General features: G+C 47.3%; 1 protein-coding gene and 1 pseudogene across 2 annotated transcripts; both read left to right on the top strand.

Annotated features, from left to right (window-relative positions):
• Window positions 1-72,141: 72,141 nt before the first annotated feature.
• On the top strand, window positions 72,142-281,167 carry LOC147662735 (uncharacterized; annotated as a pseudogene). Its single transcript, XR_015305503.1, has 6 exons — window positions 72,142-72,283; window positions 262,498-264,367; window positions 279,269-279,572; window positions 280,201-280,267; window positions 280,446-280,671; window positions 280,838-281,167. The product of XR_015305503.1 is annotated as an uncharacterized LOC147662735 (transcript).
• On the top strand, window positions 112,238-114,694 carry LOC147662736 (uncharacterized). Its single transcript, XM_086950949.1, has one exon. The coding sequence runs from the start codon at window positions 113,078-113,080 to the stop codon at window positions 114,341-114,343; it is 1,266 nt and encodes a 421-aa protein (XP_086807075.1). The 5' UTR covers window positions 112,238-113,077; the 3' UTR covers window positions 114,344-114,694.
• Window positions 281,168-288,358: the final 7,191 nt, after the last annotated feature.

Genomic DNA, 288,358 nt, shown 5'->3' with positions numbered 1-288,358 from the left:
GTATATTGTTCCCACGTTGTCTCAGTCTGATCGACAATTGGGGACTCGATCTCCCTCTTATGTCTTACATGCACAAGATGGGAATCTCGATGATAATTAGATGGGGCTAGAAAAACAGGTGGTAATAGGAACGCGATATAACACGTTCCATCCCAATCCAGGGGCAGATGTACATAAGCTGCCTGACCACAAATAAAATAGGAATGGCGAGAAGCTTTGAAAGTAGACTTTCCTTTATCGCTGAATTCGACCACAGTATTACAATCACTGTGTCCTAGATGTACTGAACCATTCTTTCTAACACACAATTCGCCTTTCACTGGTAAAACGGTTATAAACGGCAAGTCCGAATTAGTCTCGGACTGAACGTTCAGAATCATGAGGTTAAGGGAAAAGGGAAAACAGGTGGTAATAGGAACGCGATATAACACGTTCCATCCCAATCCAGGGGCAGATGTACATAAGCTGTCTGACCACAAATAAAATAGGAATGGCGAGAAGCTTTGAAAGTAGACTTTCCTTTATCGCTGAATTCGACCACAGTATTACAATCACTGTGTCCTAGATATACTGAACCATTCTTTCTAACGCACAATTCGCCTTTCACTGGTAAAACGGTTATAAACGGCAAGTCCGAATTGGTCTCGGACTGAACGTTCAGAATCATGAGGTTGAGGGAAAAATTGCCTAATTCATACACTTCATTCTCTAGATCGGCCCCTTTCCTTTGGGGTAGACTGTCTGCATCTGGTAAACATGCTTTATTCATAACTGTATTCAGGTTCCCCCATATCCAATTGCCCTGGGAAACTTTGGACTTACTATCTAATGAGGACATTAAAGCAAACCATGCTCCGCACGAACCATTATGTGTAAACGGGTAGGGAAAGAGGGACAGAGCTCCCTTGTATTTCTGATAAGGTGGGAGTCGGCCGCATACCCAGCAATTTGTGGCATTGCTGGTCTGGTGAGTATGGTGTAACATACGAATGAAAGTGTTGTTGTGCATTGCTAATCGATAGGATAGTTCGTGAGGGGGCAGGTCACTGAAAGTGTGCTCTACGGTGTCATTAAAGGAAGAATGTACATGGGAACCAAGAGGAGGAAAGAAAACATGTAGCATCAAGCTTTTACATATAATCGATATACTCAGAACAAACATGATAATCAAAGTGATGATGCATCTACTGTGCAGGTTTTTACGATATTTTTCTCTCTTTTCGATTCGCCTATCTCTCTGACTATTTGGGTCTATCTTATACATGTCAGGAACCTGTCTAAACGCTTCACCCGAGAGGGACTTAAACAATTAAACGCTGCCTGACTTACTAGACCGTAATTTGCTTCTATACTCCTGTTGCAGAGTTTTTTCTAACAAGGGGAGCTTAGTGTCAGTATCAGAATCAGGGCAGTCCTTGGGAAATGTCTCTGGACACAGTCCATGGAATCTTTTTATGTGGCTGGAATGAAGCCAGCCTTTCTTTCCCTCGACTTTCACAGCGGTCCTCGTGGTCATCAACACCAGCTTCGGCTCCCGCCACCTGGGCTCCAGAGGGCTTGAGCGGTTGAAGTTCCTTATACAAACAAAATCACCCGGAACGATTTCATGCGGTTTCATTTGGGTGTTGTCCGGGAAAGCAGCCGCGACCTGTGAACGACAAGAGAGTAGTGCAGACATCAAGGAAGCCAGGTAATCTGTCAGCATATTACTATCAACATCGGTGATCTTGCGCGGCATAGGCGTACCCCACATATTTGGCGGCCTGCCGAAGACTACCTCATAAGGAGATAGTCCGGTTCTGGAATGAGCTACCATACGCATGTAAAAGAGGGCAACTGGCAGGGCTACCATCCAATCTACACCTTTTTCTGCACAGACCTTCGCTAACCGTGTTTTCAGAGTCTGATTATGTCTCTCAACGAGACCAGCGGCTTCGGGGTGTCGTACGCAGTGAAATTTCCACTGGTACCCTAACAGGAGTGATACCTGTTTCATCAGTTCGGACGAGAATGGCTGTCCATTATCTGAGTACACGACACGGGGCAAGCCGTATCGCGGGAAAAATTCACGGACCAACTGTTTGGCAGTGGTCACGGCAGTGTAATCTGGGACTGGGTACGCTTCTGTTCATCTGGAAAGGGCACATACAACTACGAGGACATACTTGAATCCTCGACATCGGTCCATCTGGATATAATCCATCTGGAGAACTTCGGAAGGGTGGTCAGGAGGATGAAATCCACCGTGTTCCACGGGAATGCCTTTGCCTGGATTGAACTGACAACAGATCATGCAGGTACGCACTTTCTGTTTTGCTGATGCACGTAAATGCTTGTTGGACCAAATACTCTGTATGCTGTCTAACATGGCTTTTTCTCCTAAGTGTGCTGGACTATGTGCTGTATTTATGATAACCTGAACCATAGAGTCGGGGAGAAACCATGTGGCCTTTCCCTTCGTCATCCATCCCTGATCTGTCTGGACCCCTCCTTGTTCTGTCCATTTCTTGATTTCGTCTGGAGTGGCATGTGTCTGTATGTCGAGTACATCTTGTGTGGGATCCTTAACTGTCATACAATGTGTCTGTGATGATACTTCAGTCTTTGTCGGGTCAGTCGGTATGTCTGTTTGAGTCTGAGCTGTGAGTTTAGCTGTTCTATCTGCCAGGTCGTTACCCTGGGAAATGGTGTCAGTAACTTTCGTATGTGCTTTGCACTTCATGATGGCAATGGCTGTAGGTAAGTGTATGGCATCTAACAGTGCTTGAATGAGGGGACCATGTTGTATCTTGGCTCCATGAGAAGTCAAAAAACCTCTTTCTTGCCAGAGAATACCGAAGTCGTGAACGACTCCGAATGCGTACTGTGAATCTGTGTATATGTTTACTTTCAGGTTCTTGGCTCGTATGCAGGCTTGGGTCAGAGCGATGAGCTCTGCTGCTTGGGCAGACAATGTGTCAATACGATGTGTTTCTATGATTTCAGTTTCAGTGGTCACTGCATATGCGGCCACTAACTCTCCTGTGTTTGTTCTCATACATGAACCATCCACATAAAGTGTCAGGTCTGGGTCGGGCAATGCAATATCTGTCAAGTCTTGTCTTGGTTTTGTTACAGTATTAATGACTTCCACACACTCATTTGGTGTAGGGTCAGTTGTGCTCGAGGGTAACAATGTGGCAGGGTTTAAAATGTTGCAACGTCTGATCTCTATGTGTGGCTGGAACAGTGTCAATTCATATCCTGTCAATCTTGCTATGGTCAGGTGTTGTGTCTGGGTTCGGTTTAAGAGAACTTCCACGGAGTGTGGAACCTGTACTGTCAGGGGATGTCCTAACACTATTGAGTCGCTTTGTCTGATTGCTAAAGCTGTTGCTGCAACTGATTTTAGGCACGCAGGCAGAGCCTGGGCTACTGGATCCAATGTACTAGAAAAATAAGCACAAGGCTTGTGTTGTCCTGCTTGATCTTGTGTAAGAACAGATAATGCTGTGCCATCGCGTTCAGTGACAAAAAGTGTAAAAGGCTTGCTGTAACATGGTGTCGCTAAAACAGGTGCTTGACATAAAGCTTTCTTCAATTCGTCAAAAGCTTGTGTATGTTCCTGAATCCAAGGGAGGACAGTTGAAGTCGCTGCCTCCTGTGTTGTCAACTGTATGAGTGGTTTAGCTAGATATGCATACTGAGGAATCCATTGTCTGCAGTAAGAAGTGAGGCCAATGAAGGCCCGTACTTCCTTTTGTGTCTTGGGCTGTGGAAGATGTGCAATTAACTGGATACGGTCTGGTGTCAACTGTCTACCCCTCTTGGACAGCAAGTGTCCAAGGTAAACCACTTGCTGGGCACAGAATTGCAGCTTCGAAGGGGACACTTTATGCCCCTTCTCGGCCAGGAAGTACAAGACTGTCAGTGATGCACGTTCGCAGTCACGTTCGGTCCGTGCTGTAATCAATAGATCGTCAACACACTGGAGTAGGGCAGTGTCAGTAGGCATGTGAATACTGTCTAGTTGTCGTTTCAGAGCTTGACTATAAATACTAGGACTTTCCGTGAACCCTTGAGGAGCACGTGCAAATTTGAAGCTTCGGCCATTTAAACAGAATCCGAAAAGATACTGGCTTTCCGGATGAATGGGGACACTAAAGAAGGCATTCTTGAGATCGATTACAGTGAAGAACGCAGCTTCGGAATCAATGGCAGTCAATAAGGAAGAAATGTCTGGGACCACTGGGTACTGGGGTATTATGCATTTGTTTAATTCTCGAAGGTCGATCACCAATCTGTAGACCGGTGGTGCATTTGGGTCAGTTCGTTTAAGAATCGGAATGATTGGAGAATTACATACATTGGAGTCGGTTTCTACAACCACTCTTTGTGCAATGAGCTCGTCAATAATTTTCAGTAAGGCTGCTACAGCCTCAGGTGGTAACTTGTATTGTCGGATTCGGGGCAGTACAACTCCTTGTTTGAGAGTAACACGATATGGTGTAATGTGCATACAACCTACATCAGTCGGACCTTGTGCCCATAAATGCTGTGGTACATTCTGCAATCTTGGATCAAAATCTCTCAACACATAATGTCCTTTAAAATCACGTAAAAACAATCTCACTCCTTCCGGAGAACAACATATCACTGCTCCTCGTGCTTTCAACGTTTTTATACCAAGCAGATTTTCAGGACATGATTTTGTAAGCAACAAATCTGTAGTACGGGACAATGGACCAACTTCTAGGGAAACTGGTTTTGACACTTCGTTAACAATAGGCTTTCCTGAAAAACCCAGGGAAACATTCTGTGAGCCTGAGAGGGGTGCCCCTGGAACCTCGTCATGACTGATGGTAGTTCTGCTCGCCCCTGTGTCAATCAAAAATTTCCTGTGTTTCCCTAATACCTGACTATGTACATAGGGACCCTCTTGATCTACAGGAACCTCGATAAGGGGCAAGCCAACCCCCCTCTCTAGGCTGTTTCATGAGTACTGCTGATAGTCGGGGTAGTCTGACTGTGCATACTGGTACATTTGTTGCGTGACATGTTGTGTGGCAGCAATGGGTTGGGGTTGGGGTACAGCTACTGTCTGTTGTGCATTCTGTGGAGGTTGCGTGTTCTGCTGGATATTTTGTGGAACATGTTCTTGTCTAGGAGGACGCGGTCTTTCTTTCGTCTTGCCTGTAGCGATATTGTGTCTCAGAACGGCACATTCGTTTATATAGTGACCTGGCTGTTTACAGTAATTGCAGTTCCCTTTAACAGGAGCTGCAGAATGACCGGGCGGTGCCGTACCCCTCTTCTGACCATCAGCTGGGACAGACTGAGCAACTAGTACTTTCATTTTCGTGTCCTTTACACGTCTCTGTTCGTGTTCGTGTTCCTCTCTAATTCGGTTCTGGTGGTACTGTAACATTTGTAACATTTGGGAAGGGCTATTTGCTTGCCATGTACTCTCAACTTTCAGTACTCTGTTTTTAACTTGTGGTAAGGAATTCTCTACTAATTTGGTAACAAAAAGATGTGGGTATGATTCACTGCTGGTTTTCAGGCCGCTATTAATAATGAAACATTTCTCGAATCTGGAATAAAAATCACTAGTGTCTTCGTCTTGTTTCTGTTTGCAGGCTGAGATTGCATCCCAGTCTTCCTTTTTAGTGGCTAGTAATCTTGGCAAAACTTGTATTAACAACTCGGGCAATGCTCTGGCTTTTTCCCCAAGACCAGTACCAGGGACTCGTGTATTATCTTCGTTTTCTAATTCTGCCCAGTCAATCTTTTTCTCTCCCACCTCCCACTCTTTTTCTTTAAGTTTTTTGTAAATGCCCGCTGGCAACAGTACCTTTAACATTTTAATAATATCGGGATACGTATACTCCCCCATGCGGAGCATATCTTTTAATTCATGGTGGAACCCTGCTGGATCTTTATCGTGACAGGGCACTAATTATTTCATTTCCAATAATTCTATTTTCGTTAAGGGGGTGTAAACAAATACTCGTTCAAGCTCACCACCTGTTGTCCGAACGGGATGAACTTCTTATAAGGGATTCAGTTTGTCCATGAAAAAAATCTTTCGATTTCGAGTAGGGGCAGGAACGAAGTGGGGAGTTAGGAAAGTCCTATATCTATGTCGTTGTTCCAAAATTTTATGAATTAGTTCGGTACCCAAACCTCTCTATCTAGCTAGCAATAAGTCTTCCAATAAGTTATATAGGGGGCCTGGGTCAGAATGCTGACTCTCATATAGTGTAATGAGATGCTGGATCATGTACATACCAGCTAATCGTTGTTCGTCTGGGGAAAGATTCAGACGAACAACCGTCATCTTTATATATGGTAGAATTGCTAGCCCATTGAACTGCTGACCGGGCTAGTTCCTGTTCGTGCAATGTACTAAGCTCACTACTCCCTATTCGTTTTTTCAATTCTTGGTCAGTGGCTTGGAATATGCGTTCAAGGGAATAGTGTTCTGGTATGGGAGAGAGGGAACATGTCTTGTATTCTAGACGTATCGGCCTATCAAAAGGCCTTGCTCTACCTACGTAACTTATTTTACTTATGTTCACTGGAGTCACATCTTCGTCCTCTGAAACTTTGTCGTCCTCTTTCTCAGTTTCGTTCTCGTCGGCCTGTGCCAAGGCCCGTTCTTTCTCACGTATGTCAATAATTTCCTTACAGATTTTCCTGTACATTGACTCTACACAACTTTGTTTATCATGCTTTCCGACCGCTATGTTGTCACTCCAATTTAACATACGTTTAGTTACTTCTCTGTGTGGTTGATCTTGTTCCCTGATCAAACAATTTATCAAGAACTGTAAAACCATGCGTTGGGTTTCCACCTTTTGGTGTGCCATGGCCTCTTGTATACTTCCTGGTCCCTCCCCCGTTCTAATGAAGTTATATATCTTGTCTAATTTCTCTCTCATGCCTGGTAAAGTGATCAAATAATCTGCAACGCGCCTTAATCGTAGTGAGTGTAAGACCAATGAATCCTCACCCGGTACTGGATCATATATACAATCAGTAAGGTTCTTTCTAAGGGTTGCGTATGTTGCCTTTGGCGTTTGTTCCAGTACTAAGTCTCGTAACGATATTCGTTTTGCTTGAGGAGGGGTGGAGAAACCTCCTGCCGCGGCTCCTAGATGTGAGCCGCCGGGGCTTGCAGGCTGCGCTGGCACTGGTAATATTGGTGCTGGTAAAGTAGGTGTAGGTATTGTAGATTGGTCCTGAGTTACAGGTGTTGTGTGAAAAGGATTGGGAGGGGGATTGGTAACAGGATGAACAGTGGGGGGAATCGTGTTAGCAGGGTGCTGAGGAGGATTATCAGTAGGTGGTACACGTGCATTGGCATACTCCGGAGCAACGTCATCTAAATAGGAAGAAAGGAAAATGTCCGCTGCGGTCTGTTTATGACGGAGTTTAGTCGGGACCAATGGTGTCGGCAAGTTACGGGGTACTTCCGGGGTCACTTTGGGTAGGCCCTCGGTAAGAACAGGATACATGCCCGTAATAAGGGCATTTCTTTGTCTGTCTAATTGTTCTGCTTTAACTCGTTCACCTTCTTCTAGTAGTTCTCTTTCTTTAGCTTTTTCAGATTCTTCTCTACTTCTCTCTGCTTTCTTTATTTCTTTCTCTGTTCTTCTCTGGGCTTCTTTACGCCATAATTCTATGGCATCTTTCTGAGATTGTCTGGCTTTCTTTTTCCAAAGTGCTTCTTCTACTCTCATGATGCATTCAGCATCCCATGTCCCTGAGACAGGCCATCTATACTTCTCTTCCAGATCCTTGGTATAGTCAACCCATAAGTCTAAGTACAGTATGGCATCTAAGCCATGTTTATGGTACATAAAATGTCCGGGAGTATCCCTAGGCGGGACGGGAACTGCCTCTTCGAGTATCCCTTTCCTGGTTCCTATCTGACGTAATTTCGAAAACAGCGGCATATTTGAACTGACTTGAACGTGAACACAATAAACACAGTAATGAATTGCAAACAATCATTCATACCACGACATTAAACACATTAAAACATTTCGAACAGATACTACCTAGCACATAGAAAAACACAATTCGAAAATCTCGAGATACAATACTAGAATACTGAATTACTGGATGCACTGCTAGAACAGTACAGACATACTGGTCCCATAAAGAGACACGTCATACCGTATCCACCTAAGTGAACACGTCTGGACCGGGTCTGTGTACCCAGACCCGTCTTGACCGGGCACAAATTAATGAACCCGTCTAGATACGTTCCCAACAACGGTACTCACTGGGAAGCAAAACTGAAGACCTCGGAAACTCGATACTGGACTGGACTGGACTGCTACGGCGTCTGGCTGCTACGCATGCGCTTCGGAACAGGTGGGCCTCCGGATACCTCGGACCTTGCTCTCTCGGCTTCGGCTCTGGTCGGGACTCTCCGCATTCCTCACCGCCTCGTCTGGATGCCGGGTCGCAGTCTCCGTCTCCTCCGTGGGCCTGAGGGAGTTAGTAGGAAAACCCGCAGGTGTGCACAGGAGTCCGTCACGGCTGTAGAAGGGGTCAGGGGCCTGCGTTACATCGCCGGCGCGTGGGGAAGGGGAGGGGTCCCTATTCGGGCGCCAGATTATGTGGTAAATAAAATTACCGGGACTATGTTTCTATACATTAAATGACAATAAGGATAGCCCAATAAAATGAGAGGCAGAGTCTGTGGTATCTGAGTCATACGGGCTTTAATCAAGTGGCTCGAGACACTGGACATCGGGTTCCATCACCACTAAGGTTCAGGAAGGGATATTCAACGTTTTATTAACATCACACATTATATATAGTAAAACTGTACAATTGAAATGAATACAGTAGGCGTAACAAGTGAAAAGAGAGAGATAAGAACACATGGGCGTAAAAGAAGGCGTGTAAGGAGGCGTACACGTAGGCGTGCACTTGATGAGTCAGAGAAGTGTCATAAGTGGGTGGGTGCAAGGAGAAAGTTTGCAGGGTCAGCAGAAACCTTTACCACATATGCACGCGCAACTGAGCATGACGTGGTATAGACGTGTAACTGGGGAGAGCTGGGGGCTTGACTTTAGCACTAGTAGAGGAGACTGGTGTCTGGGATGTCAGAACGACCTGCACCTATAGCATATCTGGTATCTTGTGTTTAGAGGATGTATTATCTGAAGTAAAAGGTCTCTCGGGCAGAGGCCGTTCAACACTGAATGCTAGTGCATACATATGGTTCTGTATGCAATGTACGGGGCTATGGGCCTACCATGGCAACGGGTGCAGTAAATTACTTGCAAGGAGACAGGAAGGCAGGACCCTTTGCTCTGCAGCCGGGAATATGTTTACCTATTTCACTAGACTGGAATGTGTTTTTGCGGAGGCTGAGCAGATAACTGTAGGCAAAATACCGTCTTGGCAGGCAGGCCAGGCCGAGCCGGGCACCGCTCGCCTGGGCAGGAAGTAAGGTAGAGGTCAGGGATGCATACCTAAACTGCAGCTTTCTGAGACAGAAGAGACTTGGAGCCTCAATTAAGGGCCTGGCTCGACTGAGCCAGAAAAACGTGGAGAACGTGTGCTTTGCGATATTTAAAAGTACACCATGTAAATGCATTGGAAACGTAGGCCTTAATGCGGAATCAGTACTTTATACATGGAGGGTTCACTAACTGACATGCTAACATTGGACGGAAATGCAGAGGCATTATCATAGCAGGTACGGGAAGGGAATTACAGGACATACATGTGGCACGGGTGCATGGATAGGGTGCAAGTGGGGGTCACATTGACTACCTAAAAATTTCTATTTCCTCAGAACCTTGACCTGCTTAACTAGGTGCGAACCCAAGCCAACGGTCCAAACCCTGCCACCCCCCACCCTATACTTCGAGAACAGAAGCATCTGTCGTCCTATAACTGTAGAAGAAACAGGCTAAACTATAATGTTTAGTTTCAGGGTAGCTTGGAGGACGCCCCTCATTACAGTATAAGATCGTATTCAGCAGATTTATCTGATTGGCGTGGTGTGTTGTGTTGTGTCCATGTATAAAGAGGTTGCTCTGGCCTGGAGGGCAACGATCATGGTTCCTCACGGGACATGTCAATCGAGAAATGCCGGGCTCCAGGAGATGTCTGAGTCTGTGGATTCGGCGCCCAAAGTCTTAGGAGAGTTGTCTCTCACGGGTGAGTGATCTCGAGAGCCAGTCTGCGGTGGAGGGCAGGCTCCGGTGGACAGCTCCCAGCATTTGGGGTCCGGGGCCTCAGTTGCCGGCGAGCCCGATCTGGCTCTGCTTGTTCTTCGACCATTGCAGGAATGCGTACGCCTCCCTCTTGGAGTAGGGGTGGTAGTGGAGGTGGGTCGACATTTGAGGGCACGGTCAGGGCTCTGAGTCTGAGAGGGCATTCTTCGGTCAGCCAGGTCCAAGCCGAATCCAGGGTGTCAAAAAAATATGTTTTATCCTGAAAGACAATGCGTAGCTGAGCCGGGATGAGCAGTCTATATTGTAGATTAAGAGTGCACAACTTTTGCTTGACTTCCATGTACAAACATCTTTGGGTCTGGACCTCACTTGTGTAGTCTGGGAATATCATAATAGTATGGTTTTGGTAGGATAGGGTTTGCCTGTCATAAGATCGAGTCTCTGTCTCTGAAATTGAGGATCCTGGCAATGATGGGCGGTGCGGGGCACCCGGGGGGGAGGGGTTTGGTGTGAGGGAGCAGATGCGAAACTAAGATGATATTGCATCTTGTGCATCCATAAGGTGATTCATTGCTCAACAAAGGACTCCACCGGGCCTTGTTCTTAGCCTTTTGGATATCCTACCAGGCGCAGATTGTTGCATCTAGATCTGTTCTCAGCCCGTTTATGTAGCTCATTGGCTTGGGTTTGTAATTGGGTCATCTGTTCTTTCAGTCTCTGGGCGTCGTCTTCAACCCAGGAGATGCTGCATTCAGTTTCAGTAATGCGGACCATCGCATTGCTGTGTTCCTGTCGGAGAAGGGCCATAACCACCCGGACCTCGCGGATCTTATTGCCAATCGAGACCTGGGAGGTGCTAATGGCTTGCGGGATCATATTAAGGTCGCATCCTGCCGGAGCAGGCCTCTCAGCGGTCCTGGACAGGGGCCCAGCATCAATGCCAATGTATGAGTCGATTTTGGACTGCGTTGCAGGAGTTTTCGGACCGCGTTCCTTCCCCATGGTTGGCGGAAAAGAAAAGCAGGCAATGGATATTGTTTGGGCTACTTAGAGTTGGGCGTTCTTTACCGTGATTCCCGTGGTTGGTTTTGTCAAGGCGTCTTGTGGGTTCATGTGAGTGCTTGCTGGTCTTTCGGGCGGTGGGGGAGGGTATCCCGGTATCGCCCAGGTCGGGCCGCGTGGCGGTGCTGAGGTAGGTCCCGACGTCCGGCAGAGCGAGGCCCCACCGTCGATGCCTCAGAGCCACAAAAAGGAAGGGGGTAGGCTAGTCCTTGGGATACGGCCACTTCAGCCCGAAGTTTCACTAGATTCTACGATACGTGAAGTGCAGGGCTGATTGGGTGGCAGGGAAAAGACAAGGTCCTGGAAGAGCTCGTGCCAGGGGTTGCCGCCGTTGTTGTTGTGTGTGTGTGTTTCTCTTCAGGGCTGAGCCTCCAGTGGCCGGGCCTGATGGGCGGTGGGGGGAGGGGGATTTTGGGCCAATTCCACTCAACGTCCGGCCTTCCCCACTCGGCACCCCATGCCTCCCCCCCCCCCCCTGCCAGCAGTCAGGGCGGTCCAGATCAGTCTGGTGACAGCAGCGCACCCGGCTTGGGATGCTGTTGCTGGAAACCAGGTGCTTCCAGGGCCAAGTCAGGGGTTCGCCCCCCAGTCTGCTCTGTTTGGTGACTGCTGCCTATAGTATGCAGGTGTAAGGGTTAAGGTCTACAGCTTGTAGGGCACAGAATGGATGTACTAGGTTCACCTCAGGCATCCATAGTTGGGTTGGAGTTTTCCGGTTGGATAAATGGAGGGAAAAGTGAGCGTTAGCCAGGTGAGGACGCCAGAATGCGGAATCTCTGGGTGGTGGGGGGGCTCCGGCCCTGTTGCCGCCGCGGGCTCGATGGGGAAGGGAGGGGGACAGAGGTCCACCGCTGCGTGAGCTCACAGCCGAAGCCCTTACCTGGAGGCAGTCAGGTGTCATCCCGTGTCGCTGCACAGTAGGATGACAAAGCACTGGCTCTCAGGCCCAGGGCGAGCGCCACACGCCGGAGGCACCCCAGTCAAGGGAGAGGGACTCCCATCCTGCTCGGGAGTCCCAAGGAGACTCGACAGTCAGGAGAGGAGGGGGGTGTCTTCACCCGAGGCCCCACTGCACGACCATCGCAGCCGATCCTTGGCCTTCAATAGGTGCGGGTGGCAAATGGTTGGATCATCAGACTCCCGTCTCTTCTGGGTTTAACCTTATGTATCAGTCGGAGGGTGGAGATATGGCAATGTAAACCACCATAACATTGTTTTACTTGCCTTTTATCGTCTGTTATTACACTGCTGAAGGTGCTATGCTGTTTATGTTTATGTTCTTTTATGGTCTTTTTGCAAAATCAATAAAATTGATTATAAAAAAATGTACATTTTCTCTGTATAGTTAAAAGAGCCTCCATGAACACCTCTGTGAGCTCTTTGGTCTTAGGGAGTTTCTTGAGAGGAACGAAATGGGCCATTTTGGACAACATATCTACTACGACCAGTATAGCAGTAAACCCTCAAATAGCTGGTAGGTCTGTGATGAATCCATGCTGATGGAAGACCGATACCTATCAGGGACGGGCAAAGGCTGTAAAAGGTCTGCTGGTGCACAGTACATGGGTTTCTGTCGGGCACATGTAGGACAGGCTTTGACAAAATTGAAGATATCCTGAATCATGCCTTTCCACCAGAACCATATCTGGCATGTTTGCAAGGTCATTTCTTCCCCCGGGTGTGCTGCCATGGGCAGAGTGTGGCGCCGCGTCATATTCAGGTTTCGTGTTTCTTCTGAGGGGAGAAATAGGCGTTTTTTGTGATAAAACAAGCCTTTCACTATTTTGTTCTGAGGATTTGCCAACCACTCCACACGATTAGTTGAAAGACAGCTCTTCTACAGCATCAAATAACACACTGAGAGAGGCCTTCCCACTGGGCCAAGTGTAAGAAGAGCTTTACTCTGAAGGCCTCTCTACTGCATCACCAAAGATTACACACAGGAAAGAAGCATCATTAGTGCACTGGGTGTGGGAAGAGCTTTACTCGAAAGGCACATCTTCAACTGCACCAAATAATACCCACTAAAGTGAAACCTATCACTGCACAGTTTATGCCAGGAACCTTCACTCAAAACGAACGTTTCTGCAACACCAATTAATGCAAACAAGATAGATCCATTTTCACTGTAACAATCTTATGTCCTGCTTACCCCAAAGTATGTTTTACTGGAATGTTGTAACTTAGCGAGGGCTTATAGTCAAAAATGCCCAATGACCAGTGTTCCCTGTAGGGTACGTGCATATAGTGTAATAACCACAAGTGCGCAAACTTCGTTGCGAAGCGCATACACTTCACACATCACTGAGGCACCATTTACAGCTATTGCTTTTAAAAAGCGAGCAGCGTGGAAAAAAAGATCTCTTTCGTGAAGGAGCACAGAGAGCAGATCTTGGGCCGAGCAACATACCACGGTGGAAGAGGGGAGAACGTTGCAGCGTGCCTCTTAAATGGCAGCCGGAGTACCACAGGGCTCCTCTTTGAGCCCAACGTTATTTAATCTTTATATGACTCCACTGCTTATTTTGATTGACTCCCCACGACCCAGCTTAACAAACTCCTGCTCTAGTTGTTAAAAAAAAGAGTCAGAATCGACAACGTGACGTTCACCAAGGACTATGATCTTGTTCTCTGGTATGATGGGTACAGGGGTCTCTGCTATATACTTATGGTCTCTTCCCAAACGTGATAGAGCATCTGCTTTCCCTTGTTTCGTTCCGGGACGAAAGGTAATAACGAAGTCATATTCGCAAAAAAAGGAGACCAATCTCACCTGTCTGGGAATAAGGGCTCTAGCTGACCGAAAGAATTGGAGATTCCGATGGTCGGAATAGATAGTTATGGTATGAGGAGATCCCAATAAATAATGGCGCCATTCCTGGAATGCCATCTTTATGGCCAGAAGTTCCCGTTTGCCAATAGTGTAATTTTGTTCAGCTTGCAACAGGGTTTTAGAAAAGTAGGCTACTGGATGGAGGGTACCTGTCTTTACATCCCGTTGAGATAATACCGCCCCCCCCCCCCCCCCCACTGCATACTGTGAGGCATCTGCCTCAACAAAATAAGGCTGAGTCTCATCTGCATGTCTTATAATGGGAGCAGAGGTAAAGCTGTTCTTTAGGGCTCTGAAGGCCATCTCTGCTGCCTTGTACCATTCAAACTCTACCCATTTTTTTAGTAACATTGTCATTGGAACAACTATTTCAGAGAAGTGATAGATAAATCTTCTGTAGAAATTTGTGAATCCTAAAGAGGATTGCACTTCTCTCACTGTCTTAGGGCTAGCCCAGTTGGTTATAGCAGACACTTTGGCAGGGTCCATATGAATTCCATCAGGGGAGATAACAAAACCCAGGAAGTCCACTTTCTGAGAGTGAAAGAGACACTTGTCCAGTTTAGCGAACAGATGATTGTCCTGCAGTCATTGCAGGATCAGTTGTACATGCTCCACGTGTTCTTGTTCAGTCTGGGAATAGATTAGAATGTTGTCTATATAGACGATGACAAATATGTCTAGATACTTCCTAAATATCTCATTCATGAAGAACTGAAAAGCCGCAGGGGCATTGCATAGCTGAACGGCATTACGCACTATTCATATAATCCGAATTTAGGGGCTTATTAGGATAGCGGATTTTCCGCATCCTCTGGGCCGGCGGAAGCCACCGCCAGCCTGGAGGATGCAGAAAATCTGCTGCGGACCCACCAAAGACCCACCGCCACATTAGGATGGCTGGTGGGTCCTGGTTTCAGTCCGCTGCTTTTCCGCCGCGGTTGGCTTACAACCGCGGCGGAAAAGCTCTAATATGGTGGCGGTGTCTCTCAGACACCGCCAGCCATATTAGGATGGGTTTCAAAACATGCTTTTCCGCGGCGGGTTTTCCGCCGTGGAAAAGCATGTGGAACTTCACTGCAGGGGCCCGTTGCGGGGCTCCTGGGTGAAGGGGGGAGGGGTGGGGGGTGCACATGGGGGGGTACCTATGCTACCCCCCTGCATTTGTATGCAGTAATCGGCAGGCACTGCACGGTACCTGCCGCTTTCTGCATACAAATGCAATGTATGCATTTTTAACATTGCGGCGGGTGCAGCTTGAAGCCGCACCCGCCGCAATGTTAAAAATAGAGGATGTGACCGTCATGGTGGCGGTCACATCCTAATTGCACAGGAGGGCCTCCGCAGGCCATGCGGAGGTTCCCTCCTACTCTGAGGTTGCAGACGGACGCAAGTCCGTCCGCGATCGTAATGGGCCCCTAAGTGCGAAAGGCCGTCTTCCACTCATCTCCTTCTCTGACTCGAATCAAATGATATGCCCCTCATAGATCAAGTTTAGTAAAGATCTTAGCCTTGCACACCTGGTCCAAGAGATAAGAGATGAGTGGAAGCGGGTATTTGTTTTTTACCGTCACTTTGTTCAAGGCACGATAGTCCAGGCAGGCTCACAATCCTCCTTCCCTCTTGGGAATGAAGAAAATAGGAGAGGATACAGGAGAGGTTGAATGACGAATAAAGCCTTTTTTTAACATATCCTGAAGGTACTCATAGAGATACTTGGTCTCTGGTTCCGTTAACGCAAATACCCTGCTGACAGGCAGATCAGCACCAGGAATCAAATTGATCCTACAGTCGTAGGCTCGATGTGGGGTAAGCGCTACTGCCTTCACCTCATGAAAGACTCCTGCAAACTCGAGACATTCAGAAGGCAAAACTAAGGAATCAGTATTAGAAACAGCGCAACACAATGGGGCTTAACACTTTACTCTGCCCAGAGGCCTGACCTCTCACTATCAGAGCAGACCACCCTAGAAAACCTCCACCTTCCTAGGCTTAGTGCAGTCGAGTCAGCTGGAATGGATTACCCATCACACACAAGGAAATACAAGATGTCCGCTCACATGTCACAGCCGGAAAACACCAGGCCCTGACGGCTACCCACAGGAGTATTACTCTGCCTACCGAGACATACTGGTCCCACACCTTGCTGCCCTATATACAGAGGCCGTAGAAACAGACACCTTCCCTCTGGAGACAGATGCGGTCACAATAGTCATCATTCCCAAAACCCAACCACCCTCATCAGCCCGCACTGACTACCGCCCCATATCCTTAATTAATACAGAGGTGAAAATTGATGTCACCTTCCTGGTTCAACGTCTCAGACCATACCTCAATAAACTGGTCCACCCCTACCAGTGCGGCTTCATGCCGGTACAGAGTACCAGAGACTGTCTTAGGTGCCTCCATCTGGCCTTGGCCCACCGACAGTCGCTAACCCCTTATCTGGCTCTTCTCCTAGTTGACTTCGAGAAAGCTTTTGACTCAGTCAACTCGCAATATCTGGACGATGTCCTGGCCGCTATGGGCATGGGCCTGGACTTCCGCCGTTTGACTCAGGTCCTGTACTTCAAACCGACCGCAAGAGTGCTTGTTAATGGAGCACTCTCTGACGCAGTCCCAATCAGGAGGGGGACGAGCCAGGGATGTCCACTCTCACCCCTCCTATTTGCCCTGGCGATGGAGCCTCAGGCCAGGCTTATTCATGCTGATGACCGGGTCCAGGGCTGGTGGATCTCATGAGGACAAAATCGCTTTATACACAGTCAACGTCCTACTCTTCCTCGCAGAGCCGGCCCAATCTGGCCCCAGATGCCTGCAGATAATCCGTATCTTTGAAAGAATCTCTGGCTTACGCTTGAACTCCGCCAAATCAACCCTGGTGCACCTACAGCTATCTAGAGAATGCTTTGATTGACAGTCTACCATCCCCATCAAACTGCAATTGTTGAAATACTTAAGAATCTGGGTCGCTCTGCTCTCTGAACTGGCTTGGACACTTAGTGGCAAACCGTATCGCTTACCCCACTAGGCAGGGTGGCACTTTTTAAAATGATGATTCTTCCCTGATTCCTCTACATCATTCAAAACACCCCATTCCATATTCCCCGGACCTGGTTCAGGGGTTTAGACAGATTGACCGCGAGGTTCTTCTGGAATGGTTCTCGTCCACGTGTGGCCCTCTTTCTCTTCCAAATTCCACTCTTCGATGGAGGCATGGGTAAACTTGTACCTATATTACCTAGCTACCCTCCTCCTAATATTGCACGACTGGTTTAATGGTGGCTGGTCCGACCCTGCCTACAGGACCGAGTTAAAAGACCTGGGACTCTCTCTAATCCAGACTATGATGTACGGGGGACCCATTCCCAGGACCTTACCCACAGTATCCCGTGCAGGTCTGCTGGCCTGGCGTGACTCCCTACACCATATCAGCTGGGGAAATAGGCTGACCCAGCAAACACCCCTCTGGCAAGGCACATGGCTTCGAGAAGTGGGGAACCCAGAGGGTTTCCGAGGCTGGGATCTTATTGGTATTTCGCAACTCAGCGCCATTTGTGTCGGTGACCATATACGTTCCTTCAAGTCAGACACTCACTCCACCCGTCACAGTTTTATAGGTACTTACAACTCCACCACACCCTCAGCGTGCACATAGTAACAGGCACGTCGCTTCCAGAACACAGCCCCTTAGAACCCCAAATCACAATGGGGGCCTTAGGGGGGTTATCATGCATTTATCGTTCCTTAACTAACAACAGCCCCCCCTCCCTCGACCCGCTGAGTACTAGTTGGCTAGAGACCCCTTGATGGCTCCTAAAACCATCACCGTCTCAGCCAGACTCCGCTTGGTCCAAATGCTGGAGGATCTCCTGTTTAGGGAAAGCTGTCCATATAATACCCCCAGACACTTTATTCTTGAGTGCTGTCGGCTATCTTTAAAAGAGAACTTTTTTGAGTATAACGGTGATTTGTTTTTACAATGCCATGGTACTTCCATGGGCAGTGCTTTTGCCCCTTCGGTAGCTGGACTATATGTGAGTCAATTTGAGAGCCATTTTGTACTAAATGTAACTAATCCATTCGTTTCCAGTATTTTATACTGGAAACGTTATATTGATGACATTTTATTGATTTGGCAGGTAGACAAAGACCTAACCCAATTCATTGAGTGGCTGAATGGCCGGGACCGTTGGCTAAAATTTACTTTCACTGCTGACAACCAGAAAATAGATTTTTTAGATCTAACTATCTTCAGTGAAAATGGCACCCTGGAGACAAAAACATACACAAAACCTACTGCAAAAAACAGTCTTTTTTCTTATAGGAGTTTTCATCCTAAACCTTTACGGGATTATCTCCCTTACAGTCAATTTCTTAGACTGAAACGTAATTGCAGTAAGAACAGCGATTACGTAATACAATCACAAGAACTGAGCCAGAAATTGAGAGCTAGAGACTTTACAGCCTCCACCATCTCCAAATGCCGGAAGCGAGCAAAACACCAACCTAAAGAGTGCCTCCTACAAACTGTACAGAAAGAACCAATTAAAGATCTAGTTACATGTGTCACAACCTATTGTCCAGCAACCTATGAAGTACAAAAGTTGGTCAGAAAGAACTGGCGAATTATTACATCTGGAGAACATAACTGGCCAAAACCCAGGTTCGCAAACAAACGTACAAAGAACCTCAAAGATTTGTTGGTTCACACACACCCAAAGAAGAATAAAACTATCCCACTAATTAGAGACATGAATATGATGCCGGTTACAGGACACTATCTCTGTGGGACATGTGTGGTGTGCAAACTCACGAACACAACCAAGACACTACAACTGAGTGAAACGCTACTTTGGACACAACCACAACACACTAATTGTAATTCCACCCATGCGGTATACTTTGTGAGTTGTCCGTGCCAACGGACGTATGTGGGCATGACCTGTAGGAAAATAAAGTTGAGAATTGGAGAACACAAGAGCAACGTAAAAATGAAGAAGAATACAACTAAATTATGCTCCCACTTTGTAGAAGCAGGCCATGACTGTGAAGAACTGAGATGGACAGTGCTTGAAATGCTGTCAGATAAGACAAGGAATGCTGAAAAAATGTTGTTTGAGAAGGAACAACGATGGGTGAACCGCCTCCAGACACACCTCACATACCCTGGCATCAGTTTACATAGCGACCAATGAATTTCGTCTGCCGCACTTCATAACTAGATATATTCCCAAAGTGCAAGAAGAAGATATCATTCCTCATTAATGTACCTTGTCATGGTAGGTCAAATGTCATCATCCCTTCCGTTTGGTCTATACGCAACTTTTTTTAAAACGATATATTCGCATGATAGAGATATTTACATATATCATATTTCCCTAACACCTACTGAGGAAGGTGTACTCTTTCATATATACTTGTGAAACATTTACATTTGTTGTTCACACTAAAAACACTGTGACAAATAAGAGTTAGGATTATTTGGGCGTTCCATCGCTGTAATATGTAATTTAAATCTACCTTTCAAATCCTTTTTAAATCTAAGGATTATGCCATCCGTCAGTTAAACCCAAGCCTCGAGTTTAATGAATCCTATGCCCATCAATATAATAAGAGTGGGGCTTACTCTGCCCCAGCCCACACTTCATGGTATAGGTTTTAGTTTTATTAATCACTAGTTTTCTACTTTTGATAAACTGTGAAAACCCATCCATCAAGCGTTGGAGGCCTATCGGGGTCCTGGACAATAGCACGGCATTGTCCGCGTAGAGTAATACCGGGACGTTGATATCATTAACTCTAGGAGCGTCTGCCACTACTGTCTGTAGAACAATGTCCACTTCATTGATGAAAAGGGTAAAGAGCAAGGGAGCGAGAACACACCCCTGCCTTATACCCAGCCCGATCTAAAATGTGGTGGTACACTCCCCTCTAGAACCATATCGTACGCTGGTACGTAGTTTGACATAGAGTTGGGCCAAAAAAAAGAAAATACCCTCAGGGGCCCCCATTTCGATCAATTTGGCCCATAGAATTGCATGGTCCACCACATCAAAGGCACTACTCCAATCTGCGAAGCAGAGATAAATAGAGCCCTTCTTGGCCTGGGTGTATTTCCCGATCAAAAGTTCGAGATTTAAGCATTGCTCAATCGTCTCACGCCCTTTTCTAAACCCATACTTGCAATTTGCCAGGATACCGTTGGTTTCTGCCCATTCTTCTAGCCAAACCAAAAGTACCCGCCTCATTATTTTCACAGAGGAATCCAACAGGGAAATGGGACGGTAGTTCTTCACATCCCCCCAATCTCCTTTGTTGTATATGGGTATTATGATTGATTCCTCCCAGGTTGGGGGTACCCCATAACAAACAGCTGCATTAAAAACTTTTGCCAACATTGGTCCCCATACCTCAGGGACTATCTTATAAACGTCAATGGGCACCCCATCGGGACCCTGAGCCTTTCCCCCTTTGCTAGTGCCAATGCTATCTAAAACCTCAGTGATGGTAATGTCCAAAGGGACAAAGGGCCAACAGTCCTTTCGGTTACCCAAGACTTTGTCCGAATCAAAAATAGTAGAAAAATGAGAAATCCATGTTTCCATATTGACCTTAGATGTTAATTCTGGTACCTTCTCATCTTTAAGAAACGGACAATTAACAGTGGCCCAGAATAATGGACAGTTTTTCGTCCCTGCAGCCTGTGTCAATTTATCCCAGGCCTCATGCTGTAACTCCGTCTTCCTTCACTTTACTATAGTCTTATAATTTAATCTAAGCTGGGACACCTGACTCCTAACTCTAGGTTTGGCTGCCAGTGCCTCTTTAAGCTCTTTTAGCGCAATTGTACATGCGTGGTCGAACCATCCCCTTCGTTGGTCGGACTTACGCTCAGCTGATTTAGTAAACTTTTTGTCTATAATGGAATTAATACTAATAAAATGTCGAATAGGATCGACAGTGATGTCAGCATGCTCAAGGATTGCAGTAATTTCTGATAAGCAGCAATTTATAATTGAATCAGACGTCATTTCAGCTTTATCCCCTTTCCATCTTAGCTTTGAACCATTAGGTCTATGAGGTTCGATGTTAACAATAAAGCCCAAATCGGGGGGCCTGGCCAAGCAGCATGGCCGACAGGACGTGAGCTCCACCATGCTCCTGCACGCTGGGGCCAGACCGCGGGCATACCATCCAGGGCTCCCCGGACTGACTGAGTCCTCTGGCAATCGCGAGTGACCTGGCTGTAGCTCCCGACCCGTGGGCGGGCGGTCGAGCGTCGGAGGCACGGAGTCCTTCCTGCTGGGCGGTGAGGAGGAGAACGGGACGGAGGCGCCGTCCATTTTGTCCGGAGTTGCTGGGCTGGAGTTCTGGGGCCCATCCTCGCGGTTGCAAGAGCCTGCGTGCCTGGTCATCGAGGCGCCGGCACCCGGCGGTAGGGACGTGAGTACCGCTTGAGGCGTGGGGGTGACTGCGGGGGCCCCGTACTGTTGTGGGCCTGATTGGTCCCGGCCCATTTGTTGATGCCTGCGGACCTTCACTGATTGTGCACCTCCTCCCGCCAGACTATGCCCAACACCCTGGTTTTGGCCTCTCACTACCCGCATGTATTGGCGGTGATTTAGGAGCGGAGCTGCTGGACCCGTAGACGGACTGCGCCCCTCCCCCACATATCCGCCATTTTGGGAACTGCGACGGGCGGCCTCTGGGGAGTCCGTGGCAACTGATAGCGGGGTGCTTCTGAGTCCTGCCCTGCCCAGTGCTGCGGGGCCTAAGTGGGGAGCGCAGCGTGAGGAGGTGGCGGAGCTCGAGTTCTACCCTGTGCTGCCTATTGTTGAGTCGCCGAGGCCCTGGATCCTGGTCCCCCAGTGGGTCTGAGTGGACGTGAGCTGCTCCTACGCTACCTTGCCCCCTGGTTTGTTTGAACTGCCTGGGCGCCACTTGCCCTACATCCTTCGTGCGCTGTGGTGTGCGCCTACTTTATCCTTGTTTGGGTTGCTCCTGGGGGGCCCTCCCTGCTTGGGTCGTGCGGACTTACAACAGTTGTCATGGCGGCCCGCTCGGGGCGTAGCACTAAGACCTCCCAACCAAATACGATTGTGCAGTGAGCGGAACTTCTCAAGGCTATTCAGGGCTTACACACTGCCCTGGAACGCCAGATAGAGACGGTCTCCATAGACGTGAACCTTTTGCGGACAGACCTTCGCAAGGTAGCGGACAAGGTTTCGGATGTGGAGGGCAATATCACCCAACTGCAGGGTGAGGTCGCTTCCCTGCAGTGGTCACTCGCCCAACTTACCTCTACTACCCGTGCATTGGAGAGACGTGCCGAGGATGCGGAAGGGAGGGCACGTCGGAGCAACATACGGGTCCTGGGAGTGCCGGAGCGGCTGGAAGCAGGGAACCCTGAGCACTTCCTAGAGACTTGGATCCGTGAACACCTGTGCCCGAATGGACTGTCCAACTTCTTCATTGTGGAACGGGCGCATAGAGCTCTGGTACCCCCTCCACGACCAGGGGAGGCTCCTAGAGCCCTCATCGCGAAAATTCTGAACTATAAGGACCGTGACTGCATTCTCAGGGCGGCGAGGGAGTCGGGCCCCATACAATTGAGAACAGTCGTATATCAATCTACCCTGACTATACCCAGCAGGTGCAGGAACAGAGGAAATCCTACTTGGGAGTCAAGCAAAAACTATGCGACATGCAGCTCCAGTACATGCTGCTATATCCTGCCAAGCTCAAGGTGCTCTCCCAGGGCCGGGCACAGCGGAGGTATGGGAGTGGCTAGAGATCAGAGGAGACGATTTGCCCCCAGGTGAGAGAGGGGGCTCACGCAACACTTGGGGGACCAGGCCGCAGAGGAGACGGCGTGGCAGGAGAAATCGCCGCTCTGGGTCCCGTGGTTCTCCTGAGGCTCGACCCACGGTGGGCCCGGATGGGGCCATCCTGATGAACGACTCGCCTTCGAGGACTGGCTCGAGTTCGACTGGGGCAGCTGCACCTAATGATAGCCTGGTACCGGACACGTTGCAGGAAACGCCGCTGAACACGGATTCTACAGCTCCGGTGGTCCCGGAGACTGCCTTACCGGCGCCGGGGTTGGAATGTTCCTTGCTCTGCCTCCAATGACTCCACTGTAGGCCCCCATTTATTGTACAGTTCTACATGGCCCTGCAACTCTTTGAACTATCACATTTCATCCTTGCCGGTGGGGACTTTTCCAACACTGGTTGGTATCTTGTGACTGGCATCTGGGTCGTATGAACTGCGGGGGTTGGGAGGTGAGGGCGGCGGTTGTCATTCCCACATTGCTGACTTAGCGGGGGAGATATGCCTGGGTTCTTTATCAGAATCGCTGGTCTCTCGGGGAGCTGGGAGGGTGGGTGGGTGGGGTTGGTTTGCTGTGTGTGAGTGTGTGTGGAGTGTGTTGTATGGGGTGGCTGTGCACGTCCTGGCACTGGCGGGGGAAGGGCGGGGTGGCGGTTTTGGTTGTTGCTATCCTCTTGCTCGTGGGTGGTGGGGTTGAGGGGGTTCATGCAAAAGTTCCGTGTGTTGGGGTTGTTGGGGGGTGGGATTGGGTTTGTGACAACGATGACACTGGCATTCTGCGCATGTTGATTCCGATATGTAGGGGGCTTGTCCTACGCGCTGCATTCCTAGATTTCTATGTAGCTGGGGCTAGCTGGGGACGGCTCAGGTTGCGTTTACACTGTAGCCCGTTTGGGAGTGATTGTTGGTCATGGGATTTAAATTTTTAACGTGGACTGTGCGTGGCTTGGGCACTTGTACTAAGAGACATAGGGTTCTTACCTTCCTTAAACGTCATGGGGTTTCGGTTGCTTGTTTACAGGAAACCCACTTAGATGAGGACGGTGTGCAACGGCTGGCCAAGAAGTGGAGAGGTCAGATTTTCCATTCCTCCTATTCTACATATGCTAGGGGGGTTTTAATTTGGGTGGCCCCTGGGGTTCCCTGTGCTGTTCAATACATAGATGCGGATGTGGAAGGCAGGTACATATTAGCAAGACTCAGATTGGATGACAAGGACCTCCTGATCCTTAATACGTATGCGCCGAACATTTATGACCCGGCCTTCTTTTCCCAGATACAGGATCTTGTGGCTCCGAGCCTAGATGCACCCCTCCTCTGGTTCGGGGATTTCAATTGCGTGTTAGATCATGAGCTGGACCGTCATTCACCCAGAGCGGGCACTAAGCCTCGTATGACGGCGCGCTTACGGGACGTGATGCATAATATTGGGGCAGTGGATGTGTGGCGTGCCTGTCACCCCGCACAAAAGCTTTATACGTGTTATACCCCGACCCATGGTACACATAGTAGGCTAGATCGGGTGCTAGCGGTCAACCTTCCCCCCTCTCTCACATTGGTGGTTACACACCAGGTCCGATACTTGTCGGATCATGCTCCAGTCACGTGTGTGACGCAGTGGCCTGATCGCACGGCGCGTCCACGTACGTGGAGACTGCCGACTGACCTGCTTCAGGATCAGGTGGCCCGGGACCATGTGGCGTCGTCGCTTTCCAACTACCTGGAAATCAACTGGGCGGGGAGGGACCTGTCCTACTCCACCAAATGGGAGGCACTGAAAGCAGTCGTGCGTGGAGCGTGTATGGGCCTGTCGTACGGGGTCAGGAAACAACTGCTCTCTGACTTGCAGTCTGCGGAGGCTGAGCTTCTGCGCGCTCAATCTCAGTCTGACCCGGACGCATCGGATCAACAGGCGGAGGGCCTTGCCCTGGTATCGATTCACGACATACTTACGCAGCTTGATAAATTTACACTGGGCCAATATAGGCAGAGACTACATCGTGAGGGAGATAAGTCTGGACGCCTGTTGGCTTGGATACTTCGTCGTGAGTTCGCGCCCGAACGAATAGTAGCCCTACGGAGACCCAGTGGTCCACTCGGAGGCTGACGTCCTCGCAGTCTTGCGAGACCATCTACGAATTGTATATCAGGCTGACCCGTCCATATCTGAAGATGTCTATCGCTTGTATCTTGAAGACCTCTGCCTACAAACCCTGCCGGAAGCGGCGGCGAAGGCACTTGACATCAAGCTGACGTTGGGTGAAATTTCCGCAGCAATAGCTGCCCTCCCCCGGGCCAAGACCCCTGGCGGGGATGGATTCCCTGCGGAGTTCTATCACGCGTTTGGACATACCCTAGCCCCTCTCCTCCTACAGGTCTACAATGAGGCATTGCGTACGGGCACCCTCCCACCCACCTTGAATCAGGGTGAGGTCTGTATGATTTTGAAGCCGGGCGGTGATAAAACGGACCCCGCAGCTTACCGCCCTATTACGTTGATAAACTCAGACGCAAAAATCCTTACTAAACTGCTAACCAATCGCCTTGCCCCACACGTGACCCAGCTCGTCCACCCGGACCAGTGTGGCTTTGTCCCCGGTCGTAACACGGCGATGAATTTGCGACGCCTGAATCACATATTACATGAGGTCCGGGGGCGAGAGGTTCCCCACGTGTTGGTCTCCGTTGACTTGGCTAAAGCCTTTGATACGGTGCACTGGGGTTATCTGATGCATGTGCTTTTGAAAATGGGATTTGGTCCCGGATTTCGCAACTGGATCTGGGTGCTCTATGGAGCGCCCCGTGCCAGGGTGCGCCTGGGATCGGCCCGCTCCGACGAATGGCCACTGGGGAGGGGCACCCGGCAGGGCTGCCCTCTCTCCCCCCTCCTGTTTGCTCTCGCAATTGAGCCCCTGGCCGTATCTGCCCACAAGGAGTTGCACAACTGGGGCATTGTGGTAGGAGACACTACCAATGTCGTCTCCCTCTACGCCGACGATGCGCTCTTCTATCTGACTTCCCCGCTGGAGGCCCTCCCTGCTTTGTTGCGACTTTTGGACCACTTTGGCGGAGCCTCTGGACTGCGCATGAATGTCAACAAGTCCCTGGTGTTCCCACTGACGGCTGCTATCCCTGCTCCGGATGCGGATTCTCACTATCTGGGCCTCCGGTGTGAACGTCTGGCATTCCGATACTTGGGCATTCAGGTGGCCGCCTCCGACGAGGCTCTCCTGACTCACAATATTGACAAAATTCTCACAGCCCTCTGTAAATCTATTGCTTTTTGGAATACACTCCCTCTCTCCCTCATGGGGTGTCTGGCAGTTGCCAAAATGGTGATGCTCCCTAGAGTCCTATATGTGCTGCAAAATACTCTATGCCCGTTGCCACCCCGGGTGTTTCGTACGTTGAACTCGCTCCTCACCTCCCTGCTCTGGGCGGGCGGACGTAGCAGGGTCGCGTTACATACGGTGACAAGGTGTTGGGATGAAGGTGGCCTCGAGGCCCCGAGGTTTGATCTGTATTACTATGCGGTGCAGCTTCTCCCGGCAGCCAGGTGGTTTGCTGAAGACGAGAACTGGGAACTGGCATTGTTGGCTGGTGCGGCTACAGACAAGGATTTGCAGAAGGCTTTCATGTTAGGTCGGGGCGCTGACGATAATCTGCCCTATGTAGTGAGGCACACGGCTAGCGTTTGGCAACGGTTCGTCGAGAGGGTTCTGCGATGAGTGCCGTTCCACAGGGAGCTCTCCATTTGGATCCTGGCTCCGATACTCAACATGGAGGCAAATATGTCCTTCCGAGAGTGGCGCTTGGGCGGCTGCGAGACTCTCGCGGATCTTTACCCGGACGACTCTTTTGTGTCCTTTGAGAGGGCAGTGGACTCCTTTGCACTCAGTGAGGGCCAATGCCTGCATTACGGAAGCCTTAGGGATATGGCCAGGATAACATGGCCCCAATTCCCAGAGGCACCCCAGCTCACTAATACCCTGGACATCATCTTATCCTGTGGTAGAGGTAGGCGCCTGATCTCTCTCCTTTACTCTGCCATGCGCAGAGACTCGACTCCCCCATTGGCGCCAGCTTGGGTGGCCTGGGAGGCAGACCTGGGGACATAATTAGATCCAGCCCAGAGAAAACGGATTGGACTGTTGACTCGTAAAGTGTCCTCAAACGCGCGTTTCAAACTTATTCACTTCAACTTTGTACACCGCACTTACATGACGTCATAATTGCCCTAGGTGTGGGATGGAGAGGGCGGGATTCCTGCACCTGGCATGGGCATGTCCCATGGTACATCATTTTTGGCACAAGGTGGTGGCTCATATTACCCGGATCACACATCTTAGATTGCAGTTAGACCCGCGATACTGCTTGCTGGCGTTAGTGCCCAAACCAAAGAAGAAGGGTCTGTCTATATGGTGTCGGGTCCTTTTCAAAGCTTTTGAGATCCCGCACTTATATCGCCTTCTTTCAAACGGTGTGTTGGTTTGAATAGCAGAGGTTCATCACCTTAAAATTTTTGGTCGGCCTCCCTGCTCATCCGTGTTCTGCGTCATCCGACACCATATAGACTCCAATTGAGAGAGAAGTCCGGTGGCTCCTCCGTGGTTTCTTTAATGTGTACCTTGAATTGACAAACAGGTCACAGTGCAAATTGCAGAAACTGATGATGGAAGCATACCTGATGATGCATATATAACTGGTTGACTATGAGGTCTTCTTAATGGATAAAAGAGAAACTTCTAATAATATCAGATTAATTGTGAATCGTCAAAGTGTCCTGAAGAAGGTGTAAACAATATAAACGAACACCGAAACGCAGCGTCGACCTTTGTACTTTGACCCCTCCTTTTTTTAAGATTTATTTCACCTTTGTGAATATTTTATTGGATTTTATTTAGATTGTAACTCTCATTGGGAGGTTTTTTAATAAATTGTGTTTATACCTTTCATATTTTATTGTTGTGTGTTTACCTGTTAGACTTTGTTTATTAACTATAAGATTGTGGGGAGCTATACAAATGGACAGTGCTTGATATTCTAACTACTACTATATAGTATTGTGATGACTGATCTTTAGGAATCAGTTTTTCCCTAGTATAGTCTAGTTTCAGTCAGTATTCCTGACTTTATTTAGTTTAATACAAATCACAGGTCTCTCCTTTCTTCACAGTACTCTACCCCTACCTGTGTATAATTACCAGGGGAACCTTCCATATATTTTGGAGCCGCTAAGAAATTATTCAGGGATTCCCCATACTTGTTATGAGGAAAATGGAGATCCGCATCCCCAAAACGATTGGTGACCCCGCACGTACTTTGATTGGAGAGGGGACAAACAGCAATATTAAAATCCCCCGCCAAAATAAATTCAAAAACAATTTTCGAACCTGCTATGATGTCAACCAGGGCACTCTCTAAAGCATTGTCCACCAGGTAACTGGTGCTGTCAAAAATGTTATTATAAAAATTAATTAAAAGGATATTTCTTCCATCCTCCTGGGAGAGCCATAAAATCTGGGAATGGGCCCCCACTAATACATGTTTTTTACAATTATGGGAATTTTAACAGAAATCAAAACCAAAAGCCCTCCCTTAGCTCTACCAGAAGTAGATGCCATAGCCGGTAACTGGTAAGAAACAAAACCGTTGTAACCAGTAAAATCTTTACACTAAGTTTCCTGGAAACAGATGATATCAAAAAGGTCAACACATTCTGACCACCCCAGGCAATCGTCTTTGGACGCTAAACCCGCAACGTTCCAACTGTCAATAAAACAGCTCCGGGGCCCAGTGGGTATTTGAATTATTTCATTGGAGATAATAATTGTTGGACTTGAACAATGATTATGCAGTGTATCATTAGTATTAGCGAGGGTTACACTTAGCCTATCTACTACTGGCAAACCCCCACTACACCCATCAGGTTCACCCACAGAGCTGTTTATCATGCGGCAATCGTAGTGCACAATTACGTTGGGAGGGAACCCTGTAGTATTTCCCTATGTCTCTACTCCACAAAGTACCATTTCTACTTCAGGCAGGGAGAGGGCCTGGTCAGGATCCAGTCAATCATTGGAGTCTAAACCACTCAGAGATTGGTAACGGTTAGATGTTACCACCTCAAAACCTCTAGACACACCAGAGGCACTACCTCTACCCCTCCCAAAACCATTAGTAGGCTGAACAATTAAATGCCTATAGAAAAACCCCAAGGGTCTGAGTGAAATTCCCTGGTCATTCGGTGGGCGAGAGGTAGCTCTGATCAGAGAAGTGGTAGCAAGATGTGGGTTTTTGAAATTTACACCGTCACCACTAATATTTTTATGTGAATTCCCTATCCAATTAGTTCTTGTAGTCAATAAAATCTGATCAGACAAAGCTACTGGGAAACCGCACTCTCCAAGCCAAGTCACAGTTTTATTCTTCAAAGCTTCATGTGTTTCCGAATTACTATGAGGCCCCGTCTCCCTAACTGGTGGGACATTAGTTAAAACTGACACATATGCTGCACAGTCTGGGGGTAAGTCGGGCAGCGAATAACCATATCGCTTAGTCTTTTCTTTAATTAGCCTTGGCTTATCCACTGGAACTATATTAGTAGGAGTATTTAAACACACCGTAGGCACAGGGTTGGATACAGCTACAGAAACTGGGCATTATCCCCCATTGGGTATCTTTGGTTTCTCCGTTATAGATCCATGGACCCTTTTAACTTCTTCTAGGCTCACCTTTGACCCTGAATGTGAGCTCAGAAAGCCTCCCAACCTCTTTACTTCCCCTGAAATAGTGTCAAGTTTGTCCATTAAAGGTTTAATAATTTTATCAAACTTTGCATCTATAATGCTAATCAAGAGCTCTAACTGCTCGGGAACTGATTTAACTTGAGAATTATTAATTACTGTTACTAGGTCACTAACAGCACAGTTGGATAATGGGTCAGCTCTTTTTTTGTTATGGTCCCCCCCCGTTTTGGTAGGTTATCCTACTAAAACTCCTCCCTGATCTTAATACTCTCTGGGCTCTTGGAGCCGGTGAGCATGGTACTAATAGGTCATGAGGAGCCTCCGGCACGACCAAATTAGGCTCTAATTCTATAGGAGTAGCCGCAGTTGGAAGTACAGGAAACTCCAAGTTACAACTAACATCCACTAGAGAGGTAGACAAAGATGTGGGTGACTTAGGTGAACTAGGTAATGGAACAGAAGGGCTCCCCCGACCCAATGATAGTCGGCGTTCTTTGTTGATTTTGTCTACCACTTTTACAAGCTAAAGCAGGACGGGTGTTCCCATTATTACCTTTAGACATGATTGGCTCTATCAAAATGCTTCCGACAAGCTATATAAAATAAAAATACGAAAAGCCTTGATAAGGAACAAAACAATATTCCCTAATACTGTTAAAAGAAACGCAATCCTGGAGACAAACAAACAGGAAAGCGGGTGAAACAACAAATTACAGTCCCAATATAAAAATGAATAAGTGGTGGGCTCAATTACCATGTCCAATACGAGCTACTTCAGGAGTCCCAGAACCAAAGTCCGTGGCCCAGCCCTGCCGTGTCCTGCCACAGACGGCCACAGACGGTCCCCCCCTTGTCCCGGGTTTCTCCCGGGGCGCTGCCGCGCTGCGAGGAAGATGGAAAAAATATATAGCGCCGGTGAGGGGGGCGGTGCTCCGATCCCCGCTGCAGGTGTGGGCAAAGTGGAGGATCCTGAGAGTGGTAGTCCTGGTGTCAGCGACCAAGTCCCTTTGTCCGCATTAATTCCCCTGCGGCCAGAAGCAGTGCGGCGGCCCCTGCCTCCGCTGTCCTCCTTGCACACAGAGAGCCCTGGTGTGTGTGCCCTCTTCACCTCCTGCGCTGCGGCACCCTCAATTAGAGTCAAAGATATGTCTTCTGGATGTTGAGTTGTGTCTGTTTGTAGACCACCCAGCTGTTCTTGTTCAAACTCAGAGTTAACAGGTTTATGCTCCACTCTTACGAACAGTATGGGGGCTACCTTCCAGGAATTTGCCAGAGTCTTCCAAATACACACTGCTGTGGTCGCTGCCACTGACCCCATTCACCTGTGTGGAAAAAATTGCCGCTAAGTCCTCACATGATGAAGTGAACTGATCAGATAAAGAGAAAAAAACTCTGGATTCAGCATCTTGTATTTGTGTTTGGATATCGCCATTTTCATATACAGTTACCCTAATGTTAAGATCCTTAATAGTACTTGCTGTTCTAGGCTTGGAGGTAACATTACAATCAGGAGTATCCACCATCTGCGTCATACCTGGGGTACTGGTAGGAATATGAGAGCCAAAGTCATCTCGTATAGAGTGCTGATCCTTATCCTTCTGATTTTCAGGTACATCTTCACTAAGGGAGGGGGTTAATGAGGGACTAACTGAAGGCATAAAAACTGTGTTTTCCCCAATCCTTGTATCCTCATTAAGTTCCATATTTTTTCCATACCATCTTGTTCCCCCATTCCATCCATTCCCTCAGTTTGTATATGGCCCATCTTTTTACTCTTTTTTTTTTTTTATCTTTACCAGCTGAAAAAAGTGCCGGAATAGTTTTAGTTGACACTGTATCCGCTTAAGCCCCAACAATGTTTATATACATTTTTGTGATTTTAGTAAAATTACCTGGCGTCATATTACCAACACCGACGTTTCATTCAGTAAGGACATCTTCCTGCAGCCGCGGTCTCCCGCGTGTTCCTTTAGGAGGCATTACCATGGACTGTAAGGATTTCCCTCCTAGGCCTCCGAATCACCTCCAGGTGGAGTCAGCGAAGTCTGCACAATGTACCCGCCCAACGACTCCGGCAGAGTCTGCCCAGCCTTGCCGCGAGCACCGCAGAAACAATCAGCATCCCATACCGCAAGTGAGGTCAGTGATTTTACGGCGTTGCACTAAGTCAATGATTTTCTGGCGTTCTTTCCCTTTATTTATTTTTCGTCCGCTGTATTCCTCCACACTGTTAATTCTTCTGTAGCACATTTGTCTCCCTTTCCCCTAAGACTAGCGTTTTGCGAGCTCCGGCATCGGGAGCGGTCAGCCTACATGTCCAAACTCGCGGACGTAATCTTGCCTCTCCTCCACTGCAGTCCGAGCTGTGTTTCACCAGTGAACTTACATTTAAAAGTAAACATTTGAGGAGGAAGAGTGTCTTGTCTTTTTAGACGCTACCTCCTTTATAGCATGGCCACCCAACGACCGATTTACAATGATGGAATCGGTCTGACCCCACATGGGGCATATCCCGGCTTGGTTTGTGTCCATAGCATCTGGAGAGAGCCCAGGGCAATGAGCTTTCCCACGACGAGGATTTAATCTAGTGTGGAAGTCTTTAGAAGAGGTGATGAAATCTGGCCCCAGTGTACCAGGGGGACAGGCCCTGAGCCCGGTCCAAGCGCGGACGGGCGCAGACTGGCCTGCCTTAGATGCGCCTTTGGTGCGCGCGCTGCGTACGTCCGTGGCTCAGTCACCTCAGCGTGCCTTTTGTAGGTGGCGGCCAGAACACTAGTCCGCTAACCTCACAGTAATTATCCAACTCTCCAGCCCCTGGTTCCCTCATCGAACAAAGTGATTAATAGCAGCGGAACAAAGTGTAGCGTGCAAAATTAGTTAGGTCAGTTTTAAAAAAATACAATTAGCCCCAATGTCTGAGTAATAATTAAAACAAAGCGAGTGACAAGTTTAAAATCACAGTCCTAGCGAGCATTGAACACAATTTGGTAACCAGCACGGCAGCCCTGCGCAGTCGCGTCAGCGTGCCTTTTGTAGGTGGCGGGCGGAACACTAGCCCGCTAACCCCACAGTAATTAACCCGCGCTCCAACCCCCGGTTCCCTCTTGGAATGAAGTGATTACTAACAGCAGAACAAAGTGCAGCGTGCAAAATTAGTCAGGTCAGGTCAGTTTAAAATAAATACAATTAACCCCAATGTCTGAGTAATAATTAAAACAAAGCGAGTGACAAGTTTAAAATCACAATGTCCTAGCGAGCATTGAACACGGCTCGGTAACCAGGAAGGCAGCGGTGTTCAGAAATACTGTTTTTTAGAAATATTTGTGTCTCTTGAGACAGGGTTCAACAACTAGATACAAAGACATTAATAAAGATGTCAGCATATTGCCAGCAATAAGCAAAAGTAGATACACTGACACTTGCTTAGCACTTTACTAATTTTTCATTTTTGTCACACATAACCGTTGTTTCTGAATTGCTTACTTGTTTTCAACATTTTTCTAAAGCAAAAAGCAGATTCAAACTCCAAATGTATACAGTATTTCAATACAGGGTCATTGGATAGCAACCACTTACACATCCACAGGAAATTAAATCAGCATATTCCACAAGGCAAGCCATGGGTGTTTGCTAAGCATTTTGATACAGACTGTTATTCTTAAAATTTTGAGGAAATCGAAAACAGAATCCAGCAGAAATACAAGGTGCAGGAAGGTTAACAAACTCTCAAAATATTAAATTAACAAAAAGCCCTATTTGTGAATTCCTTTATCCTTCCAGAGTGGGTATGGCGCCAGAAAACTGTGGTTGTAATATTGTCGGACGTAAACATTGTGCCCTGTTGATTCAAATCCATTGCTACACTGGAGTAATACCATGAAATCTACCCCAAAGGGACAATATTTTTGTAAACTATATTTAGGACAAAATGTTTGTCAGACATCATTTCTGATTATGATATTGAGACATAGAGCCCAGAGCGCGGTGTAAGAACTTGTAATTATATTATTTGCAGTTTTATATAAAATGCCGCCAAGATTGTAAAGGATAAAGAGTGTTTGCTTCCTTAATGCTAATATTTCAAGAAGAAAGTTATTTTTGCAAGTCTGTAGCCCACCTAAAATATCGGATTTCTAGAACAGGTAGTTGCGGGTTCTCAAAAATATGCCTGATGACTTTTTTTGGGGAGTTCACTATAGCTCAAACTAGACCTGAAGGTATCAGAGCCCTTTACATGAGCACCAGTTGCTTACAGACGGACACCTTAATTGTTGTTGTTTTTGTTCTGCATGGGGAGATCGAGTGATTTGCCCAGAATCACAGGATGTTGAGCATCCCTGCTGAGACTCGAACCCAGCTTTGAGCCTTCACTCTAAATGTATCTAAAGAGGCCATCCAGTGTAGAGATAAGAAAAGGTTCACTTTGCCCAATTCTGCATCTTCATCAATAGGCCTTCCAGAATGTTCCTTTGTTCGATGAACTCAGTTGGGGTGTGGATATCCAGTGTAATATAATTCACCGAATGGCCCATTTAATGCTTAACCACACCTTACAGATTTTTGTGTTTCCAAGCTCTTCGACAGCAGAGAGCCGACAGAAACTAGAGTGCTGCAAGGCGGCACCGGGATACAGCATAACACTTCCTGTAAAAACCAAGTAACAGATATTACAAATTAGCAAAAAAAATATTCACCAGGAGAAAACAGAATATAATACTGATTTATTGACTCTCGTACATTAGACTGAGCTTGGTTGGGACAGACTTTTAATCACAGCTGCTGGTTCAGAATCACAAAGCAATAATCACTTCAGATGAAGGAGCCATTTAATTAGACGTGGGGGAAACTGAAAGACAAATTATGCCACCTCAGCATTATATGTAAAACAAAACAAGTTTGTCAAAGGATAAAGCAACCAACCAATTTATATTGCATGGACAGTCATATGGTGCCAACTTCATTTACAACAGATGGTGACTAGAGTCATTTAATTTATAGTATGGATTGATTTTACCTCACAAAGCAAAAGTTGTTTTGGACAGCCCTGCTGTTTGTGTATTGACCATGTGTGTGTGTGGGTGTGTGTGTGTGTGCGTGTGCGCGCGCAGAAAAGCAACAATATTGTTAAATGATTTGAGAAGGGCATGTTTTTTGTGTGGTTTTACAGAAAACATTTACGCGCCCCCTGCTGACATTGGATCCAGGTGTGGCTGGTTGATCTGCAGAGGTCTGGGCAGGGGTGGGGTGTGTGCACTGTGTGACAGGAATGTGCAGCAAGGGCAGACAGGCAGCGTCTAATTCAGACGATTTTAAGCCCAGGCTGAAGGCCTGTCTGCGTGGCTTGTCCTCGCGCCCCCTTCCAACCACAGACTCACTGACCCTCCTTCAGACTTTTCTGGCTGTTCAGATCAAGGCATTACTTGTCTTTCATGACTGCTTCGAAATCCTCGGCAAGTAAGATGTCCTGAAAGTCCTGCTGCTGGTGCTGCTGTTGTTTTTGCAGCTATCGATCATGGTGACTGCTCTTTGGAACAGCACGGGAGAGAGGGAGGCCAGATTGCAGAGCGACTGGTTCTCCGGAATCCGTGAGCCTCGAGGTCCAGAGATGTTGCAGTTATGTGTTGGAGCAATAGGAGGCAGCCATTACCTTCACGTTCCCAGCATGACCTGTACATGTGGAACGAGCACCATTATTGCTGGTTGCAGGGCAACAATCTCCTTGCCCGATTGGCCAAAATGGCTTCAGAGGTGGGGGGGGAGAGATTAACAAGGTTGGTTGCAGGAGAGCTCCTGTCCATTGTTTTCAACAACCTTTATTAAATAAAGGTAGCTTTCTAATTAGGCTTTTATGTCCAACTTGGAAGCCTTTTAGTAAAGAAAAAATCTTATTTCCTAATCCTCTGTTCCATAGTAACACTTTCAGCATTAGGATGCATTTCAGAGAACTAACGTGTACACGCATCCTAGACGCATACGTGTACCATTTGCGAGTCTATGCAAGTAAGAAAGCTGATATTTTAAATTTAACAAAATCTGTACTCGCATGCATCGGGTTCCTGGCAGCCACATGGGCTGCTGGTCAGCTGTTGCAGGGGAAATTGGGAGGTGGGCCGGTCGGAGCCCAGCTCAGCAGCTGATTACTATGGCCGGAAGAGGCTTTTGCCGCTGATGGAGATGTGGGTGGGGCTGGAGGGGGAGCAGATGCAGCTTTGACACTGCAAATAAAATTAAAGTGCGGCGCTTTGAAAATCGGTGGCGCCATTGTCCGAGGTGGGCACGTCGTTTTGCCTGCAGTAGGAAGAACTAATTACAAAAAATAGAGCATGTCAAGTCAAGTCAAGTCAAAGGATTTATATAGCGCACTACATACCCAGAGGGTCTCAAGGCGCTTAAGGAGGGGTGGGGAATTACTTGTCAAATATCCACGTTTTAAGTTGCTTTCTGAATGCTAGGTGGTTCTGGGTAAGGCGAAGGTAAGTGGGAAGAGAGTTCCAGGTTTTAGCTGCCAGGTAGGAGAAGGATCTACCTCCCATGGTGGTCTTGTTGATGCGAGGTACAGTGGCAAGGGCTTGGTTGGAAGATCGAAGCTGGCGGGAGGGGGTGTAGAAGGACAGTCGTGTGTTGAGGCATTCTGGTCCGATTTCGTAGAGTGATTTGTGTGCATGGGTTAGGAGCCGGAAAGTGATCCTCTTATTGACGGGAAGCCAGTGGAGGTTTTTCAGGTGACCAGAGATATGTTCTTTACGCGGGATGTCTAATATGAGCCTGGCTGAGGCGTTTTGGATTCGTTGGAGTTTTTTCTGGAGTTTAGCGGTAGTCCCGGCGTAGAGGGTGTTTCCATAGTCCAGTCGGCTCGTGACCAGAGCGTGGGTGACCGTTTTCCTAGTTTCGGTGGGGATCCAACGAAATGTTTTTTTGAGCATGCGAAGAATGTTGAAGCAGGATGAGGAGACAGCGTTGACTTGTCTGTTCATTGAAAGTGAGGAATCCAGGATGACGCCCAGGTTCCGTGCGTGGTCTGTCGGGATGGGTGCTTTTCCAAGGGCTTCTGGCCACCAAGAGTCGTCCCATGCGGAGGGGGAGGTACCTAAGATGAGGACTTCTGTTTTATCAGAGTTCAGTTTCAGACGGCTGTGTTTCATCCATTCGGCTACTTCTTTCATTCCTTCGTGTAGGTTAGTTTTGGCGGTGCTAGGGTCATTGGTGAGTGATAGGATCAGTTGAGTGTCATCCGCGTAGGAGATGATGTTGAGGTTGTGTTGGCGGGCGATGGCCGCGAGGGGGCTCATGTATACGTTGAAAAGGGTGGGGCTGAGTGAAGATCCTTGTGGTACGCCGCAGATGACTTCAGTGGCCTCTGACTTGAATGGTGGGAGGCGGACTTTCTGGGTTCTTCCGGTGAGGAACGAGGTGATCCATTCCAGTGCTTTTCCTTGGATTCCGATGTTTCTGAGGCGCTGTAGAAGGGTGCTATGGCAGACTGTGTCAAAGGCTGCGGAGAGGTCGAGGAGGATGAGGGCGACTGTGTCTCCATTGTCCAGTAGAGTTCGAATGTCGTCTGTTGCTGCGATGAGGGCGGTCTCAGTGCTGTGTTTTGCTCGGAAGCCGGACTGTGAGGAGTCGAGGGATTTGTTGGCTTCGAGGAAGGCGGCGAGCTGGTTGTTGACAGCTTTCTCGATGACTTTGGCCGGGAATGGAAGGAGCGAGATGGGGCGGTAATTTTTGAGTTCGGTGGGGTCCGCTGTGGGTTTTTTCAGAAGGGCGCTGAGTTCAGCGTGTTTCCAGCTTTCCGGGAAGGTGGCGGATTTGAAGGAGCAGTTGATGACGTCTCGGAGGTGCGGTGCTATGATGGAGTCTGCTTTGTTGAAGATGTGGTGAGGGCATGGGTCTGTGGGGGATCCTGAGTGGATGGAGTTCATCAGGCGGATGGTGTCCTCAGTGGAGATTGTGTTCCATTCATTAAGGATGTTTGAGGGGGGTGAAGGTCCAGCAGATGGTTGGGTGGGTTGGTCTCCGGGTTGGTTGTCGAAGCTGTTGTGGATGTCTGCAATTTTGTTGTGGAAGAATGAGGCTAGGGAGTCGCAGAGGGCTTGAGAGGGGGTGATGTCGTTAGAGTTGGCCGAGGGATTGGTAAATTCCTTGACGATGTTGAAAAGTTCCTTGCTGTTGTGGGCGTTGTTATCTAGTCGTTCCTTGAAGGCGGTTTTCTTGGCCTTTCGGATCAGTTGATGGTGTATGCGGGTGGCGTTTTTGAAGGCGTCCTTGGTGCTGGTGGTTGGGTCTTTTTTCCAGGCCTTCTCAAGGGAGCAGCAGAGTTTCTTGGATTTCTTAAGATTATCGTTGAACCATGAGGCCTTCTTGCTGCCAAGTTTGCTTTGTCGTTTTTTCAGTGGTGCTAGGATGTCGGCGCTGTTGGATAGCAATCGGGTGAGGTTGGTGGCGGCTTGGTCGGGGTTTGAGGAGTGGGCTGGGGGGTTTAGAAGAAGCGATGAGGAGATCTGGTCGATGGTGATTTTGTTCCAGTTTCTTTGCAGAGTTGGTTGGGAGTGGTTGTTGGGTTTGGGCTTGTTGTAGGTAAAGTGAACGCAGCTGTGGTCAGTCCAAAGGAGATTCGTGGTGTGGCTGAAGGAGACATGATTGCTGGAGGTGAAGATAGGGTCGAGAGTGCGACCTGCGATGTGGGTGGGGGAAGTGACTAGTTGTTTAAGTCCGAGGTTGGCGAGGTTGTCGAGCAGGGTGGTGGAGTTGCGGTCGTTGTTCTTTTCAAGGTGAAAGTTGAGGTCTCCCAGAAGGATGTAATCTTTGGAGGGGAGCGCGTGTGGAGTGATGAAGTCCGTGATGTCCTCACTAAATTGTGCGCGGGGTCCTGGAGGCCTGTAAAGGAGGGTGCCTCTGAGTGTGGTTGTGGTAAATATTTAATTACCGTCCTAATTTCTATGCAGGTAAGTACTTAAAATAAAATAACTCAATCGGAAAGAAAGACGCAGAGTCCGTGGTGTTTGAGTTCTTAGGGGTTTTATTCCTTAAAAAGGAATGGTTCTTGAACCGGATATCGGATTCCTGACACCACTGGGGTTCAGGAAGGGATAGAGCATACTTTATTGACAATACATAACTTTTATACTTAATGCACATAATGAAAACCAATGCAGAAGGCGTAACAGCTGAGAGAAACAAGATAAGAGCACACACGTGTTAGCAATACGTAATCAGAAGGCGTGAACTAGGGCGTGCACAGAGGTGTGTGCTAGAAACGTCATATGAAAGTGTCAAAAGTGGGTGGGTACATGGCAGAATCTTGCAATGTCAGCAGAAATCTGAGGTCTGGATGCGCGCGCAGCTGCATGACGTGTGATTGACGTGAAGCTGGAGGGTGCAGGGGACTTGACATTTACACTAGAGGAAAGAGACAGAAGTCTGGCATGTCAGATCAACTCGTTCCTATATCATATCTGATATCTGATGTTTGGGAACCATATTATCTAGAAGGAAAGGTCTCTTGGGCAGAGGCTATCCTATACTGACTATGAATGCGTGCATATGTGCCTACGTGTCTGTGTGTAAAGCGAGGGGGCCATGGGCCTACCATGGTAACGGGAGCTATGAATTACTTGCATGGAGACAGAAAGGCCGGGCCCTTTGCTCTGCAGCCGGGGATTGTTTATCTATTCTGCTAGACTGGAATGTGTTTTCGGGAGACTGAGCTTGGCTATGCTGATAACGTGAAGGTAAAATACTGTTTTTGGCTGGCAAGCAGGCCGAGCCAGGCTCCGCTCGCCTCGCAGGGAGTAGGACAGAGTTCACGGGGGGCATCCCACGTTGCAGTTTCAGGAGGCAGAGATGACTTTGAAAAGAGGCTCGATGACAGAAAACAGGGCCTAATTCGCACAGAGCCAGGAATACGTGAAAGTGCACCATACAAAGACGGTGGCAAGGCATATTTAGGAACGGAATATCCGACCCATTCAGGGTGGATCTGAAAGAGGACACGTTAACGTTGGACGCAAATGTATTTGCGTCTTCATAGCTGACACAAGAGGGAAGTTACATGCACTTTAAGCTCGTACATGGAGACGGTGGGGTACACGTTAGGGAACATTTCTTGACCATAAAATTTATATTTCCTCATGGTCGTGGGGTCGATGTGGATCTGGAAGTGAAGGTGTTCAGAGTTGGCGAGGTTGACGTCAGAGCTGGTTGAGATTTGGATGGACTTCTTATGGACGATAGCGATTCCTCCTCCTGTGTGGCCGGTACGGTCCACGGTCCTTGCGTATGATCTTATAATCTTCTGGGATGGCAATGGTGATGTCTGGGGCGGAGGAGGCGTTCATCCATGTTTCAGTAAGGAAGGCGACGTCCGGAGAGATGGTGTCTAGTAGATTCCATAGGTCAATGGCGTGCCTGTGGACCGATCGGGTGTTGAGTAAGATGCATTGTAGGTGGTTGGTGTCGGGAATCTGAGGTGTGATCGTAGCGGAGTGGTTGACGGTGCAGAAGAATTTGCAGGAGTAGCATGAGAAAGGTCCATGGGTGTGTCCAGGAGCGGCTTGGACGCAGTTGGGGGGACGGCCGGGGTTAAGGGCTAGGAGGGTGGTGGCATCGTAGGTAATGCGGGAGGGCTGGGAAATGCGAGGGCGTAGACGGGCTTACCTATGGCGCACCTTCGGCGCGGATTGGGCGCGAACGCTGCGCGTGTACGCTGCACGCATGGGCTACTGTCATATATGGATGGTGGGAAGGGGGAGGGGCGAGGGCGGCTCAGCTGGGAGGCGGGGCGGGCTCAGGTCCACGCACACGGAGCACAACAACAACAGAGACAAAATGGAGGGGGGAGTAGAGCAAGGCGCCGAGGGATATTGCGCAATTAATTCAATGGCAAGACAGATATGGTGCAAGCAGGCGAGGTAAATACAATTAATTTCCAGTTGCAAATAAAGGCACAGTCAATCACAATGCAGCGCAGTTCTACGATACCGAGTCTCGGTGGAGAGACAGGGGAGCGACCACTCAGGGCAGGAGCGATGAGGGATCACAGTGTTTCTGGAACCGGGAGCGCTGTAACTAGTTAGTGGGAGGGCGGCTCAGCTGGGAGGCGGGGCGGGCTCAGGTCCACGCACACGGAGCACAACAACAACAGAGACAAAATGGAGGGGGGGAGTAGAGCAAGGCGCCGAGGGATATCGCGCAATTAATTCAATGGCAAGACAGATATGGTGCAAGCAGGCGAGGTAAATACAATTAATTTCCAGTTGAAAATAAAGGCACAGTCAATCACAATGCAGCGCAGTTCTACGATACCGAGTCTCGGTGGAGAGACAGGGGAGCGACCACTCAGGGCAGGAGCGATGAGGGATCACAGCGTTTCTGGGACCGGGAGCGCTGTAACTAGTTAGTGGGAGGGCGGCTCAGCTGGGAGGCGGGGCGGGCTCAGGTCCACGCACACGGAGCACAACAACAACAGAGACAAAATGGAGGGGGGGAGTAGAGCAAGGCGCCGAGGGATATCGCGCAATTAATTCAATGGCAAGACAGATATGGTGCAAGCAGGCGAGGTAAATACAACTAATTTCCAGTTGAAAATAAAGGCACAGTCAATCACAATGCAGCGCAGTTCTACGATACCGAGTCTCGGTGGAGAGACAGGGGAGCGACCACTCAGGGCAGGAGCGATGAGGGATCACAGCGTTTCTGGAACCGGGAGCGCTGTAACTAGTTAGTGGGAGGGCGGCTCAGCTGGGAGGCGGGGCGGGCTCAGGTCCACGCACACGGAGCACAACAACAACAGCGACAAAATGGAGGGGGGGAGTAGAGCAAGGCGCCGAGGGATATCGCGCAATTAATTCAATGGCAAGACAGATATGGTGCAAGCAGGCGAGGTAAATACAATTAATTTCCAGTTGAAAATAAAGGCACAGTCAATCACAATGCAGCGCAGTTCTACGATACCGAGTCTAAAGGTGCCCGTAGCCAAGGGAGGATACAAATGGTGACATGCCCATACTAAGAAGGGACTAATAAGTTTCATAATGAATCAGACGCCAGCCTTTACGAAGGACAAAGAATCAAGCCAATCAAAAATAAGGGCGGGGGAGTGAGCGAAGCTTCTCTCCGAACCGTACGGAACTACCACACTGGCTCAGGCTTGACCTAATAAAGGACTCTACCCGTTCCAGAGAACACCCATCTAGATGGAATGAAAAATACTTTTTCCTACCCAATCCGGCTATCATAACAAAGGTTTTTGATTTGTTAACAAGCAGACCCAGTTCAGCCTTGAAAGTTCAATAAGCGCCAATCAAACGCTGTAGGGTCAGGGGTGTCCTGGCCATCAAAACTGCATCATCTGCATCGAAGAGAGCAGGCAGTTATAAGCCACCTGCTGATGGAACATCTCTGTACAGCACTGGCGAAACTTCATTACATTTATTGGTGTACAAGGAAAAGAAGAAAGAGGGCAAGGACACACCCCTGTCTCATCCCCTTTTCAATTTTAAATATTTCCGAACATTCCCACTGTTTACCAAACTTGAAAACTGCCCCTGCCTCTCTATACGTCTCCCTAATAAAAAGAATTATGGAGTTGTCCACGCCCATCGACTCCAAAAGAACCCACAATTTCGAGTGGTTTACACAGCCAAAGGCCGCGTACAAGTCCACAAAAGCCCTATAAACCTGGCCCTTTTTTGCACAAACATATTTTGCTGCAAGTAAGGGTGAATTTTGTCGATCGTGCCCCTCCCCTTTCTAAACCCATATTGTGTCTCAGCTAAAACATTATTAACAAATGCCCACTCCTCCAGTCTATTTAGGAGCAATCTCCCCGCTAGTTTGGCAGCGCTATCCAGCAGGGAGGTCGGGCTGTAATTTGTCGGATTTGAGGGATCCTCCTTCTTATATATGGGGATAATCACAGATTATTTCCAAGATACCGGAGGTCCCACTTTATAAACAGTTTTAAAAACTTGGGTCAAGAGTGGAGCCCAAACATTTTTATGCACAAAGAAATATCCAGAGGAACCCCATCTGACCCTTCTGCTTTTAGGGCAGGCAATTGAGAGAGTGCAAGCTCAATTTCCTATAATGAGAGTTCCATCCCCAGATGGGTAGTCAGCAAGTCCTAAGGTTTTTTTGTAGCACTATCTATCTCTACATTAAAAATGCTCTGGAAGTGAGTCAGCCAGGTGGATTGTTCTATATGAATATCAAGAGAGGGGTCTCCCTGATCCTGCCGAAAAGGGGCATTTACCACCCTCCAAAATGCCTTGATATCTTTACTCCTCGAAGCCTCACACAAATTTACTCATGCTTCATCCCGTGACTTTCTCACCGCCCTAGCTGTCTTATCACCACGAAGCAAGAAGACCGAAACTATGGCATTTATTTTCCCCATAACAACTGAATTTCAACATGAATTTGGCAGGATCGCACATTCCATATAAAGCCTTGCAGCTCATAAAACATCCCACGTGTACTTTACACACCCAATAAGAATCTCAAGTTGAGGTCACCGCATTAAAAATCAATCCTAATAAAACTGAGGTAGAAGTCAAAGCAGGTAATGCGCACGGAAGGGCCTCACGTTACAAACCTCTAATAAAGAAGAAACGAGTAGGCTAGTAAATGTTGAAGGGCATGGACGTTAACCGTAAACCCAAGGTTCAGGCCCCTCTGAGTTCTCTTCCATGCCTTGCAGAGCATAACGAAGCAAACGGACCAAATAATCCAAGCCAGCTGCCCCCACGTTAAGCTCCTCTGGAAACTTCTGCATAACCAGTCACTGCCGGCATTACGGGCGGGTGGGGGGTGGAAATGGGGTTGTTGCGTCCCGGAGGGGATGAGGGGGAGGCGGGAGGGGTTTAAGGGAAAAAAAGAGATAAAATAAAGTAAAACTTACCGTCCCGGAGACTCCCGACTCCCGCCGTCCTGGTTTTGAATCCTGCAGTGCTCGTCATCACGAAGGCTGCCGGCAGCCTCCCTCCCCTCCACCTTAGCCTTGTGATTGGTGAGGCCACTGCCCCATCCGCGTCGTTTTCTCTGTGTATGCTGCAGCATATATAGAGAACAGGGAGAGTGGGCGGTGTTTGGGCGGCCTCAGGCTGCCCAAACAGTCATTATGAACAACAATGGGCAAGCCACTCCCCCCTGCCCTCGAGCAGGACTCCCCACCCCAACCAGGAACTTCAGCTTTCTCGCCGTGTGAGAAGGCAGAAACAGATGGTAGTTATTACCATTTATGTTTCTGCCTTCTCGCACTGCGAGAAAGCAGGGGGGTGGCGCCCAAACGCCCCTATAGAGGAGCCGCCACTGTTTACGACACCTTACCTGAACCAGAACTAGAAGAGGATGAGGAGGATGTTGATGAGTTTAAAGTCACCCTGCTAAAATTAGAGGCACATTTTGGTGACAGGGTAAACCTAGTTTTGGAGCAACATAAGATCTTTACCCGCATCCAAGGTAAACAGGAATCTGTCATCAATTACATAGCATCACTTAGAGGTCTGACACAACTTTGTGACTTTGGTGAACTTACAGATTCACTTATCAGGGACCAACTTGTCAGGTGCACAAACAATAGTCGTATTCAAGAAAAGCTCCTGGCAAAAAAAAAACCACCCTAAAAGAAGCGGTTAGTATAGCAGTTTCTATGGAACACACTGCTAAGTGTATCAAAGAGATGAAGACTCCCAATGAGCTTGTTGCCAATGTTCGCAATAGCGGTAATGCACAGGCCAATTCCATTGATAATGACGTATTCAAAGTTAGACCCGGAGAAGTCATAGATAATCAATCTGCCAGCGAAAAGGAAAGGTTGAAATGCCATTGATGTGGCAGCAGCAATCTACTAGCTTATGATGTGCGCTGTACTGCCCGTAATGTCACGTGTGTAAAATGTAACAAGAAGGGGCACATGGGTAGAGTGTGAAACAACAGTGAAAACTACCAAATGAAAGTAGTGCACAATGAAGGGGACTTGGCCCCTAAGTATGTTTTCCAAGTGAAAACCAGGGACTGTCAAACTGCCAAGTTCTCAGGGGCATTTCAGTGACAACAAGCCTATTGAACATCCTAAATGTACTATCCTTGTGAATAGTAAGCCCATGGATGTGTTGGCCGATTCTTGTGCCCCGGTTACCTTGTTCAATGTTGATATCATAAATGACATTTTTGATACCTCCAGTCTCAAAATGCTGGAACCTGACATTTCAGCTGTAGGGTATGCCACAGATGAGAACATTCCTTTAGTAGGGATGATGAGTGTGTGTATTAAATTCAAAGGAAGAACTACATTGGACAAAGTGTACATGTGTAATGTCCTGATAATTCTGTTATTTCTGCCAATCACCAGGGCATTACTTACCTTAGCCCTTCTCAGGACCCAAAAGAACACCACCCTTCACAATACTTACCTAAGAAAGGAATAAACACTAACAACAAACTAAAACTATAAGGCCATTGCCGAGGAGCTCGCAAATAATCACAACGCACACCTCTCCACCTCCGAAAGGAATCGGAAATCACAACACACACCTCTCCACCTCCGAGAGGATTTGGACAACGCACACCTCCCCATACGAGAGGATTCAGAAATCACAACGCACACCTCTCCACCTCCAAGAGGATTCCGACAACGCACACCTGCCCATACAAGAGGATTCGGAAATCAAAACGCACAACTCTACACCTCCGAGAGGATTCGGACAACGCACGCCTCCCCATATGAGAGGATTCGGAAATCAAGACGCACACCTCTCCACCTTCGAGAGAATTCGGACAACGCACACCTCCCCATACGAGAGGTTTCGAAAATCACAAGGCACACCTCTCCACCTCTGAGAGGATTCGGAGATCACAACAACGCACACCTCCCCATACGAGAGGATTCGGAAATCACCACAACGCACACCTCCCCATAAGAGAGGATTCGAAAATCGCACCGCATGCTCCTCCTAACAATGCCTCTGGTAGAATAATTAGAATTTATACTTCCCTAGATGGGAGCAGAACAACTCTCCTTCTACAATTACCTGCAGGACGGGAAACTTAACCATCCTTCCGATGCGACAGCACTTGGATCAGAAAGGTCCTGACCTCCCTCCACTGAGGACACCATCCGCCTGATGAATTCCATCCACTCTGGATCCCCCACAGACCCATGCCCTCACCACATCTTCAACAAAGCAGACTCCGTCATAGCACCGCACCTCCGAGACGTCATCAACTGCTCCTTCAACTCCGCCACCTTTCCAGAAAACTGGAAACACGCTGAACTCACAGCCCTTCTGAAAAAACCCACAGCGGACCCCACCGAACTCAAAAATTACCGCCCCATCTCGCTTCTTCCATTCCCGGCCAAAGTCATCGAGAAAGCCGTCAACAACCAGCTCGCCGCCTTCCTCGAAGCCAACAAATCCCTCGACCCCTCACAATCTGGCTTCCGAGCAAAACACAGCACTGAGACCGCCCTCATCGCAGTAACAGACGACATTCGAACTCTACTGGACAATGGAGACACAGTCGCCCTCATCCTCCTCGACCTCTCCGCAGCCTTCGACACAGTCTGCCACAGCACCCTTCTACAACGCCTCAATAACATCGGAATCCAAGGAAAAGCACTTGAATGGATCACCTCGTTCCTCACCGGAAGAACCCAGAGAGTCCGCCTTCCTCCATTCAAGTCCGAGGCCTCTGAAGTCATCTGCGGCGTACCTCAAGGATCCTCACTCAGTCCCACCCTCTTCAACGTATACATGAGCCCCCTCGCGGCCATCGCACGCCAACACAACCTCAACATCATCTCTTACGCGGACGACACTCAACTGATCCTTTCTCTCACCAATGAAGTCGCCGAATGGATGAAACAAAGCCGTCTGAAACTGAACTCAGACAAAACAGAAGTCCTCATCTTAGGTACATCCCCCTCTGCTTGGGACGACTCCTGGTGGCCGGAAGCCCTCGGAAAAGCACCCATCCCGACAGACCACGCACGGAACCTTGGCGTCATCCTGGATTCATCACTCTCAATGAACAGACAAGTCAGCGCCGTATCCTCTTCCTGCTTCAACATTCTTCGCATGCTCAGAAAAACATTTCGCTGGATCCCCTCCGAAACAAGGAAAACAGTCACCCACGCTCTGGTCACGAGCCGACTGGACTACGGAAACACCCTCTACGCAGGTACCACCGCTAAACTCCAGAAGAAACTCCAACGAATCCAAAACGCCTCAGCCAGGCTCATATTAGACATCCCACGCAACGAACACATCTCTGGTCACCTTAAAGACCTCCACTGGCTACCCGTCAATAAGAGGATCACTTTCCGACTGCTTACCCACACACACAAATCACTCTACGACATCGGACCAGATTGCCTCAACTCTCGACTGTCCTTCTACACCCCCTCCCGCCAACTACGTTCTTCCAGCCAAGCCTTCGCCACTGTACCTCGCATCAACAAGACCACCATGGGAGGCAGATCCTTTTCATACCTGGCTGCTAAAACATGGAACTCACTCCCCGCTTACCTTCGCCTCACCCAGAACCACCTAGCGTTCAGAAAGCAGCTTAAAACGTGGATATTTGACAAATAATCCTCCTCCCCTTCCTAAGCGCCTTGAAACCCTCTGGGTATGTAGTGCGCTATACAAATTTTATGACTTGACTTGACTTGACTCCCAAGGAACACAAACAAATTATAATATGCTCGGGGTTTCTTTATTTTTTTTTATTAAATTTATACTTTATTGCACTTCCAAGTTACATACACAGCCGACATCGCCTACAACCCGGGGGCCGGCGGCAACAAAGAAAAAAAACCATTCTCCAATCCCCGGGTGCGGGTAAGTTACACAGCCATAAAGACCAACAGCCTAAGGGCCTGGCGGCGAAACTGCAGGTGTTGAACAGGTGTACAGAAGCAATCGATCGTAGCATCTACTATTGGATGACCGCAACTCATAAGCAGGATGCACACCCCACCGCACCAACAATATCAGACCCCAGGGGAGCAGGACGCGCCAGATTGGCAGGATCAAAATAGCCACCTGTGAAGAACTGCGTAGAAACCCAGAATCTAGGGGAACAGCAACAAGTATTCAGGGAATGGTGAATAAAGGGAAGGGGACCCCCCAAACAATAGCAAACCCACCCACCCCAAGAAAGAACAAGCCAGACTACCGAAACCCGTGCCCACTACCCACCACCCGCCCCGTACCTCAACCATGTGTCCCTCAGACAGACCAAGGGAGATCAGCAAGCGCCCGCTAGGGCGGGATTACGCCCTGGGAAGGGGACAGAGGTCGCCATAAACCAGAACAGCTGTCACAAGCAACTCTTAACGCAGAAACATCTCAAACAGTCAGGCACGAATCACCACACTGTCACAACTGTAAGATCTTCAGCCGGCACACTCCTCAACCACCGCTGACTCAGCCCCCTCCTCCTGCAACAAATCTGCCTCCACACTCTCAGGATCCGACTCACCATCCTCTTTCGCACTTTGAAACGCTCGAAACAAACCCCAAAAGTTTTTGGGCCTACTCTTTGGAGGTAGGAGTTCGCTATACACCTCTGATTGCGTGCAGCAGTAAAGCAAGTCTGTTTCCCACCGTTTTCTAGTCGGGACTGGTCCCCGCATCCAGCATAACGCCACCAGTCGCTTTGCCGTCAATAACGCCATGTCCGCTAGTCGCCGCATAGCCACAGGAAGTGGTTTTGAAAAACTAAGTAAGGCGAGCGCCGGGTTAGGCAAGATCGTGTCACCGAGGATAGCACTGAGGCCCGCAAAGACCTCAACCCAGTACTTATGTATGGCAGGACAGGTCCAGGCCATATGGAGAAAGTCTGCTGTGTGAAAGTGGCAACGCTCACACTCCGCTGACTCTCTAAGGCCATACCTATGCAGCCTCTCGGGCGTATAGTAGACACGCTGTAGGAATTTAAAATGCACCAGACGGTGCCTACCATTGAGCGAGATTTTCTTGGTATTAGTCGCACAATAACGCCACATGTCGTCTGAGATGGGAGATTGGAGGTCAGCCTGCCAGGCCAAACGGGCCTTGGAGGGGGGATATTTCCGTTGCCTGTCACCCAGTGAGCGAAGGGCCGTGATCAGTTTGCGAGCGGAGGGGGTCTTGATGACATAGGTGAGTTCCGGGACCTCCGGCGGCTCAGCCAGGTCCGGGCCTAAAACGGCAAGGGCCGCTCTACGAACCCTGTGATATTGAAAACTATGAAGCAGCGTTGACCCGGGGCAGGAGTGAAGGACCTGCTGCAGCGTTTTCAGAGTGCCGTTTAAGAAGAGATCACCCATGGTAAGAATGCCTAGGTCACGGAGTGCCTTCAGGACGCCCTTCTCAGTCAGCGGAGCCAGCCAGGCCGCCCATTCTACCCGGAGCAAAGGTGAATACAGCAGCTTGCAATCCCGGGAGCCAATCAGTGCATGCCAAGCATGATTCGTGGTGGCTATAGAGTCCAGATTGCCGACCCTTCTATCAGGTGGATAACACACTGTCGCCGGAAGCGGGACAGGGTCTGCAAAGAGTCTCTCCAGTTTCACATGAGGGATACCCGGGTCCCCATGAATCCAAGTATGCAGGTGTGCGCCCTGAGCAAGTCTGTAGTATCGCTCCAGATCCGGTGCCCCAAGGCCTCCCTGGTCGTACGGAAGGGTGAGTGTTTGCCACTGCACCCGCGGCTGTTTGCCCCCCCACGCCAGGCGGACGAGTGTTTGGGTGAGTTGCCGGAAGAAAGCCTTGGAGAGGACTACTGGAATATTCACAAAGAGGAAGAGGAACCTGGGGAGTACCACCATTTTCATGAGCGCAATCCTGCCCATGAGCGAAAGCGGGAGCCTAGACCACACTTCGACGTCGTCTACCAGTTTGGAGTAGGCCACACCATAGTTCTCGCGTATCAGGACTTCCGGGTCCGTATGTATGCGTATCCCCAAATAGCGGATAGCATCCGTGGTCCATTGCAAGGGGTACTCCGAGTCGAAAGGGAGCGTCACCGGCGTCAGGGGCAACGCTACTGACTTATTCCAGTTGACGCGAAGACCAGAAAGAGCCCCGAACCCAACCACCTCCCGTAGCACCGCAGAGAGATTAGTCTCCGGGTCCCGAACATATAGCAGAGTGTCGTCCGCATAAGTGGAGATACCGATCTGGTACGTCGGGAAGTTGATCCCTTCAAACCGGTGGTACTCTCGTATAGCGCAGGCGAGCGGCTCCGCTACCAAGGCATACAGCAGGGGAGAGAGGGGGCAGCCTTGACGTGTGCCCCTCCCAATATCGATGGGAGCAGTGACCAGGCTACCTATCTTTAGCCTCGCAGTAGGTTTGTAGTATAGGGCGCTCAACATTTGCAAAAACGGCTCTCCTAGGCCAAATTTACGGAGGACTCTCAGCATAAACGGCCACTCAACGGAGTCAAAGGCCTTCTCCATATCCAAGAAGATGGCCACCGCTTTGTGTTCGTGTTTGACATGCTGGATTGTGCCCAGGACCGTGCGAATATTATAAGTGAGATTGCGTGAGGGGACAAATCCCGCCTGCTCCGGGGCAACCAGATCCGGAACCAGCAACGCCAAACGAGTCGCAAGAACTTTAGCATACAGCTTCGCGTCCACATTTATCAGCGATAGCGGCCGGTAGGAGCCACACTGATTCGGGGGCTTGCCAGGTTTCGGGATGGTAATAAGCAACGCCTCTCTCATGGATTTCGACATGCTGCCCTGCTGGCAGATGTCATCGAACAAGAGCATCAAGTACGGGACCAGTTGCTCCTGGAAGGCCTTATAGAAGGACACCGTGAGACCGTCCGCACCAGGAGCGCTACCAGATTTCATGCCCTCCAGCGCTTCCGTTATCTCCTCTTTCTGAATGGGGGCCATTAGAAACTCCCTCTGCCAGTCAGCTAGGAAGGGCATTCGGATGTAGCTCAAGTAGTCGTCTATTTCGTCCTCAAGGCGTGCGTCCCTCGAGGAGTAGAGGGCAGTGTAGTAGGCATGAAATTCCGCCAAGATGTCCTGCTCCTCCGTAACCACCGCCCCAGTAGCCGTCTCCAACTCCTCGATAACCAATGGGGGCCTACTGTTGCGCATAAGTTTGGCTAGGAGTGCACCAGGCCGCTCCCGTTCCCCATACACACGCGCCGTCGCGTATTTGCCCATATGCTTAATTTCCCTGTCCGCCTCCTCCTGAAATTCATCTAGCAGGGACTTAAGCGTGACCATATTGGCTGCGTCCCCCGTGTCTACCGCCTGATTATCCAGGCTAGAGAGCTGAGTCTCGAGCACTTGCAGGCGTCGCCTGATAGCCTTGAGCACCCCAGAGTGTTTCGCCATAGTCATCCCTCTGATGAAAACTTTAAAAGCGTCCCAGAGAACTTGGACGCTGTCCACTGAGCCCACATTGGTCGCGAAATAGGTCTCTATGTCTTCGGCGAGTTCCCCTCTGAAAACCTCATCTAAGAGGGAGTACGGGGGGAACCTCCACGTGAAGGGGGGGATCCTCCTGGGAGGAGCCACCAGTTGCAAGAGCAAGGGCGAGTGATCAGACAGCGTGCGCGGGAAAACCGTGCAGGCTTTCACCATATCTAGCAAAGAGCGGGAAACAAACCAATAATCTATACGTGTGTGAATGTTGTGATAGGCCGAGTAGTGAGTGAACCCACCCCGCCCCGAGTGTCTATGTCGCCACACATCAAGCAAATCAAGTTTCACACATTCCGACAAAAGGAGGGACGCAGAAGCAGCAGGGGACCTAGGGGGGCCCGCAGATCTGTCAAGGTCCGGGTTCAGCACTAAGTTAAAGTCCCCCCCCCACAGCATTCTAGCGCCCACAAACTGCCTGCAACTGTCAGCAAGCGGAGCATAGAACTCCGGGGAGTCGTAATTTGGGCCATACACATTCACCAGCAGAAGATCATGATCCTTTCCAACACAGCGCGCAACCACAAACCTCCCTTCAGGGTCTACCGCCAGTCGGGTCAGTGACAAACGGGATTTGGGATTAGCCCATATGAGCACCCCCCTAGCGTGTGTCGTGAACCCCGCAGCGACACAAGCGGGGCCAAGGCCCCTCACCTGTAACATAGGGCTGGATAGTGGCAAATGTGTTTCCTGCAGTAACGCAAGGTCAATGTGATGTCGATGCAAATAGGCTAAGACCTTCCTGAGCTTGCGGAAATCGTTGAGCCCCCTTACATTCCAGGACAGTAATCGCAGGGAGCTCGGGGAGCACTCCGCATTCAATGATTCAACAGTCGACATGGTAGATTAGAAGGAAAATGTTGCAGAGCAGACAGCGTGGCAGACACAGTGCAGTAGTCGGCAAAAACATACCCCCCACCCGGCAAACCCTGAACCCCAAACAGCATGGCAGCAAGAATACACAAGCACAACCAACAGCCACCCACCCACAGCCGACCAACCCCAACCCGGTCAGACAGAGCTTAGCACTACCCACCCTGAACCCACCCGAAACACCCCACTACAAACCCAGGACCCCCTAGAGGGTCGAAAAGCCGAAAGCGCAGGGGCAGAGGTACTGGCCAGACAACAATATACTCCAACAAAGGCCAGAAACAGTCGGTGCTCCCAGCCCTACCCCCATAGCGTTCGGCACCCCACCCACGCCCCAGCAATAGAACAAGCAGAGTGGCGAATAATCAGTCCCTACATACCATCGGGGGCACCCTTCCGACAACCAAGGAAGAACAGCAAAAGTTCGAGCCCCATTATGTGGCACCACCCCGAACCAGGCAGATTAAGGGGCACAAACCAACATGTCGTGAAGGCAAAGGAGAGTCATATCAAAAACTGGAATCCAATACATACAGTGACAGTAAAATAGCCAAGCCAAGCCACGCAGCGTGAGACAGTTCAGCCTTGGCCCTCCGAAGATCTAGCCTCCTCATCCTCCGGACGCTGACCCCTCGGGTTGTTGCGCTGTTCTTTGGCCCATTCCTTAAGCGACTTTTTCAGATCAGCCGGGTCGGTGAAAAAATGCGAATGTCCTTGTTTATTTATCCGAAGTCTCGCCGGGTATAGCATGGCGTAGTCGAGCCCCATGTCTCGCATCTGTTTCTTGTAGGGAGCGAACCGCTTTCGCTCCTCCTGCACCCTAGCAGTGAAGTCAGGATAGAGGGAGATGTTCATTCCTTCAAACTGCAATTCCCCCTTCTCTCGCGCCAGACGGAGGGCCAGGTCGCGGTCCCTGTAATTCAAAAGTTTTGCGATGATTGGTCTCGGCGGGAGGCCAGGCTGCGGCTGGGGTCCGAGAGTGCGATGTGCCCGTTCAACAATAAACATGGGGGAGAAGACGTCCTCCCCCAGGAGCTTGTGAAGCAGCTTCTCGACAAACAGTTCCATCTTACCGGTGTTGGTGGATTCCGCAACCCCCGTGATGCGGATGTTGGAGCGCCGCGAGCGCGCTTCCAAATCCTCCGTTTTGTCTTGTATGACCTGGAGAAGACGGCCGAAGTGCTTACGGTCCCTATCCCACTCCGTTTGGGCCTCCTCTGCCTCCGTCAGCCTACGCTCCGCCATGTCCAAACGTTCCGCATGTTTGTCCACCCTTTCGGACATCCGGTCCATACGGAATGATAAGGCGTCGATTTTCGAGCCGATCGCCGACATACTGTCCTGCAGGCCTTTCTCCATGGCGCCTAGCATCTCACGAATGTCCGCACAGAGCGAGCCCTCCGCCGCCTGCGCTGATGTTTCCGGAGGAGCATTCTCCGCGCCCTTCGGCCTCCGCTGGTCGAACGTGAGCTTCGGTTGATTTCTGTCTCCTTTCACCATGGCAGAGGTCCCAGAAGATATGGCAAGCAAAGAGCAAGAGGTGGCTCGACGTAGGAGAAGAGCCAGGGGAGCAAACTCCGCGAAGCAGTCCGGAGCAAAGCAGGGGACGACGGCCAAAGATGGCGGCCGCGAGCCTCGTGGCACAGACTAGTCCAAGGGGAGAAGCCCAAACTCCAGTGTCACACTACGGTGCAGGGCACACCGCGGGGTGTCGAGAAGCGCCAGTACACACAGAAGCACACGGCCCAATACCAGTGTCTTTCCAGTCCTCGGGGCAATCCGAGTTGCGGTGGAGCCCGTCAACCGGCAGCAGTAGGGCGCTACTTCCCGCGGTCCAGCCAGTAGGTCACTTCAGGGAGCCCCAGGTCTCCACCAAGGGGTCGCAGCAAACACACACGAGGCAGAGGGGCCACAGTGAACTGGCACTGGTGATGACCGGTCCAGAAACCGCACAGGGTAGTGGGTCGTCCGGCAGGACGGGGCCACGCAGGAACCTCACGCCGCACGTCGCGTTACGCAGGGCAGGCAGCCCCCAAGGATAGTCCGCGGATTGCGGCCTGGTCCGCAACTCCAAACACCGCCGGTCCGGTGATCGATGCCACCACCGATTTCGATCAGGAAAGGTGCCCCCAGCAGCTCCAGGGGTCGTAGAAGCAAATTCCGCTCTCGCTGGAGACCGCGAGGTGCCAAAAAGGATCAGTTTGATGGATATTAAAGGGGCTCAGGCGAGGAGCTCAGCACTCACACGTCTTGCATGGACGCCAGCAAGCTCCGCCCCCTCGGGGTTTCTTTATTACACATTGATAGAATGACAAAAGAAAGAAATAACTAATATGTCACAATAGGCCTTCTTCACAATAACACCTAAGCAATTACTAAATGCAATTAGTAAGACACATATAAAGCTTATATGTATATAAATGTATAGAACCTCAAAATAAAAGGGATAGTTAGGCAAATACAGTTAGAATATAAGGATTAGTGGAACACCTCACCAAGTTCCTACACATCTTGCTTCCAGAGGGGGCCCGTCTCTCCGGTCTAATTAGGATTCTCTGCTCCACGATCAAAGCTGCACGTCTGCAATGTGATGTATCACCAAACTGTCAGGATACCAGACTACCAGAGATCAGAGCTCAGACACTTCCTTTAGTACAAAATGGAAGCGTTAGTCAAAGCCTCTCCTCCTTTCCCCATCAGCTTCTGTACCACTCCGTGCCAAGGACACAGCATCGGTTGGCCAGGCATCTGTTATGACTTCAGCATAGAGTGAGCACATTCCTCCGACAAGAACCGGTTCTCTCTGGTTTAAGAAGGGTGAACAACAAGTAGAAAGTAAAACATAGCCTCTCACCTAGAGAGGCTCAGAAAATGGAGTTGCTCGAGCATAATCCTCAATTCCCGCAGAAGAGCAAAATTAGTATGCAAGAAGGCATAAGGTCATGCCAAAGCCAATAGGCAAGCCCTGCCATTAAGCAAGATAAAGTCGGAAACAGAAAGGACATCATCAAGCCCTACTTTATTACTAATTTGTGTTACACAGGCCTACACAGCACTATATTATAACAAAATATACTGAGATGGTAGTGCGCAACGGTCATAATCAACCTGATTATTCACAAAAATATATCGGTCACTACTACTTGGTAAGCAAAGGGTCAAATCTCTTGAGTTGGCATCACCAAAGAGACCTGGGGATTATACTCGACCCTGAGGGGGTGGAGGAAACCAGCAGGGATGTAAACATTTGTTCTGAGTTGTTCACTGGATTAGGCCAAAGTGTAAACAGTAATGCCTTTGACGTACCTCCAATGGGTGTGAACATCATTTCTAAATAAATTGTCAAACCCCCTGTAGAAGGGGGATGCCAGAGGTGGTTCATGCTGTATCAGGAGCTGATGTTGTTAAAGGTTGGCCTGTAGTTAATACTTGTAACCAGTTTGATAATCCCACAGCAGCTCCTAAAACCCCATCGTCTAAGTTGGCATTGGAGATAATCTGTCCCACGGGACAATCAAGAGGCCCGAAGAGATTTTTGATTGTTCTCCTGGATTACACATCTCACTGGATCAAATACAAGTATGTCTCGCGTGTCTCGATAAACACCCTCATTGACTTCTTAACCCCTTCCATGCTCATAACGAACCCCAGCCGTCATGCAATACGGTGCTCGTGTGCTGATGACGGCTGGGGTTCGTCACGGCCCACCCCTGTTTGTGCTGTTTACAGCACACCAGGGGAATCGCGGCCGCATCGAAGGGGCTAAGAGACTCATTGGCATGTGAAGGTGTGCCAGCTTACATAGTCACTAACAACAATATCAAATTCTCTTCTATGGAAATGAAGACATTCCTTTGTGAGCTGGGCATCAAGCATGAGGAACTTACTGGATGTTGCCAAGGAGACAATGACCCCATTTGGATGTCAATGCCCTGGATTAAAAATACCACTCATCTAGCTTGGACTAACAACATGGATGTAGATTCAATGTTAAGAGAAAGTATTTGGGCATATCACACCTCTTCCGACTTGATAACGGGAGTTACCCCTTTTGCTTCCATCAGGGGAAGAGATCCGATTGCCAATTCTATACACCCCTCATGTACCGTGCATGGCCTTCACACACATTGTCTTCATTTTATTGTAACCCGGCCGTCATTCTTTCCTTCCTTTGACAGCTGGGTGCCCTCCGCCTCCCAGGCCTAGGGGTGCTATGTTACTGATACGTTCATGCTATAATCTTCATAGGTTCCTCATGTCCTCTCACCCCTTCTTTTTCCAGCCTCTTTCTTTGGCTTTCCCTTTCCCCTCCTTAAGGAGATGTGTTGTAATCTCCCTCTTTTTCCCCCTGATACCTTTCTCTCTGTTGCTTTCTTTCTCTTTTTCCCGGTTGGTACCTTCTGCTCTCCCCTGCTCTTCCTCCCGCTTGGAACGTTCCTCCCGAGAGTTCATGGAATGTTGATTTGCCTGTCAGTTCGGAGAGTGGATGACAGAATAAAGATGTTTGAACTTACCTTGCCTCAGTGTTCATCTTCTTTATAACAGACGTGCTACCTGTAATATTGAGATCTGGGCTTCACTCCTGTTTTGGGAACATAATTCAGTCGTTTCTACCCAATTCATACCCGATTTGTTTAGGAAACCTAAAAATATGTTTGTATCCTGGCACTTCTCTTGTTATTAATTCATAAAAATACCTCAGAATGTTGAGTACGTGGAAGCAGCGTGCCACACAAGGTAAGTAAGTAACGTTTATTGTTTTTGATTAATTAAAACCATTACAAAAATACATTCAAGTGAAATGTTTTGATTAAATTACTTTTCAATCAAAGCGTGCCACACAAGGGATTTTAACATAAATCTGTCAAATACAAAATTTACTTTTTTATTTTTTTAAGGTACTTATATAGCGCTGCTTTATCTAATAATGTCTGATGGGCGTTCTTCCAGAGCCCTTTCCCCTTCAGAAAAAGTTCTCCATCGACAGACCCAGGCGGAATTCCTATGAGAGGATGGCAATCTGCCCAACTATAAACAGGGCTGCTGGGAGGACCAGTGGTTTGGCTGGTATAATGCTTTGTTGCATTTTTTATAGAGTAATAGAGTGCCCTGTCCACCACACCCTCAATCTAACCAGTCTTTCTTTAGTGATTTTTCTATTTTGGGTTACATTTGAAGACTGCCCCTTACCTTCACAGTTTGACAAGTGGCTCACAGTCTGTCAGAGGAGAAGGCGTAACAACTTCCACTAACCCGTTATACTACCGTCCACCATATTTAGCGACCTCCACCAACCTGGCTATCCCTGTGTCTTCAGAGGAGCAACAGGAGCTCCTCTAAAAGCACCTAAAGTTTGCTGAGTGGCTGCCATGTTTTACACGGGTGCCCAACAGACTTTTTGCTTTTACTCCTAAAGTGAAAGTTTGCTTTTACTTTTTGTAAAGCCAATACATAATGTACTTGATACACTGAGTGCCTTCTGCAAGGGAGTCTAGGTCTGCGCTGTCTCGTCAAGAGATGCTGTATACAGTATAGTGGGGGAAGATTTCTGCCTATCTTTTTCATTGGCCAAAATTCAAAATGCTGCAATCTGATTAGTTTTGGCCGACTTAATCCCGCCTCCTGAAAGCCATGTCGTCATTGTTGTCCTTTCACAGCTATCGGCCCCTATACTTTTAAAGCCGTTTTGTTCCTCTACCTCCCCCCGTTCCTTCCAGCAGTCTGTGACTTCCTTTTACCACCACCATCCCTCCACCCACCGTGCCTTTTTTAACGCTCATACCTCAGTTTAAAATACGAGTCGTATTGCATTTTAAACGCTTGTTTGTCTCTGATTGGTGGGTAAACTCACACTTGTTTTTTGGTTCACATGCGCGCGTTACCTCTGGGGCTGAACACACCGTATGCCATAATTTGTAAGGAGACCCGGGAGGACGTAACGAGAGGAGGTGTCGAAAAACTAAGATCGGCCAACTTGTTTAATTTCAGTGTTCCCCCTTTCATGCCTTGTCGCCGCACGCAGTGTGGGAAACTCTTGCTGACCCCGCCCCATACCTGAGCCACGGGAGCTGCTCATGAGCCAGCCCCTACCACCCGGAAGAGACAGAAGCGGCGAGGGCTAGAGGACAAGAGAACGGAATACAAATCTGTCTGCCAGCAGGACCCAAAACCAAACGGGACCGGCGAGTTAGCCCACCTCTCCCTCCGCAGCTCTGAAGATATGCCCCGGCACCGGAGCTGCCAGCCCGCAGCCAGCATCATTGTGGTACGGACAGAGGATGATGCCGGTAAGTGCTGGCCTTCTGTTAAAGCTTACTAACTCTCAGCCAGGTAATCCATTTGAGCCGACTGACCCGGCCACCCCTGGCTCCATGACCCCAGCGCGACTCGGCGCTGCCGGTAGTATCCGGATTGCGGTTACAAACGGAAGCTAGGCACTTCGCATGCTCCGCCCCTGGGTCCGAGACCACAAGATATTTTACTGTCTCTCGCTACCCAAGCCCTTGGTACAATTATTCCAAGACCCTGGCTCTGCTGAATCGAATTTCTCTCAAGCTCGCTTGTGAGCTTCTCACCAATACGCCCTTTGGCAAAAGAGGCTTATATTCAAAGGCATTACACAAAGCGGGTTGAACCCATGCTGTCACGGGGACCTGGGCGCTATGTAATACATATAAAAGGGGTCCCCGTAGATACCTATCTACGGGGACCCCTTTTATATGTATTATATATTCAAAGGCAATCATTGTTTTGTCCTGATGATGATCGCCATCATTTAGTAGGGGGTCCGAAACGCCGTCAACTTTTTGAGTACCATATACTTGTGTAATGAATTTCTATGCAATGCTATGTAATGGTACCTACAAAATTTTCTCTGTATGACTGGAATTCTACAGAGACTGCTGCTCTTGCCTTGCAAGCCCTTTTATGTGTTGTCTGTGTCTATGTATTGTTGTGGTTGGGTACAGGGTTGTGCCCCACGCATGTGAATTGTTGAAGGTGTTATTTTGTGTTACAAATCCTTATTTAAGTATAAACTTTGAAGACCTCTGTCCGGCTGGGCATGTCTTCCGCAATATAGAACTGACTGAGTCTATATTTATTTTCAACTATCCTCTGTCTCCTTGCTAGGGACCACTGTTGTGTCTGTATATATGTATACTAACTCTCAGCAGCACGAACAAGTCAACAGAGATGTGTGCGGGTGTCCAAATCTGGCAACAAATCTGATTCCAGCAGGGCCGCCCGATATGTATCGGTAAATAATAACTTTCAGTAGGGCTTTAAGTAGGATGAAAAAACTGAGGGGTGTTTCCCACAGGGGTGTGGCCAATGTAATTGAAGGCATGGCTTAAAACACTTATGCTAAAAATCTGTAGTGTGTGCCCGACTGGTGTTTTGCTGTTTCTGTCCATTCATCCTTATAAAGAACAGAACAAGTAACATTACATGTACAAATCAGCAACACCTGTGATTTCATTAAATATAATATTAAACATGCCTCAGTTCTTGTAGACGAGGATGTGGCATAAGTCTAGAGCTACCGACCTTCGAGCTGAGCAGCAGGTTTGAGCCTCACATCCGCTCAACAATCTGGGATTCAACAAATGACCTCGTCCTTGAGTGATGTCACTGGTGCTCATGTCTGCCACAGGGCCGGACTGGCCGTAGCGTGCACCGGGCATTTCTCCGGTGGGCTGGAGGGGTGGGGGCCGGTTTTGTGGCCGCAGGGGGACGCTTTTCTTACAGGGTGCCGGTTTCGCAGCAGTGCTGAAAAATCAACCCTCTGTAAGAAAAGCGTGAGCAGTGCTTAGCAGCTAACAGCCCCCTCCCCTCCCGTTCCCAGTGCCGGTGGAGAAGCAACCTGCCAGGGCTGGTTGCTGTTCCCAGTCCGGCCCTGGTCTGCCATATAGAAAACCGACAAACGAATCACTGCAAAGTTGCATCAAAAGCAGTGCCGGTTGCTATATTGACAAGTTAAGTTTCTTTCACCCACTCCTAGGGTAAAAATGGAGAGCCCAATTGGGACCCGTTTCAGCACCTTCTTTTAAGAGCTGACAGTTCTGAGCATCAGCAGGACCCGGCCCACCTAAAGCCCTGACTTGCAGTTACTTCCACCTGATAATAGATTCACGCTGCTTACTTGATACATTGAAGCATAAACAGGCTCTCTGTTTGCTCTCCCCTCAGTTCCTTTACCAATCTGTTCCTTCTGGCGTTTGTGAATTGCTGTATAATCTTGCCTCATGCTTGGGTTGAAATCTGGAGTCTAAAAGATATTTTGACAATATATATGCGCAAAATGCTCTCACCCCCAAGTGCTTCGAGCTGCACCTGGTATTGCTCAGTGTATGTTTATTCTCTTGCATATTGACTGATTGAAGGGTCTTAGGAAGGTGGCAACCTTCATGGTAATTCGGTATTCACAGAAGGCCTTTTAAGACTTTCGGTATTCACAGAATGCATTTAGGAGTCCTAAAGGTAGGAGTCCTAACTTTACTACTACTAAATTGGGAAAAATCCTAATCTTAAGACTTTCGGTATTCACAGAATGCATTTAGGAGTCCTAAAGTTAGGAGTCCTAACTTTACTACTACTAATGTGAGAAAAATCCTAATTTTAAGACTTTTGGTATTCACAGAAGGCATTTAGGAGTCCTAAAGTTAGGACTCCTAACTTCTGTGAATACCGAAATGAGTAAGTGCCTTCTGTGAATACCAAAATGATAATAAGTTTAGGATTTTGTCTTAAGTTAGTTCTGTGAATCGGGCCCTCAGTCTTTATTGTGTTAACTGCCTGAGAATCCCTGTCTCTCTGATAGGTCTATTACCAAATTGACCATGCTTTTGCTTTTCAGACAGCAATCCTATTGATGCTTTGGCTAGGCAGTGTTCTCCTGGAATTCTGTTCTCAATTTCCAACTGTACAAAACATTTTTAACAGCAGTGGATTATCTTGCCTTTCTTGAGCTACAAAAAAGAGTAGGAAGCTCGAACATCGGGTCTCATAATGCTTTATTCTCAAATCCTTGTTTACTTTAGGAAACTTCATTGTCCTGTATCCTCTGCTACTCTTTCCAGATGGGTTACGTGGTCCATGAAACAATCTAGAATTGATAAAACCTGTTTCAGGGGGTCATTCCTCTAGGAGTTCCATGGCTTCCTATACGTTTGCATTAACATAACATTCTGAGAGCTGCTAATTGGTTGCAGCTTCCACTTTCGAAACTTTCCATTGCAAACCAATTGTTCATGCTTCTTCTATTATTAAGCAGCTTCAAAATAGCACATTGGTAGTCTCCAGTCTTGCAAGAAAATCCAGATTTTACCAGCTTCCATGATGAAAAGTCCTAATGTCACTACGTACACTTCGTTGACTATCTTTAATTTGTGGATAGTGGATTGACTCTCTTTTATATGTATTGTCCCTCACTAATTAATTCTCTGGTACAGGGGTTCTTAACCTGTGGCCCAAGGACCTCTGGGGGGTCTGTGAGGCCTACGCAGGGTGTCTGCAAATGTTTTTATAAAATTAAAATTAATGAATACAAATTAATAAAGTATGTTTGAATGAAGAAGCAAAACTGACAATATTTGATTGTGAATTAAACAAAAAATGTCAATATTTGAGAATTTTGTACATGTATTCCTATGTCTATATTTTTGAGTATTTTTTTGAGGTCCTAGTCAAAAAAATAGCTTAGTCCGATGGTCCCTGACTTCCAATTATGATTCAGTGGAGGGCTTTAAAATTGAAAAGGTGAAGAACCGCTGCTCTAACGTATTGTGTCTTTAACATTTCACTCAGAAAACAGGCTATTTAGGGAAATGAAAGAAATAGACTGGGAGAGGCAGTGACCTGCATGTACTTCAACCAACCCAGCCAGCATAACCCTACCATCTTGTTTCAAACTGTATTACATATACTGTTAGAGTCTTAAAAATGTTCTTAAGTACTTTTGGGGAGTACATTATGTTTTATTTACGTGCTTCACAATATAAGGTCCAATTTACAGAGACAATTTAATAGATAGGATTCTGAAAGCACATATATTTCATTAGAACAATCTTCAATCACAAAAATACAAATACATATGTTACCTAAACATTGTTTACATGATTATATGGTTATCACAGACAATATTATTTTCCCAAATAGATAACTAGACTGTTGTAACCTGTCTGTGCTTGGCTGATATGCAGCATGTCATTATCTTTCGGAGAACTCATGAATGTTTAAATTTATCCAAACAATAGCTTTGCTACCACAGAAGGCGACACAAGTCTGCTACCAGCTCCAAGATATCTGCCTTTGAAGGTCCGACAGTAAATGTGAAAAATATACGTGTAGTCTTGTTTAACATATTTTTATCATGCTGGTTCATAGCAGTTATGTCTCGGATTAATGGAAAGTCCCCCAATGTAGAGTAAAAGTCAGTGGATAACACTAAGGGGTCTATAATGTCGTACGGATCGCCACCGCCCATATGGTGGTGGTGATACGCCCGCCTTTATACACCACCCGCCACCCATTTCCCCCGTCATATTAGGATGGCTGGGGGGTCTGCGGCGGATGGAGAGACTGTCCGCCGCCTTTCTGCTGGTCGACTCGTCGACCGGGCAGAAAACATGCATAACATTGTGGCGGTGTCTGCAAGACACGACCATCCATATTATGATGACAGCGGAAAGCAGCCATTCCATGGCGGCGTTGCCGCCATTGAGAAGCATGCAGTCTTCGCTGTAGGGAGAGGGTGTTGGGGGGGCTCGGGGTGCCCATGAAGGGTACCTATGGTACCCCTGCATTGATGTGGACAAGGTGGCAGGCACTGCGCGGTGCCCGTCACCTTCTGCATGTCAATGAACAACATGCATTCCTAGTATTGTGGCAGGCTGTGCTCTGAGCTCCACCCGCCATAATGATGAGAACGTGGAATGCCACTGCCACAGTGGCGGAGGCATCCTAATTGCAGGTGCACGACCGGCGCACCCCTGGCGGACAGTCCCACATTCCATTACAGTGGCGGGCGGTCTTTGACCCTGCTCGCTGGCCGGTCGCTCCCCACGCTGCTGCACTGCTAGGTTGGCACTGTCTCTTGCACCTGTTACTGGATTGCTTCTGCTTAGACTCTGTTGTGTTGCTCTCACTGCCTGAATTTGTCTTTCTGTAACCCGTTTTTGCTGTAATCTGTTTTGCTATAATCTGTAACCTGTTCTCTCACTGCCCATTAATCCTTTTCTCCCCCAGCCTTATATTGTTGTTCCCCCCTGCCACTCTTGCTGTGCCCTGCTTTTGTTTTCCCCTGCAGTACATCGCCCGCTACTTCCCGCCGCTACGTCCCTGTGGCACCATCCCTCTACTCGCCCATTCGCTGCCCCGCTCTCGCCTCCCAGCTCCTCCTCCCTCCCAACTCTCCTCATATGGAGGTCGCACGCAGCAGTTATGCTGCTGGCGTGCCGAAGGCGTGCTTAAGGCAAGCCCGTCTGTGCCCGTCCATGCCTGGACCGCGCCAAGTGCCAGACCCCTGGCCCTCACAAACACCACGACGCCCGTCTCCAGTACTACTCCCGCGTCCTCCATGCAACACCGGACGATCACGCACCTGCTGCCGGACCGCCCCGAAGCACATGCCATTGAACTCTGGGACCTACTCGATACCAACACCCCAGACATCGCCTTCCGGATGAAGACCTGGCTTAACCCCTCCTCGGCACCCGATATCGTCATAGCCATCCCAGAAGGCTACAAGATCACCCGCAAGGACAGCACCAACAGAGCAGGAGGAGGAATTACCATCGTCCACAGGAACACTCTCAAAAGCTCAACAAACACTGATGACACCCTCAGCACTGCCAACACCTGCACTTCCAGATCCACACCAACCCCAACACTACTCTCATAGGAACCCTCGTCTACAGACCACCCGGACCCGACCACAGTTCAGCGACTACATCGTCGACTTCGTCAGCACACACGCCATCGCCTCCATGGACTACATTTTCCGTGGGGACCTGAACTTCCACCTCGAGAACAACAATGACTCCAACTCTTCCACCCTAATTGACAACCTCGCCAACCTTTGGCTCAGACAACTCGTCACAACACCCACCCACTCTGCCGGCCACACGCTTGACACCATCTTCTCAGCAAGCTCCCACGTCTACTTCAACCACACCACCAAACTTCATTGGACCGACCACCATTGCATCCACTTCAAATCCGGAAACCCACCACACAACCGCACCCAGTAGAAGCCCCGCCGCTGCTGGAGCAAAGTCACCGAAGACCAGCTAACCACCATCCCCTCGCCCTAAGCCCAACCGCAGACCCAACCAAACCCAACGCCGCAGCCCGCAACCTCAGACAGTGTAACGATGACCTTGCCAACACGCTTGCCCAGCTCAAGAAACCCTCAGCCACATCAGTAAGAAAGCAAACTGGTTCTCCGAAGACCAGGCCTCCAATCAAAACTGCCGAAAGCTAGAGTAGAACTGGATCCGTGAACGAACACCGGAAAGCTACGCAGCCCACAAGAACGCCACCCGCAGACACCACCACCTCATCAGATCCACCAAAAGAGCCTCCTTCAAAGACCGCCTAGGCAACAACGCACACAACAGCAAAAGGCTCTTCAACATCGTGAAAGAACTCTCCAACCCCAGCTCCAACATCAACGACATCCCACCTTCGCAAGACCTATGCAACTCGCTGGCCACCTTCCACCCCAAGATCGCAGATATCCATGACCACTTCAACACCACGACGGCCCCAGCAACCATCGTGACCTCCACCCCCACAACCACCACCCGCACCAACCCCCTGATCTCCTGACCAACATCAACGACAACAACACCATCAAGATCATGAACTCCGTCTACTCTGGATCCCCGTCAGACCCATGCCCACACCACCTCGCACCCCATCTCCGGAAAGCAATCAACATTTCCTTGGAGACAGCACCCTTCCCGGAGAGCTGGAAGCACGCCGAGATGAACGCCTTACTCAAGAAAACCAAGGCGGACCCCAAGGACCTCAAGAACCTCCGACCCATCTCCCTGCTCCCTTTCCCAGCGAAGGTCTTTGAGAAAGCCGTCAACAAACAACTGACCAGATTCCTCGAGAAGAACAGAACCCTGGTCCCATCCCAGTCTGGGTTCCACAGCAACCACAGCACCAAAACTGCCCTCATCGCCGCCACCGACGACATCAGGACCCTGCTAGACAACGGAGAAGCCGCAGCCCTCATCCTCCTGGACCTGTCAGCCGCCTTCGACACGGTTTGCCACCGCTCTCTACGAACATGCCTCCACGACACCAGGATCAAAGAAAAGGCCCTGGACTGGACCACCTCTTTCCTCTTCGGCAGAACTCAGAGCGTCTGCCTCCCCCCTTCCGCTCCGAAGCCACCGAGATCATCTGCAGCGTACCCCAGGGCTCATGCCTCAGCCCAATGCTGTTCAACATCTACATGGCACTGCTCACCCACGTTTCTAACTGCACGACCTCAACATCATCTCTTACTCCGATGACACCCAGCTGATCCTCTCCCTCACCAAAGACCCCCACACTGACAAAACCAACCTCCATGATGACGACTGGATGAGAAACAGCTGACTGAAGCTGACCTCGGACAAGGCGGAGGTCCTCATCCTCGGATCCACCCCTTTGGCCTGGAACGACTCCTGGTGGCCGACTGCACTAGGAACAGCTCCTACGCCCACCGACCACACACGCAACCTAGGGGTCATCCTCAACTCTACCCTTTCCATGACGAAGCAGGTCAACGCCGTATCTTCCTCCTGCTTCAACATCCTCCGCATGCTACGCAGGATCTACAAGTAGATCCCCACCGAAACAAGAAGGACGGTCACCCAGGCCCTCGTCAGCAGCAGACTGGACTATGGAAACGGCCTTTATGCAGGAGCCCCGTCCTAACTCCTGAAACTGCTCCAACGCATCCAGATCGCCTCTGCATGCCTGATCCTCGACATCCCTCGCTGCAGCCACATCACACCCCACCTAAGAGACCTGCACTGACTCCCCGTCAACAAGAGGATAACCTTCAAGCTCCTCACCCACGCACACAAAGCACTCCACAACACCGGACCAGTGTACCTCAACCGCCGACTCAGCTTTTACACCCCCACCCGCCAGCTCCGCTCCGCCGACCACGCCCTCGCCACTGTCCCCTGCAACCGAAGAGTGACCACTGGCGGCAGATCATTCTCCCACCTCGCCGCCAAGACATGGAACACCCTCCCCATCCGCCTACGGCAGATCCAAGAACTCCTGAACTACAGAAGACTCCTCAAGACCTAGCTCTTTGAACAATAGCAGCGTCTCCTTCACCCCTTGGCGCCTTGAGACCCTCACGGGTAAGTAGTGCGCTTTACAAATGCTTTGATTGATTGATTGATTGTCCACTCGCCATCGTAATGATGCCCTAAATGTACCTCATGAATTGACCACTGAATTAGGGAGGTCTTCACCCCAGTTTATCGCATGAGCTCTTGCCAGACAGCTGCAGCATTTGTTCCTTTGCTGAGAGCCAATCAGAGAGGAGCAGAGCTAAGCCCAGCTGATGTGTGTTTTTCTTCCAAGGAAACACTCTTTCTCGACTTAAGTCTGATAGTCACAGCTTTTCCAATGTGAACAGTTATGCAGTGTGCCGAGTCCCAAGAAACTTTAGCAGCAAGTTAGCTACTCCAAACTCTCATGGTGAAGCACATAGAAGTAGTCTTCCAGTTGCTAAGCTCCAAGGAACATTCCACTCTTGTTACAAATGTTCATATTATTCTTGCTGCTAGTAACATACATGAGTGCTGTTCTAATTATATTCTGTGTGGTTATTACTCATGTACTACGCAACAGGATTAGACAGTTGAAATAAACACTTTTAAACATATATAGTGTATTTTCTTAGTACAGTACTTGTGAGTGCTATGCTAAATAACAAAATTGGGTATGAATTACCGCTGCATACCTGACCCCTTCACAGAAGTGTTAGTTGCCCAGAAAGCACGGACACCACACCGGCACGTATGCCCAGTGGGGTTGTGTGGGGGGTACAATAACTTGGAATTCTGTTTGAGCGATGGAGCACTGAACCTAGTCCAATCACCCGTGGGTGGGAAAGCCAAAGCCTATTGAGCTTGGCCAGAGCCCTAGTTTATGCAACACAACAATATTGTTTATATGTTTATTGGGTTTTCAGAAACAATATTTTCTATCCAAAAAGACAGATAGACAAACAGTTAACATATGTTTCCCCTTGCTTCACATAAGACCGTATCTTCAAGACCATAATACATACACAAACAAAACATTTTATAATTAAAAGTCAATTATCACTCAAAAGAGAGAACATGAAAACCATTCAAGATATCAAATAATTGTAAATGAGAATGACATCGCACATATATAGTATAAATTCACAATAAAGTTCCACATGATTATATTGATCACTTAAATGATATTCTTTTAACCCTGTGCACATTTAATTTAATTATTTTCTTAGTACAATATGACACTAAAGGTTATGTCACAGGATTTGTCTCTGTTAAATATATAGCCATTCATATTTAATATTTTTTCATAATGCAATTGACTTAAACCATAATATAGTTTCCTCAATCCCTAAATATCCACTACCTCTTTAGCGTAGCAATACAAGTTCTATTAAACGGAACAGTTTCATTTTGTTAATTTATCTCATTAAAAAAAAGGTCTTTGAATCTTAAAAATGAATTCCTACTCCTAACTTGTAGAGAAAAAATGTAAACTCTGCTAAAAGAGAAATCCTATACCTGTTTCCTATAGGTTAATTTAATTGACAATACTTGTGCTGAATCAATGTAAGAGTCTCAAACTTGTATTGTGTATCATTAATTATTGCATTATGTCTCAGCCTACGATTAGTGTAGATAAGTATACCTTTATTTAATGTACGCATTTATTGTCAGGATAATGTCCTCAGTCTTCTGACGAACACAGAATTATTATCAAGTCTTTATTTCCCAACAACAAGGACAGCATTATGACTATAAGTCACGTTAGTGGAGGATTAATGCATTTTATTTTACAATCAATTTTATTGAGTTTTGAATTTGACAACAAACAGCACCATTTAGAGCAACATCGCACATTAGCTGGATAGGTGAAAACACATCGCAATGACATCAAGATCACATAAAGAACCAAGAAGAACATATCCACGTGCACCTGGGGAGCGCACCATATCATCTCAACCGTACCCTGCAAACTTGCTCAGACCTGAGTCCCTTGCTCACTTTGCCACTGGATTCAAGCAAGCCGGGCTGAAGACGGCTGAAATGCCAGAAACCGGTCCCAGGATGCTTGTTTCCGGTCCAGGGAAGGCATGGCTTGGCAGTTCGGGCTGCACTGTTCCCATGAGGCACAGGGTCAGACTGATTTGCATATGGCCATGTCTGAACTGGGGTGGCAGAGTGGGCTAAAGAACGGTGATGGATTAAACCCAGATCTGTTGACTGGGTGTGAGTGTTTGATTGGTTCAGATGCTCCGTCCATCACCACCCCCTTTTGTACCACTTTGTTCGCCATAAGTTGGCAGGGTATGCTCAGACGTGAGTCCCTTGCTCACTTTGCCATTGGATTCAAGCAAGCCGGGCTGAAGACGGCTGAAAAACTAGAAACCGGTCCTTGGAAGCTTGTTTCCGGTCCAGGGAAGGCATGGCTTGGTAGTTCGGGGTGGACTGTTCCCATGAGGCACAGGGTCAGACTGATTTGCATATGGCCATGTCTGAACTGGGGTAGCAGAGTGGGCTAAAGAACGGTGATGGATTAAGCCCAGATCTGTTGACTGGGTGTGAGTGTTTGATTAGTTCAGATGCTCCGTCCATCACCACCCCCTTTTGTACGACTTAAGGAGGTCGGCACGGATCTGCTGAACCAGTGGGGTAACATTAAGCTCCCATGCGAGGTCAGTGAGAAGGGAAATCCAAATCCCCAAGTACTTGAAAGACAGCCGCCGAAGCGGAATCGTCGACTGCCAATCAAAGCACTCGCGTGAGAGATGCAGGGGGACCAGGACGGACTTGGACGGGTTCAGTCGCAGGCCAGGCGCTCGTTCAAAAATGGCCAGTGCCTGAAGGCAGCAGGCCCGAACGAGCAGGGTCAGCCAAAAACAGCACGTCGTCTGCGTATAACGCAATTTTATCCTCTTCTGCTAGGCCGGGCCACCTCCAGCCGGTAAGGGAGCGATCATTGCGGACAAGGCAAGTGAAAGGCTCCATCCCCGTGGGGCCCCCGTCGGAGAGGCAGAGTGTGGAAGTTGCTGGCCCCTACGCCTCCCAGAGCGCCTGCGACACGGGCAAAGAGTCAGGGCGTCCAGCCTAGCGCCACCGCTGGCAGCGGGTGGAGCGTGATCCCGAGCAGGCATCCGCAGCGGGCGCTCCTCTGTTGCCCATGCCCACACCTCCTCTGGGGTCTCAAAGAAGAGGGATTTGTCTTGAAAGAGTACTCACAGCCGCGCAGGGAAGAGGAGCCTGTATTGAATGTTAAGCGAGCGCAGCTTCTGCTTGACCTCCCCAAAGGAGCGACGCTGAGATTGGACCTCCCGGGTGTAATCAATGAAGACCATGATCGTCAGGTTCTCGTGTCTGAGCGGCTGCTTCCTGTGGGAATCGGCCAGGATAGTTTAGTATCTGCAGGATAATTGGACGCGGCGGGGCACCTGGCTGCGGCGGGGGAGCAAGCGATCTGTGTGACCTCTCGATCGTGTACCAGGGGGAGAGCGCTCCTTCGGGCATCCAGGAGCGTATCCAGCATTCCACAAAGTCTGCTGCCTGGCCTTGTTCCACTCCCTCAGCAAAGCCAACCAGGCGAAGGTTGTTGCGGTGGGCGCGGTTTTCTGCATCCTCAGCCGGTCGGTGGAGTTCCTACGTGTGGGACTGGAGCCGATTCACCTGGGCCTTGAGGTGCTGAACGTCATCCTCCACAGCTGATACTCGGGACTTCGCCTCCTTAATCCGATCGTTGGCGTTGCGAAGGTCCTGCCTGATCAGTGCAATATCGACACAGACCTCAGCAATCTTGCCCTCAACCTAGGACTGCGACGTCTGGATCGCCTGGAGAATTACGAGAGGTCAGGCGCATATGGCAATGCTGACCAGCTTCACCAAAATGGCAAGTCAGGCCTGGCCAACTTTGGGTCTGGGAATTGATCCTCATCCACAATGCCGTTGTGCGAGCAGCAAAGAGGACCTGAGCTACCATTAATTTGCCCAACACACTGACAAGTGTCAGTGAACACTTCCTGAAATGCCTGGCACTCGCAACGCTGCGGGTAGCGTGGGCCGGCAGAACTGCAGGTTTACCCCGTGACTCAGCCCCCCACTTATTAAAATGTCTCAAGGCTTCACAATCATATTTTGAGTATCTAAGTAGCCAAGCCATTGGGTAGTGACTCCTCAGTGATGCCGCGTTGTATCGGCCCGTGGTGTGTCCAGTCCCAATACATTGTAACAAAGTAGAGAGCTCCGAGGGGAACATCGCGCAGCATGCATTGCCACTCAGTCATGGTGCATTATAGCAGCTGAGGAGGTGCTATAATGTGTGACTTCGGATTTCAGTGCGGTGATGCGGACCACCACACTAAAATGCGTTAGTTGAATGCCTCATGCATGGTACGTGGCAGGGCTGGCCATACTGATGCAACTAAACTGAGGTCGTGGGTACGTGGTGCGCCAGCTTACGTGGCAGTCGGAATCTCAGCTATAATGAGTGATTTTTATTTTGCTTCTGAGAGTTGTTAGTGAGTGTGTTTTGAAATACAGCATCCTGCCAGGCTGTGACCCAGACTACTGTTAGCTGACTATATTTATGAAGGGTGAAACAGCGGAAATCTGTGTTGGGGCCTCTCACATCCTACAAGACTGGACTCGAGAGAGAGAGCCACCTGGCCCGTCCTCCCAACAGGTATCCAAGGCTGTGGCAACATGTCCCTAGTTCAATTCCCTACCTGCCTGGGCTGGGCCCCTTGGAATTTGTGCTATCGCCTGGCAACACTAGTACTTTGAATCTGGTGACATCCACCAGTTCAGAGAGCTCCTCTCACGTCCAGCGTGCCTCCTGATTCGAGACAGAAATCACTGCAGTCAGCATGAATCCTTATGAATTACACCATTTGTGCTGCGTGTGTATTACAGAAATAGACAAACAGAATTAGCTCCATCAGTCAATATCACAGTGACAGCCTTACATCATGGCATGTACGGCGAAAAGTAATGGTGAATCCATAGGTGACACAGCTATTGCTTATGAATGGTTTTAGGAGTGTTTTAGATATTTTAACTAGTTGTAGCAGTTAACAGTAGTGTTGTGCCTCTGCCTGTACAAGGGCACAAGGTTAGTGCTCTTCCATTTCTGGTGCTTTGCAGCACTAAACGTTTTACTTGCTTGTTGCTCAGATGGGTGTAATTTCTGATATTTATACGCTTTCCTATTCCTCTTCGCTTAATTATGCTGGCCAGAAAGTGTCACTCATAGTCCTTGAAATGTCACTCATAGCAATCTAAACCTTGGCAGCTATGATAAGGAATAACCCAAAAACACAGGAAGATTAGAAAAAGTCTGACTTATGCCACACTGTATTTGGTCTTGTGTATGAAATTGTATGGCATTTTTCCCTATTTACTTTGCTATGTACCATGATGTCCATCTGAAAAATCTGATAAATAAAGCATTAAAAAAATTCAATGAAAAATGAATAAGCTGTCCAGTTTAATTGCACCACTATCACATATTCTCATATATTTAATGAAATATAAACTGTCTCTTCCAGTTGATAACTTTCTGTAAATACTCTTTGGTCCTCTGTATCAGTGTTTTGAAGTCGCTCATGTGAAGTGAAACTGTAAATACTTTCTGAGACATCTAAAAACCCAGACATTTCCGGCCACAAAATGCTTGTTTGTGTATATTCACTCGAGACTGCATGTGATGGTTCTTTAAGTGGCCAGCAGAGGGCGCGCCTCGCCTGTTGATGAAATCCTCGGAGCACATTGAATGAAAGGGAGAAGGGTTTCCTGTTCCAGGGCAGCGGTGGCAGAGACAGTACAAGCAGCCGATGTTGACATCAATTACAGCCTCTCCCTCTGTGTCCAGCCTGCTGCAGGGGAGGAAGGACGCCCTGTCTGTCTATGCAGTTATCTTCATCTTCAGACCCTCACAGCCCCCCACTACCTCTCCCAAACCCCAAATCTGCACCAGCCCCACCCCAGCCATAGGAGGAGGAGAGAGCCTGGAAATGTCTGCACAGGTTTCTGCTCAGGTAGGAGATTCTCAGCACCTTGTGCTGTGTTTGTAGAAGTGGACTGAATAATCCTGGAGGAAATCTCCTTCAGGAGCCGGGCTCTTCTATCCAGGGACCTCTGGGGGCCTTTCCTTCCGGCCCTGGGGGTGTTTGTGGTCATCATTTGTTTTAAGGAGAGGATCTGTGCACTGCACTGCATCTTAATGCACTGTGAGAAATATGTGTACAGTGCCCTGCATTTCACTGCACTATTATTGAGAAATTTGTGCATGCTGCACTCCATCTTACTGCACTGTGAGGAATCTGTGCACGATGCACAGCATCTTAATGTACTTTGACAGATGTGTGCACACTGCACTTTACAGCACTGTAAGGTTTCTGTGTCACTACAATCCATCTTACTGTACTGAGGAATTTGTGCCACTGCACTGTGAAAAATGTGTTCACATTGCACTGCATCTTAACTCTCTATGAGAAATCTGTGCACACTCTTTGCTCGGCTTTCGCTGTTAGTTTGTTGACTTGCCCCCTGTGTCAGAAGCATGTCCACCAGGCAGCTAAACGTCAAGGCTCCCCTGCTGCCCCATGCCCTGTTGTCCCTGTTTTTATATCTCAGTCTAGATAAAACCTCTGTCATTACAATAGTTTTCAGCTGCATAGGTTGGCTTATAGCATTATCTGCTGCAGAGGTTGTGTGTCTGCTACAGGGAATTTGGATGCGTGCATTGACCTTGGGTCTGCCAGGTAGGAAGCATTTGAAGCAGTGGAACGTACAGGTCTGTGTTTTTGATGTACCTCTGCAGGTTGGATGTGTGTGCATCTGAAAAGGGTAGAGTTGTCTTTGCAGGCTGTGTGTGTGTGTGTATGAGGCGTGTCTACAATGTGTCTTTTTCAAGTGTGTTTGTCTTAGCAGATGTTGGCGGGTCTGTCAGTCACTCTTCTTGCCCTTCCCTCTCTGTACCGAAATGTTTATGATTACTTGCTGTAAGAGGGTCTGCTCGGTGCAGAATAGTCAGGTACTACTCGGCACACTGTAGACGTCTGAGCAAAGTCACATGTGCAGTTCTATTTCTTCCCCATTGTTTGGAAGAATTAGGCAGCTTTGAGTGAGACTTAAGCACGACTTCCAAAGATGTGACTGCCACAGGCACCCAGGGTTACTTGTATGACAATGCTACAAGGGGTTGGTTCACGCTTTCATCAACGGTGTGTTGATGAGGATTGTGCTATGATGTGAAGCCTACATGAAGGATTCCAACAGACTCTTGAAGTCATTCTGCTCTAGTTGTTACTTCAGCAGGAAGGGGAGAACAAGATGAGCGAGCAGAAAAAGCAAGAAGAGGCCAGAGAAGAGAAATAAGAGGGATACAGAGAGAAAACACACGAAGGGTGGAGAAAAGTCATTAATAGATATCAGCCATAATGTGAAAGAAAGAAATTTGTATGGGAGGGAACAAGAGTTCTAAAAGATGGCCAGGAAAAGAAATGTAATGGACATTATTTATAAATTACCAAGGGCCAGATGTAGGAAGCCTAATACCGGTCGGTAACAGCCGAAATTACCGAATTTCGTCCGTTACCGACCGGTATTAGGCTTTTCAGATGTAGGAGGCCAAAATGAAGGATTCAGTAATTTACCGAATCAGTATTTTAAGGAATCAGTAAATTACCGAATCCTTAACGCACCGATTCGGTAATTTACCGAATCCTTAATGTAGGAAGCACTCAAGTGAGTGCTTTTCTCCGTTAACTACAAGTTGGTTGTAAATAAAGAAAACCGTTAAAAAAACAATTTTGTGCTTTTTTAACAGTGCCATGTGGCAGACATACATGCCCTTAGGGCATGTATGTGTGCCACATCTGCACCCATGCACTATTCAGGGGTGCAACAGGGTGTCAATGTGACACCCTGCCACCCTTGTAAGTCTTCCCCCTATTACCGATTCGGTATTTGATTTGATTGATTGATTTGATTAAGGATTTATAGAGCGCTTAGCTACCCTTGGGCGTCCCAGCGCTATCGTAACAGCTTGACAGTACTCCTGGGTAAGGATTATTGGGGGAACAACCAGGTTTTCAGCAGTCTGCGGAATGAGAGTAGATTGTTTTCTTTGCGGATGCTGAGGGGGAGGCTGTTCCAGAGCTTAGGGGCGTTGTAAGAAAAGCGGCGGCCGCCTGTGCGTGCTTTCCTTATTCTAGGAACGCTGGCCAGAAACAGGGCGTCCGACCTGAGCTGTCGGGTGGATTTGTGAGGCTTGATTAGAGGTTTCAATATTGGTTGGGCCTTTGCCTTGTAAGATTTTATGGGAGATGCATAAGGCTTTGAAGGCGATGCGCTCTCGGATGGGAAGCCAGTGAAGCGCCTTGAGGGAGGGTTTAGCTGAGCATCTTGATTTCTTCCCCGTAAGTAGTCTTGCTCCAGCACTCTGGGCGTGCTGAAGTTTTTTTAGGACAGCTACTGGTGCGCCCAGGTACAGGGCGTTTCCATAGTCCAGTCTCGATATGATAAGGCCCTGGATCAGGATTTTCCTATACTGGGGGGGGATAAGAGGAAGGATCTTACGGGCTGCTCGCATAAGCCCAAAACAGGTGCCGGCTGTCTTTCTTGCTTGGGCTCTGAAGCTAAGGTCCTGGTCTAGCCAAAAACCCAGGCTCTTGATTTCTTGTTTTGGTGTGGGAGGGGTGCCCATGCTAGGTGGCCATGCAAGGGTTTTGGGAAGTTTGTTTGGGTCGCCTAGGAGCATGATTTCAGATTTCTCGCCGTTGAGTTTGAGTCTGGAGTCGCCCATCCATTTAGATATATTGTGCAGGCAGGTGACTAGGTTCTCCATGGATTGATCGGCTTGGTTGATGGAGACGACTAGTTGTGTGTCGTCTGCGTACATGACCACCTTTATGCCGAATGGTGAGGCGATGTCGTCTAAGGGGGCCATGTAAACATTAAAAAGGGTGGGGCTCAGAGAGGAGCCCTGAGGAACCCCACAGTTCAAGGGGAGAGCTTTGGAGTGCCCGTAGCTGTCGGACACTTGGAATGTCCTATGTTCCAAGAATGATTTTAGCCATGCCAGGGCGGTCCCCGAGATGCCGGTTTTTCAGAGGCGGTGGAGGAGGATGGTGTGGTCCACCGTGTCGAAGGCGACACTCAGGTCCAGGAGGATCACTGCCACTGATCCTCCTGCGTCCAAGATGGACCTTGTCTCCTCTGTTACGGCCTGAAGGGCGGTGTCAGTCCCCTGTCCTGGTCTGAACCCTGTCTGCGAGTGGCAAAGGAGGTTGTTAGTCTCTAGGAATGTTGAGAGCTGTTCATTTACAATTCTCTCTGCCACTTTGCTGATGCCTGGGAGGAGGGAGATGGGTCTGAAGTTTTTAAGGGTCCAAGGGATCTAGGTGTGGTTTCTTGATGAGTGCCCGAACTGTCGCACTTTTCCAGTTGACGGGGACTATCCCGCTGGAGAGAGAGGCATTTATCAGCCTAGTGAGAAGGGGGGATATAGTGGGGGCTACTACTTTGAGTTTACTCATGGGGGCTGGGTCGTCCGGGGATCCACTCTTCACACGATTGAGAGTGTCCACCAACCTCTCGATGGAGATGGGGAGGAAGGCTTTCAGGACGGGGGCGTCTGGGTCAATGGGCCCAGCTGTCGTAATTGGCCCGATCGGATTAGCGGTTAGCTGAACCTACACGTTTCGCTTCTTAACTTGGCTATATACGATAAACGCCATTTTGAATGTTCCAGCGGCCATCTTAGACCATGAGCGGCCTCGTGGCCGACGTGCCCTTTAGTCCTTTGTCCGTTCCACTGACCACTCTCATCTGCCCAGCAACAGGCTATTTTTAGTACTGGTCAAGCCACACATGCGCAGTTCTCACTGACTCGTACACCTTCAGGAATGTGCTACTAACTGACCAGCGGGTTTGAAACTCTCCAATGAGCTGGCAGTATTCCAAACCATGACCATATATGTCTCTAAAACTGTGTCTTAACTTGTGCCGCATAAACTTTTATTGCCCCAAAATTGTATATAAACGGGGTCACACCGGTGTTCGGTGTGATACCTCTTGCATTGCCGAAGGGTGCTGTTTGAGTGTACCACCACCCCATGGGGTCCTAATAAACTTGTTCCTTGCATTTTACAGTTTCCGTGCCAACAGTTCTTGTGTAAGTGGGTAACCTCTGGAGCGTGTAGGCCTTGGGAACCCCGAAATACTTCAATTGGCGACCACGAAGGGACTCATCGGCGACTCGGATGCCCGAAGGAGAGGTCGTGACGAAGGCTTGGAAATCCGCCATGGGCGCGCGCTGCCACGAGTGACCCGAGTCTTGGCTGCCACGGTGTTTTTTCCTTTCCTTCCGATCTGACCTTCCAGGTGGCGCCGGTCTCCGACTGAGTTTTCGAAGTGTCCGCATCACTGAGAGAGTGCCGTTTGGCTGATTTGGCTTACAAGACCTTGGCAGTTGGAACCTGGACAGTTGAGTATTTGGTAAGCTTTGTGTTCGGTAAGGTAGTCTTCGGACGCTTACTGAAGTCCTACGAATTGTGTTCGGTAAGGTAGTCTTCGGACGCTTACTGAAGTCCTACGAATTGTGTTCGGTAAGGTAGTCTTCGGACGCTTACTGAAAAATCTGTGCTTTGTGATCGGTGAGGACGCTTGCCGAATTCTATGAACTTTGATTTGAGTTAGCTAACATTGTGAATTTGTGATCTTTTGAATTTATATGTGTAGTGCACTTCACATAGGCAGGCATGTAGAGATGTTTCTCTAACTTTGTTTTTTTTCCCTTGAGCGGCACAATCGTGCGGAGAATTGTAAGTGCCATTTTTCTGGTATCACGCTTTCGTGATACTTTTCGAGCATGCCTGTTTTTAGCACACTCCGAGGAATGTGTTGTTTTGGAGAAAATGCCTCAATTAGGTTAGCGGAATCACAGCCGGCTCCCCCAGAGGGGACTCCAAATAGGGAAATGTATATCAAGTTCGGCCTCCCCCCTATTATGTACAGTAAATTGTGGCATAAGTACACTAAGGCCGACCCCGAATTGCAATGGCCTCTACACGGGTCATACGATTTGAGTAAAATCCAATTTGTGGAGCAATGTATGTTTCAGCGCAGGTCTAGACAAAACATGTTTGATTGTGTGCGAATGTGGGAGAAAGCGGCGCGTGAACGAATGAAGCGTGAGGTTGCCTTGGCGGACAAAGAGCAGCGCAAGGCTGCTCGGGATAAGGCTTTACAGCTTGAGGAAAAGGAGGCTCAGGAGAAGAAAGAAAGGGAGGAACGGGAACGTAATTTGCAAACTGCTGGTCAGTTTCCTATTCGCCGACCACTTTATCCTGTCCTTAATAATGAAGTTGATGATTTTTCTTTGTTAGATCGGTCACCGCCTCCGTATGTTACGCCGACGGCTCCAGCTGTGGATTCTGATGAGGATGGACGGGATAAGTCGGGCAAGAAGGGTGTATCGGCTCTCAGGTTTACTGCGGAGAGGTCCGCTCATTTACGTAGTTGGGCTCGCAAAGTGAATAAGCATAGTGTTACTCAGGATCAATTGATCTCAGAGAAAGCAGGGTGGACGGATCTTGAAGTGATGTATTTTTTGTCTTCTTTGGCTGATGAAGTTGTAAGCGCATATCGAGATCTTTCTGATACGTTAGAGCCAAAGGTGTTGTCGGTGTATCGTGAAAATTTAGCTAAAGGTGACTTTGATCTTTCAGATGTTGACGACCTGTTCAAGCACTTGATCAAGCTGCGGGACGAGACAACCCATTTGAGGCAGGAACGGAAACGGAGGCAAAAAGAGTCCGAGCCGGGAAATGACGGGGCGGTTAAGGAGTGTTCTCTCCGTGGTTCAGATAAGAGTTCTGCGTTGCATGTTATGCCTATGCGTGAAGCCGCGCCTTTGTATGTTCCACCAAAAGGGGAAGGTACGGATGATGATAAGTTGTCGAAGGATGCGAAAGGGTATTTTGTGTATAATTGGGTATATACGCCATGGAATAGGGCAGATGTCATGGCACTGAAAAATTCTTTACCTGATCTCCGAAAGAACCCAGCGGCATTTTATGAGGGGGTGGAAGGGGCTATATCGTCTTGTGTGATGACTCTTGTAGATATAGATTTGTTTTTTGGGCTAATTTTACCACCTGATATGTGGAGGCAAATTCGTAAGACTAATGATGAAACGATCTTGGGGGGGACCTGGAAAGAAATAAACGCAGCAGATTTAGATAGGGAACCGGCATGTAAGCCTTGTCCACTAATTTTAGATCTTCCGGCAGCTATTTTGCATAAATTGAAAACGCTTGTTCCCGCCAAAAAGATTGATTGGACCATGTTAACGTCGTGCAAGCAGAAAACCGATGAAACGGTCTCTGATTTCTTTACACGCTTCGAGGAGGCCTTTCATGATTACAGTGGTCAATCTCTAACCGACGATACGGGTCGGCATCTGTTTGTAGATAAGTATGTAGCTAATCTCCTACCGGAGATTGCTAAGCGATTGAAATCGAGTGAAAGTTCCTGGGCCACGGCGACCCCTGCGTCTTTGTTAACTATGGCTCAGTATTATGAGCGGCAGGAGGTGGAAGCTAAAGAAAGTGTAGAGAAAAAGACGAAGGAATTGAAAACGAAGGTGATGTTGGCACAGGTTCGGGGAACACAGGGTAGAGGGAATGATAGAGGTAGACGCGGTGGGGGAAATGCATCGTATGGTCGTACGGACATTGCGGAGGATCAGTGTGCTTATTGTAAGGAGTTTGGGCATTGGGCTGAAGATTGTCCGGTACTTCGCGAACAGCGTAGTCAGCGTGGTCGAGGTAGTGGAAGGTCAAGAGGAGGTTATACTGGAACGAGAGGTGGCGGAGGTGATCGTAGACAAGTTGAGGAGAGGGGCCGTGGCCAGGACGAACGAAATACGTTTGATAGACGGAATCAATATCAGATTTCGGAAGGAGAGAATGTGGAACATCAGGATTATGTGCATGCATAGGATTGCGTGGGATGGGGTAAGGAATCAGTTGAAGTGCCAGTAGATCAGCAAGGTCCATATGTAACAGCGGGTATTTTGGGTTCTACTGATCAGTTTCTAGTCGACACAGGAGCTACTCGTAGCGCTCTGTCGAAAAACTTGGTTCCGAGGGCTCCCCTGTCTGGCGAAATGATTACGTGTGTAGGGTTTGATGGCACACCCTCCCCCAGCCCATTGTCCAAGCCCCTTGCACTATGCATTGACAAATACTTTAGCTTTGGCCAATTTTTGTTATCGCCCCATACCCCAGATAATATCTTGGGCATTGATTTGCTTAAATATTTTCGAGCAACAATACGCTGCGCTCCAGAGGGAGTGCGGGTTATTTTGAATGACAACTACCCTGACCCTGATGATTGCCCTGACCCTGACAGATTTTGTGTCATTTTAGATATTCCCGCTCTGGCCTCTCTGCCGCACACGTTGTGGGCGACATCAGATACGGATGTGGGAGAGATGCGCATTCCACCAATACACATTACTGTTAAGGAAGGGGCCCCCCTACCACGAGTGCCACAGTATAAGATCTCGAAGGAAGGTGAAATTGCACTGACGCATATTGTTCAGGATTTGATTTCCGCAGGGGTGGTGGAGGAGGTCCCCTATAATGTTTGTAACAGCCCTATTCTACCGATTCTTAAAAGAGATTCAGATGGCAAGATCTATCGATTTATTATTGATTTGCGTGAAGTAAATAAAATTGTCGTTCCCCAATACCCAGTGGTGTCTGATATCACAACTTTGCTTACTTTGGTTCCACCGACAGCCACCACTTTTAGCGTCATTGATCTAAAGAATGCGTTCTTTTCTATCCCTGTTCACCCAGATAGCAGATATCTGTTTGGTTTTACGCTCAATAATAAATCGTATAGATTTTGTCGTGTTCCCCAAGGTTATACTGAAAGCCCTAGCATCTACAGCCAGGCTTTGAAACGCCAACTAGATTCCTTTACATTACAGTCTGGCGTGGCACTCATCCAGTATGTGGATGACCTTCTGCTCGCCGCCGACTCCTATGCACAATGTGAACAGAGTACGCTTGCGTTGCTTTCCTTTTTGGCACAAAACAATCATAAGGTTTCTAAGAAAAAGCTTCAATACTGTAGACCCCAGGTGACCTTCCTCGGTCATCTGTTGTCTAAGGAGGGGCGGGCATTAACATCTGATCGAATTCAGGCAATTTTAGACACACCAGTCCCCCGCACGCAGAGAGATGTGCGTGCCTTCATAGGGTTGACATCTTTTTGTAGACAATGGATCATGGGTTTTTCACATATCATAAAACCTTTGCTAGCATTGTTGTCCAAAACTACACCGATGCCTCTAGAGTGGACAGACAAATGTCAGAAAGCCTTTGAGCAGTTGAGACAGGCTCTCTGTTCTGCACCTGTGCTAGGAACACCAGATTACACGAAACTTTTCACATTGTACGTGCACGAGAATGATGGGTGCGCATTGTCAGTGTTAGTGCAGTTACACGGGGATAAGCAGAGACCATGTGCATACTTCTCTGCCATTTTGGATCCTGTAGCACGAGGGTTGCCTGGGTGTTTTCGGGCGGTAGCGGCAACAGCAGTAGCCATACGACAGAGTGAGGGCATAGTGTTATCACACTAATTATTGGTGTTAGTTCCCCACGCAGTAGATGCCCTGTTAAACCAAACAAAGACCCAATATCTTACGAGCGCACGACTTACAGGATATGAGCTGACGCTTTTAGCGCCTCACATAACATTGAAAAGATGTGCTACTTTGAACCCCGCGACTTTATTGCCCTATCCGGCCGAGGAAAGTCAGGAAGAAAAACATCATGACTGTGTTTTCCTGACTGAGGAACAGACAAAGGGTCGTGTTGACTTACAGGATGTGCCACTTCCTGATGTGGATGGGGAACTGTGGGTTGATGGATCGTGTTTGAGGCTGCCAGATGGTACGACCTCTGCAGCATATGCGATCACGACTCTTAAGACGGTGGTTGAAACAGCTAGAATACCACAAAGATCGGCTCAGGCAGCAGAGCTGATAGCCTTGACAAGAGCCTGCGAATTGAGTGCTGGCCTATGTGTGAACATATACACGGACAGCCGATACGCCTTTGGAGTGGCCCATGACTTCGGGCTCCTCTGGAGGGAACGTGGGTTTCTGACGTCACACGGGGAGCACATTATGCACGGAGAGTTAGTGCGTGATCTCCTAAATGCGTTGCTCTGCCCTAAGAAAGTAGCGATAGTGAAGTGTAGTGCCCATAAAAAGATCACGGATAAAGTGGGTCAAGGAAATGCCTTTGCAGACAGTATAGCAAGGCAGACGGCTATGTCCCGAACTAGCTCCCCTATGTATGTGGTACAGTCACAGGCTGAGAGATGGAGTGATGCCAGAGCAGAGATACGGGACATTCAAAAATCAGCTACAGAATCTGAACTTGCGGCTTGGGCAGTAGATGGGGTACTAGATGACGAGGGTTGTTGGAGAAGCAAAGACATGGAGAAGTGGAAATTGCCTGCGGCTTACTTGCAGGCGATGGTCCAGATGACACATGGACTGGCCCATGTTGGAGCTCTTGCAATTACTCGGCTTTTACAACGAGTTTGGGAGCATCCCGAGATTGCGAATACTGCAAAGAGAGTAGTGGAGACCTGCCTGGTATGCTTGCAACACAATCCTGGAAAGGGGACCCATACTCCGAAAGGAGGGTTCGTTCCACCTTCTGCACCATTTGAAGTGCTTCAAATGGACTACATCCAACTCGAGCGCTGCAATAATCTGAAGTATGTCCTAGTGGTGGTGTGTGCTTTTAGTAAATGGGTTGAGGCCTACCCCACGAAAGACAATACGGCTTTAACAACAGCTAAGGTGTTGCTTAAGGAATTCTTTCCTCGCTTTGGAGTTTGCAAATTTTTGTGGAGCGATAATGGGCCCCATTTTGTTGGAAAGATTGTGGAATATGTACTGAAGGGGTTGGGGATTCAGCAAAAGTTCCACGCTGTATTCCACCCTCAGTCAGCAGGTTTGGTCGAGCGGTATAATGCAACGTTGAAACTTAAGCTGGCCAAGATTGTGGCGTCTACATCATTGAAGTGGCCAGATGCGTTGCCGTTAGCACTGCTCTCCCTTAGATCAGTACCCCACTCACGAACAGGCCTTACGCCCTATGAGGTGGTGTTTGGCCGCCCCATGAATATCTGGGGGGTGCCCAAGCCGCGATTAATACATGATGTGCCTTGTGTTATGATGAATGATTATTTGGCACGATTAACAAATGATTTGCTCTCTATTCATCAACAGGTTCGAGAAGCGCTCCCTGATAACTCCACTGGAGAAGGCCACGATCTTCGTCCTGGGGATCATGTGATGATCCGCTCGTTTGAGAGAGCAAGCAGTTTGGAGCCCAGGTGGAAAGGCCCCGAGCAGGTCCTTTTGGCGACCCGTACCGCAGTACGAGTGACAAACAGAAAGCGGTGGGTGCATTCGACCCATTGTCGCCGTGTCTCTCCGGACCTGGTGACTCCAGCTGTCCTGACTGATTACAAAGAGATTTTGGAGAAAGAAAAGAGCCCAGCTGTGACGTCGGCCGAAGTGGAGGGAGTCTTCCCGGACCAATCTGCTACTGGAAGAGAGCGCTACAATCTACGACCGCGATAAAGAAGATTTTTGTTCCTTTTTAGACTGGTTGGTAACCGCTCCAGGTTTGTGAAACGGAAACCGGGAATCCCAAGGGGGGGGGATCAGTTCTGCCAGAGTAGCGACACCCGTCTTGGCCCGGAGAAGAAAACAACGGCTACCTCGGAGTTCAGCACCGCATTTTTCTTTTTTTTTAGGGTATACACGTACGTGTATCAAAGACTATTTGTGAAAAAACTGTGAACAATTTGTATCGTTTGAGACTTTGCACAGACTTCTTTGAACTATGGCATCAACGGCATCGCGTGATAAGAAAATACTGGGTGCCTTTCTTTTTGTTTTCACGATTGTGGTAATAGCTGTTATTGCTTGGGTAGTTGAACTCGTGGTGCCTGTACGAGAACATTTGCTGCCGACTACCCCGGCACCGTCTGAACATTTCCATTTTACATTGCCATTCCATGAAGAACGCCATCGCCAAACGTACTTAAATAACAGCTTCATTCAGATTCTTCACCACACGCATAATATGACCAATACCTCTAACTGCTGGGTGTGTGGAATGTTGCCTGGGCACCAGAAGAGAGGGGGCACCTCACTTATTCCACTCCCGTTTTCGCATAATGGGTCATGCAACGCCTGGTACACCCTCCTCTTTACTTTGAGATGGCCAACAAAAGGGGGGGTGCTTTTCCGTTTGAATAAAGTATGCTCCCATGACAAGGATGGGTTTCCCCGGGCTGAGGGTACACGTTTTGAATGGGAAGAGTACAGGCCTGATAATGTATCTGCTCCACGAATATATAGCAATCAGCGAAATGTGAATGTATCCAGTGCTCATGTTATAAATGTCATTGCCACAAAGGCCGATTTATGTATCCGAAACAAGGGCACGATTGCAGTGGGGAAAAGCGAATGTAATATTACTCTCACGTTTGATAGCCCGAATGGCATTTCGTTTGTTGCATCTCGAAACACCTATTTCATTTGTGGAACGAAGGGGTACCATCAGCTTCCAGTAGGGTGGTTGGGCACGTGCTACGTATCGTTTGTGCTACCTCCTGTGTTTATTGCCCCTCCAATGTACCACAACGACTATACTCTGTACCACGATTTTGTTTTGAACAGAGTTAAACGAACTGTTGCCCTAGAGGACATTGATCAAACGGACACTGCATTACAACAGTATGTGGATATCAATCTGGGACTATTCTCCTTTGTGGGGGCTGCATTGAACAGCCGGAAAATTAGACGGCTGACTCGCGTTGTTGAGGCTGTTGCAAATGACACTGCCATTGCCCTGGGGAATATTACCGAAGAACTGCAGATTTCTAGAATTGTCACCCTCCAAAACAGGATGGTGCTGGACGTTGTTTTGGCTGACCGTGGGGGGGCATGTAGAATCATCGGAAGCAGCTGTTGTGTCTATGTCCCTGATAATTCTCCATCCGTGTATGATGCGATTTCCAAGCTGCATAAAATCGCTGCCGAAATACACCCGGACAATGGAACTTGGACACTTTCTGGATGGTTCTGGTCCATGATTGCAATTTGGGGTTGGAAACTGTTGACAATTCTTTGTATACTTGTGGGAGCAATGTTCTTTATATGCTTGTGTATTCAATGTGGCCCTGCCTTATGCTCAACGTGTCTATCAGCTTGTTTACCATCGAGACGAGCTCTTACTCAGGATAAAATGATGCTACACAAAGAGGTGACAAAAATTATGTTAATAGACATCGAGGACGAACATCCAGACTATGTTCATTATGAGGTAGATTCAGCTAAACGCTAAAAGGGTCGTCTGTCGTAATTGGCCCGATCGGATTAGCGGTTAGCTGAACCTACACGTTTCGCTTCTTAACTTGGCTATATACGATAAACGCCATTTTGAATGTTCCAGCGGCCATCTTAGACCATGAGCGGCCTCGTGGCCGACGTGCCCTTTAGTCCTTTGTCCGTTCCACTGACCACTCTCATCTGCCCAGCAACAGGCTATTTTTAGTACTGGTCAAGCCACACATGCGCAGTTCTCACTGACTCGTACACCTTCAGGAATGTGCTACTAACTGACCAGCGGGTTTGAAACTCTCCAATGAGCTGGCAGTATTCCAAACCATGACCATATATGTCTCTAAAACTGTGTCTTAACTTGTGCCGCATAAACTTTTATTGCCCCAAAATTGTATATAAACGGGGTCACACCGGTGTTCGGTGTGATACCTCTTGCATTGCCGAAGGGTGCTGTTTGAGTGTACCACCACCCCATGGGGTCCTAATAAACTTGTTCCTTGCATTTTACAGTTTCCGTGCCAACAGTTCTTGTGTAAGTGGGTAACCTCTGGAGCGTGTAGGCCTTGGGAACCCCGAAATACTTCACAGCTGGGAGGTCGGTTAGGGGATAGGGTTTGGGAAAGTCATTATGATCTTGAGGATTTTGTATGAGAAGAACTCAGCGAGTTGGGTACATCTGGCACCGGTGGGATCAGCGGCAGGCTGCGGTTCGGGAACTTTCAAAAGAGATTTTACTATGCGGTAGGTCTCCTTGGAGGAGTTGGAGGCAGCTAGGATTTTCCCTTCGTAATAGGAGGCTTGAGTATTTTTGATAAGCGTTTTGTATTGCTTCATATAGATTTCTTTGTTGTTTGGGTTCCAATCTTTTCTCCAGAGACGTTCGAGTTTTTTGCATTTTTTTCGGAGATCACGCAGTTCCGAAGTGAACCAGGGAGACTTGAACGAACCCTTCTTACTAGGGAGCTGTTTGACGGGGAGAACCGCGTCAAGGGATGTTGGACAGGCCACGTGAAGGGCCGCTCCCCCTCTGCCCGACCAGGCCCGAGCCCGGTCCCCCAAGTGTCACACACCACCACTTCACGTTTTCCGTCCCCTCCGGGACCCTTGCCTCTGAACATATCGACCTCGTGGGCCCGATCCACTACTGGCCCGCGCGCCCAGCCTGGGCGCCATCTTGGACACTCCGCCACGAGGCCGCGTGGCCCCCGATCGACCCCAACCCTGGGCCTGGCCAGGCCTCAGACATCCCGGCACCACCATCCACCCAGGAGGTGAGCGGACTACTTGGCAGGTCAATGGGAGAAAGAGGTGTCGATGGCTCTCCCCCGCCAGGTGCCGCTCGCCCACAACCTCCCCGGGCGCTGGCTCCACCCCCCTGCTGGGTGTCTGGACCCCTTCATCCCGGACCCCCCAACCTCCAAGTGCGAGGGTCCGGACATCAAAGGGCACCAGCCCTATAACTGGGGCAGCTCCAGAGCAGGAAGGCAGTTGTATCCTGGAGTCGAGAGACGCAGAGAAGAACTCATCCTTGACGGACTACTGGCGCTGCCGTAGCCCTGCCTTGCGAACTATCGTCCTGCCTGCTGGCGCTGCCGCAACCTTCGTAACCTTCATCGTCGTCGGGACCTGCTGGCGTGGCCGCGGACCGTTTGTAACTACCATCTTCATCGGGACCTGCTGGCTCCGCCGCGGACCGTCGCTTCCTTCATCCACCTCGGGACCTGCTGGCTCCGCCGCGGCCCGACCATCTAGAATGCCGAGCTCGAGGATTGAGAGCTATTTCATCCATTGGTAACAAGACTGTCCCGCTACCCTTTTCCCAATTAAGAGACCAGAATCGAGGGGACCCCTGAGTCCAGACCTCCTTGTATCATTTTACCGTACTTGAAGAAATTGCCTATAAAGTATCATTGAACCTTAACCTTGTGTGGCGTACGTCTGTGGGGGGGAAGTTACTTGTCTGTACGATCGCTGGAGGCGGCTCTCCCCGGAGACCTCTCCCCTTATCCTCGGCCGACCCTCCCGGTCCGTCTAACATTGGTGGCCAGCGGCGCGATCCGAATCACCGCATAATCGTACAGAGAGTAGCTCACCCCACGACGAAATCACGATGACAACCAAAGAAAGCGGACCCACCGAGAAATTTCAGATGGAGAAATTGGAAGAATACAGCCATCGTGAATTAAAACAATTCTGCATCGAACTAGGTATCGCTACCACCGGTCTAAGTACCAAAGATGATTTCAAGCATGCCCTGGAGTCCTGGGCAGAAACCGGGGCCGTCAGACCCCCGGACCAAAATACCGCAGCAGTAGAAAAAGACACCACGGCCCCCGAAGAGCGAAGAACGGGTCTCTCGCAAAACGAGATCCAGGAACGAGAAAGAACACGACTACATGAACTAGAAATGGCCCGGCTCAAAATGGATGGTGAACTTAAGTTGGCCGAACAAAAACTGAGCTTGGAACATATGCGTCTCCGAGAAGAAAGAGAGGAAAAACAGAGACAAAGGGAGCTTGAGGAAAAAAGACTGGCATATGAACACGAGCGCAAATTAGCTGAGATAGACTTACGCAAACAGAACAAAGAATTAGGGGTGCCCGAGCAACCCCGCACCCCAGGGACAACCGATAAGAAGGTACACATCCCCAAGGATGTCGTACCAGAGTACTTCCGAGAGGACGACATCCAGCAATGGTTCAAGGCCTACGAAATCGCTATGACCGCTCACCGGATCGATCGAAGCGACTGGGGAGCCGGTCTATGGGGGAGATTCCTCAATGAGGGCCGCGATGCCCTGCTACAGCTCCCGGACCATCTGATGACCTCCAATGACCACATGAAAGCTGCCCTCCTCACCCGCTATGGGCTCACACCCGAGATGTACCGTCAGAGGTTCCGAGACTGCACCCGCATCCCGGGTACAACTTGGGTGGACTACGTGAACTATTTTAGCCGAGCCTTCGAAGGCTGGATCAAAGGAAGCAATGTCACAACTTACGAACAACTCTTCAATCTCATGGTGTGGGAGCATCTATCAAACAATTGCTTCATTGAGCTCCGGCAGCACCTCCTCGACAGCAAATTGACTGATCCACGGCAGCTCGCAGCCGAGGCTGACCGGTGGGAAATCACTAGAGTGGGCCGAAATGGATCCTATGAACAGAACCGGAACAACCACAGTCAGCACCGTCCCCGAGGAGGAGGAGGGGGCCAAGGGCGAGGACGAGACAACGCTCCGGCCGCCCCCGCTACCAGCACCACCCCCCCGGCCAACCGGGGCAGCACCCCGGCACGACCGGGATACAGAGCCAATGTCACGTGTCACCGATGCCAACGAGTCGGCCACTATGCAAACGACCCAAATTGCCCACAGTACCAGAGCCCAAGACCCCGCCAGGTGGCTGCTGCTGCCCTGGGGGAAGAACAGATCTCCGAAGAGCAGGAAGAATATGAGCAAGAGCATCAAGAATGGGAGCCAGCCGCCATGGCTCTAGCATGCTTAGGGGGGAAAGACATGGTCCCGCGGGTCCCCCTACCCGCTAACACCCGGAAGTACAGCCAATGGGTGAGCATCAATGGACGCCAGGCCGAAGCCCTCCGTGACACCGGGGCCAGTGTAACAGCCGTCCGCTGTCACCTGGTGACCCCAGAACAGTTCCTACCAAACATTCTCTGCCCTGTCCGTTCAGCCGATAACTCGGAGAGTCTGTGCCGGATGGCCTGCGTCCCTTTAGAAGGCCGCGAGGGGTCTCCGGCATGTTGAAGGTGACGGTCCGAGATGACGCCCCCGTAGACTGCCTCCTGGGGAATGACCTTGAAAGCTCTCCGTGGGCAGCCGTAGAACGAAGAGAACACCTAGGGATGTTAGGCATCCCGGACTGGGCGTGCGTCACCACCCGGTCCATGGCCGCCCGTGCCAATCTCCGACCCGAGGAACCCGAATGGCCGACGCCTCCTCCCCCGGTCGCTCCAGTCGAAGACACCGACCGTGCCGTCCCCCCAGAACCAGCTCAACCTCCGGACCTCGCTGGCCTCGACCAGTGGCATCAAGAGGGGGGGCCCACACAGGAGCAGTTTCGCCAAGAGCAGAAGACCTGTCCCTCCCTCGAGGGACTCCGCCAACAAGCCCTCGCCCAGAGCGCAGGGGATACCTCCGGAACACATTGGATCTATTGGGACAATGATCTGCTATACAGTGAACAAAGGATCGCGGAGTTGGGGGCCAGTCGAGTGCTAGTGGTGCCCCTCCGTTTTAGAGACTTCTTGCTAAATCTGGCCCACGATGTCCCCCTGGCTGGACACCTGGGTCAGGATAAAACTTACAGCCGCCTAGTGACCCACTTCTTCTGGCCTAAAATGAGGAATGATGTACTCCAGCATTGCCGATCTTGCCCCACGTGCCAAGCCAGTGGAAAGAGCGGCCGCAAACTAAAAGCCCCCCTGCAACCATTTCCAGTGGTCACCACCCCGTTCGAGAGGGTCGGGATAGACATTGTGGGGCCCCTGGACCCCCGTACAGCACAAGGACATCGGTTCATCCTGGTACTGGTGGACCACGCCACCCGCTACCCCGAGGCTGTTCCCCTGCGAACTGTGACCGCCCCGGTAGTCGGCCGGGCCCTGATGGGGATCTTCTCCCGTGTGGGCTTCCCCCGAGAAGTCGTCAGCGACAGAGGCACGAACTTTATTTCCAAATATATGAAGTCCCTCTGGCAACAGTGTGGGGTCACCTACCGATTCACGACCCCCTATCACCCTCAAGGAAACGGACTCGTTGAGCGGTTCAACCGCACGCTCAAAGGGATGATTGGGGGGTTGGAAGAGCCCCTCCGTCGCCAGTGGGATGTGCTGCTGCCGTGCCTCCTCTTCGCATATCGAGAGGTCCCCCAGAAGTCCCTCGGCTTCAGCCCGTTTGAACTATTGTATGGACACCCAGTACGGGGGCCGCTCAGTCTAGTCAAGGAAGGCTGGGAAATGCCCCCTCTAAGAAACCCTCCAGATGTCTTCAAATACCTCCTAACCCTCCGCAACCAGACCCGACGGTTCAGAGAGCTGGCAAAAGCAAACTTGGAGGCCAGTCAAGAGGACATGAAAAAGTGGTATGACCAAAATGCCTCCTCCATCGAATTCGAACCCGGCCAACAAGTATGGGTGATGTCCCCCACCGAACCCTGCGCCCTGCAAGACAAGTGGACGGGGCCCTTCAAAGTAGTCGAGCGCAAGGGCCCTGTCACCTATCTCATCGACATGGAATCTTCACGGAACCCCCTCCGGGTCCTCCACGCTAACAGGCTGAAACCCCATTTCGTGCGTTCAGAACTCAGCCTCCTGATGGCCACAGACAATGGAGCCGAAGAAGACTCCGAACCCCTCCCTGACCTCCTACGGACTCGGGAGAAAGACGGCTCCGTGGACGGGGTCCGACTCTCGGAGGCCCTCACCCTGGGACAACGCCAAGAATGTCGAGACCTTCTGTTGCAGTTCGTCAGCCTGTTTTCCCTCACCCCAGGTGTCACCTCCTGGTGTGTGCACGACGTGGACACGGGGGACAGCCCCCCTATCCGCCACCGGGCCTACCGCGTACCAGATCGGGTACGGGCCTGCATCCAGGAAGAAGTAACCAAGATGCTCACGCTCGGGGTCATTGAGCCCTCAGACAGCCCCTGGGCCAGCCCAGTAGTACTGGTCCCCAAAGCGGCCGCCCCCGGCACCACACCGGAACTCCGGTTCTGCGTCGACTACCGGGGCTTGAATGCGGTCACCAGAACAGACGCACACCCCATCCCCCGAGCAGACGAACTAATCGACCGCATGGGAGCTGCCCGCTACCTCAGCATTTTCGACCTGACGGCGGGCTACTGGCAGATCGGCCTCACACCCCGGGCCCAAGAACGATCTGCATTTTCCACTCCTGACGGCCATTATCATTTCAAGGTCATGCCCTTCGGCATGAAGAATGCCCCAGCAACGTTTCAGCGGCTCGTCAACCAGGTCTTGGCCGGGCTCGAAGGATTCAGCGCCGCCTACCTAGACAACATCGCTGTGTACAGCCACCATTGGTCCGACCACCTCCACCACCTCCGAGCAGTGCTACAGGCCCTTCAGCAAGCTGGCCTCACGATCAAGGCCAGCAAATGCCAAATTGGTCAGGGGTCCGTAACCTACCTCGGACACCAGGTGGGAAGCGGCCTGGTGGCCCCTCTGCAGCTCAAGATTGCCGCCATCCAGTCCTGGCAGCCTCCCATCACCCAGACCGAGGTACGCGCCTTTCTGGGACTCACGGGCTATTACAGACGGTTCGTGAAAGACTATGGTACCATAGTGGGGCCCCTCACAGAGCTCACGTCCAAAAATCAACCCAAGAAGGTCAACTGGACCCCAGATTGCCAAACAGCCTTCGAACAACTGAAGGCCGCCATGTGCTCCGCCCCTGTGCTCCAGGCCCCCGACTACAGCCGGGAATTCGTCGTCCAGACGGATGCCTCCGACCACGGCATTGGGGCGGTCCTGTCTCAATTGAACACCGAAGGCCTTGATCAGCCAGTGGCCTTCATCAGCAGGCGACTCCTACCTCGAGAACAACGCTGGAGCACCATCGAGAGGGAGGCCTTCGCCGTGGTATGGGCCCTCAAAAAGCTCCGGCCCTACCTCTTTGGCACACACTTCCGGGTGCAGACCGACCATCGACCCCTGCAGTGGCTGATGCAGATGCGGGGGGAGAACCCAAAACTACTACGTTGGTCCATCTCCCTACAAGGGATGGACTTCACTGTTGAACACCGGCCTGGGCCAGATCACGCCAACGCAGATGGCCTGTCCCGGTTCTTCCGCCTCGACGAGGAGAGTCCCCAAGAGGATGGGTGACTCTCCCCGCCTTCAGCTGGGGGGGACGCATGTTGGACAGGCCACGTGAAGGGCCGCTCCCCCTCTGCCCGACCAGGCCCGAGCCCGGTCCCCCAAGTGTCACACACCACCACTTCACGTTTTCCGTCCCCTCCGGGACCCTTGCCTCTGAACATATCGACCTCGTGGGCCCGATCCACTACTGGCCCGCGCGCCCAGCCTGGGCGCCATCTTGGACACTCCGCCACGAGGCCGCGTGGCCCCCGATCGACCCCAACCCTGGGCCTGGCCAGGCCTCAGACATCCCGGCACCACCATCCACCCAGGAGGTGAGCGGACTACTTGGCAGGTCAATGGGAGAAAGAGGTGTCGATGGCTCTCCCCCGCCAGGTGCCGCTCGCCCACAACCTCCCCGGGCGCTGGCTCCACCCCCCTGCTGGGTGTCTGGACCCCTTCATCCCGGACCCCCCAACCTCCAAGTGCGAGGGTCCGGACATCAAAGGGCACCAGCCCTATAACTGGGGCAGCTCCAGAGCAGGAAGGCAGTTGTATCCTGGAGTCGAGAGACGCAGAGAAGAACTCATCCTTGACGGACTACTGGCGCTGCCGTAGCCCTGCCTTGCGAACTATCGTCCTGCCTGCTGGCGCTGCCGCAACCTTCGTAACCTTCATCGTCGTCGGGACCTGCTGGCGTGGCCGCGGACCGTTTGTAACTACAATCTTCATCGGGACCTGCTGGCTCCGCCGCGGACCGTCGCTTCCTTCATCCACCTCGGGACCTGCTGGCTCCGCCGCGGCCCGACCATCTAGAACGCCGAGCTCGAGGATTGAGAGCTATTTCATCCATTGGTAACAAGACTGTCCCGCTACCCTTTTCCCAATCCAGAGACCAGAATCGAGGGGACCCCTGAGTCCAGACCTCCTTGTATCATTTTACCGTACTTGAAGAAATTGCCTATAAAGTATCATTGAACCTTAACCTTGTGTGGCGTACGTCTGTGGGGGGGAAGTTACTTGTCTGTACGATCGCTGGAGGCGGCTCTCCCCGGAGACCTCTCCCCTTATCCTCGGCCGACCCTCCCGGTCCGTCTAACAAGGGACGATTCTATCCAATCTCGGATTTGGATGTCTGCTAGTGAGGGATCCGGATTCAGGGTAGGGGTGGAGGCTATGAGCTGGCTAGTCCAGGCATCCGTGTCTAATTTGTGCCACGGGCGCGAAGGTGCTTGGGGTGGAAGGCTGAGGCTGATTTCGGTGGAGATTGGACTTTTCAGGAAGATAAGGTGGTGATATGTCCAGGGGATGGGTAGGGGTGAAGCTGTGGAGAGTTCGGGGATATTAGAAAAGATAGGGTCCAAGAGATGGCCCTTGTTATGGGTGGGCAGAAGGTTTTTCAAGGAGAGGCTGAGTGCTGAAAGATCTTCTTTGAGGTCTCCAGCTATTTTGTTCCCTGGGTCATCAAAGTGGATGTTAAGGTCTCCTAGCACTGTAAAGTTGGAAGATAAACAGGCTAGAGGTGGCAGTCTCCACCAGGGAGTTAGGGAACTGTCCAAGTGGTCCAGGGGGTCGGTATATGAGAAGACCCGACAGAGTTTTCTCCGGGGAGAGATGTAGGGAGAAGTGAGCGTTTTCACAGTTGAGGACTGGACTGTCCTTGAGATGGCAGGTGAGATGGCCTTTGGTGATTATTGCTAAGCCGCCTCCTGATCCTTGAGGTCTGTCTAGATGTTTAATTGTTTAGCCCGGAGGGAGGGCTTGGACTATGTCTGGGTCGGATGCAGAATTGATTCATGTTCCGGTGAGAAACAGCACTTCTATGTCGTTGTTCAGTATTAGGAGGTTTATTTCGGTGCTGTGCTTGGGGAGGGATCTGCAGTTGAGCAGAGCCATTTTGATTGTCCTAGCTTTAGGGGATGAGTGCGGGGTGAGTTTGTATGAACAATGGCTGCATTTGTTATGATGCTCATCCGGAGAGATTGAGTGAAGACAGGGGTCCAGGGCACGCGTTGCCAGTTTCCGAAGAGTGTCTGAGGTGTAGCTAATGGGTAATGAGGTGAGAGGAACAGGGGGGCTGGGCCCTGGGCTCGTACTGGCGCGGACGGGCGCAGACGGGGTTACCTTTGGCGCGCCTTCGGCGCGCTGGCGGCGCACCCGCAGCGCGTGTCCGCTGCCCGTCCGGCCGAGGCACATCCTTTTGGGGGAAGTGGGAGGGGCGTGGCCTCATGGCGGTGGGCGTGGCCTCACTTCACTCGCTGATGGCGGCAAATTGTTGACAGGCCCGCGGCAGCGTTAAGATCGGCTGCGCGGTGTGTGTGAGCAGCTCTAAGGAGGGGGGAGTGCTCAAGGAAATGTGCAACAACAGGTATTAAAAACTAATTTTTAAGTTTTCAGTGCTTTAAAAAACGGCGATCGTTCCTCCCGGCTCCCGCCTCAGGAGTTGTCTGTATCAGGCCCATAGGAATGAATAGGAATTACCGATTCGGTAAATACTGAATCGGTAAATACCGAATGCTACCGATTCGGTAAATTTTACAGAATCATTAGCTTCATACCATTTACCGATTCTAAAATAACGAATTGGTAAAATTCGGTATTTTAAAATCGGTAAATAGTATTTACTTACATCTGGCCCCAAATGTTGAATTATATTTTAGGAGCTAAAAATGTGATTTAAGTGTGACTGGAATGTGAGTCTTCAAGTGTTATAGGTGTAATGTGCTGTTTAGTGGTACCAATACGTGAACCAACTTTATAGCTATGGATCTGGGATTTAATCCCAATCACCGAATGGTGTAAATGAACCAAAGGGAGGGATCAATGTATTTTCGGGTTTCCAATCTCAGCTCAAGTGAGATAGTTAAGAGGTCCCAGGTTCCAACCGTCCTCCTTTATAAATGTGTTTATGCACATTCTGCACAGATCTGTGTTACCTTTGTATCAAACATACCAATCCCAATAAATTCTGTTGCAGGTGGCCCTTTCTAGGGTGCTTTCCCTTTTTTTTGCTTTTGTCCCTCCCCGTTTTCCGCTGATCTATGTGCTAGCCTATGGACTTTGATCGCTTTCTACACTGCCATTCAGTGCCAAAGTGATGTGCTTGTCATATACATACTGGTGATTAGTGTATACATGATTGGCTAAGTTAGCTGTAAGTACCTTGTCTAGAGGTAAGACATATACCTAGGGCACCTCCTGGCTGGGGCCAGCAGAACTGGTTGTGCCACCCATGGAGGTAGTTCTTTAAATGTGCCACAGCTTTGCCAGGACGGCGCCTGTGTGTGCACGTTACTGTCACTAGGCTTGGCATTTAAGAAGACACTTGCCAAGGTTCTGCATGTCTTTTGTCATATCTGAGTACTCCCTGGGGACAGGGTGGGGTGTCAGGAAGAGGTAGGGCATGTGCATGTGTACGCTACATGCACTGGTTGTGAATGGCACCGAGTGGTGTGTTTGTTACAGTAGGGCCTGCTCCTCGTATTGGATTGGCTTGAGGGATCTGTGGAAAGGCTATTGAGCTGGATTTCCTGCATGCAGAAGAGTGTCAGTATAGTGTTTGGTATCGATGAGTTCATAATGGCGAACCTGCTCCGGTGGTGTGAGTGAATTTGACATTATGATGTTGGAAATACCACTTTGGGGAAGTGGGAATGTTTGTACTCATGGCTCTTTATGCCTATCCACCTGTCTCCAATTCACAGCTGGCTGCTGGGGCAATGGCTACATCTGTGCAATTTCTGATAAGACGGCTATAAACTAGGGACTCAGGGTATACTGTAGACCTCTCACTATGAGGGGCCTTCCTGTGTTGGTTAAGAGGGGGTGGAATTGGCACCTGCATTCCAAGTGGCAGGGTTGTGGCCCCTCTAAAGATACTGTTGAAGCCTGCCAGTTTAGGATGTCAGACATGACAACATTTAGAGAGGGCCTGTGCATTTCAAAGGTGGCCTCATCTTCATAGGTCATTGTGGGTATAACCACTGGGGATGTGCTTTTAGGAGTTAAAGACGCTTTGGGGATTGGAAACATACTACTCTGGTTCGACGCTGGGACATTAACAAGAAGAACTATTGGGGCGGGGGGCTGCAACTGGATTATCTGCAAACTTGTGGTGGCCTGGGGCTTGTTGTGCTTTAGGAAGGGGACTATCACTTGGTGGATTTTGCTTGGATGTTGCGTGCCTGCAGCTAATTGCCAACTGTTGTGGCCCGGGTCTCCAAGCACTCTCCAAGGGCTGGTTGACTGGCCTCCAGTCAACGAGTTCCCATGTTTGTTATTCAGTTACTCTTCGTGGGATTTTATCTACACATTTTGTACAAGGTCGTCTAGAATGTATAACTTGATAAACTGTTTTCTTTGCTCGTTTTGCAACAGCGCCTAATATTTAGCCATAACATGGTGGCATCTCCAGCACAATAGTTTTATTCTATAAATGGTGTTCCGTCCCCTTGGATGCAGAGAGGAGAATTCCGGCAGAGAGGACTGTTCTAGAATTACAGTAGTGCCTGACATGCAACCCTGCGTAAACTAAGTTTACACTCATCCTGCAGACCACCTTACTGCTTGCACCAGGTATGGGGGCTTAGGCCAATCCCAGAGATCACAAATATATCCCTATGCTCACCAAATAAGGGTACAACTAGACAGATATATAATTTGTAATGGGTGGGATGTTTGTCCTATACAGTCTGGTAGTAATTCAAATTACTTTAGTTTTTTTTGTTTTACATTTTTTTATTTGGTTTTTACATTTCCACACATTGAGTATACCAACAACAGAAATTATTTAATCTTGGAATTACATTGATCTTTGTCTAATAGTCATCGAGAAATCACATCAAAAAATCACTTGTACATGTTTTAACATTGCAGACACAGCATGATAGTCGTCTCGAGGGTTATCTCATGACCGACCTCTGATGAGGTGAAAGGACGTGTATGAGCCCTCGGCTGTGCAGGTCAGTTTTTGAGTCAGAGATCTTCGTGTGCTCCTTCTGTGTTCCCTTATGGTGCGTTTTCGCTCGGTATTGGATTTTCATGTTTCCATTGAGATTTCATCGGATTCTGGATCTTCAGTGTGTGGAAAAAACCATAAGCCATGGGGGTGAACTGGGGGGATCTGGTGCGGAGTTACTGGTGGAAGGTGATTGGTTGTGGTTACTGTCCATGGTACTATGTCAGCCACCTGGGGGGGACCGTGTAGAGCATGTTGTATGTGTTCTATGGGGGTCTGTGACCGTCACACAGTATTGCCCGTATTATGTGTCGATGTCTGGTCATGTATTATCGCCTACCTGCCTCTGAGGAGATACTTGTGTAGTCTGCGCAGGGGATGGTGTCAATGAGGATGGTTACGTTGTTTCGTGAATAAATCGGTGCATCAGTTGTGCTCATTCTAGGGAAATGGGGTGTTTATGTATTCCCCTCACTTCCTCCTCCCGTAGCACCTCCTCCTCTGCTGCGCCCCATTTCTTCATGGCCCCTATCCAGGCAGCCTCAGGGGGCCCTTACGCCTGCGGGACATGCAGAGGGCACTGGCTTCCCATGAGGAGAGGGTCAGATTGTTTGTTGTCTCCCGAAGTGTGTGTTGTAAACGGTCCCAGTAGTGGTTAATAATTGGGCAATTCCAGAACATATAGTCTGGCATCGAGGAGTGAGGTATGCCCTATGAAGTATATTGAATTGGATGTTCCTGAAGCATGCATTTCTGGAGACTTTCTTGGGGTACTCTAGGGCTTTTTCCAATTCTTTATGACCTATTTTATCCTCCCATGTATGTCATAATGTTTTCAGTGGGCGGAGGGTCAGTTCCCGAACAGCTTTGTATAGCCAGGTCACTAAGTGTCTGCCCACCCCCATATGAAGTATGGCATGTATTACTGGGTGCGTAGGGCGTTCTCCCGCATGTGGATCCCAAAATGGGCGGCTATTGTCTATTAGCTGCCGATGCAGATAGAACTGCCCTGGGGAAAGGTCATATAGTTCTGTCAAGCGGGCGTATGTCAGTAGCTGTCCATCTTCAAACAGGGATTCCATTTCTGTGATAGAGGAATCGGTCCATACTTGTGGGGCACGGGTAGTATAATTTTGTCTGATCGGGGGAATCCTACCAACGGGAATAAAGGTGAGTACGCGGGTTTCCCTTTGGACATGCAAACGGTTTGGTCTGCGTATCTGCTGTTTGTGAAGTGACAATGGGGGGTGTGACTGAGCCGTCCCGGGAAGCGTGGGCGTCACTTATTTCTTCTTTGGAGGTGAATGGGTGAGGGGCTTTTTCCGCATCTGAGTTGTCTTCTTTCGATCTCCCTGCTGCTGCTGCTTGCAGTGCTCTCCTACATTCTGCTATTATTTGTTCCAGGTCAGGGGAGCGCTGGGTGAGGAAATACGTGTGTGAGCTCAGCTGTGTAAGGGTGACTTTCCTGTGTTGACGTTTGTGGCTGCTCACGGGTCTGTGGTTGCTGCGAGCGTCAGATCCTGAGAGCCATTGTTCCACCCAGTCACTGGCTTCCGCTGGGTCAGTGAAGAAATGAGCAGCTCCATCATGCAGGATTTTCAAGCGGGCCGGGAAGAGGAGAGTGCATTGTACGTTTCTTTGCCATAAAATACGCTTGACTGCCAAGAAGGCTGTTGAACGGCACGAGAGTAGTCTGGGAATAGCATTACGTGTTTATCCTCCACTTGAAGTGGTCCCTTCTGTCTGGCCGCTCTGAGGATAGTGTCTCTGTCTTGATAGTGAAGCAATTTCAGGAGGAAGGGCCGGGGTGGCGAGCCTGGTGGTGGTTTAAGGGCCGGCACTCAATGTACCCTATCTTTGGAAAAATATGGAGGCAGATCCGCCGTCCAGGTGAATGTCTTCATCCATGTTTCCATGTGTCTAACAGGATTAGCCCCTTATGCTCCCTCTGGCAGGTTTAAAATGCGGATATTGCTCCTTCGAGAGCGGCCTTCCATATCGTCCGTTTTGCTTTCTAGGGACCGTACCTTTAGTTGCAGCTCTTGTATGGCGACTTGATGGGTTCCCTGTCGATGGTGAGTGCAGTACAGGCGGCTGCGTCCTCAACTACTGGTCACTTCCGTGGCCTTAGTACTATTGACTGTTTGCTTAAATGCACAGCACTCCTGTGGTCACCTTATTACAATGTTTGTCTCTCTGGGGCCCTCCGAAGTATGCCTCGAAGCCTGGCACCGGACGGGAGGAGGGGCCAACGACTGTGGCGGGCCGTAGTATAGCCTCTGCTAATATCTGGTTGGTCGGCGGCAGACTTTGGCAGCAGGTTCGTAGCTCGCTTGATGGGCGGCCGCGAGCGCTGGGTGATGAAGCTGTGCTGCTAACAATTGCCCTCTTGTGGGCTTGCGGCTCTGAAGTTAATGGCCGCCCGCCTGGCCGTCCACCCCAGCCCCAGAGGGATCGGTGAGATGGGGCCCTGGCGGGAAAGGGATGCAGATCGGTGCGGCGATGGGCACCAGGTCCAGACAGCCGTGTGTGGTTCCCTCATGATGGTGCGAGCCACCTCCCTGCCAATACTTCCACGCCTAGGGCTCTCCCCCCTGCACTCCGATTCCTGGTGCCGAATTGGGGGGACCACAGCTCCGAGACGCAGGCAGACGACGATCAGGGTGATCCGCGGTGTGGGGCTGTGTAGGTATAGCGGCTGACGTGTGGAGCCTCAGTGTCGATGATCGTCCCCCTAGCGCGGTGGGTGTTGAATTGCCTCTCGTTGCGTACTGTGTATCAGAACCTGACCTTCTGTCCAAAGTGTCAGGACAAGGTAATCCAAAATCCACGGGAGCGAAGATGTCGTCTTTTCACTCCAATAGGGCACAGCGACACCAGACCACAGAGACTAACTGGGGATTCCACTACCCGCAAGGAGTGAAGAGACAAGGAAGGACCACCTGGGCGATCTTTCAGGAGAGGTGGGTCTAGGAAGAGCAATCCTGCAGAGGGACGAGAGAATTGAAAGAAAGGTAATTAATTAAAGGCATACATTTGTGCAGCATAAATGTTATCTCACATTGTATGCAAACCCAGACTTACCATCATCTGGCGAAGAAGAGCTTTGAATACCAATGCCTATACATCTTAGACAATGTGGTTCATAGTCCGTACTCCTTGTATGAGGGCAATGCTTCCAAAGAGTAAATTGCCTTGAGCAAGTGCAAAGGTTCTTAACAGAATGGAAGTAAAAAGTGCTCTTCCAAGATTTTTCAAGAAAAAGGGGGTCGCAGAATAGCTGGGCAGGGTGTAATTAGGGATTAATAATGATGATGAAGCATGACACCAAGGGCCCTTTTGGTGTGTGAGGGGTATTTTAACAAATACTGTGTATGTCTGATATACTCTGGCTCACAGGAAACCTTCTAGAGGTGGACCTTGTTGATATTTATACCATCAACTGGAGGAGGGTGCGCCCACCTGAGTGCTTTTAGCACTACCTCTTCACTCCTCCTTTTGATTCTTTGTAATTAGGGATTGTCTTGCCAAAAATAATTATAGAAATCCACTTCGGCCCAAAAGGACTTGCTGTAATCCAATATGAATAAAGCATCCAACTTCCCAGAGATTTTGGATGTTAAAAAAAATAAGAATTTTTCAAACCTTCAAGAGTAGCAAGAAATACTTTATATGAGGATGACTTAATCCTTTACAAAAACATGAAAGTCCTCATAATATCCCACACTAGTATTATGCTTGATTCAACAAAATAAATAAAAATAAATGCATGCAAACAATAAATAAAGAAAGTACCTGAGCCTCAGGAGTGTTTCCAAAACACTCTGCATTAAGTGAAGAAATTCGCGAATGAAGAAAACAATTTGCGAGTGAAGAAAACAATTCACAAAGTGAGGAGAACAATTCCTAAAAAAAAAAGGCAGCACAATGCGTCCAGCGTCAGCACGAAGGAGAAAGGGAAAGGCAACACTCGCCTTGCGTCCGAGGCGGCTGGAGGCGGAGTTTGGAAAGCAGCGTCGCGTTCAAGAAAACAGTCGCGTCATGCCAAACGTGAGCAGGCAACAGAACGCGATCAGAAAGGGAAAAATAATTAGCGTTTCACGAAGGTAGCAAATCCAAAAGGGAAGTGTTGAGGAAGCGCTGGGAAGCCAGAACTCGAGCCAAGGAGGGAACAAATATGAAGCAGGTCCAGAACAGTAGTTTCCAGCAGCGAAGTCTCCTGTCTTCACTCGATCACTCGAACTGGGAAGGGGCGTGGTCCCATGCAGAAAGAGAAGCCAAGCAATCAATGTTGTAAGCTGACTGCCTACATGCAGGAATGGGTCAGCTGATCGCCACTAGGCAGTCTGGGAAGGCATACAAGGTAAGGATTCTTCACAAGGCATTCTGGGATTATTAGTTCTTTGATCTACCAGGGAAGAAAAGGGTGCAAGAGGCTCGATGGCTGATACTGTGAGCTCCAGCGCCGAGTGGGAAGGGCGATCGCTGCTGCGCAGAGCTGGTCGCAGGCAAGTTAGACTCCTTACCGTGGGGGGCCAATGACCGCCACAGGCCGGGTCTCAGGTACGGGGCCCAGGTACAGGGCCTTCTCTTGCTGCGGGGTCTCTAAAGGCCGCTCGGGTCTGGCATTGCGGTCTCACCTTTGGGTCCCAGTTATTGCAACGGTGGCCCAGTATGTCTGCCTTCACTGGACGGGACAGCAGTGGGCGGCCCCCCAGGCTGTTGCAGTGGGCCGCCGGTGCCTCGACACCACAGCTTCAGGTCATTTGGCACTTGGCGGGGGACGCCATCTTGACTCCGCTGCTGGATCATAGGGGTGGCCACTTACTCGGTGTGGGATGCCGCTCCGCCTCTCATTTCGGGGTGAGGAGAGGGGCTGAGGGGTATTGTCACGGTGGGCATCTGGGCTAGCGAGTTTGCGGAGGATTTCGGCATCGATGGGCACAGATAGCGCAGGCAGAGCTCTAAGGAGGCACGTCCGCCATCTTAGTGTGCAAGGCCACGCCCCCCTTCAAAATGCCTCAAATTACTTTGTTTAGGTGCATCTGCCTAATGATTGCAGCACATTTGCTTCATATTAGACCACAATAATTATAATAAATGTATTGTAAACTTTCTTTAAGTCTTTCTTAAGTTTACTATAGGCATGCATGAGTACGTAAGTGAGTAACAAAAGGGAGGGTCCGTTTCCACAGTGCCCTTGGGGATAGATGGTCGTGTTTGAGGTTGCCGAAATCACCTGTTACTCCGGGAAGATTAGGAGTTCAGGTGAGGCACTGTGAGCTTGCAGGATTAGGCCAAGAGGTGCAGACATTGTAGAGAGACTCTGTCCCTAAACTCTGACATCCTGTCATCCTATCATCCTAACACACAGTTCTGCTTTACCAGCGCAATCTGTGCAACAGGTTCAACCATTATTACTGTGTGGTTATATGATTATATTATTCTACTCCTACCTAACACTACCTATCCTATTGAGAGCATAGTGGGATACTTGTCAGATACCTTGAGATAGCCTAAGCTCCCATACCTGACTGTCCTGTCAGGTATGGGACACAAACCCAACCTGTGTAGAATGGTTAGCATCCATCTTTTTGGCAACAGTCTTTCAGTGTGTGTTAAATTATAAGACAAAAACAATTCTGCTCCGTTTAGATATTTCCACGACACACAGTTTGATTTTAAAACCTGCAATTTCCACTCAATTGCATGATCTTTCTCAGTTGACGTTGCCCATGCTTTAAGAGACACTTGCCATTAAGTGTAACATAAAATGCATATGATACAATATTTTTCAGAGAATATCTGTGATTTGACAATGCAGTCATGCCATTGTCCACAACAGCCAATGCATTTTCCAAATTAATCCTGTCAAGTTGTCTTAAGCGTTCAGCAGCGTCCTGCTGAGAAGTTTTCCACAGTTCATTGTAAGTGGCGTATATGAATCTACATGACCAAGGACCCAAGAAGAAATCTTGTAAATCCATGTCATCAGAAAGGAAATATTAGATGTTCCTTAACTGCAGATAATGTGGAATGTTGTAACCATTGCTGAGTTGAAGCAGCTGTGGGGTATCAAAAAGAAGAACAGCGAGGCTTGGCAGTCAGGAACAGTTTAACTTAATTAAACAATAATGTCCTGGAATTGCAGCCACATCTACAGCTTTTTCTTGAATTCACTTTGCATTCGGTACATTCTGTATGCCCGGTGCAATAAAGGGAAGCTTGTGCCCCTTTGGACAGGAAATTCTGGTACAGTGGGTCATAAAAATTGTGTTTAGATAATTTATCCCACTCTTATAGAAGGGACCATAAATACCAACTGGATGTCACATTCTGAGGTGGTCCAGGTGTGTTGTGTGTGCTTCCTGCTATGCACTGTTTGGACTTTATCTGATGAGTGCAACTGACCGGCTGCTCTGGCATCGTCCTTGGACGGAGTGCATGCTCTCAGCTGTGAATTTATTTGTGTTTGAGTGTGTGCATCGGACTTGTTTCTTTAGGTACTAGATCCTGGGACCACATGTGATTTTTCTGTTGCAATCTTCTTGGTGTGTTTGAGGCTTGTTCCATGTCTGGTGTTTCCATCACGGTAAGGGCAAGGGATGAACAGAGGTCAACTGTGTTGTGTTTATTTGATAAATGGTCACTCTGCCCAATTATACTTCTTAATCAATAGGCCTTCCAGAATATTCCTTTGTTCGATGAAATCAGTTGAGGTGTGGATATCCAGTGTAACATAATTCACTGAATGGCCTATTTAATGCTTCACCATACCTTAAATTTTTTGTGTTTACAAGCGCTTCGTCAGCAGGGTGCCGACAGAAACTAGAGTGCTGCAAGGCGGCACCGGGATACAGCATAACACTTCCTGCAAAAACCAAGTAACCGATAGTACAAATTAGCAAAAAAATATTCACCAGGAGAAAGCAGAATATAATACTGATTTATTGACTCTCGCACATTAGACTGAGCTTAGTTGGGACAGACTTTTAATCACAGCTGCTGGTCCAGAATCACAAAACAATAATCACTTCAGATGAAGGAGCCATTTAATTAGATGAGGTGGAAAGGTGGAAACTGAAAGACAAATTATGCCAACGTAGCATTATATAAAAAACACAACAAGTTGTGTGTGTGTGTGTGTGTGTGTTTGTCTGTCTGTCTCGTGTGTTTTTACAGAAAACATTCACGTGCTCTCCGGCTGCTGACATAGGACCCGGGTGTGGCTGGTTGATCTGTATAGGTCTGGGAAGGGGTGGGGTGTGTGAACTGCGGGCAGGAATGTGCAGCTGGGGCAGACAGACACCATCTAATGCAGAGGATTTTCAGTCCAGGCTGAAGGCCTGTCTGCATGGCTTGCACTCGCGCCACTGTCCATCCACAGACTCCCTGACCCTCCTTCAGACTTTTCTGGCTGTTCAGATCAAGGCATTACTTGTCTTTCATGACTGCTTCGAAATCCTCGGCAAGTAAGATGTCCTGGAAGTCCTGCTGCTGCTGCTGTTTTTATGCAGCTATTGATCCTGGTGACTGCTCTTTGGAACAGCACGGGAGGGAGGCCAGATTGCAGAGCGACCGGTTCTCCAGAATCCACGATCCCGGGGGTCCAGAGATGTTGTAGTTCTGTGTTGGAGCAATAGGAGGCAGCCATCACCTTTGTGTTCCCCGCATCACCTGCACATGAGGAACGAGCACCATGATTGCTGATTGCAGGACAACAACCTCCTTGCTGATTGGCCAAAATAGCTTCAGAGGTGGGGAGATTAACAAGGTTGGTTACAGGAGAGCTCCTGCCCATTGTCTTCAACAACCTTTATTGAAAACGGTAGCTTTCTAATTAGGCTTTTATGTCCAACTTGGAAGCGTTTTAGTGAAGAAAAAATCTTATGTCCTATTCCTCTGTTCCATAGTAACACTTTCAGCAGTAGGATGCATTTTGTAAAACTAACGTGTACACTAGGTGTAGACATCATAAGTGTACCATTTGCGAGTCAATGTAGGTAAGTACACGGATATTTTAAATTTAACAAAATCAATTATCGCATGCATCAGGTTCCTGGCAGCCACATGGGCTGGTCAGCTGTTGCAGGGGAGTTGGGGAGGCGGGCCAGTCGGAGCCCAGCTCAGCGGCTGATTACTATGGCTCAAAGAGTCTTTTGCCGCTGATGAAGACATGGGTGGGGCTAGAGGGGAAGCAGATGAAGCTTTGATGCTGCAAATAAAATGAAAGTGCGGCGCTTGGAAAATTGGCAGCACCATTGTCCCAGGTGGGCTCGTAGTTGAGCCTGCATTCGGAAAAACTCATTACAGAAAATAGAGCATGCACCATGTTTCAACCAAGTAAAGGTGCTAGTAGCCAGGGGAGGATACAAATGGCAACATGCCCATACTAAGGATGGACTAATAAGCCTCATAATGAACCGTACAGAACTACCACAGATCTCCGCAGACAAGCGCCTGCACACTGGCTCAGGCTCGACCTAATAAAGGACTGTACCCGTTCCAGAGACTACTCTAGATGAAATGAAAAATACGTTTTCCTTCCCAGTCCCGCTTTCATAACAAAGGTTTTTGATTTGTTAACAAGCAGACCCAGTTCAGCCTTGAAAGTTGAATAAGAGCCAATCAAGCGCTCTAGGGCCAGGGGTGTCCTGGCCATCAAAACCGCATCATCTGCATAGAAGAGAGCAGTCAGCGATAAGCCACCTGCTGATGGAACATCTCTGCACTGTGCAGTCAAAACTTCATTACATTTATTGGTGTACAAGGAAAAAAGAACAAGGACAAGGACACACCCCTGTCGCACCCCCTTTTTAATTTTAAATATTTCCGAACATTCCCTCTGTTTACCAAAACTGACTACTGCCCCTGCCTCTCTATAGGTCTCCCTAATATAAAGAATTATGGAGTTGTCCACGCCCATCGCCTCCAAAAGAACCCACAATTTTGAGTGGTTTACACAGCCGAAGGCCGCGGATAAGTCCGCATAAGCCATATAAAACTGGCCTTTTTTTGCACAAACATATTTTGCTGCAAGTAAGGGTTAATTTTGTCCGTGGTCGATCGTACCCATCCCCTTTCTAAAACCGTATTGTGTCTCAGCTAAAACATTATTAACAAATGCCCACTCCTCTTGTCTATTTTGGAGCAATCTCTCCATTAGTTTGGCAGCGCTATCCAGCAGGGAGATTGGGCGGTAATTTACCGGATTCGAGGGATGCCCCTTCTTATATATGGGTATAATCACGGATTGTTTCCAAGCTACCGGGGTCCCACTTTGGAAACTGTATTAAAAACTTGGGTCAAGAGTGGAACCCAAACATTTTTATGTACAAAGAAAATATCCCCATCTGACTCTGCTGCCTTTAGGGCAGGCGATTGAGAGAGTGCAAGCTCAATTTCCTCTAATGAGAATTCTATCTCCAGATGGGCCGTCATCAAGTCCTAAGGTTTTTTTGTTGCGCTATCCATCTCTACATTAAAAATGCTCTGGAAGTGAGACCCCCAGGTCGATTGATCTATATGAATATCAAGAGAGAGGCCGCCCTGATCCTGCTGAAAAGGGGCATTTACCACCCTCCAAAATGCCTTGCTATCTTTACTCCTCGAAGCCTCACACAAATTTACCCATGATTCATCCTGTAACTTCTTTTGGCTCACCGCCCTAGCTGTCTCATAGTCAGCTCGTAGCTTCCTTATCAAATCTTTGTTTCTGGGACTTGTTTTAAGAGCAGTGCGGAGATCTTTGGAGGCATTTGAGTAATTTGTCTCAAACCCCCTTATCGTCGATGGAGTGTTTCTTGTAGCTGGATGTAAAAGATTAGAACTTATAGATGTTAGAATTTTACTAAATGCTATTACTACTTGATGACTATCAGTGTTGGTGTCTTAGCAGGATTCAGTGTCAGGTAACAGCTCCTTTACATCCTTTGGGAGAAAGGAAAAAGGGTTCATTTTCTCCCATTTAAGAGTAGATCCACTCTTCCTACTCCGAATCAGTTTTGGGGCAAATATAGAGCTTGACTTAGCAGAAAGAGGCCGAACAAAACAAAAAAAGCATGATCACTGAACTGTGTCAACGCGGCTATGGAGGACTTAATTCATCTCTTAAAATTAGTCTGAATAATTGTAAAATCAGATGTCAAGGTAACTCCAGTAAGTTGAAAAGTGGGGAGGGGTTGACCAGTCATGGGGTGATACAGGTTTATTACAACTAGGTCCCAAGTTAATGAAAAACAGTTTGAAATGTTTGCGTAGTTATGATGCATAAAATGGACTAGCAACAAATCATTAGTGTGAGTTACCCCACAAATACGTTGGTCTGAATTGGGGCTACAGTACACATGAAAATCCAGAGCTCAAATAAAAAAAATTTAACATGATTGGTATGTTAACAGAGTTTCCAATATTCCTGCCAACTCATCTGTCACCTGTGTACAATTCTTAAAATTATCTTTATAAAAATGAATGCATAACAAATCAATTTTCCCAGAACCTTCAGCCACGATGACATGAAAATGGGGCGAGTTATTGATAAAGGTCAACTTACCTAGGGTGATCAGGTTTGCTGCAATTCTGTTTAAGCCTCCTTTAGATCTGCCTGCTGCTGATGGAACAGCTGGCGTAACAAAAGAGCTGTAGCCGTTTATAGATAGACTGCTCTGTCCAATTTTCCTGAAAGCAGATAATATCAGAATTCGTAAACACTTTATACCAATTTTGATTATCCTTTTTGTTTTCATAGCCCGCTATATTCCTAGAGAGAAACTTTATATCACTTAGGGACTCCTGCGACCAAATTGCTGTTGGTACTTATGAGAAGGATGATGTAGGGTCAATTGGTAAGGATGTAATACTGCTTAGTGGATCTAAAATAACCAACTGAACCCTCTCCACGGTTACCAAACCAGAAACCATTTGAAAATCGTTATAAAGAACAGACTGAGGAGGCAAATAATTTAGTGGAAAGTTCAGTCAATCACATGCCTCCATATCGTCCAACAATGGGTACCTATTTGATAGAGCAAGGGCATCAAAAGCCACCTGGGCAGGCTTATGACCAGTTCTCACTAAAGAAAGGACCTGAGTGAGTACGGTGGAAATACATACTGGTGCGGACCTTTAAAAAATGCCAAACGAGACTGCATAAATCTGAGAATGTAGTGAAGGGGCAAACGGTAAACTCCCTAATGGGTCTCTCACTAGCCATTCATTATCAAAGGTTAAAATAACCAGTCATTATCGGTTGTTTTTACATCAGACCCAATTCACTGCGTTCTTCTGGCCATTATCAAATGATTTTGGATGAGATGACCTTGATTAGAGTTTTGAGTCATCCAGTGTCGAGCCTTGGCCATCAGCTGAAGTGAAGATTTTCTAAGATTAGGACGTAATAAAGGCACGTTGACTAAAATTTGAACATAGTGACAAGCTGCAGGAGGGAAGTTCATGTATTGTTGATTTGGTCTGCTATTGGCCTGAGTAGACGGGAGATTTACCATAACCTGTGGTCTTGATAAGTCGTGTGATTGCCCCTTACCCATAGAATCTTGTAAGGTCACCTGCGGTGGGCAACACCTAGGGACCAAATCTACATGGTCTGGACCTATAGGATCCCTGCTGGGGGCCAACTGATTTTCAACACAAGGATGACCAATGGAAGTAGAGGGTGATTTAGCTAACTCACGACCAAGGATCATGTTTTCACAATTAAAACGCAAAGTATGACTTTCACAATTATAGTTTTTTAAGAGTTTTACAGACATCAGAGGGGATGACCTTAAGTGCAATCTATAGAATCTAAACGGGCATAGATTGGTTGCAAAAGTTGTTTAAAGTTATCAAGAAGATCACACCAATATGAGGGAAATGTAGTCTCTGAATGTTGCTGGCCATTCATACATGTGGAACTCGCTGGCATAGCGGCCTTTCTGATCTTGTTGGCTGGTCACATGGAGGGCAGTATCGCATAACCTCTTTTTCATTTACCATTTACAGAGGTAGCGTCAGTCGGTTTCCCACTAAATGTAGAGGCAGGCTGGGAATGTTCGGGGGTTGGTACAGAGACTGCCGGAAATTCTGGAAGAGAAACCCCATATAGTTTCTTTACACCGCCTTTAGTTGGAGAAACAACTTGATTAGATGACTGCCCTATCCCTGACTCCAACGAAATTCTCTTTTCTGAAAGTATGATTTATCGATGTTGCCTTGGCCAGAAAGGTATCTAAAGAGGTAACAGTTACCGCCTCTGTTGCTCTCAGCTTTTTCTTGCCCAAGGTGGGCCTGTAATGGGGGAGTGTAGAAGTTAGAGGGGGGGGCCCAGCCCAGCCTCAGACGGGCATGGAGGGTCCGCCCTTGGCCCGAGCGAGGCCCATGCATTGGTACCACACTGCTGCCTATAAGCATCTCCGGGTGCCGGAAGAGTGATGCTTTGTGCAGTGGAGCCTGGGGGCTGTAGTTCGTGCCCTGGCTCTGCTCCGATGCGGCCCCCACAGCGGGACCTAACTGCTGCCTTTAAGCGGCTCCGGGTTGCGGTAAGAGTGATGCATTGTGTGGTGGAGCCTTGAGGCTGTAGTCACTGCCATGGCTCTGCTCCGATGCGTCCCCGACTGCTGGACCTCACTGCTGCCTTTAAGTGCCTCTGCACACAGGAAGAGTGACGCAGAATGTGGTGGAGCCTATGACCTGTAGTCAGTGCCCCGGCCCTGCTCTGATGCATCCCCAGGGAATCTCTAATAGAATGCTCTACCTTGCACTCACTTCAATTGTCCAACTTAAGCATAATTGGAGACTTGAATCTTTTCTTCATCTTGATCTAGTCAACAAGAAAGAAATCCAGGACTTTACTAATGACCTGGCCCCTTTCCAATTAGCTCAGTTAGTAAAACATTCAGCTATGAGGCCGGCCATCTTCTGGACCCTTTTTTTCCAACCTGGCCACCCTTCAAACTGCTCCCCCTGTTCCAGTGACCTGATAAAACCATTATATGGTGCCTATGACCATTGATACACCTAGCTTTGAAAACAACATTACCGGTAACCCCACAATGAGAAAGCAGTAGCATAAACTGGACCCTTTTGCCTTTTCAAGGTTTATCGAAAGGAGTGTGCCTCTATTAGACTCCAATAGAGAACGGGCGGAGACTTCCACCAAAGCATGGAAATATTCTCTATTGTGAACAACCTGATTAAACCCACCTCCACTCCTGGATTAGCAGAAGCTTCTAACAGCCACTGCAGCAAGCTTGGTCAATTATCTTTATCTTTACTTTAACAGGGGTGCGAAAACAGTCAAACCTGTCTCTCTTGATACAGTGACCTACCCCTCGCAATGGGCTCCCTTGGACCAATTGGCTCTACTTGACGCAGATTCTATTTCTACCTTAATGCATCAAGTGAAATCTGGATCTCTGGATGATCCATTTAAACCTGAATATATTTAAAAATTTCAAGAGAGCGTCACACCCATATTTCTAAAATTAGCCAAACTTGCTGAGCTCTGAAGAAGTATCAATATCATGGGAACACGCCAAGGTTATCCGTCTTCTAAAAAAGCCTTCGCTAAATGCCACTCAGCCAGAAAACTATTAACTCATTTCTCTTCCGTCGTTTCTGTCCAAGGATGAAGAGAAACATGTAGACAATCTCCTAACCAAAATATTAGAACAATATAAAATGTTAGATTGTTCCCAAAATGGATTTAGAACATACAACACCGAAAGCGAAATTGCTCTTTTAACAGTTACTGAATCCCTTTGCAGTACTGCAGATGCCGGCAAATCCTAGGCTCTGATACTCATAGATTTAAGTGTGGCCTTCAACCCTGTCTCACATGCAATAATATTAACTCGCCTCACTGACCTGGGGGTACAGGGCAAAGGTCTGGCCTGGTTTACCTTCTTTTTAACGGAGTGGTCTTCTAAAGTTATACCCCCCTTTCGTCTCATCACAAAGAGGACTGGCTCCTGGCATCCCTCTGGGTTCGGAACTCAGTCCTACCCTTTTTATTATTCACATCAGACCTCTGGTGGAGGTAGTGAAATATTTTGGAATATGGCCAAATGGATGCACGACAACTGTTTAAACTGAACTAAAAAAACAGAGATCCAAGGAGTACCCAGCCTAGCTGCCTGGATGCAATTTTACATGCCCTCCAGAACACTACGCTCCACCAATCTATACCTGGCCCACATCCCTCGTCACAGCAGAGCCAGAACGGGAGGTTCTCCTTCCATGTCTAAGCTCCGAACCGATGGAATTCTATGCCTCCTAACCTTAGAAAGCTTTTCCGCAAACAGTGGAGGACACAGCTCTTCTCCATCTGGACTGACAATTTTGCCTCTCTGCCACTGTGTTTCTTAGGATTCTTTTATGTCCCTTGATGATATTGTCTGACAGGTGGACCCTCACCTTCCCCTCAGGCCAGGCTGCCTTCAGGTGTTGTGCTTTCAAAGGCTCGGCTCCCCTCTTGTAAAGGGTGAAAGTGGTAACACCCTTGCAGCAAGTGCCTTTATCAGCCGCAGTATTAATATATAGTGCACACCAATTCCCAGCCCAGTAAAGGCCTGAAACAGACCCAAAATGGAGCATGTACCTGCATGTTATATACTTCCTAGAGCGTTACCTTTATTATATACTTCCTGGAGAGTTACCTTTATTATATACTCCTTTATTATATACTTGCTGGAGCGTTACCTTTGTTATATACTCCTTTATTATATACTTCCTGGAGTGTTACATTTATTATATACTTCCTGGAGCATTACCTTTATTATATACTTCTTGGAGTATTACCTTTATTATATACTTGCTGGAGCGTTACCATTATTATTTTCTTCCTGGAGCGTTACCTTTAATATATACTTCCTAGAGCGTTACCTTTATTATATACTTCCTGGAGCGTTACATTTATTATGTACTTCATGAAGAGTTTTCTTTGTAATGCAGCCTTGAAAGTGTTACTGCTGTTATACAATTCCTAAAACTGAAGTGACAGCAACACATCCTGAACCATCTCTTCTTACACAATCCCTTCTTGTTTAACCCCTTCGCCGCGGGGTTAATTCCCCCACGGCGCTGGGGGAGGGAGGGTGCACGCAGCGCCACGGTGCTTGTGTCGAGCTCGGCTTGTCACGCTGCACGGTGGTGCTGTGCTCATTACGAGTTAAGCTCGTCATGGCCACACCCGTTCCCGTGGAACGCTAAGCACAGCAGGGGAATTATCCCCAAGTGTGAGCGCCGCGCGGGTCATGACAAGCTCAGCTCGTCATGAGCACAGCGCAACCCTGCCTCATGACAAGCTGATGTCGTCATGAGCACGGGAGGGGTTAAATGAAATCTTAGCGATGTGCGTCTTCGTAAAGCTGTACCTCTAGCAAGTGGGCACTCCATGTGTGCTCTTTCTGTACTAAGTTACTGTGTAAACACCGAAAAATCACCTCCTTTTCTGAATTAAGTAAAATGTGACATGTTCTATAGAACATTTAGTTAAATATCTGTGTATGGTGAAATATCTCTTGGTAACTTTCGTTAATGGTAATGACTAGATGTCTTTTACAACTAGTTAAGTATTGTGTATTCACATGCTCTTACATTTCCATTTAGTGATTTTAAATCTCTTTACATCCAATAGGAAACCAGCCTTGAATGCATAAATGATCGTGAATAATGACAGTAATCGTGAAAATCTGAAAAAAGTGGTTAGAAAAAAAGAGTTCCAATATTTAGGAAAAGGTCTGCATAGAGACTGAGGAACCTGAACATAAACTGATAGATCCTGGAAGAGGCAGTCAAGAGCAATTCAGTGGATGTAAGAGTCTGAGCTGTGCACCTCCACGCAACAGGACTAAGAAATGACCTCTAGAAAATTAAGGCAACAACACTAACAAACCACTTCCTGTATAAACAGGCCTCCACAACCAGCTTTGATCATGTGTTCGGTATGAGGTAGACACAACATTTCTCTGCTTCCTGTAATGATGGCAGACCACCATTCAGCGTGCTAGGTGTATTGTAAACTGTTTCTGGCCAAACCACAGGAACAAGAGAAAAGCACAAGGGAGAGGAGCCAGACAACTGAAGGGTACAGGAAAGAGAGGGTCTCTGATCTACAACAGACTGTCCCAATTTGCTTCGACCCGAAGAAGACTGATCTTCACTCATGAACATGTGAAGCCATTCCACAATATAAAAACATAACCACCTACAAAGAAGCTTTACTTGCCACAATTATAATATATGTAGTTGGTGAGTCTTGTATTTCATTGTGAAATCTGATATTAACCATCCAAAATACCACAGACATACAGGGAATATGAGAATAACACAAGTGCTTTATCAACCATGTTAGCTCCTCGGGAAACGCAGTCATGGGATGCAGACAAATATAAACACGACCCAGAGACACTAACCAAGAAAGAAAAATCATACACAAGCAGCAAGAGCTTTAGTTTGTGATCACTACTAAAGAGCCATCAGCAAACACACGCAGGAAAAGCAACGTGCAATTGCAATGAATGTGTGAAGAACTTTAGTCAGTTAGCACTCCTAAAAGATCATCAGCGAATACACATGGGGGAAAAACCGTACCATTGCACTGAGTGTGTGAAAAGCTTCCGTCAGTTATCACAACTCCAAGTTCATCAGCGAACACACACAGGGGAAAAACCGTACCATTGCAGTGAATGTGGGAAGGCATTCAGTCAGTTATCAATTCTTCAAAGACATCAGCGAACACACACAGGAGAAAAACCATACCATTGCAGTGAGTGTGTGAAGAGCTTCAGTCAGTTATCACAACTCCAAGTTCATCAGCGAACACACACAGGGGAAAAACCATACCATTGCAATGAATGTGTGAAGAGCTTCAGTCAGTTATCACACCTGAAAAAACATCAGCAAACACACACTGGGGAAAAACCGCACCATTGCACTGACTGTGTGAAGAGCTTCAGTTATTTATCACAACTACAAGTTCATCAGCGAACACACACTGGGAAAGAAAAACCATACCATTGCAATGGTCACTTATCAATTCTTCAAAGACATCAGCAAACACACACAGGAGAAAAACCATACCATTGTAGTGAATGTGTGAAGAGCTACAGTCAGTTATCACACCTGAAAAGACATCAGCAAAAACACACTGGGGAAAAATCGTACCATTGCACTGAATGTGTGAAGAGCTTCAGTTATTTATCACAACTCCAAGTTCATCAGCGAACACACACTGGGGAAGAAAAACCATACCATTGCAATGAATGTGTGAAGAGCTTTAACCTGTTATCAAATCTCCAAAGACATCAGCGAATACACACTGGGGAAAAACCATACCATTGCAGTGAATGTGTGAAGAGCTTCAGTAGGTTATCACACCTCCAAAGACATCAGCGAACACATACTGGGGAAAAACCATACCATTGCAATGAATGTCTGAAAAGATTCAGTCAGTTATCAATTCTTCAAGTTCATCAGCGAACACACACAGGGGAAAAACCATACCATTGCACTGAATGTGTGAAGAGCTTCTGTCGGTTATCACACCTACAAAGACATCGGGGAACACATACTGGGGAAAAACCGTACCCTTGCAGTGAATGTGGAAGTAGTTTTAGTGATTCCTCAAATCTCAGGATTCATCAGCGAACACACACAGGAGAAAAGCCATTACAGTGCTGTGAATGTGTGAAGAGCTTCAGTGGGTCATCAGACCTACGAAAACATATTCAAACACACACTGGGGAAAAACCATACCATTGCAATGAATGTGTAAAGAGATTTAGTATGTTATCAAATCTTCGAAGACATCAACGAACACACACAGGAGAAAAACCATAGCATTGCAATGAATGTGTGAAGAGCTTCTTTCGGTTATTGGCCTACAAAAACATAAATGAACACACACTGGGGAAAAGCCATTCCAATGCAGTGAATGTGTAAAGAGCTGTAGTGGGTCATCAGACCTACAAAAATCAATCAGTCAATCAGTAAATCAATCAATCAATCATTTGTTAAGCGCCCTTCATACCCAAGAGGGTCTCAAGACGCTGGGGGGAGGTGGGGCCGCTACTGATCGAACAGCCAGGTCTTTAGTATCCTCCTGAAGGTCAGCAGGTCTTGGGTCTGTTGTAGGCTCAGTGGGAGTGTGTTCCATGTCTTGGTGGCGAGATGGAAGAAGGATCTCCTGCCGGTGGTTGTTCTTCTGATGTGCGGACGGTGGCGAGTGAGAGGTCGGCAGAGCGTAGCTGGCAGTTGGGTGTGTAGGAGGAGAGCCGTCTGTTTAGGTAGGCTGGGCCGGTCTTGTGGAGTGCTTTGTGTGCATGGACGGGAGGCCAGTGCAGGTTTCTCAGATGGGGGGTGATGCGGCTGTGTCGTGGTATATCGAGGCTCAGTCATGCGAGGCGTTTTGGATGCGTTGTAGTCGATTGATGAGCTTGGTCGGGGCTCCTGCGTAGAGGGCGTTTCCGTAGTCGAGTCTGCTGCTGACGAGGGCCTGGGTAACTGTCTTTCTTGTATCTGTCGCGATCCATCTGTAGATCTTGCGGAGCATGCGTAGGGTGTTGAAGCAGAAGGAAGAGACGGCGTTGACTTGCTTGGTCATTAAGAGCGTTGAGTCGAGGATGTGCGTAGTCGATGAGGGTCGGGGCGGCCCCAGTGCCATTGGCCACTAGGAGTCATGCCAGGCTGATGGGTTGGAGCCGAGGATGAGGACCTCCGTCTTGTCCGAGTTCAGCTTCAGACGACTGATCTTCATCCAGTCGGCGACGGCCTTCATTCCTTCATGGAGGTTGTCTTCGGTGGTGATGGGGTCCTTGGTGCGGGAGAGGATCAGTTGAGTGTCGTCAGAGATTATGTTGAGGTTGTGCTGTCAGGCGACTTGTGCGAGCGGGGTCATGTAAATGTTGAACAGTGTCGGGCTGAGGGAGGATCCTTGGGGAACGCCGCAGATGATCTCGGAGACTTCGGAATGGAACGAGGGGAGGCAGACGCTCTGGGTTCTGCCAGAGAGGAAGCAGGTGGTCCATTCCAGAGCCTTGTCTTGGATCCCTGTGGTGTGGAGGCGTGCGTGTAGTGTGCAGTGGCAGACGGTGTCGAAGGCGGCAGAGAGGTCTCCCCATTGCAGTTTCCCCATTGTCTAGCAGGGTCCTGATGTCGTCGGTGGCGGCGATGAGGGCGGTCTCGGTGCTGTGGTTGCTGTGGAACCCTGACTGGGAAGGGTCCAGGATTCTGTTCTCTTCAAGGTATCGGGGTAGCTGTCGGTTAACGATTTTCTCGATTACCTTGGCCGGTAAGGGGAGTAGAGAGATGGGTCGGAAGTTCTTGAGGTCTCTTGGTTCTTCCTTGGGTTTTTTGAGTAGGGCGTTGATCTCGGCGTGTTTCCTGCTCTCTTGGATGGTCACGGTCTCAAGGGAGAGATTGATGATGTTGCGTAGGTGGGGTGCGATGGAGCTGCTTGCTTTGTTGAAGACGTGGTGCGGGAATGGGTCTGACGGAGAGCCGGAGTGGATTGTGCTCATGGTCTTGATGGTGTCATCGATGCTCACGCTGGTCCAGGCTAGCAAGGGGACGTGGTCCATGGTGTGCAGAGGGTCTGTTGTCTTGCTGTTTGTTTGGGCTGTCTCGGTGTTGAAGCTGTCGTGGATGTCTGCTATCTTGCGGTGGAAGAAGGTGGCGAGGGAGTCGCACAGGGCTTGTTACGGCGGGATATTGTTGGTGTTGGAGCTAGCGTTCGAGAGTTCCTTCACGATGTTGATGAGCTCCTTGCTGTCGTGTGCATTGTTGTCAAGGTCGTCTTTGAAGGAGGTCTTCTTGGCAGCCCTGATGAGGTGGTGGTGGTTGCGGACGGCGTCCTTGTGTGCTGCGTGGCTGTCCAGAGTTTGTTCACTGTGCCATTTCTTCTCTAGTTTCCGGCAGGCTTGCTTGGAATCTAGGAGTTCTGGGGTGAACCAGCTGGCCCTCTTGCTGGTGTCTCTGTGGGGGGGGCTTCTTAAGCTGAGCCAGGGTGTTGGCACAGTACTCAATCCAGCGTCTGATGTTGTGACTAGCGACGTCGGTGTTGGAGGGTTCGGTGGGTGGGCTGAGAGCGAGGTTTGCATGTCTTCAGTGATTTTGCTCCAGCAGCGGCGGGGGATCTGTTGGGTGCGGTGGTGTGTGGTGGGTTTCTGGAGGTTGATGTGGATGCAGCGGTGGTCGGTCCAGAGGAGTTCAGTGGTGTGGCTGACGGAGACGTGCGGGCTTGAGGAGAAGACGGGGTCGAGCGTGTGGCCGGCGGAGTGGGTGGGCATTGTGACGAGTTGTCTCAGTCCGAGGTTGGCGAGGTTATCGATCAGGGTTGTGGAGTTGTTGTTGTTCTCAAGGTGAAATTTCAGGTCTCTGAGGAGGATGTAGTCAGTGGAGGTCAGAGCGTGTGTGCTGATGAAGTCGGCGATGGAGTCGCTGAACTGGGGGCGGGGTCCAGGGGGTCGGTAGACGAGGGTGCCTTTGAGGGTGGAGTTGGGGTCTGTGTGGCTCTGGAAATGCATGTGTTCGGCGGTGCTGAGCGCGTCATCTGTGCTAGTCGAGACCCTGATGCTGTTCTTGTGGACGATAGCGATTCCTCCTCCGACTCCGTTGGTGCGGTCTCTGCGGGTGATCTTGTAGCTGTCTGGGATGGCTATGGCGTTGTCGGGTGCGGAGGAGTTGTTCAACCAGGTCTCTGTCAGGAAGGCGACGTCTGGGGAGGTAGTGTTGAGCAGGTCCAAGAGCTCGAAAGCGTGTTTACGTGCAGAGCTGGTGTTCAGTAGTATGCATCGGAGGTGATCAAGGTCTTTCTTGGTTGGGTGGTTCGTCGGCTCTATGGCAGGTGTGCGTTTCGGGGCGACCTTGAAGCAGTTGTGGGTACGTCCAGGGTTGAGAGCGTGCAGAGTGCGGGCGTCGTAGTGGCGGCGGTCGTTGTGGTGGGTACGGGGGCCAGGGGTTCTGGCGCTGGGCGCAGTCCAGATGCGGGCGGGCACAGACGGGCTTGTCATGCACCAGCGGCGCTACCGCGCTGAGGCCGGCATGTGTAGGGAGGTGGGAGTGAGGAGCAGCTGGGAGGCGGGAGGCAAGGCCAGCAAATGGGCAGTCAGGTGGGCGGAGCCGCAGGGGACGCAGCGACGGGGAGGTGAGGGGCCACGAAGGAAACAGAAGGCAAAAGTGCACAGCAATTGAGGGGGAAACGAGTGGCACAGAGGGCAGAAAGGTCATAGAAAGGGCAAAAAGGTCACAAGAATACAGGGGGAAACGAGTGGCACAGAAGGCAAAAAGGTCACAAGAAGGGCAAAAAGGTCACAGAAAACGGGGGAAACGAGTGGCACAGAGGGCAAAAGGTCACAAGAAAGGGCAGAAGGTCACAACAAACGGGGGAAAATGAGTGGCATAGAGGCTGAAAGGTCACAAGAAAAGGCAGAAAAGGTCACAAAAAACGGGGGAAACGAGTGGCACAGAAGGCAGAAAGGTCAAAGAAATGCAGGGGCAACTAAGCAACAGAAGGCAGAAACGGGCAGAGAGACATGGGGGCCGCGAGGGGAGCAGAAGGAAAAACCGTGCCGAGAGACACGGGGGCATCCAGGGAGAGAACAGGCACAGGCGGTGCTGTGCGGAGGGTGAGCGATCTACCTGGAAGGATCAAGGGTCGCTCTCCTCACCGCGCAGCGGCCGGCCTATATAGGGGGGTGGGAGGGAGGAGCAGCTTGGAGGCGGGAGGTGGGGGCAGAGAATGGGCAGTTATGGTAGCGGGGCCGCAGGGGACCCAGCGGCGAGGGGCAACAAAGGAAACAGAAGGCAAAAAGGCACAACAATTGACGGGGAAACGAGTGACACAGAGGCAGAAAGGTCCCAGGAAAGGGCAGATGAGGTCACAAAAAACGTAGGGAAACGAGTGGCACAGAGGCAGCAAGGTCACAAGAAAGGGCAGAAAAGGTCACAAAAACCAGGGGGAAATGAGTGGCACAGAGGCAGAGAGGTCACAAGAAAGGGTAGAAAGAGGTCACATAAAAAACAGGGGGAAACGAGTGGCACAGAGGCAGAAAAGTCCCAAGAAAGGGCAGAAAAGGTCACATAAAACGGGGGGAAATGAGTGGCACAGAGGCTGAAAGGTCACAAGAAATGGCAGAAAAGGTTACAAAAACGGGGGGAAACGAGTGGCACAGAGGCAGAAAAGTCCCAAGAAAAGGCAGAAAAGGTCACAAAAAACGGGGGAAACGAGTGGCACAGAAGGCAGAAAGGTCACAGAAATGCAGGGGCATGCCTCTCCTCATACATCGAGGACAATGGCCTTTTAGCTTCCCACCAGGCGGGCTTCCGTCCTGGCCATTCTACAGAAGCGGTGGTTCTAGCGGTCTTAGATGAACTCAAGGGCAAGGCAGATGTTAACCTTCCCCAAGCCTTGGTACTTCTCGACTTGTCCGCTGCGTTTGACATGGTCGACCATTCCATTCTTCTCGGCCGTGTCTGCGCAGCGGGCATTCGGGGCGCGGCCTTCTCCTGGCTAGCATCCTTTCTTCAGGATAGGCATCAGGCTGTTCATCTCTCCTGTTTCTCTGCCCCCTCTTGTCCGGTCACCTGTGGAGTTCCTCAGGGCTCCTCTCTTTCCCCTCTCCTCTTCAATCTGTACATCTGTCCCCTTGTTTCTTCTCTTCTCAAGCTGGGGGTCTCTGTATATAATTACGCAGATGACCTCCAGCTTGTCTTTGATCTGTCTTCTTCTCCCGATTCTATTCCCAAGTTCAGTTCCACCCTTATCTTTATCTCTTAGTGGATGAGCGCCAACCATCTTAAGCTCAACCCCGATAAGACGGAACTTGTCCTCACGGGTGGCCCTTCTAACCCTTGGTCCCCTGCACATTGGCCCCCTTCTTTTGCCCCCCCCCCCCACGCCCTCTTCCTCTGTTCGCACCCTTGGCATTAAAGTCAGCTCTGACTTAACCATGCACAGCCAGATCAGCTCTGTTGTGTCTTCATGTTTCTTCTCCCTCCGTCTTATTCGGAAAATATCTCGCTTTTTCACCATCGACGCGCTTAAAACCATAGTCTTGGCTTTAGTCATCTCACGCCTCGACTATGGCAATGGCCTGTACGTGGGCATCCCCTCCCACGAATCCCGACGATTACAGGCCATTCAAAACCAGGCTGCCCGTCTCATTCTCTCCCTCCCCAAATCCTCTCACATTACCCCGGCTTTGAAATCCCTTCACTGGCTCCCCATCCGCTTCAGATCCCTTTTCAAACTTGCTTGCTTTGCCTTTCGCGCCCACTCTCGCTCTGCCCCTGCTTACATCACTTCCCTCATTTCTTCCTATGTTCCCAGTCGCACCCTCCGCTCTTCCTCTCTCTCCCTTCTTCACATTCCCCGCTTCCGCAAATCCAGATCCGGGGGCACTCGTCTTTCCGTCTTGGCTCCCCAGTTCTGGAATAGTCTCCCACTTCATCTTCGCTCCATTCCTATTTTTAGCCACTTCCGTAAAGCCTTAAAAACTTTTCTTTTTTCTTTGGCTTTCCCTTCTTAGATCCCCTTGTGTCCCCCTCTGTGAGTTCTGACCCAGGTCCCCCAGCGCCAGGAAGCCGCTTGGCAGCAGTGCGCTTTATTAAATATTGTTTTCATTTCATTTCATTTCAACAGAAGGCAGAAACGGGCAGAGAGACACGGGGGCCGCAAGGGGAGCAGAAAGAAAAAACAGAAAGAGAGACACTGGGGCAGTGAGGGGAGAAGAAGGTAAACCGGGCAGAGAGACATGGGGGCAGCGAGGGAGAGAACGGGCACAGGCGATGCTGTGCGGAGGGGGAGCGACCTACCTGGACATATTCAAACACACACTGGGGAAAAACCATACCATTGCAATGAATGTGGAAGTAGTTTTAGTGATTCCTCAAATCTCAGGAGTCAACCATCTGATTGCAATGAATGTGGAAATAGTTTTAGTCGTTCCTCAAAATTAAGGAATCATCAGCGAACACACACAGGGGAAAAACGTTCAAGTGCAGTGAGTGTGTTAAGTGCTTTAGTCAATTATCAGAAATACAAAGACAACAACGAACACACACAGGTGATAAACCACTACCACTGCAGTGAATGTGAAGGTAGTTTTAGTAGTTACTCAGTATTAAGGAACCATGAGCATACACACCCAGGTGATAAACCCCTACCACTGCAGTGAATGAGGAAGTAGTTTTAGTGCCCCTTCAACATTAAGAAATCTCCAGCGAACCCACTTAGGGGAAATGCCATTCAAGTGCACCACACAAACACAAACAGGAGAGAAACCATACCATTGTAGTGGATTTGGAAGTGTTGTCGGAAGAATTTATAGCTAACTACAGAGATTAGTGGTAAAATCTATAAACACAGCACAAATGAATACGTTTAACAAGCACAGACTGGAGAATATTTCTAGCTGATTTTGATGTTTGGTAATTTTGTGCAATAACTGGTTCAATGACAGCTGCTAGAGAACAACGTCCAAAGACACAAGAAGTCAAAGTAGGAAATTATGACCAGTAACTGAGAGTTAATGCTTGCAGCGCACAACATTTACCTCCGAAGCACTGACTTGGGAGACATGATGCTCAATTCACTCATCACATGCATCTGTTAATGCACCCACCATAGTAGCACTTCCCCAGAGGTGTCCAATATCAAGCTGGGACCCTTGGGAAATTTGCTGGCTCACCACTGACTGTAAATGATTCGGCCAGATTAATTTGATATGAATATATTTTAGACCTTTCTTATTTACAGAGAATCAACCAACCAACTCCTAACTGGTGAAAGGACAGAATCCGTGCATGATGGTGAAAGTATTGATCAGAGAGAGAGCTGACGAAAAGTTTAGTTCTTAATACGTTTCTGAAAGATTGACAGATAAGTAAAGAATCTTGAGCAGTAAAGAATTCCAGCACTTACAGTCCAGATCTATCAACTCCCTACTTTACATTTGTTGAACCTTGTCACTGGAAAAACAATCTGGATTTGGAAGTAAAGGAACAAAAAAGATACTGATTTTTGATACAAATGATATTCAGGTTTGTTTTTACAAGTAAAAATAAACTCTTGTTTCATAAACTGCCGGTGAATGAATGGGCATAAAAAGTATGTGCTGCCTCGTGAGCAAGCAGTGAAACTTTGTGATGCAGTTGGGACGTCCTCCGACCACAAATAAGATGGATCGTAACATTCTGAATCATCTACAAGGTGCTCTTGTGTTGCTGTAGCTGTCAAATAAACAGTGTTCTTATAGCCCAGACTTGCCTAGAGGAAGGAGTTCACCGATATAATATGCACATCAGAAGAGAGGATACATCTCCAGTAGCCAAAGATAGTAGAAATGAATGCTTTCCACCAAGTTCATTTTAACAAATTGTTGAGTCTAGGATGTTCTTTCTGCTGTCGACCATCATCATCATCACTACACCACCACACAGCCAGTCAGTAACAGGAACGAGACTGCTCTTCAGCACACCCATCCTTATACATTACACACTACAGGGGTTTACCCCAGGGCCAAACTCACTTTACTTTCACGTTAACAGCAACAAGTTCTAAACTGAACAAGTGGTTTGCATGGCCATTAGTGGCATAAGAAATTTGAAACCCGAAACTTTATTAATCTGTATTAACAATACATAACCAAACATCCAAACACCACCCATGTATAGACATCCAAGAGCCTTTAAAAACCACACTACAGACGTATGTACCCGGATCAAACTCAATTTACTGTAACAGTAACATGAACAAAATTATGGCAGAGCAAGAACAATCATGAGGATATGAAATTTACACAATGATGACTAGATTTTACATATTAATACGAAATGTATGTTTTTAGATATGTAATAAAACATTACATTTATTTGAATTCATGGTATTTGACTACTGATTGTATAGGAGATCTTAAATGTGATTTATTCCCTAAACTATAAAGATAATTTGTGAATCTCGGGAGACTGTGTTATAGTCAACTTTGATGACCCAGATACAGCTGAGCACATTTGCTCCTGGGGTACGCCTGCAACGAAAGATGGGATTGATACAAAGACTCTCCTACTTCTACCCCCCAACACCCCGCTACAATGAGGGTCCAGAATGGAACTGGCCCCAAGTAGGAAGCTGGGACACGAGAAGGGACTGGGTTGACTGGTCAGGGTACGGTAGTAGAGATCCCGGCCCTACTGTAGGCTGGAGAGGGATACCAGTCGCAAACAGATTTAACTGTTTAGAAATGGTCGATTGACTACCATTGCGTACTGGTCAGGGAACTAGGGGTCAAATGCTTTTAGGGCTTAAACCCCTACAACCCCCTCAACCACCATCAAGTTACTTGAGATCCTCCTCCATAAAAATAAGCCCTGACAAGACCAGGGTACAACAATCAAAACTATCTGACTCCCCCTCAAAAATAATCCCTGACGTAATAGAGTCCCCAATCTCTATCACTGAATCAAAAAAGCCACCTTGTATTGTGGGGAAGGTAGCTCCCGCAAAGAATGCAGAAGTAGGCTCACCCCAAGTGAACTCTGTAACTGCTGATGTATCCTCCAAAATACATCCTACTGTCCCGGAGTTAGATTTAAATGCATTTTCTGGTCCACTAGTCCCCATTTCCTCTTCTGAAACTAGCGACCCGACAATCCTTACTTGGCCCCTTTCCGTTTTATTCTGGAACGTTGCGGGGCTCCGTTCCAAGTTAAAACACAAACCATGGCTAGACACAGTTAGAGTACACCAAATAATATGCCTGCAGGAAACCTGGGCCATTGACCCACTGCATATTGTAGGCTATAAAACATACCATGTTCCAGCTAGCTCCAAAACTCTTGGCAGACCTAAGGGAGGTCTTGCAGTATATATTGCAAACAACTTACCTTCTATGGACATCATTGTTCTCCAGTCTGGCGAAAATTTTCAAATCCTAAAGGTCACTTTCAATAAATGTATGGTGTATTTTTTGTTTAACTTTTACAACAATCTCCAGTTAACTGAATGTGTAAAAGTTTTATCCGAAATTACTTCTTTCTTAATTGATCAGCGGAACAAACATATTTCTATTATTTCCTATGTGATTTGGGGGGGGGGGATTTTAATGCTTCATTATGTAGCAACTATAAGAAAGGTATCTGTGGTCTCCAAGGTAAAAATGGATGCTGCCTGACTCATTTCTCACATACCAAGCTAGGTAACTGCCTGAATGAGTGTCTATTTTCACTAGAGCTGGAATATGCGAATAACATTGTAGACCCACCTGCTGATTTCTTGCCTACATTTCATGGTAGGGGTCTATCAAGTGTTATCGACTATATTCTATGCTCTCAGACAATAAAGGGACAACTGCTAACTTTTAAGACAGGCTCAGATATCAGCAGCGCCCACTTTCCTAATAGTGTTAGCCTATTAATTAAAAAGGCTTCACCCTATCAAATTAGGACTAGTTTACTGAATCAACATATGCTGTCCATGGATAAAGTAAATGGCTTCTCTGTGAAATGGTCTAAAATCGACCCAGCAGCCATTACCAGTAAAGTGGTTTCCAGAGCCCTCCCCTGGATGAACAACTGTTTAGCACTAGACTCCTCTCCTCAGATGATCATAGCTAGCTTCTTAGAAATTAGTAGAACCATACGGGCTGAACTGACGGGTACCCAAAAATCTAGAAAACTGAACGCCATGGGCTGGTTCGATTCAACCTGTTGTAAAGCCCTAACGGACTTAAAAAGAGCACTTCATAAGCAAGTAAGAGATCGCGTCGAAATCACTAAACTTAGAAAGGCCTATAAAATAGCACAGCGTAATCGTAGAGCCGAAATAAAGAAGAATTTGTGGGCACAATTACATGAGAGCTGCCAACGTAACGACAGTTCTCTGTTCTGGCGTACGATAACATCTCCTTTCCTGGTAGACGCCTCATCCGTTCAGCATCTCGATGTGGCAGTGACAGCTGACGAGTGGGTGGCTCAATTTTCTAAAATATTTGGTGGTCCCCCTGAGGACATTACCAACGAGGGTCACGTGGCAGGTGACCGTCCTGGGGACCCGATTCTTCCCATTGATCTTCTCTTTGATCACAAGGAGGTCATCAATGCGTTGACATCTTCTAAAACTGGCAAGGCCCCCGGTCCAGATGGGGTTCCACTAGATATCTTTCTACATACTGTGGAACTTTGGTCACCTCTTGTCACCCAGGTTATGGCAGCAGTCGCGAAAATAGGCCTAATAGATTCATGGTCCACCTCCATCTTGCTCCCAATTTTTAAGAAGGGCGAACGCAACAATCCAGCATGCTACAGACCCATTTCCCTCCTGGACTCCTTGGGGAAAGTCGCTGGTCGGCTGATCCTGGAACGCCTCCAGGACTGGGCGTCTACAAATAACATCTTGACAGACCTCCAGTATGGGTTCCAGGAGGGTCTTGGTACTGTCGAGCAGGCATTGAACCTCGCCCTTCTGATTGGTAAATATGTGGGGGCTAAAGGTGGTAACCTGTATTTAGTCTATGTTGACCTTAGCGCAGCATTTGACTGTGTTATTCACTCAAAGCTGTGGTCCATCCTCGGAGAAATTGGGGTAGATCCCCCTCTCATTCAATTTCTCCTTGAGCTCTACACAGACGCCTCTGCATGTGTCAGGTACGGCATTGACGGTGACTTATCCCCCTCATTTCCCTTCAACAAAGGTGTTAGACAGGGCTGCGTCCTGGCTCCCTTCTTATTCAACCTATACACCAACGGGTTGGAAGTGGCTATGCTTGAAGGGAGTCAGGACCTTCCTTCTATCAATCGCCCCATTCCCTCTCTGTTATATGCGGATGATTCTGTAATTTTAGCTAGAACCCTAAACCAGTTACAAAGACAGTTAAACAAATACTGTCAATTTATGTTTTCTTTGGGTTTAAAAGTAAACAAAAACAAAACCTTTGTCATGCATTTTGGCCCCAGGGCGAAGAATTCTAAACCAATTTTTATTGATGATGTTAGGCTGGAATGCACCAGGGAATAACCCTATTTAGGAATCTTAGTGGACAACAGATTATCCTCTAGTCTTCGTGGTAGTACGTAATGACGTAGAGCGCGGGTGCCATTTTGGGAGCACATTCCAGCGCCCAGACCCGAGCGATACGGACAGGTTCCTGACGCTCTCTTGAGATAATTAATAAATACTTCAAACCTTTCCCCAGTAGTGTACGCTTCATTTAGGTGACTCCCCTCATCATTACAGTGGAGACGAGGTCGCGATTTCAACAAAAAAAGGAAGGAAACACCAGGACCCACCAAAGTAAAAGAACCAGGGAAGACACGAGGAGCAGTGACCCAGGGGAGGCAGTGCAGGCAGCAAGAGAGCGTGGCAGTAGACAACACCACCACAGGCAAGCACCAAGAGCAAGTGCAAGAAAGGAAAAAGGGGCAGGAAACCTCATAGAACACGGAGGTAGGAGGGCAGCCCCATCACAAGCAGAGCAGACCTAGCACCCCACGGGGGAGGAACAGGCACGACCAGGCACCACAAGAGCGCGCCAAAGAGGGAGGCAACTCACATAGGAGGACCAACAACCATAGGAAGGAAAGAGAAAAGCAGAGAGGAATCCCGCCCCACCAAGAGCATCGTCACTCACTAAAGCGCCTACTGAACATCCAGGGCCCAGTTAGAACAAGTGCAGCACGGAGAGGAGGGTGCCTGGGAGCCCCAACAGAACCAGAAACGCAAGCCCGCCAGGCAGTCCCAGGGGAGAAGAGGCAGTATTAGAAAGACGCGCTGAAATGTGTGTGCAGGCGTCTTCACTAACGACTCCAATCCCATTTCTACACAAACCGGGTAAGCCCTTGATGAAGTGAGAGGATTGGAGAGAATATTTCATGAACTACTTAGAAGCCCTAGAGGATGAAGATGGAGAAGAATTTCCCAGCAAGAGGAGGAAGAGAATACTATTGCACAACTTAGGTCAAGAAGGAATCAGAGTCTTCCAGAATCTAGTCCCCACTCCACAACATGCCGCGGACGACGACGTGTGTTTCGGCACGCGATAGAAGGCCTTAACAACCATTATAGACCGGCGGTGTGCACGTCCATAGATAGATACAACTTCCAACAGAGGAAACAAGCGACGGGTGAATCGATAGATGACTTGTCGCAGCATTGAGGAAACTAGCAATCACGTGCAAATGTGGCGCCCTGCATGATGAGTTTATCAAAGACCAAATAGTCATGCACACGACTAACACGAGGATCCAAGACAAACTAGGGGTGAACGGTGACGGTACCCTGAAGGAAGTCATAGCCATGGTGAAAAAGGCGGAACTTTCCAAAAGATGCGCAGACGCAGCGAAGAGAGAGACCGCCACGAGGCACATGGTCAACAAAGTCGACGAAGCAGAGCCACCAGAGAGAGGCAAAATGACGACAGCGGAAGGGAAGACGCAAAACAAATGGACCACACGACCCACACAGCCAAAGAAACCGAAAAAGAGGGCACAAACATGTGCTACAGATGTGGAAGCCAGTCCCACGCGGCATACGTCAAACGTTGCCCTGCATTCTGAGCAAAATGCATGCAGTGTGGAATCATAGGACACTTTGAAATGGTGTGTTGTCGCAAGTTGAAGAGACCAACAGTGAAATACGTGACGCAAGACCTGGGAACAGAAGAAGAAGGAGGGATGCAAGAAGAAGACAATGTACTGTGCGTGGAGGAACAAGTGCTAGGCATTGACTGCTGACACTCCAGGAAACCACAATGTGACATGGTAATAGGAGGTGTACCGATCAGGATGGTAGCAGATTCGGGTTCCCCGTACACCATTGTACAATGGACAGTGTGGAGCGAAAGCTTCAAACCTAGCCTGGGATCGCACCTCGAACCTCCAGACACACTCCCTGTAACGTTGACAGGAGAACCAATTCCAATGGTAGGGTATCGAACCCTGAAGTTTGAGTTCAAAGATCGCAGTGCAGAGTGCAAACTATATGTAGCAGAGAAGGGTCCGTCTGTCCTCGGGTAGATGGATCAAGGCGACTTGGGCATACAATTGAACCAGGAGGGGACGCGCAAGTCCTGATGACCAGCACGGAGCATCAACCGAACTTCAAAAAGATGAAAAGCAATTTCCCCACAGTGTTCGGAGGAAAAGTGGGTAAACTAGCGAAATTCACGCACAGAATAGATCTCAAGGAGAACGCCACGCCGGTTTCCCACAAAGTAAGGAATATACCCATAGTGGTCAGGGAAGCAGTACAACAGGAGTTGCAGAGACTGGAAGACAACAGGATCATCGAACCAATAAACTGCTCAGAATGGCTTTCTCCGTTGGTGGTGGCGATGAAACCTAATGGCAAGGTCCGGCTATGCGTGGACTTACGCGAACTGAACAAGTGCATCATTGTGGAGAAATTTCCGTTCATTTTTTTTTTCTTTTGTCCTCATAGATGCCACCAGAAAATATCAACTCTAGATGGGCTTTCTTAAGGCCACTATCATAAACCAGCCGATTCCTCCCTGGAGTCTGTGGATAGCCAGTGGAGATCGCCCAGAGGTAGGTTGTTACCTGATCCTACTCCCATTCACAATGTATCTTGCCACTTAGGGAGGACAGGACCACTAACCTCTGGCATAATCATTAGACTCATTGGAGGTTATCTCTCAGACCATGCGTTTAAGGCAGACCAGATTTTGATGGCGCTTTCCCCACCACATAACATGTCTAAACGACAAGCCGCCATTATGTTTCTTAAGCAGTCTACAAATCTGGGGGGATTTACAGACTTCCACTCCCTACAGATCTCCCTCCTGTCAATAACTATGACGTAAAAAATAAACTGTACAGTACAATTTCTATTATCATAATCAGGGGGAAGGCCAACAAAAATCAATCTAGTGCTGCAAGTAATTGGGGATAATATAACCTCTTCTAGGAATTCACACACCTCACTCCAGTAACTCGTAATTTCAGGGCAGTCGACAAAGATGTGTCTGTCGTCTGCAGCTGGAGATTTACATCTTGGACAAAAGTATACTTCTGCTGAGAGCTTAGAGGGCTTCGCTGGAGTCCAATAAACCCTGTAGAGCGTGAACAGGTGGTTCCTCCTATGGTTGGACGGTTTTATGATATTCTGAGAAAGTGTAAACGAGTCCGTCCACACCTTCAGCACCTCCCCTGGATTTTGCACTGTAAGATTATCCCCGAGCTTGGTAGTTGTTGGACCCGGCCTCGTGGCGTGGTCCTACCCCTCCCGCATGGCGGGCCCGGGACGACATCGGCCCTCCATCGACCGCTGTCGCCCCCCTGGCACCACCCTCCATGAACTCTCAACGAGAGCAGCCACCCTAGCAACCCACGGCTCTCCCCCCTGGAACACGGCGAACCCTGCACGCCCCAACTCTGCAGGTCCGGCTACCACTCCGGACCACCATTTCAGGCCCGACTCCATCTTGGGCCCATCACGTCCTGAGCACGTGCCTCGGCCCGACCCCGGCCAAGGCCCCAGCGAAGCCCCGACATCGAGGTACCAAGATCCCCCCAGGTGGTAGTGTGGCCACTCAACAGATCTAAGAGGAGGGGAGTTTCGATGGGCCTCCAGCCGTCCCCGGACGCCTGGTATCGATCGCCCTCCGGCCTACCTGGGCGCTGGCTCCATCCCCCTGCTGGGTGTCTGGACACCCTCATCCCGGCCGTCTGACCCCCCAGGCGCGAGGGTCCGGACATCAAAGGACTCCAGTCCTATATCTGGGCTAGCCCTGGATTAGGACACCAGTTGTATCCTGGAGTCGAGAGCCCTGCTGACGCTGTCGCGGCTGACCCCGAAAAAGAACTCACTACCTTGAACCTTGAAACCATCCTTGGAGCCTGCTGGCGCTGCCGCGGTCCATCTTCGCTGAAACCATCCTTGGAGCCTGCTGGCGCTGCCGCGGTCCATCTTCGCTGAAACCATCCATGGAGCCTGCTGGCGCTGCCGCGGTCCATCTTCGCTGAAACCATCTTTGGAGCCTGCTGGTGCTGCCGCGGTCCATCTTCGCTGAAACCATCTTTGGAGCCTGCTGGCACTGCCGCGGTCCATCTTCGCTGAAACCATCCTTGGAGCCTGCTGGCGCTGCCGCGGTCCATCTTCGCTGAAACCACCTTGGAGTCCTGCTGGTGCTGCCGCGGCTCGACCTTGCGGAACCCCCCAGCTCGAGGATTGAGAGCTGTGCGCAGGGTATCCCTGTACCCAACCGGTACTGAGACTGTCCCACTACCCCCTGTTCCTGGTTACCGAGAGTTTACGGATCCCTCGATCCGCTTGTACCTATTGCCGAAGATAATCAACCTTTATTACTGATAAAGCCTAAGAAACTATGCTCTTGTGTGGTATCCATTTGTAGTGGTGTGATTGCTCTGCTGTACGATTATAGGAGAGGAACCTCACCCAGGAGGCCTCTCGACAACGCTCGGCCACTTCCAGAAGGAGGGGTGGGCCTAGGGGTGGTCAGTCAGACATCTTCTGCCTCCGCCGGGACCGCCTTTCTAACAGTAGTTTCAGCTCCTAGATTGTCATTTGCTCCCACAAGTGTATTGTACCAGAGCGCAGCTTCCCCTTTCCATCCAAAAATTGGGATCTCCTCTTCGTTAACCCAACGCTGCCTCCCCCACCAGTAAGACAACTGATAATATTTGAATCTTGTAATGTAGCCCCCTGTTATGTTCGATAAGGATTCCCAACTTAACAGTGCCGAGTTGTTACACAGGTACCCCCATTTCATAAGGCCTGCCGCTCTCAAAGATAGAGCCAATCTATCTAATAAGCAATCCGGTGTACCAGGGGAATCCCGAATTGGGGCTTGTGAGTGGTAGTAGGGTATGTCAAAAATTTTACGCATTGACTGCCAAGTATTGAGTGCTGTCCTTAAAAGTTTTAAACGAACGTTTAAAAAAAACTTCTGATCTCCATATTTATGGAGAAAAAAGACTGAAACATGCAGCAGGTCCAATAGCATAGCCTGAAAAAGTCTACCATGGGATGAAGAGTCCAACTCATTTGCCAGAAGTCTGAAGTTCTTAAACTGAAAAGCATAACAATAAAAAAGTAAATCGGGAAGAGCCAGTCCGCCTAATTTCAGTCCCCTTCTTAGTTTCCTCCTGGCGATCCTTGGTGACTTAGTCACCCAGATGAAAGAGCCAATCCTTCCTTGGAGGTTTGAGATGTCCTTTTTATTAAAAATTAGAGGGATTGAGTTAAATAGAAAAGTGGCAGGATTATCATCTTGACTAGATTTACTCTACCGTAGATGTTAAGTGGTAGAGTGTTCCATCTAGTCAGTAGATTCCTTACTTCTTTTACCACCTTCTGCCAACTAACTTTCGGAATGTCTTCTAAGTTTTGGGTAAGGAAAATTCCCAGGTATCTGATTTTTAATATGGCTTCTGGTATCTGGGTTATGCTGTTCCAAGTCATAATGTCTGTTTTGTCTTTATTAATTCTATACCCAGACACTGTACCAAAATCTTCAGCCAATTCGAATAATCTGGGGATGGCCTCTGCTGGATTGGATGTGCAGAGAAGAAGGTCATCAGCATATAATGCTGTCTTAAGCACCAGATCACCCATTTTGAACGGTAAGATTACCGGATCTGATCTCAGGGAGCAGACAAAGGGCTCGATATAAATATCAAAGAGAAGGGGGGATAGGGGGCAACCCTGCCTCGTTCCCCTTGAGATGTTAAACCATTCGGTTAGGCAGCCATTAACCAAAACTTTGGCCCGGGGGCCCCTATACAATGTCGCAATCCCTTTAATGAACATATCTGGAAACCCAAATTTTGCCATGGTTTTCCATAGGAATAGCCAGTTAACTTGATCGAAGGCTTTTGCTGCATCGATCGCAACAATGGCGAGCGGCAGTCCCCTGTCCATTGCCATGTCTACTGCTCCTACGACTTGAAACGTAAGTTTGTTGAGTTGACGGCCTGGGATGAACCCCCTCTGGTCAGGGTAGATTATTGATTTAATTATTTTTGCCAGCCTAGATGTAAGTATGCCAGAGTAGATTTTCAGGTCAGAATTGAGGAGGGAAATAGGTCTATATGACTCTATTTTTTTAGGGTCTTTATTTGGTTTTGCTATCAAGGTGATAGTAGCTTCTGACCAGGAGGATGGGGTATGCTCCCTTTCTAAGAAAATTTTATTAAAAAGTACCAGTAGTGGGGCTATAACTACGTCCATGTTATCCTTGTACACCTCCGCTGGCAGGCCATCCGGACCAGAGGCCTTATTCCTGGACATCTTTTTTACCTGGGCCCGTATCTCACCCTCCGTAATCTCCGTGACTAAAAAGGCTTTATCGGATTCACTCAACTGGGGTAACTCTCTCAGGGCCCACCATTTTTCCAGTTCCTCCACCCCACACCTGTTTTCCTCACCATATAGATCTTCCATGAATCCTCTAGCCTCTCTCCTGATCTCAAGGTCTTCTGTTATGAGTAGCCCGGAGTCTCGCTCAATTAGTGAACTAATGTTGTTCCTGTTCCTCTCGGTCCTGGCTTTCCAGGCCAGGAGTGAACCACACTTCTCTCCATATTCAAAATTACGGAGCTTGCTTACTTCCCACTTATCTTTATTTATCTTGTCCGCTCGTGCTTTAAAGCCTGTCTGCAACTACAGGAGCTCTTTTTCAAGAGCCGGGCTCCTGCTTTTCTCTTCCATTACCGCTAACTGAAGCTGTTGTTCCTTCTTCTTATTCAGGTCTAAATCCTTAATATCTTGTTCTTTCCAGAGTTTTCTTTTTAGAGCGATGTGTGAACCAAGGATACCCCTCAAGTAAGACTTGAGGGTGTCCCAAACTGTCTGTTCTGAGGCAGTACCAACATTAAATAAGAACAACTCCGACAGGCTCTCTCTGATTTTAATTTTAATCTCATCATCTAGAAGGATAGTTCTATCTAGAGTCCACCTGTATTCTGAGTGGTTAGCCTTAAAGTTAATTTTTAATTCAACAACAGAATGATCTGACAATCCTATAGGAATGTGTGAAATTAAAACAATATCAGGGAGAAAAGCTCGGTCTAAAAGAAAATAATCTAATCTGGAGTATTGTTTATACTTTTTGCTGTAAAATGAGTACTCCCTGAGGCTACCATGCTTGACTCTCCAGGCATCCTGTAGGGTAAAATCTTTCATGATGTTCCTCAAGGCTAAAAGAGATTTATTTGGTGTATTATATTTGGCATTTGAAGTACGATCTAGCTGAGGGTCCAAGATAAGATTAAAGTCACCTCCCAATATGACTGGGGCCGAGTTCTGTATCATGTACTCCTCCAACTTTTGAAGGAAGCCCGGGTTGTCATCATTAGGGCCGTAATAGACAGCAGATTGGAAAATAGAACTACCAATGGAGAGGACTGCCACCAACCATCGCCCAGGCTGATCGGTTTCTCAATTATGGACCCTTATTCCCTTATTGGCACGCACAATTGTGGCTACTCCTCTGGTCGAACCTCTTTGCCTGGAGCATAGGATTTCCTGAACCCAACTGAGTTTCGCAAATACTTGGCTTCATGCCTCTGCTTCAAGGTGGGTCTCTTGTAAAAGATATACATGTGCCTCAATATTTTTTAAAAATTTGCACACTCTGTGTTGTTTCTTGCGGCTTCCAATACCATTTAAGTTCCAAGAGAGGAATTTTATTGGTAGGGTATCGAGCCCTGAAGTTCGAGTTCAAAGATCGCAGTGCAGAGTGCAAACTATATGTAGCGGAGAAGGGTCCGTCTGTACTCGGGTAGATGGATCAAGGCGACTTGGGCATACAATTGAACCCAGGAGGGGACACGCAAGTCCTGATGACCAGCACGGAGCATCAACCGAACTTCAAAAAGATGAAAAGCGATTTTCCCACAGTTTTTGGAGGAAATGTGGGTAAACTAGCGAAATTCACGCACAGAATAGATCTCAAGGAGAACGCCATGCCGTTTTCCCACAAAGTAAGGAATATACCCATATCGGTCAGGGAAGCAGTACAACAGGAGTTGCAGAGACTGGAAGACAATAGGATCATCGAACCAATAAACTGCTCAGAATGGCTTTCTCCGTTGGTGGTGGCGATGAAACCTAATGGCAAGGTCTGGCTATGCGTGGACTTACGCGAACTGAACAAGTGCATCATTGTGGAGAAATTTCCGTTACCACGGATAGAAGAAATACTGGCAAAAACAAAAGGGATAAGATGGTTTTCCACCCTTGATCTCACTTCAACCTAGATAGCCCTGAATCACACAAGCCGGAAACTGACATCCTTCATAACACCCTTTGGATGCTACCAGTTCCGCCGGATGCCCTTTGGCCTGGCGTCAGTAGCGTCAGTGTTCCAAAAATAATTGCACGAAGTGTTCGGAGACATAGAGGGAGTACAGTACTTCCAAGATGATATCTTGGTGATGGGCAAGGATCAAACTGACCATGACAAGAAGTTGGCAAAGGTGTTGCAAGTCCTAGAAGGAAATGGCCTGACGGCCAAATGGGAAAAGTGCTGTTTCGGTAAGATGTCAGTCACCTACCTAGATCATGAGATCAGTGAACAGGGCATTACACCCAAGCAAGCTAACGTCAAAGCGATATGTGACGCACCAGCACCAAAGAACAAAGAGGAAGTGAGGTCATTCTTAGGGATGGCCGAGTATACAGTAAGTTCGTGCAAACAACACTACAGTTGTGTGCAGCTGCACCACATACAACCAGCGGGTGACATCTGTTACCATCAGAGAGGTGTGTGTGGTGTGTACTCACACACACAAGCACACATCTAGAAAGCCCCTCTTGTCCGACCACATGCATCTGCCTTTCCCTGGGTTGCCCAGAAGTCTTTGCACACAGTCCCTGCATTACTATGTTGTTGGCACGCGCTCGCACACACATACATCACACAGACCCACCACACACCTGGTGCACCAAGGCTGTTCACGAGCATCCACCCAAGCAGATGGCGTTCTGTCTGGTTCAGATAATAGCATCCTTTAGCATGCATCCAACACTCGCATTTCACGAGTGTGTGCACTTACAGCATGCCGCCTTCGGACTATTAACAAGTGTGTGCTTGCTCAGGCGGCGTGCATAACCTGCCATAATTGTGCAGAGCATTCTTTCAAGTCGCCACCCGGAATACTAGTACAAAATGTGAGGAAGGGAGTAATTATGCGGAAGCGTGAGAATAATAGCCAGTATACAGTAAACGGTTCATCCGTTGCTGCCGCAGGGCGGTAGAAGAAGCAAGCCGTTCATTGGCTGACACCAAATAGGCTCTAGCCTTGCATTCAGAGTGGGCACACACTCGCCACCCCTGGTTTCACAAGAGCGTGCACCAGAAACCACACTTCTTGGGTTTTTCATAAGTGAGTTCTGTAGTGTCGCGCTCTAGTCTTCGCGGTAGTACGCGATGACGTAGAGCGCGGCTGCCATTTTGGGAGCGCATTCCAGCGCCTAGATCCGAGCGATCCAGACAGGTTCCCGGCGCTCTTTTGTGATAATTAAGAAATACTTCAAACCTTTCCCCAGTAGTGTACGCTTCATTCAGCTGACTCCCCTCATCATTATAGTGGCGACAAGGTCGGGATTTAAAAAAAAAAGGAGGGAAACACCAGGACCCACCAAAGTAAAGGAACCAAGGAAGACACGAGGAGCAGTGACCCAGGGGAGGCAGTGCAGGCAACAAGAGAGCGTGGCAGTAGACAACACCACCACAGGCAAGCACCAAGAGCAAGTGCAAGAAAGGAAAAGGGGGCAGGAAACCTCATGGAACACGCAGGTAGGAGGGCAGCCCCATCACAAGCAGAGCAGACCTAGCACCCCACGGGGGAGGAACAGGCACGACCAGGCACCACATGAGCGCGCCAAACAGGGAGGCAACTCACATAGTAGGACCAACCACCATAGGAAGGAAAGAGAAAAGCAGAGAGGAATCACGCCCCACCAAGAGCATCGTCACTCACTAAAGCGCCTACTGAACATCCAGGGCCCAGTTAGAACAAGTGCAGCACGGAGAGGAGGGTGCCTGGGAGCCCCAACAGAACCAGAAACGCAAGCGCGCCAGGCAGTCCCAGGGGAGAAGAGGCAGTATTAGAAAGACGCGCTGAAATGTGTGTGCAGGCGTCTTCACTAACGACTCCAATCCCATTCCTACACAAACCGGGTAAGCCCTTGATGAAGTGAGAGGATTGGAGAGAATATTTCATGAACTACTTAAAAGCCTTAGAGGATGAAGATGGAGAAGAATTTCCCTGCAAGAGGAGGAAGAGAATATTACTGCAAAACTTAGGTCAAGAAGGAATCAGATTCTTCCATAATCTAGTCCCCACTCCACGACAGGCGCTGACGACGATGTGTTTCGGCACGCGATAGAAGGCCTTAACAACCATTATAGACAGGCGGTGTGCACGTCCATAGATAGATACAACTTCCAACTGAGGAAACAAGCGACGGGTGAATCGATAGATGACTATGTCGCAGCATTGAGGAAACTAGCAATCACGTGCAAATTTGGCACCCTGCACAATGAGTTTCTCAAAGACCAAATAGTCATGCACACGAATAACACGGGGATCCAAGACAAACTATGGGTGAACGGTGACGCTACCCTGAAGGAAGTCATAGCAATGGTGAAAAAGGCAGAACTTTCCAAAAGATGCGCAGACGCAGCGAAGAGAGAGACCGCCACGAGGCACATGGTAAACAAAGTCGATGAAGCAGACCCACCAAAGAGAGGCAAAATGACGACAGCAGAAGGGAAGGCGCAAAACAAATGGACCACACGACCCACACAGCCAAAGAAACTGAACAAAGAGGGCACAAACATGTGCTACAGATATGGAAGCCAGTCCCACGTGGCGTACTTCAAACGTTGCCCTGTATTCCGAGCAAAATGCATGTATTGTGGAATCATAGGACACTTTGAAAAGGTGTGTTGTCGCAAGTTGAAGAGACCAACAGTGAAATACGTGACGCAAGACCTGGGAACGGAAGAAGAAGGAGGAGTGCACGAAGAAGACAATGTACTGTGCGTGGAAGAACAAGTGCTAGGCATTGACTGCTGACACTCCAGGAAACCACAATGTGACATGGTAATAGGAGGTGTACCGATCAGGATAGTGGCAGATTAGGGTTCCCCGTACACCATCGTACAATGGACCGTGTGGAGCGAAAGCTTCAAACCTAGCCTGGGATCGCACCTCGAACCTCCAGACATACTTCCTGTAACGTATACAGGAGAACCCATTCCAATGGTAGGGTATCGAGCCCTGAAGTTCGAGTTCAAAGATCGCAGTGCAGAGTGCAAACTATATGTAGCAGAGAAGGGTCTGTCTGTCCTCGTGTGGATGGATCAAGGCGACTTGGGCATACAATTGAACCCAGGAGGGGACACGCAAGTCCTGATGACCAGCACCGAGCATCAACCGAACTTCAAAAAGATGAAATGCGATTTCCCCACAGTGTTTGGAGGAAAAGTGGGTAAACTAGCGAAATTCACGCACAGAATAGATCTCAAGGAGAACGTCACGCCGGTTTCCCACAAACTAAGGAATATACCTATAGCGGTCAGGGAAGCAGTACAACAGGAGTTGCAAAGACTGGAAGACAATGGGATCATCGAACCGGTAAACTGCTCAGAATGGCTTTCTACGTTGGTGGTGGTGATGAAACCTAATGGCAAGGTCCGGCTTTGCGTGGACTTACGCGAATTGAACAAGTGCATCATTGTGGAGAAATTTCCGTTAACACGGATAGAAGAGATGCTGGCAAAAACAAAAGGGATAAGATGGTTTTCCACCCTTGATCTCACTTCAGCCTATCACCAGATAGCCCTGCATCACACGAGCCGTAAACTGACATCCTTCATAACACCCTTCGGATGCTACCAGTTCCGCTGGATGCCCTTTGGCCTGGCGTCAGTAGTGGCAGTGTTCCAAAAACGTTTGCACAAACTGTTCGGAGACATAGAGGGAGTACAGTACTTCCAAGATCATATCTTGGTGATGGGCAAGGATCAAACCGACCATGAAAAAAAGTTGGCAAAGGTGTTGCAAGTCCTAGAAGGAAATAGCCTGACGGCCGAATGGGAAAAGTGCCATTTCGGTAAGACGTCAGTCACCTACCTAGGTCATGAGATCAGTGAACAGAGCATTACACCCAAGCAAGCTAACGTCAAAGCGATATGTGAATCACCAGCACCAAAGAACGAAGAGGAAGTGAGGTCATTCTTAGGGATGGCCGAGTATACAGTAAGTTTGTGCAGCATTTTGCCACCAAGACTTATCATCTGCGCAAGCTCATACGAGACAAAACAACGTTAACATGGACAGAAGAGGCACAAGGAGACTTTCAGAAAATCAAGGAAGAGACCAGCAAAGCAGTGCCTCTTCAAGGATATGATTCACAGGGACAGTCCGTATTGACAACAGATGCAAGCGAAAAAGGACTAGGAGCAGTCCTTATGCAAGAAAGGAAAAATGAAGAGATGGCGACCATCAGTTTTTCGTCCAGGTCCCTATCACCAACAGAACAGAAATTCAGTGTGATAGAAAAAGAAATGCTGGCAGTTGTGTGGGCCATGGGGAAATTCCACCAATTCTTATGGGGTACGAGGTTTCAGCTCAAGACAGACCATAAACCCCTGGTCAAAGTTCTCACGTCCTGCGGTCACGCTAGCGCTACACCCCGCATCGCCAAGATGACTCTGAAGCTGTTAGACTACAGATATTACGTGGAGTACATCCCAGGAACTAGGAATAAGGTAGCTGATTATCTCAGCTGAGCCTCAGCGATGGAGGAAGCGCAGACGAGGACGAAGTCCATGTAGCTTTTGCAGAAGACCCGGAGAAAGTGATAAGCTGTCAAGAATGGGAAAAGCCTACGAAAATGATCCAGGCATCAAAGACGTTAAGGACTTCCTGCTACAAGGATGGCCCGAAAAAAAGCATCTCGGAGAAGAACTCCGGAAATTCTTCGAGGTGCGTGAGGAGTTGTCCATTGGAGATCAGGGGACATTCCTGTTTAGAGGGAATAAAGTCGTCCCCCCCAACGTCATTTATACCGCACCTTTTAGCTGTATTGCATAAAGGACACCTGGGCCTCGTGAAAATGAAGATGAGAACCAAACAGGTGTACTGGTGGCCGGCAATGGATATCCAAATCGAAAAGGCATGTAAGGGAATGTGACCAGTGCCAGAGAGCGGACAAGTCTCAAACCCTACTACAGCCAGCACTGGGGAAGTTCGACAACCCTGCTAACCCTTGGCAGGAGTTGTCTATTGATATTCTTGGGCCAGTGGTAGATGCACAGGGAACCACCAAGTATGTGTGCGTTCTCATCGATCGGTATTCAAAGTGGCCAGCAGTAAATGTAAATGTAAATGTCATGGTACTTATAGAGCGCACTGTCACCAGACGGTCACCTTGCGGTGTCGCCTATTCGGCTTCCTGGCGCTGATACTTATACCGCTGTGGAACCCCTCCTGGAATTCCCTGGGAAGTGTCCACTCCTGGGCTTCCCCAGGGTGAAGCAGGCATCCTTAGCGCTTTTGGGGCCGGTGTGGAGGCTAAGCAAGCTATTGCCCAGAGTTGCAGCGTGGGGCCCGTGATTAGAATAGGCACCGAGGCAAGAATTAACAGGTCAGAGGAAATTGAGCCAGAGACCCCGCCGAGGCGGGAATCGAACCCTGGTCCCTGGCCAAAACTCTGCATCAGGGTCTGCCGCTCTAACCATTGACGATTCATATAAGGGGGTGGTGATGGACAGAGTATCTGAATTAAGCAGAACACTCCTACCCAGTCAAAAGATCAGGGCTTGATCCATCACCGTTTTTTAGCTCACTGCATCACCCCAGTTCAGAACTGGGGTGATACAAATACATGGAACGAAACGGAATCAAGATAAAACACACATCCATATACCACGTAGCGGGAAAGGGAAACATCCTTTACAACGCAACTTTTACCACGCAGTGCTTTTACATAGCAACTTTTACAACGCAAACCATTACAACACATTGCGCTGGGGGAGATCTAGGATAGGGAATAGATTTAATTTACTATCCAACACCTTCCCAACTATCCACAGGGACTGGAGTTGGAATAGTAAATTAAACTATTCACAATCCAGCACCCCAAAGCGCTATGTGTTGTAATGGTATGCGTTGTAAAAACTGAGATGTAAAAGCATGCGTGGTAAAAGCATGCAGTGGTTCAGCACAACTTGGAGAGAGCACAAAGAATATACACTGAGTACTACAATGAGAGACGCAATGTGAAGGACACCTCGATAGAAAGAGGAGAGTGGGTCATAGTCAAACTTGCCCAGTTGAGAAGGAAAGGGGACAGCAAATACAGCCTTCCCATGCAAGTAAAGGAGGAATATGACAGAGCAGCATTGCTTAGCGATGCTAATGTCTGGTCACAGGATCGCATGTCCAAATGCAACAAGATAATGCCATGGACCTGTGAAGAAAGATCAAGGAAACAATAGAGCCAAAGCTCACCTACAGACAGCGCGTTACTGCGCAGAGGAGAAGAAGACTCGGATGTAGAAGGAGGAGGAGCTGAGCACGTGAAGGAGACAATCCCATAGCAGAGGGACATCAGGAGGAGGCAGGTGAGACTTCTGAGAGAGAGAGTCCTAAGGGAACTGGAAGCAGACTGGTGATCCAGGCAGAGAGCAACTCGGAGAGTTTCGCCTTCACTCCGGTAAGACGCACGCGGGCTGGGAGAACAGTAGTGAGGCCTGCCAAATACAGAGACTATGAACTGGGCGAAGGTAAATATCCAGAACCTAGAGAGACTGTTTATGGTTTGCTTTTTGTTATATAAAGAAGGGAGATATGTAGTGTCGCGCTCTAGTCTTCGCGGTAGTACGCGATAACGTAGAGCACGGCTGCCTTTTTGGGAGCGCATTCCAGCACCCAGACCCGAGCGATCCGGACAGGTCCCCAGCGCTCTCCTGTGATAATTAATAAATACTTCAAACCTTTCCCCAGTCGTGTGAGCTTCATTCAGGTGGCTCCCCTCATCATTACAAGTTCCATGGACTGTTCGGGAGAATGAACTCATCCTGGTGGCGTCCAGAGATATTTAATGAATGCATATACATGCGTCTTGCGTGAGTGTAAGAACACACGCAAAGAGGGTTCAATGATGTGTGCTGACACAGGAGGAGTCTAGGGGTACAGCCCACACCCCTCAGTAGTTCTAGCCTGATTGTGCATACTCCTGCGTTCTGGGGTTGTCTATGAGGTTGTCCTCACTCGCTTTGCATCCAGGAATGACTCTTTATGAGTGTACGCTCATCATAATTACTTTGTTCACAAGAGGGTGAACCCCACCCAGCATCAGTCACTTGCACCGAACACTTTGCCTCCCCTCTGCCCCGAGCGTGCGGTTGTATGAGTGCTATCCTTGGTTCTCGTGAGTGAATGCTCATCGAGTGAGTATCCTGGTGCAATGTATGAGTCGGTGAGTTCACAACTATCACGGAGAGTGTGTGCTAACCCAATCAGCAGCCCAATGCCCTTCATGTGTGCGTTCTCACACGCCCTGAGTCGGGGAAGTCTCACCTGAACTTCTCTTTGGCTGTCACATGTGTGTGCTCTTACACAAAACATCCCCCACTCCTCTGTGGGTGAGTACTGCATACATACATCCTCAGATAAACATTGCTGCGTGCAGAAACACGTATACATTTACTGTTGTTATTTCATTTCGCGGCCGCGTGGCCAATGCTTGTTTTCTCTATTCAATTAATCAATAATCAATCAATCAGAGTACTTATAAAGCACGCTACTTACCCGTGAGGGTCTCAAGGCGCTATGGGGAGGGGGGGGTGCCGCTACTGCTCGAAGAGCCAGGTCTTGAGGAGTCTTCTGAAGGCGAGTAGGTCTTGGGTCTGCCGTATGTGGGTAAAGAGGGTGAGGTCGGAGAAGGATCTGCTGTCGGAGGTCGTTTGTTGGATGCGGGGGACAGCGGCGAGGGCGAGGCTGGCGGAGGGGAGCTGGCGAGTGGGGGTGTAGAAGCTGACTCTGCTGTTCAGGTAGGGTGGTCCGGTATTGTGGAGTGCTTTGTGTGTGTGGGTGAGGAGCTTGAAGGTGATCCTCTTGTCGACGGGGAGCCAGTATAGGTCTCTCAGGTGGGGGGTGATGTGGCTGCGGTGGGGGACGTTGACGATCAGTCGGGCGGAGGCGTTTTGGATGCGTTGTAGTCGTTGTAGGTGTTTGGCTGGGATTCCTGCGTAGAGTGCATTGCGGTAGTCCAGTCTTGTGCTGACGAGGGCCGGTGTCACCGTTCTTCTTGTTTCGGTTGGGATCCACTTGTAGATCCTGCAGAGCATGCCGAGGGTGTTGTAGCAGGAGAAGGAGACGACGTTGACCTGCTTAGACATGGAGGAGTCGAGGATGAATCCTAGGTTGCATGCATGGTCGGTGGGTGTTGGTGCTGTTCCCAGTGTGGTCGGCCACCAGGAGTCATCTCAGGCTGAGGGGGTGGGTCCGAGGATGAGGACCTCCGTCTTGTCCGAGTTCAGCTTCAGAAGGCTGCTCTTCTTCCAGTCGGCGACGGCCTTCATTACTTCGTGGAGGTTGGTTTGGGTGGTGTGTGGGTCCTTGGTGAGAGTAGATGAGCTGGGTGTCGTCGGTGTAGGAGATGATGTTGAGGTTGTGATGGTGGGCCACTTGTGTGAGGGGGGCCATGTAGACGTTGAACAGCGTCGGGCTGAGAGATGAGCCCTGGGGGGCGCCGCAGATGATGTCGGTGGCTTCGAATCGGAAGGGTGGGACGCGGACGCTCTGGGTTCTGCCGGAGAGGAAGGACGTGGTCCAGTCAAGGGCCTTCTCTTGGATTCCGGCTTTTAGGGGGCGTGTCTTTAAAGTGGGATGGCAGACCGCGTCGTAGGCGGCTGACCGGTACAGGATGAGGGCTGATGTTTCGCCGTTGTCTAGTTGGCACCTGATGTCGTTTGTGGCGGCGATGAGGGCTGTTCCGGTGCTGTGGTTTCGTCTGAATCCGGACCGGGACGGGTCCAAGATGTTGTTGTCTTCCAGGTGGCGGGCCAATTGCATGTTGACGATTTTCTCGATGACCTTTGCCGGGAACGGGAGCAGGGAGATGGGCCGGAAGTTCTTGAGGTCCTTGGGATCCGCCTTGGGCTTCTTGAGGAGGGCATTGATTTTGGCGTGCTTCCAGCTTTCCGGGAATGTCGCTGTTTCGAAGGAGATGTTGATGACCTTCAGTAGTTGGGGTGCGATGGCTGCGTCTGCTTTGTTGAATATGTGGTGTGGGCACGGGTCTGACGGAGATCCTGAGTGGATGAGTTCATGACCTTGCGTGTCTCGTCGTCGTTGGGGTTGGACCAGGAGGTCAGGTTGTTGGCGTTGGTAGTGTTCACAGGGGAGGTGGAGTCTGGCGTAGTCAGGGTGGTCATGGTGTTGAAGCTGTCGTGGATGTCAGCGATCTTGCGGTGGAAGCAGATGGCTAGTGAGGCGCACAGTTCTTGTGAGGGCAGGATGTCGTTGGCGTTGGCGCTGGGGTTGGAGAGTTCCTTTACGATGCTGAAGAGCTCCTTGCTGTCGTGTACGTTGTTATCCAAGCGGTCTTTGAAGGAGGATCTCTTGGCTAATCTGATGAGGTGGTGATGTCTGCGGGTGGTGTCCTTGTTGCGTGGTTGTCCGGTGTGCGTTCGTGGAGCCATATCTTCTCCAGTTTCTGGCATGCGCGTTTTTAAACTTTTGTTTGTAAAAGCGCACGCGTCGCTTTCATGTTAATGACGGCCAGGGACATGGCCGTCATTAAAGTGAAAGCATTGCACTGGGCACTTTTGCAAACAACCATTGGTCTCGCAATCCCCTCCCCCTCTTCAATAGCCGAAACTGAGTTCTCGCTAGCACCTCCCACAGCACCGCCTTTATTCATATAGTAAACACAGCGGCCATTATTCGTTTGTCTCAGAAGTTCAGTCTTTTCCTGGCGGGCCTGGATTTCTGATCATTCAAGCCCAGCCAGCTGGGCTGCCTCTGAATAAGTGAACCACCGTCCAAGTTCTTTGCCTCAGTGCCGCCTTTACTGATTTACATAAATAAAGCGCACAGCCTGACGTATCTCTGCAGTATGTGCATCTGGGCTGCACACTGCCTGTTGTTTTCAGGTACAGGTGACAGCCCAGGTAAAAGATTGCTCCATGCAGGCACTGCTGCAACAGGTAAAAGAGCTGTCACTAGTCAGCACAGTGGAAGGCTCTTTACAAAGGTTGACGGATTTCTATAGTTGTTTGCTATATTTGGGTATTAAAGTGGTACCAATAAGGTACAACTAATGCACAGACCATGTTCAATTTAACAATTGCTAACTAATTAAGTTAAATTATTGCAAAATGTGCTGCATAATCCCACATAATTTGCATTTTTGGCCATAATTTACTCACCCCTGCTGCATAATTTGACTCCCCTGCGGCATAATTCCTATGGCCCAGACTATAGGAGAGACCGATCATACAAAGGCAATGCTAGAAAAGAGTGTCAGATGAGGGACAAACCAGGTAGAGACAGTCCTTGGTCACAGCACCGTAGATAGCCAGGCTTGACATTTACCTGTCTTAAGTTCTTTAACAGAGTTTCAGTAATTTATATTGCACAATAGCTCACCAAGCTAACACTTACTACAGCAAAACATTATTTATTAATTAAAAGCAATTGCATTTACCAATGCACGTCTTTTTAGCTACCTATCAAACACATAAGTAACTAAAAAGAACAAGCATTGGCATAGGCAATAGGTCTCACTTTTGGGACCGTATAGATATTTAGTTATCCAGCACAATATCCTTGGTGCTATAACAACAACTGTTGCATGGCTAAAAACTTATAAGGTCCCAAAGGTGAGACCTATTGGCTATGCCAATGTTTGTTTTGCTTGAGATGGTACTACCTCTCCTTCTGTGTTAATGAAGAGAGAAGTGCTACCTGTAATACTGAGATATGGGATTCACTCCTGTTTTGGGAACATAATTCAGTAGTTTCTACCCAATTCATGCCCGATTTGTTTAGGAAACCTAAAAATATATCTGTATCCTGGCACTTCTCTTGTTAATAATCCATAAAAATACCACAGAATGTTGAGTATGTGAAAGCAGTGTGCCACACAAGGGATTTAAACATGAATTTGTCAAATACAAAATGTACTTTTTATTTTTTTAAGGTTCTTATATAGTGCTGCTTTATCTAATAATGTCTGATGGGTTTTCTTCCAGAGCCCTTTCCTCTTCAGAAGAAGTTCTCCATCGACAGACCCAGGGAGAATTCCTTTGAAAGGTTGACAATCTGTCCAACTATAAACAGGGCTGCTGGGAGGACCAGTGGTTTGGCTGGTATAATGCTTTGCTGCAATTTTTATAGAGTTATAGCGTGCCCTGTCCACCACACCCTCTATCCAGCCCGCCTTTCTTTAGTGATTTTTCTATTTTGAGACTGTCCCCCTATAGTTTGACAGGTGGTCCACGGTCTGTCAGAGGAGCAGTCATAACAACTTCCAGTACCCCGTTGGACTACCATCTACCATATTTAGCGTTTTCCACCAACCTGGCTATCCCTGTGTCTTCAGAGGAGCAACAGGAGCTTTTCTAAAAGCACCTAAAGTTTGCTGAGTGGCTGCCCTGTTTCCCATGGGTGCCCAACAGACTTTTTTGTTTTACTCCTAAAGTGAGAGTTTGCTTTTGCTTTTTGTAAAACCAATAAATAATGTACTTGATACACTGAGTGCCTTCTGCAAGGGAGTCTAGGTCTGCGCTGTCTCGTCAAGAGATGTTGTGTACAGTATAACGGGGGAAGCTTTTCGCCTATCTTTTTCATTGGCTGAAATTCTAAATGCTGCAATCTGATTGGTTTTGGCAAACTTAATGCCGCCTCCTGACAGCCATGTCATCATTGTTGTCCTTCCACGGCTATCGGCCCCTTTACTTTTAAAGCTGTTTTGTTCCCCTGCCTCCACTGTTCCCTCCCGCAGTCCGTGAATTCCTTTTACCACCACCACCCCTCCACCTCCTCACATTCGTGCCTTTTTTAACGCTCGTACCTCTGTTTAAAATGCAATACGTCTCGCGTAAATACGAGTCATATTGCATTTTAAAAGCTTGTTTGTCTCTGATTGGTGGGTAAACTCGCACTTGTTTTTTGTTTCGCTTGCGCGCGATACCTCTGGGACTGCGCCTGCGCCGAACATACCGCATGCCTTCATTTGTAAGGAGACCCGGGAGGAGAGCGTTATCCGCGCATTAGCACAACTTAGCGTAACAAGAGGAGGTGTTGAAAAACTGAGAGCGGCCAACTTGTTTGTTTCATTGCTCCCCCGATCATGTCTTGTCACCGCATGCAGTGTGGGAACCTCTTGCCTACCCCTCCCCAAATCTGAGCCACGAGAGCTGCTCATGAGCCAGCCTCTACCACCTGGGAGAGACAGAAGAGGCAAGGGCTAGAGGGCAAGGGAACGGAATACAAACCCGTCTGCCAGCAGGACCCAAATCCAAACGGGACCGAGTGAGTGAGCCTGCCGCTCACTTCGCAGCTCTGAAGATCGGCCTCGGCACCGGAGCTGCCGGCCCGCAGTCAGCATCAATGTGGTACGGACCGAGGATGATGCTGGTAAGTGCTGTTAAAGCTTACTAACTCTCAGCAGCACGGCCAAGTCAACAGAGATGTGTGCGGGTGTCCAAACTGGCAACAAATCCGATTCCAGCAGGGCCGTCCAATATGTATCGGTAAATAATCACTTGCAGTAGGGCTTTAAGTAGGATAAAAAAACTGAGGGGTGTTTCCCAGAGGGGCGTGGCCAATGTAATTGAGGGCATGGCTTAAAACACTTATGCTAAAAATCTGTAGTGTGTGCCCGACTGGTGTGTTGCTGTTTCTGTCCATTCATCCTTATACAGAACAGAACAAGTAACATTACATGTACAAATGAGCACCACCTGTGTTTTCGTTATATATAATATTAAACATGCTTAAGTTCTTGCAGACGAGGATGTGGCATAAGTCTAGAGCTACCAACCTTCGAGCTGAGCGCGCAGGTTTGAGCCTCACATCCGCTCAACATCCTGGGATTAAACAAATGACCACGTCCTTGCGTGATGTCACTGGTGCTCATGTCTGCCATATAGAAAACTGACAAACAAATCACTGCAAAGTTGCATCAAAAGCAGTGCCGGGTGCTATATTGACGAGTTAAGTTTCTTCCCCCCACCCCTAGGGTAAAAATGGAGAGCCACATTGGGACCTGTTTCAGCACCTGCTTTTAAGAGCTGATAGATCTGAGCATCGGCAGGATCCGGCCCACCTAAAGCCCTGACTTGCAGTTACTTCCACCCGATAGTAGATTTTTTTTTTCAGTTTAGTAAAGTTTTATTTTGTTTAAGAAAAAAAGTACAGCATAATATAACAGCATGACAAAAATCAGAACCAATATGAGAGAACAATGAGAGATAGATGGAGAGGAAAAATGGTTCAGATAAAATATGAAAAGGAAGAAAATGGAAGAAAGAGAGAAAGAGAAGAAAAGAAAAGAAAAAAGAGGGGGAGAGAGAAAGAGGGAGGGAGGGTTAGGGAGGGGGATAAGAGGATAAGAAGGTAGAGAAAGGCAGCCAGGTAAGGTCAGACTTAATTTTTAAAGTGACAGAAGAAGAAGAAGCAATTGCAATTCTGTGCTCATCACATATGAAATTCCACATGAAGGGTCACAGCCTGGACCAAATTTGGACATATAACTTACCACCATTCTCTCCTATTATAAGCCCTTGTATTTGGTCAGACCATTATCTCATCCAGTTCCCGCTAGAAGTTCAAGGGCAGCACAAGGCCAAACCTCCTATGGGAAAAGAGTTCCGTAAATGGAAATCCATGGACCGCTCTGGGTTCATGGACACGTTGAACAACACCCTTCCCCCATTAGGCGAAGACCTGGAGGTTGACGAGAGGGCACTGTCCTCCTGGCTCCTCCACGCAGCAGATCTGTTCGCCCCCCTCTGTATACTTATCTAACATTAGAGGCAATGATGCCCACAAATGGTTCACCCAGGAACTTAGAGCACTCAAACTAGGGGTACGACAGAAAGAAAGACAGTGGAGAGCCACCTACTCCTCACAGGATAGGGAAACTTTCTGCGTCACTAGGAAAAAATATCAAAAAATTTTAAGTCAACACAAACTCAACTACTTTTCCACAAAAATTCTATCTTCACCTAACAAGTCCAAAGACATTTTTAATATAGTTAATGAACTCTGTGACAACGACAGGACAGCCCCTTCAATAGCTCCTACGCAGAAGCTATGTGATTCCCTGAATAACTTTTTCAGAGAAAAAATTGTCACTATTAAATCGAGCATCGCCAGTTCCCCAACGTCACTTCCTTTGGATGACGTCTTTTATAATCCCTCTGTACTAGATGCCTTCCCGGCCATCGATGGTAAAACTTTTTCTTCACTTTTGATGAGGGTAAAGTCCGGATCCCCTAATGACATCTGCCCCCCCCACATCTTTTCGGAAATCGGTCAGACTATCCCTCAGGGTATCCTACCCCTACTAAACAAATCACTGACCCAGGGCAGGGTACCTACTGGCTTTAAACACGCCCTGCTAATCCCTCTAATAAAAAAACCAGGTCTGGACCCCCGGGACTCATCAAATTATCGTCCCATATCCCTGTTGCCGTTCTTATCCAAGATATTGGAGGCTCACGTCTCCAATTGCCTGTCCAACTTTGTGGAAACCACTGGGTTTCTGGAGCCAAATCAAGCTGGGTTCCGTCCAGGCCATTCGACCGAGACGGTAACCCTGGCAGTCCAGAATACACTTCGGTGTAACGCAGACAGGGACGTCCACCAGGCACTGGTGCTCCTTGACCTGTCTGCTGCATTCGACAAGGTCGACCACACTATTTTGGTCGGCCGTGTCGAGCAGGCAGGCCTCAGAGGTACTGCCCTGAGCTGGGTGGAATCATTTTTGTCTGACCGAACTCAAGCAGTGAGACTGAGCACCTTCACAGCCCCTAGAATTAAGAACGACTGTGGTGTCCCTCAGGGCTCTTCCCTGTCTCCCCTTTTATTTAATTTATACTTGCGTCCCCTCTTGTACTCCTTGAGGAAATTCAAAGTGTGGATCTTTAACTACGCAGATGATCTGCAATTGATTTTCCCCCTAGGCTTGCCGGACGCTGTCACTGAGTTTAGGGAGGTCATGGCTCATATCCAGAGATGGATGGGCCTTAACCACCTAAAACTTAACCCAGGCAAGACTGAACTGATCTTGCCTGGGAAGAGCGAACTCAGCTGGGGACCTCAATTTTGGCCTCCGGAGATGGGAAACCCCCCCTCTAAATCCCGCACGGTCAAGGGCCTTGGAGTCACCTTTAGTGAAGACCTCTCCTTGAAAAGTCAGGTAGGGTCAGTTGTTTCCGCATGCTTCTTTCAGCTGCGCAAGATTAGAAAGATTGCCCATTTCCTAACCCATTCTGCCCTGATACAGGTGACCATCGCCCTTGTGCTGTCTAGGCTGGACTACTCAAATAGTTTATATTTGGGCCTTCCAGCCGGGCAGCTCAAGAGGCTGCAGCTGGTTCAAAATCAGGCGGCCAGGCTGATCTGTGGGCTTCCTAAATGGCAGTCCATCAGGCCAGGCCTGGCAGATCTGCATTGGCTGCGGGTAGCCCAGAGGGCGGCTTTTAAAACCGGCTGCATTATCTTTAGGGCATTACAAGGCAAGGGCCCCAAATTTATCATCAACTTGCTTGCCAGATACGTCCCCTCTCGCAACCTCCGTTCTGGTCACAAAAGCTTGCTCACGGTGCCGGTTGTTAGGAAACAACGTCAGGGCGGCAGCTCCTTTCATTTTCTTTCTGCCTCCCTCTGGAACTCCTTGCCAGCTTCTTTAAGGTCACACGAGGATATTCTAGCCTTTAGACTTGCCTTTAAGACCTGGCTTTTTAGGGAAGCCTATCCTTAGATGTTCTAAGTTGTCCTCCTGTTGTTGTGTTGTGCTTCTGAAAACTTCCTACAGCGCCATGAAGCCTACGGGCGTACGTGCGCTTTATAAGTTAAATTTAACATAACATAACATAACATAACACCATGTATGCACAGACAATTTAGTATTATCCTTCCAACAAGACAAAATTACTTTGAAAGCAGTTGCAATGAAAAGATCAAATAATTTAGCATTATATGAATGTAAGTCTAAAACATCAGATAGGGAACCTAAAAAAACGTGCAGCGATGAGAATGGTTCAGAAAAATGAAAAATACGCATGCAATAATCCCAAACTGAGCTCCAAAAAGTAAGAACAGAGGGGCAATCAAACAAGAGGTGTTTGAGTGTGCCAGGGTGAGAGGAACAGGACCAACAAAGGGGGGAGGATGAAGGGGAGAATTTTGTTATGCTTATAATTCGAGCTGAAATCGAAGTCTTAAACAATTTACACCATAAGCGATCCCAAACATCAACAGATAACGAGAAAGATAAATCAGTTTCCCAAACAGTTTCAGTAATGGTTTTAGGTCTAAGACCAACATTATCTAATAACAGTTTATAAATTAGAGCAGCTTTGGGGATTTGTTGAGTAAACAAAGGATATAGAGGAGTGGAAGGAGTAAGGGAAGGAAGGAGATCAAAAGTAGGAAGGGTAGATAAATGAGATAAAATGGCAGAAGTAATAATGTCATATTCTTTGCGAAAATGTACAGGTAAATCAAACATGGTTTGCATTACAGAAAATGAAATAATGGAGGAATCAGAGAAAAATTGGTAAACAAATATAATATCCTTTTCTTTCCAATACTTGAAATAAAAAGATTTACCCTTATACTTAAGATATTTGTTATACCATACACTAGAGGAAAGAAAACATTGTAAGGGGGATGAATCTTTCGAGAATACAGTGTGCAGCAGAGTATGTGAGTATTTCAGTACAGGGTGAGTAGTCATGAATGAACAATTTGACATAAAAAGAGATTGTTGGAAAGTAAAATCTTTTAACAAGGACCGTTCGACTGCAATCCATCTGGGCAGAGGGGTATCATTGAAATTGAAAGCCAATGAGAAAGCTTGTTTTATTAAAAAGGACGAGTGGTATGACTGAAAGTCAGGAAAGCGAACCCCACCTTCAGATTTCGGGCGTATAAGTTTATGTAAAGCAATACAAGGTCTTTTATTATTCCACAGAAATTTGGAACAGATGGAGTTCAGCCGGTTGAAATATAATTTAGGGATTTTCACAGGGAGCATGGAGACAGTGTACAAAATATGTGGGGAAATCATCATTTTAATGGTGTCTAAACGACCCCACCATGAAAGGAAAAGGGGAGACCATGATTGAAGAAGTGATTGAATTTTTTGAGTAAGAGAGGTAAAGGTCAGTTTAAGTGTTTCACCTAAGGTAGAGGAGAACCAAATACCCAAGTATTTGATCTTGGAGGGACACCAGGCAAAATCAGTTGATGCAAACATATATTGGTAACAGGATGAGTTTAGGGGTAGGACCTCCGTTTTAGAGAGATTAAGCTTATAGCCAGAAACAGAGGAGTATAAGCGGACTTCTTCTAAAAATGGAGGAAGGGAAGAAACAGGATTAGCCATGTAAACCAGGACATCATCGGCATAGGCTGAAATTTTTGTCTCAATCGATGACAATTTGAACCCATTAATTAGGGGGTTAAAGCGGATTTTAATGAGGAAGGGTTCAAGGCAAAGAATAAAAAGTAAAGGGGAAAGGGGGCAGCCTTGTCTCGTTCCTCTGGATAAGGGGAAAAATTTTGAGAATTGATTATTAACAAAAACACTTGCACGAGGAGCAGAATAGAGTAGTTTAACTAAAGAAATGAAAGAGGGACCAAACCCAAACCATTGTAATGATTTAAACATGAAATTCCAATTAATACGGTCAAACGCTTTCTCAGCGTCCAGGGATAAGGCAGCTAGGGGGGCTTTAAATCGTTTACTGTGTGAAATAATATTGGCAAAAACACGGGCATTGTCAGCAGCAAGTCTACCTTTCACAAAACCAACTTGATCAGTGCTGATTAGCAGAGGGATAAGGGATTCGAGGCGGGCAGCTAAAATTTTGGCAAAAATTTTACAATCGTAATTAATCAGGGAGATGGGACGAAAGTTTTTACAAAGGGAATGGTCTTTGTCAGGCTTGGGGATTATGATTATTAGAGCATCCAAAAAGGATCCAGAGGCTTTGGCATTAGTAATAAAGGAGTTGACAAGTTGTAAGGGATGAGGGACAAAAATAGTGCATGGTGGAGTAAAATTCAATTGGGAGACCATCTGGGCCAGGGGCTTTCGATTTCTTTAGGGAGGTAATTGCCTTGAGAATTTCCTGAGGAGTAATTTCAGTTTCTAGTTGAAGGAATTCAGTAGGGAGAGATGGGGGAGGAGGAAGGTCTTTGAAAAAACGGGAGAGGTCATCATCATCAGGATGCGTATCATCAGTATACAGGAGTTTATAGTAGTTATGGAATACTTGTGCAATATCCTCATCAGAAGAAACCAGCGTGTTGGTTACTTCGTTGAGAATGGGGCCAATTGATTTTCGTTCAGATTTAATTTTGAGATAATTTGCTAGCATTTTCCCAGCTTTATTCTGACCCCCATGAAATTTAGATTTAATCTTCAAAAGGGTGTTACAAGCTTCAACTGTGGCAATTTGATGGAGGTCAGATTTGGCTTTGATAAGTTGGAGGAGAGCGTCAGGATTCTTGGAAGAAAAGTAAGAGTGTTCTAGGGTCTTGATGTTGGAGAGTTGGGTGATGTATTTAGCGCGGTTGAGTTTCTTTTTTTTAGATACATAAGAAATTGTGAAACCTCGTAAGGCAGCTTTAAAAGCATCCCAATTATTCGAAACTGACGTGTCATGAGGTAAATTGAGGGAAAAGTATTCTGAGATGAAATCTTTAACTTTAAACATAAAAACAGAATCGGAGAGAAGGAAAGTGTTAAATTTCCATCGATTAAAAGAGGAGGAGGTTTGGGTTAGGTCAAAAGTGGCATAAACAGGTGCATGGTCCGACAAAAAAATAGAACCAATTTCGGACTTCTGAATCGCAGGGAGAAGGGATTTGCTGACTAGAATATAGTCGATTCTGGACCGGGTGTGGTGAACATTGGAGTAAAATGTATATTCGAGTGAGTTCGGATTGCATGTTTTCCACACATCGAAAAGGGGACGTGAGGCAATGGCTGATTGAAAGGATTTGTGTGTCTTATCAGGCTGGAATTTGGAGGAAGATAGTCTATCTGAGAAGGGATCTAACCATTGGTTAAGGTCACCAGCTATGATAATGTTAGGGCAGTCAATGGAGGAGATGAGGATTTTGACGTCAGACCAAAATTTAGGATCTGGTCGGACAGGTCCATAAATATTTAGGAGCACCATAGTTTTGTTTTGTATAATCACTTTTGACATAACCCAGCGACCTTCATCATCCGATTGAGAAGAGAGAATTTGAACATCTAAACCTTTACGAAATAGTATAGCAACACCACCTTTTTTATCAACAGCAGGAGAAAATACAACTTGACCCACCCAAGTCCTCTTAAGTTTCAATGATTCAACATCTGTACAATGAGTCTCTTGGAGAAAAGCAATCTGAGCATTTAACTTGGATAAATGGGACAGTACCTTTTGACGTTTAACAGGGTTGCCCAGACCACGAACATTCCACGTTACAAAATTACACATGATGGAAGGCAAGGGAAAAGGGTAACATCTGGGTCCAATAAACTGCAGGTGAACAACTACGAGGAAAGACATTGGAGACAAACATGTTAGAGATGAGAATCAAATACAGACTATGAACAAAGGCAAGGAAAATCGGGTAAAAATAGAGAAACAGTAGACGAATGAGCATTTCAAGCATAAGGAAAAGAGAAGGAGAGCAATGAAAAGTACGGGAGGTAACAATAAGAAAGGAAAAAAGGTATACAAAAAAGAGAACGGAACATAAATGAACAAGGGGAAAACATGCATGGCCTGTGAAAAGAAGAAAAAGAGAAGAAAGAAAGAGAAGGAGAAAGATAACAAACAGATCAGAGCAAAGAAGCCAGATCTGAGAGCAAAGAGAATACCGAGACAGTAGGAGCATGGAGACGCCGGCGAAGGCGCCAACCCCACAGAGCGAGGAAAACGCAGGAATATAGATAGGATATAAATAAAAAGAAGAGAAGTCGTAGTAAAGAATTACAAGGAAGAGACCAGGACAAGGCCACAACAGTCGTCAAGACATAAGATAAGTGAATGCAGGAAATAGAAAAGAATTATTTTCAGTCATTGGTGTCCATCGTGGAAGCAGAAGCAGAAACAGTTTGGAGATACTCTCGAAGCTTCAGAGGATCATCAAATGTACGGGAACGACCATTGTGAGTTATTTTGCAGAGACAAGGATGTAGGATTCCATATTGGATGTTCAAGTCCCTCATACGTGGTCGCAGATTAAGGAACTCCTTGCGACGTGCATTCGTGGCGTTTGATAAGTCCTGGGCAATAAAGATGGTATGGCCCGACCAAATGAGGCGACGTTTTAGTCTTGCAGCTTTAAGAACAGTCATCAATTCGGTGAATTCAAGAAAAAGCAGGATAATACCTCTAGGTTTGGTCGGGTTGGACGTGGGACGGCCCAAAAGATGAGCACGCTGTATGTTTAGAGGAGTAGATTCTGGTTGGAGTTCCAAAAGTTCATAGAGGAATTTGCGGACGAAGGACACCATGTCGGCCCCCTCAAGGGACTCCGGAACACCATAAATACGGAGGTTATTCCTCCTGTTACGATTTTCAAGGTCCTCTGTGTGAAGTTTCAACTGCTGTATCTCCTTTTCAAGAATAGGAATTTTCGTAGATACATCCTGGACGTCACTGATGCGTTGTTCTAGTTGCAGAACCTTGTTCTCCATGACAACCCATCTATCTTCTATCTGCTTGAGCTTCTCGTTAGTTGCCAACATAAATGGTTGTAAGCCACGAACCTCTTCTAGAATGGAATCCAGCACAGGGTTCGGAGAGGTGCGAATTGGAGATGGAGGGTCATTCTTAAGGCGTTTCGGTTTGGTACCGGTGACAGACGAGTATAAAATTCAAGAGGTTCCAGGTCTGTATCAGACGCGATTCCAGCTCCATCAGCATAGTCTGGCACAGGCAATGTTGGCTCTTCAACGTTTTCTTCCCCATCTGGTGCAGAGATGCCTTGGGACTGAGCAAGTGTTTGCGTTGAAGAGGGTGATATTAGTTTATCCTCCTCGTTGACCGGATTTAGCAATGTCAAGTGTTTTTCAGGCTGAGGATCAGTGGGCATATTTGCTGCACCGCTTGCGCCGCTTGTGCCATTTGTGGAGGCTACTGTATTTGTAGTAATTACTGTAGGCTCGGCTGTAACTCGTACTTGAATTAGTGTGTCTGTCCCCGCTATCCCCTCTGTGTTTTCTGGTGCTTGCAGTTGTGGCTGCACCGTAATTGCTGTGGTTTTTTCTGCTGCGGCTGCCTCTACAATGTGACTCCCTGGCCCTTCTGCTGTTTCAGTTGAGCATTGCAGCGGTAATGGCGATGATAGCGGGTCAGCTGTAGCTACGGCAGTAGCTAACTGTGTAGAGCTTACTGAAGGATTTGGACCTGCAGGTAATTCAGGCACTGCTACTGCCGCTGACGAATCCGAGTTGGGGAGCGCCGTCGGAGTTACTGGCGGCGCTGCAATCAGCGTCCCGCTTGTTGCGTGTTGCTTGGAGGGGGAGGGAGCAGCTCCGGCCGGCGTCTTTCGAAGCAGGTCTACCACAGACGGACCCGGCCCCGGAGTGTTAGTGTTTTTCGTTGCTCTCAGTTGCTTTGGGTGGAGTTAAACTGGGCTTGTCCCCCATCAGATCCGGCAGCTTCGTCTGTCAATGAACCAGCGCGCCTGGCAGCAAGTTTTTGATCACGGAGCGCTTGCTTGGCCGCACGGGTTTTCGAGGCGGCTGTTACCGCCGCTGCATTTTACGGAGCCATCGACGTCTTCACTTGAGGATAGTCGTTGCCAGAAGCACTCCTAGACTGTTCGTGAAGCTGAATAAAGAGCCTTAGCACCGTAAGGCCGAGTGCTGACGCGATGTAGTGAAGTCGTGAACGTGACTGCTCAGGTAAGAACGAGTCTCCAGATGTTTTGAAACAGGCGCCACTCATTATTCATCCTTTTACCCCTTGCAGGGCAAAAAATTATTTGCTAGTTTTGTCCTTTGCTGCACCTGTTAGTATCGCTTTTCTCACGGTGTCTTCATGGGTGTCACGGGATCCTAACCCCTCCACTAGCCCATTCAATCGACTCAGGCACAGGAGAGTGTCTCACAGCGGACTAGTGGGCCGCCGCCATCTTGCCTCCACCTGGAGGGTCATTCTTAAGGCGTTTCGGTTTGGTACCGGTGACAGACGATCTTGCATGACCCGCGTCCTGAGACATGATGCCAGCAGAGGGGCAAACTAGGAGGACCGCAGGGATGGAAGCCACACCGCAATAGCCAAAAAGTTGAGACCCTATATGTAGAGCTAGAAGAGGCGCTGGAAGGAAGAGGTCATATAAGAGGTAATAAGGAGCAATGGAGAAGCAATACCTCAAACTCACAGGACATGCGTCGAAATGGAGCAAAAATCAATTCAATACGCAGTCAAAAAATCATCCAGGAATATGGCAGTAGAGAAACAGCAAAGCGTCCATAATAAATGAGACCCAAGGGGATCAATTGGTATTCCACAGAGGATAGTAAGCAGATGAGAGGAAGGTATTGAGCATTGCGCAGGAAACACCACAAAATGGCCGCCGCTATGCAGTATTAATGTAATTAGAAGCTATGAAGAGGGCTGTGGCGCCAAAAGTCATGGAGGTAGAGTAGTAGCATGGTGTGTGTTCCCTACAACATACCTTATCAGAATATGTCCATTTGTTGCAGCAGGAGGACAACGGACTGTTGAGGCGGCAGAGATGAAAGAAAAACGGGACGCGAGCACGGCGGCACAAAATGGCAGCCGCTCGCGTCCCGCAGCAGCTGAGGAAGGTGCAGCGGTAAAACTGGACGAAAGCGGCAATTAGGAGAGCCGCTGCATCGCGCAACACACGGGGACCATGTTCCGCCGTGCAGGGATGCAATTTGCTGGTCTCCGCATGCGAGGAAAGTATCGGTAAAACAGCTGAGATTCCCGCGTCGTCACGGAGCTCACGGAGGTAGCGACCATTACTCGCCGGCGCGTAAGCCACGCCCCCCCGATAGTAGATTCACGCTGCTTACTTGATACATTGAAGCATAAGCATGCTCTCTGTTTGCTCTCTCCTCAGTTCCGTCACCAATCTGTTACTCCTGGCGTTCGTGAATTGCTGCTTAATCTTGCCTCATGCTTGGGTTGAAATCTGGAGTCTAAAAGATATTTTCACAATATATATGCGCAAAATGCCCTCACCCCCAAGTGCTTCGAGCTGCATCTAGTATTGCTCAGTGTATGTTTATTTTCTTACATTTTCTTTGGAAGGCGGCAACCTTTGTGGTACGCTCTTAATCAAAACATTTTGCAAAACATTGGCGTTAATAGCAAAAATATTCAGATCAGTTACAGAACGTTCAGCCTCGGTCATGATGCACTTTGAACCTGGCCATGCCTTCCCAGACTGGAGTTGGATCTCAGCCCATAGGGAGCTGCAAATGAAGCCTTGAAATCACTGTAACTGCAGCCATTGTTGACAATTGTCACTAATTCCCATCAATAACTGTTTTCCATTTCATGAGGATGAGTCACTCTGAGGTATTTCTTGTCGCCCACCAACAGCAGGAGATCAGGGCTCTGATAAAATGTTTTGATAGCTGAACTTTTGTCCTCTTGTCAATTTGTATTTTTAATCGATGTCCTCATCCTGAAGCTGTTTAAAGTTGTTATATTTCGGCGCCCCTGTGCACAAATAGAATTCTGCTGCATGATTATCAGCTTTTCGTGGATAGATTATACTGCTCGGAGGGTGTCTTGGTGAACTCTGCTTTTACAACTACCTGATTTTTGATACTCCTTTCTCGCACTTTACTGCATCGGAGTATGGTTGTCTCCCGAGCTTCAGCCTCTCTGTGGTGTGCAGTCTGATACAGTTTTTAAGTAGTAGGCACTGTTTCTTTTTCAGCTGTCTGTTCCTTCCCTTACTTCATAGTACAGGAGACAACATTCTTCCATTTCAGCCTAGGGCAACTCAAGGTCGCACAAACTGGTCAAGAATGGCTGCTACTTAACAAAACTCATAGGAACCACTTTGGGGAAATTTAAAACACCATTTCAGTAAGATTGGTTCTCATGTATGAATATATTTTGCAAGTACATTCTTATCTGCTAAATCACTTTTACTAGTCAGGAAAGCTTTTCCGACTTGTCAAAGGTTTAATGCTTCTTATTTTGAATCACAAATAGAAAGGGGTGTTTGAAAGTGTCACCCTCCTACTTCACAAGAGTGCGGTGGTGCAGACACTCGAAGAAAAGACTGCTCTCCAATCCAGGAGCACGCACATTTCTCTCTAGGTAGATGGACCCTCAGCTCCGTGGTCAGCTGCTTCTGGCTCATCTTTGACGTTCACACATCCTGCAGGGTGGTGCACTCCTTCCCTCTCAGCAGGCAAGGTAGCTTTTAGGTTAAAGAACAGTAGATGTTTCAGCACCCAGGCTAATATGCTGCATTGGTAAATACATATAAGGACCCTAGGGCGAGAACGATTGCATTGCAAATGCTTGTTTCCTATTTTTTTTCTGCTTGAGGCAGCCAGTCTTTATATAATGTTCCTGAAGAGAAGCAAGTAGGTCAGAATGCCTACCATTAGTAGGGCAGATGGTCTGATGTACGTACACCAACCACCCCAGGTATGTCTGCCATGGTTATGAGGGTTCCTGTGGTTCTGACCTCTGTTCAAACAGAGGGGAATAGTGATAGATTCTTCTCATCAACTTCCAAAATTCTCCAATTTATTTTTATAATCCATTCTTCCTTAGAGACGGTGGTTGGAAGTTTGCAACATTGTGTCAGGTTTTGTACAAAACGAGTGTGCCATTGTCCAAGGCTGTACTGTTGCATCAAAGGTTGTATAAAAGCAGTGTGCCACCCTCTGAGGCTGTGCTGTTGAATCAGAATATGTGTAGAAGTAGTGTGCAGCCTTCTTCAGCTGCATAAAGATGTATGTAAAACCATTGGGCCCGATTCACAGAACTAACTTAAGACACAATTAGGATTTTTCTCAGTTTATTAGTAGTAAAGTTGAGAAAAATCCTAATTTTAAGACTCTCGGTATTCACAGACGGCATTTAGGAGTCCTAAAGTTAGGAGTCCTAACTTTACTACCACTAAATTGAGAAAAATACAACTAAAGATCTTTCGCAAACATCTCATGTGTCTTCGCCCAGCTGTCGCCAGGAGCCCAGACCCCTGCACTTTTCATGCTTGACTTGGGACACAGGCAGATATGCTCTTATACGGGCCGGGAACTCCTAGATATCAAACGATCAAGCACATCTAAATGTATTAACCACCCACATGACACTTTCGGGTACTCCATGACATGGAGGGGCCTTTCGCGTGCAGGTTTTGCAAATTCCAAGACATGGAGCAGAAGCAGAAGCATGCGGCCCGCTGCTATCTGATCCAAAAAAGTCAAAGCATAATTATAAATTAGATGCTCCCCCGACTTTTCCTCAGACTCCCCTAGACTGTCCTTCTGACAAATATGGTCAGGGCTGGAACTGTTTTTTGGGCAATGTTAGATCTCGGCCCAAGCATGCTACTGAAATCTGGTACCTACTATCTTCTGAGAATCCGACATAGCATTTCTGACTAAAACCTGGCTCAAACCTAGCTCCACCCCCGCTATTGCGGTGACAGTTCCTGATGGCTACTATATTCAAAGGCTGGATAGACAGTCTAAGGTGGGTGGAGGGATAGCCATTATCCATAAAGACATCATTAATGTATCGACACTTGAGCAATGTTGCAATGATAAAATAGATATGGCGGTATTTAGATTTTTTTTTTACCTCATTACAGCTGGAAAAGTGCCCATGTATTTCAGCCCCCAGGTCCTCTTTTAGATTTCTCGCTTCAACTGATGGAATTAATTGTCCCTCATATTATCACCACTAAACATTTTCTGTTACTAGGGGACTTCAATGTACATAGTGAGAACACTTCTAATCAGGACGCCTGTACGTTTCTCGCAAACTTGGCCACTCTAGGACTAGTAAAGATCAACAAGGGTCCTACACATCTAGCAGGACACACGTTAGGTCTTATCCTGACCAACTCTCCAAACATCTTTTGTGGACAGATCACTCTTTAATTTACTTAGGGGACCCAGGGTCAACTCTGCCCCTTCCATGGCCCCCTACAGTCTCCCTAGACAGTGGCATACCATAACACCTGACCCTTTTCTTGAACACATTCCCGACAACTATTATCCTGGAATCAGGGAATATTGAGGAATGTTTGGCCAGCCACAACTCCATAGTAAAAGCACTCAAAGACCTGCTGGCATCATTGAAACATTACCATAAATCAGCCAGATGCCAACATGCAGCATGGTTTTCTCTAGATTTACGGAAGGAAAAATGTCTTTGTAAGAACTTGGAAAGAAGTTGACGTCACACCCATGATGTAATTGATAAAGAAAGGTATAAGACCTCTCTGGCTCAATATAATAAGAACTTAAAGAACGCACGCAGAGCCCACATTGCGTTGCACTTTAACCAGGCATGGAACGCCCCTAAAGAATTATACCAAATCCCTAAATCCTTTACCAACCCAAAGGCCTGCAGCAATGAAGCTGCTCCATCTCAAGAACTCTGTGATATAATAGCTAATCATTTCGTAGAGAATCTAGCTCATTTATGATGAAATCACTAAAGACAAGAACCCTCTGAATGACAATGCATTCCACCATCTTCCATCTTTGACCAATGCGCCTTCACTGGAAAGATTTCCCCCTCTCACAGTTAAATCAGGATCCCTTTGGATATTATTTCAGCCAACATTTCCTTGCTACTCTTTAAACCATTGTCCCATCTACATGCTCAATCCTTAATCTTTCACTAAGAGAGGGCCAATTACCACTTGAATGGAAGGCTGCACAAATATTTCCCATCCGAAAGAAAGCTAATGTTCCAATAGAGGATCCGTTCAACTATCGTCCGATTTCTCTTCTACCCCTTCTGAGTAAGTTATTGGAAAAGCATATACATAAACACCTCTTTCTATGTTGAATCTACTGGATGCCTTGACTCCTCCCAGTCTGGTTTAGGCCAATGCACAGTATTGAGTCAACACTGATTGCCGTCACTGACAATATAAGACACTCCCATGACAATGGACAAGCAGTGCTACTGATGGAGCAAGGATTCGCACGTAAAGCGACTTGCTCTCACTCATGAACCTCGTTCCAATTATAATCATATTAATCCAACTGTCCGTCTTGTATTTAGCATTTTCCCCAACACACGGGTGTCCCCAAGAGGCTTGCCTATGTGTCCTTTCATCCTCACAATGCTTGCACTAAAGAAATGGCCGCTTCGCTGAAATTCAGTCTGCGCATGCGTCGGTCATACCCATGTGATGTGACGCACTCGCATTCTGGAGGGAATCTGTTGCTCATGCGCACTGTTGCAAACATGGCCGCTTGTCTCTCACCACGCTTTATGCTTGCAACTGCTGCTTTAGCCTATCTGCCTTTTTCGCACTAAACTTTAATGCTATAGATGATATAAAGTAAGGGGTGTGTAAAATTTTATCACGGTATACAGTGTGATCATTGTGTGTGTGATTTTAATTGGTTCTCGCTTACTTTTCATGTATCGCGTCTCTGTGGGCTGGGACATTCATAACCGACGCCATGATGAGGCTCCTCTGAGTATTGCCATGTGACCTGGGAGAAACTCAACTGCGCAGAAGCTGAAACAAGCCAGCTGGCTCCTGAAGCCCAATGCGCCTGAGAACCCAGCACAAGACGATGAAATTCACCTTAGAACTCAGAGACAATGTTGCTATACCCTGTACACTCGTATTTTCTACTGTATTCCTATGGATGGGAACGTGAACCCAAGGGGCGGATAAGCAAAATTTCAATATTTATGATGGGAACGTTGAATTCTAGGAGGCGACAATGACCAAGTCACCTCTCCTGACCAATCATAATGTGGGAAACTGTCACTTGCAACATTGGTGGGTGGTCTAAGGGTCCCCAAACAGTATAATTGCCCTAGTGTAGCTTAGGAAAATTGTCCGACTTGTCCGAGTAGCAGACCTGTCACTGACCCTACGAACTCTATAGGTGCTCAATCTAGAGTGCTGCGGAGCACTCTGTCCATACTTTCCACAAACTCCTAGGGGTGGAAATAGTCTTAAGTGCTGGCGAAGCACTTTGCTGGGGAAATTCGAAAACCCAATCGGGGTTACTGGCATATTACTTGCAGAGAGGGGTAACGCAGGCGTTGCATCCGAAGCTGTGGGTGTTGGTCGTACCTTGGTGAGCCCAGTCCTGACCCAAACCTGAGGGGTATCCTGTCCTGACTGTCCGTGAGCTGTACCTGCTCGCATTCTGGCATTCCTTTTCTGAGGGTCCTTGTCCCCGTCCTTCCAAACTGACCCGTGGCCAGGGTTAGTCCTCATTCCTAATTAGGTAAATATTACTTTGTGGGTTCGCGTCTTTCACTCACTTACTCTCCTTTCCTTAATAAAGCGCTCTTGCCTGTGATATTGCCCTATCACCTTGAAATGCCAATTATATGCAATTGTTTATTAGAATTGTTCCACTTCTCTCCCCACCTGTAGGAGATTATCAAAACTGTCATATTTTATTAGTGTGTTCCTGTTTTTCCCTTTCCCTTACCATGATTGCAGTGAACTTAGTAAGAATAGCATGAGTAGCTTAGTCTAAATATACATTTTAGGTCCCTCGCTTTAGTTTAAAACTTGTGCTGAATAGTGTGTTCCCTAAATGCTCATATCCCATAGTGTTTACTTATACTCAAATGGTCCTTGCTCTAATTCATAGCTACATTTTGGTTGTGATCTTAATGCTTGATGTGTTATTTTGTATCTTGCTTATCTTGACATATTCACTTTGAAATCATTAGATAAACTTTTAAACCCATCAGGTGTCTGTGGTCATTTTACAGATTACAGTGTGGAAAATGTATTTTGGTTTATAAAGTATATTCTTTCCTAGGAAATCTGTCACCTATTCCCTGATAGCTCCTGATCCGTCTGGAGTAATGTGCCTGTGGTAAGTCAGGTACATGAATAGTGAGTGGTGTAAGAGTCACCCCCCGAATTACTCATAGTGGCGTGCAAGAAATCACCCGGTTCACGCAAACTCAGTCTCGGTCTCTCGCGTCAGGGCCCAGTGCGCGGGGAAAATTGGTAAACTGGTGACCCGGGTGACCTGCGCGCTCTATCAGTAATTTTCTGGTAGCAGAGGTAATGGTTAGGACTAGTTAAAATAGGTAGACAGGATAATTGATAAACAAACCGTGAAAAATAAAATGTGCTGCTGATTTTCTACTGTATTGGTTCAAATATTTTGCAATGTTTTAAGGATTTATAGATAAATGTATATGATTTTTGCATTGCTGCTATAAGTGTTACATGTCGTATTAATAAAGAACTGTTTGTAAGCGTTCAGTGTAGTCTGAATCCCCGGGGAAGTATATAGCTAACGGTGAGTAGAATCCGGTTAGCTGGAAAAGTCACTTGTTTAGAGTCATTAGTGTAGGGTTAAGAACACCTGGAAGCACTAATTAGGATCTTTTTCAACTGTATAACTGATAGCCACGAGTCCTTGGTATAAAACTTTCCTTGTGATATCACCTAGAAAGGGTCACATGTGGGAGGAGTAATAGGGTCTCCGAGGCTTGACTGGTAAGTAAGATAGTCCGCTGGTGAAATCCTGGCTCAGTACATATCCCAGACTGAAGTGGATGAGTCAGAAGAATAACGGGTTCTATATTACTAGTGTGAGAGGTTAGGCAAAGAAGTCTATCCAGAGTGAATGAAAAGTAGACAGAAGTGGTTTACTTGTAGTGAGAGGAAATTTTTCTACCTATTTAGAACACTCAGACATAGTGGCAGACGTTGTGTGTTAGTAACTAAGTTTTGCACTCGCACTTTAGGAAAAGTTAAAAGTTTCCGTTACCTTGTGAAGGAGGGAGTCGGGCGGAAAGCTGCTCTGACGTCACTCCGTGCCGCGCTGGTATTGGTCAGAACAGCGGGTGTGTAGTGAAGCCGAATTTGTAAGGTAGGGGTGAGTGCCGGAGCGTGAGACTTGGTCTCGCGGAAGGCCGCGCACCCATTGGATAAGGATTTCTGTATTCACAGTGTTGATTGGTCTCTACAAAATAAGAGTCGCGCTAGCATTGGAAGTACCAAAGTAAACAAAATTAATCAGGCCGAGTTAGAAGCGAGCCTAGAAAGGCATATGTGGTATCCTGAGTTCTTACCTAATCCACAGAACTCAGGCTTCTATAAGGAACAGATTATACGAGGTAGACCGCACATGATGTATGGAATAAAGAGAAAAATGTCATTTGCCGACAAGGTAAAGAATTTCTTCAAAACAGATAAGCCCATTAGAACAAGAGAGGGTGTGATCATTCCTCCACCGAATACTCCAGCTTCCTTCATGATGTTTGAAAAAGGGTATCATACCTGTGTATGGCTAGAGAATTGGGCAAAGTATACTGCAAATGACGGAGTCCTAGCATTTCCTATTGATGGTACCTTTAATGGTAGGATCCTGTTTAACTTAAGGACCCGCATGAATGAATTGCATACCAGACCCAGATTAACCCAGTACGAAGCCTTAGAAGAGTGGGAAATTGAGGCTTTGGAGAGAGATAGACCCCGGATGGACAAGGGAGTGAGCAAATGGTATCCGAGGGTCCATAGAGAAACCAAAGAGCAGAAAATGAAACATTGGAGACAAAGCATGATGGTGGAAGGGTTGTTTCCAATGATGGAGGTATTAGAACAAGGGAAAGGAAAAAGTAAAGAAAAAACCCATCACTCAATGCCCGTAGGGGACTCAGAAGATGAGCACCTAGAAGATTTATTGATGAAAAACCCCCCTCCCTATGTAGCAGAGTTAGAGCCTTTGAGTTCACCAAACCCGTTTGCCAAATATCCCAGATGTCGAAGGGATAGCGAGACAGATGGAACAGGTACAGACAGCAAAACCAGTGAAGGGGATGGGTTTTGCAGACCAAAATCCACGGTCCCGAATTATCAGCCGTTTGGAGAAGGACCACCACGATTGGTTCCTCCAACTGCCCCAAGTATTTACCCTCCCTTGGTACCCCAAGTATTGCATGATAATTCCGCAGGAAAGGTTTTACGAGAACAAGAAAAGGAAGCCCTGGCCAGGCAGCGAGATGATTTAGTCCGGACCATAGCCCAGATACATCCCCATCCAGATTCCCTGACTATCCCAGTAACCATTGGACCCGCCATTCCTCTTTATAGGGATAACCTGGCTAGTCCTCGTCCTCCTGTTATCTCCCCAATAATGCCTACTCCTAGCATTCCACCCCCGAGAAAGGAAGTATTCATAGATGACGATCAAGAGAGTGAATGTGAATCAGTGGTTCTGATGGATTTGCCCATTAGAGAACCTAGGACTAGCATGTCGGGGGCAAAAAGTCAGAGTAGGCCAAAAGAGGTTTTGATTGAAGGTGCATCTGGGGTTAGGAGTGCTACAGTAGTATCACCAGAAGAATTAGACAGATGGACCAAAGAGTTGGAGAAAGAGACCACTCCCCAATCCAAACCATTGGAGATCTATAAGCTAAGGATAGAAATAGAAGAAATGATGGCTGGAAACGTAGGATTAGAGCGCTTAAACTCCTACAGTGAAGAAGAGTTACTGTTTATCAGTAAAAATCTTACCCGAAGTGCTAGATTGCTCCATGAAAGATTAATGGACACAGCCACAGAAATGGGAATCGATGTCAGTCGCTCCAAAATCCTTCAGAAACCTTACAGAGTAGATTTTTCGGACAAAGACTTAGAGAGCTTGAATGTGGTAGGAAAACAGATCCAGATAAAGGAATTATTGAAACTCTTGCAGAAATGGGGAGATGTGGGGAAATGGAGAACTCGGTGGGCAAAGAAAAAGGAAGACAGCAGGGCTAAGTCTCAGGCTTCAGAATACGTGTTAAAAGAAGTAACCCAGACAGAAAAATTGTGTCCCATGAGAGAGGTCCCGGGAGGAAAATATGTCCATGTCCCTTGGTCCCGACAGGATATTGTGTCATTTACAAATGACTTCCCGAAATTACGGGAAAAACCTGTTGATTGGTACAGACAGGTTGAACGCTTCATAAAGGTTCAGAAATGTCTTCTGAAAGACCTGGATGGGTTTTTCGACATTGTGGTGCCTGTAGATCTGTGGACCGAGTGTAAAATAGAAATTGATTGGCCCAGTGAAGAATATGCAAGAGATGAGAAAACAGGAGCTCCCTCACCTGAAGTAATGAGGAAGTATGATCAGGTCATACAGTACCTCAAGAAAAAGGTGCCTGCAAAAGAGACAGATTGGACCAGAATAGATAGAACCACCCAAGAACGCGATGAAACTGTCCATTCCTTTTATGAAAGGTTACTGCAAGTATTCAAGACTTACAGTGGTATCGATAATGTGGACATGAAAGACATGACCCATTTCAGTTACAGATTCGTGCTCGGATTAAGGCCTGAAATATCTCAATGGATTCGAGATAATAAAATAAGTTGGCAGGGAAAACCCATAGATGATGTCCTGAAATACGCAAAATACTGCGAAGATGAAATCGAAAATAAAAAGAAAGCCCTCAAGGAGAAAGTGATGTGGGCACAGGTGAAATTGGCTGAACAGCAAGAAAAACAGTTAAGTAAATTGAATTCCAATAATAATGCTCAGAATGCCACTGCTGGGGGAGGAGGGAAGCCCCGGGCAAAATTGAGTCGGGAAGAGGCTATGAAGAAGTTCCCCTGCCACGGGTGCGGCCAGTTAGGGCATTGGAGAGACGAGTGTCCACACCTACAGGCCGGTAATGCCCCTATAAATGGTTTAAATCCACAGGTGCAGAAAGAGGGGACAAGAAAGACCCAGCAACAGGTAAAGCTACCTCCAGTACCTCGCGCTCCTAGACAGAATTATAAGAACCAGGGCCAGCATAATGAAAGGGCGGAAATATGGGAGGGAGAGAATGGAAGCAATGCAGCATTTCCACAGTACCTGTTAAATGATTCTTTCCTTTGTGATGAACAAGATTGACGGGCCTGAGAGGGGAGGACAAGGAGTGCGTACTTGGCGCCTCCTTACCGGTAGACCAGACTGGACCATACATTGAAGGAAAGGTTGAAGGAAAAGACGTCACCTTTCTGTTGGACACTGGTGCTACCCGGTCCACTGTGAGAACAGTGGATGTTCCTAACCTACCCCTCTCGGGAGAAGCTATCCAAGTAGTGGGTGTCTCCAATCAAATAATAAGTACTCCATTAACTGAGCCTATGGAAATCTCCATAGGAAACTTTAAAGAAATGCATAGATTTGTGGTCTGTGATTCCAGTCCCGTGAACCTGTTAGGACGCGATTTGTTGTGCAAAATGAACTGCACCATCTTTTGCTCACAAAAAGGCGTCGAAATTCAGACCCCCGATGAAGATGGTTTGTACAAACTGATGTTAGTAAGACCTGACGCTGACATTAAAACCTTGACGATTGAAGACTTGCCTGAAGAGCTTCAGTTAAGAGTGGTACCAGAAGTGTGGGATTTCACGGGAAAAGATGTAGGCTTAATGGCAAACGTGGACCCAGTTAAAATATCAATAAAAACAAATGCAGTATATCCCAAAACAAGACAGTACAAAATGAGTGCAGAAGTAAAGGCAGGAGTAGCAACTGAAATTACCCGATTGCTCGAAGCAGAAATCATAGAAGAAGTAATGAGCAGCCCCTGCAATTCGCCTATCATTGGGATTAAAAAGCCTAGTGGGAAATACCGAGTAGTGCAGGACCTGCGCAAGGTAAACCAAATTGTTGTGCCTTGCTGTCCTGTTGTGCCCAACCCTGCAGTAATCTTGTATCAGATTCCTTGGAATGCGGAATGGTTCACTGTCATTGACCTGTGCCATGCATTCTTTTCCATCCCATTGCATCCAGAAAGCAAGTTCCTTTTTAGTTTTGAATTTGACAGCCATATCTATGTCTGGAATCGTGTCCCTCAGGGGTACACTGAAAGTCCTTCGATTTTCAACCAGATCCTAAAGAAATGTCTTGAGACCCTGATACTGCCCGGAGAGTCCGTTTTGGTACAGTACATAGATGACCTATTAGTGGCATCTAAAACTCAAAATGACTGTGTCACCGACACCATCGCCTTGCTGAATCACCTAGGAAAGGGAGGACATAAAGTATCCCCTGACAAATTGCAGTTCTGTAAAAACTCAGTAAAATATCTGGGGCACCAGATAGAGAAAGGGATCCGAAAGGTCACCACAGAAAGGATCAAGATAATTAAAGCAATGGACCTACCCCGAACTCAGAAAGAGGTGAGGATGTTTCTAGGAGTTGTGGGGTAGACAGTGGATTGCAGACAGTGGATTGTGGGATTCGCAAATCTAGCCAAACCTTTGATAAAAATGACCAAGAAAGGAGTGGAAGACCCAGTCAGTTGGGACAGTGAAAGCATGTCCGCATGGGTAACATTGCGAAATTGTCTATGTACCGCTCCTGCATTAGGTATGCTAGACTATTCCAAGCGTTTTGAATTATTCTGTGACACCAGAGAAAATTGTGCGCTCTCAGTCCTGACCCAGGAGCATGGGCTGGTCAGGCGTCCCGTAGCCTATTTCTCAGCCACTCTAGATCCGGTGGCTGCTGGATTGCCCGGATGCCTGAAAGCAGTAGCTGCTACTTGCGTCAGTCTGGAACAGAGTGAGAATATTGTCATGGGACATCCTGTCACCGTATATGTTCCACATTCTGTTGTAATTCTACTGACAAGAACCAAGACCCAGTATCTCACGCCTAGTCGGCTGACTAAGTATGAGAGAATTTTGATTGGTGCTGAGAATGTAACAATTTCTCGGTGCAATGTCCTAAACCCTGCAACTCTGTTACCTGTTCCCCTGGACGTAGACGACGAGGGTGAAATGGAACATAACTGCATTGATCTAACAGAATTCAGCACTAAGCCCCGCCCTGACATCCGAGAAGTAGCATTACTTGGTGGGGAACTTACAATGTTCGTGGACGGCTCATGTTTAAGACATGAGAGTGGTGGTCTGTGTGCTGCCTATGCTGTAGTCACATTGACAAACACCATAGAAGCCTCTTACCTAAGTGAAGTGAAATCTGCACAGGTAGCGGAGCTCATAGCCATGACAAGAGCCTGCAGGAGAGGTAAAAACAAAAGAATAACTGTTTATACCGACAGTCAGTACTGTTACGGGGTTGTTCATGACTTCGGCCAACTATGGTTACAAAGAGAATTCATGACTTCCTCAGGTACCCCTATCAGAAACGGAAAGGTGGTACAAGAATTATTGGAAGCTATTCAATTGCCCAAAGAATTGGCTGTGGTCAAGTGTGCGGCTCACAGATCAGGAAATGATGATGTGACAGCCGGGAACAGATACGCTGACCAAATCGCACAATTTTGTGCCCGACACCAAATGTCCCTCCAAATTGGGTTGTGGGGAGGACACAGCTGCCAACTGATGTTGTTTGATAGTGTGTCAACGTGGGATGAATTAAAAGACTTACAACAGTCAACAGGCAGGGAAGAAAAAGCTAGATGGAGTGAAAATGAATGCAGAATGAGGAATGACGGTGTGGTGGTAGACAAAAATGGAGTGCCCGTGCTGCCCGACAGTTTGGTAGATCCCATGGTCCGAATGATACATGAACCAACACATATGGGAAGGGATGCCATGTGTCGTGTGTTTGACAAAGTGTTCTATAATTCAAAGTTCAGGAACCAGGCGGAAAGGCTTTGCCAGAGGTGCCTAGTGTGTCAGCAAATCAATGCAGGAAAGAGGACTGTAGTGGAGCAGAGTACCATCGGAAAGGCAGTAGGTCCCTTTGTCAGAATGCAAGCAGACTTTATAACCATGCCCAAATGCAAGGGATATAGATATATCCTGGTCATAGTTTGTCTGTTCTCCCGGTGGGTGGAGGCCTACCCAGCTAAGAAAAATGATGCCCTAACTACAGCCAAGCTATTGCTCAGGGAGTTGATACCTAGGTATGGAATCCCTGAGACGATTGAAACAGACCAAGGTGGGCATTTTGCCAACGACGTCCTAGAAGAGCTCTGTAAGGCCTTTAAAATGAAGCAAAGACTGCACTGTACCTACCATCCCGAGGCGTCTGGGGTGGTTGAACAGATAAATGGCACGATAAAGTCCAGGTTGGCGAAGATGTGTGATTCCACCAAAATGAACTGGACAGACACTTTGCCCCTTGTGCTGATGAGTCTGAGAAGTATTCCAAATCGAAAAACAGGCCTGAGCCCCCATGAGGTACTAATGGGGAGAGTGATGCGACAAGCATGGGTACCTGGACACAAACTGCTAAGCATTACTGATGATTTGGTGCTAGAATACTGCAAGCAGCTGGGTGACCAAGTGCGTTCTATCTCCCACCAGATTGGAGAGACAGAAGACGAATGGCCCAAGACTCCAGCACATAAACTACGACCAGGCGATTGGGTGGTGTTAAAGAAACACACCCGGAAGAGTTGCCTTGGACCAAAGTGGGGAAAGCCAAGGCAAGTGATCCTTGTCACCACTACTGCTGTAAAGTGTGCTGGTGTGCCGAAGTGGATCCATGCCAGCCACACAAAGCGGGTAACCGGAGAAAACGCGACTGAAGCTGAAGGCAGCGCCGCTGAGGAGACTCCCGAGGAGAGTCCGGATCTCGCTGACATCGAACTGCCGAGCACAAGTCGAGACGTTGAGTGGTACCCTGCCGACGACCAGGTTCATGATCCAATACGAACCAGGAAATATTCCTACCTAGACAGTGAGTGGGATAGTCCAGGTGAGACAGAACTAGAGGACGAAGGTCAGGTCAACGAGACTCGCATCACACCTGATCAGGAAAGAGGTCAAGTAGGGACAGATCAAGACGTCGACACTCCACCTGAAACTCCGGAGTCTGGAAAGGGACAGATAGTGGTCAAAGCTGAAGTTCATGCAGAAGAAAGTGAAGAGAACGAAGTGCATGAACAAGAGCAGATAGAAATAGATGAAAGTGTTCAGGAATCAGAATCCAGTTCACCTGAAAGCAAAGAAAACCTACAAAGCAAACCTGAACAGGACCAGTTTGAGGACCAGGCAGAAGAAATAGATGAAAGACCTGGAACTAGTCAGACAGGGAGGAAAATAGACTCTGTCAAGCACAAGTCAAGTCAAGTCAAGTCATAAAATTTGTATAGCGCACTACATACCCAGAGGGTTTCAAGGCGCTTAGGAAGGGGAGGAGGATTATTTGTCAAATATCCACGTTTTAAGCTGCTTTCTGAACGCTAGGTGGTTCTGGGTGAGGCGAAGGTAAGCGGGGAGTGAGTTCCATGTTTTAGCAGCCAGGTATGAAAAGGATCTGCCTCCCATGGTGGTCTTGTTGATGCGAGGTACAGTGGCGAAGGCTTGGCTGGAAGAGCGTAGTTGGCGGGAGGGGGTGTAGAAGGAGAGTCGAGAGTTGAGGCAATCTGGTCCGATGTCGTAGAGTGATTTGTGTGCGTGGGTAAGCAGTCGGAAAGTGATCCTCTTATTGACGGGTAGCCAGTGGAGGTCTTTAAGGTGACCGGAGATGTGTTCGTTGCGTGGGATGTCTAATATGAGCCTGGCTGAGGCGTTTTGGATTCGTTGGAGTTTCTTCTGGAGTTTAGCGGTGGTACCTGCGTAGAGGGTGTTTCCGTAGTCCAGTCGGCTCGTGACCAGAGCGTGGGTGACTGTTTTCCTTGTTTCGGAGGGGATCCAGCGAAATGTTTTTCTGAGCATGCGAAGAATGTTGAAGCAGGAAGAGGATACGGCGTTGACTTGTCTGTTCATTGAGAGTGAAGAGTCCAGGATGACGCCAAGGTTCCGTGCGTGGTCTGTCGGAATGGGTGCTTTTCCGAGGGCTTCCGGCCACCAGGAGTCGTCCCAAGCAGAGGGGGATGTGCCTAAGATGAGGACTTCTGTTTTATCTGAGTTCAGTTTCAGACGGCTTTGTTTCATCCATTCAGCGACTTCTTTCATTCCTTCGTGTAGGTTAGTTTTGGCGGTGCTGGGGTCCTTGGTGAGAGAAAGGATCAGTTGAGTGTCGTCCGCGTAAGAGATGATGTTGAGGTTGTGTTGGCGGGCGATGGCCGCGAGGGGGCTCATGTATACGTTGAAGAGGGTGGGGCTGAGTGATGATCCTTGAGGCACGCCGCAGATGACTTCAGAGGCCTCGGACTTGAATGGAGGAAGGCGGACTCTCTGGGTTCTTCCGGTGAGGAACGAGGTGATCCATTCAAGTGCTTTTCCTTGGATTCCGATGTTATTGAGGCGTTGTAGAAGGGTGCTGTGGCAGACTGTGTCGAATGCTGCAGAGAGGTCGAGGAGGATGAGGGCGACTGTGTCTCCATTGTCCAGTAGAGTTCGAATGTCGTCTGTTGCTGCGATGAGGGCGGTCTCAGTGCTGTGTTTAGCTCGGAAGCCAGATTGTGAGGGGTCGAGTGATTTGTTGGCTTCGAGGAAGGCGGCGAGCTGGTTGTTGACGGCTTTCTCGATGACTTTGGCCGGGAATGGAAGAAGCGAGATGGGGCGGTAATTTTTGAGTTCGGTGGGGTCCGCTGTTGGTTTTTTCAGAAGGGCGGTGAGTTCAGCGTGTTTCCAGTCTTCTGGGAAGGTCGCGGATATCAAGGAGCAGTTGATGACGTCTCGGAGGTGCGGTGCTATGACGGAGTCTGCTTTGTTGAAGATGTGGTGAGGGCATGGGTCTGTGGGGGATCCAAAGTGGATGGAATTCATCAGGCGGATTGTTTCCTCAGTGGAGATTGGGTTCCAGGCGTTAAGGGTGTTTACGGGGGGAAGATGGTTAACAGATGGTGGGGTGGGTTGGTTTCCGGGTTGGTTGTCAAAGCTGTTGTGGATGTCTGCAATCTTGTTGTGGAAAAAGGAGGCTAGGGAGTTGCAGAGGGTTTGAGAGGGGGTGATGTCGTTGGAGTTGGCCGAGGGGTTGGAAAATTCCTTGACGATGTTGAAAAGTTCCTTGCTGTTGTGGGCGTTGTTGTCAAGTCGATCCTTGAATGCTGTTTTCTTGGCTTTTCGGATCAGTTGGTGGTGATTGCGGATGGCGCTTTTGAAGGCGTCCTTGGTGCTGGTGGATGGGTCTTTTTTCCAGGCTTTTTTTTTTTTAAAAGAGTGCACGAGGAAGGCCAAGTGTCCTCGACCACTGAAAGCCACGGAAGCAAAAGTACACCCAGGTACGTCAAAAGGCTAAGACTCCGAATAAAAACAGTCGAGGAGAAACTGAAAGACCGTAAGAGGGCTGAAAGTGAAAGAAAAGCAGCCCGAGGCAAGTCTCTGAGAAAGAGCGACAGAGTGAAGAAACAGAATAGACTGTATCGGAGCCCCGAATGGACATATTTGGTGCTGGAAGAAATTGATGAGCCCAATCGCAGTGGCAAAAGTGACGAGGAGTCCATCCCTGATCGGAGTTCGGACGAAGACCCTCCTTGAGACAAAGCAGAGCGAAGCCTTGGTGTAAAGAAAAGAAGAGGGGTTGCAAAAGCCACCTGTAAGCTAAAATGTCTGATTCAAGCGTAGCTGGGAGATCCAGATTTGGGTGTTGTAAAACCTGCTGTAAAATATGCTTATGTAGTATAGCTATGCTAATAGTGATGTGGATAGGATTAACCGTATTTATACCTTTTATGATAAGTAAAAATCCTAACCTGTCCCCCACTGAACCTGAAATATTAGACACAGAAATTGCACAGACTGCAGAAACACCACGAAGCTTAGAACGACATGACAATCCAGTTAGGCAAAGACACACACGACAGAATTAGAAGCATCAGATGAGGGTGAACTGCACTTTCACAAAATGAAAAACAGGACGCATTTAAATGTTTTCGCTAACTTGTTAGTGCATTATGTAGAAGCTATGGAAATAGAAGACTGTTATGTCTGCATGAAGCTACCCACATCTGTAGCTGAAGGTGTGACATATCACCACTTACCCCTAACCTACGGAATTTCCTGCAGTATATTAGCTAGCTTGTTTTATAGAAGCACGTTGCAGTACTACTATTCAAATGCTGACGTAGTATTTTCTGAACTTCCTATTAGAGGACATCTGAACCTTGTCCATATTAAAAGCGAGGTAACCCGTTATATGGGTGAATATTTCCTGACTATAGGTGACATAGACTTAGATGAAGCACGACAAGAGAATCTGACATGTTCCTTGCAAGAGCAGGAAAAGATGTTTATAAAATGGCAGACCGAAGGAGGGAAAAATTTCAGAAAAAGGCAAATGATGAAAAGGATAGAGTCCCTAGGTGGGCCGAGTACATGGATAACACCTCACAAGGCGAAGCTAATCCTGCTTTGTTGCTGGATTTTGAACGGAAAGGAAAACTTTGTCTCCATAGAGAAAGGACAGAATATTATAACAATGTATTCATTGGTTCCAGCGAGTGTGAACATAATTATAAGGTAATTGGAGGTTGGGGTTTCAAAAATGGGTCAGAACCTGTGTTTCACGGAATATATTATATATGTGGGAACAAGGCTTATTTCAAATTGCCGGATCACTGGTATGGAAGCTGCTACTTTGGCATTGTTTTCCCGAAAATATACCATGTGAATAATGCTGCTGGAAGCAATGATGAAGACACTAATGGCTTAGTGCGTAGAAAACGTGAAAGTGTAGGAGAAATCATAGGTGATATTTTTAGTGCACTGATACCTGGAATGGGGGTAGTTCTGAACACACACAGAATTTGCAAATTATCTACAGTAGTGGATCGGTTATCTACTGACACTGCTGCTGGATAACTGCTGGTCAATACTGAAATGGTTGCGATCAGATCAATGGTTTTGCAGAATCGCCTTGCTCTTGACACCTTATTGGCAAAAGAGGGCGGAGTCTGTAGAATGCTGAAGGCGCAACATTGTTGCACCTACATACCTGATAAAAGTATCGAACTTAGAAGATATGTAAGAAATATAACTAATTTGGAAAAAGAGCTCAAACCATTAGAGGTTGACAGTGCCTGGACGAGACTGACTGGAGGTCTCTCCTCTTTAGGTAGTTGGTTTTCTAACTTAGGTAGAAATCTTCTGTGGAAAATACTGATGCCAATAATCGGAATAGGTGTGGTTGTTCTGATCATATTCATCTGCTGTAAATGTCAAAAATGCAAGAAGAGGTCCACTGTAAATAAGAGAGGGGTGAAAAGAAACATTGATGAATTAGAATTGGAAGAATTGAGGAATGAAATATACAAAAAGGTAAAGAATCACCACTCTCATAGAGAAGCCGAAAGAAAAATCAACAATAAGTTCGTTGAGATAGAAATGAATGATATGGAAGAATGAGAGTTGGCATCTGTTTCCGTTATATAGTGATGATAGTAAATATCATCAAAGAGGGGATTGATGGAGCAAGGATTCGCACGTAAAGCGACTTGCTCTCACTCATGAACCTCGTTCCAATTATAATCATATTAATCCAACTGTCCGTCTTGTATTTAGCATTTTCCCCAACACACAGGTGTCCCCAAGAGGCTTGCCTATGTGTCCTTTCATCCTCACAATGCTTGCACTAAAGAAATGGCCGCTTCGCTGAAATTCAGTCTGCGCATGCGTCGGTCATACCCATGTGATGTGACGCACTCGCATTCTGGAGGGAATCTGTTGCTCATGCGCACTGTTGCAAACATGGCCGCTTGTCTCTCACCACGCTCTATGCTTGCAACTGCTGCTTTAGCCTATCTGTCTTTTTCGCACTAAACTTTAATGCTATAGATGATATAAAGTAAGGGGTGTGTAAAATTTTATCACGGTATACAGTGTGATCATTGTGTGTGTGATTTTAATTGGTTCTCGCTTACTTTTCATGTATCGCGTCTCTGTGGGCTGGGACATTCATAACCGACGCCATGATGAGGCTCCTCTGAGTATTGCCATGTGACCTGGGAGAAACTCAACTGCGCAGAAGCTGAAACAAGCCAGCTGGCTCCTGAAGCCCAATGCGCCTGAGAACCCAGCACAAGACGATGAAATTCACCTTGGAACTCAGAGACAATGTTGCTATACCCTGTACACTCGTATTTTCTACTGTATTCCTATGGATGGGAACGTGAACCCAAGGGGCGGATAAGCAAAATTTCAATATTTATGATGGGAACGTTGAATTCTAGGAGGCGACAATGACCAAGTCACCTCTCCTGACCAATCATAATGTGGGAAACTGTCACTTGCAACATTGGTGGGTGGTCTAAGGGTCCCCAAACAGTATAATTGCCCTAGTGTAGCTTAGGAAAATTGTCCGACTTGTCCGAGTAGCAGACCTGTCACTGACCCTACGAACTCTATAGGTGCTCAATCTAGAGTGCTGCGGAGCACTCTGTCCATACTTTCCACAAACTCCTAGGGGTGGAAATAGTCTTAAGTGCTGGCGAAGCACTTTGCTGGGGAAATTCGAAAACCCAATCGGGGTTACTGGCGGATTACTTGCAGAGAGGGGAAACGTAGGCGTTGCATCCGAAGCTGTGGGTGTTGGTCGTACCTTGGTGAGCCCAGTCCTGACCCAAACCTGAGGGGTATCCTGTCCTGACTGCCCGTGAGCTGTACCTGCTCGCATTCTGGCATTCCTTTTCTGAGGGTCCTTGTCCCCGTCCTTCCAAACTGACCCGTGGCCAGGGTTAGTCCTCATTCCTAATTAGGTAAATATTACTTTGTGGGTTCGCGTCTTTCACTCACTTACTCTCCTTTCCTTAATAAAGCGCTCTTGCCTGTGATATTGCCCTATCACCTTGAAATGCCAATTATATGCAATTGTTTATTAGAATTGTTCCACTTCTCTCCCCACCTGTAGGAGATTATCAAAACTGTCATATTTTATTAGTGTGTTCCTGTTTTTCCCTTTCCCTTACCATGATTGCAGTGAACTTAGTAAGAATAGCATGAGTAGCTTAGTCTAAATATACATTTTAGGTCCCTCGCTTTAGTTTAAAACTTGTGCTGAATAGTGTGTTCCCTAAATGCTCATATCCCATAGTGTTTACTTATACTCAAATGGTCCTTGCTCTAATTCATAGCTACATTTTGGTTGTGATCTTAATGCTTGATGTGTTATTTTGTATCTTGCTTATCTTGACATATTCACTTTGAAATCATTAGATAAACTTTTAAACCCATCAGGTGTCTGTGGTCATTTTACAGATTACAGTGTGGAAAATGTATTTTGGTTTATAAAGTATATTCTTTCCTAGGAAATCTGTCACCTATTCCCTGATAGCTCCTGATCCGTCTGGAGTAATGTGCCTGTGGTAAGTCAGGTACATGAATAGTGAGTGGTGTAAGAGTCACCCCCCGAATTACTCATAGTGGCGTGCAAGAAATCACCCGGTTCACGCAAACTCAGTCTCGGTCTCTCGCGTCAGGGCGCAGTGCGCGGGGAAAATTGGTAAACTGGTGACCCGGGTGACCTGCGCGCTCTATCACTACTACTGCTGCTGGATTTGCCAGCGGTTTTCGACACTGTTTCTCATCAAATCTTACTCAGACTTGGAGAAATTGGAATCCAAGGACAAGCCCTTCAGTGGATTTTGTGCTTTCTCACTCATCAGACTCGGACCATCAATCTTGGCCATTTCCGATCACAGACCATGGAATCGACCAAAGGAGTTCCTGAGGGATCCTGCCATGGTCTCACTCTGGTCAGCATTTATGTTGCTCCATTAGCTGGACTCCTTAGAAAGTTGGGCTTCACACCAATCTCGTATGCTGATGACACCCAGCTTTTACTGTCATTTGACTAAAATTCCCACAATACTCTGACTGCTTTCTCGGAAGGCATGATTGCCATCTCTAATGGAGGAGAGTGGAGAAGTGCAACACTAAATTGCCTTTTTAAAAGATGTAAGCGTACAAAGTTCCTTAGTATTTGAATTCCTTTATTTCAACAATGTCATAACATAGAGTCCAGCCAATGCGTTGCCATCGCTACTTGGAGGAGGAATCATTTCCTACAGCTAAATGCTGGGAAAACAGATCATTCTATTCGGAGAAGCGCCTCTGCTCTGGTATCCAGAATGGTGGCCTCCGGAATTCGGCGATACCCCGGTCCCTAAGACTGTGGTCGAGAACCTAGGCATACGTCTGGACCAGAAACTCACAATGAAAGTGCAAGGTTTTTTTTGTAAATCTTTTTATTCATTTTCATCATCAAAAACAAAGAACATAGTTCAACCAGTCAATAGAACTCAGGCCATTACAATTCTGCATTCATCATCCATGTGTAATTATTACATGTGTATAAGTCATAGGTCTTCAAACTGTGGGGCGCGCCCCCCTGGGGGGGTGCAGCATCCCCTCAGGGGGGGGCGCACTCCACCCTACCACTTCACCTTTCATTGTTGATTCCAGGCACGAAACACCTGTTAGGCTGAAAGTGCTTCAGCAGCCCCCCCCCCCCACTGTCGGTGTCTTAGCCGGACTGATGCTACAGCTCCAGCTGCTGTGTGTTTTGTGCATATTTCAGGAGCTCCTTATGGCCTACTCAAGGTGTGAAGACAAGCGCTTCAACGTCTCAGTAGTAAGCGCTATATAAATGCAATTACAACATTACAGTATCATTTAAAGACTTCTAAGCTGTCAAAAAACGCTTGGTGCAACGAGTCGCCAACTGTGAAGGACAAACAAATCTTTGCTGCCCTCTTGCAGGAGTTCAAGGGGGCTTGGTAAACTGGGCTTAGGCAAATAATGGCAGATTTAGAGCTAAATTAGTGGCTGGGTAAAAAACACAGTGCCCTGATCAATGGGAAGCGCCACGGTCGGCGCTGCTGTTCATGCAAATATTTATGAGCGAGCAGGAGATGTTAACCCCAAAATAGAAACGTCTTTTTTATGTTACCAGGAAAACCTTTCACAATCACGTGTGTGTGTTTCGGGGAGGGGGGGGGGGCAGAGGGGGGTGATTGTCACCTCAACAGTTTGTTATCGGTTTTATTAGTATTATTGTTAGTAACTGCAATATTATTACTATCACATCATTGTCATTGCTAGCAGTAGTATTGTCATTATTTTGTCATCATCATCTTTCGCGGTTTGTAATGCACTTGTAACAACAAAACATGTTTTTTTTAGTTTTATACAGCAAAAACTCGACCCAAAGGCATTAGAGCGCTTTGCATGAGCACCAGTTACCAGCAGAGAGGGGGGGGAGTATGCGGGAATGCATTCAGGGGCGGAGGCGTTCAATGTGTGGCATGAGAAGTGAACACAGTATCATTTTATTATAACTTTTCAACATGATGCACAGAAGCCACACTGCTCTACAACATAGCTTGAAGACATTGCATGTGTGGTAAAGGCATCTACGTGGAAAAGGCATGCTCTGGCTAAGCACTTATAAAGTCCCAAAGGCGAGACCTATTGGCTATGCCAATGCTTGTTAAATAAAGCACTTTTATTTTAAATGCAGCCCATTTGTCTTAAAGGAAAACGGGATGCATTTCAAAAAGAAAAATTAAAAGCTACTTTTTCATTTTTAAAGAGTAGGCAGTTGTCCATGGGACCACTGACTGCGCTTTAAAAACGTTGGTGCTCACATTCACAGAGGGGAAGGAGTCCCTTGGGGACCCCTTGTTTGCAAATGGGTTATCACCTCTTTCACGGAGTCAGTGAAATATATATATTTTGCGACCGCATTCCGGTCGCAGAACATTCATACATGCCTGTGACTCAATATTTGGAAGGGATGCCCTTGGCACGCCCCTTCCTCATACCAACTCGCAAACCCGATTGTGCGAGTCAGTAATAGGTTACTGACTCGCAAAATAGGGTTAGTACATGCTGGAAGCCATTTTAGCAGTTGCAAACGGCCAGGTTCTCCATTTGCGACTGCTAAAAATGGTAGTACATGTGCCCCTAAGTGCTTTGTTACTTCATTCAGTTCTATTTACTCCTAGCTTCTGCTTTAGGGTTGGCCTTACTAATCCAACAAACAGTAGAATCCATACCTATTTTCTGGATATCCACAATGAATATTTATGATATTCTCATGCAGACCTGGGTTCTAACTCGTAAGTTCACACTGGTAGAGAATGACTACAGAAAGATTTGCTGTTTGTGAACAAGGCCTTTGTTTCAGAAGCAAGATGAGTGCACAAACACAACATCCTTCGGTTCAGACGTATATTCTAAACTGACTACATCCTAACATGGTCAAACTAGCCCATCTCTTCTCCCCTGATACACCACTCACCAGAGGCGCAACTAGAGCCAAAACTCGAGGGGGGGGGGGGGAGGGGTTTGGCGGGGTGGAAGGCTAATTCTTCCACCAATAGGCAGAGTGGAGATGCTGGGCCTCTTAGAAGGGGTGAAAAACAGCGAAGCCTCATTAACAAGGAAATGGTCTTTTGAAGACATGTGAAGTACTGAGGTGAGGATGTGTGTGGGCCCCCGGGAAGCTGTCTCAGTCCGGCTGTTAACTACACGACAGGGGGGGGGGGCTCTGAGCCTAATGGGCGTTGCACGCCTGTCACTCACACCCATGAGGTTCTAAAATCTGTCTTAACATCAACTTCAAAAATATGTCTACAGTTTAGCCTTCTGTTTATTTCCTCAGTCTTGAATTCCTTCAAAATTCCTGTCCAGCTAGCCAACGCTGCATCCTCTTGCTTTTTGTTAGGGTCTGTCCTTCACTTTCTGTTTCTAACCTGCTCCCCCCTCGCTCAGTCTGGGCTCTCTTTTCTCATTTGCCTCTTGGGGCAAAACTTAATATGCCAATAAGCCCCCTGCCCAACCAATTTGTAACATAGCCTGACAGTCTGTGCCAAAGCGAGAGTTTGCCTTGGCTCCTCCGAGGGATAGTGACCGTCCGTCTGTGTTGGCAAGAGGGCTTTGCTCTGCTGAGGGACTGTGATAATCTATCTGTGCATGTGTGGGCTTCACACACATGCATAGATGTGCATGTGTGAGGGCTCAAAGACACAGACACACGTGTCTTTGAGCCCTCGCATATCTGTGCTGAAAAGGCAATTCCTCCCCCCTCAAAAAGGGACCTGCCTTTAATGAGAACAACTCCAGACATGTTTGCTGCCTCTAAAACAAGCATCGGCAAAGCCAATATGTCTCAGCAATCCGTGGTAATACATTTGTGGATATCAATAAAAACAGCCCCTGAGCCATACACAAATGCACTTACATTGCCTTCATCTGTAGCTATCTGATTGCTGAGACCTATTGGCTTTGCCAGTGCTTAATCTGATATCTTGTCTAGGGCAAGGATGTGGCGCTATAGCCAAGCTGATGACTGTGGAGCTGGGGAACCAGGTTCAATTCTTGGTGTCTGCTCAACATCCTGTGATTCTGGGAATATCACTTTATCGCCCTGTGCTTACAAAAAATGAATGTGTGCTTGTTTAATGTGAATGATGGTCCTGTAAAGCGCTCCAATACCTTTGGGCCATGTTCGCACTATATAAACCTGCAAAAAATAGATTACAAAATTGTAAGCACTCCAGTTTCCAGGTACTGCTCAAAACTGGAAGAGGAGCTCTTTATTTCATATTATCTGCCCTGGACACCGGGGCTCTGCAGGAGGGAATGGCCATCAATGATGCCGAGTACCAGCTTCCAGAACTTTTTTGTCAGGTGGTGGTGGTGGGGGGGCTCGACGTATAAAAAGGTTTAGATGGGGGTGCTCAGCTGACAAAAGTTTGAAGACCTCTGATATAAGTAAAACCGAGTTGATTAAAGGGTAATCCATAATGTCCGTTCGCTGTGGAGTAGGAGAAAGAGACATTGTTAATTACAATGGTACATTTATTTCAGTGCCCCACACAAAATCAGTAAAAAACCTCCAATAGTCTTTTGGACGTGACCTGGCCGGTAGTTCTTCTTCATACGTCAATAATCTATCTCTACAATGAGTCATGTCACGCAGCCATTGTTTAATGCTAGGGACATTCGCACCACATCAGCACTGTGATATTTGACGTTTTGCTAACAATAACGAAACTGCACAAAATGTACGTTTCTCCGCTTTCACATTCGTTAGGAGACCCAGTAGACAAGTTTTTATAGAGCAGCCAATCTCTGTTCCCACCATACCCTTAATCACAGTTGTTACTTTTTCCCAGTATTCACGTATCTTCACACAATTCCAGGCAAGATGAATAAAATCCGCCTCTTCCATCCCACATCTCTTGCATCTCGTTTCTTCACGTAACCCATATCTATGTAGTTTTACCGGTGTGTAAAATGTTTGGTGTAGATATTTGAAGTGTAAAAGTCCAAGGTTACCATTCGGTGTAAGCAGTTGAACTAAAGCGCAGGTAGTTTGCCATTCCTTCTCAGTTAACGGGTCTAGGAGCACCTCGTTCCACCTCGCCATTGCTTTAGCAGTGGTATATGGGATTTCCTTTTGGGCTACCGAATATAGCCTCGATACTAAGTGTGTAGTATTTGAGGATGTCAATACGAGCTGGAGGGTATTTAAGCAGGCCGGCTCAGCAGCAGGATAGTTCCTGGATGGCTCTTTGTAGCCTATAGTATGATTACTGATATATGATAGGTCTTTTAATTGGCAAAATCGCCCCTCGTGATATAGATCTCTAAATGTGTTAATTCCTACCTGGTGTAGTAGATCCAGGCCCACAGACTCCCTAGTAACTGATAGCTCCGGGTGGTAGTGTAAAGGCAATGCCGGAGCATAAAGCGGTAGCTTGTGAGCTAGTTGCCCTAGCCTCCTCCAAGCATGTGATGTAGCTTCAATGGTGTTAATGTCTTCAGCATGCAGGGGTGGTCTCTTATACGTTATTATGGCCGTTAAGGGTACCGGTAGTGCATCTCCCTCTTCCACTGCTGTGTGTGTCAAATAAGGTATCTTATGGAACCAGTAGGCAGCATACTGCGCCTGTGCACATAGGTAATATAAGAAGAAGTCTGGTACACAAAAACCTCCTCTATCGTAGGGCAGTGTTAGTGTCCTGAGCTCAAATTAGTTTAAGTACTAAGGACGTAATATTTTTTAAAACGGCTTTCGGAGGTGGAATGGGAATATTATTGAATAAGTAAAGAAATTTAGGGAGGATGTTCATTTTCACAATTGCAATACGGTCTGCTAAGGAAAGCGGTAGCTGTATCCATCTATTGATTTTTTCCTCCAGAGTGGCTATTACCCTCCCATAATTTGTGCGTATGACCAATTCCGGATTTCTATGGTACCATACCCCTAGATATTTGATTGGGTCAGTCTGCCAGTCTAAAGGGAATTCCGTGGCATGTGGCTCAGTGATATTTGTCAGGGGAATAATTGATGATTTGGTCCAATTTATCTGAAGGCCTGAGTGTCTGCCGAATTTGATGTATTCCCTTAATATCGGTGTCAAATTCTGCTCAGGATCTCGGACATATAAAAGCATATCATCCGCATATAATGATATATGTAAGGGTCGAGCTGGGAATTGTAATGCAGAGTGGTTGTGTTTTTGTCGAATGAGGCAGGCTAAAGGCTCTAATGCGAGTGCAAATAGCAGGGGCGATAAAGGGCACCCCTGCCTTGTTCCTCTTGCAATAGTGAATGTGTCTGAAATATATCCATTCACCCGTACCCTAGCTACCGGGTTTGTGTATAGTAGCTTCACCTGTGGTAAATAAATTTACCGTATCATTTTTTAGTGACAAGTACAAGAATAGCTCAATCAAATGAGAGGCAGAGTCCGTGGTATCTGAGTCATATGGGCTTTAATTCGATGGCTCGAGCCACGGGACAAGTCAACAGGGTGTCAGGAATAATGGCAGGACAATGTCAGGACAAGTCAACGTTATATTAACAGTGCACAATATATATAGTAAAACGGTACATTAGCATTGCATATAGGAGGCGTAACAAGTGAAAAGGAGAAGATAAGAACACATGTGCGTAGCAGGGGGCGTGAAAGAAGGCGTGTAATAGGCGTACACGGAGGCGTACAATGTGGACGTAATGTGGACGTCACAGAAAGTGTCATAAGTGGGTGTATGCACAGAGGTAATCTGCAGAGTCAGCAGGAAGTGCGGATGCGCGCGCATCTAGCATGACGTGACATAGACGTGTAACCGGGGAGAACTTTAACACTAGTAGAGGAGACAGAAGTCTGGGATGTCAGAACGACCTGGACCTATAACATATCTGGTATCTTGTGTTTGGAGGATGTATTATCTGGAGTAAAAGGTCTCTCGGGCAGAGGCTATTCTATACTGAATGCTAGTGTGTGCATACGTGTCTACGTGTCTACGTGCGGGGCCATGGGCCTACTATGGCAACGGGAACTGTAAATTACTTGCATGGAGACAGGAAGGCTTGCTCTTTGCTTTGCAGCCGGGGAGATGTTTACCTAAATCACTAGACAGGAATGTATTTTCGAGGAGGCTGAACAGATAACTTGAAGGCAAAATACTGTCTTGGCAGGCAGGCCAGGTTGAGCCAGGCACCGCTTCGCTTGGCAGGAAGTAAGGCAGAGGTCAGGGATACGAGTCCATGCTGCAGCTTTCAGAGGCAGAAAGCAGAAAGGGCTCGGAGACAGAAATCAGGGCCTAGCTCGGCAGAGCCAGGAAAAACGTAAAAGTGTACCATGTAAAGACGTTGGCATGGCATGGTTAGGAACTGAATTATCGATCCATTCATGGTGGATCTGAAAGAGGACATGTTAACGTTGGACGCAAATGTATTTGCGTCTTCATATTCGGTCATAGAGGGAAATTACATGTACTTTAAGCATGTACATGGAGACGTTGGGGTACACGTTAGGGGACATACTTGACCATAAAAATTTCAATTACCTCATTCCCTCCTTGTCCCCTACGTTCCCTTCAGGATATATCAATCTTCATGAGTCCATCTATCTGTTCATATAACATCATTTGCTCGTCTTTTTTCATTCGGGCACGAGAACGTGGACTTGGATGGGGAATACATGATGTGGCGCACAAGCCGCAAATCGCTGGCCCACATTGTAGACATAGACAACAACTGAATACTATGAGTAGGATTATTCCAAGGAATGATAGGACTTTCCATCCCCAGGCTGATATCACGCTCCAGAGCCAACCAGACCAAGTCCAGGTGCCTGGATTCTGGTGTATCTGACTTGCAATCTTGTGAAGCCGAGTTATGGCTCTATATACTGACGGTGCATTATTAGGAATGAAAACGCAACAACTGGATCCGATGACTCTACAAGCCCCGCCCCTATCTGCCTGGATGACGTCAAGGACGAGACGATTCTGAAGAACGACAAGTCTCATAGCAGACTGCTCTTCTATCAAGTTACCTAGGGCAAAAGTAGTTTCATTCAATACTGCTTCAAGGGTTCTGGTCAGTTTACGTATCAGTTTACTATTTGAGACAGTTCCTAAATAAGGAAAGAATCCTTTATTGAAATCTGTGTATTGTTCCCATGTGGTTTCAGTCTGGTCGACAATCGGGAGATCCCTCTTGGGTCTAACATGAATGAGATGAGAATTTCTATGGTAATCAGGTGGGGCTAGAAAAACAGGTGGCAGTAGGAATGCAATGTAACAAGTACCATCCCAGTCTAGAGGTAAACGTATATAAGCTGTATGGCCACAAATGAAATTGGAATGTCGGGAAGCTTTGAATGTAGACTTGCCTTTATCACTGAATTCGATTACTGTATTACAATTGCTGTGTCCTAGATGTACTGAACCATTCTTTCTAACGCATAGGTCACCTTTCACTGGTAAAACTGAAATTGAGGGTAAGTTCGAACTTGTTTCTGACTGGATATTCAGAATCATGAAGTTAAGTGTAAAATTACCTAATCCATATACTTCGTTTTCAAGATCGGTACCTGTCATTTGGGGAAGACCCTCCTTGTCTGGGAAACATGCCTTATTCATAACTGTATTCAGGTCTCCCCATATCCAATTACCTTGGGAAACTTTGGACTTACTATCTAACGAGAACATTAATGTAAACCATGCACCGCAAGAACCATTATGTGTAAACGGGTAAGGAAAAAGAGGCAAAGCTCCCGTCATTTTCTGGTAGGGAGGGAGTCGGCCACATACCCAGCAATTAGTGGCATTGCTGGTCTGGTGAGAATGATGTAACATACGGATGAATGAATTGTTGCGCAGCGCAAGTCAATAGGATAATTCATGCGGGGGTAGATCACTAAAGGTGTGGTCTGAAGTGTCATTAAAAGAAGAATGTGCTGGTATAGGAAAATATACGTGTAACATATAGCTTAGGCATATAATCGTAAGACTCAGAAAAAACATAACAAGTAAAGTTACAATACAACGGCTTCGGAGATTCTTGCAATATTTCTGTTTCTTGATCTCCTGTCTATCTCTCTCACTATGTGGGTCTATCTTGTACATGTCAGGAACCTGTCTAACCGCTTCACCCGAGGGGGACTTAAACAATTAAACTGTCTGACTTACTAGACCTCAACTTTAATCTGTACTCCTGGGACGGAGTTTTCTCTACCAGGGGGAGTTTAGTATCAGTGGTTGGAATGCGGCAGTCCTGGGAAACAGTTTTTGGCGGAAGTCCATAACACTTTTTGACGTGGCTCGAATGGAGCCAACCTTTCCTGCCTTCAATTTTGACTGCAGTCCTTGTGGTCATCAAAACGATCTTAGGTTCCTTCCAGCGGGGCTCCAGAGGGCTCGACCGGTCAAAGTTGCGGACGTAGACGAAATCACCAGGGATGATCTTGTGTGGCTTCACCTCTGTGTTGTCTGGAAAGGCTGCAGCGACCTGTGAACGACATGATTGTAGTGCAGACATCAAGGAAGCAAGGTAATCTGTCAGCATAGTACTGTCAACATCGGTTAATTTACGGGGAAGAGGCGTCCCCCACATATTCGGTGGCCGGCCAAAAACCACCTCATACGGGGATAGCCCTGTCCTAGAATGGGCTACCATTCGCATATAGAAGAGAGCAACTGGAAGGGCTACTATCCAGTCTACACCTTTTTCTGCACATACCTTGGCAAGACGAGTTTTCAGAGTCTGATTGTGTCTCTCTACTAAGCCAGCTGCTTCGGGATGCCGAACACAGTGGAACTTCCATTGGTATCCTAACAAAAGGGAAACCTGCTTCATAAGCTCGGACGAGAATGGCTGTCCGTTATCTGAATACACGACACGAGGCAAACCAAACCTCGGGAAAAATTCGCGAACCAACTGCTTGGCAGTGGTCACGGCAGTGTAATCTGGGACTGGATATGCTTCTGTCCATCGGGAAAGTGCACATAAAACTACGAGGACATACTTGAATCGTCATACAAACAAAGGAAGAGTGTCCGTCAGTGAGTCGTGGGTGTGATCAAGATAGCACGTATTAGTATGAGGCCAGCTGTAGTTGGTCAATACACTGGGCTAACTTTCTAGAAAAAACAAATTATTTCTTCAAGAAACCCTCACTCACCCTAGTGGTGACATGCTTCATCATCGGGTCCACTCGGGAGATCGAGTACCTCCCGAGTGTGCTACGACGCCAGGAGACTGCGGAGCGGGTTGTTGTGAGAGTGAATGTGAAAAAGAAGGTGTAGTTAAAAATGTCAGAGGTTGTCCCAAAAAATCATTTATTCGCTGGTCAACTTGACATATTAAAATTAATGCTATGTGCAGGGAAACTATCCACAAGAAATACAGGTGTTTCCCTGTTAGGGGAAGGTCAACATGTTTCTGCCCTTTAAGTGTGTGAGTTTACAGGGCTTTCGTCAGGACCAGTGAAGTGGGTGTTACCTCAACAGGTATAGGCGCGCTAAGGCCTACCCTGCTGTAGGTGTGAAAGTTAAAAACAGTGGCACTATGTGTAAAAAAGTGCGTGAAAATACAAACCAAAGGCTAGGGATTTGCCTCAGTTGCGAGGAGCCCAAAAGTTTGTATTCAGTATGAACCACGCCCCATAGATTCAGAGGGGGGGTGGGAGCGACAATGGCACACCGCCCGCAACGCTCAGCACCCTCTCGGCACCTAGCTGTCCCCGCTGGATCTCGTGACGAGATCCAGCGGGGACAGCTAGGTGCCGAGAGGGTGCTGAGCGTTGCGGGCGGTGTGCCATTGTCGCTCCCACCCCCCCTCTGAATCTATGGGGCGTGGTTCATACTGAATACAAACTTTTGGGCTCCTCGCAACTGAGGCAAATCCCTAGCCTTTGGTTTGTATTTTCACGCACTTTTTTACACATAGTGCCACTGTTTTTAACTTTCACACCTACAGCAGGGTAGGCCTTAGCGCGCCTATACCTGTTGAGGTAACACCCACTTCACTGGTCCTGACGAAAGCCCTGTAAACTCACACACTTAAAGGGCAGAAACATGTTGACCTTCCCCTAACAGGGAAACACCTGTATTTCTTGTGGATAGTTTCCCTGCACATAGCATTAATTTTAATATGTCAAGTTGACCAGCGAATAAATGATTTTTTGGGACAACCTCTGACATTTTTAACTACACCTTCTTTTTCACATTCACTCTCACAACAACCCGCTCCGCAGTCTCCTGGCGTCGTAGCACACTCGGGAGGTACTCGATCTCCCGAGTGGACCCGATGATGAAGCATGTCACCACTAGGGTGAGTGAGGGTTTCTTGAAGAAATAATTTGTTTTTTCTAGAAAGTTAGCCCAGTGTATTGACCAACTACAGCTGGCCTCATACTAATACGTGCTATCTTGATCACACCCACGACTCACTGACGGACACTCTTCCTTTGTTTGTATATCTATTGATTGGGGACTAAGAGTGCCTCTGAACCCTGTCTCTCCCTTTGTTGATCGATACTTGAATCGTCGACAACGTTCCATCTGGATATAATCCATCTGGAGGACTTCAAAAGGGTGATCAGGAGGATGAAATCCACCTTGCTCTACGGGAATGCCTTTACCTGGGTTGAACTGACAACAGATCATGCAAGTACGCACTTTCTGTTTTGCTGCTGCTCGTAAATGCTTGTTGTACCAAAGGTTTTGAATACTGTCTAACATGGCTTTTTCTCCTAAATGTGCAGGACTATGTGCTGTGTTAATGATAAATTGAACCATAGAGTCGGGGAGAAACCATGTGGCTTTTCCCTTCGTCATCCATCCCTGTTCTGTCTGGATCCCTCCTAGTCCTGTCCATTTCTTGATTTCGTCTGGAGTAGCATGTGTCTGTATGTCAATTACATCTAGTGCAGGATCCCTAACTGTCATGCAATGTGTCGGAACTACTGTCTTTGTCATATCAGTCGTATGAGTACGAGTCTGGGCTGTATGCTTGGCTGTTCGATCTGCCAGGTCGTTACCCTGGGAAATGGTATCTGTGGCTTTCGTATGTGCTTACAGTGCTTTACACTTCATGATGGCTATGGCGGTAGGCAAATGTATTGCTTCTAACAGAGCTTGAATGAGGGGACCGTGCTGTATCTTGGCACCGTGGGAAGTTAAGAAACCTCTCTCTTGCCAGAGGACTCCGAAGTCGTGTACAACTCCGAATGCATAACGGGAATCTGTGTATATGTTAACTTTCAGGTTCTTGGCTCGAATACAGGCTTGAGTCAGAGCAATGAGTTCTGCTGCTTGGGCAGACAGGGTGTCAATACGATGTGTTTCTATGACTTCAGTTTCAGTGGTCACTGCATATGCGGCCACTAACTCTCCTGTGCTTGTTCTCATACATGAACCATCCACATAAAGTGTCAGGTCTGGATCTGGTAATGCGATGTCTGTCAAGTCTTGTCTGGGTTTCGTCATAGTGTTAATGACTTCCACACAGTCATGTGACATAGGGTCTGTTGTACTTAACGGTAAAAGTGTAGCAGGATTCAGTGTATTGCAGCGTCTGATTTCTATGTGTGGCTGGAATAATGTCAATTCATAACCTGTGAGTCGTGCTATAGTCAAGTGCTGAGTCTGTGTTCGTTTTAAAAGAACTTCCACGGAATATGGAACCTGTACAGTCAGTTGGTGTCCTAATACTATGGAATCACTTTGTCTGATTGCTAGAGCTGTTGCTGCTACAGATTTAAGGCACGCAGGCAGAGCCTGGGCTACTGGATCTAATGTACTGGAAAATAAGCACATGGTTTATGTGAACCTGCTTGATCTTGGGTGAGTACTGACAATGCAGTACCTTCGCGTTCTGTGACAAAAAGTGTAAAAGGTTTGCTGTAACATGGTGTCGCTAAAACAGGTGCTTGACATAGGGCTCTCTTCAAGTCGTCAAAAGCTTGTGTATGTTCCTGAGTCCAAGGGAGGACAGTCGATGTCGCTGCCTCCTGGGTTGTCAACTGTATAAGGGGCTTGGCTAGATATGCGTACTGAGGAATCCATTGTCTACAGTAAGAGGTGAGGCCTATAAAGGCCCGTACTTCCTTTTGTGTCTTGGGCTGTGGCATATGTACAATTAACTGGATGCGGTCAGGTGTTAGCTGTCTCCCCCCCTTGGACAGCAAGTGACCAAGGTAAACAACTTGCTGAACACAGAATTGCAGCTTCGAAGGAGACACTTTGTGTCCCTTGTCGGCCAGGAAATATAGGACTGTCAGAGATGCATGTTCACATTCTTGTTCACTTCGGGCGGTGATCAATAGATCATCAACGTACTGGAGTAGGGCAGTGTTAGCATGCATGTGGATACTGTCAAGTTGTCTTTTCAATGCTTGGCTATAGATACTAGGACTTTCCGTGAACCCTTGAGGTGCACGTGCAAATTTAAAGCTTCCGCCATTTAAACTGAATCCGAAAAGGTACTGGCTTTCCGGATCAATGGGAACACTAAAGAAGGCATTCTTGAGATCGATTACAGTAAAGAACACCGCTTCGGAATCAATGGCAGTCAATAGGGATGAAATATCTGGGACCACTGGATACTGAGGTATGATACATTTGTTAAGCTCTCTAAGGTCAATCACTAGCCGATAAACTGGAGGTGCATTTGGATCAGTTCGTTTAAGAATCGGTATGATTGGAGAATTACAAATATTGGAGTCAGTTTCTACAACTACTCCTTGAGCAATAAGCTTGTCAATGATTTTCAATAAGGCTGCTACAGCCTCAGGTGGCAATTTGTATTGTCGAATTCTGGGCAGAACAACACCTGGCTTGAGTGTAACACGATATGGTGTAATATGCATACAACCTACATCAGTTGGACCTTGTGCCCATAAATGCTGGGGTACATTCCGTAATCGTGGATCAAAATCTCTCAACACATAGTGACCCTTGAAGTCACGTAAAAACAATCTCACTCCTTCCGGAGAACAACAAATTACAGCTCCTAGAGCTTTCAGCGTTTTAATACCAAGCAGGTTTTCTGGGCATGATTTCGTAAGCAATAAATCTGTAATACGGGACAATGGACCAACCGCAAGGGGAACTGGTTTCGATACTTCATTAACAATAGGTTTACCTGAAAATCCAAGGGAAACATTCTGTGAGCCTGAGAGGGGTGCCCCTGGAACCTCATCATGACTAATGGTAGTTCGGCCTGCCCCTGTGTCAATCAAAAATTTTCTGTCTTTTCCTAATACCTGACTATGTACATAAGGACCCTCTTGATCTACAGGAATCTCGATGAGAGGCAAACCTACTTCTCTCTCTAGGCTGTTTCATGAATACTGTTGGTAATCTGGATACTCTGACTGTGCATAATGGTACATCTGCTGTGTAACATGCTGTGTTGCGGCAATGGGCTGGGGCTGTGGTACCGCAACGGTTTGTTGTGGAATATGCATAGGCTGTACATTCTGCGGAATATGTTGCTGGACCTGTTCTTGTCTAGGCGGACGTGGTCTTTCTTTCGTTTTACCTGTAGCTATATTGTGTTTCAGAACGGCACATTCATTTATATAGTGACCTGGCTGTTTACAATAGTTACAGTTCCCTTTAACAGGAGCTGTCGAATGACTGGACTGTGTCGGACCCTTTTTCTGACCATCAGCTGGAACTGACTGAGCTACTAATACCTTCATTTTCGTGTCTTTCATACGTCTCTGTTCATGATCATGTTCCTCTCTAATTCGGTTCTGGTGATACTGCAACATTTGTAACATTTGGGAAGGCGTATTTGCTTGCCATGTACTTTCAACTTTCAATACACGGTTCTTAACCTGGGGTAAGGAATTCTCGACCAATTTGGTCACAAAAAGATGTGGATATGACTCGCTACTTGTTTTCAGGCCACTATTAATAATAAAACATTTCTCGAATCTGGAATAAAAATCACTAGTGTCCTCGTCTTGTTTCTGCTTACAGGCTGAGATTGCATCCCAATCCTCTTTCTTAACTGTCAGTAATCTAGGCAACACTTGTACTAATAATCCTGGTAATGCTTTAGTTTTGTCCCCAAGACCTAAACCTGGAGTACGTCCCTTGTCTTCGTCTTCTAATTCGGTCCATACAATCTTTTTATCTCCCACCTCCCATTCTTTCTCTTTCAGTTTCTCGTAAATCCCTGCTGGCAACAATACCTTTAACATTTTAAGAATGTCTGAATACGTGTAATCTCCCATCAGTAACATGTCTTTTAATTCACGGTGGAACCCTGCAGGATCTTTATCGTGACTAGGTACTAGTTTCTTCATTTCCAATAATTCCATTTTAGTCAAAGGAGTGTATACGAATACGCGTTGAAACGTGTTATCTGGCTTCTGAATTGGATGTACTTCTCGTAAGGGATTCTGTCTGTCTAGGTGATATGGCTGTCTTACTGGGGGTGGAACGGAAACAAAATGTGGAGCTAGGAAAGTTCTGAATTTGTGACGTTCTAAAATCATAATAATCAAATCGGTACCTAGGCCTCTCCATCTTTTCAGAAGTAAATCGTCTAATAAATCATATAAGGGACCTGGATCAGAATGCTGATTTTCATACAGTGTAATGAGATGTTGGATCATGTACATGGCAACTAGTCGCTGTTCGTCTGGGGAAAGGCTTAAAAATATTTGTGCTACTGCATCATCATTATATACGTGGCTATCACCAGCCCACTGTACTGCGGACCGTGCCAGTTTCTGTTCATGCATGGTATGAAGTTCGTAGTAACCTAATCTTTCTTTCAGTATATTATCGGTCTGTTGGAATACATGTTCAAGAGAACATAGTTCTGGAATGGGGGAAAGGAAACGTTTCTTGTTTTCTAGGCGAATGGGTCTGTCAAAAGGACTACTTAAAGGATACTGTTTAGGAGGTTTTGCTCTACCTACATACGCTATCATATCTTGCTGCACTTCCGGACTCTCTACTTCTTCCTCCTCTGAGGACTCATTTTTTTTCTGACTCGGCTGCCCTTTCGGCATCTTGTCGGGTATGTATGGCTACTATTTCTTTACGGATTTTTGTAGACATGGCATCTATACAATTCTGTTTGTCATGCTTACAATCTGCAATATTCTGACTCCATTTAGTCAATACATCCATCTCTTCTTGAACAAAACCTGGTCGATCTCGTTCCCTTATCAAACAATTAATCAAGAATCGTAATATTAACCCTTGTGTCTCAGCTTTCTGATATGCCATGGCTTCACGAATACATTCAGGACCTTCTCCAGTTTGAATAAAATGATATGTACTGTCTAGACGGTCTGGCATTCCTGGTAGTGTAATCAAATAATCTGCAACACGTCGTAGACGTAACGAGGCTAACATCATGTCCCCAGTCTTGCCTGGTACGGGATCATATCTACAATCTGTAATATAATGTTTAAGCTTTTCAGAAGGGATCGCTTTCGGGGTACGCTGTGTAGCTAATTCTCTCATTGTCAGTCGATGTACTTGTGGCGGGGTGCGGTGGTGGCCTCCTACGGCACCTCCCGAAGCGGAAGCATGGGCATAGCCTGACTGTGGTGTAGCTGTTGATGTCATAGCAGGTAGAAGAGGTACATGCAACGGAGTTGGACTCTGGGTTGCAGTTGTCCCAAACGGATTATGCGGACCAGTAACAGGGGGAACAGTGGCCAGCGGACCTATGGCAGGGGAAGTGACAACATGCACGGGAAGTTGGTGACGTGGAGGGGTCGTGACTTGGACTTGAACAGCCGGAACATGCTGTTGTGCAGGCTGTTGTGCATTGTTAGCGGGTGGTACGGTTACATTGGTATATGCTGGGGCTACACCATCTAAATAGGAAGAAAGGAAAATATCTGCTGCGGTCTGATGGAGTTTAGCCGGAACCAATGGTGGCGGTAAATTACTTGGCATTTCCGGGTTAGCCTTAGATAGGCCCTCGGTCAGAAGAGGATACATGCCATTAACAAGTGCATTTCGTTGTCTGTCTAATTGTTCTGCTTTAACTCGTTCAGCTTCTTCTATTAATTCCTTTTCTCGATCTTTTTCTGAATCTTCCCTATGTTTCTCTGCTTTTCTGAATTCTTTCTCTGTCCTTCTATGCGATTCTTTACGCCACAATTCTATGGCATCTTTCTGGGACTGTCTGGCTTTCTTTTTCCATAATGCTTCTTCTACTCTCATGATGCATTCAGCATCCCATGTTCCTGAAACAGGCCATCTATATTTCTCGTCTAGGTGCTTGGTGTAATCGACCCACAAGTCTAAGTACAGTATGACATCTAAGCCGTGCTTGTGGTACATAAAGTGCCCTGGAGTGTCCCTAGGCGGAACAGGCACTGCTTCTTCGAGTATCCCTTTCCTAGTTCCTATCTGACGTAACTTCGGAAACAGTGGCATTATTACGTTGACTCGAGCACAATAAACACAATAATGAAATGCAAACAGTCATTCATACCACGACATAAAACACATTAAAACATTTCGAACAGATACTGTCTAGTACATAAAACACAATACTTGGAATCACGAGAAATAATGCTTGAAGGCTTGAATACTGAATCACTGAATTACTGAATCACTAGATGCACTGCTAAACAGTACAGACCGGTCCCATAAAGAGACACGTCATACCGCGGTCACCTAAGTGAACACGTACGGACCAGGACTGTGTACCCAGACCTGTCCTGACCGGACACAAACTAATGCACCCGTCTAGATGCGTCCCTAGCAACGGTACTCACCGGGAGCAATACTTGAACTTGAAGGCCTCGGACTGGACTGGACTTCTACTTCTACGCATGCGCCTCGACACTTCAGAACAGATGGGCCTCTGGATACCTCGGACACTGCTGCTCTCGGCCGGGCTCTGGTCGGGATCCTCCGCACTCCTCACCGCCTCGTCTGGATGTCGACCGCAGTCTCCGTCACCTCCGTAGGCCTCAGGGAGATACAGGAAAACCTGCAGATGCGCATAGGTGTCCGTCACGGCTGTGGCAGGGGGCAAGGCCTGCGACGCATCGCCGGCGCGTGGGGTGGGGGAGGGGTCCCTATTCGGGCGCCAAATTATGTGGTAAATAAATTTACTGTATCATTTTTTAGTGACAAGTACAAGAATAGCTCAATCAAATGAGAGGCAGAGTCCGTGGTATCTGAGTCATATGGGCTTTAATTCAATGGCTCGAGCCACGGGACAAGTCAACAGGGTGTCAGGAATAATGGCAGGACAATGTCAGAACGAGTCAACGTTATATTAACAGTGCACAATATATATAGTAAAACGCTACATTAGCATTGCATATAGGAGGCGTAACAAGTGAAAAGGAGAAGATAAGAACACATGTGCATAGCAGGGGGCATGAAAGAAGGCGTGTAATAGGCGTACACGGAGGCGTACAATGTGGACGTAATGTGGACGTCACAGAAAGTGTCATAAGTGGGTGTATGCACAGAGGTAATCTGCAGAGTCAGCAGGAAGTGCGGATGCGCGCGCAGCTAGCATGACGTGACATAGACGTGTAACCGGGGAGAACTTTAACACTAGTAGAGGAGACAGAAGTCTGGGATGTCAGAACGACCTGGACCTATAACATATCTGGTATCTTGTGTTTGGAGGATGTATTATCTGGAGTAAAAGGTCTCTCGGGCAGAGGCTATTCTATACTGAATGCTAGTGCGTGCATACGTGTCTACGTGTCTACGTGCTGGGCCATGGGCCTACTATGGCAACGGGAACTGTAAATTACTTTCATGGAGACAGGAAGGCTTGCTCTTTGCTCTGCAGCCGGGGAGATGTTTACCTAAATCACTAGACAGGAATGTATTTTCGAGGAGGCTGAACAGATAACTTGAAGGCAAAATACTGTCTTGGCAGGCAGGCCAGGTTAAGCCAGGCACCGCTTCGCTTGGCAGGAAGTAAGGCAGAGGTCAGGGATACGAGTCCATGCTGCAGCTTTCAGAGGCAGAAAGCAGAAAGGGCTCGGAGACAGAAATCAGGGCCTAGCTCGGCAGAGCCAGGAAAAACGTAAAGACGTTGGCATGGCATGGTTAGGAACTGAATTATCGATCCATTCATGGTGGATCTGAAAGAGGACATGTTAACGTTGGACGCAAATGTATTTGCGTCTTCATATTCAGTCATAGAGGGAAATTACATGTACTTTAAGCACGTACATGGAGACGTTGGGGTACACGTTAGGGGACATACTTGACCATAAAAATTTCAATTACCTCACACCCACTGTATGAACATCGAGATAAATCTCATCCTTTCCAGGATCGTCAGTAAATAGGACCATTCTATTGAATCAAAAGCCTTATCTGCATCTAATATGACCGCCACGGCTTTAGTTGTTGACGTTAAATAGTGGGAGAGGGCAAAGAGCGTTCTGGTGTTGTGAGAGGTGGCCCTTGACGATATAAAACCTGCCTGATCCGGTAGGACCAAATTTGTCATAAGTGGCTGTAACCGGACTGCTAGGATCTTAGCCAGGATCTTAGAGTTGACGTTAATCAACGATACAGGTCGATATGATTCACATATTTCAGGATCTTTAGTTGGTTTCAGGAGGGCTATTATCATCGCCTCCCGTAACGTTGCCTGATCAAATGCATTGCCATACATAGCTACCAAATGGGGGGCCAATATATCCACATACGTTTATAGAATTCGCAAGTAAACCCATCTGGGCCGGGGGCTTTTCCATTAGGTAGTGTTTTTATAATCTCCGTAACTTCCTCCACTGTTATTGGCAGCGACAAGTATTCCCTCTGGTTATCTGACAGCCACGCAATGGCTACATCGTTCAAATAACTAAATATTTCCTCTGGGGACACTGTTAACTGGGACTTGTACAGCTCGCTATAATTACCTACAAAACTTCGTAGGATACCCTCCGAGTGTGTGATCAATGTGCCATCTTCCTCACGTATTTGTAAGATTGCCTGAGTGCCTCTCCTTTCGCAAATCTTAGCTGCAAGGACTTTACCCGGTCTACTCCCTTCGCCAAAGTGCCTAGCAGTGGGTCTCTTAAAAATATATTTGAGCTCATCCTCAGTGAAAGTTTGGTGTTCTGTGTATATCTGTCTCAATTCCCCCAATAAGGCTGAACTTTGCATTTGCTCATATTTCGTTTCTAGCTCTTTCATTCGGGTTTCACATCTTGCAATCTGCCTCCTAATATCTCTTAATGTGCCCAACGTTGTACCTATGTAGACCCCCCTTAAAGTTGCATTAAACGCCTCCCACAAAATTCCCGGGTCCTCAACCGACAACTCATTTAACTGGAAGTAATCCTTTATGGCCGTGGCTATGGTGTCTGCATATAAGGTGTCTGTAAGTGCTTTGGCGTTAACTCTCCAGCTGTATGGAGGGGGGGAGTAGTGCGGTATCTGGAGTGATAACAAGACCGGATTGTGATCCGAGATGGTTCTAGGCAGTGTTTTCATGTTCTCTGTCCATAGTAAAATGTTATCTGACCCCAACCAATAATCTATTCGGGACCAGCTACCATGTGCCATATTAATGTGTGTTGCCCCTGTTGCGTCTGGATGTCTCTCCTCCGGAGATCCCTCAATAGTAATTCCTCCATTATATCCAGAACTTTTGCACGTGCCTTTCTGTGTGGTTCTGTGGAGGTCACTGATCGGTCCATGCGATCTTTTAACGCAACATTAAGGTCTCCCCCCCACAATACGTTGGTATCACTGAGCCCATTCATATGATTCCAAAGTTCCTGAAAAAATTCCGGGGAATCCACGTTGAGACCATATACATTAGATAGTGTTACTTGCTGCCCCTTCAATATCCCTGTTAGTATAACATACCTCCCATTGGGATATATTACGTTCGAATCACTTTAAAATTCACACCTTTCCTCACTAGTGTCATGACCCCTCTGGAGTATGACGAGTAATAAGCAGTGTGTGTCGTTTCCGCCCATCTTGCCCCTATAGTTTTATGCATGTTCGGTGCTATGTCAGTCTCTTGTAATAAGGCTATATCTATTTCCCACCTATCTAGACAAGTAAATATCTGCCTTATTTTCTTTGGATTCGTGAATCCCCGTACATTCCACGTGAGGAGGTTCAAACTCGTTTTACCTAATGATTGCTCTCTATGAGGCATCATACATGTCGTAGCAATTCCATGGCAATCTCATGTCAACAATGTCTTCTCCCATCTCCCAAAGCGACCCTTTACAAGGTATCTGAAGTACATCATGAATTTCAGCAATGCATCTTAAATGCTTTGGCCTGTTAATGAGGACATAACCCCAACACCACCCACCCCCACCACCACCCACCCCCACCCACTTCAGCCACCGAATCCTGCCGAAGCCATATCCCCCAAGAAACATCTCTAAATAACATAACTTTTATGGGGATCACCCATGTGGAGGTCCACCGAGGGTACACTACACCACCCAACTTAATGGATGGGGGCAGACCTAACTTAGTTATACAGACGCTTTGTTTCAGAAAACAACCAGGTGCATTGGCCTAGAACATCAACGCCAATATCAAATCAGCAACATAAAAAACGATAACCCACAATACCCTATTGTTTTATCCCATCCATCTCCTCATGATTTGACATCCTAGGGGTTGGCAATTTCACAAACATGTGCAAAGTTAGCCTTTCATCATAGAGTTCCCAGGACATAGTGCAGTGACTCGATCAACTATCAGTTCGGTGTTCAAGTATGCCCCATTAAGCGTGCAACGGCTAACTGAACTTTCCTCTGTTAGCCCTGCTGCCTGCTGTCAGCAACCATTACAATAGACAATCAACAACCACTGGAGTAGTTCCATCGCAGTTCCAATGTTCGGCTGCTGTAGCACTTGTTCATGGTGTATATTCGCCCATCTTCACCGTAACCCATTTTGCATAATAGTTATGCCTATCCTTGCATTCATCCGAGTGTAAGAACAAACGACCAGACTCAGCCATGGATTCTCAGATTGGCAATCAAACCGTCTTACCCATGATAGATATACTTGGTCAGTTTACAACACAGCTGGATGTCGCTGCAGTCGCTGCACTCAGTCATCATTCCAGTACCTTACCGTCAATCAGAGTCTTGCTGCTGTTCTCTTCTGTTCGCTTTCTTGCCTTTGCTTGTTATTTTTTTGATGAAATCTTGAGCCGCCTTAGGATTGGTGAGAATTACCGTCTTCTCCTCCTAGGTCACCTTTAAGCATGCGGGATAGAGCATGGCGTAGTTTATCTGTAATTCCCGCAATTTAGCTTTGACCGTAGTGAACTCTCGTCTTGCCTGTTGTACTGCAATGGTATAATCTGGATAAAATTCCAGCTTGTTCCCTTGATGATGGATCTGACCTTTTTCACGTGCGAGCCGAAGTATGTTGTCACGATCCCGATAGTTCAATACACAAGCTACAATGGGCCTCGGCACGGCACCCGGTGGCGGTTTCGGTGCAAGGGATCGATGTGCCCTCTCAATTATGAAAATTGGTGACAATGCGATCTCTCCAAAGACGTCTTTGCATAGCTGCTCAACATATGATTCCATGCGGCCTGTATTTGTTGATTCAGGAAGTCCTGCTATCCTTACAACTCTTCCGCCTTTGCCTTGATTACCTCAAGGAGTTTTTCCATGCCCGCACATTTGCCTGCTGTGCATGTGCTTCGTCTTCAACCGCCAAGATGCGATTTTCAGCGGTCTCCAACCGCTCCCCCTGCTTGTCCATTTTTGCAGCCATGCTGTCCATCCAACCCGTTAGATGATCGAGTTTCCCATTGATATCTTGTAAGTTGGTTTGTATCGCTTTGAGGATGATTTCCATAATGTTCTCCGTAGTGGTTTCCGATTCCGATTTGTCCTCCAATTGCCCAGCCTGGCCTTTCGGAGCTCTCCGAGATTCAAAAGTAAGCTTTGATTGCTGCTTATCTGGCTTACCCATGTTGTACTGTTATGCAGATCACGATAACTGTTGGTTCATTTGTAGACACCTCACGTCGCTGGAGTAGCAGGCACTTGCATCCACATATAAACCACACAAAGCTCAGATCCCAAGCTGAGGATATCACGCGGCGTCCCACAGTTATCTTATGGCGCGTCCATCTAGCCTGTGAAGAAGGCGTGTCTATATCTCAGGCAGTGACTCTCTTGGTCCTCCCCCTCTACCCTCAGCCTCTGTAAAAACCCTGGGAATCAAAGTCAGCAAGGACCTCACAATGCGCCCTCAGATCAGCACTGTGGTTTCATCATGCTTCCTGACACGGATCATGTCACACCTTGATTATGGCAATGGTTTATATGTAGGTGCTCTTGCATACTAACTCCGGCGCCTACAACTAATTCAAAACCAGGCTGCCTGTCTGATCTACCGACTTCCTAAATTTCACCATGTCACCCCCCCTGTTAAAAACTCTCCACTGGCTGATCCCTATTCAAGATAGGCTGCACGATTTTTCTGGCCCTGGATGGCACGGCGCCAGCCTTTATCAATTCCAAAATTAAAGCTTACGTCCCCAACAGAGATCTCCGCTCCTCCTCCCAGCTTCTCTTATGTGTTCCTCGCTTTAGGAGGAAAAAACTTGGAGGCATGAGGTTCTCTACCTTGGTCCCCCCCTTCTGAAATGCCCTTCCATTTTCAAAGTCAAAGTCAAAAAGCTTTATTTCGATAAAATTCCATTATCATAAAAGCAAGTTTTAAAAAAAAAATTAGTAGTTAATAATAAATTTGGCAACACATTTCCAGTTAATAGCAAAAAAGTATAACATTTACTAGAATTAATATTGTTTAAAAAGAGATTAAACAGAGTATTTAAGCTTTCTGGCTCGAATAGCCCAAGCCCAAAATAAAAATTTTGCTAGGGCACAGGCGTAGGGTACATAGCTGTCCGAAACAAGAATCCTAATTGCCACATCATGGCTCCTGGTTCCCAGTTGCCGGCACAAGTTCTTCAGCCACGCCCTTCTTGGATTGGCATATTCCTTGCAGACGAATAAGAAGTGGGCTAATGTCTCTGGGTGGGCTAAACATGATGGGCACAGATCAGTTTTATCTGTGCAGGATTTCCATGATTTGGTGAAAGTATTCAATGGCAAGGTGCCCGTTCTAAATTTAAAATACAAAGATCGGGCAAACGGTTTCCCGATTATGTCTAGGTAGGTTTCTCGTCTGGGACAGTCTTTAAACATTAAAAAATCCTCTGTGAGCCTACCAATGGATGTGCTAGAGTGCCTTTGTGGTTACTAACTTTGGCTTTAGTCTTCTCCTTGGGTTTAGACTCCTTAGTTTTGGGCTTAGTCACTACTTTTGTCGGAATAAAAGTGACCTTTCCCCTGAAATCACTAGGCACACGAGGAGTCGACTTGGCAGTTAACCCATCCAGGCCCGGCTCCGTCTCTCTGGGTGTCCGACAGGCTTCTAGGTCTGGGGTCGCCTCCAGATCCACAAAGGACGGGTCCGACTCCGAACAGGTAACCGACAAGTCAACAGCACTCGGTACTGTAACAGTGCCTATAGTGGTCAAGGGCAAGGTCAAAGAGCAATTATTCGAAGCTTGCTGAGAGGGTGAATTTGCATTTGCAAGGGAGCCCAGGGAGGAGCGCTTGGCGTTCATGAGGTCCAGGGAGACTCTTTTCTCTAGGAGTACAATGCTCTTATCAATTGTCTCATTTACCCGTGAGATGAAAAGGTCAATGGGACCAGTCACTTGCGCTACCTCCGTAGCTTTTTTGGTACAGCTTCTTGTTTTGTGCCGCATGCTTGGCGTTGGCAATAAAAAGTGCTATACCAGGTGTTGAAAGGCTGTGGCCTCGAGAAGGCTAAGTGGCAATCGGCCTACCTGGATGGTGGTTTCAGGGCGATGAGACAGGGATTCGGGGCCTGGGCCGTCCTCTGCCGTCCTTGAACGGCCTTAAACGGCCCGCTCTTTGCCCGGTCTTCGCCCCGGCCGTTGCCCCGCGCGCGTCCCGCGTGCGCGTTACCCACGCAAGTTATGAAGGCAGGGCAGGAGAAGGGGGCGGGAAGAGGACCAGCTGCGGCCGATCCCCGCCGCTCGGAATGCTGGTCCTCGCAGTCCCGCCTCTACCCTTGTCAGCAGGCTGTCAAAGTCCAAAGGGCGCGTTGGTGCACAATGCACAGGTAGAGATTAAGGAAGTGATTCTCCCAAGGAAGTCTTGCCTACGAGCGGCTCCCGCGAAGCGGGGGCCGCGAGGCGTTGCAGGAAGGTCGGGCAGCAGCACTCAGGGACAGCGCTTCCTTGTGTGATGGCCTTCCATTTTCTATCAGGTCTACTCCTATCTACCTGGACTTTTGTAAAGCTCTTAAAACTTTCCTCTTCTCCCGCGCTTTCTCAGACTAAGTGGCCTCCTCTGCCCCCTCCCGGAGCCTTCCGTCCCCAGCGCCAAGAAACCGCACGGTGATTGAGCGCTATACAAAATTCTTAACTTCAACATTTATTGTGTTAAATGCCTGTCCTGAGAATCCCGATCTCTCTCTGATGGGTCTATCGAGTCTAATTGACCATGATTTTGCATTTCAGACAGCCATAATATGGATGTTTTGGCTAGGTAGTTCCCTTGGAATTCTGTTCTCAATTTCCAGCTGTACAAAACATTTTTAACTTCAGTGGAGTTTCATGCCTTTCCCGAGCGACCAATTCTCTGGGTTGCTTGATGTCGTAAATAATAGGAAGCTTGAACATCGAGTCTCTGAGTGCTTGATTCTCAAATCCATCTTTACTTTAGGAAACTTCATTGTCTTGTATTCTCTGCTACTCTTTCCCGATGGGTTACGTGGTCCATGAAACAATCTGGAATTGATAGAACCTGTTTCATGGGGTCATTCCTCTAGGGGTGCCATGGCTTCCTAAACGTGTGCAATACCAGAACATACTTCTTTTTTTTCTGTGTATATGTTTTTTACTCCTCAACAAGCAGTCAGTTTTCCAAACTATTTTGAATGGTCTATTTTGAATGTCTCGTGCAGCATCGGTCGCTCCCACTTTTGTAAATAATTGCCTACTTGTGCCGATCTCGTCGTGTCTGCGCTGTGCTTTGCGACCATTTTGTTTGTTGTTGTGCCTGCCAGCCCGCCCCTCCAACCGGATCACACCTCCCTGCGGCCCCTCCCTCCCACGGATAGCTTAGAGCTGACCCGCCCGAGCCTCCACTGTGACCAGCCTGTCTCGTGCAGCATCGGTCGCTCCCCCAGGCTCCCTGCACACTGGGTATCGTAGCGCTTTAACCGCATCTGCCACCAGCAGTGTCTATGCTCTGGATTCCTGTAGCGCTACTCAGCTGATCTGTTAGCCCACATCGCGCGAGTGTTAATTATTCCTGTAGCGCGAGCTTAGACAAATTTGCCTGCTGCGCTTATCACTTTTGTGTGTTCTGCCTGCTTGTAAGCCTTTATGTGCCTCTGCCCACTTTTGTAAATTATTGCCTACTTGTGCCGATCTCGTCGTGTCTGCGCTGTGCTTTGCAACCATTTTGTTTGTTGTTGTGCCTGCCAGCCCGCCCCTCCACCCCGATCACACCTCCCTGCGGCCCCTCCCTCGCCCCTCCCCCCTCCACTATCCATTAATGACAGAAGCCTACGCGCGCAGCGTTCACGCGCAGCGATCGCGCCCCAGTCGCGCCGAAGGTGCGCCAAAGGTAAGCCCGTCTACGCCCGTCCGCGCCCCGTGCCAAACCCCCAGGCCCCTGCCACACCCAGCCCACTAGACTCACATATGATGCCGCAACTCTTCTCGCCCTCAACCCCGGACGCACACCACAATGCTGCGAAGCCACCCCAGGACGTACCCACGGTCCATTCGCCTGCCTCTCCTGCAAGTTCAACTGCTCCAGGACCCTCACCAAATCCACTTCCTCCATACACAGCTCCGACTCTAACCACCTGAAGTGCATCCTGCTTAACACCCGCTCGGTCCACAGACACGCAACTGAACTCTGGGACCTACTCGACACTGCATCACCTGACATCGCCTTCCTTACAGAAACATGGATGAACACATCATCAGCACCCGACATCGCCATAGCCATACCGGGCGCCTACAAGATTATCCGAAAAGACCGCACCAAACAAACAGGAGGAGGCATCGCCATCATCCATAGGAACACCATCAAAATCACGACCAGCTCCGACGATAATTTTGCAACTTCCAGATCCACACCGACCCCAGGACCACACTTAGAGGCACCCTCATCTACAGGCCACCAGGAACCCATACACAAGTCAGCGAAGACATCACCGACTTCATCAGCCCTCATGCCCTCGCCTCCGAGAACTACATCCTACTAGGAGACCTCAAGTACCACCTCGAAAACAAACACGACAGCAACACCTCCACCCTTCTGGACAACCTGGCCAACCTCGGACTCAAACAACTTGTTGATACCCCCACCCATATAGCCGGACACACGCTCGACCCTATCTTCACCTCCAGCAAGCACATCTCCTTCGACCGCACCACAGCTCTCCACTGGATGGACCACAGCTGTGTTCACTTCAACTACAAAACCACCCTGTCCCACAACCGCCCACAACCTATTCCTCGGAGAAACTGGAACAAAATCACCTCAGACCAACTCCTCACTTCACTCAACCAAAACCCTCCGATCCCCTCACTGGACCCAAACCAAGCGGCCACCAATCTCAAACAATGGATCACCCACATTGCTGACGAATTAGCACCCCTGAAAAAGCAGCAGATCAAATCAACCAGCAAAAAGGCTCCCTGGTTCAATGATGACCTAAAACAATCCAAGAAGCTATGCCGCACCCTGGAGAAAACATGGAGAAAAAACTCAAACACTGACAACATGGCCACCCTCAAGGCAGCCACCCGCAAACACCACCAACTGATTCGAGCCACCAAGAAATCAGCATTCAAGGATCGTCTCGACAACAACACCCACAACAGCAAGGAACTCTTCAACATCGTAAAAGAATTCACCAACCCCACCGCAGCATCTAATGGCATCACTCCCTCCCAAGACCTCTGCGATGCATTATCCTCCTTCTTCTACAACAAAATCGCCGACATACACAACAGCTTCGAGAATACTCCCAGCGATCAACTGTCCCCACCCCCCTCAGATCCTACTCCTCCATCTATCATCCTTAGCGCCTGAACCCAGTCACCACTGAAGACACCATCCGCCTAATGAACTCAATCCACTATGGATCGCCAACCGACCCCTGCCCCCACCACATCTTCAACAAAGCCGACTCCATCATCGCTCCCCATCTCCGTGATGTCATCAACTGCTCGTTCAACTCTGCCACCTTCCCAGAAAGCTGGAAACATGCCGAACTCAGCGCCCTTTTGAAGAAACCCACAGCAGACCCCTCTGAACTTAAAAACTACCGACCCATATCCCTCCTCCCGTTCCCGGCCAAAGTCATTGAAAAAGCCGTCAATAGCCAACTCGCCGACTTCCTTGAATCCAACAACTCCCTCGACCCCTCTCAGTCCGGATTTTGAGCAAAACACAGCACCGAAACCGCCCTCATTGCAGCAACAGACGACATCCGAACACTTCTGGACAACGGAGAATACAAGGAAAGGCCTTGGACTGGATCATCTTGTTCCTAGCTGGGAGAACTCAGAGAGTCCGACTTCCCCCATTCAACTCAGAGGCTACTGAAGTCATCTGTGGAGTTCCACAAGGATCATCACTCAGTCCCACCCTCTTAAACGTTTACATGAGCCCTCTCGCATCCATCGCGCAACAACACAACCTCAACATCATCTCCTACGCCGACGACACCCAATTAATCCTCTCCCTCACCAAAGACCCCAACATCGCCAAAACCAACCTGCACGAAGGCATGAAAGAAGTAGCCGAATGGATGAAACATAGCCGCTTAAAACTCAACTCAGTAAAAACGGAGGTACTCATCCTAGGATCTTCCCCCTCTGCCTGGGACGACTCCTGGTGGCCCTCTGCTCTGGGCACAGCACCCACACCCACAGACCATGCACGTAACCTTGGCTTCATCCTGGACTCCTCTCTCTCGATGTCCAGACAAGTCAACGCAGTCTCATCCTCCTGCTTCAACGAACTTCACATTCTCAAAAAGATCTTCTGCTGGATCCCCCTTGAGACAAGAAAGACTGTCACCCACGCACTGGTCACAAGCCGACTGGATTATGGTAACACACTATACGCCGGAATCACAGCAAAGTTACAGAAAAAACTACAACGCATCCAAAACGCATCAGCGCGACTCATATTGGACATCCCTCGCCAAAACCACATCACTGGACACCTTAAAGACCTTTTGGCTTCCCGTCAACAAAAGAATTACATTCCGTCTTCTAACCCACGCACACAAGGCCCTCTACAATCTGGGACCCGAATGCCTCAACACTCGACTGTCCTTCTACAAACCCACCCGCCTACTAAGATCGTCCAATCAAGCCCTCGCCGCAGTCCCGCGCATCCGAAAACCCACCATGGGAGGAAGATCCTTCTCCTTCCTTGCAGCCAAGACCTGGAACTCACTCCCCACTCGCCTCCGCCTTACTCAAAACCACATCGCCTTCAGAAAAGAACTTAAAACTTGGCTATTCGACAAATAATGAACCCCTTCCCAAGCGCCTTGAGACCCTCTGGGTGAGTAGTGCGCGATATAAATGCCCGAACTTGAACTTAATATGGCAGTTTTTCCTCATTTATGTTCCTCATCTCATCAACTCTTTCAAATACTTCTGCAACCAAGCTGGTAACACCATACAGTTTAAAGCAAGGGAGTGTTCCTTTAGATCTGGCCTAACAGTGCAGTTCTCTCAACCTTTTTTTATTTGTTATTTTTGTTTATTGAAATGCTTGCAACAAGTATACACAACACCCCAAGGCTGGGGTGCAGCAATATCCTCCTCACATGCGTCGATACAAGCCATTTTTCATTTTTAACATAGAAAATGCAAAAAACAACTGAACCTCCCCCACCCCCCCCCCCACCCCACACACCTCTCCCGGCACTGAAATAGTTTTGCATCATACAATTGTCTGATCCAAAAGCCATGTGAACACACTTGAGTGATAGCACATAAAAGGTAGTTCCAAGTCCAATAAGTCCTGGCCAGACACACGAGGGAAGAGATCATGTAAATATGTAAGGCACGTTACACGTCAGGGTGGCTCAAAAAGTACACAGTCAGTGGAGCCCAAAAGTCTTTGGGTCGTGAGGCCTCAGGCAGCTCTTCTGCGTACGCCTCCAGTTGTTCCCTTGCAATATATTAAGTCTCGGATACATTTCTTCACAGTAGGAGTGGATTTTGCACCCCAGCATTGCGCCACAGCACGCTTATCCACAGGGTCGAGATAGCGACTACCCGCCTGTTGAAGGGCTTAAGATACTTCATGCTACCCAGCAGGCATGTTTCCAGTACACACCGCAGGCTCTCCATCACAACATCTGAAAGCACACTCGCTACCTTGGCCCAGAATGCAGGTATCCCATTGCAATGCCACACCAGGTGTAAAAAATCGGCGTCAGCCTGCCAGCACCTTACACAATTAGCTTTGTCCCGCAGGCCGAATCTCCGTAATTGCACTGGAGTATAATATAACTGGTGCAAACATTTTAAATGAATGATGTGTAAATTATAGTTCGCCGTGAGGCGTCCAGTCAACTTGCAGCAAAATTTCCAGTGATCTAACGGTAACTCATACCCCAGCGTAGTGTTCCACTTAAGTTATGAAGGGTGGTCCCCTGGCTCCCTCTCCCGCTGTGACGCATCATATAGCCTAGTGATCAGACCCTTGCTTTCTTTCCCAGCCAGCACCGCCTGCAGTGCTCGCAGTGTTTGTGGTTGAGTGGGACAGTTAGGGTAAACGACCCTTACCACCTGCCGCACTCTCACATAGGTGAATCCCAGAATCCCAACCCGCCTGTACATCTTGGAGTGAGCGGAACAGACCCCGTTCATATAGGTCACCCATTTACGTAACACCAACAGTCTCCAACGCGCGTAGAGCAGGTCCCTCCTGAGCTGCCGAAATTTCCGGCTGTGCAGTAATAGGGAGCTTCGGGCATATAGCTAATCTAGCTGTGCCCTCTTGTCAAGCGTCCGTCAGGCCCAAGCAGTGCTCTGTACCGATTGCAGTGTCTTGAACAAAGAGATATTCAGCCGAATGGGGATATTCACAAACAAATATAACAATTTGGTTAATATAGACATTTTCGTAACTGCAATACGATCAGCAAGCGACAGTGGCAGCCGAGCCCACTGCTCCGCCCTATCTGTGATCTGTGTTACAACCACTGTTCCCACTAACCTGCGCGCGTGGGCGCGCGCACACGATGGTCACCCGGAGCGCGCAGTGTCCTGGATTTAGCTCGCACACAGCTCACAGACATCCCTACGAGACAGGTCGCAGCGCCGCTTTTAAAACGCGAGCTGCGCGAAATCCAGGCGGGAGGCAGAGTGTTGCAGGCATGCAAAGCCCAATGTGCTCAAATTGCTTCAGCTTCAGCCTCCCTCCACACCCCCACTGTCCTGTGTGAAGCCCCGGGCTGAGACAGCTTCATGGGCACACAATAGCCGCCCGAGTACTTCACAGGTCTTTAAAAGACCATTTGCACGTTAATGAGCTTTGTCTTTTTTTTCACCCCTTCTTAGCCCCTGCATCTCCACACTTCCTACTGGCATATTGATTTTTCGCGGTGGAAGCGCTACCCGGTACGCGAACCGGGTAGCTCACCGGTAGCGTAACGGGAGTCCGCCATCTTGTGTTTCAGACGAATTTAGTCACAAGATGGAGGATAAACAATGTTGGGAATGGGTATAAGGGGGCACGGGAGTCATATCCTGACCCCCTAGGTTTTCTGAGGGTGGCTGAGGAGGCCCATATATGTAAAAAAAAAATAATTTTCGCACGGTTAGCGCCCGGTCCGCGCACCGGGTGGCGTTCCGGAAAGCGTAACAAGGGGAAAACCAAGGGAAATAGTAAAATAATATTTTAGAGTGCTTTGAAGTAGGGTAGCTCTGAATAGAGCTGTTGTGTTGTGTGGGTGATGTAAGTACCAACATGTAGGTACCAATGAAGAGTCTAAAATTCAATGTACACCGTCTCCTCTGTAGGTATTTTGTATGTTCTAATATGGGTTATTTAAATGTAAATGTGGGGCAAAGCACTTAATGCTTTGCCCCGCAATTGTATTTTTGAACTGATTGTTATTTCCTCTTAGTCCTCCTCTTTGGTTTTTTTTCCCCACACTCTTCTTCAGCATGATAGTTGATAAATGTGTTCCCTCAAAAAATGTATATACATAAAAAAATTATATTAAATACATATAAAATATATTTTTCCTTTAAAAGAAGAATACATTTTACAGCTTTTGATATTTGCTATTAAAAAACCATTGAAAGTCACTGAAAAAACCATAGGTTATAGACCATATATAGTTAGGAATTAGCATTTACAAAACCTTGAAAATTCACTCAAAAACCATAGGTTATAGACCATATATAGTTAGGAATTAGCATTTACAAAACCTTAATTTACTCACACAAAACCATTGAAATTCGCATATATAGTTAGTTGCACTAACTATATATTGCGCACCCGCAATCTACTGCTGATCATGTTACATATTACATCATTCATGACATGGTCAGTGACATCACTGATGACATCACTGATGACATCTCAAATGACATCACTGATGACATCACTGATGACAACATCCAGTGACTGTATGTTTCTGTAAAGTTAAAATATGTCTTACATATTGAAGAATGAGTGGATGTATAAGTGTCTGGATGAAGGATTTAGTAGGTGCATGACTGACTGTATGAGTGAGTGATTAAATGTGTCTCACTGAGTGCAGGAGTTAGTGACTAAACTGTCTTAATTTGTGCATCATTATGTCTGTTGTTCTGTAAACTGCTGCATGTGTTGTTCAGTAGCTATATGAGTAACTATATGGGTTATTGATTGGTTGCCCAAGTTTTTGTATGGGAGACTGACTGTGTGTGTGGGTGGCTGTGAGGTGTATGACTGTGCATAGATGTGTGAGCAGTTGATTCACTAATTGTATGGGTTCAAAAGTGCATGTGGAAACAGCTGTATGGGCGGTTGATTGTGTGCATGAGTGTGTTGGTGAGTGAATGGATATCTCAGTGCTACATGTCAAAGTAAGTACATATGTAAAACACAGAACATGTGAGAGTTGACATATATAAATAACTGTGCATAAGAGCCAGTGAATGTGTGAGTGGCTGTATGGATCATTGTAAACTTGTATCAGGGATTGTATAAGAGAGTAAATATGTGTTAGTATATGTTTGAATAAGTAAGGTGGGTATAACTGTATAGTTGAGGAAATGGAGGTGTGATTGATTCTTTGCATGACTGACTAGGTGTGCGAGTAACTCCATGGATGAGTGACAGTCTGTGAGTGCTTGTTTACACTGAGTGTATCTAAGGTTATATTAGAGTCTGAAGAGGTTCATCGTATTATCACATGAATGATATCATCAGTGATGTGATCAGTGATGTCATTTGAGTATTAACACTCCGCAGAGAGTTCAATGGGTTCCTGATTGACACACTTACTGTATGGAATTGTATATTTAAAATACTTTAAAAAGCATAAAAGTAACAGGTGGCTACATTAATCTAAGTCAGTTGAAATTCGTCAGGGCTGCCTCCAGTCCATGGTTAGGTCTGCTTGAGAAAGCAGCGGCTGTGTTACATATTGCGCGCAGTACACATGGAGTGTGCATTGAAGCATCCCTTCTAACCCAGAGGCGCACGCAGATACAACTTCAAAGGACACTTCCGGTATGCACCCCGTACTTTTCCCGCCTCTCCTCAGCCGCACCAGAGTGGAAGCTGTGGAGATGAGAGTCGGTGTATATTTGGTTTTATTGGGGACGGTGATGAATCCAGAGGTGAAGCCCGTCGCGAGAACAAACATGAACAGTGACGTTTTTAGTCCGGGTGTTAAAGGAAGTCACGAAAATTTGAAAACACAAGCTTCGAAGGGGTTTGCTCCCACTAGGATGCCAGCCACAACCACGTAGAATAGCTGGCACAGGAACAAAGCTTATCCCTGGAAGACTCTGATCCATCGAGGTCAGGTGAGTTTATATAATCTTAGATTTAATTATTTTTTTGTATATAGTGTGAACACATGAGCCAAGCAGTTCACACCTCCTGCTGGTTTCATCAACAACCTTGTGGCCTGTTCTTTTTTCTTTTGATTGCTGAAGTGCTTCCATGTCTGTCCATTAAGCACTTCAGCAATCACAAGACAATAGAATAGGCCAGTAGGAGCTGGGAACTGCTTGGCTCATGCGTGATCAGTGCAGCAGGCACAGCCTCTTGGTGACCTCACTATGTTGGCAGCACAGCACTGGATGCTGACACTGCTAAGAGTGCATTTAGTCAGGGCTTCTGGGGTGCACTTAATCAGGACACTTCTTCGCTTTTCTTCCAGAGTTGAGTGAAGAGGCTTCCCATGTGCAGACTATTTCGGTGCCCTCAGAACACCAGGCAGCTGCAGATTGAAAGCAAGACTGAGTAATTATGATCATTTATTTGCAGGCAACTGAGAGCATGCACGCTGGAGCCTCTCACATCCTGTTTGGGACAGTTAGGCCAGACAGTGCCCTTCCATTTCTGGTACTATGCAGCAGTTTTAAGATGATCTCATAGTTTCTCCTGGCTCAAATAAGTGTAATTTCTGCTAGTTATATTTTTCCCTCCTCTTCATTGCTTGATTTAGCTCGCGAGACAGTGTTACTCATTGTCTTTGAATGTCACTCATATTACATTGAAATTTTGCTCGTTGGCACCTATGGAACGTAGGAACCGAAGGACTCGCAGGGAAAACACGCAGCGGCCAAGGGTTTTAGAAAGAGCTGCAGCAACCGTGAACTAAGATGACGTTTGCAGGATACCGAGCTTGCACCCGGGAGGTCATAAGATGGGAGCCTGATACTGCTGCATCTAGCTTTGACGATTTGCGGAGACCTCTCGCCGTCCCCACTCCCAAGGTACAGCTCTGCCGGTTTACCCCCTGTAGGGAAAGACTGCCATCGAGGTTATCCTGCCTGCCTGCAACATCGGTACGAGGCAGAAACAGCCGGGGGCGGGGGTTGGGGCCGCCTACTGAATGCCCGTTTTGCTGCTGACTGTTTTGCCTCCTCGCAAGACATCTGGCCTGATTTGGGGACATAGCGGAGGTATGAAGTCTCTGCACCGCTCTTTGCTGTCTCCCGCTCTATGGACTGCTGCTTTGGCGCCTGCAACATGCTTCCTTGACCTATGGACACCGGATCGGACACTACTGCCCCCGCTGCCTTGACATTTTTCTCATGGACAGTATGGCTATGACTTTGAAACCGACTGCCCTCCTCCCTCCTGGCTCTCTGGCTCTTTTCCCCCTCTAGTTACCTTCCACAACATTTGCTCCTGTTGCTTTTGAAATGTGCTCCCTTGACTTTCTGACTTGGACTCTTATGCTCCTGCCATTTTGTGACTTTCTTCTTTGACTCCCCTGTCCCTGATCCGCCATCTTAATGATCTTTGACCTCTTCCTCTGTCCCAGCCGGGCGACCTTTCTATTGTCTCTCCTGTGTCATGGACCTACTCCTCGTTGTCGATCTTGTTCATACCTTTGGTCCCTCGCCCGTTTTGTTTCACTTTCACCTTCCTCTCCTTATTCTGCCTTCCTTTCCCTTTCTTTCTGTTCTCCCCCATCTTCCTTCCCCTGCCCCTTAGATTGCTAAGGTGTGATTATTACTGTAAAAATGTAAACCTGAGTGAATTTACTATTTGTATATATATAACTTTAACCACTAGTATATGTAGTAGACCTTTGTATTTACTACCATTCCTATGTGATTTTAGAGTTTATCCATTTGTATCTCTTCCTTGAGTGACTTTACAACTTGTACATTTGCAATTTTTTCTGTTTGTATCTTTTATTGTGACTCATGTAATCCAAAGTCCTTATGTAACGCAACTGGTTCTTTTGTAAAGCGCTCTGACACCTTCGGGTAATGTTCACGCTATATAAAATCGCATTAAATAAATAAATAAATAAAAGAGGACTTCAGAGCTTCGGGCACCGGCATTCTTCTATTTACAAATTAAGCATTGACTTTCTATACTTCCTCAGCAGGAAGTGATATCCAAGACAAACAGTTTGTCATTCCTTGAGTTCTTCTGCTCAACATATGCCTTTTCAGTGTTTGTTTTGCACATGCAAAGTCAGAGATTTGGACATCGTAGGCTTTACAAGTACGCAAACACTCTACGATTCCATGAATCATGACAATTATTTCATTTTCTGAAAAAATATATTTGGGTCAATTTATTAAACATTTTTGTTGTAAATGATACTCTTGCAAATGGGAAAAGTGAAAAAAAAGTTTTAAAAATCTTGGAGACTGGGTGTAGTTCAGCAACAGAGCAGAGCTACACAGCGGTTCTCAGCAGTCCTCAGAGGTCTTTCAGAGGGCTAAGCTCTCCCTCTGATCTCATGGGCCTCCTTCTTATGCCCAGTTCCCACTCATATCAACCCCGGAGAGCATCATTAAGTGGAGAGAACAGAGGCATACAGTGAGGTTTTTACGGGGCTGTGAAGCCATGAAGTTCTCCTCCTAAGCCTCCCTCCCTTGCCTGCTTTTGCTTGGTTTATCTAGGGAGAGCGGCGTGCAGTGGGTGAATACACAGAGGTACGGAGGTCTACATCTGTGGGAAGCCGGGGAGTGCTCAGGGTTGGAGCACGGTGCTCAACCCTGAATCGCTTGAGGCTGAATTAGGATAGGATAGGATAGGATGTGGATTTATAGAGCGCGAATTGTTGCCCGGAGGCAATTACTGAAGCGTTCTGCCATGAAATGCCCTGAGATGCTTGTGGACCAGTGCACAGTCTTGAACCAAATTGAAATTGAAGTTCAGAACTCAAGAATCCTGAAAAGGGGCTGCGGTAGGGTGGATGCTAGTGTAGCCATATTGAGTTGAGTGCAACCCCGTTGAGATGGCCCCACAAGGCCAGTGAGCTCAGTGCTTGCTCCCCATGACACATCAAACATACCAAAAACATTTAAGCCTCCTGTTATTGTTAAGATTGCAATACAGGCTTGACTAATCAAGGGAACCATGGCATCTACAGGAAAAATGAAATCCGGTAAGATCGGACAACAGGCTGCGGAGAAATGATTGAATCAAAAAAAGATTTATGAAAACCCCAGACAGACATTGTGCCAGATAACGCGACTAAAGCAAGTGAAGGCCATGGCAATCCTTTGATATCGCCAATACAGACATTTGGGAAAATGAACCGTTGCTGTAAATTTATGTTTTTAAAAGACTCAGCAGCAGTCATTTATTCAACGACAGAAAATATTGCAGAACTGCCAATCCACTCATTCCTCAAAAGTCAGATTCACTTTTGAATCCAGATCAGAGGTCCAGCAAAAGTCCATCTATGAATTTAAAAGTAACCGCACCTGGAAACAGTGACATGTCAGTGGATAAAGTTATCATGATACAGGCCCAGGTTCACGTACCAAGCTATTCTTATTCAGTGCCAAGACCTCACCCAAACAGCACTATTTGCATACAAACAACTCCATCATTGAGTCTGTAGAGGAAGCAGAGAACTCCTGGCTGCGCTCAGTTTTACTAGCAAACCATGTAGATCTAGTACAGGCAACGGAAAGTTAAGACCATCAATCTGGTTGATGATCCTAGGGCATGAGCAATCTGCTACTTAAATCTCAGCTTCATCTGAGCAATTAACCCAAGAAGAGCTAATTAATGAACATTAACTCTGCCACAGCCAGAAGACATCAACATTTGATGGCCCTTTGTTGAACGCAATTAGGAAAATAAAGGCCCCACATACTGTTGTCTTTACTAATAAGAATGTATTTCTACCCAAACCAACCCTTTTTACCATCATTAGTATAGTGAAAGATAAGGAAAAAATATATAACTCTTTAACCTATACCATGCAGTTTGGAAGCAGCTCTTTGACACTTCATAGGTTACTGTCCTATATCATAATTGTAAATCATGAACTGCAAGTAACAACAGGTTCGCTACAACAAAAGCAGTAACCTACTGAGCTATCAACATAAAATACAGTTCTGTTATGTGTATGGTACACATTTTTGTAACAGGCATATTAACCTTCTGTACTACTTTATGATGAGTCAAAACTGCAACCAGACAAACATCTCTCCAGCAGAAATATTAGTCACGGGTAACCTCCTTTACCTCACAGTCTCAACAACGACCAGCCTTTGCAAAGCATTCACTACCCCGACTGCGACTTTACCACAAGTTACTTTAATCCAGAAGTTGTTACGATGATTTGCTGTAGGGGACTCGTTTTTGGACTGGTGACAAACTATCTCTGATGACATATGCAGACATTACTCCGTAGATTGCACGTCTAATTGTAAATATGTTATGTAATTGTGCATATATGTGATCTTGTATAGGCTTCCAACATTCCCCACCCTATGAACAGTCCTTGAGCCGAGGATCTTCAGTAAAATCTTATTTTGATACCACCATTGGAGTCCTGTGCTTTTCTAAACACAAAGTGTACTCCCCTGTGTAACCATGTAATTGCGTGTATTTCTAAATTGAAAACCTGCCTTAAGACACTTCATGTGGCGCTACATGTGTGGAAATGCACTCTCTTTTCACTTTTTTAAGCAAAGGTTTGGAGTGATATTTGGCTCTGCAACCACATACGCAGTCTGGTTCCCGGCGCACATAGCCTTAGTTGCAGCGCACAGAGACCATATACTGCCGCACACAGAGGAAAAAAATTAGAGGGAACATTGGTTACAACATGTCCCTAGTTCATGGAGATTACCTGGTCAGGATCCCTATGCAGCCATATCCCTAAGTATTTCACCAGGTCCAAGTCAGTGGGAAGTTCAGCTCAACTTCACACGTGCCAGCTGTCAGCTGGATCACCATTGACTTTGCCCAGTTAATCCCTAACCCAGAGTAGCCCTCGAATTTAACGTACTCTCAGTTTCATTCCTGCTGGTAAGTTTCTGGCTCACGAGCATAAAGTAGCATGTTGTCAACATATAACGAGAGACAACAAGGGGTCGCTGCCGGAAACGCAAAGCAGCTGACGCATGCAACTGGCGCAATTTGCAAGCCAAGGGCACTAACGCGAAAAGCATCAGAGACAGGGGGCAACCCTGCTGCGTGCCTCTACCGATTGGGAAGGCCGAAGACACCCAACCATTGACACTCACTCTGGCCACGGGCGCAGTATACAGCACCCTAATCCATTGAAGGAAGAACGGTGGAAGGTCCATCCTTGTTAAAACAGTGAACATATAGTCCCACTGAAAGGAATCAAATGCTTTCGCTGCATCCAGCAGCACCGCCACCGCTTAGAAGTCAGGGTCAAAGTAATGTAAGGTAGCGAAAACCGTTCGCAAATGGTGTATAACAGAACATTCTGAGAGCAGCTAATCAGTTTCGGCTTCCACTTTCAAAACTTGCCATTGCCAACCAATTGTGCATGCGTCTTCTGTTATTAAGCAGCTTTAAAATAGCATGATGGCAGGCTCCAGTCTGGCAAGAAAATCCAGATTTTCCCAGTTTTAAAAATGTCATTTCATCCAAATAATAACTTTGCTACCACACAAGGCAACTCACGTCTTCTCCCAGCTCCATGATATCAGCCTTTCAAGGTCTGACAGTGAATGAGAAAAATAAATATGTAATCTGGTTTGACATTTTGGTACTCTAGTTTTACATATTTTCATCATGCTGGTTTATCCCATTTATGTCTCAGGTTGATGGAAAGCCCGCCAATGTAGAGTAAACGTCAGTTGTTAACACTATATACACCTCATGAATTGACCACTGAATTTGAGAGTTATTTGCCCCAGGTTACCGCAAGAGGTCCTGCCAGACAGCTGCAGCATCCAGCCATATCCTGAGAGGCAATCCGGAGCAGAGCTAAGCCCAGCTGTTGTTTGTTTTATTTCCAACTCAAGTCTCGTAGTCACAGCTCCTCCAATGTGCACAGGTATGCTGTGCGCCGAATCCCAAGATACTCTAGAGGCATGTTAGCTACTCCAAACTCTTGTAGTGTAGCACTTAGAAGTAGTCTTCCAGTTGCTAAGCTTCTAGGAACATTCCATTCTTGTTACAAATGTTCATATTATTTTTGCTGCTAGTAACAGACATTAGTGCTGTGCTAATTATGTTCTATGTGGTTATTATTACTCATGTACTAAGCAACTAGGCGGTTGAATTAAACACTTTCAAACATATTTAGGGCATCATTAGGATGGCGGGAAAACAAAGTCCGCCCGCCATCCCGACGGAAAATGTGACCGACCACCATATGTGCGGGGGTCCCGTGGGGGAGATTAGGCGCATCACACATTTTCAACATTGCGGCGGGCGGTGCTTTCAGCAGCACCCGCTGCAATGGTAAAATGCATTGTGCATGCAAATGCAGGGGGGTACCATAGGTACCCCCCATGTGCACATCGCATGCCCCAACTTCCAGGGGGCTGGCAACGGGGTACCAATAGCAAAAACTGCATGCCTTTGCCACGGAAAGGCACATCTCTGCATGTATCGTAATATGGATGGCAGTGTCTAACAGACACCGCCACCATATGAAAATTATTTCAATCCCCGGTCGACTTTTGAACTGGGCGAAAATGTGGCGGACGGTCTTTCCGTCTGCCGCTGTACCCCCGCCATACTAATATGGCGGGGGAAATGGGTGGTGGGCGGGGAAGGATGTAGGGTGGATCGCCACCGCCCACATGGCGGTGGTGATCCGCCATCCTAATGGACCCCTAAGTGTCTTTTCTCATTACAGTGCTATTCTAAGGAAAGAAATGTGGTTTGAATTACCACTGCGTCCCTGACCCCTTCACAGAACTATTGGTATCCCAGAAAGCATGGATACCACACCAGCAGGTATGCCCAGTGGGGTTGTGTGGTGGTACGATAACTTTGAACTCTGTTTAAGCGATGGAGCACTGAACTCAGTCCAGGCACCCGTGGATGGGAAGGCCAAAGCCTAGTGAGCTAGGCCAGCGCCCTAGTTTATGCAACACAACAATATTGTTTACATGATTATTGGGTTATCATAAACAATATCTTTAATTCAAAAACAGACAAACAGGTATCATATCTTTCACCTTGCTTTTCATAAGACTGTGTCTTTCAGTCCGTTATATCTGCGGTATTGTCTTGCTCGGTATCTTATTACTTCTCATACTTAGACTCTACATAGCGGGTTTAGGCTGAGGCATTTCCATGCTCTCGGAGAATGACCTGCCCATGGAACACACTTTGTTCCATTTCTGTCCGAAGTGCCATTCTAAAGTCCCTCACACCGACCAACATCCCATTTGTAACTTATGCGTTTCGCCCGAACTACGAGAAGACAGCTGTGAGGCCTGCAAGTCTTTTGAGTCCAAAAAGACTCTTAGGGACTGACATGTTAGAAGACAAGGAATGCAGCGCAAACAAACTGGCAATATCTCTGACATCTTGGGCTCGGCAAGGAGAGGACAAAGAAGCTTCAGCAGCACAAGCGGAATCACTTTCCACCCATGATTCCAAATCAGAGTCTCAATTAGAAGAGGTTTCTGACTCTCTTTAGCCGGCAAAGAAGCAAAGTACTGTGAACACTTCTACACCTGCTCCAAAGCCCAAATCATCAGTTCCACCCCAAAAAAAGCTCACAGGCCACCACTGCACACAAGCCATGGTGCGCACTGAAAACCTGACTCTGAAGCCTCGCCCTCTGTCTTGGCTCTGAAAGTTCAGCCTAAAGCACGGGCTTTACTCCATCCGAGAGCATAACACCTCGGTTCTCAGTCTCAGCAACAAAATAAAGACTTGTTTCGGAACCAAATGTTCCTCCATCGAAGACAAAGCATCCACCACCAAAATGCTTTGTTTTCAGATCAAAATCTCAATACTCGAGCAGTTTCAAAAAAATCTCAATCCAAAACAAACAAAATGCTCCAAATTTAGCTAGGAACTAAGAAAATAATGGTACAGCCACCAAAACAACATACTCCCAAGAACCAGTTGAGTTTTGAGGAGGTTTTAGACATTACTTTTCAACCCTTTTAAAGAAGAGGAGAAAGAATGCTGCAACTAGTCCATTACACATTACCATTCTTACTTTACCTGTACCACAAACACCAGCTACTCCACCACCTCAATCACCACAGTTGTCTGAATCAGGTAACCGATCTCCTCAGACGATCAGGAGATCCCAGATGATACACAACCAGGGGACGCTTGGGATGATTATAATATTGACCCTCATGCTTACACTGATCCCGATTTATACCCCAGCCGTCAATCACCAGCAGATGATAGATCTGCTTATCAGGCTCTCATAGCCAGAGCAGCCACATTTCAGCAGGTGCCTTTATATAAGGTCTCAGTAGAGGAGGATTTCCTCTTTGAGACTTTGTCTACTGCAGAAAGAGTAGCACAATATTTACCAATGCTCAAAGGCATGACACTTCACTGAGATGAACTTTTTAAACACCCAGTCAAAGCAAGGATAATAACCCTCCCATTGACAAAAAATACAAACCACCACAATCAGACCCCATTTTAATGTCTCACCTGGCGTTGCAGCACAAAGCGCTGCTCTATGGGTCAGAAATATTGTAAGAAAGTAAATTTGAGAAGGAGATTTGAAGCCCTGCCCCTCATTTTCATTGGCTGGCGTCACCTTTTATTAGGTCTCGCCTGTGTAGGCTGCGCATGCGCAATCTCTCTGGCGAGATTTTATGTTTCTGGTGATCTTTCCATTATGGGTTTTAAGCCCTGCCCCTCTTTCCGCATCCAAACCACAATGCTACGTATTTCTGACTGGATGGCTCATAGCCAACTCAAGTTGAATCCGTCCAAAACGGAACTCGTCCTGGTGGGCGGCCCCACCAACCCTTGGGATGACAACTTCTGGCCATCTTCCCTTGGCGCCCCCCCTCGTCCAGTCAGTACCGTGAAAAGTCTAGGAGTGATCATCTCGGAGGATCTATCTATGAAATCTCAGATCTCTGCAGTCACATCATCCTGCTTTTTCCAGCTGCGCAGGATTCGCAAGATCTGTAGATTCTTAACCAGAGAGGCACTCATTCTTACCATCTTGGCCTTGGTCATTTCCAGGGTTGACTTTTCTAACATCTTGTATGCGGGGATTCCCGCCTACCAGCTTCAAAAACTCCAGCTAATTCAGAACCAGGCGGCTCGCCTGGTGTTTCGTCAACCCAAACATCAGCATGTCTCCCCTCTCCTGAAGAGCCTTCATTGGCTCCCTGTGGCCAAACGGTGCTCCTTTAAACTCGGTTGCACCGTTTTCAAGTCCCTTCACAACCACGCCCCCGAGTTCATTTCTTCCAAACTCAGGCGATATCTCCCATCCCGCAACCTTCGATCCTCTGCCGACAATCTTCTCTGCATTCCACTGATCCGTCGAAAAAAACACGGTGGCCTCCGGTTTTCCTTTCTAGGTCCCACTTTTTGGAATTCCCTCCCTGTTTCCTTTCGTCACTGCCCTACCTACGAATTGTTCCAAAAAACCCTGAAAACTCACCTTTTTAAGTTGGCCTTTGAGTAATGCTCCCTGCCTCAGTTTGTTATGTCTGTTATGAGCGCCAAGAAACCGTCTCGGTGTACGTGCGCGGTACAAATTTTTTTAACATAACATAACATAACATAACATTGGCCGGTGTCACCGTTTATGCTAAATGGTGGCCAGCCATTGGGACACCTTTTCTCTTTTTCTGCCTTCCCACTTGGACGGCCTGGCCTGCCTTCCTTCTGGCGTAAAAGGTTTCTTATCTTTATGGGGCAAAACACATTGCCTTGGTCCTGTTCATTCACAAAGTCCGGATAGACAGGGGGTGAACAGTAAAAACTCGGAAACAGCAAGTACACTCAGCGCGCAGGCTCGCATTAAAACAGATTAAGAAGGATGACAAAAGTGAAACAGAAATGGAGTAAATGGATGAAAATGAAAAAATGAAACATAAGGAAACATGAAGGCGATTCGCACTTTTGGCAGTGCGATTGTTGGGGGCGTGATGGCGCCCCACTACAGTGAAGTGCAAAACACATGGCCACATAAAGATTATAAACCTTTTACTTCAGAAGGAAAGCAGTCTGAGGCCGTCCAAGTGGGATGGCAGAAAACATAAAAGTCTCCGTCGTGGCGAGCGCTTGTGCTGCACATGGTTCGAGGTGAGCGGGCAATCGAGCTTAGAGGCGAGGAGACCCAAAGCTCTCTCTGTGTCTGCCCATAGAGAGGGGCCATGAGTTCGCATTTCATTAACTCGTTCTTCTCCAAGTACAAGGCGGGGGACTCCCTGCGCCCCAACTACTATGACTGTGGCTCTGCGCAGGAGCTTTGGGGTAGGCCCACAGTGGTGTACGGGCCTGGCACCAGGGGCTCCTTTCAGCACCCCGGCCAGAACCAGGACTTCTACCATGGAGCGTCGTCGCTCTCTGCCTTCACCTACCAGCAAAGCCCTCCGCCGTCACCTTCCAGGGGGACCCCAGCAACTTCTACGGCTATGACCCCCTGCAGCAGCAAGAGGCCCTGTTCGGCAGCAGCAAGGACACTGAGCTGCTGCAGTACCTGAACTGCACGCTGGCGATGAGGGTGAGACCTTGGAGCAGAGCCCGTCACACACCCAGCTCTTCTCGTGGGTGCAGCTGCAAGGTGAGGCGGGTTCCGGACGGACACTTCCGGACCAATAAAGGCACTTTTTATTGTTTTACGGGTTCCCGCATGCCGCCTCCACTGCTGCTCTTAGAGTTTAATTGCATTAATTGGGGTCTTCTGTCTTCCTGGTCGGGCGCCCCCCCTTTCAACGACCCTTATGGCACTTTTTACAGCTCTCGCGCGTCTTTGTCTCCTAAGACTTTGCGCACTCCTCGGAAGAAAAAAACATCTGCAGGAAACAAAGTCTTCCCTCTGCACACGAGCTGCTCCGTCGATCCGATATTGTACTTGCAGGATATTTCTTCGGCTGATGTCGTAGGTCCCTTGGCAATACCGAAGTTTTGAAAATTAGGCATCAGCACAGAGAACGGGGAGGACAATGTACGGAGACGCAGCATCCCAGGAGACTCGGAATAAATATTGGCTGGCGTTGTTTTCCTCATGAACATCTTCACATAAACAACCCTTAAGAAAACCACTGGTGTCGACTGTATTATATTTCCAACATTGTATCAACTGTTGAATGTAAACGTGTGCCCAGGATATGTTCAGACTCAGAATAAATATTGTATCTTCGCCTAATAAAGGACTCGCCCGCCTTTCAATATTTTTATACGCTTTTTCCCAAAACCCCAATGCGCCTTCTTCCTCCTTTGTACTCAAAATGCACCAGGGCCTGAGCTCACAGCTCTACTCAAGGGCAGCTGACGCTGCCTCATAGCCCCGTAGCTTCTCTGTCTATGCTCATGGGGTCGTAGCTCCCCTCTCTACTCTAGGGCAGCTGCCGCTGCCTCATAGCCCCGTAGCTTCTCTGTCTATGCTCATGGGGCCGGAGCTCACAGCCCTACTCTAGGGGAGCTGCCACTTCCTCATAGCCCCCAGCTTCTCTGTCTATGCACATGGGGTTTAGCTCCCCTCTCTACTCCAGGGCAGACGCTGCTGCCTCAGAGCCTTGCCAGTGCCACAGCTTCTCGGTCTGCCATACTCTCAGCTCCAACATTCTGGGAGCCGCGACCCAGCGAGCCTTTCACCTAAAACTCACAGCTCCCCAGCCATCTGATGCCTTCTTACTACATAGCTGCCAAGGTTTCAAATTGCCAGCTGTGACATTTTCAAAATTTCACTGAGCTCCCAGCGCTAGTGGAGTCGGGTCTGGTCGCGGGATCATTTACCGCCATTGCCAGCACTGTCCTGAGTACATAGCTGTCAAGGTTTCAGATTGCCAGCTGTGACATTTTCATAATTTCACTCAGCAGCTAGTGGAGTTAGTCCAGTCGCAGGTTCATTTACTGCGGTGTGAGCAGCTGTGTTGCCATTGCCAGCACGACTCGGAGCAGGTTACAGTTAGCCGCCGGTGGGGTCCGGTCCAGTTGAGGGACATATCTCCCAATTAACAACCGCTGTGCGAGCAGCTGCAAGCTGCTCTGCGATTACCCGCAGCTGCCAAAGCTCTATTCAATTATCTCATGAACTGCATGCTAGGACTTGAAATCTTACTTTCCTTTAGGGATGACATATTTAAACCTCTTTCTGCCTCAAGCGAAGGGCGAGGGCCCCCTCTCCACAATAAGTGTTGGCACTCCGTCCACCTCAAGTTGTTCCCTACGTTTTGCTGGGTCTCTGTTAAACTTATTTTATTTATAAAGTACCACTTCCTGCCTCGCTCAATGCTTGCCTCTGGTTGAACGTCGAAATGGAGCTTTCAAGTACAAGCACTGTCACAATACGTATCTTCTTCCTCTGCACTGTGTCCTCTTCAACAGGATCCCATCCTCGTTGCCAGTTTTGTAAGACAGGACTCAGAGGATAACACTAATTAGAGCTTTATTCAGCAGGTTACAATGGTCCCTGGCACCTCCCTGATCTCTGGCCGATGGCAACTGTCTGCTTCAGAGATTCTCAGAATCCACACACACCAGATTCCAGAAGTGGAATCATCCATGTTGTGGGGAAAAAGCATCACAGCACCAGGGTTAAAGTATACAATACAGAACACAACACTCTGGGAGTAGAGGCTTGACGAATCAGCACAGCATCCTCAAGATGCAGGTGTCTGTTTACAGTGCAGGGAGCTATCGTAAAGACGCTAAAAGGAAATACGCTTATTTATTGTTACCTGTGATCTTGCATAACAGCATAGACAGTGACAGCTACACCTATGTGCAATGCTTGGATAGAGCTGAGGCGTGACTTCAAACTTGTGACCGCCACAACTTTTTTTTACATTGTAGCCTGAGCCAGCTGGTCTCAGGGTGAAAGGCGCAGCTTTTATTTGGAATTCTAGTTTTCCACACTGAACTGTTTGGACACTAGGTGATAGGCCCACTATCAGGCTGTGTCGCATGCGTTGTGTAGTATTCTGGGTTCATGGTCTTGATGATGTCATGATGCAATGTCATGTCGGAATGTTGTGGGTGCGGGATTCTAACCGAGTAAGTTTCTCTGTGGCTGGGGAGGGGAGAATCACCCTACAATATTTGTGTCTGTTACTACCTTTACAACTACTGTGGTGCAGTCACTTCAACATTTTGGCAACAATCGCCTGCCACGTGTTGTGAATAACACCAGACTGTGGTGTGAGTGGAGTCGGTGCTGGGTGTGTCGCACCTAAAGGAATTTTGAGACATAGGTAGCATTGGAAAAGGAGTTTTAAGTCGGTGCTTCCAGTCAAGATTTATGTCAGGTGGCCGAAGTGAGTAATGGGCACGCTTACTTTTCGCATCCTGCCTGCTGTATCTGCTGTGTAACATTGCCTCATTGCCTTTAGCGCCAAGACGCCCACGGGTAAATGTTGCGCTTTAGAAATGTCAACAAATAAATAAATAAATAAATAAATGCACCGAGTCCTCTGCTGAAGTGCCATGTCAAGCGCTCTACAATGCTGGACTTATAATGTGTGAAGACTGCGTCTGTCAAGATGTGTGGTTGGGGGCCGAAGTGTGACCGGAGATCACTGTGAGTAATGGGCGCATAAGACTGTCTGGCCTGCAGTGTCTGCCCGTTGTAGCTGCTGAGTAACGTTGCCTCACAAGGCCTCTGCTAAGCTGCCTGGCTGGGCACACACACTACACAACTGGTCTTGTGTTGGTAAAGACTGCCCGCTCTCTACACGACGGGCCTGTTGGAACCAGTCCCCTACCGTTGTGGGTCAGTGTACACTGTGGAGGAGGATTCATCAGTTTTGCCCTGAGGCTGGGGTGTTTCTGAAGACGGAGAGTCATGGCTCATGTGACACATTAGAGGAAAGGCTGTATCCTCTTTCTGAGTAGACTGTGTGGTTTTCAGTAGAAGAAAGTATCTCGGCAAGCAAGACCCAGCAAGACATTAACCCTTTCAGAGCTCCCCTGACATTTAATTATGGCACGTTCCTCAATTGTGATTCCACCCCCATTTGTGGCACAACAAGGTCAACCTTCCTTTCAAGGAGAGGAGTGGATAGACGTGTTTGATAATTACATTATTACACTGGATGGGCTGGAATTCACTCCTGAATGGAATAAAGCGTTGTTATTAGACACCATTAACAAGGAGGCTCATCATATTTTTTAATATTTAACTTAGATGCTGGGTAGTGACAATCAGCCTCTGTCGAGGATGTGATCAAGGAGGCAAAACTACGTCTGGAAAAAAGGTTTGCCTAGGAGAAAAATATTGTAATGTAATGTTACAAGTTTTATAGCAGCCCTCAAAAAGCAGGCACATCGCTGGATGACTGTGTATCAGACTTATGTAAACATTCTATAAAATTTAATTTTGGCCAAATGACCGACGATCAGGGACCAACTTATTGGCCAGTGGCAGAGTAAAAAAACACAAGAGCATCTGTGGGCAGCAAAAAATCCTTCCTTGAAGGATGCCATCTCCATTGCCAAGGTTGTTGAAGAATTGGAGGGAATGTATGAAAGAGATGAGTAGGAAAGAGGATGTTGACGGAGAAGTTGCTGCAGTTGGAAAGACCAAGCAAATACAATAATCAAGCTCAGAGAGAGGCAAAAGCAAAGGGTTGCTCCAGGTGCGGCAGTGCGTGTCATACCAGTCACTCAAAGTGGTGTTTCACTTCAAACAAGGAGTGCAGAAGATATGGCCACAGAGGTCAATATGCCCGGGTTTGTAAAGAGTCTGACAAATCCCGTGCTGCAGTTACTGACACTTCAGTTGGGAAGACGAGAATGAGGATTGTGTTGAGGGTTCTCCTGCCTTGGGAGAATATGTCAGAAGGATTCAAACAAAGGCACAGTTGTGGCCAGCATGGCCCATGGATGGGGGGCCGGACGAGGGGTCATGAGGAAAGGGGGGTCGCGTTGGAAGGGGAGGTTCAATAATTTAAGAAAAATAAAACTTATCTTTCTGCCGGCCTGGGTCTTGCATCTTCACTGCTCGGTCTGCTCCTACTTTCCTGCCTCCGGCTGGAACAGGAAGCAGGCAGCCTCCCACCCCTCCCCTAAGCCAATCACAACGCTCCAGTGGAGCGTTGTGATTGGCCGGGACGCCGCCCAGCCAGGGGCTTTAGGGGGTTGCATATTCCCCATGGAGGCTGCAACCCAGAATATGTATGACTGGTTTGTGCGGCCCAAGAGGGCTGACCAAACCAGTCATGCGTACTCAGGAGTGGGCAAACCACTCCTGCCCTGCCTGGACAGATCTGCCGACCAGCCCCCCTGCAGTGTGGAAAGAAACATAAAATGGTAATAACCAAAAGTTATTATCATTTTATGTTTTGGCTTTCTCACACTGCGAGAAAGCAGTGGGGCAACGCTCCTCCGTCCTAGTGGAGGAGCCGCCACTGCAAAGGCATCATTCAAGATCCTGGACAGATGGGTGGAACTGATGGATCGACTCCAGCTCTTTATTGAAGATCATACCCGGAGAAAGGAGAGGCCTTATGTTACGCTTCTTCCCAAAGATATTAATCCTAGAGGTTACAGGGAGAAAAGATAGAAGTGTTGGGATATTTTCCATCTGTCATTGAGTTCAAATCACGACAGGTCGTGGGAAAAGCTTATGTGGCTGAAGATGGGCCAACGATTTTGGGGTTGGTCCATCAGTTTGACCTGCATATTGTTATTGATCGAAAAAGGTAAGAGAGGCTGGCTAAGTAGAAGGCGTCCCTTTAAAGGACGGTTTCCCTCACCCACCAGAGGCTTCATCATAGGGAATCCCCCTCGCACAATTAAGCCTAGTCTTGGTGCGGGCTACAACCCTCTCGCTGCGAGGGAAGAGCTCAGGGATGTTTTGTTTTCAGAGGGGTTCTTATTAAGACCCGATGTGAGCTGGCAGAGTGTTGTGAAAGTACCCAGATACAGAAGAACAAACTGGGGAGGCAGAAGCTTCATAGTGCAGACAGCAAAGATGTGGAACCAATTACCGCTGGAATTAAAAAACAGCCCATCCCTGAAAACCTTTAGAAAGGGAGTCAAAACATGGCTTTTTGCTAAACAGCCCTAACTACGTACTTAGGAGTCAGTGGGAATCTCAGCGCCAAGACGCCTTTTGGCATTCGCGCGCTATACAAATTTAAAAATCAAATCAAATCAAATCAGTGGTACAGTTCTAATGAGGGTGAATAAAAGATAGCTGCAAGATTTACCGCATACTTTTATTCTGGCTGCCTTATACTAGGGTTAAAAACAGCAAGGAGAACATACCAGGCAATGTATGAGTAAGTATACAACTCATGGTGGCGGCTCACTATGAGTTGTATACTTACTCATACATTGCTCAGTATGTTGTTTTTTGTTCCCCTACAGGTACCACCAGTGAATCCACCATCTTGCTACCCCTTGATCACTGGTCTAGTATCAAATTCAGTTTACTGAAACACTTACCATTCTTGTTATTTCTTTTCACTATTACAGCAGTAGCTCACTCACTATCCTGAAGAAAACCATGATACTTTCAAGGTCATAGGCTGAAACATGTTGATTTAAGGGACGACTTGATCTAATGGTTCCTGTCGTACCTCTTTTTCTCCTTGCTGTTTTTAACCCTAGCACAAGGGGTTTTGCTTGGCCTTTTGCTTTCTCACCCTAAGTGCGGCGGGTATGCCCCCAGAAGTGGGTCCCGGGCTCACTGTACCAGTGGATTCAAGCTAGCCTGGTTGATGAGGGGTGAAACCCCGAAACCAGTCCCAGGATGCTTGTTCTGATCCAGAGAGGACCTGGTTTGGCAGTTCGGGCTAGACTCTTACCATGAGGCACAGGGTCAAGACTGATTTGCATATGGCCAGTTCTAAACTGGGGTGGCATGGTGAGCAAAAGAATGATTAATTTACCCAGATCTCTTGGCTGGGGGTGAATGTTCTGATTTGTCCTGCATTCCAGCCATCAATTGTGTGTCTTTTGTGAATGTAAATGTCCAGTATTTGTAATGCGCAAACAATTACCCGAAGGTATCAAGGCGCTGGGGGCCGTTGGGAAGATTAAGCAAGCTATTGCCCAGAGTCACATGGTGCTGGGCAGACCCCTGCCGTCAGAGCCGGGGATCGAACCATGCTTCAAAGGATTATGGTGGAGCTTTTCAGAGATCTGGAAAACCTAAAGTTTTTCAAAGATAATTTTCTGGTTTTTGGAGAGTCCATTCAGGAACACAGCAACATCTTAAGGCTAAGGTAGGCTAAGGAAGGCTGGTCCTACCCTAAGGAAGGAGAACTGCAAGTTCCTTGTAGAGGAAATTGAAAACCTTGGCCGTACGATTTTGGGGCAGGGCATCCAACCTAAAATTTAATTTTTGAAAGCTATTAAGTCTGCACCTATTTGACATGATAAAGACCAGTTACGTTCATTTATGGGCTTGTTCGAATACTATACAATTAATTTTCCCAATTTTGCAAACAAGACTGAGGAATCTAGAATGTTATTGCGGAAGGGGTGTTCATTGGGTTAGGGCAATGCTCAGCAAAGTGCTTTTGATCGTGTAAGGAGAGACATTTGTGAGGCGGGAATTCTTGCACCTTTTGGCACTCATCTTAAAACATTTCTAATGGTGGATGCCAGTGCGCAAGGTTTGGGGGCAGTATTATCCCAGGTGCGGACGGGTAAGCAAAAAAACTGTGGCTTCTGCCTCATGTTCATTGAGGGAACGTCAAAGCAACTATTCAGTTATAGAGTTCGAGGCCCTAGCAGCTGCCTGCTCTGTCGAGCATTTTAGGACCTATTTATGGGGTTTACATTTTTGCATACGCACTGATCACAAACCCTTGGTGAAAGTTTTAAGTCCTGGTGGTACTGGTAGGGGCTCAGTTAGGCTAGCTAGACTTGCTTCCAGACTTTAGCAGTATCGTTACAACGTTGCCCACATATCAATATGGAAGAACGCGCACACTGACTGCCTTCTTGTATGTCTTTTGAGTGTCCCGGGGAAAACGGTCACAGTGGGTCTGCATGGGATCAGGAAGGGGCTTTGGTTTCATTGTGCGATGTGGAAGAATGTAGCAGTGGCTGGGTCTTTGCTGATGAATTGGGTTAGCAGGCAGTCAAGTGGGATGAAAACTGGGGGAGTGTCTCTCAAAGGGGTGTGGCTGATGGTATTAGGGGCGTGGCTTAAACATCTAAGCTAAAAACCTATTCTTAGCATAGTGTGCCACCAGACAAATATTTTGCTGCTTCTGTCATTGCATTCACATATATAATACACCACAGAAGATTTCACCTACAACAAACTAGGACTATTGGCTTTGTCATTGGTTGTTATTTGTATAAGATAAATAAGCAACAACTATGGCTATGTTGTATATAATATTGAAAATACTTCCATTCTAAAATGAGACTGTAAAAGAACTAAAATGAGGCTCTTTGAAGTTACATTAAAGGCAGTGAAGGATGGATTTTTTTTTCACCCTTTGGGTAAGGTGGAAAATGTGGAGCCCATCTCAGTACCTGCTTTTTAGAACTGTCAGTGAGCACCGGCAGGACCTGGCCCGCTTAACGCCTTGGGCGTTCGTACATGGATCGGGACGTAGTGTTGAACAAATGGTAGTGCATGGCGAGCTTAGGGAGAGCATGGTTAGTCCTTCTGTGAGAACATTTGTTTAGATTCTGGATGAACTAACTCTGAGTGACACAAAAGTTCTAATGAGAAACTACAAGTTTGTACCACCTGAGGGTTTGAGGTGCTAAAACATTTTCGTGAGGGGCACTTAGGGCAAACTTTGACAAAAAACGGGTGAGGGAGAATTTTTGATGCTCCTGTATGGATGATCAGATCATGGTGAGTGTTGCGGATTGTGAAGTATGTAAGGAGAGCGAAAAATGGCTTAAGACCGTTTCCCTTACAGCACAAGGACATATTGAGTACCCTGATGTACCTTGGAGTAGTACTGAGTACGATATCTTCAATAATAATTAAGAGAAAACTAAGGCAGAAAAGTGATGTTACAAATTTATATATATGATTTTGTTTAAAGTCCCATTTAGTATCAGACTCTTAAAACAACAACAACGGGTCGGTATTTATCTTGTTGAAAGGGGTCAACCCTACCTGAGGTGACAGCATGAAAAGCACAGCAGAGTCATAGTGGGCTCTGCTCAAGCCTGCAGGATGGGGGTGGAGAGGCACCAGAGGCTAGCGCTGAGCTGTCTCCTGCTGCCATAGGCCTGGAAAGTGAGATAAGGAGGCGAAGTGGCTAAATGAAAGAATAGTGACTTGAGCTGGCTTGAAATACCATGGCCTTGTGCACCTGCAGAGTCCAACGTCTGCCACATGTCTAGTCATCAATGAAAAGTGTGTACGGGGCTGTAGGCAGAGCCAGCAAACACAACCAAAACAATACACTTACGTGTTGGCACTGCCGTAACGAATCCAACAGGCTATTCTTTTAATTTCCGCATTAAAGCATGCCTTATGCCAAACTGAATTTGATCTGGTGGATAAAACGTCATGGTATTTTTCTCTATTTACTTTGCTATATACCCTGCTGTGCATTTGAAAAACCCAATAAAGTGTTTAAAAAAAAAATAAAGAAATAAGATGTCCAGTTTAATTGCACCACTAACACATATTCTCATATATTTAATTAAATAAAATGTCTGCATCAGTGGTTTGAAGATGCTCATGTGAAGTGAAGCTGTAAATACTTTTCTACAGCAGCAACCGAGAGTGAGACCCTGTAACTTGGACTGTGTGTGTCTTAAAACATCCATATTTGTGGCATCTAAAAACCCAGGTCTTTCCTGCCACAAAATGTTTGTTCCTGTGACATGTATTCACTCCTGGAGCCTGGAAATGGAGGTTCTGTTAGTGGCCAGCAGAGGGCGCGCCTCGCCTGCTAATGAAATCTACAGGGCACATTGTATGAGAGGAAAGAGTTTCCTTTTCCAGGTCGGCGGTGGCAGAGACAGCACCAGCACCGGATGCTGATATTACTTCCAGCCTCTTTGTCTGTTCCCAGTCTGCTGCAGAGGAGGAAGGACGCCCTGTCTGTCTGTGCAGTTATCCTCATCTTCAGACCTTCACCGACCCCCCAGACCGCAGATGTGCACCTGCCCCGCCCCCGCCATAGGAGGAGGAGAGAGCCTGTAAATGTCTGCACAGGTTTCTACTCCGGTAGGAAATTGTCAGCACCTTCTGCTGTGTTCATAGAAATAGACGGTATAATCCTGGGGAAATCTCTGTCAAGAGCCGGGATCCTCTGTGGGGTGGGGGGTCGGGGAGGGCAGAGGAGGGGAAGCTTTCATTCTGGCCCTGTGGGTGTTTGTGATCATCATTTGTGTTAAGATCTGTGCACGGTGCACTGCATCTTACTGCACTGGGACAAATCTGTGCACAATGCACAGCATCTTACTGCACCATGAGAAATCTGTGCATTCTCCACTGCATCTTACTGCACTATGAGAAATCTGTGCACAATGAACTGCATCTTACTGCACTATGATGGATCTGTGTCACTGCATCTTACTGCACTGAAGAATCTGTACCACAGCACTGCAATTTAGTAAGATGAAGTGCAGTGACACAGATTTCTCATAGTGCAGTAAGATGCACTGCAGCATGTACAGATTCCTCATAGTGCAGTAAGATGCACTGCAGCATGTACAGATTCCTCATAGTGCAGTAAGATGCACTTCAGCGTGTACAGATTCCTCATAGTACAGTAAGGTACACTGCAGCATGTACAGATTCCTCATAGTGCAGTAAGATGCACTGCAGCGTGTACAGATTCCTCATAGTGCAGTAAGATGCACTGCAGCGTGTACAGATTCCTCATAGTGCAGTAAGATGCACTGCAGCGTGTACAGATTCCTCACTATTTAGTAATATGAAGTGCAGTGAGAGTGTTTAGAGTTTAAGAAATATGTGTGCTCTTCACTGATTATTGCCCACACTGTGAGAGGTATTTACTTTTTGTGGAAACTTTCACACACTGTATCTTTTATGTCTGGCACTCTGAGGGGGTTTAAATAAATGGGGGTGTCTGTGACCATTGCACTGCATTGTGCTCACACTGTATGCAGTGCTAACAGAAGAGGAAACCTCTACACTGCACTTCACTTCGTGGAGACCTTCACTGAAGACTTAATCTGTGCACCTGGAACTGCTTTTTACCTTGACTGGGGAAAATAAGTTGGGATATGCATAATCATTTGTTAAGTGTATTTGTAGAACACATTATCACCCGAGAGGTATCCTGGTGCTGTGCAGGTGTGGAAGTCTAGCCTAGAGGGAGGACTCATTCAAAGAGCAGGGCGTCAGCTTCTTGGTTAGCTCAAGAAGTGAGGAGGAGGCTCTGATGTGTTGACGAAGTCGTTCTACGCTTTAGGATCCATTTCTATGTATACGTGGGATGTGTCTGAATATGAGTCCGGCTGAACATAGGTGCATAGGGGGTTGATGGAAGGAGATGCAGTTGTGAATGTAGGCAGGGATTTGTTGGTTAGTGCCTTGAAATGTGGGCGCTTATATATCTGGAGCTAAGCAGCTCTGATATGTGTTCTGAGTGGGAGGTTGTGGATACGTCTGGTTGCTGAATTTTGGGTGGTTTGCAGCTGTCTGGTGAGCTGTTTGATGATTCCTACACGGAGAGTGTTCACGTAGTTGAAACTACTGGTGATGTGTGTGTGGATGGTGGTCTTCTGGTGATTCTTGTGAGCCATTATACATTTTTCTGCAGGGTGTGGAAGCAGTGACATCATAGACTTGGGCGAACAAGTTAAGCTTTTTGTAGATGATGATCCCTAGGCTGCTGGCAGGCGAGTTAGGGGTGGAAGTAGGTCCTAGGTTGGATGGCCTTCAGGTGGAGTCCCATGGGCAGGTGTTGTTTCCAAAGATCAACATTTCTGTCTTGTCAGTGTTGGTTGCTACTTCTCTCATGCAGGTAGTGAACTTGTTTCTTGTGTTGTAGATTTTGCCCAAGAGTGTTACTATTAGTTGTGTGTTGTCACTGTAGCAAAGGATGTTGATGTGCTGGGTATGAATGACGTTAGACAGTGGGGTTATTTAAGTGTTGAATAGGGTTCTGCTGAGGGATGAACCTTGAGGTGCTCCGCAGATAAGATTTCTGGTTTCCAAGGAGTATGACGTCAGGTTGAATGTCAGAGTTCTTATTATCTGGAAAGAGTAGATCAATTGCATGCAGATTCTTGAATCTCGATCTTGTGAAGGCGCCTGATGAGGATGAGATGTAGTATCATGTGACACACCGCCATTAGGTTCAATAGGATGACGGCCTTACTCTCTCCTCTGTCTAGGATCATGCAAATGGCGTAGGTAGGTTCAATGGGCCCTGTTTCTGTGCTCTGGTTGGGCGGCATCGAGATAGCGTGGCCTTGAGAAACTGGTGGTTGATGAGGTAGCTGGTCAGACAGTTCTTGATGGTTTTCTCTTGGACTTTGGCCATGTATGGTAGGAGGGTGATTAGTCCATAGTTGGAGAGTTTGGTGAGATCCTCTGAGGGTTTCCTCAGCAGGGCTGTGACAGCTGCCTGCCTCCAGGTTTCTGGGAAGAGGGCCACATTGATGGAGTCATCCAGGATGGGAGTGAGGACTTCACTGATGGTGGTTAGACCTTTGTTGAAAGTGTGGTGGGGGCAAGGGTCTCATGGGGCTCCACAGTGGATGGTCTTCATGGTTGCGTCAGTCTCGTTTGCGGTGATGCCGTTCCACATGGTCAAGGTCCATTCTTCAGCTGAGATTGGAAGACTGGCTGCGAGGTCGCTGGAGTCAGGTTAAAGATTGAAGTTGCGTACGTGGATGTAATCTTCCTCCAAAAGAAGTTAGAGTTTGCTGCAATGGGTTTTGTAAGGGGGGGTTGTTGCTGACTTCAATGCGGTTGTTGTGGGCTGTTCACGTGGCATTTCAGACATGCTGGTGGACGCATGTCAGGGCAGATTTGAAGACAATGTTGTCTGCAGTGTCTTTGCTCATCCTCAACTTGCTTTAGAGTTGCTTATAGTGCTGCATCACCACCCTGAGTTATTCTGTGTACCAGCTGGCATGCTTTTTTGATCTTGATTTTATTTTTGTGTTGCTATGCTTGAGGGGGTGCAGGTGGTGATCCATTCATTGACGTACTTGACCTCTTTTGTTAGGCTGCTGGTATGCTTGAGGGGTCCACTGTGTTGGTGCAGGTGGTGAGCGATTAATTGAAGTTCTTGACGTCTTCCGTTAGGCTGCTGGTATGCTTGAGAGGGTGTAGGTGGTGATCCATTCATTGAAGTTCCTGATGTCTTCTGTTAGGCTGCTTATATGCTTCAGTGGGCTAGGATGTTGTTACAGGTGGTGATCTAGTTATTGAAGTTCTTGATATATTCTGTTAAGTTGCTCGTATGCTTGAAGGGGGCTAGGGTGTCGGTGCAGGTGGTGATCCAGTCATTGAAGTTCTTGATGTCTTCTGTTAGGTTGCTTGTATGCTTGAGCGGGTCCAGGGTGTTGCTGCAGGTGGTGATACATTCATTGAAGTTCTTGATGTCTTCTGTTAGGTTGCTGCTGATATGCTTGAGGGGTCCAGGGTGTTGGTGCAGGTGGTGATCAATTCATTGAAGTTCTTGATGTCTTCCGTTAGGCTGCTGGTTTGCTTGAGGGGGGGCCAGGGTGTGGGTGCAGGTGGTGATCCATTCATTGAAGTTCTTGATGTCTTCCGTTAGGCTGCTGATATACTTGAGGGGTCTAGGGTGTCGGTGTAGGTGGTGATCCATTCATTGAAGTTCTTGACATCATCCGTTAGGTTGCTGCTGGTATGCTTGAGTCGGGCCAGGGTGTTGGTGCAGGTGGTGATTCATTCATGGAAGTTCTTGATGTCTTCTGTTAGGCTGCTGGTATGCTTAAAGGGGGCCAGGTTGTTGGTGCAGGTGGTGAGCCAGTCATTGAATTCCTTGATGTCTTCCGTTAGGTTGCTTCTGTGCTTGAGAGGGTCAAGGGTGTTGGCGCAGGTGGTGATCCATTATTTGAAGTTCTTGATGTCTTCCGTTAGGCTGTTGATATGCTTGAGGCGGGCCAGGGTGTTGGTGCAGGTGGTGATCCATTCATAGAAGTTCTTGATATCTTCAGTTAAATTGATGGTATGCTTGAAGGGGGCTAGGGTGTCGGTGCAGGTGGTGATCCATTCACTGAAGTTCTTGATGTCTACAGTTAGGCTGCTGGTATACTTGAGGGGGTCCAGTTTCTTGGTGTGGGTGGTGATCCAGTCATTGAAGCTCTTGATGTCTTCCGTTAGGTTGCTGGTATGCTTGAGGTGACGTGTGTTGTGGGCCGAAGCCCAGTCCTTCTCTGAGATGTTCTTCCAGCAGCGGCTGCCTGCCTAGAGGTGGTGGATCTCCTGTGATTCAGGGTGGTGAGCTTGAACCTTAAAAGGGTGTTTCAGTTCAGGTGATAGGTGTTTGTTTGTAGACTCAGATGTTATTTAGTGTGGAGAAGATAGGGTCCAGGAAGTGTTCAGCTGTGTGGGTGGGTCTGGTGATGTGCTGCGTAAAGTCGAGGTTCTCAAGGCATTTGAGGAGGGTTTTTCAATTGGAATCATTACGGTCCTCTAGATGAAAGTGCAGGTCTCCATGGAGGTTGAAAGTGCTGGAGTCAATGATAATCTCAAGTCTAGATTCGTTCTGATGTCCATTCTTTCTGTTACACAGATCTATATCTGTATAATTATCAAAGTCAAGACACGCCTTTTCCAATCTTTCTCCTTTCTCGTTAACAAGAAAAGACATAGGTTGGCTAGTTGACTTTAATGCTTCCAAATATGTTGAGGATACCCAGTGCTTAATGCTTCAATCTCTGACCCAATTAGAACCTCATTTAGTTTGTGAACATTTGAGGAGAAAAATAAATTGTTTTTATCCCCACATGGGACTCTGTCCTTGTGAAGGTCACCTTCTTCAGATAGGAACCTGTTGTATCCTCTCTGGTTGTCTACTTGATGTTTGGAATACTACGTGTAATACACATCCAGGCTCCTGTGATCCCATACTCTTTACCAAGAGACTAAAAACAGCCAAAGTTTACCCCAGTCAGACTAAGGACTAATGAGCGGAAGGTTTATCTTCCAGTGCACTTGTGAAAGAACTTAACACGGTGTGACTGCAGGACTCGTACTTCAAGATTTTGGACATTTACAGAGATACTGTCACAAAGACAATCTCAGCCTAATTTAATGACAAAAACATCAAGCTTGATCTGAGTGTCAAAGCAACCGTAGATGTATCCATGAGAAGGCTTCTGGTCATGGTACTTAACCAGGGTCAATCACATCATTTCACCTTGTTTCACGCCCAACCATCCATTCATTTTGCATTTTGTGCAGTTTTCCGATCCTGCTGACACAGGGAAACATCGCTAAGGCTATTTCCTGCATTTAGGCTTCAGGTTCAGTGGGTGGAGGGAAGATCATTATTTAAAAAAAAAGCTTGAATAACCCTGAACACCTACCTGACTTATTACACACTCTTGCGCCCCGGTCCACCGCAGCCCTCTGGCTGATTGATGTGGAGGGCATAGACAAGGGCAAAGATCGGAACCACTCACTTCCGGTAGTGCGCCATTTTGGTCGGCGCTCTAGTTGCTACAAGCCCCCTGCCAACTATTTTAATCCAATATGGCGCATGAGCGCAGCAGACGCGCGTGCCGGCGGCGTGCCAAAGGCAAGCCCGTTTGCGCCTGTCCGCGCCAGTACGTCGCCTCTCGCCAGAAACGCTAGCCAAAATCTGCTAGGTAGCTGTCTTTACTCCAGAGAGGTTTTATTAAATCTGCGTTCTTCATCTCACCATTGTAGCATTCCCCCACTTCATCCCCTGAGTGGCCCTTCATGCTGTCCGTGCGGCACGTTTGTACTTTCTAAACCTATGCCTTTATCCGTATCTCCTGTCATACCCCCTCAACATCGGCTAAAAATACTGCAGTTAAATGTAAGGTCATTAGCTAAACACCATGCGGAAATATACGACCTCATCATTGATGAAACTCCTGATATTTTCTTTCTGACCGAGACTTGGCTTAGTGATGATATGACGGCCGCACCCAATCTGGCGCTTCCCCCTGAATACTCGATTTCTTTGGTGAACAGAGCGACTATGGGAGGCGGTATCGCTGTGATTACCAGGTCTCGCTACTTCTGTCTTTTTGATAAAGTTAATATGGAGGGAGGTGAATGTGCTCACTTTAGTATCTCTGTGAGCACTCATTTGACCCTTTCCGGTCTATTAATATATAGGCCTCCCGGACCTGCCTCCGGTTTTAACAATGCTCTCTTAGAGACAGTTGGAGCATTTGCTGTGGAATCGGCTAATTTTTGCATTTTTGGCGATCTTAACATCCACTTTGATCTGGACCAGCATCAGACTATTCGCACTATGCTTGCCGATTTAGCCGCTTTTCAGCTCCATCAAATAGTTAAAAGCCCTACACATAAAGGAGGTCATCTGTTAGACCCCATATTTACCAACATTGAGATGGCCACAGCGACTACCCCTACCATCTCCTAGTCGAAATGACCACTCCCACACCTACATCTTCACACAACAATACTCAACGTTCGGTATATAAAAGACCGTGGCGTAAGTTTCGACTTGAAGATTTCCACGCACTTTTAGGAGGGACCCTTTAGGCCCTTTTAATAATGTTGAGACAGGATATGATTCATTTTGTGCCTGGATCACCCGGACTCTTGACACTCGTATCCCGGGAACGTGGATTAAGGGTCGCACGCAGGATTCTAACCCCTGGTATAATGACACCTTGACTCCTCTGAAGAAGGCATGTAAAAGGTATGAGCGCGAGTGGAGGAAAGACTATACTCCTGGAAAAAAAGCCTACTATCTAGCCGAACTTAAAACATATCGTAGAGCTGTATGCAGGGCTTGAGCAGAGTACTATGCTTCTGAGATTAAATTGAGCTCCAACCCAGCTAAAGTCATCTTCAAAATTCTCAAAGATCTCAGTGCCAAAAAATCTCGAGCGCCTATTCCTACGTCAGAACCCTAATGTGAAGAATTGGCCTCCTTCTTCGTGGAGAAAATACGGGCTATTTATCAATCTTTTCCTTCCATGACTATGCCCGGTCCATCTCTTTTCATTAGACCAGCCCTAGCCTCTAATCTGATGGCTATCCCCGGGATTTCCTGGGAAGAATTTAGCAAATTGACTGTGAAAATTAAGTCCGGCTCTCCGGCCGACCCACTCAAACCTGCTCAGTTCAGAGAATCCTCTCTGCCCTGCATGGCCCGCTACACCAGCTGATTAATGCCTCTTTCTTATCTGCCAGGCCTATCTCTCTTCTTCCCTGGGTAGCGAAGGTGGCAGAATCACATGTTACTACTATACTCACCAATGTCCTGAGATCCAATAACATTCTGGCCGAAACGCAACATGGTTTCCGCGCCAGTTATAGTACCAAGACCGCTCTCTTGGCCATGACCGAACACCTGTGGAGTATCCTTGACCATGGTCAAACGGCGGCACTGATCCTCTTAGATCTCAGTGGCGCCTTTGACACTGTATCCTACAAGGTTCTGCTCCACCGTCTTGAGGAGGCAGGGATCACTGATGTGGCCCTTGCTTGGTTCAGATCCTTTCTGACCGAGAGGTCCTTTCGTGTTTCCACCCCTCCTTTCCTATCTCAGGTACATCTTATTGAGCAGGGCGTCCCCCAAGGCTCGGCATTGAGCGCCACATTGTTTAATCTTTATGTTCAGCCGCTAGCAGATGTCGCCAGACAATGGGACCTCACCATCGTCTCATATGCTGACGACACGCAGCTAGTGGTTGCCCTAACTGAAGGATCGGCCGCAAATGTCTCCAAGTTTAAAAGCGGCCTTATTGCCGTGGCAGACTGGATGACATCTAACTGTCTGCAACTAAATGCAAACAAGGCAGAGGTGCTACTGGTTGGAAAAAACGTAGACCTATGGGGCGATCACTGGTGGCCCAATGCTCTGGGTAAAGCCCCATAACCCAAAACAGAATTCAAAAACTTGGGGGTGTGGCTGGACTCCTCCCTTAGTTTTTGCTTACATACAAAAAAAGTCGCTGCTACATGCTTTGGCATTTTATGAGGTCTAAGACTTATTTTAAAGTTCTTTGACTCCTCTACAAGGCAGCTGATAGTCCAGTCCACGGTTCTTTCCCGATTGGACTACACTTTTTCCTTGCTTCTGGGAGCCAATCAATCTGAAATCTCTCGGACGCAGCGCACTCAAAATGCAGCTGCCAGAGCCTTAGTAGGCCTTCCCCGATTTTGCTCCATCTCTGACACCATCCGGAGACTTCATTTGCTCCCTTTGGCTCAGCAAATTCAGTTTAAGACACTATGCCTTTCTTTTAAAATCTTAAAACTTGCTACTCCTAAAATGCTCTGCAACCTTTTGACCCCGTATGTTCCACCTCGCGTATTACGCTCTGCAGGTCAACATCTGGTCAGGGTACCCCGGATCAAGCGCTGCCGAGCGGGAGGACGCTCCTTCCGCTATTTAGCAGCAAAATTGTGGAACTCATTACCAGCCCACATACAAGAGCGGGAAGGCCTGTTGGACTTCAGAAAGGCAATCAAAACCCACCTCTTCCCCCTAAACTAAGCTTTTCTGGAATTATGCCCTGCTGAATCTCACCTGAGTCAGTTATCTATCTGCTACAACGCGCCGGGACGCCCCTTTGCTGGGGCAGCTGTGCGCTATATAAGCTATTTTAACTTAACATAATATTGGCTGCGGTAGACTTGACATTAATTTCTACCTCATCTCGGGTAATGGGCACTCCATGTCATCCCCACTGGATATTTAAAGAGAACGAAGGTGCATGCCTGTTTTAAACCGATTCAGCAATATCAAATACTTTTTAACTATTGGTGCTACGGTGCCGCACTCGCTGTCATACCAAGTGCCTGTAGAGAATACTATGAAGTACTTGCAAGAGAACTTACTAGCACTGCACTGTTCACTGGGTTTCAAAACAAACCCTCAATCAGGGCCTGCACAAGAGACATATGGAATAATTATACATGTTTTTCAACAATATGTTTATGATTCATATCATGCATAGGATATGAATTTTTTTTCAAATTTACTGTGATTGGATTTATATATTTGGCTTTATGTAAGACTTGATAGTTAAAACTTATGTTAAATAATACAGTATATGTATGGATCTAATTGAGCAAGTGTTTTTTGTTTGAATATTTGTTTATGATTGAGGGTTTGTTTTGAAACCCAGTGAAAAGTGCACAGTGTTAGTAAGTTCTCTTGCTAGTACTTCATAGTATCCCCACTGGATAGGCAGACTGTGCCAACCGGCACCAGAGAGAATCTCCTTATGCTCGGGATTCTTCCTCTCAACCATAGTCCTGTCAGCACCTGCATCCTTCAGGGTAATGAGCTTCCTCCCTTGGATACTAGCTAACAGCACAGACCCCATTATATTTGGATGGATGCACCTAGGGACATCTGTGTCCCCTTCCAAAATGATGATTGCTGCTGGATTGTGTCCAACAGGGGGCCATTACCCAAGTTAACAACTCACTATAATGTGTGCTGCTGAGACACGTCTGCCACCTGCCAGTTCTTTAGTGAATGCCCCCTCAGTGTGACCCCTGTAGCAAGTTATACCTTTGAGCTTGAAAGGATGTTCTTTTCCTTTTGTACTGACTTGAAACCCAATTCCTTTTTGCTTACGTCCTATTCATGGGGCTGTGTATTCTGGACAACATAAGCATCAAAATATGGGAACTTGGTTCATGAGTATCATCAGGAATTTGTGAGCCTGTTTCCTAATTAGCTCACAGTGCCCCGTCTGAACCCCCTAAACTCACTAGGATACCAGATGGTATCAGCAACCACAAACATGACCCCTTTTGTACTCCCCAAGGGAAACATGGAAACAGACCTAGCCTTTTGTTGTTTACTTTTGCACGCCCAAGGTACACACAAAAAAGATACAGATTGGATTTTCAAACATTTATTGAAACAATCGTATTCTTGTGTAAAAAGAGTGTACTGCAATTATCAGGCAAAACAAACAAAGCAGTGTAACCAGCATTGCAAGAATGGTTAAAAGACAAAGATGTAATGCTTTCCCTTTTGGGTCCACTTTGGTTCTCCCTTAGTTTTGCATTTTAGGGTTCCTCGGCTCGCTCTACATAGCCACATATAATACATTTGTGTTATTATTTTGAAAATACGCTGTACGTGTTTGTTATTCAAGGACTAATCTTTGGATTTCATCTACACATTCCACACAAGGTGCTTGGAATATATAACAACATAGGGTACTGTTTTCTTTGCTCGTCCAGCAACAGCTCCTTACATTTAGACATAACACGGTCGCATAACTGCAACTCCTTCACAATAGTGTTATGATATAAACAGTGTTCCGTCCCCTTGGGGGCAGAGAGGAGAATTCCGGCAGAGGGGACTGTTTTGGAATGACAGCAGTCCCCGACATGCAGCCCTGCGTAAACTAAGTTTACACTCATGATGCGGACCATCTTACTACTTACGCTAGATATGGGGTCTTGGGCCAATCCCAGAGATCGCAAATGTATCCCTCTGCTCACATAGTAAGGGTAGAACTAGACACATATGTAATTTGCCATGCTTGGGATGTTGGTCCTATACAATCAGATTAGTAATTCTAATAACTTTCTGTCTAATGATCGCAGCACATTTGCTTCATAATGGAATATGATCATTCCAATAAATGTATTTTAAACATTTGTTGTGTCTTTCTTGTGTTTAGAATGGGCATGCATGAGTGAGTAACAAAAGGGGAGGATCCGTTTCCACCGTGCCCTTGGGGATAGAGGGTCGTGTTTGAGGTTGCTGAAATCACCTGTTACTCTGGAAAGATTAGGCGTTCAGGTGAGGCCCTGTGAGCTGCCAGGATTGGGCCGACAAGTACGGACGTTGTAGAGAGACTCAGTCCCTAAACTTTGATGTCCTGTTGTCCTAACAAACAGTTCGGCTTTACCAACGGAATCAGTGCAACAAGTTCACCATTGTAACATTACTGTGTGCTTATATGATTATATTACATAACACACACATACCCTGGAGTCTCAATCCAACAAAGACAAAGGAGGACTAAATTATGCCAAAACTACCCAAAATATACAAAATGTGTATGGATTCCCATCACTCGCCAGTCCCGGTGACATGCTTCATCATCTGGGCCTCCTTTAACAGGGCTAACACTCCACCCTAGTGATGGAGGAGCCCAAGGATGTTTTCAAAGTATACAACAAGACAGACGTGAGCAAGATATGAATGCATCGAGTGTATGGGAGGAAAGAATGTGCAGTGCAAAAAAAGTGTAGTGTGAACGGTAAAATTGTTGCGTAATATGACTACAATTTTTATTCTTAGACTATTACGAACAAATGTTAAAAACAGTGCAATTGGACGGTTTCAGTAAATAGCCGTCCTCCAGTATGGATTGGTCAACATGTTTCAGCACTTATGAGGGCAAGAAATGTACCCAGTGCTTTCGTCAGGACCTCTATAGAATGAATTGCTACTGCAACAGTGAACAAAGCAACGTGAATTATAAGAAAAGGATACACTGTGAATCAATTCTCTCACAGTTGCCAATCTTCTCACCCTTTGGATAAATCTATAGGAGAGATGAGAAGTTCATATGGTAGTTTTGGATTACAGAATTGTATGTCTATCAGGAAGCTCTGTGGCTAAAAATGGCTCTCAGGCCAGCCTAGTCAATAGGCAAAATAAACTCCATCAAGTCTTACCTCAAAGGTATGGAGAAATCGCCTCACCCCACCTGGCAACAGCTCGGGGTAAAAGAGGCACCGCTCTACGAAAAAACAGAAACACCAAACCTTGATTCGAAGGGTCTGCCATGTCTTCACAACATTAATACGATACTAGAGAACTCTCACCGCTCAAAAACTCACTTGTCTGCTGTTTAGAGCATATGACACATTCTTATGGCTTGTAGGTTATACCTAGCAATTGATCACCATGCCTGGTGACAGAAAACCTTTCTTCTTTAGGTTTAACTCACATGTCTGCTGTTTAGAGCATATGACACATTCCTATGGCTTGTAGGTTATACCTAGCAATTGGTCACCATGCTTGGTGACAGAAAACCTTTGTTTTTTACGTTTTAACACCAAGAGCTTGTAGTTAACGGGACCTTTTGTAAGTTCATAAATATTTGGAAACACGCATATAGGCATAGGAACTACTACACCGAGTTAATGGTGCTAGTCAGCAGTGTAGCTACTCCTCACCCTAAAGGCGCCAGGCAAGACATACGCGCAGATACTAGGCATCGTATTCTCGCGATTCTTAGAGTCCATTGCTGAAGGACTAAAAAAAGGTCTGACAATTACCACTCACTCCTAGGGCTACCGTTAACTCAGCCGGCCATACCTCACTCGCCAGGAAGGTCAACAGCGATCACAGTAAAATTACAACACAAGGCTTCATACCTTTCCGTCTATAACTCGCCCCCTGCTCCCATTGGCTAGCTCCATAAATGGAGGCTAGCCATTGGGAGAGGGCTCTGTCCGTCAATGCCGGACCAGATTCGGGGGCGTTCCCGAGAATTTTTCTCTTTTGGCGACGTCACGCTACGTCAGCCAAAAGCCCTCGGGAACGCCCCCGAATCTGGTCCGGCATTTACGGCACCCGGAAGAAGTCCAGGTGAGTGCTTGCTTTTTTTTTTTTTGCCCGTTCCCACCCCCTCTCCCTCTCCCGCTCTCCGTGTCTCCGGCCCCGTTCCCGCCCCCCTCCCGCTGCCTCTCACGCTCTCCATGTCTCCGGCCCCGTTCCCGACCCCCTCCCGCTCTCCGCGTCTCCGGCCCTGTTCCCGCCCCCCTCCCGCTGCCTCTCACGCTCTCCGTGTCTCCGGCCCCGTTCCCGCCCCCCTCCCGCTCTCCGTGTCTCCGGCCCCGTTCCCGCCCCCTCCCGCTCTCCGTGTCTCCGGCCCCGTTCCCGACCCCCTCCCGCTTTCCGCGTCTCCGGCCCTGTTCCCGCCCCCCTCCCACAGCCTCTCACGCTCTCCGTGTCTCCGGCCCCGTTCCCGACCCCCTCCCGCTCTCCGCGTCTCCGGCCCTGTTCCCGCCCCCCTCCCGCCCCCCTCCCGCTCTCCGTGTCTCCGGCCCTGTTCCCGCCCCCCTCCCGCTGCCTCTCACGCTCTCCATGTCTCCGGCCCCGTGTGATTCACTTGATACCTGCCATGGAAACAGGACAGACTGGAGGTCTCAGGGCCGCTGCAGAGAAATGGGGCAATAGCTCCTCTCCAGGCTCCCGCCCCCTAACCTCTCCCCCATACGCTATTCCATCTGTGCACAGCGCCAGGCTCCACTGGCGAGAAACTATTACTGAACCCTTCCCGTGCGGGAGGTGCAAGGGCTTTCATAATCCACTTTAATGGCAGCTCGTTCTGGAGAAGAGTTTAGACCGAGAAAAACAAAGCCGTCAAGTTTGTATGTGTGTGTATCTGGCCGACAATTTTTTCATTGGCACTAAATGATTTTCTGCTCTGGAGAAATAGTGATCCAGGGTACTAAGGCAGACCACGAGGAACTGAAACACCTCATTGTTTCCGGACATTGTTGCATACCATTAAGTATTTTCCCCAATGCAGAGTACACAGCGGGCACAGCGGCCAGGACAGCCCTGGCGCAAGTCTTCACCCGCCCCGTGCCCAGTGTGAGTTCCTGACACAGCTAGTGCTGTGCTTTCGAGTACCCATGGGCGTACTTTTCTGATTCTAAATGCAGCATTACATTCACATATAGAAAAGGTACAATAACAATCCTATATTTAGCAAGTCAATGACAACGGGTGGAAGGACACCTGAGGTCAAAGAGGACTCCAGGCTTCTACAACACAATAATAAGAGAAAAAAAGTGCAAACGCAGACCTCCACCCCCCCTCCCCTTCCCATAGCAGCACCTTAAACTGGGGCAACCTGTCCCCAGCCTGGCTAAGAAAGAACAGCTCCACGAGGCAGTGTAAATGTCAGACGATGCGCTATATAAAAACTGTCTATCCACTCCTTTCTCCCCGTCCACCACCAGTGTTCAGACCCCGCCTCCTCCCACAGACATTGCAGCCTCTCCTGGGAGCAGCTCTTGCTCCTACTAATGGACGTTAATGGGTTTCTCCTCCAGGTCGCGCCTGCATTAGCCCAGCTTGAGCTCTCTGATGGCCGCAGAAATCAGCCAAGGAAAGCGTTTTCCTTTAGAGCCACGGTCCCTGGTTCAATCCGGGGTATTTGCTAACAGATAACACCTCCGTGGCATCTTTCTGGAAGGGGTGGGGGGAGTTGGTGTTGTTTACTCATTGCACAGGCCCTATGTATTGTACTCTCTAGGGGCTCACAGTGTGTGGATGGGGGCTCGCAGTGTGAGGGGGTGCTCTGTGTGTGGGGGGGCTCGCAGTGTGTGGGGGGGCTCTGTGTGGGTGTGTGGGGGGGCTCTGTGTGGGTGTGTGTGTGTGGGGGCCCTGTGTGGGTGTGTGTGGTGGGGCCCTGTGTGTGTGTGGGGAGGCTCTGTGTGGAGGGGCTCTGTGTGGGGGGGCTCTCTGTGGGTGGGTGTGTGTGGCATTTGCGAGAGATTAGACTATTGCCATTGTAAATGACAATGCCATTTATTTATCTGTTTTCAAAACGAACACATAAATAAAAATGTTGTCATTTACAATGCCAATAGCTCTAACTTTTACAAAGGCAAAACCGTTGCATTGTAAATGCTTGTTTAATGTTGTGAAGAAACGGCGCACCCTTCGAATCAAGGTTTGGTGTTTCTGTTTTTTCGTAGAGCGGTGCCTCTTTTACCCCGAGCTGTTGCCAGGTGGGGTGAGACGATTTCTCCATACCTTTGAGGTAAGACTTGATGGAGTTCATTTTGCCTATTGACTAGGCTGGCCTGAGGGCGATTTTTAGCCACAGAGCTTCCTGATAGACATACAATTCTGTAATCCAAAACTACCATATGAACTTCTCATCTCTCCTATAGATTTATCCAAAGGGTGAGAAGATTGGCAACTGTGAGAGAATTGATTCACAGTGTATCCTTTTCTTATAATTCACGTTGCTGTGTTCACTGTTGCAGTAGCAATTCATTCTATAGAGGTCCTGACGAAAGCACCGGGTACATTTCTTGCCCTCATGAGTGCTGAAACATGTTGACCAATCCATACTGGAGGACGGCTATTTACTGAAACCGTCCAATTGCACTGTTTTTAACATTTGTTCGTAATAGTCTAAGAATAAAAATTGTAGTCATATTACGCAACAATTTTACCGTTCACACTACACTTTTTTTGCACTGCACATTCTTTCCTCCCATACACTCGATGCATTCATATCTTGCTCACGTCTGTCTTGTTGTATACTTTGAAAACATCCTTGGGCTCCTCCATCACTAGGGTGGAGTGTTAGCCCTGTTAAAGGAGGCCCAGATGATGAAGCATGTCACCGGGACTGGCGAGTGATGGGAATCCATACACATTTTGTATATTTTGGGTAGTTTTGGCATAATTTAGTCCTCCTTTGTCTTTGTTGGATTGAGACTCCAGGGTATGTGTGTGTAATGAATACTTAGTACTGGGGCTGTATGCCCTGTAGAGTCTTTAAATTCTGGCCTCTGACCCTTCCTACAGTTTAGTTTTTCGTATATGATTATATTATTCTACTCCTACCTAACACTACCTATCCTATTGAGAGCATAGTGGGAGTACCCTTTGTCAGATACCTTGGGTTAGCCTAAACTGCCATACCTGACTAAGATGTATCACAAAGCCAGCCTGTGTAGAATGGTTAGCCTCCTTTTTTTGCATCAGTCTTTTGTGTGTGTGTTAAATTTTAAGGCAAATACAATTCTGTTGTGTTTAGACATTTCTAAGGCACACGGTTTGATTTTAAAACCTGTAATCTCCACTCAATTCCATAATCGTTCTCAGTTGACTTTGTCCATGCTGTAAGAGAGAAGTGCCATTAAGTGTAACATAGAATGCATAAGATACAATATTATTTAAAGATTATATATGATTTGGCCATGCTGTCATGCCATTGTCCACAACAGCCAATGCATTTTCCAAGATAATCCTGTCCATTTATATTAATCTTAAGCTTTCAGCGGCGTCGACAGTTCATTATAAGTGGTATAGATGAATCTTTTAGAATGTGGTGACCTAGGACCCAACAAGAAATCCATGTCATCAGAAAGTAAATATAGATGTTCCTTAACCCCTTCCACGCGGGGCTAATTCCCCCGCGGTGGAGCTGTGCCTCATGACGAGCTGAGCTCGTCATGAGCATGCAAGGGGTTAACTGCAGATAATGTGGAATGTTGTAACCATTGCTGTGTTGAAGCAGGTTCTGATTAACAAAAAGGAGAACAGCGAGGCTTGGCATCAGTAACAGTTTTAATGTAATTAAACAATAATGATTCCCGTTGCATTAGGTACATGGCATGCTTTTACTGTACACCCGGTGCAATAAAGTGAAGCGTGTCCCACTTTGGGCAGGAAATACTGGTACAGTAGGTCATGAATTGTGTGTTTACATGCTTGATCCCACTCTGATAGAAGGGACCATAAATACCAACTGAAAGTCACATTCTGAGGTGGTCCAGGTGGCTGGGTGGTAACCCATTCGCAAACGGGAAGGGGTCCCCTCTGCAAATGCAGGGGAAAATATTTTTTAAGGGTCCCAGGGGCCACTCCCTGCCTTTAAAAAATGAAGGGAAGGGTCCCGTTTGCAAATGCAGGGGTAAATATTTTTAGGGGTCCAAGTGACCACCACCTGCCCTTAAAAAAAGAAACAAAATATTTCTTTTTTTTCCCCCTGAAATTCATCCCCTTTTCCTTTAAGGAAAACGGACTGCTTTATAAAAAAAACTGCTTTATTTAAAAGCAGTCCCAGACATAGAGGTCTGCTGAACCCAGCAGGCCACCATCCCTGGAAGGGCCAGCTATTCCCAAAGGGGTTGCAAATTGAGAGTGCCTCATGAATATTCATGAGGCATGCAATTTACAACTCCATTGGGAATCGCTAACCGTGTCTCAGACACTGTTGTACATGGCATTTTCCAACTCTCAAATTGCAACTCGCAATCAAGCGCAATTGGCGAGTCACAAATTGTCAGTGTCGTACATCTGGCCCCTGTTGTCTCCATCACATGAAGTGCTAGGGGTGAACAGAGGGCGGCTGTGTTATGTTATTTGGTTAAAGTGAATTTAGGTAGTGTAGGCAAAAGTTGTTCTGTGGTGTGCTGGACTCCTAAGAGCGGGATCTTTCTATAAATTAATCAGAAGCTAACATTACCCCATCTAATTGAGTGTCTTGAGCATGGACGGTTTCTCTTTCTGTCTTGTGGTACAATCGTGTCCCCTGGCATTGGCTGTCCTAATCAGGTATATTCCCCCTGTTTTCTGGGTAGCCTTCTTCACACAGGCACATATTAGTTGAAGGTTGCTTCACAGCAAGAGTAAGATTACAACCACTGGTAACAAGGCTTTGCATAAGTCTGCGATCCACCTTGGTACCCAGGTAAACAAACCTGTGAACAATTCTATGTTTGGGACACCTCCTTCTTTAATCATGACCTGCTGTAGGTTGTGCAGTGTTTGGATGGTGATTGACAGTGTGCAACTGTATAGGTCTTTCATGGGGATGAAGGTACAGCATGCTGTACCTATCTTGGCGCATTCACACCCTTCCATTATGCTCATTAAGTCCAACACATACCAGTGCTGCCTCACCAGGAGACAGATGATGCCTATTTTTTCTTTTCGTTGAGGCCATCTTCGGTGGTGTTCTGCGTGCCCAGATCGCATTCTGTCCATCACCTTTTGTTTTTGCATCTGTCTCCCGGTGTGTTACGGGTATGCCCAGACGTGGGTCCCGTACTCTCCATGCCACTGGAATCAAGCTATCGTGTCTGAACAAGGGTGAAACCCCGAAACTGGTACGAAACTGGTACTAGGATGCTTGTTTCCAGTCCAGGGAGGACCTGGCTTGGTAGTTTGGGCTGGACTGTTCCCATGAGGCACAGGGTCAAAACGGATTTGGATATGACTGGGTTCAAATTGGAATGGCATGGTGATCAAAAAACAATGAATTTAGGCCTGGATCTCTGTACTAGGGTGAATGTATGACATTGTTCTGCATTCTGTCCCTCAACTGTTGTTTTTGCACAAAGCAGCTTTAAGCGCCATGATTAAAAAAAAACTTTCTGTTCTCTTGATTTCATCATCTGCTGAATCTTTATTATCACTTGTACCTGCACCCCTAGGAAGGATATATAAAGGTGCAGCTTCAAACATTGTTTTCCCATGAAATACAGTATCCTTATCTGTCCCTTGAACTTCCTCCTGCGGCATGTGGGTCTGAGCTGTTTGTTCAGCTGCAGCAGCAGCCTTTTTCTCCTCTCGCAAACGAAATGCATCAGTTCGTAGTTTAAACGCACGTCTAATTAAATCGGCCACCTGGGAATGGAGAAAAAGACCGTCACTCAATTGTTTATGATCTTGTTTTATATCAACAGGTTCTAAGTCTGTGGAATGTTTCCTAAAATTTGCAATTACTTCTCCAGTAAACGACTATGTAAAATATAACTGCTCTGAGTCCGTCCATTGCTGAACATCTGCACAATGTCTGGAGCAGAGGCATCACCACGAGCTGCCTTACGAGCAGCAGATCTGAGAGTGGCTGTACGGTCAGCGGTCAAAAAAGAGCAAGTCTGTCATTTAGGGTCTAACTCTGTCTCTGTGTGACCTGGGGAGATTTTATCATCATCAGAATCATCTTCGGGGCAGAGGGAAAAGTATATGGTGGTGGAGATCGATCTAACGAAATTAAATCATCCTGTGGTTTATTAAGTAGAGGATAGAGAGGACGCCTGACAGGGTATTGGCCATTTACCTGTAAACTGCGCTCCCTACCCTCTTTTTCTTTTATTTCCCTCATTTCTTTATTTTTCATTTCCTGCGATTTCAGATAGATGTTTTTGCCCTGTTATTTGTCTGCTAAAACTTGCTCTTTCCTCACTCTCTCATGCGCTTCTTTCATCCACATTCGCACACAGTCAAACATATCTGGTCTACTTTTGCTCTTAAACACACACTGTTCCACATAGTGAATTTTTCTAATATCGAATGACCCATGTATTGGCCATCATAAATCAGGATCCTTCTTAGTATATTTATTCCATAGTGCACTATACATTATGGAAGAAATACCATTTTTAATGTACATATTCCAATTTGGTGTCCCCTCGGGGGGAGCCGGCTGATTTCGTTCTAAATCCATATTGGTACCTCCAAGAAAGCAACACATCCTTCGAAGCGTGCGTGAAACAGGCACCCAAAAATGTTATAGTATGTATAATTTTTATAACAAAGTGGTACTTAACACGAATATTGTACCGTTCAAGAATTAAAAAAATGTGAGAAAAATCTCCACATTACTTGCCTATATAAATTGCAATTTATATATACCCAAACCAAACCAAAATCTTGGCCAAGCAAATCCAAACAAAAAGCGTTACATTTAGTGATCTTACCAAACAAAAGTCTCCAGCCTCCAATTGCCAGGCTCTGAATCGACCAAATGGTCACTGTAAGACGAACGCCAAAAGGGATCTCAGTCGTAGACCGCCACCACCTGGAGGGTCGAGTTGGGAAAATCAGAAAAGCACTTCAGCCTGCAAAGACAAGGGCCTCCTCATGCAGTACACATCATTAGCTAGATTCCAAACCTCCGTCAAGACCACTCCATCAGGCATCCGAGTCGCCGATGAGCCCCACGTAACGGGCGCTAATTTGTGGGGGTGAGCCTTTTCAGGAGCCCACCTGGTGCAGGGGTTCGCCCTTTTGTGCACTTGTCCTTTAGACTGACAAAGTAGAGATTGGCATGGAAGCTGTAATATCACAAAAGTATTTTATTAGGACACATGAGTAAAAAAAAAAAAAAAAAATGAGTGGAACTACATCGATACAGAACCCTCAGGCAATGTATGAGGCAGCATATGGAGTACAGAAACCATGGGCCTTATATATACACTTTTTACTGCAGAGTAAGCACGGAGGCTCAAAAAGAGGCGGTACAAGTGTACACACAAATAGTCAGTAAGGATACATCAGAATTGCTTAGTCAACATAATGGGAGTAGCTACAATGCTGCTGTCATCAGTTAAAATAGCCTGACAGTTAAATACATGACAGGTGCATCCTAACAGGTAAGCCCTCTCTTAGCATGTGCAGTACTCAGTGTCGGAGCTAATTATAGATGATGACTCGGCGAAATAGAGAAGCAGGCAACAGCAAAGACGGGGAAGCACATGGCAAACGCATGGCTTAACTAAAATTTATGCTAAAAACAAAATGGCTTCAGCTCATCCTAACAGTAGTCTCTGCCAGGTTTCCACAGCAGGAAGTCCCATTCCCAGATCCCAGAGTATGGTACCTGGTTCTCGGTTAAGAGGGGGACAGGTTGAGATTCAGGGGAAGTAAGATGCTGTCTCACCAGTCTTGTGGGGGCAGTGTGGGTGAATGTTGTGATGCCCTGAACATTTGAGTGATTGGTTAGCACGGTAAATGGTGTTAAAGGGCTGTTCAAAATGTTTTGTCAGACCGAACAGGCCCCAGAATTGTTTTCCAGAGTCGCGCCAACGCCTGTTGGAGTGTGTAAGTTCTGTGGTTGTAGGGAGCTTACATTGGGGAGGGGTACTAGAACAATGGTGCAGGTGTCTTCCAACCCAGAGTGGTGGAAGTGGTTCAGATTAACCCAGCTAGGTGACCTTGTAAGTGAGGAGGTTGCAAGGCCTCACATCCTGTCCCGCAGGGGAAGGTGTGAGACTGGGCTGTATTTCGAGCCTCAACCTCAGTCTCCAGTACATGATGGTTATTAGAGGGAACACCAGGTAGGGAGCCTAGTCTGTCCTGTCAGACCGTTCTTCGAGGGGGATCTCCCTGTGTTAGGTAAGCTGGGAGGGTCTGTAATCAGGCCTCCAAAAGTTCTGGTGTCTGGCAGTGCCACTTCTAAGTGGAGTGTGCGGAAGTCCAGATTGAGGGGTGACAGGGGAAAGAGTCCCCAGTGGAAGAACCATTGGGTCAGGGGCCAGCCAGAAGGGCTAAGTCACCAATGATTGGCCATGGTGACGCCACTTCTGTCCAGGACCATCTTCGCGCACTGTCGGAGTGACAGGAGGTCACGAGCTCTGCACCAGGCAAACTGCCACACGACACATTAGGTATGTGTCACCCTTAGGGAGAGGGGTAGGCGTGCTCCCCATGAAGTCCTGGTTCTGCGGGCATCTGACCAAAGGGTACCGTCTCTGGGTTGGGGAGCCAGGAGCAGGGGTTTTCCGACCTGGACGGCAGGGCAACTATAATCAGTGCCTGACCAGTTTGCCTTCTAGGGGTCCCACTCTAGAGGGGTGGTGCAGGCCTAGCCGGGATCTTTAGGGTCCCTGGCTGAATGTGGTAGTACTACCCTGAGAGCAGGTGGGGCCCATCTTAAGGGAAGGGACCCTGATCTTCAGAAGGGAGGGTATAGGGCTCTGGAAGGGGGTGCATAGGGAGGGAGTCCTCACCTCTGACCCGGTGCAGCTGGTAAATGTGGATCCAAGGTGGTAGACTAGTTGATGGAGAGAGGTCCTGTACTGGTGGAAGAGTTGTGTTCTGGCGGGTGCATTTCCTGGGAGAGTGCGGAACCCCAGAAGTAGAGGTAGGGTTAGAAGATGCTTCACCCGTGACCTCTGGCCAGCCTGAGTGTGCAGGTAGAAGGATCGGTGGTAGTTTGGAACTACACTGAGAGGGAGAGTGGAGAATGGCTATTATGTGCCAGGGGTTAAGGACCAATGACATCTGGATGGCCTGGTCCTGGCCGTGGACAACTAGGGAGTACCAGTGGGTTAGCCTAGTTGTGCCTGAGAATTTTTTTTACGGAGGGAACCATGTGGGTTCAGAGTGGCGTAGAACCGGAGGATGTCCCTGCAGTGCTGGCCCACGTCCATGTTCTATCGCCCGATGCAGGGAAGCCCATCAACGTAGTGATTGGTTTACCCTGCATTTTGGCTGGAAGGGGGTTGTGTTGAACTTCGCCCTTTTTGCAGGTTCACCCCTAAACTTTTAGCATTTCTCCCAGCCCTTTTCTCTGTGTACTGTTAGTGGTTTAAGGCCGCTGGGCACTTTAGCCCTGTGGTCCAGTGTAAAGTGTGTGCGCTCTCTGTTACATTTAGTGGGAGTGAGAGTGACCTGCCCTCCCATAGGAATGCCTGGGGGATTCCCTGCTCAGTGTGTGTCAGTGGTAATCCTGTTATTAGAGTAGCAGTATGGTCAAGCATGGTATGTATGAAATTGTGAGAATAAATGCTGCCCAATGGTGTGCGCAGATTTATTATGACTATGTGAGAAATGCCACTTTTAGAAGTTGGCATTTCTGTGTGCTAAGTGTCCGCCTGCCTGATGTGAATTGCATGTCTGGTTTTGGAGGGACAGGGCAGGCTGAGCCAGATGTGGGTATTCAGTTTGAGTATGGGGAGGGGTGACCCTTTGATCTGAGCAGGGCTGTGCCTGGCAAGGTGAATGATGGCTCCACCTCCCACTGTGCGGCTGATGGCAGACCCTCTCTTCCTCAAAGGCAGGATGCAGCCTTGTAAACAAAGTTCTCCAGGACCACACCGAACTGATTCTGGCTGGGTTCAGTGACTTGTGACTTTTGAGAACAAAGTCTTTTGGTGGTATAAGTAAAGGGGCTGTGACCTCATGAAATTGTTCAGTTCCATGGTGCTCTTCTAGGATGATGTGCTGTTCCTGCTGGGGCATGCTGCTGCCCAGGAGGAACTGTCATGAGGGCTTGCCTCCCTTGCCCCTGCATTGCCCCCTTGATTGCTGAGGACTTTTGCTTTTGGAGCTATGGCTCCCTGCACCCTGTGAGCAATATATTTTCATTCTTTCCTGGAGGAAGAACGTGTTACTTCTGGATGCGAAGACGAACCTCTGTCCGTGTAACTAGAGGGAAAGGACTTTGAAACTTTCATCCATTTAGCTGAAACAACTACCCAAGGGCCTGATTTGAGCTTCCCTCCTGCTGAAGTCTCTGGAACATTAGACTTCACCCATCAGCCATCCAGATTCCTATTTGAGGGGAATTCTCCTCGCAAGTGAGGCCTCAGTTGAGAATTCCAGAGCCTCTGGTTCTACTGTGGGGAACGCGGGCTGAAAGTCATCGGTATCACTATTGTGGGCCGCCACAGCTGAGGAGCTGTTGCCGCTGAGAGCCCGCATTTGCCTGTGTTACCAAAGTCATTGCTATCGCTATTGTGGGCCACTGCAGCTGAGGAGCTGTTGCCGCTGAGCGCCCGCATTTGCCTGTGTTGCCAAAGTCATCTTTTATCGCTATTATGGGCCGCCGCATCTGAGGAGCTGTTGCCGCTGAGAGCCCGCGTTTGCCTGTGTTACGAAAGTCATAGTTATCGCCATTGTGGGCTGTCGCATCGGAGGAGCTGTTGCCACTGAGAGCCCGCATTTGCCTGTGTTACCAAAATCATCGTTATCGCTATTGTGGGCCGCCGCAGCTGAGGAGCTGTTGCCTCTGAGTGCCCGTGTTAGACCTGGCATCTTTGGCGTGGTTTCTCCCTATGTTTTTGCCTCTACCTCCTGTATTTTTGATGCTGTACTGGATTTCGTTTTTGCTGGTTTAGATGCTTTGGACACTCTGCCACTGCTGATCAGACAGACCTGCTCTTGAGGCGGAATCCGAGAGCTTTTATACTGCTTTTAAAAATGTCATTGTTTATACCTGTCACTTGCCTCCTGGCTCTTCTCCTGATCCCGCGCAGTGGAATTAGCGCTGCCGCGGCACTCCCCAGCAACTAACTTTCCCGCCACCATCTCGGCGAGGACCGAGGCCACGCCCCTTTGCAAGGCCACGCCCCCGACAACACCCTCAACCGTCTATAAATCATGTGCATCTTCAGGACGCGCAGCGGATGAGTGCAGCGGGAGCGCCTAGGGCAAGCCCGTCTGCGCCAGGCCGCGCCAGGCCGGGCCTCAGGGCAGGCCACGCTGACCATTCTATCTCATACTCACCTCAATCACTCAGAGACCTACAATGCTCTGCCACTCCGCCATCCCCAACGTCCTTCCCTCGCACACTTACAGCCGGTCTTATGCGTCCTGACCAACATCATTCATGCGGAAGCAACTCACCAGCTACGCCGATCAGAAAAACCACGTCCATCAGGGTGTCATATTTGAACACTCGCTCGTTGGTGAAACACTCTGAGGATATCTTCATCCTGTTAACTAATACCAACCCTGACATGCTCCTGCTCACGGAAACCTGGTTAACATCAGAGTCCCTCCCAGATATCCTGGCTGCCCTCCCCCTGATTATTACATCCTTCATGCCGATCGCCCTGGTGATCGGCCCGGGGGCTGGGTGGCAGCCTGAGCTCTATTTCTTCGTATTCCCTCACCCTCCCTGAGGTGGAGAACTTACTTATCAGTGTACAAACTGACACCGGCACCCTCACCTTCCTCCTCTTATACCGGCCTCCTCATCCTATGCCATCCTTCTCGGCTATCATGAATGAACAGCTATCTAATCTGCTAATGCTACACTCTAGTCTCGCCATCTTTGGCGACCTAAATTATTGGTTCAATGACACCAATGCCGGCCCCCATGCCATAGAGCTCTTTGAGACCCTTAATAGTCTGAATCTTATTCAACAAGTCACTCAACCCACTCACATTAAGGGCCACATCTTGGACCAGATCTGGACCTACAACCTGGTTTCGTCTCCACCTAACATAATCCCTTGTGTCTGGTCAGACCACAATCTAGTCGACACCACCATCACCGTCGCCGGTCGGACTTCCGCCCCCTTGATGGCTGGTGGCCTCTCACGGAAATGGGGCACATACGATTCTCAGGGCTTCCTCACTGCCCTGGCCGATACCCGCCCTGCCCTTCACCCTTCTAACAATATCGATGGACTAGAACACGACATCGATTCATGGTTAGAATCGGCCAGTGACCGGTTTGCTCCCTTAGTCAAATTCCCCCGCACCAGGCATCGTAACTCCCACAGGTGGTTCTCTGACGACCTCAGGGCTCAGAAATTAAAAATGCGCCAGTCAGAACGCACCTGGAGACGCGATTACTCCAACTCAGCCAGACAGCTCTATCTGGCTGCGCGTAAAGAATATAAAGCAGCCATCAACCTAGCTAAAAGAGAACATTTCTCTAATAGGATCTCGTCGGCGGCTAACAAATCGAAGGAAGTGTTCAGAGTTCTGAATGAGCTCACTACAGACGACAGGACCCTCCCAGCTCAGACCCCCACTCAGGAGGCTTGCGATTCCCTCAATTCTTTCTTTCTGGAAAAAATCATAAAAATTAAAAAGTCTATCCCTCCCCTCCCCCTGTCACATCTACCGGACAGCTCCCTCAATAACCCCTCGATTTTCACCACTTTCGCTGCCTTAGACCCTATCTCCCTAGCAGAACTTACCACCCGCTTGAAATCTGGCTCCCTGAACGACTGCTGTCCACCATCAGTGTTACGGAGTACATGTCTCAATCTGCCTCATTGCATCCTACCTCTACTTAATGGGTCACTTAGTAGTGGCATTTTTCCCACTTCTTTCAAGGAGGACATCCTAGTGCCCCTCCTCAAAAAACCCGGTGCTGACCCCGCGGAGCCATCGAACTATTGTCCCATTTCCGTACTTCTCAAAACTAATGGAGGCCCATGTCACCCGGTGCCTGTCAAATTTCATTGAATCCTCCTGTCATCTCGTGCCTAATCAGGCCGGCTTCAGACCTGCCCACTCTACTGAGGCCGTCATCTTGGCAGTTTTGGACACACTCAGGAGCAACGCGGACGCTGGATCTTCCCAGGCCCTCGTTCTCCTGGATCTGTCTGCTGCGTTCGACACGGTGGACCATAACATCCTCCTCCACCGTGTCGAGCAGGCAGGCATCCAGGGTACGGCTCTCGAGTGGGTCAAGTCCTTTCTCACTGGAAGAACACAGGCGGTCCGCCTGGGACCCTTCACGCCAAAAAAAACCCCACGTCTTGCGGAGTCCCTCAAGGTTCCTCCCTTTCACCGCTTCTATTTAACCTATACCTCCGGCCTTTGATCCACTCTCTGCAGAAATGGGACATTACCGTCTACAACTACGCCGACGATTTACAAATCATCCTCCCACTCAACTCACCTCACGCCGTCTCGACGTTCCACGCAGTCATGACTCACATCCAACTCTGGATGAACCAGAACCAATTAAAGATGAACCCCGGGAAAACTTAGCTCCTCCTCCCTGTACTCAGTCATGCTCACTGGGGCCCGCAGTTCTGGCCTCCTGAGCTGGGATCTCCCCCAGTCCCTGCAAAAACAGTAAAGAGCTTGGGTATTATTATTGACGCCAAATTGTCCCTCAGAGCCCAAGTGGGAGCGGTGGTTTCTTCTTGTATGTACCAGCTTCGGAGGATCCGCAAAGTCCGTCACTTACTCCCCCCTGCGGCACTCACCTTAGCTGTCATCTCACTCGTTCTCTCCCGACTGGACTTCTCTAACTCCATTTACCACGGTCTCCCACAGTTCCTGTCACACCGCCACCAGGTCATCCAGAATCAGGCGGCTCGCCTGATTCATGGATTCCCCAGATGGCAATCGGCCAAGCCTCTACTCCACAGCCTTCATTGGCTTCCAATAGACCAAAGGGCAGCCTTCAAGGTGGCATGCCTCACCTTTAAGGCCCTTCGCTGCACCGGCCCAGTGTTTCTGAAATCTCTCTTTAGCCCTTACTGCCTAATACTTAACCTCCGTTCAGCCCATCGTCATCTGTTAGTCACTCCTAAAAACAAAACCAAGAAATTTGGCGGCCGCCGCTTTTCCTATCTGGCCCCGTCCTTTGGAACCTTCTTCCTCTTTCAATCAAATCCTCCCCTTCCCTCCTGAACTTCAGGAAACTGTTAAAAACTCACCTCTTCCCCTCCCTTAGCTAGAATTTCGCTGCTCTCGCTCCCTCCTCATTTACTCACTCTGTCTACCAGCGCCAGGAAGCTTCGGCGTTAGTGCGCTTTACAAATTTCACCTCAGATAAGATCAGTGCCAGAGTGTAAGTGCTCCCTATGTAAATTGTTATTATGATTGGATATACATGATTGGCATATTTGTATCACCATGAAGTCCCTCCCTTGTCATCACAAGCCAGGGCTGGTGATGACAAATGCTACTAGTGGGCCTGCAGCACTGATTGTGCCACCCACATGAGTAGCCCTAAAATGGTGTCTCAGGCCTACCACGGCAGTGCCTGCATGCAGTCTATGAACTGCCATGTCCTCCTGGTCAGTGTCCCCACTGACCAGGCCTAACCCTTCCCTTTTTGTGCACATTGGTCACCCCTATGGAAGGCCCAAGGAACCCCCCTGGGCAGGGTGCAGTGTATGTGAAAGGTAGAGCATGTACTGGTGCAGGTGACATGCTCTGGTAGTGAATGGCAGCCATTTTAGTTTTTCACTATTGTAAGGCTATCTTGCTCCATAGATTAACATGGGGGATGCTGGCTACAGTGGCTACCAGCATTTCTTCTCATAGGAACAAGATAGGACATAAGAGTCTAGTATCCCTGAACTTAGAATTTAATAACACATCTTTTAGAAAGGTTGTTTTTAAATCCTGTGTTTGAGAACAGCACTTTTAGAAAGTTGCTGTTCTCTTGTCTGACTCTTCTGTCTGCCTTGGCCTGTTTGTGTATTGACTGTCTGGTTTGAGAGTGACAGGGGCTGGGGATTCCCCAGGAGGCTGGCTGAGTCAGCCCTAGGCTGAATGACTGCATTTGCAACTTGAGTGGTGGGAGGAGATAGCACCTGGGCCTGAATAGGGCTGTGCCTGCCTTCCACAAGGCTGGCTCCACCTCCTGCTGGGCGGCTGACGACGATGCCCCTCACTCTGAAAGGAAAGGAGAAGCCAGGAAAACAAAGTGCTCAAGCAACACCCAGAACTGGTTCAGACCGGGCTCAGGGCCGACTTGTATAAGTACAGGACCCCTGACAACAGAAAATTAGATCATCCTGGAATCAAGAAGGAACCTCTGCCAAGGAGAAAGCTGAAACTGAAGAAGGAAGATTGTCCAGCTGTTGCTCTGCTGGATTGCCCTGCTGTTGTGTTGCTGCCTAGGAGAGAGGAAGGACTTTGCTTTGTGCTGTGTCCCCTTGCTTGAAGGAATCTCCAAGAGTTTGAGAAGAGCTGGTTCCCTGTTCTGAAGTCCCAGGAACAAAAGGACTTCGACCCCAGCTTCCCCTGAGCTCTACTGAGAGAGTTCTGTCCTTCCTGGAGTTCTTGGCCCATGTGTGGTACCTGTGTTGGGAAGCTGGAAACTAAGCTTGAGAGACTTTGCTAAAGAAAAGTTATCGCATTGCTCGCTGCGGAGCGCATCACCGACAGTGCGAGAAGATTCCCGCCGCTGCGAAGGTCAAGATCGTCACAGCGCCTGTTGCCGCTGTCAGAGCCGTCGCATCCTTCGTTTGCGGGACGCACCCGATCGTTGCGGGAAGTCTAACATCGCTGCGAGTGTCGTCGCAGAGCCTGTCGTCACTGGGTGAGATCGCCACACCGCCTGCTTGCGGACTACATCACGTCGCTGCGAGAGTCTTCGCCGAAGCCAACGCATCGAGGAGCTGCGATAGAGAAGATCACCTCTGGTCCGCGCATCGTCGCCCCTGAGATTGTCGCACCTCCAAAGATAGTCACATCGTGCCTTTGCGAGAACAAACTTCCTACGGAACCTACGCACCGGAATCCATACAAGTGTCCTTCCTCCCCATACAGACCGGATTCGTCGCAACACGCCCGCTGCTGCAGCGGGGCTGTCGCAAACGCCTCCCCAGGGTCTCAGGAGCAATGCATCGCTTGTTTTCCACCGCACCAGCTTCTGCTTTTGGAACTTTGTCGCAATTAAAGGTACTGTGAGCTAAACGTGATGCAACTGTGAACTTTTCACGTAACTGTGGATTATTTTATCGCAACCTAAAGAATTTTAACGCAACCTGAAGAATTTTTTATCGCAACCTTAAGAACTCTTTTGAAACCATATTCTTGAACTTTGTATGTTGGATTTTTGTCGTTTTGGTCTTGTGTAGTTTAGATTAAATACCTTTATTTTTCTAAACTGTTGTGGAGTCAGTTTGTGGTGTTTTCACTGTGTTACTATGAGTGTTGGTACAAATACTTTACACATTGCCTCTGGTTAGCCTAGACTGCTCGTGCCAAGCTACCTAGAGGGTGAGCAGGGGTTATCTCAGAGGGTTTCCTCCTTGACCTGACTAGAAGCAAGGGTCCCTATTTGGACAGTGGTACCTACCTCTGCCAACTAGAGACCCCCAATTCTAACAGCCCGCATTTGCCGTCCTACGAGAATCATCGCTATCACTATTGTGGGCCACTGCAGCTGAGGAGCTGTGGCCGCTGAGTGCCCGCATTTGCCGTCCTATGAGAATCATCGCTATGGCTATTGTGGGCTGTTACAGCTGAGGAGCTGTGCCTCGGAGTGTCCGCATTTGCCATATTAGGAGAATCATCGCTACAGCTAGTGTGGGCCGCTGCAGCTGAGGAGCTGTGCCGCTGAGTGCCCGCCTTTGCCATACTACAAAAATCATCGCTAGCAATGTTGTGGGCCGCTGCAGCTGAGGAGATGTGCCTCTGAGTTCCCACCTTTAAGCCCCGTACTTTCACAGCTGTGCATCACTCAGTGCTAGCTGCATCGTCTAGGTCTGCGCAATTGCGCATATGGATTCTGCTGCATTGGCAGCTGCCCTGACACTTTGGACATAGGGCATTTTGAACCCCTTTGAGAAGGCCGGTTGGCCAGAGCGACTGTTAGGTTTGTAGTGCGCCAGGCCCTAATGTGATGGATGTGGTGCTAGGAAATGTGATTTATGTAGTATGATTTACGCACCCTGTTTTATGCCTCTAAATGTGGTTTAGGATTATGAGGTTTTGCATACTGTATTTATGTTTTAGTTATCCTCTACTGTGGTTTATGCTTGTGAGATTATTTTCTAATGTGAGTTATGCTTAGGAGGTTATGGTCTAATATGTTTAGGCTTATGAGGTTGGCGCAGGATATATTTCACGCCTAATGTGATACAGTGGATAATATGATTTATGTTGCAGGATGATGCTGAGTCCAGTGTTTGCCATTAATTGCTGGTTGTGTTCCAAGCTTATTATATGTTCTCCGTTTACTAGATGGTTCTGACAGTGGTCCAAGTGGCCCTGTCATGTGTATATAATCCCCTGTAAATATTGCCTAGTGCCAGTCGGCACAGTGTATATTGTGTGATTCTAATGTGTTTTATGATAATACAAAGGCTATTTTGTATATAACCTTGTGTGGAGTGCCTTTTGTGGTGTGCCTAGTATGTTGTTGCTGTGTGGGTTGCGCAAATGCTTTACACATGGCCTCCGGGATAAGCCTGACTGCTCGTGCCAAGCTACCAAGGGGGTGAGCAGGGGTTATCTTTGGCGTGTAACTCCCTTGCTCTGACTAGAGTTTCTACCTCGATAAGGCTTAAGTCCTAGCCAACCTGAAATCCCATTTCTAACAAGTCTCATCTAAGGGCTCAATTGACATCCACCAGCTGGTTGGAGGCACGTGTTGGGAGCCTTCACTAAATATTCAGTGATGACAAAATAATCGTATTTCTTCCGGGAGCAGCGCACGTCCGTCTGACAGCTTCTTAGACGAGTCAATGCTGCAATCTTCCAACAAATGCTTGAACCATCCCTAGGAATGTGGCAAAGATAACTTAACAAACAGAAAAGTAAAGATGGGAGTTGGAATGTCAGCTGCTCCAGTGTGAACAGGAAAGTATTGTCAAGAAGAGTGTGAATGGAGCTGCATTTGTTATATACTTCCTGAAGTGTTACCTTTATTACATACAACTTGAAGAGTTTCCTTTTTCATATACTTCCTGAAGAGTTACAGTTGTTATACACTTTGTAAAACTGAAGTGACAGCAGCATATCCTGATCATCTCTTTTTCCACAATGTCTTCTTGTTTAAATCTTGACTATGTGCCTGTTCATAAAGCTAAACCTCTAGCGAATGGGTGTTCCGTGAGTGCCCTTTCTTTACTAAGTTATCACCTCCTTTTCTGAACTAAGATGTGGCATGCTCAATAGAACATTCAGTTAAATATCTGTGTATTGTGAAATATCTCTTGGTTACTTTAAAAAATGGTAAACGAGAGATGGCTTTTACAAATAGTTAAATATTGTGTATTTACATTCTCTTACATTTCCATTTAGTGATTTTAAATCTCTTTACATCCAACAGGAAACCAACCTTGAATGCACAAATGATTGTGAATAAAGACTTTAATCGTGTAAATGTGCAAAAAGCGGTCAGAAAAAATTTGCTCCAATATTCAGGTAAAGAGCTGCACAGTCAGAGACTGAGGAACCTGAACATAAACTGATAGATCCTGAAAGAAGCAGCCAAGAGAAATTCAGTGGATTTAAGAGTCTGAGCTGTGCACCTCCACGCCACAAGACGAAGAAATGACCTCTAGAAAATTAACGCAACAACAATAACTAACCACTGCTTGTATAAACAAGTCGCCAAGATTTAATGATTGGATCGGCGTGAGGTGGATACAGCATTGCTCTGTTTCCTGTAATGATGGTAGACCACCATTCAGTGCGCTAGGTATATTGTAAACAATTTCTGGCTAAACCACAGGAGCAAGAGAAAAGCACAATGGAGTAGAGCCAGACAACTGAAGGAAGGTAGGATCTCTGATCTACTTGACTGTCCCAATTTGCATCGACCTGAAGGAAGACTAATCTTCACTCGTAAACATGCAAAACCATTATACAATCTAAAGACATAACCACATACAAAGAAGTTTTACTTGCCACAAGTATAATATATGTAATTGGTGAGTCTTGCATTTCATTGTAAAATCTGAAATCAAGCATCTAAAATACCACACACATACAGGGAATGTGAGAATAACACAAGTGCTTTATCAACTGTGTTAGCTCCTCAGGAAACGCAGTCATGGGATGCAGACAAATATAAACCTGACCCAGAGACACTACCCAAGAAAGAAAAATCATTCAAAAGCAGCAAGAGCTTTAGTTTGTCATCACTACTAAAGAGCCATCAGCAAACACACACAGGAGAAGCAACATGCAATTGCAATGAATGTGTGAAGAATATGTGAAGAACTTTAGTCAGTTGGCACTCCTAAAAGATCATCAGCGGACACAAATGGGGGACAAACCATACCATTGCACTGAATGTGTGAAGAGCTTTCGTTGGTTATCACAACTCCAAATACATCAGCGAACACACACAGGGGAAAAACCGTACCATTGCAATGAATGTGTGAAGAAGTTCAGACAGTTATCAAATCTACGAACACATATGCGAACACACACTGGGGAAAAGTCATACCATTGCAATGAATCTGGAACTAGTTTTAGTGATTCCTCAACTCTCAGGATTCATCAGCGAACACAAATAGGGGACAAACCATACGATTGCAGTGAATGTGTGAAGAGCTTTAGTGGGTTATCACATCTTAAGAGACATCAGCGAACACACACTGGGGAAAAACCATACCATTGCACTGAATGTGTGAAGAGCTTTAGTGAGTTATCACATCTACAAGTACATCAGCAAACACACACTGGGGAAAAACCATACCATTGCAGTGAATGTGGACGTAGTTTTAGTCATTCCTCAACTTTCAGGATTCATCAGCGAACACACACAGGGGAAAAACCATACCATTGCAATGAATGTGTGAAGAGCTTCAGTCGGTTATCACATCTACAAGAACATCAGCGAACACATACTGGGGAAAAACCATACCATTGCAATGAATGTGGAAGTAGTTTTAGTCAATCCTCAACTCTCAGGAAACATCAGCGAAAACACACAGGAAAAACCATCCCAGTGCAATGAATGTTTCAAGAGCTTCAGTCGGTTATCGAATCTCCAAAGACATCAGAACACAGACAGTTGAGAAACCAGTGAATGCGTGAAGAACTTCAGTCGTTTATCACATCTCAAAATACATCAGCGATCGCACACAGGGGAGACACCATTCCATTGTAGCGAATGTGGAAATAGTTGTAAGAAATCTTCAACATTATGGAATCCTCAGCGAACACACACTGGAGAAAAGCCATTCAAGGTGAGAAAAAAAAAAACAGGAAGTTGGATAATATAATCAGGGAGAGATGACATATGGAAAGCACAACAACCAATTAAAAGAATAAGATTGTATTTATTTTTAAGTATACATACTCATAATAAAAGCATTTTAATTCAAAAATATAAACACCAATTACTTAAGTGGACAGTTAATCAAGTACAAATAAAATATTTATAACACAATTACACAAAAGTTCATAAAACAGTGGCGGACAAATATAGTCATCGACGCGCGTTTCGGCGTTTTAACGAGAACGCCTTCTTCAGGAGCCACATTAAAATCTGACCAGAGAGAACACGGGATGAGCGTTCACTGTGTATTCCTTGTATATGTATCAAGGCCGGATAGAAATATAGTCTCTTTGTTTTCCTATCGTCTAGGTGGAGTCACATCTCACTCGACGAAACTTGTAATCAAGGTAGTAGACGCAGTCGTGATTCCAACCGATAAAGGAACCACAAAAAAGACCTGCTCCCAGTCTTGTAAATGGCAAAATAACTCAGGTGCTTGTCTTTGTAAACAACCGTCAAGCCTAAATGCGAGTGTGGAGTAAAATGGGAAATTATGCCTGGGTACACGAAGAAGCCTCCATCAGTCTTCGGTACAAATATATCCAAAAAGATAAATGATAATGTAGAAACGAGGGAGCCGCATTCAGGGTATCCGCTAGCGTCCCTTGATAATGTCTTCGATACAAATATATAAAAAAACCTTTTCCAACGGCTGCGGGACGCTAACAGACACGTCGAACGTGGCGCCCGCAGGTTGATGTTACCGTTCGTCTTCAGGCATTCTCGTATCGAAGACATTGTCAAGGGACGCTAGCAGATATCCTGAAGGCGGCTCCCACGTTTATATATTATCAATTATCTTTTTTTATATATTTGTATCGAAGACATTATCAAGGGACGCTAGCGGATACCCTGAATGCGGCTCCCTCGTTTCTACATTATCATTTATCTTTTTGGATATATTTGTACCGAAGACTGACGGAGGCTTCTTCGTGTACCCAGGCATAATTTCCCATTTTACTCCACACTCGCATTTAGGCTTGACGGTTGTTTACAAAGACAAGCACCTGAGTTATTTTGCCATTTACAAGAGTGGGAGCAGGTCTTTTTTGTGGTTCCTTTATCGGTTGGAATCACGACTGCCTCTACTACCTTGATTACAAGTTTCGTCGAGTGAGATGTGACTCCACCTAGACGATAGGAAAACAAAGAGACTATATTTCTATCCGGCCTTGATACATATACAAGGAATACACAGTGAACGCTCATCCCGTGTTCTCTCTGGTCAGATTTTAATGTGGCTCCTGAGGAAGGCGTTCTCGTTAAAACGCCGAAACGCGCGTCGATTACTATTTTTGTCCGCCACTGTTTTATGAACTTTTGTGTAATTGTGTTATAAATATTTTATTTGTACTTGATTAACTGTCCACTTAAGTAATTGGTGTTTATATTTTTGAATTAAAATGCTTTTATTATGAGTATGTATACTTAAAAATAAATACAATCTTGTGCTTTTAATTCGTTGTTGTGCTTTCCATATGTCATCTCTCCCTGATTATATTATCCAACTTCCTGTTTTTTTCTCACATTGTCTATTTTCCCTGTATAACAAATTCAGTTGTCTAACAGGGGGTCCTTGTTATTTACGCCACGAAAAGCCATTCAAGTGCAGTGAGTGTGTGAAGTGCTTTAGTCAATTATCAGACCTACAAAGACATCAACGAACACACAGGTGAAAATCCCTAACACTGCAGTGAATGTGGAAGTAGTTTTGGTGACCCTTCAACATTAAGAAATCCTCAGCGAACACACTTAGGGGAAAAGCCATTTAAGTGCACTGAATGTGCGAAGAGCTTTAGTAGATTATCAATTCTACGAGGACATCAGCAAACACATACAGGGGAGAAACCATGACATTGCAGTGGATTTGGAAATAGTTGTGGAAAGGATTTTCAGCTTACTACAGGGATTAGTAATAAAACCTATAAACACAACACACTTGAATACGTTTAACGAGCACAGACTGGAGAATATTTGTAGCTGGTTTTGGTGTTCGGCCATTTTGTACTACAACTGGTTCAATGACAGCTGCTAGAGAACAACGTCCAAAGGCACAAGAAGTCAAAGTAGGAAAATGTGACCTGTAACTCTGAGAGTTAATGCTTGCAGTGCACAACGTTTATCTGAAGCCCTGACGCGGGGAAAAAGGATGCTCATTTCGATCATCACATATGTAAAAGCACCCACCATAGTGGCACATTCCAAGAGGTGTCCAATATCAAGCTGGTCCCTTGGGAAATTTGCTGGCTCACCACTGACTATGTAAATATTTACAGTGAAATTAATTGTATATGAATATATTTTAGACGTGTCTTATTTACAGAGAATCACCCAACCAACTCTTAACTGGTGAAAGGACAGAATCCGTGCAAGAAGGCAAAATTATTGATCGGAGAGAGAACTGTTGAAAAGTTTAGTTCTGAATAGGTTTCTGAAAGGTTGACAGTTAGGTAAAGATTGAATCTTGAGTAGTAAAAAATTCCAGCTCTTAGAGTCTTCAACTATCGACACCCTTCTTTACATTTCTTGAACCTTGGCTCTGGAAAAAAAATCTGAATTCAGGAGTAAAGGAACACAAAAGATACTGAATTTTGACACAAATGATATTCAGGTTTGTTTTTACATGTAAAAAGAAACTCTTGTTTTATAAACCGCCGGTGAATGAATGGACATAAAAAGTGCTGCCTCGTGAGAAAACAGTGAAACTTTGTGATGAAGTTGGGACGTCTTCAGACCACAAATAAGATAGATCGAAGCATTCTGACTCATCTCTAATGTGCTTTTGTGTTGCTGGAGCTGACAAATAAACAGTGCTCTCATAGCCCAGCCTTGTGTAGAGAAACGAGTTCACCAATATAATATGCATATCAGGAGAAAGGATACATCTTCAGTAGCCCCAGATAGTAGAAACTAATGCTTTTCACCGAGGTCATTTTAACAAAGTGCTGAGTCCGGGAAGTTCTTCCTGCTGCCGAGTATCATCACTACCGCCACCACCCAGTCAGTGAGGAACATCAACAAGACTGCTGTTCATCATACCCATGCTTATACATAACACACTACAGGGGTTTGCTCCAGGGTCAAACTCACTTTACTTTCATGTTAACAGCAACAAGTTCTAAACTGAACAAATTATATTTACGAACAAGTGGTTTGTACGGCCATTAGTGCCATAATACATTCTAAACCCAATACTTTATGAATCGGTATTAATGATACATAACCAAACATCCAAACACCACCTATGTATGGACATCCAAGAGCCTTTAAAAACCACACTACAGAGGTGTGTACCAGGATCAAATTCAATTTACTGTAACGTTAACATGAACTAAATTATGATACAGCATGAACAATCATGAGACTATGAAATGTACACAATGATGACTAGATTTTAAATATTACTAACAAGTGTATGTTTTGATTTGTAATAAAACAAAAAATGTATTTGAATTCATGGTATTTGACTGCTGATTGCATGGAAAGAGATGTGAAATGTGATTTCTTCCCTAAACTATAAAGATAATTTGTGATGTCAGCAAGGAGCCTAGTTTATTTGGCAATAGAGGGGTCAAATCTCGATAGCAAGACTGCTTTCAGCAGGGAGTCTGGCGCAAGTGGTATCAGAGTGGACTATTCTCCCCAGTGTGCCTTCTCTCAGAGGGAGAGGCGGTTCTTTGCTTGCGACGGTACCACCTCTGCATCTGTGTTAATGAAGAGAGAAGTGCTACCTGTAATACTGAGATCTGGGCTTCACTCTTGTGTTAGGAACTTAAGTCAGTAGTTTTTACCCAATAAATACCAGATTTATTTTGGAAAACGAAAAATGTGTGTATAGTGGCATTCCTCTGGTTAATAATCCATAAAAATGCCACCGAATGATGAGTACTTGAAAGCATTCTCCCATACGAGGGATTTAAATATGCATTTGTCATATACAAAATTGACTTACATTTTTATTTGAAGGTTCTTATATAGCGCTTCTTTATCTAATAATGCCTGATGGGTTTTCTCCGAGAGCCCCTTCTCCTTCGGAAGAAGTTTTTCATTGACAGACCCAATGTGATCTCCAATGGAAAGATGACAGTCTCTCCAACTCTAAACCGGGCTGGTGGGAGGACGGGTGGTTTGGCTGGTACAGCGCTGTGTTGCATTTTTGATAGTGCTCTGTCTGCCACAACCTGAATCCGGCCTGTCTTTCTTAAGGGTTTTTTTAGGTCATTTACAATACCAATAGCTCAAACTTTCCTAATGCGCGACCTATTGCATTGCAAATGCTTGTTCTATTTTGAGTTACATTTGAAGACTGTCCCCCTCATGTATAGTTTGACAATGTGTCCACGGTCTGCCAGAGGAGCATGTTTACCAACTTCCACTACACCATTACACTAGCGTCCCCCATGTTTAGCGATCTCCACCAACCTGGCTATCCCTGTGACTTCAGAGGAGCGACAGGAGCTCCTCTAAAAGCACCTAAAGTTTGCTGAGTGGCTTGCTTATTTCACACGGGTGCCCAGCAGACTTTTTTGTTTTACTCCTAAAGTGAGAGGTTTTTTTTTGGAAAAATAATGTGCTTGCTACACTGAGAGCTTTCCACAAGGGAGTCTGGGTTAATTTGCTAGGTTTTTTTTGTTTGAGACTGCCTGTCTTTTCATAGTGTTCCTGGAGACAAAGAAGTAGGTCAGAATGCCTACCATTTGTAGGGCGGACGGTCTTCAATTATTGTTTCCTGAAAGAGCCTTATTTGTGCAGTTTCTCGTAATTTGTAAAAAACGTTATATCTGAAGGTTCTCCTTCGAGACTTTGGTTGGAAGCTTGCAGCATTGTGCCAGCTGTTGTCTACAAATGTTGTGTAAAATCAATGCGCCTCCCTCAGTCTTGTCTAAAAGTAAAAGTAATGTGCAGCTCTCTTAGGCTGCATATGGCTTGTGCAAACCCATTGTGTCTCCAAACACTTGCTGCTGACTGCGGTGTCTTAGTGTCCATGTTCTACCTGGGATTCTATCTGTTTGTCACCATCATTGTGAGACGCAGGAGCTGCAGAAAGAAGGGCATGAGGATTCACTAATTTGTTGTTATTAAAATGTTACATTATCACAATGCCCATTCGCAATTAGTCAAATTGACACACTCAGTTAAATGCTGTGCTCTGTCTCTATTGTGGCAAATATCTTAAGCTACCTAGCATCTTCATGTAAGTCTTACAGAATGGTGCACACACAGATCGGCCATTGTGGACACCTCACTTTATTAATGGGAAACAAGTGCGGGACCATCCATTAATTCGACTATTTAAAATGGAATGAGGATAAGCATACCTCCTTTACTGACATATCAGATGTTATGATGTGGTAACATAGTCTTTATTGTGTTAAATGCCTGGCCTGAGAATCCCGATCTCTCTCTGATGGGTCTATCAAGTCTAATTGGCCATGCTTTTGCGTTTCAGACAGCAATACTTTTGGATGTGTTGGCTGTTCAGTGTTCCCCTGGAATTCTGTTCTCAATTTCCAGCTGTACAAATCATTTTTAACACCAGTGGATTATCCTCCCTTTCCTGAGCGACCAAATCTTTGTGTAGCTACATGTCTTAAAGACTAGGAAGCTTGAACATCTGGTCTCAAAATGCTTATTTAATTTATGAAACTGCATTGTCCTATATCCTAAAGCACATATATGTCATTAGAACAATCTTCAATCACAAAAATACAAATACATATATTACTAAACATTGTTTACATGATTATATAGTTATCACAAACAATATTATTTTCCCAAACACCACCAGCCGGCAGTGCACGCTTCCACCAGGCACACACACCACCAGCCGGCAGTGCATACTTCCACCAGGCACACACACACCACCAGCCCAAAGTAACATCAATAAGGTTTTTACCAGGGGCGGGCGCTTCAGGGGTCGAGCCACCGGCCGTGGATTCAATCAGACCTCCAGAAGCTTTGATCAAAGAGGACGTGGCGGAGCCCAGCGATCCAACCTCTACTCCACTCGAAACCGTGGTGGCAGAGGCAGGCAGCACAAGGGAGGGTATTGAGGACAGAAAAACAGCAGCGATGCCTCCTATTCAGGTAAACCTGATTCAGTGTGGAGGTCACAGTGGGAGGCTGGATTGCCTTGTTTCTACACAGGTGGGAGAGTTTGACGAGCGACCCGTGGGTACTTCAGACAGTACAAGGTTTACAGATCGAATGTTTTATGCGGCCCTACAACATACACCAACCTCTAAATTTTTCCAGTGCAGTTGCTGCTGGGTAGGTGCGTAATTCAGATGAGACAGGTGTTTGTACACAGTCCTCAGGCCTCCATGTTTTACATGAGGTGTAATGCTTCGCCAACTATGGTTCAGAAAGAGTATCATTTTAACCCCAGCGACTGATGTGTTTGTGATTTTTGGGGCTTTTCATAATCTGGGTAGCTCTGTCTTACTAGAGAGAGTGAAGTATGTGGCAGCCGCTGGTTTAAAGACGAGCGGTTGAACCCGCAGCGGAAAAACCTATTCAACTCCAATCTAACTCCTCAGCTGACACCCATACAACAAATCGTATAAACTAAAGATACAAACCAAGATCAGGCTGCAATAAACAATAGCGTCACTCTGATTGAATGCTGGATGCATCACAACATCGCGGCAGACACTTATTGACTGTAACTCATGCCACGCTTAGGAGGTGAGAGAGGAGTGTGTCAGTCCATCGTTCAGGAGGAAGAGAAGCTTGTACTTTTAGGAGTCTGCTTCATAGCCTAGATGCACATGAAGACCTGGAGATGCGTTTTTAAATGTGGTGCATTTTCCTTGTTAGTGCCGGGCGCAGCTTTTAAAAGGTGTGCCAGGTGCAACCCGGGAAAGTGCGCCTTCTTATGTTCAATGGGCTGCAAACTCGTGCTGCCCTGGGGGCTGCGCATTCAGTGAAATACAGCGCAGCTTTGAAGCAGCCGCCCTGTGTTTCACTAGACAGGTGGCAACCCCCCTGCACTTTTAAGAGGGGAAAGAGACCACCTTGCAGGTGGGTGCAGTGAGTGACTGCATCTGCCTGCAAGGGGATGTCTCGGGGGTCCATAAAACCCCCTTTTCCACCCACCAAAGGGCTACTATCTGGGGGTGCACTGACAGTGCACCACCTTTTGGGTGTCTTTAGCTGACATAGCGCCCCCAGACACCTTCTTTGCCTCCGCGGCCGTGTCTATAATCATACGCGTGCTCAGAGCCAAAGAGATTCCCTCATTTGCAAGAAGCCACGCCCCCATGCAAATGAGGGAACGTCCTCTGGTGATTGCACTGGCGCTATGTGTGCGTCAGCGCTATCTGTATTACAGAAAGGGCCGCACAAACCTCTGCGGCCATTCCTGTGATGCCAACGTGCCACAGGAGCGTGCAAAGCCGGCGCGCATGCCCGTTGATCCCCCAGAGCACTTTTCATAATACGGCACCTGCACGGATACACTTATGGGAGTTGTGTAAAGAGTTCCTTTTACCTTCATTCTTCACTCATCAAGTTGGAGTTGTATGTTCCAGTTGTGCAGAGTATTGGGGCTTTATGCAGTCAGTCAGCAGAGTTCACACTCATGCAGACAGTACATTGAAATGTAAATGTTGGAATTATTTTTGGGTTTGAATAAATTTTAGGTTATGGAACGTTGACAAATATAATTTCGGTCGTCATTAAAGAGGAGGAGGAGGAGGGGGAGGAGGAGGAGAGCCATCCCACTACCTATCCGAGGCCAGAGGAAACACAAAATGTCAGTTGTGCTCCAGGTAAGAAATGATGCTTTCCTACATAGAATCACGTGAAGGCTGATAGCTTCAGCTGGGATTACAGTGACACATGCCTCCAGTAAGCGTCTACCTATCCTCAATTCTGGTATTAGGGGAAAAAGAGCATCAACCAAGCACCTTGCCATCTACACTTCCGGGTCCGTTATATGGAAAGTTGCCATGGGGCACAACTAACAGGGTTGCCCACTTTATGTGCCCCTGGGGTACTTTGGTATTTCTGAAGGGGTCACAGCTGCTTGTGCTGTCCTTTTTGTAATACAGATAGTGCTTGCGCCAATATAGCGCCAATGCTATCATCATCATCATAAAAACTTTATTTCGGTAAGAGTACCATAAAAGCACAGGTTAAAACAAATGACAATTACATGATTATCACAGTATGTACATAGCAATTATTTATCACATATCACAATATATTTAGAACAATTAATAGAATACAGTTTAAAACAGCTCAATACTCTTAGAAACATGTGCCAGACTTAGCCCTGGGCAGTTAAAACTCTGCGAATGCGCCACATAGCTGCCAAAAAATGTGATACATTATTTTCGCAAGAACAAGGGAACCCAAAAGGTATATCATAGGGACCTTGGGCAGTATCAATTTACAAAAGACAATGGTCCCTATATGTGGACAGGATAGCAAAAAATAATAATCATACACCTAATAAGTAGTATGTTTCTTTGTCCAGCCGGACAAGAATTTTATTTTAAATGATCAAGTTCATAGAGAGAGTTTTAAGACCAAGATAACAAGTGGGCACAGCCGTGACCCACAACATTTAAGACAAAACAACAAAGAAATGGCCAAAAAGGCAAAGTGAAAATCTGTCTGTATACTATTGTTCAGTGCTACAGACTCAATCTCTTAAACATAACCATACCATTGCGTCAAACAATATAGCATTCATCATATTGCATATGGGGTTTTTTGTCGACGACGTTTCGATGCCTTTTTAAATTATGACATCATCATGAGGACAAGAATTATCAGCATTATTGTTTTGTATATGGAAGACTTCCATCAGACTCCCGTATTAGCCACAGTGCTCCTGCCAATACAAATTGAGCCATCGCGCTCCACTCCTGGCTTTTCCATACAACCTTGATGGAAGCCCCGGAATTGAAAGAATGCCATTAGCCCCGCGGTTTCTCCTCAATAACCCAGAACGAGACAACCAGCGAGTAAACCGACATTAATGCGATAATAGGCATTGTGTTAATAATTGTTGAACAAAACAATAATGCTGATAATTCTTGTCCTGATATTGAGGTCATAATTTAAAAAGGCATCGAAACGTCGTCGACAAAAAACCCATATGCAATATGATGAATGCTATATTGTTTGACGCAATGGTATGGTTATGTTTAAGAGATTGAGTCTGTAGCCCACATTTTTGCACAATGGGATAAGCCAATACTTCCTAGGTTTGTAGTAAGCAGGGCAAAAAAAGAAAACATGTGACTCCGATTCGCTATCACATACAGAGAGGACAATTTTTCAGATCGGACAATGTCCTGTTACATGTGAGGGTCCGTAATGGTAGTACTCCATACCGCCATTGCACATACAGTTTTCTTGCTAAAGCAGGGTAAATTAAATCTAAGAAACGTTCAAAGCAATATGAATCTTAAACCAAGAGAAAGGTAGCAGTTCTAGAGCCACTATTGGGATTACACAAGGCCATATTCATGTTCACATCACGATATACCTTCGTGAGCATGATGGCCGAAATCTCTTTGCAGCCCTTCTCCGGATCAGACCACAGGACAAGAAGTCCCAGCCTGGTGAATTCCTTCTTAATGTGGGAGAGCCAGGGAATTTTGCGTGGGCTCGTACAGATGAGTATTTCTCTGAGCTCCTGCCTATAATTAATCCGCTCTTGCGTGACCCAGAGCCGGCGCCAGAACCTTAATGGTTTTAAGGCTAGCTCCTCATCAATTGGCGTAATCCCCATATCCAATCTTAGAGGGAGGAGCGGGGTACTGGAAGGAAGGGCTAACAGTTGCCTTAAAAAGTTGTTCTCAACCCTGGTGATTTGAGTTTTGTTGCAGTGACCCCATAGCTCACCACTTTACATGCTTGCACCCCTAGCTTGTGATTTATAGACCTCAAGAGGTGGACTAAACGGTTTTATTGTTGACAGATTGGATAGTCTAAGAATCCCACCCGACAGTTGGGCAAGTTTTAGTTGAGATTTAATTTGCTGGGGGCCCCACGACAAGCTCTCATTAATCGTGACCCCAAGATAAACAAAAGTGCTTACCCTTTCCAGTCTTGTTTTGCCTAGAATAGGGTTGGGTCTTGTAGTTCTAGGTGGGTTGAAGATCATGTATTTTGTTTTAAGTGAGTTGATCTCCAATCCCCGGGCAGTGCAAAATTCAACAAAACTGTCCAATGTTCGCTGAATGCCCATTGCAGATCTGGAGAGCAAGAGGGTATCATCGGCGAACATTATCGCCGGTACCCTATTCCCTGCTAGCTTGGGTGCGTCATTGTTCTGCACGCCGTTTAGATGCGCAATTACCCCGTTGACATAGAGGCAAAACAGGGTCGGTGCAAGCACACAGCCCTGCCTTACCCCCCGGTCATCGGGGAATCTAGATGTTAATTCACCACTTTTCCCCCATCTAACTTGGGCGAAGTTCGCCTCGTGTAGCCTCATCAGGACTGAAAGGAGGTGGATGGGGCTACTCAGCTCCAGAAGAACACTCCAGAGTTTGCCCCTAGGTACAAGATCGAAGGCAGAGCGAAGGTCAACGGACACCATATAGAGACTGCCACCCTCTATACACACCGTTTTCCAGTGCAGCAGCACTAATCAAAAAATTTGCTCCACGGTGGAGGTGTTCTTCCTAAACCCTGCCTGATAAGGGCTATTGCAAACTCCTCCATCCAATCCTGTAGCCGTTCCAGGATAAGTCTCGCAAAGATCTTCTGTAGGACGTCAATGAGCCTTATAGGTGTGTACTTGGATGGGAGCAGAGGTGAGCCCCTTTTAAAAATAGGGACGATCTCTGCTCCCAGCCAAGTACTAGGGAGAGCCATACCTCTTAGGATTGCATTAAATACAATCCGGAGATAGGGACCCCAGACTTTCGGCTGGTGTTTAAAGAGGTCGCCCGGGAGTTTGTCCAGGCCGGGTGCTTTATTTGAGGCAAGTTTGTATATAGCCGTACACACCTCAGACTCCATAACTTCACACTACTCTGGCTGAATGGTGTGCGTACCAAGGCTAAATGGATTAGCAAATTCGTCAGGGGGAACCTCGCTAGAGTATAGAGTCAGAAAATGGCATTCCCATACTTCTGGCGCTAGGTTAGGCTCTACAGCTGTTTTCGGCTGGCCTGTACCAGTATTAATTATGTACCAGAATATTTTGTGACCTTTGTTATTTAAAACGGAGGATAAGATAGTCCACCTTTCCTGGTCCCACTCTTCCTTCGCGCACTTAATTAGCCTTTTGTAGCGCTCCCTCCTATCTTTAATTACTATTCTATTGTTGTGTTTGAGGGCCAGCACCAACTCTGACTTAGCCCTCCTGCACACCTTATTATACCAGGAAGGGCAAGGGACCCTGTTGCCCTTCTTGGGCATCCTAGGATTGAGTACCTCAGCTAGGCTGGTTGCCAGGTCCCGGTGTAGGACCTCTAGCTCTGATAAGGAGTCCTTGGAGGATGGTAAATCAGCTAGGACTGCGACCTCAGACAGAAAGGGAATTGCCAGATTATATAATTCCGCTATCTGTTCTGGTTTTTCCTTAAGACTAGACCATCTAACTCTGCGCCGGTTGTTGGACAGGGTGAGATTATCATTATATTTATTTTTGACGCCATTTCCCATCAAGGGAGCTCCGCTGCTGCCCAATTTGGGCAGGCCCATTACTAAAATCAGGGCATTATGGTCGCTATCCTCTCTAGCAATCACAGTAAGATCAATTACCATCGACCATAGCCTAGTTTCCAGCAAAATATAATCGAGATGTGACGTTTGTCCCGGTTTGTTATATGTGCATTTTGCTGGGATGTCAGAGGAAGCACGGCCATTGCAAGCACGTAAGAAGTGCATGATAATTAGTGCTGTGATCTGTACAGCTAGTGGCGTCCAAGCCCTGGTGGGTGGAGCCTGGGTCATGGGGAGTGACCAGTGGTCATCCTCTGCCATTAGTGCTCCTTGATTGAGACCCTCTAGGGGCTCAAAATGTCAATTCAGGTCACCCCCTACCAATATGTGTAAATTATTTGGGATGGTTGTAATAAAGGTGGAGAGATCATTGATAGTGCTAGACTCGCTGCCTATGCTAACAGGGCATGAGTAGACATTTATCAATGCTAGATTATATGCATTTGGCCATGTAAGAATCACACTTGGGTATCGCGTGAGTAATGAGTGTTGTGGCTTTGCACCCCAGGTGAGATCCCACCCAAATTGTGAGACCACCCAAGGGACGGCCTCTCCCTCCCCAAAGTGCCGGAACATGGAAAGAGGCAAAGCCCACCCTGAATTGCTCCGTGCCCACCCAGGTCTCCTGAAACAGGCACACATCATTTCCAACTACAAAGGATCCCCATTCTGGACAGGAGAGTTTGTTAGATAGGCCTGCCACATCCCAGGACAATAGCTTTATTACCTCTACTTTTGGGCCCAAGACTCTTCTCTTATTTTGCTCCCCATTTGCCTCCTCGAGCGGGAAAGCTTCACCCAAGAGACTAGGGATAAGCTTGCCCTTCCCAATAATATCAGCTACAGGCTCCCTATAGTGTATGCGGTTGCCTTCAGCAGCTAAGGTCGATGTGACCGCCTCCCGGGTTCCACACTTCCTATCCCCTATTTCTTCCTGTGTCCATCTACTTCGTTCATCCCCCTCTTCAGGCTCTGCCTCAGAATCTGCCTCCTTTGTTCCCCCATCGCTAGTATCCGGTTTGCTCGGGTTCAGTCAGACAACCATGTCTAGACAACTAGAGTGTGTTCTCTCATTTACATGGGGGCATGGCCCCGTGCAAAGGAGGGAATCCCTTTGCAGTCTCCCTTTGGAGATGCGGGCGCACAGGCAAAGAAGCTGTCAGGAGGTGCGCTGACAGTGAGCATCCTGATAGCAGGCCTCTGGGGGGGGGGAGATGGGTCCCTTGGACCCGTAGGGCCCCCAATGTTGTACATGTCACCTCCTGCACTGACTCCTTCCCCCTTCACCCCAAACAAAGCACTTGGTACACGAACACTCAGACGGATGAATCACCACTGAAAACAACTGGGGAGCAAACAGATCTTATCCAAATAACTTCTGCTCGCCATCACCTCATAAGAACTGCTCCCAGCGTGAAGTCAATCAACTCAGGAGCCCCATCAGAACCCTGCCCAGACCACACCATCTCCAGAGTACTGCAATCCATCAGCACCAGGTTCACACTCATTCTGAATGCTTCCTCCTCTTCCACAACCTTCCCAGATGCTTGGAAATGTACACTGGTTCTCCCATTGCTGATGGAACCCCCCACTGCCCCGTCAATGCTTACCAACTGAAGACCAATCTCTCTGCTATCGTTCCCGTCCAAGATCTTAGAGAAATTCATCAACAAACTCCTCACTGAATACCTCAATGACTACAAACTTCTCAACACCACTCAGCCTGGTTTCAGACCCAACAACAGCACAGAAGCTGCCACCATCACCACCACATATGACATCCGCATGACTCTGGATGGAGGAGACATGGTGGCCTCATTCTTCTGGAACACTCGGCAGCATTTGGCACAGTCTCGTACCCAATCCTCATCCAAAGCCTGCACAACATTGAAATCTAAGGACACACACTCTGATGGATCTGTTCTTTCCTGATTGGATGGACCCAGGCAATTAGCCTGATAGTTCGGATGCAGGTGACCTCGTCTGTGCAGTTCTGCGAGGATCCTCCCTGAGCCTGACCCTCTGCAACACAGAAAGGATCTCTCTAGTCAGCATCATCCACTCTCCCAACATCCTCTCCTATGCCAACAACACACAGCTCATGACCTCCCCCACAGACCAGAATGCCTGAAATCACCCACTGGATGAAGACCAGTTGTAAAATGCTGACAAGACTGAAAAATCATGATCTTTGGGAAGAGCACTTCACCATGGGGCTTTACGTGGTGGGCAATAGTTTTTGGACTGACCCCCACCATCCACACCAAGAACCTCTGGCTTGTCATCGATAGCAAACTCGACATGACAGCTCAGGTCAATGCCATCACCACCTCATGCTTCCATACCCTGAGGATGCTGAAGATGATTTTTGAATGGCTCTCAATCAGCACCAGCAAAACCGACATGTACACCCTGGTCACAAGCAAGCTGAACTACGAGAACATCCTCTGTGCCAGGATCAACAAAAAACTCACAGAAGCCTGCAGACCATTCAGAACTCTACGGCCAGTCACTTTCAACCTCCCATGCCGAACTCAAATCATTACTCACCTGAAGGACCCCCTCTGGTTCCCCAATACACAAACAAGCACAATTCAAACTCCTCACCCACACTTTCAAAGCACTACATCGCACTGGCCCAGCATGCCTCAACAATTGCATCTGCTTTCACAAACCTTATATCTTGCAGTCACACCTTCTCCTACTTCACTCATAAAGTGTAGAAGCACCTGTCACTACACATAAGAGCTCCCCCTCACTTCTTGCAAGCAACAATAAGATGAAGACCTGACTTTTCGAGTAGTCCCACTAGTCCATATGTTTGGCTAGACTCGAACCTACTCAGGGCCAGGACAGTGCCCTCTACAAATCTACATAACATAACCTGGCATAGCACATGGCTGTCCAACATGCATCCTTCATTTGACTGATGTGGGTCTGTCACATGACTGACATAAGTATGTCTCATGAGCGACAAGAGTCTGTTATCTGTCTGACATTACCTGAGTGTAACGGGGTGTCCCTGACTTTGATCCCCGTTATAGGGGATGGACCTGATCAATCACCCATGACTCGGAGACGTACCTCAATTACCCCCTCTTGTCTCCCTCAGCAGATGGACTATCGAGGGGCTGGATCCGAGACTGCATCATGCCGAGAAGTTGACAGGGACTGGCCCGTTAACTATCAGGCTGAGGACGAGTGGGCGGGGTTCCAGGACGACGGAACGCCGTCAAAGGCGGAAGCACAGGGAGACGAGGTGTGCTTGTTCACCTGGAGCGGAAACGAGGAGAGAGGTCGGCGAAAGAAGGAAGCAAGTTGGAGAGAGGAGTCGCATACTGGAGAAGAGGTCCTGTCCGAGGAGGAGACGCCTGGAGGCCACCGGTCCCACGAGCCGCCCAGCCACTCACCCGGGGGAGGTGTGTGGCTTGCCCAGGTGCGTAATCGGATCAAGGGCTGGGTGGGACGGAAGGGCGGTCCCGTTGTAAAATAGCGAAGTCCCTGATTTCCCGGTTTCCCTACCCTGAGCACCCCCCCGTCCCCCACACTTGTACATAAGCTCAGAGCACGTGTGGGTCTGCTTCCTCACTCCCTTTCCCGGTATCGGTCCGTATAGGACAACCACCTCACGTGCTGCATTTTCTTTTGTTTTCCTTACGGTCCTGGGGAGAGGAGGAGTTAAGACGGACCAGGAGGATACCAAGCCCCGACGAAGCCAGACCGGCTATTGGAGGACTCTGAATGTCGAGCACCGCCACAGGAGAAGGTCCCAAAGTCGATCTCCCCGCCGTACAACCCTGAACAGAAAGACTTGTTCTGACCATTTGTTGGAAACATTAAACATTAAAGCCCGTAGTAACACAAACCCGACTATTGCCCTTCTCTTCTGTCCCAGTGATTCCCGCACCGGTTACACCGAGTGTCCAACATTTGTGTATCAAAGAAATCCTTGGTACTGCCTCTCATTGTAACATGCAAAACATTCCTGTAGCACATTGGTGCTTGTGTAAACTTTTTCCCTGTTTTTTTACATTTCTTTTTATTCAGCAGCCCTCCAGTCAGAAGAAAGAAGTGTGAATGAGGGAGAGACCAGTACATCCACGGAGTGTAAGACGTAAACAACACGATCTCCAGACAACAGAAAGACGCTTGACCAGCAGTGAGTGGGAGAAAGCATATAGGACTAAGATATTTTTTGCCGCACATCTGAGACCTGACAAAGGGCTGAGACCCTTTCCCTGCGCAGACTGTGAAAAACTCTTTACTCTAAAGTCTAATCTCGTAATTCACAGAAGAATACACACAGGAGAGAGGCCGTTTCAGTGCACTGACTGTGGGAAAAGCTTTACTCAAAAAGGAAATCTCCTAAATCATCAGAGAACACACACCCTAGTGAGGCCATTTCACTGCATAGAATGTGGGAAAAGGTGTATTGAAAAGAGACATCTGCTAAGACACCAATGGATACACACTGGAGTGAGACCCTTCAAGTGCACAGAGTGTGAAAAGAGTTTTAGGGTGAGAACAGCTCTTACACAACACAAAGGAAAACACACAGCCCTTTAGATGCACCAAGCGTGCAAAATGTTTCACTGATAAATCTGCTCTATTACGGCATCTAAAAATCCACAAAGGGATTAGGCCCTTTCACTGCACAAACTGTGAGAAATGTTTTATTGATTAGACCGCTCTTTTACAACACCAAAGAATTCACACAGGAGTGAGACCTTTTAACTGCACCGAGTGTGATAAGAGTTTTACTGTGAAACCATCCTTCATACAACACTTACGAATACACAGAGGTGTAAAGCCCTCCAAGTGCAGTGTGTGTGAAAAGAGTTTCACTCTGAGCACAACTCTAATACAACACCAGAGAACACACACGAGAGAGAGGCCTTTAAATTGTACTGATTGTGAGAAGAGTTTCACTGCAAAACAATCTCTTTCACGACATCTGAGACTCCACGTGGAGAAGAAAGATGGAGTTGGTGTAACGGAGAGTGCAGTGCCGTAAGGGCACAGATCCTTTAACTGTGCTGGCAACTTCCAGTTTTCTTTTGACATTCATTGATCTTATGTTCTGCACTGACGTACAGCATTGTTGTTGTCCCTTAATTCATTCAGAGACAGATCTTCTGATGTTTGACTTCTCCTTCAACAGAGTGAACTAGAAATTTTGCTAGGATTACATGTAATCTTGTACTACCCTAGGTGGTCTTTAAACTATCTGGCTCACAACATGTATCTTTTTTATCTGTTGTGTCTTACTAGGGAATAATTGAATTTAAAACCGTCTTTCCTTGCCTCTTGCAGTGCAGGTAAAAAACATTTCTCCGACGGAATTCTTTAAAAGAATTACAAAATGGGCCCTTTGGCAGTTCCTGATAATCTTGTAATGGAAACAATCACACCTTGATCGAAATTCATTTAATTCGCTAAGAAATTAATCAGTTTATAAAGTACATTTTAACCATGTATGTCTAATGTATTTCAAATATAGAATGCACTAATTCTCTCTTCTTTTTTATTTATAATAGGACTTCCCTAGTATAATATATTTGTTGACATTACCAGTAAACATTGACACTTTTCCATTGGCCCAAATCCACAGTAAATTGATATACATTAGATTTCACTTTTGCCTTGAACCTGACATGATGTAGAATATGTCATGTAAGTATCATACGTACATTACAAGTATCACACGTACATTACAAGTATCACACGTACATTACAAGTATCACACGTACATTACAAGTATCACACGTACATTACAAGTACTACATGTACATTACAAGTATCGCAATTACATTACAAGTATCACAGGTACATTAAAAGTACCACAGGTACATTAAAGTATTACATGTACATTACAAGTACCACATGTACATTACAAGTATTATACGCACATTACAAGTATCACACATACATTATAAGTATACATTACCAGTATCACACATACATTACAAGTATTACATGTACATTACAAGACTTTGACATACATTACAAGTATCACACATACATTGCAGTATTACACTTACATTGCAAGTATCACACGTACATTACAAGTATCACACGTACATTACAAGTATCACACATACATTACAAGTATCACATGTACATTACAAGTACCACATGTACATTACAAGTACCACATGCACATTACAAGTATTGCAGGTACATTACAAGTATCACAGGTACATTAAAAGTATCACAGGTACATTAAAAGTATCACAGGTACATTAAAGTATTACATGTACATTACAAGTACCACACATACATTACAAGTATCACACATACATTATAAGTATACATTACCAGTATCACACAATCATTACAAGTATTACATGTACATTACAAGACTTTGACATACATTGCAAGTATCACACATACATTGCAGTATTACACTTACATTGCAAGTATCACACGTGCATTACAAGTATCACATGTACATTACAAGTATCACACATACATTATAAGTATGTATTAAAAATACCACATGTACATTACAAGTATCACACATACATCACAAGTATATATTACAAGTATCACATACATTACAAGAATTTCACACACATTACAAGTATCACACGTACATTACAAATATATATCACAAGTATCACACATGCATTACAAGTATCACATACATTACAAGTATATATTACAAGTATCACGTACATTACAAGTATATATTACAAGTATCACACGTACATTACAAGTAGTACGCATACATTAGAAGTAGGCAAGTATTTCACATACATTACAAGTAGACAAGTATTTCACATACATTACAAATAGTCCAGTATTTCACATACATTACAAGTATACAAGTATTACACATACATTACAAGTATACAAGTATTACACGTACATTACAAGTATTACACATAGAGTGCAAGTATACACCTACTTATCATGTTATGTTATGTTATGTTATGTTATGTTATGTTATGTTATCCGGATTTATTGAGCGCACAGATGCCCCAGCAAAGGGGCGTCCTGGCGCTAGAACAGAACAGAGAGCCGGACAGGAGTGAGAAAAAAAACACAACACAACAGAACTAAGGAGCTAGGGGGAAAAGAAAGGTTTTGACAGCCTTCCTGAAAGCGAGGAGCCCATCGATAGCACGTATGTGGGCAGGAAGGGAATTCCATAGCTTGGCGGCAAGAACTCTGAAAGAGCGGCCGCCAATCCTGGATCTCTTAAAGCGAGGCACTATGGCTAGGTGGAGACCAGAGGACCTCAGAGAGCGTGCTGGACCGTAAGGGGAAATGAGATGCTCCAGAATCTGAGGGGATGAGTGTTTAAGGATTTTAAACGTCAGAGTAAGAGATTTAAACATTATTCTCTGTGCCACCAGAAGCCAGTGGAGATTATGAATGGTTTTTCTGGCTGAACAGAATTTGGGTAAGCCAATCAGAGCCCTGGCGGCAGCGTTCTGGACGCGTTGGAGACGGGAAAGTTCAGCCTGATTAACTCCAAGAAGAAGGGAACTAGCATAATCTAGTTTAGACAGAATCATGGCTTGCACAATGAGTTGTCTGGTGGGAGCGTCGAAGAATTTAAAGGTGGATCGAAGCTGACGCAAAATCCCAAAACACGATGCAGCAATCTTTTTAGTGTGAGTGGAAAAGCTCAGTTGGGAGTCAAACCAAACCCCAAGATTTTTGACTTCAGTGACGGGGGTAGGGGTAGGACCAAGCTCGTGCGGCCACCAATTAACGCCCCATAGATGAGTTTGTTTCCCCACAATGAGCACCTCGGTTTTCTTGGCGTTCAATTGCAGGAAGTTGTCATTCATCCAGTGGGCCACGGATATGAGTCCCTCACGGAACTTAGCAGCCTCAAGATCGGAAGCCCCACTAATGGTGACCGCCAGCTGAGTGTCGTCTGCGTAGGACACGATGGATAGGTTCCCACGCATGGCGACAGCAGCTAGCGGCTGTACATAAAGGTTGAATAAAGTGGGGCTGAGAGCCGATCCCTGCGGAACTCCCTGGGCAATTGCATGTGGTTTAGATTCGAAAGGACGGGTGGTGACCCTGAAGGAGCGATCTGATAAAAAAGATCTGAACCATTCAAGAGCCAGATTGTCCACCCCAGCCTCAACCAGAAGTTGGAGTAAAATGTCATGGGAGACAGTGTCAAAGGCGGCACTTAGATCAAGGAGCACCAGTGCCGCCGTATGACCAGAATCCACCAACATGCGAAGATGTTCAGCCATATACAGGAGCGCAGTCTCGGTGCTGTGACCGGACCTGAAGCCATTCTGCGAAGGATCTCAAATATTCGCAGAATGGAGATGGTTAGCTAAGATGGTGTTGACATGGGCCTCGGTCAGTTTGGCAGCCCACGGGAGGAGGGAAATGGGACGATAATTCTCAGATTTCTGAGGATCTAGAGCAGGTTTTTTTAAAATGGGGATACCCTGAGCCTGTTTCCAGGCACAGGGAACAGAGCCTGAGGACAGGGACAGATTAATAAGCTTGCAAAGCGGGGGAAGACACAGAGAGGCAGATTCTCTAAATTGAGTGGGCCGCAGAGGATCTTTAGGGGAGCCCGACTTCACTCTAGTAACAAGTTTATTAAACTCCTCCGTAGAAAGCTCCGGAAGATGGGATAGCGTGATGGTAGTTTTAGGGGTGGCTGTGTTAAACTGCCGAGATCCTGTAGAGCTGGGAAAAGCTCGATAGATACCTTCCACTTTACTAATAAAAAAGGCAGCTAAGTCCTCGCAGTGGGAGGAAGAGCAAATCTCAGCAGCGGAAGTTCTACAAGTGGTGAGCTCTTTAAGTGCCTTAAAGATAAGTTTAACGGGGTTGGTACTGGCACTGAACTCACGAGAAAAGTAGGAGGCCTGGCCCTACAAATAGCTCTGTGGTACTTCTTGATGGTGGCGAGGTACAGAGTTTTCCTGACCGGGTCGTATGACTTACGCCAGGCTCTTTCGGCTTGTTTGCAGGATTTTTTTAGAAGCCGAATAGAGTCGTCATACCAAGGACTGGAATGGGAGCGCCGTTGTTTGGTCTGAGTAGCAGGAATAAGCTTGTCCAACACATTAGTCAGCCACTTGCAATAAAGATCGTAACCTGATTCCACGTCGGTGAATGGGCCCAAGGGGACAGCGCCCAAAAGCTGATGGAAATCGCTAAGTTTCAGTTTTTTCCAAGGGCGCCTGAGAATGGCAGAAGTAGGGACAGCTACAGGAAAACCTTCAAGCAAAAGATGACCTTCAATTAGGTAGTGGTCTGTCCAGGCCATTGGCCTAGGGGGCAGGACTTTGACCGATGTAAGGGAGGTAAAGAAAGGGTCCAGAATGAGACCACCAATATGTGTGTTATGTTCAACTAATTGAAAAAGTTGGAGGGCCTCCAGGTCGGCACAAGTACTACTGGCCGCCGAGGAACAAGGGGAGTCAAAATGGAGATTAAGATCCCCAACTATACTAAAATTGGCAGTTTTGAGGGCCAGAGAACTGACTGCGTCGGGAAGGGCAGCCCTAAAGGCAACGTCAGGGCCCTGGGGCCGGTAAATGAGTAGGCCCGAAAAGGCAAAATGCGGATTAACAGAGACCGAGAAGTAGGCACTTTCGCATCCCCCAATATCCATGGCCTTCCAGGTACATGGATAGCTGGTTTTAATAGCGGCTGCGATGCCACCCCCTCTAGAGTCACGGTTAAGGGTGTAGATCGTATACTCCGGAGGGAGTGCTAAGTTAATGGCAACCGAGGCGTCATTATGGAGCCAAGTTTCAGACATGAAAAGAATATCAGGGTCCTCGTCGAGTAAGTCACGAACATCAAGATGGTGCTTCACCAGGGATCTAACATTAAGATGGAAGATCTTAAATAATGTAGGATCTGGTGCCTTACGGGAAACAGAGCAGTGAGTAGAGATCGGGGTGGGTATGGGAAGCGAGAAGGCACAGCCGGGGCACCTAAAAGGCCACATAGAGGATGAAGAGAAGTGTCAGAGCAGGGGGGGAGAGTCAGGCGAAGGCAGAGTAGGTCTGTTTTACAGTACATGCCTGACGGAAACTAAAAGCAGGAAAACGTACCAGCCAGGGTGGAGAGCCCTGCCCTAGCGCTCCCTCAGCGCTGACGGGCGCAGACGGGCAGGACTCTGGCACGACTCAGGAGCAGTGAAGGCGCGGACCGCTGCGCGTCACCGCTGCCCGCTAGGGCGCAGAGTTTAAGAAGGGCGGGCGGAGGAGGGCCGCAAGGCTAGAGCGCTCGGTCCGGCGCCTCTAGAACGGCGCGTCCTCACCCAAAATGGCGCCCAAAAAACTAGCAGCAAGCTAGGAGCCCACAGACCCGGACCCGCAAAGCAGCGGTGCAGATGACGATTATGGTGCAAGTGGGGGCCAGGAATCCCTATTAAAATCAGGGGTAAGCTCAAATAGAATAAACCAAGATATTCAGAAAGGTAAGATTAAAAAAGCGCAAGAGCGCTATGCGGCAAAGCGTTGCAGCGTGAAGGTCCCAATCACACTGAGTGTCCAGCAAGAGTTCTGGCGAGCCCAGAGATGACCAGCCTTAAGAAGGGCGGGCGGAGGAGGGCCGCAAGGCTAGAGCGCTCGGTCCGGCGCCTCTAGAACGGCGCGTCCTCACCCAAAATGTCGCCCAAAAAATTTGCAGCAAGCTAGGAGCCCACAGACCCGGACCCGCAAAGCAGCGGTGCAGATGACGATTATGGTGCAAGTGGGGGCCAGGAATCCCTATTAAAATCAGGGGTAAGCTCAAATAAAATAAACCAAGATATTCACAAAGGTAAGATTAAAAAAGCGCAAGAGCGCTATGCGGCAAAGCGTTGCAGCGTGAAGGTCCCAATCACACTGAGTGTCCAGCAAGAGTTCTGGCGAGCCCAGAGATGACCAGCCTTAAGAAGGGCGGGCGGAGGAGGGCCGCAAGGCTAGAGCGCTCGGTCCGGCGCCTTTAGAACGGCGCGTCCTCACCCAAAATGGCGCCCAAAAAACTAGCAGCAAGCTAGGAGCCCACAGACCCGGACCCGCAAAGCAGCGGTGCAGATGACGATTATGGTGCAAGTGGGGGCCAGGAATCCCTATTAAAATCAGGGGTAAGCTCAAATAAAATAAACCACGATATTCAGAAAGGTAATATTAAAAAAGCGCAAGAGCGCTATGCGGCAAAGCGTTGCAGCGTGAAGGTCCCAATCACACTGAGTGTCCAGCAAGAGTACTGGCGAGCCCAGAGATGACCAGCCTTAAGAAGGGCGGGCGGAGGAGGGCCGCAAGGCTAGAGCGCTCGGTCCGGCGCCTCTAGAACGGCGCGTCCTCACCCAAAATGGCGCCCAAAAAACTAGCAGCAAGCTAGGAGCCCACGTATACAAGTATTTCACCTACATTACAAGTATATAAGTATTTCAGATATATTACAAGTATTACACGTATATTACAAGTATACAGGTACTACACTAAATTTGAAGTATACAAGTATTACACGTACATTTCAAGTATTTCACGTACAAGTATTCAAGAAATACACGTACATTACAAGTATAAAAGTATTCTGTGTGCAGAAATCTATCTCATTGAAGTAGGAGTCACCGAGTGTTATTTCTACCTTGCAACGTCCATGGCTACTGGTCTGCTTAAGGCACAAGCCACACTGTGCACGTAATCCACATTTTGCAGTCATTGGACATGGTTCCTATTAAAATAACGCGGTTGAATGAATCCCCATCACATGGGAAGATTTCTTTGACGCTGATGAGGGAGCGTGCATCGGAGCTTTCCCTGTGATTTCCTGCCAATTTCTCGCGGCCCGCGCTTTGCGGGCGCCGCTCGTGATTACACCGCAAGGTAGTCCTTCTGGGCACACGGAGTGGCGTTTTAACCCTGACTCTGCATAACTTGAGGGCGAGGCGGGACAGCGGGGACCAGCGTTCTGTGCGGCGCTCATCGACCGCAGCTGGTTCTCTTCCCGCCCCCTCTCTGCTGGAACAAAAGTCGTCGCTGGAGCCTTACTTGTGGGACATCGATTTCTTTGACGCTGATGAGGGAGCGTGCATCGGAGCTTTCCCTGTGATTTCCTGCCAACTTCTCGCGGCCCCTGCTTCGCGGGAGCCGCTTGTGATTACACCGTAAGGGAGTCCTTCTGGGCGCACGGAGTGGCGTTTGAACCCTGACTCCGCATAACTTGAGGTCGAGGCGGGACTGCGAGGACCAGCGTTCTGTGCGGCGCT

The sequence above is a fragment of the Lissotriton vulgaris genome, unplaced genomic scaffold, assembly GCF_964263255.1.
Source record: "Lissotriton vulgaris unplaced genomic scaffold, aLisVul1.2 SCAFFOLD_211, whole genome shotgun sequence".
Classification (NCBI taxonomy): Eukaryota; Metazoa; Chordata; class Amphibia; order Caudata; family Salamandridae; genus Lissotriton; species Lissotriton vulgaris.
The sequence above is the reverse complement of the archived record's forward strand: the minus strand, read 5'-3'. Positions and strand labels throughout refer to the sequence as shown.

Bases quoted from the DNA above. Each gene is read 5' to 3' on its own strand.
- LOC147662736 (XM_086950949.1), top strand. From the start codon at position 113,078: ATGGGGGAAAAACCGTACCATTGCACTGAGTGTGTGAAAAGCTTCCGT.